This window comes from Periplaneta americana, chromosome 7, assembly GCF_040183065.1.
Source record: "Periplaneta americana isolate PAMFEO1 chromosome 7, P.americana_PAMFEO1_priV1, whole genome shotgun sequence".
Lineage (NCBI taxonomy): Eukaryota > Metazoa > Arthropoda > Insecta > Blattodea > Blattidae > Periplaneta > Periplaneta americana.
This window is the reverse complement of record NC_091123.1, coordinates 53,576,741-53,857,692: the sequence shown is the minus strand read 5'-3', so window position 1 is coordinate 53,857,692 and position 280,952 is coordinate 53,576,741. Positions and strand designations below refer to the sequence as shown.

Sequence of the window (280,952 nt, the reverse complement as noted above, 5' to 3'; positions counted from 1 at the left end):
CAAAACCCTTGTTCGCCCAATTATGGAATATGGAGCAGTAGGTTGGGATCCGTACAGACAAAACCAAATTGATTCACTAGAAAAGGTCCAACGGAAGGCGGCAAAATATGTCAAAATGGGGAAGGGACATGGTGAGGAGACAGTAAAAGACTTAGGGTGGGAACTTCTCAAGTCAAGGCGACGAAAAACCAGACTCACCGCATTGTTTAAGGCACAAATGGGACACAAAGCATGGACCGATATCAATGCTAGATTAGCAACACCATCATACTTAGGAAGGAGGGACTGATCATATTAGGAAGTTTAAATATAGAAAACAAAGAACAGACGTGGCAGAATTTTCCTTTGTTAACCGCACAATAGTAGACTGGAACAGCTTACCTTCGGCAATCTTTCAGGGTGGTCCTCTTAAAATCAATACATTTAAGGAAAGGTTGAGAAGATTAGACTGGAAATTTAATTGGAGGTGCAGTGTAGGCCTAATTATTTAAGTTGTTCATATAATTAATTAAGTTGATATATATTTAAGTTGATATGTAATTAATTAAGATCATATGTAATTTAGTTGATATGTAAATTAATTAAGGTGATATGTAATTAAGATGATATGTAATTAAATTGGTATGTAATTAATTAAGGTGATATGTAATTACTTAAATTGGTAATAGTTGGGTGAAATAGAAGTACTTATAAGTTAGATTTACTTTTGCTTATCGTAGGCGTTATTATAGAATAGCTTTTATTTATAGTCCTAGGTTTATTGCATCTACTATTTATAGATTTACGTTTATTTTATTTTATTTTATTTACGTTTATTTTATTTTATTTGATGTAATTGTAATTATTGCATATTATATATCACTACCACCGGGTGTATACCCAATTGTAGTGTTAATAAATACATACATTCATACATTAAAGATTCAGGCAATAAATTAGCAAGATTGGTTCCAGACAGTTTCTGTTGAATTTTACTAAAATCATATTTTAAAGTGATATTTTCAGATAAGTCAAATGGATACAAGTAATTAAGTGAATGGATTATTCCGTCTAAAAACTTATCTAAGAAAGTGATAGTTTAATAATCAATTACTTACTTACTTATGACTAGAGCGGTGCAGACGGAGCACATGACAGACAGAATGGCATCATAGCAAAGGTTCCGACGCTACTCGGCGTGTTCCCTGTGTACAAGCGACGGTCATGTACACGATGTGTTGACGTACAGACGACACAATAGAAATGACACAGTTCCCTAACGTTTCTACAATTAATTTCCTACAGATACTTTAGTAAGATTTCAAAATTACAAAACTAATTAACCATTTCATCCTAAACAAATAATATACTGTATACATGTATGATTTCATATAGAACGCAAACAAAATCACCGTTTATTTGTAACGGGTTCATGATATTTTATTCGCAAAAGCACTTGAAAAATTGTTTTTTGTTTTTCCTTTTCTTTACAATGAGTGTGATTTATTAATGCACATGTGATACGTTATCAGATTTCTTCCAAATATTGCTACAATGCACAACAAATGACATTTGTACGTTATTAACAAAAAACGATTTTCGTCTATCTGATAGCATGGCCTTTTACGTGGAGAAGCTTCTTTCTACGTCTGTTGAGACAACTGGAACATATGTAAAATCCTGTAAAACATTTTTTTCAACTATTGTTAGTTCTTCAAAGGAATCCTTATCTCCAGAAATACTGTCACTAATCTTTCAGAGTTTATAATATCCACCATTTTTTTCAACTTATTTGTTATTTTCGCAGATATTATTTTACCAATTTTATCGTCTACTTGAGTCACTTTCTTCCAGATATTTCGCAGTAGGGAAATCTGATCAACCAGTTTTGTACCAGACTTTTCTAAAGCTGTTATACAATCAGGAATAAACCCATAATTCGATTCAATGTATTCCTATTTGTTTTATGCTTGAATCAATTAACAAAAATATCACCATATTCGGAATTAAGTCTCTTAAACTTTGCTTAACGAATTTGGTCCGCCTTAGGCATCGTAACACTAGAACCGAACTGTTCTTATGTTTCTTCAGTACTGACGTTTGCTTTACTACGCTGTACCTACTGCTTGCAGCTATCCTGTGTACTGCAGAGTCAAACCTCTGCAGGTACACAAGGTGAATTTACAACCCTTGCCCTGTTGCCGGTGTGTCGAACAACTGCTCCCTTTGCACTGCTCTACTTATGACTTTCAAGGAACCCGCAGGTTCATTGCCGGCCTCGCATAAGCCCACTATCGGTCCTTATCCTGAGCTAGATGAATGATTAATAACCCGTTACACTATTGAAATACATTTTATTTATTATAACAAACGTTTTGGACCATACTATGGTCAACCAGAAGTTATTGGATGCATAAATATAAACACAAAATGATGTAAATATAGTACACAACGTTGCAACATAAAAAAACTATGTTACTTAGAGGTTAAGCATTAAAATAATGAAATAAAATTGTACATAGATATAGAGTAGTGGCGCGTCGTGCGTTACGTTGAAAACAGGCGACGCCCTCAAAAAGGTAAGCACACATTCCGAGACTAGGGCTGTGTTGTGTATTACAAAAAAATAAACACAGTCTTTGCTGTGAACTTTTAACTTAAAATGTTACTGTTTCGTAGGCACTATTCTTAATGGAAATTATATGTTTAATTCTGTATCACAATAATCTTTTTATGTAAAATTTTGATTTAAAATACCGGTATTACCACAGTTTAGTATATACAGTTGCGAAGATCAATACTTACTAAATATGCAAACATAGACAGTTGAAATATGCATCCATAGATAGTTGCTAGCCACCAGGATCGCTACTATCGCCTCATCACAGACTCTTTCCCTAGCAGACCATAAAATGTTTTGTACTTTTGATATCGTGTTCTTTTGAAAAATTAACATCTTCCTTCCACTATTGAAATACGAAATACATAAGGTTTACATATTATTTTTATAAAGTATATATTATATTTTATAAACTCACCTTCCTGGATATTTCGGAAGGATAACTCTGACCTCTTTTTCTTAGAATTTATAGTTCAACAAACGTCTCCTTGTCCCATATTATTACTCAAATTATTGTATTTTAGCCATTTACAGTTATTACAACCGATTACGAACATTTCACAGTTTACACAACTTTTCACAACAATGAATTATTATATTATAACTTTATTGCGTATCATAGCTAAGTTTTATTTAGTGTAATGTGTCCATAAGTTCCCTTTACTTCTTGTTGCATAATATGTTGGAGAAATAATTACAAAACTGTGTTATTTTAATGTAAAGAGAATTTTACATGTTAACATAATCTTTCCTCATCAACATTTTAAGTTTAGAATGGAAGCTATTTTGAGGTTTAATAAAAAAGAATTTATATTGTGATTTTAATATAGCACATCTACCTTCCTTGATAAAAACAGAAAATTTATCACACCACTCTTATGAAATTAGTGTACGTACGATTGTTACTTCGTCTCTTAGATAGTAGATAAATATAATAATTCAATACTCAATTGTAGTATTAAAATACAGACAAATTGAATGTGCGGAGTATCATACATGACATTATGCTTAATTATAATGTATAATTGCGAATTTAGGAATATAAGATATAGTAAACATAACCTATAATAGTTCCATATGAATGGCAGGGCATTGGAGACCACTAAAATTAGACAGAAAGGGGCAACTGTGACAGTAAACATACCTATAATTTCAACATATCTAAATATTCGTGCGGTGCAACTGAAAATTATTGAATCGTGCATAAATGAATGTACAATAATTTCGCAATATTTAATCGAAATGGAGGCAGGTAGGTCTATTAGACATACGAACAACGTAATTTTCACACCAAAAATATATTACACCTTAACTCGCAAGGAATTATATCTGAAGTGTCTCCTAATCATTGTTTTAAATTTTATTAATGCAATTACACTACATTTTAGAGAAATATATGTTACTTTTTATACATTCCAATTAATTTATATGGTTGAAACGCCGCCCTTCGTGATCGGGTTAAGCGAGTCACATGGTCTGCCTTACGGCCTGTATTAGATCACGATGGCAGTGACAAAGTCTATTCTTCTTAGTACACACAGCGCTTCAAGCGGCTAGCATCTATCGCGAGAAATGCAAAACATCACCCCAAGCTTCGCGACTGTATATACTAGACTGTGATATTACTGTAACACTGCTATTGCTCTTAATGAAAGCCTATATTAAAAGAATCTTTTCTGTAAAATGCAATTTAAAATCTTATTGTTTCATAGGTACTGCTCTTAATGAGATGTTTAGAGCTACCTTTATGATAATCTTTGTTGCAAAATTTTAACTTAAAATACCGGTACAACTGTACCACAGGCACTGCTCTTAATGAACTGTTTAATATAATCATTGCTGTAAATTGTAACTTAAAATACGGGTAGAACTATAACACAAGTACTGCCCTTATGTACAAGTGTAATTTTCAATAAAATTTCTCCTCAGCTCTTGAAAGGAATGTTGATATTCACCATAATTTCACACAGATCTCTGCAAAATTCGTCCGCTGGCTCTGAATTACTGCTTGAAAATAAATCGTCAGGCTCACTTCTTTCTACCAATTTAATAGTACATTATGCAACGAGCCTATAATGGTAGTAATTAAGACGCGAGTATGTTTCATAATTTTCATACAAGCGTCTTAATTACCATTATAGGCAAGTTTCATACGATTTTTTATGCTCGGCCATATTTCTAACATGACATTATTCATAAGTATTCATGTTATGGTTATGTAAGTGAGGAGCGGAACTGACCTGAATTGTGAGATGTGCGCAGACGCGAAAGTATTGATTTTTTCCGAGGCACGAATGTCATTGACCTTGATATAATCTAGAGAATAACATGAACATTAGTCTTGATATAACCTGGAAATTGATTTAGAATTGAAAAACGAGATGACAAATTGAATTTATTTAAATATTATTTACAATTAACGCTAATTATTATAGTAACAGAACATAACCTTCTGCGACAGTATTGGATTTCCAGCCTCCGTGACTTTTCGCTAATTGTCTTTCGATTGCATATCCGAGAATAATCGATACTTGCGGTTTTATAATGGTACAATGGTGATTTCTCATTGGCTGAACAACTGAAGTATAATAAATAGGTGTACTTTAATGAGGTGCATTAAAGGGCTACTACCAGGTGTATAATTACTACATTTCGGCATGGTCGAGCATAAAAGGATTTATATGTGTTTTTTTTTTAATTACAGTACTGCAGTAAATACCGTCTTAGGGAAAAGATTATGTCAGTCTTGCATAAATTACACACAATTATGTGGCCATTTACACAAACATATTATTGTCTTCCTAATTCCTTTATTCACTTTTGTACTTTCGCACTTGTTTAGGCATAATTATTTCAAACAGTACTGCATAATGTCATAAATACTGCTGAATTGAAGTATACTGTACTTGTTTAGGAGTAAGAATCCTGTTGTAGAGTTAATCTGTAGTTCATGTTACTTGTGATCGTGAACAGTCTGTACTGAAGAATACGTGCAGTTTTATATACACCGTGCACATTTACACTCATTCCAATGTTCTGGGACTAAGAAAACGGTCTTGACTCATATCTGACAAATATTGGATATTGGATGCCTCGTAAGAGCAGGATGACACGATATGCAATCAAGAATATAAATAAAGGCATAAAAATGATGCAGATGATAACGTCAAGCAGGAGTAATTGGAACCACGTGATGTCTACAGCCGCTGAGCGCAGATGAAATGCTCCTTTATGCCTGATGACGTACTCAATCCACCAGACTGCGCGGTCTAATGAGGTATCAGGTTCATCGTTCAGTCGATTCTTGAGTTTCTTCATGTTTTCTTTATATCTGTAATTGTAACATGAACTCATATAAGAATTCTGGAATGAAATGGAATGGCATTTCTGGAGGGTGCCACTACGACCCAGCACTGCGACCTTGCAACATCTGCTACGCTAACTCTGAAGCTAAGCGCATTTCAAAACGCACACCTGCTGATTACACTAAGGTTCGCTGCGTACTCAGGTTTCGACCTGGCCCCCTCCTTACATCGCCAGCAAACGTTCGGGGAATGTATGGAATTGAAGAGTCCACTGCAAGAATGATGGATGTCATTTGGAATACATCTTGCAGGAGAAGCAGTTGAAAGTTTGAAATGCTTAGCGCTCAAAGCTTAACTGAGATTTTCCGATCATAACTGGACAATGACTATCACTGTTAATGCCATATATCTCTCTATGTATATTCTATATGTCTTAAGCTATGCATTGACAGTCTTGGTTCATTTTCGACAATAAAGTGACATCCATCATTCTTGCAGTGGACTCTTCAATTGTGATGAAGTGGAGAAATGTTGACGGAATTATGTAGATGCCTAATGTAGGGATACAGGAGGACCCTATGTAAAACCCCTACTGCGATCTTGTCCGTCGCAAGTGTCAATATCAAATTTTGCAAAGAAAATTAAACAATTTTATGAAGATTATCGATGTCAAATGACATCAGCCTTTGAACAAATATTAAGTTATAAGTCAAAGTGGATACAATATGTCAATAGCATGTCCCGCAACAGATATATAAGATCACCAAAAAATTGCACTCCGGTGGGTACAAGAAACTCTGGAATATCACTAGGGACCGGATTTTTATAGGTTCGTTCCAACAAGCGGTTCATGGATCAGTCATGTACGGTTCCTGTACCATCTTATGCGCATGCGCTAGTTGAGCATGTGCTATGGGATTGAAACTGGACTGGACGCTGTTGGAACGCTTTCGCGGATCGTTATGTACTAAATCCAGAGATGCTATAACTGTGATCATCTTTGCTAAGAACGGGATGCTTAATTATTATCGTTTCGCAGCTAATTCTAATTGCAGAAAATAGAATTTCGATCATTTTCTATAAAAAGATGACAAAAAATATGGAAGGCAAGAATTCCGATAATTCAACGTCGTGTACTAGGAGACTCTCATCTAAAAATAGTTCTTTTTTAATTATTAACGTATGTACGTTATTTATTATATTTTTAATCAAAGCTGCATTTTGAAATTGTAATTAACTGTTTCAATACCCAAGTAATTTCCATTCCCATTGTTTTTGGCGAAAATTTAAATTAAATCTCTAGTTTTATTATTCGTCTGTACTGTCACTTTTCATCTTTAACCTCAAGGATATGAACAGTCGATCATGTCTTTCTTCAGTATCCAGGAGACGTTGGTGAGCTTATGCGCATGCGCGTCTTGCGTACTCTTCCGTACATGCCTCAGTCCACGGACTATTTTTGACCGTTCCGAACCCGTGTCAAAAGCTTGTTGGAACGCCCGACTGCAGTACATGTTTCCGGTTCAGGACTGGTTCGGATTGTGTTGGAACGCTTTTTCTGTACTGCGCATGCTCACGATGGTTACGGACGGTTCCTGACTGTTGTTGGAACGAACCTTATGTAATGACATATTATATTCCTTTCAACCTAACCGTATATAAATAACAAATCTTTGCGAATCTTGTAATTACCATTAATATATTCAAATTTGATACTACATATTTTTTTATATCTACCCCACATTACATATTATGGTTTGGTATTTCATAAATCTACATATTTAGGGATTTTATTCACTTTTACTTCTCTAAAAGGGGGAAAAAAACTTCTGAGGAAGTTTACAATTTGAAATACACAGATTTTGCCTATCCAAGAAAGGATATATTTCGGGACGACACATAAGCGTCCTTAGTTCGAGGAAGTAATAGAGATACTCACCCCATATCACCCACTGTAAATATGAGTGACCAAAAGGCAACCTTTGTCATACAACTATCTCGTATTGTAAAAATCACCCAGAAAGTAGCGTTGCCTTCATGCGGTGGAGTGAGACGAGGACGACATGATTTTTCTTGAATCGAACTATAATTGTTCTGCACACGTCTTAACAAGCAGTTCCCATGCAATTTGTAACCTTATCCATCCTCTTCCTAATCCTTCCAGGTAAAATCCGTGTCAAATCTGGCATGAGCCACAATAAAATAACCGACTTATGAAATAAAGGAACAAACTGGAAAGATGTTGAAAGATTAAAATAAATAGCTTTTCAGGATATTGCTTGTACTCTTTACTTTAAATTTAGTAGACCTATACGGAAATGGGATTTTCCGAGCAATTAGAAAGTATGGTTCTAAGCTGGAATAATCCTACTCTTCTGAATGAGACAGGAATGTCACTTTTCAAACAATAGTTTGTAAATGCCTATAGTTTGAGGTTTTAGTAAGTACTTTGTTTCTTACAGGGAGCAGCTAAAATGCATGTGTCCCACATCTCCTCTTATTTTCTCCTAATCCAGTAAAGCGAAACAGTGCTTGCAGTTCTGTTGTGTCATTCATTTCACCGAGTTCTCTAATTGTAGTACTTACAGTATAAAGTGCAAGTGAGTTTATCTACTGCTTTTAACTAATTAAAATGGCCTCTGTATCTTCAACCCTAACGACAAAAATAAAATCATGGATTGCGATGGCCGAAGCTTTCCCTACAGATGGAAAAAAGTAATGTGTAAAGTGTGCTGTAAAAATTCGGGTGCTCTATGAAATCACAACTGGAGAGTCTTACTGATCCCATACCTGCCAGATACTGATATTAAATATGTTCATGATGATTTTACATATTTTGGTACATATTCAGCTTATTTTTCTTACATACATATGTACATATTTTACACCTTGATATTACATAAAATCCGGTCCCTAAATAACACTGAAGAGACTTCTCGATCCCGGAATGGGCCAATCTGTGACCCAACTCTTTGGAAGCTACATGATGATAATGATTATGATTATATTTATAAAACTACTCATAAATCTGCTTATTTTCACTTACGTTGTGTTGTAAATGACTTCATTCACTGCTTGCAATATCATTTCTTTTTTGAGATCATTGAATTCCAAATTGAAACCTGCACCAAATTCAGCTATGTTTCTTACAATCTTATTCTGATCCGAGAATAACGGAATTCCTATGACAGGAACACAAGCTCTAATTGCTTCTTCTGTACTTTGCAAACCTCCGTGATATATAATCAGTTTGATATTTGGATGACCTGCAAGTGAGAACAGAAACTGAAGTACGAACAGTGTACACTCATCTGTTGATGTGAACAGGTAACCGAGAGTACAAAGAACATGGGCTAGAACTACTCTAAAATAAATCATTGTTATAATAAGTCATTCGTTATCTAGTGAAAAAAAATGCTTGTGCGCGCCTTAGCTAATAGCAACAACCTTATATTTGGAGTAAGCGAACTAAGAGCGTATTCCGAATCTCAGCGCTGACCAATCTGATGCATCACGGTGTTCCGAATTTCAGCGATGACGTCACCAATGCTACACCGGTGTCGCACCGGTTCCATCAGCTTCCAGAGGTGGTGGCAGTCTCCATGAGTGAATCTGATTGGTTCTTGTATAGGGCGGGCATTAGCAGACGAATGACATCGTGCACTGTTGTGTCATGACGGTGTTTTCTGCTTTGGTTCTGCTGTATTGTTTGTAATCAGCACAACGTAAAAGCAATATGTTAATGGCTTATGAGCGAATATGTCAACGGACCAGTTATTACTGCTAGTTCAAGAAATAAATTGTTTATGCTCTCTTTTCTTTGAACGAGATAACTGTACGGAAATATCGCCAAATCTTGCTAGCGAAGCACAGACAACAACTTGTGCAGCCGCCATGATAGCCATTGAATCTTCCAGCAGTTTTGTTCCTATTTCGCTGCAGCGTGACGTCATTGATGTCCACCGGTTCGGTGAGATTCGGAATACACTGTAAGCTACCTACAAGTGGAAGAATAGCGAGAGATGGAGCTTCCCAGCCCACTTCTTTTCCCTTACGCGCAGGTAAAGTAAATCCGTGGCTCTACAGCCTATGAGGGACAAGCTCGACCAACCGGCTGCTGGTCTCACGTCCACATGCCGAAGCAGAGGTGGACGATCATCCAACCAGAATGGCGGTATCGTGTGGTTAGCACAATGATCACCGCAGCCGTTGTAGCTGGTTTACAAAACTGGATTTTCGCTACCTATCGTAGCTCCCCAAGTGCATCACGATGCTGGGTGTGCACCGGTCCCATACAGTGGCCGAAACTTCATGAGAAAATGTCTTCTCCCATGAGGATTCGAATTACGCGCAGGTATGTTTCACGAAATACTTAATGACCTATACTGTTATAATTAAATTGTTACATAAAAATATGAAATGATTAGCGTAACTCTAATTTAGAAAATTTACTTTCTTAGTGATTATTGTGTACAGTTGATATTTAACGTTGTGTGCCAGATTATAAGATATGTAATATCAATCAATTGATAATATTACTATTCAAGTGAGGTCAATATCGTTATCCAGTTGGTTCATTCTAATTTCATTTCGAGTTTTAAAATCTCCCTTGGAAGAGCTACCAACACTTCGCAGGGAAAGTCCAATAGTGGGCTTACCATTTTAAGCCTGTGGACCGGCTTTTGAAATTGGCATTCACATCACAGCAAAACCAGTCCTTAAATATGGCGGTGAAACCTGTATACTCAATCAAAGAAATTGCCAAAATTTAACATCAGCATAGATAAGATTCCCAAGAGTCTTACTAGGTGTCAGTCGGAGAGACAGAATACCAAATACAATATACAAGAAACACTGTATGTACAAAATAAAAGTGAATTTTATGTTAAACACGTGCTATCAGTCTCTTATGTTAATTACGTGGCGCGTTCATAAAGTAACTTTCCCACTTGTCCCACAGGTGGCAAACCATATGTTGCGCGAAGCGACTGCGTGTACGTGATAGAGTAATGTCCTGGCATGGCGCATGCGCTAGCGGAACTTCCCGAGTGCTCTCAGTAGCTTCGTAGCATCGGTTTAAGATGGACGTTCCTATTCCAGCTCCCGCCGAGTGTGAAGTGCGGTCAGTGATAAAGTTTTTGAATGCACAGGGCATAGCGCTTAAACTAAAATACAAGCACTGCGAGTTAGAGAATTTCAATGACAAAATGTATTGTGTCTCCACCTCTAGTCGTGTTGTGCTTGATAGACCTAAAACAATTTATGAACGATATGAGAGTGATACCCTGTATTTCCATACTTAGAACATCCGGTTGCGGAAACCATTTGGCCACCTTGACGTTGCTGGGTTGTCCTGGTAACTCATCACTTTCCCATTTCCACAGCACTTTTAAGTATGGCAGTTCTGAGAAGGCGTCTAGGAATATCTGCCTCTTCTCCGCTGTCATTCTGTCACTTCTAGTGTTAGTTTCCAGACTGAAGTAGATAACTCCTTCTGGTGCTTCATCAAGGAACTCCTGCAGATCCTATCGGTTATTGAAAAAATTCAAGTGTCATTTATCTTATTGTCAGTTTAATATGCCTAGGCTACTAACTTGATGACAAACTTTAATCACAACAAAAAATCCTGACTTTACTTATTTTTATTTATTTATTTATTTATTATTATTTTTTTGTTTTTGTTGAGAATGAATTATTTTGTCACTGTTTTTCTTTAGATTTCTTTGAGCGCTAAATTATATCTTATACTGGATACTTGGAAACATGTAGAGTAAAACTAGTGTTGACTTACTGTAGTATAGTCTTGCTTCTGACTGAGATATTGTTTTTATGCTCGACCATGCCGAAATGTAGTAATTATACACCTGGTAGTAGCCGTTTAATGCACCTCATTAAAGTACACCTATTCATTATAATTCAGTTGTTCAGCCAATGACAAATCACCTTTGTACCGTTATAAACCCGCCAGTATCGATTATTCTCGGATATGCAATCGAAAGACAATTAGCGAAAAGTCACGGAGGCTGGAAATCCAATACTGTCGCAGAAGGTTATGTTCTGTTACTATAATAATTAGCGTTAATTGTAGATAATATTCAAATAAATTCAATTTGTCATCTCATTTTTCAATTCTGAATCAATTTCCAGATTATATCAAGGTCAATGATATTCGTGCCTCGGAAAAAATCAATACTTTCGCGTCTGCGCACATCTCACAATTCAGGTCAGTTCCATTCGTCACTTACATAACCATAACATGAAAACTTATGAATAATTGCAAGTTAGAAATATGGTCGAGCATAAAAAGTCGTATGAAACCTGCCTATAATGGTAATTAAGACGCTCGTATGAAAATTATGAAACTTGCTTGCGCTCGTTTCATAAACAAACACACTCGCGTCTTAATTACTGCCATTATAGGCTCGTTGCATAATGTACTATTATGATCATTAAATTAATTTCGTTATCAGATTTCAGACGTGGATTTTAACACATGGTTCATTCCATTGTTATACTGACTAAAAGACTTAAGATTATGTCAGTTTCTTAACCTTTAGGCAGTTGAAAAACCATGGTATATAATATCTCTAATTACCTTGTTGTTGAACCGTAATTATGATATCCTTATTTTTTGTCTAAGAAAAAGGGGAAAGGGTAAAACTAAATGTTATCGGTGTGACAAAATATTCCATTGACATTGCCCATTCATATAGTTAATTCAGTAATTCTGCTAATTTTTAAGTTCTGAAAGAGTATATATAAGATTTTTAGAACAAGATTATCTTTTTTAAACTTGGATTTGCGTTTGACTAAGGACATACAGAAAATTTGTAACATGTTACGTTGTGATGTTACGGGTGTGACAGAATAGTTGAAGTATGAAATTTCAATTATTTCATTATTATTTCCTCCAAACATCTTAAAATACTGTACAACTAATTAAAGATATAAAAGGAAACAATAATGCAATCACAAAGTTTTATTGTTTAATTATTTATAACTCTTGGATGTTTCACTGTTTTAACTAGCTTACAAGAGAAACTTTCTCCATGATATTTCATCCTTCTTTGGCTGATCCATGGACTCCCACTATAGTCAACATTGAACGATTGAAATTATCAATCAATTAGAGTTTATATGTGCTGTTTATGGTAACATGTAGATTTTTATTTTAAAAATTTATATATCCATGTATCCTGGACTATGTTCCGTATTTTAACGTACAGAAATAGACTCTTTGTGGAAAATATTTTTTTTTAGATACGGATCAGTTGACATGAAATGACCACATATTTTGTCCATCCAAAAAAGAGTCTGTACAGTAAGTGGTATAACATAACAGTTTATAGTGATGACGTCTATCTGATCAAGAGTTTACTTTGAGAAGAAGATACATTAAATTTGCTTTTGATATTGAACTGCATAATTTGCAGCGACTTAAACAAGTATGGTTACATTATACATCTTGATTACACAACGTTTAACACTATATCACTTCTGAAAACGTATTGTGTGTCGTTCACGTGTTAAATTTTATTACCTTGTTAACATGTTTCGGCCTGCTATTGGCCATGTTCACAACAGGCTGTTTTTGGTCTTGAGCTTTTTGTTTTGTTTCCTGTGGGGGCGTATTTGTGTAGTGTAATGTGGAGTCAAAAAGTGTGTGTGTTCTGAAATTGAGTTGTGTGTTGAGAATTTAATTTCGATGTGTTTTTGTGTGTCTGTATATTTCGTATTGTTCTAGTGTGTTTAGTTTCTGGCTTTTTGGTTCGATATGTACAATTTCCATATCTCTGTTGATGTTTCTGGAGGCATGGTTAGCATTTGTGTTCTGCATATGTGAAAGTAATTTTGTTACGTCTGTGATGTGTTCTTTGTAACGTGTTTGAAATGATTGCCTATCTGTCCTATGTAGAAGTTGTTGCAGGTATTACATTCGAGTTTATATACGCCTGTGTAGTTGTATTTGTTTGTTTGTGTTGTTTGTGTGTTGAGATGTTTTTGTTGAGTGTTATTTGTTCTGTATGCGATGTTGTAATTTAATTTCTTGAATGAGATTGCAATCTTGTGTGTTTTTGTTTTCGTATGTTAGCGTGATGTATTTTTTGTGTTCTTGTGTTTGTGTTGTATTATGTTTTTGTGATTATGTTTTGTCTTTCTTATTATTACGTTGTCTATTATATTGGGATTGTATCCGTTTTCTTGTGCTATGTATTTGATTGTGTTCAGCTCTTCTTTGTAATCATGTTGGTTCGTTGGTATGTTGAGTAGTCTGTGTACCATTGTTCGGAATGCAGCTTGTTTGTGTTGTGTTGGATGATTGGATGTGTGTTGATGTTGTTGTGGGTTTTCTGTAGACTTAGACTGTGTGTTTGTTGTCGACTTTTGTTATTGTGACGTCTAGAAAATTTATGGATGTGTTGTTTTCAATTTCTAATGTGTAATGTAGCTTAGGTTGTATTTTGTTTATGTGTTGATGCAGGTTTTGGATCTGTCTTTTGTTTCCTTTTTGTAGTATTAGTATGTCATCTACGTATCTGTGCCAATATATGATGTACAAACATAACAGCCAGTTCTGAAGATGGCCAATAGCAGGTCGAACCACGTTAACAAGGTAATGAAATTTAACACGTGAAATACACACAATACTTTTCCCACGTATGGTTAGTTGAAACAAAGTTAAGAGCTGTTATATTTATCTACAATTTTGTTTTATGTACCAAAAAATATGTTTAACTTCAAGTTTCGTCTTAATATTTGTAAACGAAAATTTGTAAGAAAATCTTTTGTAGAAATGATCTTTCTTTTGATTTCATTATTACTGAAAACAGAAAACACTGACATGTAGGTATATTAAATTAATCAGTAGAAAATAATCTAGAAGAAAACAGTTTCAGAATAGCTTCTGATTAGATCTACAAGCAATCTATATTTAGAAACAAAGTAGTTTCAGAATAGCCCCACCCACCAGGCTTCTCTGAAAATGACTTTTATATCTTATTTAAATAATATGAAGGCTGAAAATCGAAATATTTTCATGAATAATATCTTTTGACCAGTCTATTTGAAATCACTCAAACCAATCACTCAGAACAAAACTAGTTTTACAATAACAAAAAGATGAAAAAAACATTCGGTATAATCCTACTTTACGGTACAGTGTAATCATTTCGACGAACTACATAACTATACGGAATTCAATAACAAAAATACCTTAAACTCTTTTCAGATCCTTAATGAAACTTATTATATACCTACATCTAGTTGAAAGGGTATCGTGGGAAGGTTAGGCCCAGAGAAGAATCCAATATGTGAATGCTTGAAAATTTAAAGCAGTGTATTTTGATGTGCTTTACCTGTGGTAGAGGTTTTGGTTGCTGCAGATGCAGTCCAGTTACTTCAACAATAACCGGAACATTTGGCCGGTTGTAAAGAGATAAGGAGTCGAGAGTCAGTATCAGCAAACTCACATTCTTCTCAATATCCCCGATGTATGGCATGGAGTCTCCAAACTGCTGCCTTGCAATGGCATCATGTCTTGGTAATACTGTGATATGCCACAACCATCTGAACCATACAGAATGCCATACAGTGGACACTCTCTCCAAAAATGTTTTATGATCAGTATGGGGAAGAGCTATACTACATATGTAAGCTGGATTAGTTGGATTTCCAACAGAATCGTGGATAGTATCAAAAGTTCCAGTTGAAGAGATCCCAACCAAAGGGCATGACAAATAGTAACCAAACCCATATGCGCAAGGCGCTGAATGCCATTCCACAAGCACCGAATCAAAACTCTGCTCTAAGAGTATTCTCTGAAGCTTACGATTATTATATATAACCGTACATATAGCTTCAGTTGCTGTCAGAAGACTTGAAAGGAACTTCTTCTGATGCGTGTCGTCATCTTTATTCTTTGTACTGAAGTTGAAGCTCCTTGACCAATATAGGCCAGTATCGGGTGTGTATATTTCGGTGTAGTTCTCCAGACTTGAGTCTCTCATGGGTTCGGATGTGACGACAACCACGTGATGCCCATGGGAGTGTAATTCTTTCATCACTGCTCGAAAAACCATTTCATGGCTGAATGAAGGAATAGGAAACACTCCCGAAATGCGTGCCGCATTAGTTGATGTGAAACAGATTAACAACTTCAGGAATATGTGGTACGCCTTCATATTTAATTTGGTAGCAGATTCTGAAAAGAGCAAACACTTATCATCGTGTGAAATATTTTTAACATTATACATAGTATTGATGTATAGATACAACACGGAGTGAAGGGAGAAATACTGTTGGAAGTATTCCCCTTCATCTCGTCTTATACTGTAGATCAGTGATGTCAAAGTAAGCGCATTTTTCTGACCTTGACGTCGTGCGCGGGCAGCAAGCGCTAAGTATGGAAAGAGGAAGGGTTGTGTATATGAATAAGCAACCTGTTGGATTAAGAAAACAGTGGTGCACAAACTTCAAACGGAACGTGAAATTTTATGTCGTTATTTTTACATGGCTCCTTTCTGTTTAATATTATCTGTATTGTCTGTAAAACAAAAGTGCTAACACTGATTTCTTAATATTGCACTTGTGCTTTAAATCTTAATATCATAATAGAGAGTTAAGAAGGAGTATTCACTTAAATTCCATAGTAGTATAATATTATACTGTATTAAATGGATGACACACATCATCATAAAGAAAGTGATATTCCAAAGAAAGAGATTGAGTATGACTTCATAAGTTGGAATTTATATTGATGGTATCTTTAGCCTTACAAAAGTAATCAATAAACTAATCAAAACAATATTACAGTACAAAGCAAAGTTACCTAGGTACTGTATCTGTTTTAAGTGTAACTAATATTCAATAACATAACTCTTATCGCATTATGCTTTTAAGGTGATGTTTGTGAGCAACTTCCTATCATCAGAATATTAAATTATTTTCTCGAAATCTGCTGAAGCTATAGAGCTGACATTTTTACAACACATGGGCACGTATCTTTTGCTTATGATGTAACAGTAGTTTCTTTGTTAATTCATTTCCTTACAAACAATTTCCATGCGAATATTTTCAAAATTTTCAATTCACTATCTTCAATAATACGTATATACAGTATATTAGATTTACGAAAACATTCTGTAAGGCTACTAAATAAATAATCTATGCCTGAAAATTTCACTTTTCTATACGGAAAGTTGAGAAAATATTTTTTTTCAATAAAAAAATCAAACTTGTGAAAAATGAGCATTGAAATTAAAACTTACATTCTTATAATGCACTTATACTTCTCAGATAAATCTAAAAATTAACATGGATACAGTTTTAATAAGTTCTCTTCCCTTTATCTATTGAATCAGTGCTGGCCATCCCTGAATATATCTCGACCAAGCGGCATAAACCATATCTTTCGTCTGTCTCTTTCCTTTCCGGTGTAAAGCCCTCACGCTCTCCTGGGCTCTAAAGCGCGCGCTTGCTCCTGTGGGCATCAATTGACATGCCTGCTGTAGATATTCAAATATATTTTGGCATGAAGAATTTATTCGCCTCTAGGGGCTTGTTTCGGAACGGTGTACTATAGCAGATATTAGGAAATCTTGGTCACTACTAGACTAGTTGATTAGACTGTTTTTTGTGTAACTACCTACTAAATGTTCAGTAATTGGTATAATAAATTTGTCTTACTTCTGCTATAGCTTATACCAGTACTATTCTTACATTCATGTGAAATAACAAATAATTACTAAGAAACTACAATTAACTAGAATATGCGATGGGAACTGTTCAGGATAACACAGAGGGTTTGGAATTGACCGGGTTACATCAGATTCTTGTCTATGCGAATGACGTGAATATGTTAGGTGAAAATCCACAAACGACTAGGGAAAACACGGAAATTTTACTTCGAGCAAGTAAAGCGATAGGTTTGGAAGTAAACCCCGAAAAGAGGAAGTATATGATTATGTCTCGTGACCAGAATATTCTACGAAATGGAAACATAAAAATTGGAGATTTATCTTTTGAAGAGGTGGAAAAGTTCAAATGTCTTGGAGCAACAGTAACGAATATTAATGACACTGGGAAAGAAATTAAACTCAGAATAAGTATGGGAAATGCTTGTTATTATTCGGTTGAGAAGATTTTGTCATCTAGTCTGGTGTCAAAAAATCTGAAGTTAGAATTTATAAAACAGTTATATTACCGGTTGTTAGAGCTATCACCTTGACGTGGTGGGGGGACTTAGTACCCGATGAGCCAGATGGGAAGATTGACTTAGGTTAATCTTGCTGGTGGGTAAGAGGTGAGAGGAACTAAGAATAGCTCACAACGAGGGAATGGCGTCTGTACCCATTTTGGGCGGCCACATCTTTGTCAAGTCTTCAACGGTCAACAAGGCGGCAAGTAATAAGCAGAGCTAAACTTGCAAGGCTTGGGAAGCGGAAGTAGCAGCCCTCTGTAGGGGTGTGGCTACGCAGAGGAGCATGTATGGAGGCTCAGAGGAAGCAGCCCTTCCACCATCCTTGTCTTGCGAAGTGTTCGTAACGCTTCCAGGAGACATTATCTTACTGAAAACTTCATAGAAATCATACGTTGAAAGAGTAATGGAACGGAGAAAAATTCTCTCCGGCGCCGGGATTTGAACCCGGGTTTTCAGCTCTATGTGCTGATGTTTTATCCACTAAGCCACACCGGATACCCACCCCGGCGTCGGACAGAATCGTCTCAGATTGCGAAGTGTTCGTAACGCTTCCAGGAGACATTATCTTACTGAAAACTTCATAGAAATCATACGTTGAAAGAGTAATGGAACGGAGAAAAATTCTCTCCGGCGCCGGGATTTGAACCCGGGTTTTCAGCTCTATGTGCTGATGTTTTATCCACTAAGCCACACCGGATACCCACCCCGGCGTCGAACAGAATCGTCTCAGATTAAGTTCCAACTCTTGGGTTCCCTCTAGTGGCTGCCTCATAGAAATCAGCCAGACTGTCATAAAAGGAACCGACCCAAGCAAGACAAGCAAGAGGAAGGCGTGACGTCGGGAGACCTATAAAACGTTGGGCTGATGAATTATGAAGTCGGAACGGGCAATTGCCTAATCCTTGGAGTGACGATGATGATGATGGTAATTACCGTTGTTCTGTATGGTTGTGAAACTTGGACTCTTCACTTTGAGAGAGGAACAGAGAATAAAGGTGTTTGAGTATAAGGTTCTTAGGAAAATATTTGGAACTAAAAGGGATGAAGTTACAGGAGAATGGAGAAATTACACAACACAGACCTGCATGCATTGTACTCTTCACCTGACATAATTAGAAACATTAAATCCAGACGTTTGACATGGCAGGGCATGTAGCACGTATGGGCGAATCCAGAAATGTATATAGAATGTTAGTTGGGAGGCCGGAGGGAAAAAGACCTTTGGGGAGGCCGAGACGTAGATGGGAAGATAATTTTAAACGGATTTGAGGGAAGTGGGATATGATGATAGAGACTGGATTAATCTTGCTCAGGATGGGGACCAATGACGTGCTTATGTGAGGGGGCAATGAACCTCCGGGTTCCTTAAAAGCCAGTCGTGCTCGGGCGTGATTTCGATTCCCGTGTGGGCTTTTTCCGATGTTTTTCCCAGCCGTAAGACGAATGTTATCTTACTCTGCATATCCTTTTACTGTCCCTTAAACTCCATTTATATAGTGACACACTTCAAAACTGAAAAATTTGTTATAAATCTGTGGCCGGGAGGAAAAAGGTCTTGGGTAAAAATGTTATACTCTTCAGGAGAGCAGTAGAAAGATTGAAATTGGTGTCAAGTATAGAGTTTTTATTTAATTAATAGGTTTCTCCTGGATATTATTTGTTTATATTTCTTCTAATAACCGTAAACTGGGGTTACTTTGAACACAGAGGAAACTTTGAACATTTTTTCAGAAAATCATATTTAGGTTTCTACATGCTGTACTTGTTATAGATGGAGGTAAATTTGGTATGAGAATGATTTTATGATAATTTACCTCCATCTATAACAAGTGCAGCATGTAGAAACCTAAATATGATTTTCTGAAAAAAATGTTCAAAGTTTCCTCTGTGTTCAAAGTAACCCCAGTTTACAGTAGGTAATGTTGCTCATTTAACAATTTTCTTGATTATTTCCAAAAATAGCCGCACTTAAGCCCTTTTAAGACTACAACCCAAACTGAGAAGAATGGACTACTTAAACAGAAGATCTTTTCATGTCAAAATAAATTATAAATGTAAATTATTAGGAATGCAAAATATGTCTTAAACAATATAGGACTGTTTACCTGGTGCTTAAAATTTTAAAAGGAAACGGCATCAGTATGAGATAAAATAGCTAAAATACAAGTTAGACATTTTTAATAGAGAAGCATGGAAAGTAAACATGTGATGGTTTGTAAGAAATAAAGTATTAAACATTCTTAAGTCCTTTATTCTGTGTGTGGTCGATTCAAAAAGTACTCAGGGCATTTGGTAACGCTCTATAAATCCAGTCAGGAGTCTTATTTGACTTTAACCGTTTTATCAAATTGCAGAGAATTGTTTCAACTCATTTTCAAAAAAATGGACTTAAGACCTTTTTCCTCCCGGCCACAGAATTTATTAGGTGTTTGATAAATATTCTAAACTTTGTCTTCAAAAGGTAATCGACTGACAAACAGTAGGCTACTTGTGAAGATGTAGGCCTACCAGTTTTGTATTCTTAAAGGACACATTATGCAAATATTAAAATAACAATTTAAACTTACATCAAGAACTTACTGCCAAAATCTTCCTTCGACGATCGGAGTTAGTATGGCCTACAAAACATTGAATGAACCGTTATTTACGGAACCACTCAGCTTATATACAGTGTATTTATCTAATATATTTATGCACTCTGTTCTCTGGATATATTTTACGTCTTGTGTAAGTAAAGTGAAACTGTTTTTGTAAAGTAATAAGGATTAATTGCGCTCTAAATCATAGAAAGGTAACATTTGAAATATACGTGTGCCTGTTACAAAATGTTCATACTTTCCAGTTTTAAAATAGACCCAGGTGTCCTCAATCTATCCGGCAATACACTTGAACAAAATGAGTAAAACTTTTCTGTTATAAATAATTGTAAATCTTTTCATATACCTTTCAACTTAGTGCATCTTCTCAGTGTTGCCTTTACCTAGTAATACAGTATACTTTCACTAGGGATAATAAGGTCTTCCTTTCCTAAATGCAATTTTTATTCGAAAATACATGTATTTTCTAATATGATGTCTTGATCACTTTACTATGACTATCCAGGTTTTTTTCTCTCGAAATAATTGACGAGCGCTGGAAGATATCCAAAGTAATGTGTTCATTTAAAAGGGTACTAGACCAGAATTTAACAATTAATTATACATCGTGATTACACAACTTTGAACACTGTATCACTTCGGAATATGTATAATAAGAACTTTCTTGTGTTAAACATTAACGTACCTTGTTAACATGTTTCGACCTATTTTCGGTCATCTTCGGGACTGGTCGTTGTTGGTCTTGGCGCCTCTTGTTTCCTGTGTGGGTGCGTTCGTAGTGTAGAGTCAAAGAGTGTATGTGTTTTGAAATTGAGTTGTGTGTTGAGAATATCGTAGGGGTGTGTTTTTGTGTGTCTGTATATTTCATATTGTTCTAGCATGTTGAGTTTCTGGCTTTTTGGTTGGATGTGCAGTATTTCCATGTGTGTGTGGTTGGCATTTGTGATGTGTTCTGCATATGTGGAGGCGTAACAAATGTAACACCTGCAACAACTTCTACATAGGACAGACAGGCAGATCATTTCAAACACGTTACAAAGAACACATCACAGCCATAACAAAATTACAAAACACCTCCACATATGCAGAACACATCACAAATGCCAACCACACATACAGAGACATATTCTGTAAAAAAATCCATAAAGATTAAATAGATAGAATTAATCAATACCTTCGTTCAACATTCGTCCTATATTAAAGATTCAAAATAAGGAGAATTGACGAGACGTTTAGGCATATTTCTGTTACCAAACTTAGAACACACAAGTAATATTATATAGTTTTTATTATATTTTAAACTTATTCTACAGTGAATTTCCTTGATACAGAATTAAATTACAGTGTTAACCAAGAGTTATAATATTTTATTGCATAAAATTAATCACATTTAAAAAATAAAAATGCATGGATGGAATAATTATTAATCCATATTTTCTTGCCAAATTAGTCTTAAACTGTAGGCTTATAAATCGCCGAGAGGCATAAGAATCAATATCATGTTCAGACACATTTCCGCTGCCTATAAAAGCGATTTTATATTAGACCTTCTTATGTCTCTAACATTTTATACCGATTTTGCACTTGAAGAATAAAATGACGCGATAAGTAATCCAGATTGTTAGGAAAGGCACAACAATCACAAAAGCGATGACATCGAGCAGGAAATATTGGAACCAAGTAAGGTCCAGAGCTCCTGAACGGAGGTGACGCGCTCCTCTATGCCTGATGACGTACTCAACCCACCAGACTGCACGGTCCAATGGATTGTTGGGTTGATCTCTAAGACGATCCAGTAGTTTCTTCCTATTTTCTTTGTATCTATAATGAAAGAAAATGTTGTATTATAACTGCTGTTATGAATATTAATAATACTTACTTACAAATGGCTTTTAAGGAACCCGCAGGTTCACTGCCGTCCTCATATAAGTCCGCCATCGGTCCCTATCCTGTGCAAGATTAATCCACTCACTATCATCATATCCCACCTCCCTCAAATCCATTTTACTATTATCTTCCCATCTACGTCTCGGCCTCCCCAAAGATCTTTTTCCCTCCAGTTTCCTAACTAACACTCTATATGCATTTCTGGATTCGCCCATACGTGCTACATGTTCTACCCATCTAAAACGTCTGGATTTAATGTTCCTAATTATCAGAGACTAGAAGTTTAGTCATTATGAATCATTAAAATAGGCAGGGAAAAAGGCTTCATAAATAGCTAAAATAGGCAGGCAAAAACGCATTATAAATACGATGAACTCCGGCGCCGGGATTTGAACCCGGGTTTTCAGCTCTACGTGCTGATGCTTTATCACTAAGCCACACCGGATACCCACCCCGGCGCTGGACAGAATCGTCTCAGTTTAATTTCCAACTCTTGGGTTTCCTCTAGTGGCCGCCTTCTGCACTACGTCATAGATGTCTATGAACGTAGGACCGAAGTCCACACATGTGCTGAGGTGCACTCGTTATGAGTGACTAGTTGGCCGGGATCCGACGGAATAAACGCCGTCTTAAATCACGAAGTGATTTACACATATCATATAAATTATTTTAATGTACCGAAGTACATATGATATTTTCATGCAGATATTCTGCGTCATCATACGATGAAAGAGTAATGGAACGGAGAAAAATTCCCTCCTGCGCCGGGATTTGAACCCGGGTTTTCAGCTCTACGTGCTGATGCTTTATCCACTAAGCCACACCGGGAATTTTTCTCAGTTCCATTACTCTTTCATCCTACGATGACGCAGAATATCTGCATGGAAATATCATATGTACTTCGGTACATTAAAATAATATATATGATAAGACGGCGCTTATTTCGTCGGATCCCGGCCAACTAGTCACTCATAACGAGTGCACCTCAGCACATGTGTGGACTTCAGTCCTACGTTCATAGACATCTATGACGTAGTGCAGAGGGCGGCCACTAGAGGGAACCCAAGAGTTGGAACTTAAAATGAGACGATTCTGTCCGGCGCCGGGGTGGGTATCCGGTGTGGCTTAGTGGATAAAGCATCAGCACGTAGAGCTGAAAACCCGGGTTCAAATCCCGGCGCCGGAGGGAATTTTTCTCCGTTCCATTACTCTTTCGTCGTATGATGACGCAGAATATCTGCATGGAAATATCATATGTACTTCGGTACATTAAAATAATATATATGCATTATAAATAGCTAAACTACGCAATAAAAGGCAATTACAAAAATCTTTCATTAGACCCACAACCTTGCACTTTCCACAAAGGGATATCGGCAGCAAGAAAAGTTTTACATAAGTCGAATGCAAATCGAGATTTTCGACTCGATGTTGCAATTACTGTTGGAAGCAAAGAAATCTTCCCAGTAGCCTTGGAAAGTGCATGTTTGTGTTTGGTTGTACTGATATGTTGCGGTATGAAATATTTAACTAGCTACAACAATGTCGCAATGAAAACTGAAAGAAAAATAACCGTTAAAATAACGTTAGACCCGCACTCATTGTTGCTTTGTCAAATAAACACAAGCGTTAATTTAAACTCTTACTGTTATACATTTTTGCACGGCAGCACTCATTGTTGCAAAGAGAATATGAACTGACTGAAATACAATAATATACATTCGGTGAAGTCACTTTCATTGTAGCGGTTATAGAAATACATTAAAATATACCTGTAGGCAATTTTAATAATAAATAAATAATAGATAATTAATCAAATAAAGGCAAAAAAGCATTTATTTTGTAAATTAGGCATTTATATTAAAAAAGGCAGAAAAGGGCAACATAAAACTGTGACGTTTCAATGACAAAGGTGTAATTCGTACAGATTTACTTTCAAAATGAAGATAGATTTAACACATTTAAAAAGGCCTTCTGCCAAAGTTCCGGTCTCTGCTAATTATGTTAGGCGAAGAATACAATGCGTGCAGTTCTGCGTTGTGTAACTATCTCATTCTCCTGTAACTTCATCCCTCTTAGTCCCAAATATTTTCCTAAAAATCTTATTCTTAAACATTATTAATATTAACATTAAATATTAATAATTATAGACATAATTTCACTTTAGTTTCTTTATCATCTGCGATCTTTGATATCACCATCATACGAACATTTTTCACGTTCACCATCAGGACTGGATGTGAATCTAGCTGTTTCATATGAAAATATTATAATTTCATAATTTCAGAACCTTTTCTTTCCATCGGTGTGGAGTAACGATAAAATGTCTGACCGTGAAACGAGTGGGCCTGAGTTCAAATCCTGGTTGAAAGAATTTACCTTGTTGAGGTTTTTTTCTTCGAAATTTCCCTCAAGGAATTGAAGCAGAATTGTTCGGTAATTTTCGGCGTTGGACCTCGGACTCAATTCGCCGCCACCGAACTAGGAGGCGGTTAGCAGGAGAATCTGTAGTCAGAGGGACTTTAGGGCATACACGTCATTGCCATTGCGAGTAGTACAATTGACCCAATAATGCGCCTTACATGCAATGACAGTCCACAGTCCGTGTGTCTTTTTTCAAGGGGGAATAATAGAAAACTGTATTCTGGTAGATTATCTATGGGTCTTCCAGTTTCTACCGTCATTATGTAACAATTCTACATTAATTGTTGCATACTGAGATGTTCCGTAACAATTATTCATTCATTAAAAATATTCGTTAATAGAAGGGAAAGTAAGTTACAAAACAAAATAACGTCGTACATTTTTAATAAGGTTCCTAAAGCCATCACCAATAGACGGCAGTATTAATCGTTGTTCGCATAAACGAAACAAAGAAGCAACAGTTGCATAAGTATAGCATTGGCGACTTTATCCCAGCATAGGTGCACGCTTTCTTTCGGGCTGGTAGGCCTTGTCACCTGTGACTATCCGTGCTAACATATCGTCTCCTTCATCCTGTCTGCTCGGATCACATTTGCCTCCGTAACAATTAGCACTGGCCGATAGACTCAGCGTTCGATATTTGTCTATCCATCAAAGAACTTCTACACCCAGTAAAATTGTAGACAGCTTGACGTGAGAGTTGGTGCTCACGGTACAAGGCAGCATTTCTTTATGAATATCATTTACTTTAGCCCAAGAAAATTGCACTACGGAGCCCTGCTAGAAAGTAGTTCACTCTGCGGGTGTCGCCTTCTTGCAACTGCTGCTTCTTTGTTTCGCTTGTGCACATATCGATCATTTTGACACTGGATAATATTTCAGTCTAGCGGTGGTAGTTTCAGGAGCATCATTCAGAAATTTAGGATGCTAATTCGATTTAATTATCGACTTGCCTGTGTATGTCAGAAGTTCGAATAGATTATCACCGGTGCTTATAAAAAGTAGATTCATAACTATTGTATTAATATTTATGCAGTATATACATGAAAGTTACTTAGAGTAAGGACACGAGAAATAAAATTGAGAAGTTGAAAGTTTGTTCGTAAATACTGAAGAGGAAGATTCCAGTCACAATTTGTAATAATTACTTTTCAATAGCGACAGATGAATGAAAAATCTACTTCATTTACCTTTCGGGAATTTGGCATAAGCTGGTATTTTGCAGCATGCTTCTTTTAATAAATAGAAAGAATAGTTCCACTAACGAATGTCAAACATTTGATGTGGTTTTTACATAGAAAAACTACATAAGGAAATACCGAAAATCCAAATTAACAAGATATCGATTAATATATTTTGTAAAAAAGTAGACCATGTGAATTAAACTGGCATAGTTTTTATACTTGATGAAGATCATGTTATTTTTCTTATTTAATAAAATTCAATATAAATATACAAATTTCCATAGGAAAACTTACGTCTTATTGTACATTGCTTCATTTATTGCTTCCAATATAATTTCTTTACTGAGATCATTAAATTCCACGTATACTGCTGCACCAAATTCGGCCATATTTCTTACAATTTTGTTTTGATCCGCAAAGAATGGAATTGCTACAACAGGAACGGACGCGTGAAGTGCTTCTTCAGTGCTCTGCAAGCCTCCTTGATACATAAATAACTTTATATTCGGGTGACCTGAAAGTTGGAACATAAAGAGTAAATATCTGCTTTCATCTTGTTTTTTGTGGTGCTATATCTGCAATGCCTGTGAAAAGTGGCATAAGTCAGTTTCCACAAACCTGTTTTTGGTAATTTATTGACAACTTACACTGGTTTATGTCGATTTGATTTCTTTTCTGTATGAATTAAACGCAGAATAAATATGGGAAATGCCTGTTATTATTCGGTTGAGAAGCTTTTTGTTATCTAGTCTGCTGTCGAAAAATCTGGAAGTCAGAATTTATAAAACAGTTATATTACCGGTTGTTCTGTATGGCTGTGAAACTTGGACTCTCACTTTGAGAGAGGAACAGAGTTTGAGGGTTTTTGAGAATAAGGTTCTTAGGAAAATATTTGGGGCTAAGAGGGATGAAGTTACAGGAGAATGGAGAACGTTACCCAACGCAGAGGTGCAGGCATTGCATCCTTCACCTGACATAATTAGGAACATTAAATCCAGACGTTTGATATGGGCAGGGCATGTAGCACGTATGGGCGAATCCAAAAATGCATATAGTGTGTTAGTTGGGAGGCCAGAGGCGAAAAGACCTTTGGGGGGCCGAGACGTAGATGGGAGGATAATATTAAAATGGATTTGAGGGATGTGGGATATGATGGTAGAGACTGGATTAATCTTGCTCAGGATAGGGACCAATGGCGGGCTTATGTGAGGGCGGCAATGAACCTCCGGGCTCTTTAAAAGCCAGTAAGTAAGTAAGTAAGTATTAATTATTGTAATGGGAGAAATAAATACTTATGTCTCTCTTTTCAGGCGAGCAGATGTTCCGTAAGTTGTCAATAAATTATCAAAAAAGGTTTGTGGAAACTGACTTACGTCACTTTTCCTAGGCACTGCAGATATGTAATTGCGAAAAATAAACAATTTTAATTCAGTTAATAGATCCCTGTGATGTTTTTTTTACGTTATTATATTAGGAATAGGGTTACGTTCATATACAGAGCGATCCATGTAAACCTGTACCATTTCAATGACATAACTTTTGAACCAATTGTAGCAAATGTGTGGAATCTGTTTTGAATTACTGAGTAACTCAGAAGATTCCGAAGAGTAAATGTTTAAAATGTCTTCTACCTTCATCCATAGAACTGTCCTCGTCGCACCATATTTCGTGACGTTCTCTCAAGTATGTCCTCGCCAATTTTGCTGATGTAATTCCTAATGGCCTCACGAATTCAGAAAGTGATGAAGAGGGAATGAACATCAGAGAGGCAGCTGCTCATTTCTATGTTCCTAAAAGTATCTTAGGGGACAGTTAAAGAACTAAAATCAGTGAATTCAATTATTATGCTACCTAAAAATGGGAAAATTTTACGTGAAAATTTCTGAAGAACTAGAGAAGGATTATTTAATTATCTTAGATAATCATTTGGGACCATTTGGACAATACCGATTCAAATAATATTAGTTTCTTGTTTGTGATCATTTTTAGTAAATCCAATAATATTGTCTCACATAGATCAATGTTTTCGAATAGTGCGGCAAAGGATTGTTTAATAAGAAGTTGTATTGTGTGGATATCCAATATAGGGTAAACTAGGGTCTGTTGGACAGTCGGGCATGTTGGAGACTCCGTACTTTAACGTGTTACCACGCCACTTGTGGGCACCAAATTCAGCTAGAAGTCAATGACGGAAGTAGCCACGAGTGGGGCTACTTCCGTCATTCACTTCTAGCAGAATGTGGTGCCCACAAGTGGCGTGGTAACACGTTAAAGTATAGAGTGTCCAACATGTCCGACTGTCCAACAGACCCTAGTTTACCCTACTTCTGTTGTTACTTTTTTGTTTATAAATGTAAAAATGTTTACTTACGATTGAAAATACGTTCTTGCTAATGATTCCTTAGTTTTACTTGCTTGTAGGCTTATTTATTTTAAATAGTATGACAAATAGTGTTTACTCTATGTTCGATACTGGGATCCATTTTTGCTGTACTGTATTTCAATTTTAATTTTTTATATAATTTGTCTTAAATTTAGATCACTCAACTTATGGAGATTGTGAGAGTAAAAGTGATTTTTCAGTACTTTTATTACAAAGAGTTACTTAAATCTTCCACAATTGTTCAAAAAGCTTAAGTGCCCGGTACTGGGAGACCTTCCCCTATACTTTGCATAGTTTGCTGACATGATATTTGATTGGTAAACTGATCTGTCTTAATATTTTCAGAATCGAAGTAACATTCAGTGTTTATTTTAACCCTTACAGACTCTGTATTCACTTTTATGTGGGTATGTTTAAATTAAAGTTTGGCACTGCAATTGTACGTTGTGAGCTTGGGCCCGACCTCGTGTGATTGTGAGTGATGTTTTCATCGAGATGGTCGTGAAACTTGGAGATAAATGTCTCTAGGGCAAGTGGCTAATCTTGAACATCCCAACATCAAATTTGGAAACAAAAATTATATTTGAGCTATTCCAGTACAGTTTTGAAGAAATGTAAGAAAAAACTACTTTCATAATCTCGTTCCTAGGTGTGTATGGATTAAATTAGCCTCCGTGAGTTTCTATATAACTTGATTTAGGAAAGGCATATAAAACTTTTTGAAATCAATTAGGTTTCAAATGAAAGTGAGAAAAATTCTGAAGCAAATGAAGTTAATGCAGTGCCAGATGTGTATGTTTGAAGTAGAAATGAATTAAAATAATTGGGTTTGTAATAAATTTCTTAATAGCCAGTGTATTCTGAAAAAAAAACTATACTGATGTTTTTCAAAGATAACAATGTTTGAAAATGAATTTATCTGTATTTACTCTCCCTATAATGTACTCATGATTCGAATATAGTCTACCCATCGCATTTCATCTTGCAATTGAATTTAGATATTCGTTTGTTTAACTGAATACTACTAAGTACTGTAAATATAGGAGAGTCCGAAATGGAGAATTTAGGAAAAGTGTTGTTACATTATCAGTGGATAAGAGAAGTGGTTACAATTGTGTTATTTGTATTAGTTTATATTTTATTACTGAGCACATGCTGTTGCGGAAGCCACTTGGCCACTTTGACATTGTTGGGTTTTCCTGGTAACTTGTCACTTTCCCACTTCCACAGTACTTTGAACTGTGGGAGCTCTGAGAATGCATCTAGGAACATCTGCCTCTTCTCCGCCAACATTTCATCACTTAAAACGTTAGAGCCGAGACTGAGGTAGATGACTCCTTCTGCTGCTCCGTCAAGAAATTCCTGAACATCCTGTCGAATATTTGAAATGCAACATAAGTATGCGTTAATTTTACATTACTTGGACTTCGGACATCGGTAAATCCAATAGGAGAAGGGAACTTTAGAACCGAGACTGAAGTTGATGACTCCTTCTGATTCTTCGTCAAGGAACTCCTGAAGAACCTGCCGAATATTCGAAACGCAACTTAAGGATATGTTAATTTTACATTACGTCGACTTTGGACATTAGTAAATCCATTGAAATATGGAAACGTTAGAGCCGAGACTGAATTTGATGACTCCATCTGGTGTTCCGTCAAGGAACTCCTGAAAATCTTGCCGAATATTAGAAACGCAACATAAGGATATGTTCAGTTTACATTACTTCGGCTTTGAAAATTGGTAAATCCATTAGGACATGGAAACGTTAGAGCCGAGACTGAAGTTGATATCTCCTCCTGGTGCTCAATCAAGGAACTCCTGCAGATCCTGCTGAATATTAGAAACGCAATATAAGGATATGTTCATCTTACATTATTTCGGCTTTGGAAATTGATAAATCCATTGGGACATGGAAACGTTAGAGCCGAGACTGAAGTTGATGACTCTTTCTGGTGCTCAGTCAAGGAACTCCTGAAGATCCTGCCAAATATTTGAAACTAAACATAAGGATATGTTAGTTTTACATTAAGTCGGCTTTGGACATTGGTAAATCCATTGGGTTATGGAAACGTTAGAGCCGAGACTGAAGTTGATGACTCCATCTGATGCTCAGGCAAGGAACTCCTGAAGATCCTGTCAAATATTTGAAAGGAAACATGAGGATATGTTCATTTTACATTACTTCGGCTTTGGAAATTGGTAAATCCATTCGGACATGGAAACGTTAGAGCCGAGACTGAAGTTGATGTCTCCTTCTGATGCTCAGGCAAGGAACTCCTGAAGATCCTGCTGAATATTAGAAACGCAACATAAGGATATGTTAATTTTACATTACTTCTATTTTGGAAATTGGTAAATCCATTTGGACATGGAAACGTTGGAGCTGAGCATGAAGTTGATGACTCCTTCTGGTGCTCCATCAAGGAATTCCGGAAGATCCGGTCAAATATTGGAAACGAAACATGAGGATATGTTAATTTTACATTACTTCGGTTTTGGAAATTGGTAAATCCATTTGGACATGGAAACGTTGGAGCCGAGCCTGAAGTTGGTGACTCCTTCTGGTGCTCCGTCAAGGAACTCCTGAAGATCCTGCCAAATATTTTAAACGAAACAAAGGATATGTTAATTTTACATTACTTCGGTTTTGGAAATTGGTAAATCCATTTGGACATGAAAACGTTGGAGCTGAGCCCGAAGTTGATGACTCCTTCTGGTGCTCTGTGAAGGAACTCCTGAAGATCCTGCCAAATATTTTAAACGAAACATAAGGATATGTTAATTTTAAATTACTTCGGTTTTGGAAATTGGTAAATCCATTTGGACATGGAAACGTTGGAGCCGAGCCTGAAGTTGATGACTCCTTCTGGTGCTCCGTCAAGGAACTCCTGAAGATCCTGCCAAATATTTTAAACGAAACATGAGGATATGTTAATTTTAAATTACTTCGGTTTTGGACATTGGTAAATCCATTCAGACAAGGAAACATAATATCAGTGGATGATATAGACACTGCATATCTGTCTAGAACAAATCAGGGTGTAATGTAGTCAGTACGACTGTGAGTAGGCACGTGGTGATCATATATTCTGCTTTCTTTCCAATTGCATTGTTAATGCCCGATCCATCTCAGTCTCGGAAAACAAAATGGCTGGTTAAAGATTATCAGGCACAGATATGGTCATCTGCTCTGTCTTTCAGTTTAAGCATTAGGATTATTTATCGCAGTTGCTTATACAAGAGGTGTCAAGGATACACTGGGAACATACAAGAAGAAAATTTTATTGTATTTGTGCGTGCGGTTGTCTGAGCTTGGTTCTATTTTGTTGTGTTATTAATTAATTATTAATTATTATTATACAGTTTATGAAATATCATTTTATTCACAGTGCCAATATATTCATTATGCATTTCAAATCAAAGCTGCCAAAACTTTGCATCCTCAGGATGGGAGAATTATATAATTTGTTTATATAGGCCTACTTATTTCAAATTTCGTTTCGGATTTCACACTGATTTTCATGCAGCTGAATGCTGGAATGGACACCCGAAAAAGTACAATGTAAAGACGTTTACCTGTTATCTTATGGAGCAGTTTTTTATGTTATGTATAGTAAAAAACGGATCATTGCAATAAATTCCCAATTTCATTGTTAGCGTACATTAAACTTACAAATATTTTATTCGGATAATTTTGTTTTTAATATTTTTTCGAGATGATTAAAGTCTATAATTCCTTTAGTCTGAATTTGAGGAAATTCTACAGGAATGAAAATTTTTTTAAAAGAAATGATTAAATTTTTACTCATTTTATTAATCGTCACAAATTTGTGTTGTTTCTAATTCTCAGAGACGCAATTTAATCAACTATGGTCTACAACCTACATGTTTGCCAACTTAAAACACTGTAAGACGAGTTTTATTTTCATTTTTAACACACGAAACATTTAGTGATGCTCTCTTCAAAGTTTATCTTCTAGATTACTGAAAACTAAAATCTGACAGATGTCCACTCATGTATAGAGTATAATCGAACTTAAAGACAAATTAAGAACAGAAATTGAAACGTAAGCAGGACTTTTGTGAGTCAATTGAATTTCATCGAACGATTTTGGGAGATTGTGTAAATGCACCCTAGCACTGCTTCAAAAACTACTGTGACATGTTAATACTCATAATTAAATAAATATATAACTGTGGGACTGCTATAATTAATAAAAAAAACTGTCTATTTTGTACTATGCCGGAGGTTACGCCGCATGCCGCACGCATGCGCACTTATTATCGGAACAGACTCGAATATAAGACTTTGTACTAGAACTTCATCAATCCAGGGTGTATCATAGTTGCATAATTGAAGAAGTAAAATGATTTGATGAATAAAACAATTTTCCAGTAATAATTACTAATAGTCATTCAACTCAGACAGATACTCTATAGGGGTGGGGCCGGAGTAATTTGGGCACAGAGGGGTAATTTCGGTGTAAGTTACAATTTTTTTTAATAAAAATTTACCTAACCTTCAAATACATACCAATTTCAAATATATTGTCTGTTTCACAATTGCCTATCATGAAGTGTCAAAAACTGTTGATCACACTGACACTGTCTAGAAAAAAAACTGTTTCTTGTTTACCAGTCTACGGAATGACCCATCACATTCAAAGCAATATTTTTGGGGAGCCAGCTGTGATACAGTAACCAAATACATGTATGTGTACATTACACATGTTTAGAACATGTTTCTAACAAATTTAGTAATGTATCATTAATAGTTTTTAGAAAATTACAATTTGCAAACTAAGGTAATTTGGGTATAAGACAGAATTTATTGAATAAAACTTCACCTAGTGCTCAAACATATATCTATTTAATATATATTGTCTATTTCACAATATTGTCTGTCATAGAATGTCAAAATTTTTTTGTTCATCACACTGATACTGCCTGGTAAAAAAAACTGTTTTTTGATTACCAGTCTACGAAATGACCCATCACATTGAGAGAAATATTATTGGGGAACCAGCTGTGATACAGTAACCAATTGCATGCCTGTGTACATTACACATGTTTATTATAACATGTTTTTAATAAATGTAGTAATATGTTATTAATAGTTTTAGTAAATTACAATTTACAAACGTGAGGTATGTTAGATATAATTATAGGTTAATTCGTAACTAACCTAGTTTCCGTTGTAGATCATTCCATGTATACAAAATATGGGTTGGTGAAAGATAAATAAATAATCGACATGTTTGCTGTCTCTGACTTTAATGGGATATATTTTAAGTTTAATTTTAATGGGATATATTTTAAGTTTACAAAATAAGCCTTATCAAGAACTGAAGTATTGGCTAAAACTTTTTTTTATCTTGATAGGTATAATTAAAATTTTAAATGTCTACATTACCTCAGTGTGCTGTTCAAGGAGAATGGAAAAAAATAAATTGTAAATTATATTTTATTTAACGACGCTCGCAACTGCCGAGGTTATATCAACGTCGCCGGTGTGCCGAAATTTTGTCCAACAGCACTTATTTTACGTGCCAGTATATCTAGTGACTTGAGACTGTCGCATTTAAGCACACTTAGAAAGACATCGGCCTGAGACGGAATCGAACTCGGACACAGAAGGCCAGCACTATACTGACTGCGCCATCTAGGGCGACCTGTTCAAGGATGCAAACACTAACCTATAATTGGGGTAATTTGATTTTATAAGGATGTTTACTTCAATAATACAAATTATACTTAAATTTCCCCATCCATGGTGTAAATTGAGTATAATTAAACTTAGGATTATCATTATGATAAGAGGTCAACATACTTGAAAATGCAATAGAATCATTCTAGAAGGTCATAGTGCTAACATATAAAGAACTTATTGGAAAATTTCGTTATGGTAACTAGTTTAAAAAAGGCTGTTTTATTTGGAAATTACTCCAACCCACTCGAGACAAAATAAACTAATTTTTTGCATCAAAGATGCAGAAACCCTACTTTCTTTCTCTATTCAGATAGATAAAAATAATGACAACAGAATATACTCCACAATTCATTACCTGTGGTAGAGATTCATTTTGCTCCAGATGCAGTTCCCTTACTTCGACAACAACTGGAACATTTGGCCTCATATATAGAGATAAGGAATCATGGCTCAGCATCACCAAACTCACATTCTTCGCAATGTCTCCAATGTAGGGCATGGAGTCTCCAAAATACTTCCTTGCAATGGCATCATGTCTTGGTAACACTTTTCCATACCACAGCCATCTGAACCACATATAATGCCACACACTGGAAAGTCTTTCCCAAAATGTTTTGTGATCATTATGTGGAACATACACATCTGGTACATAAGCAAGACTTGTTGGATTTGCAACAGCCTCATGGCCAGGATAAAATGTTCCAGTTGAACAAATCCCTACTAAGGGGGTTGATAAGAAGTAACTATACCCATATAAGCAAGGTATTGCATACCATTCTACAATCACCAAGTCAAAACTATGCTCCAAGAGTATTTTTTGAAGCTGTTTATTCTTATAGGTAACCTCACACATATGTTCTGTAGCTGTTGAAAGATGAGAAACGAATTTTCTCTGGTATGTGTCGTAGTCTTTGTGTTCAGCAAAGTTGAATATCTTTCTTTTGGTAATGTATAATTCAGATGTATCTATTTGTGTGTAGTTCTCGAGATTTGAGTTCCGAAATGGGTCTGTTGTCACGACAGTGACGTGATGTCCGCGGGAATGCAATTGTTTCATCAGTCCTCGGTAAACAACTTGATGGCTGAATGAAGGAACTGGAAACAGTCCCAAAATACCTGCCGCATTAGCTGATGTGAAACAGAACACCAATTTGAGAAATACGTGGTATGCCTTCATATTTCATTCGTTGTTCATTCTGAAAATATTAATAGAAAGCGTTTCTTTACTTCAAAGACAGTATTAAATTTTATATACAGAGTGGAAGGGAACCTAACACATTAATTAATTCACAGGGGTAATAGATTAAGTCAATGCGAACAAGTTTTGAGAAATAAGTTTTTTGATATGTCCAATAGTTTTGAGAATGTGAAATGTAATGTGTTGCAACCCAGCAGAGGTCATCTTCGTAGCGGAGATGAGTATAACTGCAATCGTCTATTACTAAAGAATCGGGGGGAGTTGACTATCGGGGGAAGATGGTTATTTCTTTGTAGTTTCACATTCTTCCAAGGGAGAATGCCACGCGTATGCGTGGGACAGTTGAATGTCTGTAGAGTGGAAGTTAACTCATTTTGAACGTGTTCTTGTTGTGAGAAGAAGAAAAACAAGAAAACATCCCATTTATCTGCTAAAAATAATTGCAAAGGTATGTTAAAATTTTAATACATCCTTGAATTTGTAATAACTGTCAAACTTTTGTAATGGATATTGTAGTAAAGGTTCTAGACTTTGTGTATTGTTAACAACCAACGACCTTGTTCCGCCATCTTAGGTTGCGTCACAGCACTAGGCATCTTACCCGATACTTGGGGAAGATGGTCCCTTTTTTCGGGGTAAAATGGCAACTTGTTGCAGGTGTTTTATTTTTTGTTTTATTGCAGAGAATGTATAAACATTACGTAAGATCCTCTAATAGAAGTCAATGGATTGAGGACAGTCTTCAACTTGCGATGGAACATGTTGTAACAAAGGGTACAAACTGTTTTAGAGCATCGCAAGCATACGGGATTCCTTACCGTACCCTTAAACGCCGCCTAAAAAGGACTAATGACAAAAAAAGTACTGGATTGAATTCATTATGTGCAATAAAATATTTCACGAGTCTCGCACAGCAATAAAATATGTGCAATGACTGTGTTGCTAACAAGTGATAAACGAGTGAAAAATTGTCCATTAACTTTAGATTAAGTCAATTTTGTTATATAAATATATCAAACCAAGTTCATGTAAAATACACACATCAGTAAATGTGTTAATTGCATTTGCCATCTTACCCGACTATCGGGGAAAGATGCCTGCTGTGCAGGCAAGAAGAAAACCTGTGTCTATTAAACGAGGTAATTAATGTTTTCTGTTTTGTACCAAAAATATAGTTTCAAAATACCTTACAGGCATTGATATTTCAATATTAAATTCAAAACTAAATGAACAATATCTTAAATTTTCAATCAAAGAAAAAGTCAGGCATCTTCCCCCGATCCACTCTATTAGAATTATATTGTTGTCAGCATGCATATAATTGCAAATCAGTTATTTTTTGTAAACTAAACATCTACAGATTTTATTGGATTGTTTGGTTTAAATAGAGTCTTTCAATAAATAATTTTTGTCGAGTGCCTTCATCCATATTGAATACAATACTTACAGCTACACTCCTGTTTTTTAAGAAAGCAAACTTCTTCCTTCGCTAAATGCCAACTCGAAGTCAAACTGAAAAATCTGCTTGTTAGGGTATGATTCACGGTACAATATCTGTTCTTTACTTTACGTTATTTCCAACCTGCCTTCTAAGTAGATATGAGATATGCTCGTAGACGTAATATTTGTCATATTCCGTTTTAAAATTGAGGAAATATTGCCGTCTAGAAATAGGCCATATATATTATGAATTTACAACAACGTTCTTTCTTCCACCCAGTAAGCCAGGGCTTGCCAAACTTTTCATAGCGAGGGCCACATTAACCATTCGGGAAAGAATCGCGGGCCTAGTCACGTAAGTTTAAATTAAGTCTAAGAAATCATCATCATATCCGTCACGTATTAGACCCTGCAGGATCTGTTACGGTCTCATGCCAGCGCTTGCGTGGTCTTCCCAATTTCCTCTTTCCTCGTGGTACATAAGTAAGTATCTGTTTAGGCCATCTAGTGCGATCCATCCTTTCGACATGTTTTTTCCACTGAAGTCGATATTGTTAGCGACACAATCTCTGGTTGCTCTGTTGCCTCTTTCGCGCTTGGGCTGGACAACCCACGGTCGCTTAGCGGCTGAATGCTTGCAACCAGTAACCTGTATTGTAGCAACATCATTGTTACCATAGTATATGAGGAATTTGTTTAAGAATCTAGGCCTCTGATTTGATTTCATCAATCGAAATCTATACTAATAATAAATCTGTAGCCAAAATTTTTCTGGTAATTTTCGATTTTCCAAAAATAATTGGTGTTAACATGTATAATTAATCATCCTGAAACCGAAAATCGCTTTTTTGACATTTTTGTTTGTCTGTCTGTCTGTCTGTATGTTTGTTACCTTTTCACGCGATAATAGCTGAACGGATTTCGATGAAAATTGGAATATAAATTAAGTTCGTTGTAACTTACATTTTAGGCTATATGGCATTCGAAATACATTATTTAAAAGTTGGGTTATAAGGGGGCCTGAATTAAATAAATCGAAATATCTTGCTTATTATTAATTTTTGTGAAAAATGTTACATAACAAAGGTTTCTTTAAAAATGATTTCCGATAAGTTTTATTCTTTGAAAAATTTTGATAGGACTGATATTTATAAATGAGTTTTAAAATTAAAATAACTACCATCTAAGGCGGTGTAATGAAATAAAAAACAAATGACCGTCTATAAGGGTCCTTGGACAACAACAATCGAAAGCTATGAAGCATAGCCTACAGAGAATGTTTCTGTGTTTGTATGAAGTAATATCGGAAGCTAAATTAACCGATTTGTATAATTAATTACTATTTCACCATTGGAAAGTGTAGTTTCTCTAGATGGACATAATGCTATAATGTTATTACAGTAACTTCTGAGTGAATCGAGGACTGGTAAGATTAAAATAGCTTCTTATGCACAGAAAACTTGATAGGCTATTCTGTACATTTTTATTCTATCCAAAATTTAAGGATATACAAGACTTTTAAAATAACAATACAATACATTTTCACCGCCGCCTCAGATTATAGCGTTGTTGTTCCTACAGTAACTCCTATGTGCATAATATAAAATTTTTGAGTAGAAAGAAAAAACTCATTTATTCATTCCATGGCAATGGTACATAGGAGATCGTGAATTCTTACATTTTCGAAAGAAAGAAATATAATTACATATCACGTATCACTATTTAAGTTATTTGAAGGGTTCAGAACCATAGTGCGCCAAGCGCCATTTACTGAAGACGTAGAAAAGAAGGGTTAAAATTATGTTATTAGTCCATAATTCAATGGAAACATATAGCAAGTAATATAAAGTATACACATTAAAACTAAAAGATACGTCAATCTTCATTAAACTATGGTTGCATGTAATAACAATAAAAGAAACATGTTAAAGGAATTATCATTGCACCAAATGCACCATTGGGGCAATGACAATTCCTTTGTTCTCTGGATCAAAATGATCGCATTTTAATTATTTAAATACAATTTAAATTAACATATTAAACGATTTATTCTTCTATCAAACACGAATGTTCCCTGGATCAAACGTCCTATTTTAATTATGTAATTACTTTATATTTATTTCTAACGGGTGCAGCGGAGTGCAGGGGTACGGCTAGTTCGTGAATAAATTAATCTTCTTTTATTGACTTTTATTTATTTTTTTTCAAGTTAGGAAATGGGCCGAGCAAAAGTAGCTCGCGGGCCTGAGTTTTCCAAGCCCTGCAGGAAGCGGTAGCATTGAAAAATATTTTCACCTGATTCCTGTAACCGGCCCTTGAATATTTCTTCATCTGATATACTAAATTTTTGCCTTTTATTTCCAGCACAAAGTCTGTTACCAGGATTCTTCTAAATTGGATTTAAGAATATTCAGTAAACCTACTTAAACTTATGAAGTATTGTTTTCGTGCTTTCAGGACGTTAAAGTACTATATTGCATATACAGTATATTTTTCCCAATGGAATTATAAAAAAATGAGCTTCTCTTAAGGCTATAGGTCGGTGAAACTAATGGAAAAAAAAATGTGTTATTTTTTAAATGAAATAATGTTTGAGTGTTTTTTTAAATCTGTGCTTATTTTGGCTCTGTGACAATTTAAAGCCCCTCGGGACGAATTTAAAGGGACTACCGCGTGCAGCCCTTTAAACTGATACTCAGCTGTCATTCTGACAGACTTTGTTCTTCATTATAACTAATTTTGCTTTCGATTCAGTTCATATTTCGCGCTGATATGTAGAAGAAAAATGTGTGTGGTAAACCTGTATAGAAAGGAAGTATATCCATAGTATAGGGCCTCTTCATATACATGCTGCACTTTGATACTCGTTTTCTCGATTTTCCATTTTTCAACATTTTGCATAATTCAAAATGCTCCAAAGAATGCAAATTTTCTTCAGTCTCAGTGAAACTTTACACAGAAGTCCACAAAAGCATGTGAAGTAAACTAACACATATGTTTTCTTTTGCTATTGAAAGTATTTAAATCACCTTGTGGTGAGGATGTGGTAAGTTTTTATTATACTGAAAAATTAGCACCTAAAAAGGTATTTTTTTTTTCCAGAAAAAGTAATTGGAAAAATATGAAAGCATGTGCCATTTTGCGTACTGTACTTCCATCAGAAATAAATTAAACTACTGGCTTGTGCAGCAACTGCTGCAAACTAAGTTCATTAGACATTCAAATAAAAATTTTTCAGATTTATTTTAAATGAAAAATACCAGATATTGTGAAAGTTATTTGCTTCCATAATAATGAAACATACTACTTCTGAATATTTTTTTATGCCAAATACATTTTCTTGAGCCTATACATGTTCAGTTTTTGAGTTTGAACGCGAAAACGCAAGTAACAATGTCAGGACGATCAGTGATTTAATCATCTGGGAGTAAAGCAATAGCTAATTTAGGTCATTGTGGATTGTAGTTGAAAGTTAAAAAAAGTCAGGTTTGCCATGCTTTCGAACAATAGACATAGCGTCTTGGTATAGCTGCTGCATGTTTCGTGAACTACTTTGAAATGTAGAGGGTAAAATCATTTTATCCTGCTAAGAGATATTGCTGAAATGATCGGGAGACTACAAAACCTTGCAGGACTCTTATTTTACCAGTAACTAATATCTTTTGGTCTTTCCTTAGGAACTGTTATTTTTGCGCTCTCTCGAGCCAATACTGAAGAGAATCACACATATAAATATCTGCACCACACCGCCATTAAATATATGAAAGAGACTCAACCCCACTTGATTAATAACTATAAACATATTTTATATTTAATAATATTATTATCTTACGTAAGCTTTATAGTTCTCAGTAACATATATTATATATACTATATAGCCGCCACTCAGTAAATTATAGAAATGAAGATCTAACCTAAGATATTCTCTACATCCACTTATATCACCCGAAAACGTTTCACTTTTATATCATCTATATAGCATTAATAATATATTGTAATATAATTATTAATGAAAAATGCAATCCTGCAGGTCATGGTCTTCGTGTAATATTGTTTATTGTAGTGTGTATTTTGTTTTATTCTGGATTCTCAAAACTGACGATAGATGGGTTTTGGAAAATAGGAAAATTATGTAGGAAAACTAACGCTTCACTGAAAGTTACTATTTTTCTAAAAATCCTTGGATGCCAAGCTTCAAAATTACGGGTCATTCATTAAAATCCGTTCATCAGTTTTCCCGTAATTTCCATAACCAGTTCAAATTATATATATATATATATATATATATATAAGAAACATTATGTAGACTTTGAAAATTGGGACAATTATAATTCAATTTTAAAGTAAACCAATTAGAATATCAAAGTGAAGAATTGTGTATTGCTTGTCCACATTGTAAGAAATATACGCAAAGGTTTAAGATTAGTTGAAGGGATCATCAGTAAAAGGTGCTATCTAACAAAATCTGAATTTGTGCCAAGGTGAACTTCCACTTCCGATCCTGATATATAAATGTAATCCAATCTGGACACCAGATTCGCATGTTGTTTCCATTAATCTTTTCCGAAGAATTTTGCACACAAGACCAGAAAATTGAATGAAAATTATAGCTGATATGGAAACGGAATTGAACCTGTGCGTCACATTTAGATTTTGTTAGTTGGCACCTTTTGCTGGTGAGACCTGAGAATGCGGAAGTTAGAAATGTCACAAGTCCATAGCCTTAAAAACCAAATGTAAAATAGTATTTGAAGAAGTAAAATTGATTCAAATTGAATCAACAAACAAAACTTTGTTCATAAACCAAAGTTTACACTGCACTTTGATTCAGGATTAATGGTACATATTTTAGGGACTGATAATATAGGTAAAAAAGTTCGTATAAGCATGTTTCCAATTTTCAATAGGTATGAAAATAAAACAAGCTAGTACAAATGGTATGAAGGAGCGACAAATGGATGCGCACTATTGAGTACGTATAATGTGTTTAAAAATCCATATTATGATTATTTTTAATTTAACTCTATTGTCTGTATTGTACGCTAATGTGCTGTAGACAGATAATATACACTGCATAATGAATACGTCCGAATGGATAGCTCAGTTCGTGAGTAAAAACACTTATTGTTAATACAGTACTGTATTTTGATTAAACAGAAACCTAATGAAAATGATCAAACTCAAAATCGCGATATATCCTAGTTTACATAAATGGATAACTACTTTTCTTCCCTCCTACACCTAGCATCATGGAACTCCAGTCTTGAGAGGGGGTAGCAAACGGTGTTTCCGGTTCTCAACCGTTAATCCAAAGGTATAGGCAGGTTAATATTAGATATGTTAGTAAAAATAAAATGGTTGTCCCTGTATAAATGGAATGAATTCTTGGACAGCGAGTAACAGATGGTGATAGAACTGTAAGATGTAACGAGAGCATCCTAGTCCTCCCAGTTAGCCTATCTGTATCACAGTCTAGTATATACAGTCACGAAGCTCAATACGTAGTAAATATGCATCCATAGATAGTTTCCAACCACTAGGATCGCTAATATCATCTCATTACAGACAATGCAAAATAGTACCGGCACAGTCTATTGTTTCTAGCATCCTCACAACTCAAGTTTCGTAACTGTGTATATATTAGACTGTGTCTGTATGCAGATCCCAAATATTGAAATATGTCTCAGTAAACAATTATGCCTACTTTCAACGCGCGGTTGCTTATCACGATATGCTTATTTTGATGCTACCTACCACCAAAAAGCCACCGGCGTGGCTCAGGCGGTAGCGCGTTTGGCTGCTGATCCGTAGCCGTGCTCGGGCGTGGTTTCGATTCCCGCTTGGGCTGAATACCTGGTTGGGCTCTTTCCTAGGTTTTCCCAGCCGTAAGGCGAATGTCATGTAATCTGTGGCGAATCGTCGGCTTCATCTCGTCAGATTCCATTTATTATAACCAATCCCATCTACGCTAAAAGTCCACACCTGTGGAGTAACGGTTAGCGCGTCTGGCCACGAAACCAGATGGCCCGGGTTCGATTCCCGGTTGGGGCAAGTTACCTGGTTGAGGTTTTTCCGGGGTTTTCCAGCAAACCCAATATGAGAAAGGCACAAAAATTATCATGAAATTTAGTCTAAGAGACATAAATATGTAAAGAAAATGAGGAATTAGACGAAGAAGCAGTCAGTTTAGCGTATTACATTTTCAATTTTTGTATCGATATTACTGTGAGAGAATAAAACCGTGAAGTAGACTCAGCTATACTATAAGTAGAATAAGAGCGCAAATTGATATTTTAATATGTTTATATAGTTTGAGAATTTCACTAAAAGCAATGAAGATGACTTGTATGAGACTTTGTTCGTGTTGAAAGAAATGTCTTCTTAAAATAATTGTTTAAAGCATCCGTCAACAGCAAATTAAGTACTCGTATTAAAATGGAACATACAGGTTGTCGGCAGACTCTCTTGCTCTGCTGATTCGGAACTCCACTCGGGGTTGGATTGCCTGGTTGGATTACATTCACGTTTGGTCTGATGTGGGAAGCGGCAGTAGTCGCTGTCTATACTGTTGCAGGTAACTGTGCGCCAGACGTAAGAAGTTCTACCAAAACTATTAAGTTTTTTTTTTTTGGTAGGTTACTTTACTATACGGGAATTTTACTGGAAGCAAGTAAAGAGATAGGTTTGGAAGTAAATCCCGAAAAGACAAAGTATATGATTATGTCTCGCGACGAGATTATTGTACGAAATGGAAATATAAAAATTGGATATTTATCTTTTGAAGAGGTGGAGAAGTTCAAATATCTTGGAGCAACAGTAACAAATATAAATGATAGACTACTCGGGAGGAAATTAAACACAGAATAAATATGGGAAATGCCTGTTATTATTCGGTTGAGAAGCTTTTATCATCCAGTCTGCTGTCAAAAAATCTGAAAGTTAGAATTTATAAAACAGTTATATTACCGGTTGTTGTTTATGGTTGTGAAACTTGGACTCTCACTTTGAGAGAGGAACATAGGTTAAGGGTGTTTGAGAATAAGGCGCTTAGGAAAATATTTGGAGCTAAGAGGGATGAAGTTACAGGAGAATGGAGAAAGTTACACAACACAGAACTGCAGGCAATGTATTCTTCACCTGGCATAATTAGGAACATTAAATCCAGATGTTAGAGATGGGCAGGGCATGTAGCACGTATGGTCGAATCCAGAAATGCATATAGAGTGTTAGTTGGGAGGCCGGAGGGAAAAAGACCTTTAGGGAGGCCGAGACGTAGATGGGAGGATAATATTAAAATGGATTTGAGGGAGGTGGGATATGATGATAGAGAATGGATTAATTTTGCTCAGGACAGGGACCAATGGCTGGCTTATGTGAGGGCGGCAATGAACCTCCGGGTTCCTTAAAAGCCAGTAAGTGAGGTTACTTTACTACGTTGTAGCAACATCTCAGGTTATTTAGTGTCTGAATGAAATGAAGGTGATAATAGCGGTGTAATGAGTCCGGGGTCCAGCACCGATAGTTACCCAGCATTTGTTGTTATTGGGTTGAGGGAAAACCCGGAGAAAACCTCAACCAGGGAACTTGTCCCGACCAAGATTCGAGCCCGTGCCACCTGGTTTTGCGATTAGACGCACTAACCGCTATTCCACAGGTGTGGGCTATTAAGTTTTGTGAGCTTGGGCTATGTATCTACCGAATGGACGCAGCTTTCAATGCCAACAAACCAGCAAAACAAACATGTACAGTCGGATGGTAACCGAACTTATCGTTGTGCCAATGATCCATGGCCATAGAAACAAAATGAACAATTAACATTGTGTAAAAAAGAACTATAGTTGGCAATTACATTTTTCGTAATTTTCAATATAAAATAATTTACCCATACATATAAAAATTTCAAACAAAATACGTAACAGGTTCTCTGTTAAAAAACATCCAGGTGGTCGCAGGCGAAATCCAATACAAGAAGCAGTTATCTCTTGGCTTGGTACCCAAACTCCCCAGGTCTAACCCCTCCAGACTTCTTCGTGTAGAGTTTTGTTAAAGTCACTGTTTATTCAGAAAAACCCAGGAACACTGATGATCTGAAAGTAAAAATTTCTCGAGCTTTTTCACAAATAACCCCTCTTATGTTACAACAGACATGGGGTGAATTGCATCACCGTTATGGGTTGTGCAGGGTGCGCAATGGGGGTCATGTTGAGCTCTGAGGAATCTCCCATCTTTCAGTGTTGTACGAGTATGCAGGAAGTTTCAACAAATGAAGTTCAGTAGTAAATGTTTTACGGTGTTTTTATTTTATCCATATGCTTATCCAAACGGATGACCCGTTTAATGTTAGCAATAATGTTTCATTGTATCTTTAGTTATTGTTTAAACTTCGAATTAATGTAAATTGTAGAAACATTCTGTGGAGCAGTGTTTTCAGTACTATAAAACAAATTATTGGAAGCAAAGATATCAATATCTCTTATGTTCTGTTTATACCAACATATTACTCGGGGATGAATGTCGATTTGGTAGTAGCAAATGAAGAAATTGTAAAAGAATTATTATCATTTACTGCATAAAATTAATGACAACGGAAACAGAAAAAAAAAAATATTATTTCGTTCTAGTCTTTCTTATGTTTGGAACTTATTGTTGCCTTAATTGGTAACATTAATATAATGATGCGGTAAGAAATCCAGAATGTGAGGACTGACACCAGAACGACGATAGCGATGACATCGAGCAGGGAATACTGATACCACGTAAGGTTCAGAGCTGCTGAACGGAGGTGACGTGCTCCTTTGTGCCTGATGACGTACTCAACCCACCAGACTGCTCGGTCCAATGGATTGTCGGGTTGATCGTTCAATCGGTTCAACAACTTTTTCATGTTTTCTTTGTATCTGTAATTGAGAGGATATTTCAATTTACAAAATTGTCGTAAATATGTGTAGCTAGTAAAATAATTCAACGGCTGTGGGAAAAATTGTGCTAGACAAACGTTATCGCATAGTTGTTTGATGATCGTCCACCTCTACTTAGCTCAATCATCCGTATTAGCCTGGCGTAACGAGTCTAAGAGAGTAGGCGACCCCTCTGTTCTTACCTATGTGCTCTGACGATGGAGCCCATGTATGTATGTATGTATGTATGTATGTAATGTTATGTATGTATGTAATGTTATGTATGTATGTAATGTTATGTATGTATGTAATGTTATGTATGTATATATGTAATGTTATGTAATGTTATGTATGTATGTATGTATGGGCTATTCCATATGAAATCGATCAGTAAAAAACCTCGAATTTTTATACTCTAATTTTTTCCCTATTTATACAAAGTGCTGAGGAGAGTGTATTTTGCAAAAATATACTATCGAAAGTCAAACGGTTTTCGTCTTGTTGAGCGACAAATTTAGCGTATTTTAGAAAAACAAGCCTCTTTCAGCGCTCAGAACTCTGGAACCATTTACTGCAGAACATTGAACGAGAGCTCATTTTGAAGCGGACATTTGGTAGGTTATGATAAGAAGTAATCCATATTTTTATTGTATACAGAGAGACAGTTAATCTGATTTTATTTACTTTTAGGCTTTTTGCCCATTTGTAAAAATGTAAAAAAATATTGAGAAAAAACCTTGCATTATTAAGAGGGATTCGGCATTGTTTGCTTAGTGTCACGGCAATAAGTTTCGGGGGTTTTAAATAAATTATTTTCACACGCCTAGACTTGAAAGTCGCAAAACAGCACACACTGGTCGAGAGATGAAGATAAGCGAGCATTGGGCGTCATTTTACTCCTGTGTTTATGAAAACCTGTGATAAAGCTAGCCCAGCTATGCGCTACTAGACGAAACATCACGTTGTTTATGTCTCCCGGCCTTGCTTGCCTAGGCTAGCTCCCGCCTCACAGTCAGCTGGTTAGCTCACGCGCGTACTATTTATTTTCTTTATTTGATTTTTCAATACTTCCTTATTAACGTTGCACCAGTAAAAAATACGTGTTTATTTGTACTTTCAATGCGGAATCTAACCATATATTTTAAAAATATTTTTTCGTGGGCAAAGGTGTCTTAATTAAGAAAAATCTAAATTTCTCCATTTCCATAAAAAGTAAGAACAACTGTTTACATGTCAATATAAACTTTAACTTTTCAGCATCAAAATAAACCATGATTTTGATCATTGGGTGAAAGGGTTTCGGAGCCACAACAGTTTAAGTTGCTAATTTTATGAAAATGCGATAAATTAAAATATTTTAAATTTAAACACTATGAAGTTCTGATGCCTCAAACTTTGCACAAAGCATTGTATCATAGTTGTATACGGACAGAAAAAGTTTCATTGTATTTAAAAATTGCAAGGTCAATTTTCTCTATATTTCGGTCGATTTGAGATGGAATAGCCCGTATGTATGTATGTATGTATGTATGTATGTATGTATGTATGTATGTATGTATGTATGTATGTGTGTGTGTGTGTATGTATGTGGTTGCGAAACGTTGATAATGTAAAGTTCCAGGACACTGTGGTATATCCAAAAGCCTAATTCTAATTTGAGTGTAGTCTGTGCAATCATTAAACAAATATTAACCATTTTCGCAATCAGGACTTGGTTTTAACTCAAGTCTCTCCTTGAGACAATTTTTGTTGTCACACATTTTAAACTCCAGTTTCTTTAGTTCTTGTTTAGTACTTTTCCACCAATGTTGGCCATTATGATGTTCTCACAGATCTGATAATTGAGGACAGGAACATCAATTTCTCATGAATGACAATATTCGTAAACATATTCAGTACGGAAATGTGAATAGAAGTCACATACCTACACAAATATATGAGCCGTTGAGAGCAAAAATAGTGTAAGTCAAAAATGGGTAATGAGGATTAAAGTAAACATTATGTAAAATACAGCGCAAAGTTTAATATTCAATTTATTTAAACTATTAGTAGTTAGTGGGTAGCACGAAGGACAAATTAATTGCTACTTTGCGCTGTATTTACAGAATTTTTACTTTAAACATCATTACCCATTTTTGACTTACACCACTTCTGCTCTGAACGGCTCATATACTAAGGAGTTAATAAAAATATCCGATAATTTGCTCGTAGAATATGGATACTTATTGTGAGTCCTAATTTTCACCGTCATCTTCGAAATAGTCACCTTGAGCTTGTTTACAAGGGTTCCAGCGATGTTTTACATTTTTAGAAGCATTCGTTAAATCCTGCCGACTTTAACGTGTTGAAAACCTTCTGCGATTCCGTTTGGATCTCTTCAATGGAGTCAAAACCCCGCCATTTTAACATTACTTTCCTTTTAGGAAATAGATATCAGAGATCCAGATCAGGCGAGTAGGTAAATGGGGAACAATGGTCATTTTGTCAGAAAGTTCCAACAAGGAGAGAGGTGTGTGCAGGAAGTCATGGTGGAAGAGCAAACAGGGAATAGTAGAAAGAGACGTCCCACAATTTATAGTAATTTAAGACTGATTTTGAACCAAAAACTGAAGGGTTCAGAACCATAGTGCGCCAAGCGCCATTTATTAAAAACGTATTAAAATTAAGTGAATACCTTAGTTTTATGAAGATTGACATATAATTTAGTTTTAATGTGTATGCTTTATTTTACTTGCTATATGTTTCCATTGAATTATGGTAATAACTTCATTTTAACCCTTGTTTTCTACGATTTTGGTAAATGCCGCTTGGCCGACTATGGTTCTGAACCCTTCAATTCTTACTTTGTTCTTTGTCAGGGATGTAGGAAAGGTCGCTATTTCGCGGCAGTTTAATACTCCTTTAAATGAAAGAATCCCACTAACGAATATATACCAAACATATTAATAACCGAAAGTACATGTTTTGTAAGTTATCCAAGAAGGTTTTTGTATGTTAGGTTGCATATGACAATTAATCTATACTAATAATCAGGGAACGGATTTATATGGACTAAAAATATATGAAATATGTAAATATATATGTAGTTATTTTTACCAAAATATGGAATTAAATATGGATTTTTACCAAAATATGGAATTAAATATGGACTTAAAATTATAAAAAAATGACTATGTACGTTAAATATTGGTACATTTTAATCAAACTAAACAAAAAATATAATGGACGTACCTTATCTTCCAATGTAGTTTCAACAAAACACAATTTTTATTGTCTGTTACCATAACAATAGGTTACAAACATTTCTTTCAAGTGCTGAAAAGTGAATCTTCTTCTATTGTCTCTGAGGATAGATTTATACTGACTAAAAGAGCGTTCGACGTCACAAGAAGTAACTGGTACATAATTCAATTTCACAATGTCTGCTGGGGATAAGTCCAAGTTAATCTTCACTGTTGATTCACCACTCATCACAGCAACAACCTTTTGTAGTTCTTCATATCCAGGGTTTTTTGAAAGTACAGTGTCCACCTTAGCTCTTACTGCATCTGCAACTTTACCTCTACCACGATTCAGTTGTTCCACAGTACTATTTATAATTTCAAAACTTTCAGATAGTGAAAGGTGCCTATTTTGGAGACTTTTGAGCGTTTTTATGATGCATGAAAATGTATGCTGAATGTGAGCTAAGTCATTCTTCACACTTATGTCACAGGTAACTGTTTTCGCAGTATCAATTGAGACTGCATCTTCAGAGTCCAATGCAAGGAGAACATTGTTAATAGAGTCTATATGTTCGGCATAATATTCAACTGCTTCTAGCCATGTACCCCATCTAGTTAAAATTGGCTTTGGTGGCAATGGAATTTCAGGGTACATTTCTTTCAACACGTTAACTCTACTGGGAGCTTTGAGAAATACTTTTTTCACTGATGAAATCAACAAATCTACTTTAGGGAAATTGTCTCTGACCACTTCTGCCACACGATGAAATGCATGCGCCACACAAGTAAAATGAGTCAATTTAGGATATACAACAGATAATGCTTGTCCAGCTTTGACCATATAAGGGGCAGCATCGCTAATAAAGAATAACACATTATCGTACATAATACCCTTTGGCCACAGGATACCCATAGCTTCGTTGAACAGTTTAACTATAGTTTTGTTATTGCACTTTTCTAGAACATCACAATGTAAAAGAATTCGTTCAGAATATTGTTCACTTAACAAACCGATAACTACATTACCAACAAGTCTACCTTCTTTGTCGGGAGTCTCATCAATGGAAACCCAAATTGAACTATCTTTAATTTCATCTCTTATCTTCTGTATTGTCTCATCGTAGATGGATGGAGCATACGTCTTCCTAAGTGTTGACTCATCCGGGATTGTATGTTGAGTATATTTTTCAAGGAATTCCCTGAAGACCTTATTCTTTAGTTTGTAGAGAGGAATATCAGCAGAGATGAGAGAACGGCACAGGTCGATGTTAAACTCAGATCTTACATTCGATGTTGTTGGTTGTGTTAAAAACAATTGTCTCTGCTTGGAATTTAGTTGTTTGTTGGCCTGATGTTTACTAGTTGTAATGTGTTGTTGCACCAGGAACTTTTGTGTAGATGATACTGCACACTGACACAAATTACAAAATAATATTTTATTGTCAGTTGATAAACCATCTTCTTTAAATTCTGAAATGTAACTTGTTAGTTTTGATTTTAAATTGACTGAATGACGTACTTTTGGCATATCTACCGTCTTTATAGTATGATTTACAAAACTGAACCTATGTGTACTCTGACTGGCATTTAACTGTTGAGCTGCACAACTGAAGTCTGTTAAAAATTTTAAATTAAATTAATACAGTTTTGTAACTTACTTTCCCATTGTTGATAGGACTGCTAATTTTCAAATAACTCTGATGTTAAAGGGATTACTGAACATGTGTTTAAATCTCTATTGTTGAAATGTATTTTTAAAAGTTAATGGAATTTTGTTTTGTTTTATTGTTAAACCTAATATAATATGGACTGTTTTATATGAAATATGGAAAATATATGGAAATTAACGAAAATATGTACTAAACTCTAAAATATGGAAAAATATGGAAAATAAAAGTAGGATTTTTCAACCCTACACATTGTGAAACATAAAGATAATGCAAAATATAAATTATATTAGCTTTATAAGTAAATATGTATTTACATATAAATCCTTTCCCTGCTAATAATAAATCTGTAAGCGAAATTTTTCTGGCAATTTTCACTTTTCCAAAAATAATTGATGTTAACATATATAATTAATCATCCTGAAACCGAAAATCGCTTTTTTGAAATTTTTGTTTGTATGTCTGTCTGTCTGGATGTTTGTTACCTTTTCACGCGATAATGGCTGAACGGATTTCGATGAAAATTGGAACATAAATTAAGTTCGTTGTAACTTAGATTTTAGGCTATATGGCATTCAAAACTCTTTATTTTAAAAGGGGGGCTATAAGGGGGCCTGAATTAAATAAACCGAAATATCTCGCTTATTATTGACTTTTGTGAAAAATATTACATAACAAACGTTTCTTTAAAAATGATTTCCTATAAGTTTTATTCCAGGCAAAATTTTTATAGGACTGATATTTAAGTCTGTCTGTCTGTCTGGATGTTTGTTAACTTTTCACGTTTGGCTTTTTTGAAATTTTTGTTTGTATGTCTGTTTGTCTGTCTGTCTGGATGTTTGTTACCTTTTCACGCGATAATGGCTGAACGGATTTCGATGAAAATTGGAATATAAATTAAGTTCGTTGTATCTTAGATTTTAGGCTATATAGAATTGAAAATACTTTATTTAAAGGGGCCTGAATTAAATAAACCGAAATATCTCGCTTATTACTGATTTTTGTGAAAAATTTTACATAACAACGATTTCTTTAAAAATGATTTCCGATAAGTTTTATTCCAGGCAATATTTTGATATAACGTATATTTAAGGATATACAAGAGTTTTAAAATAACAATACAATACATTTCCACCCGCCTCAGATTATAGTGTCGTTGTTCCGTAACTTCTAGGTGCAAAATATTAAATTTTTTAGTAGGAAGAAAAACAAATTTATTCAGTCTATATCAGTAGTGCATAGGAGATAGTGAATTCTTACATTTTCAAAAGAAAGAAATGTAATTAAGTTATATATAGTAGATTGTATTATTTCCTGCATCACTGTTTAAGTTATTTAGTAGAGCAAAAATCTGAAGATCGATATGTGACATAGGAGTTACTGCAGGAACGACGACGATGGCTACAATGAAATGAAAACAAATGACTCCGTCTATTTAAGTCGGCCTTGACGTTTATCAATATTAATATACAGAGAATATTTTGTGTGTTTGTATGAAGTAATCTCAGAAGCTAATTAACCTTCACTATTTGAATTTTGTATAGTCTCTAGATGGATGTAATGCTACAAATGAGGACTGAGGTAAGATGGAAAGAAATCTGTACGCACAAAAACTTGATATTCTGTCGAAATATGTATTGTATAACTTGATTATTGCAACTTTATTTGGTCCATATAAAATACTCTAATTTTATACACTCATTTTACCATAGAGATCACTGGAGCTGAGTTATTTTAAAAGGTGTCATGAAATGGCGTTCCTGCGCTCATAATTTACCCATATTCGTTTTCTTTGTTTCTTAAAATAATATTTATGTAGAGTACCTCATTTTTTTATTTGCATAAACAATGATATACAACCGAGCGAGTTGGCTCAGGCGTTAGCATTTGAGACACGCATTCGGGGATCCCGGGTTCAAACCCCGTGGCCGACCAATCTGACTGAGGTTTTTCATGATTTCCCTTAGTCATAAAGGCAAATGCCGGATTGGAAAGATACATGCCATTATTCATCACCGCCTCAGTTACCAATACCAAAAACATTAATTAAAGTCTATAATCAGTTGCATCAACACAAGCCATCTACAACACACAATAGAAACAGGAACTCAACAAGAGTAAAAACTGCCTGCTGATATACCCACAAATTCTAAACACGCGACATGACCACAGATGTTAAGGCGTGAATAAAATAAACTTAACAAAAAAAAAAGTTGCACAGTGAGGTTAACATAAAAATGATCTTCGTACACAATCAACTCTATTAATTTGGAGTGATTTATTAAAGGATGCATTCAAGACAAACTTAGAAAAATGTTTGCATCAAATGAGTGGTCTCTGGACCAAAATGATAGCATTTTAATGGTATTTAAATACAATTTAAATTAAGTACCACATTAAACGATTTATTCTTCTATCAAACACGAATGTTTCCTGGACCCAATGTTCTATTTTAATTATGTAATTACTTTATATTTATTTCTAATAAGTGCAGCGGAGCGCACGGGTACAGCTAGTCAAGTATATAGTTGATCGATAAATTATTATTTTTCCCTTATTTTGTAAAATTTGATGTATATTCTGAAAATTTGCCTGTGAATACTTACGTTTTGTTATGAATTACTTCATTAATCGCTTCCAATAAAATTTCTTTTGTGAGGTCGTTGATTTCCAGGTAGATTCCTGCACCATATTCTGCCATGTTTCTTATAATCCTATCTTGATCCGAGAAGAATGGAATTCCTACGACAGGAACTGAAGCTGCAAGTGTTTCTTCTGTACTCTGTAGACCTCCTTGATATATAAACAATTTGATGTTCGGATGACCTGTAAGTCAGAACACAGTGTAAATGTGTGTTTTTGTCAGATTTACGTGGGACTATGTGTCACCATAATTACTCTTTATTAGATCCGCATTATGTATTGTGTGTATTATTTATACGATTAAGGGACCCTATAAATTATGATGATAGAAAACCACCGGCATAGCCACCGGCATAGCTCAGTCTGTTAAGGCGCTTGCCTGCCGGTCTGAAGTTGCGCTCGGGAGCGGTTTCGATCCCCGCTTGGGCTGATTACCTGGTTGGGTTTTTTCCGAGGTTTTCCCCAACCGTATGGTGAATGCCATGTAATCTGTGGCGAATCCTCGACCTCATCTCGCCAAATACCATCTCGCTATCACCAATCTCATCGATGCTAAATAACCTCGTATGTGATACAGCGTCGTTAAGTAACCAACTAAAAATAATGATGATAGAAATCAATATTTATTTGAATATACTGCATATGGCAGGTAATATTAAGGGAACTGGGTAGTGATGCCTGTGCGATTAAAAGATTTCAATAGAAAAGTTTAGTTCAATATTTCTAGGCTTCTAGTGTTCAGAATGGAATAAAAATTTCCAGGCTTGTATAATCAATCATTCTGAATTCAGTGATAGAAAAGACAACTAATTTGTTTCGAATCCAAGTGCAATAGAAAGATCCTAACTGATAACCTGTTTTCCCACTTTCCTGAGCGTACCTGATTCTTCAGGTGCACATTACTTGCTACAATCTTCACTCATATACCTTGTATTTTTTAAGTCATCTAGTAATGTGTATTGTAAATTATAAAGCGAAATTTAGTTAAATATTTCACCTCTAGTGAAACAGAAAAATATTGAACTTTGCTTAACATGTTTTACAATTTTTTTTTTCAATGCCTATATTTTTTTTTCTCGTGTTGTGTGTGTGATATTCTTAAACCCGTAGGTGTACTATGTAGAACACAGGCTGCAGAAAACACTGTAAAAGTTTCATGTAAATTGATTCAGTAGTTTCTGAGAAAAATGCACTTAAGTTTGAAAAATATCAACATATTGAAAACTGCATTTAAAAAAAAAAGTATAATGTATGAATTACATGCACCTCCAAATTTAAAGAGGTCATTTAAAAGGCTTAAGTTATATGCAGAAATACCCCCGTAATATTTATATTGTTTTAAAGAGCAGTTTTGGACTTTATTTTAAAATACAAAATAAAAAATCGGATTTTTGATCTTTAATCACTACCTGGTTCCCTTAAGATTCCATAATGAGCTGTACAGATAAAACAATAAAAATACACTCATTAGAATCAACAGTTCAGCTGATAATAAGGTATTCCATGTAGTGAGCCACATATTAATATCTTTCGATTGTGAAACTGAACCTTGTAAATATTTCCTACTCCTTATTCCTCACACTTTCAATATATTGAACAAAAACACAACACCGTCTTCTCTGGGGTCAGGAAGCATACTAATGTGAAAAATGTTTAATTTTGAATAAATATTGTAATATTTTCAAATGGATGTTTGAATAAACGGAAACGGCATAAACTGTGTATAAATCGCAAGATTTAAGTCCATTAATAAATATTCCTTTTACTAATGGTGGAAACTTTAACGATTCTTTGTGTGAGAGACATAAGACAGTAAAGAAAACAATTGACAAGGAATATGAAATATAATGGCTGTGCCACCATATCAGTCGAACCAAGGCAAGGTTAAGGTAGCAGTGATAATGCCAGAAGGCTTATTATGCGTTCCTGCAAAGAAATGAAGGGAAATATAAGCTGGAATGTAGTAATCTGCTATCAGATAATGAAATGGTAATTAATTCTTTTTACACATTCATAATAATAGTTAAGATAGTTAGTATGAACAGGGTGGAAATGAAATAACCCTGCCGATTTTCAGAGTGGTTAGCTCATGTTGTATGTAGCAAAAAAGTATAATACCGTATCTGTGGTAAATTCGTAGATTTCTCAGAAAAATTCGTAATTATCAACAGCAGGATCGTGTTTTCTCCATATCTATAGAAAATCTGATAAAAATCATTTATCCCCAGGCGTATTTCAATAGCGTAGAAGGTTTTCGTGTAAATTTAATTATGGTACAACTAATTTCAAGCCATTGAACGATGCGAGCAGATTGCAACTTCGTAGCGAGAGAGGGCGCGAGAGACAGATCTGAGTTCGTTGATCTCTTACATCATTATTACTAGAAGAGTGGCGACTGTGTTAGCGTCGATATTATCACACTGCTTGAACTTTCAACTTCATTTTCTAATTAACCGTGCATTTAATCACGAAACGCATTATAGATTTCCTATTCCTTTGTACCCTGTAATGTTACTCTAATATTCATTAGGAGGAAATGAATTCCATGTCAAAGACAACAAATGTATCAAATACTATTAAAGGGTCAATTCATGTATTTTTTGGAATTTTATCTCGAAAACGAACATAATTTGACAAAAAGGGATGGATTTATCGCTTTTTTGGTGCGAGATAACGATTTAGCGAATTTTCGACTTTAGGAAAACTAATTTAAGTGGTTAAATTCCACGAGAAATCCATGTATATGCATAAACGCGCGTAAGGATTATGATGAATGGTTTGAATCTTACGTTTTTTTTGGGTGCCGGAAAGCGTCGTAGATAATTATAAACTTTGAAAAAACTGAATTTGTGGGTTAAATCACATAGTCAATTTTTGTTTATTTGCAAATTCTGTCTTGAAATCCTGTCTTTGGATTTTGACGAAATGGGGTGAATCTACCATTTTTGGATACAAGAAAGCAAATTAGCTAATTTTGGACATAGGAAAAACTCATTTCAGAAGTCAAATTAAGCGAAAAATTCTTGTGTATTTGAACATTTATCTTGAAAACCGGCATAAGGATTTGGTTGAAAATAAGGTAAATCTGTCGTTTTTGGGTGCGCGAAAGCGATTTAACGAGGCTTCGAATTTAGGAAAATTCATTTAAGGGATTATAATATAACTAGACTGATTTCTGCGAACTAAAAATGCCTATGCTACTGATAATGAAGTAAATCTAGGGGACACATTCGCAATATTTCTGACTCATTAGTTAAAAAAAAGTATTGCTGTATTTTCAGCAGAGTAGAGAAGTAATTGAAGCGGTGAGATCAATAACCATTCAAGTCCATTTACACAAGTTTTGAGAAAAACGCAAAAAAAAAATATATATATATATATTTCTTACCTGATTATTATTTTTTGCACGTAATATTTCTGGTTCTTTTAGGGATCAAGACAAAGTAGTATACCAACTTTTAGAGTCGTAACACTTTTGGAAATATCCAAAATTAAATTTCAAATTTGCAAATATTGAATGACTAGAAGTGGACTTTAATGGTTATTCATCTCACCGCTTCAATTGTAATAAAATTGCGTGATTTGTAAGTTTATATTTTCTTACTGAGAACGTGTTGTTGCGGAAGCCACTTCGCCACCTTTACGTTGCTAGGTTGTCCCGGTAATTCATCATCTTCCCACTTCCACAGCACTTTGAACTGTTGGAGCTCTGAGAATGCATCCAAGAATATTTGCCTCTTCTCCTTTGGAAGTCTGTCACTTAACACGTTAGTGCCGAGACTGAAGTAAATAACTCCTTCAGGTGCTCCATCAAGGAACCTCTGAAGATCCTGCCAAATATTCAAAACGCAACTTAAAGATCTGTTAATTTGACGTTACTTCGTCTTTACGACTTTATGAAACTGACGAAAGCCTGATAGGCTATCAGCCGGACCAAATGGACGTTGGACGTTCGTCTAGAACAAGAGATATCAGAGCGTCTGCACTGCGTGCTCTCGTGATCCGCTCATTTCCTTAAGAGCGATGATTGTACTTTATCTTGCTAAAAAGTGAACCTTGTTGGATTTGTATTGCTTGTAGTATGAGCACGTAATACAGGCGCTTCGACATCCCTGGTCTAGAACAAATCAGGGTACACAAATACTTTGTACAACAAATGAAGGTTTCAGAACCATAGTGGGTCAAGCGCCATTTACTAAAACCGTAGAAAACAAGGGTTAAAATGAAGTTATCAGCATAATTCAATGGAAACATATAGCAAGTAATATAAAGTATACACATTCAAGCTAAATGATATGTCAATCTTCATTCAACTATGGTATTCGCTTAATTTTAACCCTTGCTTTCTCCGTTTTTAATAAATGGCGCTTGGCCCACTATGGTTCTGAACCCTACAGATGAACATTAATCGTAAGTAGGCCTAACACTTATTCAGTGAGAAAGTAACATGGAAGGTAAAGATAATGACCACAGTATAATCTTTCTTAATTTCAGAGGTAATACTAATATTCGATTAGTCTCAATCTGGTGTTATATATATATATATATATATATATATATATATATATATATATATATATATACTGTATGTCATATAGCCTTCCTTGAAGATTTTTCAAAACTTTAGGGACACGATTTTCACGTCTCAAACAGTAAAGAAAACTTTCTCAGTCCCAAAATTCTGGAGATAATTGTATTTATTCCTAGTTACTACTTTTTTGCTTGTTGCTTGGTAAGAAGAAGTGGAAATGCACAAGGAGCAAGTGATGATGAACAAAATCTGAATGATTAAGTTCACTTAGTGTTATGTTATGTTTCAAATTTCATACAAAGTGATTTATGTTTACATTTTGTTAAAATCTGTTTAAGATAATAATTTTTGTGTTCTGTTTACTCCTATGTTTATTTTTGTACTATCACACTGTGTAACATAACAGTGTAACACTTCTATGTAAACAAGGATCGTGTACAGCTGTTCCCCCTAAAAAGGGCCCACATAAGCATCACTTCGAACATCAATATATATATGAAAACTGAAGAAAAACTTAGTTTCTACTTAGCACTTGATAGAATAAACATGAAAGAGTATTTTTTGTATAATGTTGCACAAGTAAAAGAGCAATAAATAAAGTGTTATGCTTAGTTGAATTCTTTATTCTTATTTCTCTCAAAATATGGTTTCCTATCAGAGGACCTTATTATATAGAACTCCTCAATTATGACTTTCAATGGTACCATGGAAACTATTTTACAAAGGTACCAAGATAAAGAAGAGGGATGAAAAATTGCTACTGGAGTTTGAAAATAATATATTTTTTTTGCGGAAAATATCATTAAATAATAAACTATTTAACTTATCGGAATCATAGTGTCAATTAAAAAGAACCTTGATGCTTCCACTCTGTACGTGTCCTTACGCCTTAACCGCGATGAAAATCTGTGTACTGTTGCGTGTACTAAATTTTATTATATTTTTACGAGGCATAAATTTTAAAAGGAAAGCTCAGTCGAAATCTGTAGATTTTGAGTTTATTACAATGTGTTTTATTTCATATTAAATGCTATTGAATTGTACTAAAATTATATTGCATGTTCATTATTCCTAAGTTAATTTACTCAGAATTCTTAATAACAAATAAATACGTCTGACAAACTACAGAAGATCGCTATACCCGCAGACGTACAGACGACACGATCAAAAGTAATTTTGGATATGTGCAGTTCTGAAAAGTGGAGGTCAGCTAAATCTCGAAGTCAATTTACAGTTCTTACCTACGTAATAATTTGTCTTATGAGAAATAAAAAGACCGATAACGGAATACTGGACAGTTCATTACCTGCGGCAGAGGTATTGGTTGCTGCAGATGTAGTCCACGTACTTCGACAATGGCTGGAACATTTGGTCTGACGTACAGGGATAAGGAGTCATGGCTCACTAATACCAAACTCACGTTCTTCTCTATGTCTCCAATATAGGGCATGGAGGCTCCAAAATACTTCCTTGCGATGGCATCGTGTCTTGGCAACACTGTGCCATGCCACAACCATTTAGACCACAGGAAATGCCACATACTGGAAACCCTTTCCCAAAATGTTTTACGAACAGTGTGTTTAACAAATACATCTGGGATATAAGCCGGACTTATTGGATTTCCAACAGCTTCATGGCCAGCTTGAAATAATCCAGTTGAGCAGATTCCTACAAATGGAGTTGATAAAAAGTAACTATATGCATATATGCAAGGTGATGCAAGCCATTCCACAATCACCAAGTCAAAACTGTGCTCCAGAACTATTTTCTGAAGATGTTTGTTGTTATATATTATTTCACATAAATTTTCAGAAACTTCCGTAATGGTCGAAACGAATTTCTTCTGATGTGTATCATAGTCTTTGCTTCCAGCAAAGTTGAATATCTTTTTCCAAGGAACGTACAATTCTGACATATCTATTTGGGTATAGTTCTCCAGATTTGAGACTCTCATGGGGTCGCTTGTAACAACAGTGACATCATGTCCACGGGAATGCAGTCCTTTCATCAGTCCTCGATAGACGATTTGATGGCTGAATGAAGGAATTGGAAACAGTCCCAAAATGCGTGCCGCATTACTTGATGTGAAACAGATGATCAACTTGAGAAATACGTGGCGCGCCTTCATATCTCATTCGTTAGTAATTCTGAAAATATTAAAGGATATTTTTTAATTAAAATTTACATTAAACCATACACTTTTTTGTAAATATTGTGACAATATTTTCATATCATTATTATTAAGTAAGTATTAATGATAGAATGACTTTGAGCAATTAATTAGTTTAAGAACCTCTCATAATTTTTTACTGGTGCATTATAAATACTCAATGTGAGAACCTCTTGTCTCACGACACATCAACACGATGGTCAAATTGTGCTCGCTCTCTCAGACATTTCTCTTTTCATGGATGCAACCACAGCAATGATCTTACTTCTTCATAGATTTGAGGTACAGGTGTCACCTAAACTGCATCCTTCACAAACCACATAAAATTACGTTGATTAGTATAATTTTATGTCTGGTGACCTGGAAGGCTAAGGGCGATAGCACGTCCAATCCAACAATGTGTTAGATTGTAATCCGGGATTTCTACGAAACAATCTTTGCACCATTCTTACCTAATTTGTGTTCGCAAGGTGCAGGACACAAAAGATTTCTGTTGTCCAGTTGTCGTTTTTCAACAATGTCTTCCATGGCAACAGAAATAATACGTTTTTCGGATCACAGAAATTGAAAATTTGAAAATGTTAAATTTTCAAGTCTGTGTGAATTCTGCAGTATTAGGAGGGTTATTTAGGTTATGGCGAATCACAGAAACGTAATACATAGTTCTCGAAAGTATGTGCGTAGAGCTAGTCTGCAGTTGAACATTTCTAAATCCATCGTTTCCAAGGTCCTACGTTCTCGTCTGCAATTTAACCCCTACAAACTGCAATTAGTGCATAATTTGAAACTTGATGACCATGAAAAACGATGTGTTTTCTTTGAAAATTTATTGACGCTGATGGCGGATTATGAAGACCTTTCAGCCAAATTCATTTTTAGTGACGAGGCAACGTTCCACGTCAATGGGAAAGTAAACAAGTACAATGTTAGGATTTGAGGGAGCGAGAATCCACATTTCATTTTCGAGGTTGAACGTGACTCCCCTAAGCTAAATGTGTTTTGTGCCGTTTCGAAACGGAAAGTGTATGGTCCATTTTTCTTTCAAGAGAACACTGTCATCGGTATGAGTTATCTTGGTATGCTTACTGAGTGGCTGTTTCCACGATTGGAAGAAAGAGGCAACGAATTTATTTTCCAACAAGATGGAGCACCTTCTCACTCCTCACATTCACATCATTTAACACAATTTGCTTATGTCCAACAATGTCTTAATGACAAGCGAAATAGCGGAAACGGCGGTTTTTTCTTCTTGTGCTGCCATCTATTGTTTCGGTCAACAATTATCAATTACGCATTTCCTGAAAGTATACAGAGCACATGCGGTACTTCTGCCTCGGTTACAGTACACGAAATGAATGAAGGTAATTGATTGGCTCTCTGAAAGCACGGGGTATAGATGCTCAGAACAGAACTCAACGCGGCCGCCTTCATTCCTGCATAGTAAAATATTACTTTATTAATATTTGTTTTATTAATTATAGGAAAAATGGTATTTTTCAAATTTCAAAAAACTTTTGAAGGTGAAATTTAAATTATGATTTATTTAACGACGCTCGCAACTGCGAGGTTATATCAGCGTCGCCAGTGTGCCGGAATTTTGTCCCTCAGGACAATAAATCTACTGACATGAACCTGTCGCATTTAAACAAACTTAAATGTCACCGACCTCGGCCGGGATCGAACCCTCAACCTCGTGCATAGAAGGCCAGCGCTATACCAACTACGCTACCGAGAGCGACTTGAAGGTGAATAAATAAGATATTTTATAAAATGAATGCATAGAAATGTTTCTCTATGTCTTGTGAATGTAACCAAAAACAAATTAAGCTTGAAAATTGAGACCCTCTACTATAAACTTGGGTCTGAAAATACTTCTAAAAAGAATAGAAAAAAAATCAAAAATCAAAAGCCAAAAACATTTGGAACTTCAAAATTTTGAATTTTGTTATCTTTTACTTAGTAAAAATGCTCTCAAAATTCGGTTGGAAAAAAATGATTAGTATGAAAGTCATTTTTAAGGAGTGTTCTCTTAATTCCAACAATTTGTATATAGCCTAAATGAACAAAGAATCCAAACTTGGTTACTCTTTTTAAAAACACGTTCATTAAGTTATGTATGGTTCATAGTTATGAACTCGAATTGAACCGATTATTTTTGAAAGGTCATATATCCACTTTTGTCAATTTTACAGGAGAAGCAAAAAGCTGTTTATTTTGCTAATAGCACTTTGCAGTGTAATCAGATATTTTTTATTCGGCGACAGAGGTGTTAAGTTACATTTACATTCATAAATTAATGATAACATCACCAAAACTTAACTGTAAAAACATAATATTTGTGATGTACTTGTGGCCTTTCAATAATGAATAATAAGTAAAATGTAATAAAATGAATCTTTATGTTCTTAAACGTGCTTTAACTATTATTGACTAACAAATATTTAAGAATATAACCGTTAAGAACATTATTTTGCTACGGCAATATATCTTATTTCTGAAATAAAGCAATTTAAAAGCATAAAAGCTTTTAAGTTTCTTCATTAAACACTTCCTCTGAAGTTTTCAATCACCTTCACTGTTTTTCACTTCTATCGGGCACTGCGGAATTTCTTTATAAAATTGAAGATATTCAGGAATTACATACTGCGTAACTTGGCTGACATCTTCAACTTTCTTCTTATTTATTGGAACTTTTCCATAATATGATTTACTTTAAAGTATTTTCAAATCATTAGGATACATCGCATTAGTTCTATGCAGTAACTTGAATGTGTGTGTCATTACTCCATCAATATATTCATATGCAACCACTGTAGGCCTACCCGGGGACTTAGCATCAGAAACCATAATTGAATCGGTTGGAGCTAAAAGGAACTAAGTCAAAATATGTAGTTTTGGGTTATGCAACAATTTTAACAATGGATGTCATGCGCATCGAACGGTGGACGAAGGAACTAAGACTTTTAAATATTCTTTTGTCTTCTATAACATAAAAATATAATATTTGTGTTATTAGTGGGATGTTTTTTGCTTCTTTTGAAAAGTTGTGAAAAGTGACTTACAAGGGAAGGGTTTCGGCTCGAACAGGAATTTTTGGTTAAAAATGGTGATGAAGACCGTAAAAGCATTCATTTGTGTAACTCTCTCTTTGGTTGGTATTGGCCAATACACTTCTTTAAAAATGTACATGAGGATTCTCTATAAAATGCATGAAACAGCATGGAGCAGAGCAATAAGCACAACACGCAGAAGCAACACCTGAACAATCTTCTGAACCACACTCCAGTGCTGAAAAATCAAATGCTACCTGAATTACATTTTTGAACTCCGAGACTTGTTCAGTATTCACGTAACCAGCTGACTGTCAGGAATACTGAAGCATAGGGCGGTATACTGGAGCAGAAAACTGGTTATGAATAACAGAGTGCATTTCCATTATAAACACTCGATTTCACAAGTCAAGTTCTGGATTCTCAGCAAGAGGTTCTTATGTAATCTGTTATCCTCCGAGCATATATTTTGTACTGTGTAAGGAAATAGATATCCAGAGGCTGGATATATTTAGTTTTTTTTTTTTAGGTGGAATGATCATACATTCTATGTCCTAGCCTTGGAATGATTCATGTTTAAGGTTGTGTCCTTGTGCGCACTCCATGAATCACACAGCAGTACGCTATATACTTTTGACTAGCTGCAAGATTTTCAGACAGAACGTTGGAGAAAAATGTCCTTAAATGGGCTTTAGACATTTTACCACTCGCACTAGCTTCTAGGCTAGGCTAGGCTTACGGGTAAGGTGTCCCATCCCCTTAACTTGTGCAGTGCTCTCCCCACCCCTCAACTTGTACAGTGCTCTGACAGGTGAACCACACATTACACAAACGAATGCTTTTGGGAGCTTTGCGGAGATGTAAAGATGGGCCTGTATACAAATTTTGGATACGAAATTCCTGTTCGAGCCGAAACCCTTCCCTTGTTAGTTCCTTTTAGCTTCGAATGATTCAATTGAATACTCTGAAATGTAAAAATATATTTATGATCTTTAGGCACTTGTTTTCCTAGTGATTCAACTACTCGCCATTTTGTAACTGTTGTAAACAAAGAATGGAATCATGAGATTTTATATTGTACATCATGCAAAGAATTATGGGAAAAAAAGAGAGTTTGTTATTGATAGGTCACATGTCCTGGACACGTGCACTTTCAATACTAAACGGAAACTCCTTTACACTGTAACATTCGGTAGAGTGCACATACTTGAGGCTTTTCTTCAGCAAATGGTGCGCTACAGTAAGAAGAATATGATGGTGGTCATAACTCAGTTTGTCAAAAAAGTGGACGTGTGACCTTTCAATAATAATCGATTCAATTTTACGAAAAGTTTCTTGAGATCTTTAAGACAGATGAGATCCCCAATATGGAAAAAGGAGTGCAAAATTTGGGAGAGAAACCACAGCGAAAAATGCTCACATTGAACTGAAGGATAAGTTAAATTTTGAGCAACATCTCATTGTCATGGAAAAAACAGGAAACGAGAGGTCGTTTTGGATTACAGGCCTTGTGGAACAGAAAAATCGGTCTTAGTAGTCATTCATTCGTTATGATGACTGACAAACGGCAAGTTTTGAATTCAGCGCAAAGACGACCTGTATTTTAGAAAGCTAGTAATGGTTTTTGTATATTTTAACATATTAACATTATATCAATTCATTTTCTGACCAATTTTGATGCAATACCTTCATCGTGTAGTTAATAATGCTTACCACTCGCGTTCTGAAGTGACCAGTGCCACTAAGTCCTGGAAGACCGACTGAGAATCAATTTATTTAGTAGTCATATCTTACTATATGATAGTGTGTGACTTGTTATTTTTCTAGTGGATGTCTCTTTGTAGTAGGCCTACTTTGTGACAATAGAGGAATATATATGACATACCAGTTTCTATTTTATTTTATATACAATTCGAAGTTTATAATTTCCCTGAACATATGTCACGGAATTCCCTATTATTTAAAAATATTCAACAGGTTTTCAAGTTGGTCTACTAATCATTTCTGAACCAAAATAGTATACTGAACAGGATGTAGTGATAATCCTATGTTAAGTTATAAAATATTAAACAGTGAATCATTTTAAAATAATTGCAATGGAGACAGGGATGAGACAAGGATAGTATTAGCATGTGATAACCTTCACTACCTCTACTTAACTGTCAACCTGTCTTAAGTACATATCATGTTCCGGAAGTGCTTAATATATTATACGCAATAATCTGTTTAGAATGTATGAGTAGTTTTATTATATTCGAAGGAACGATGCAATGTCCCTTACATGCTACAAGTATTTATTAGCTATTGATAATACCCGTTACTTGCATATCTAGATGTTCGGAAGTGACAATAATTTTATTAATGCTAAATGTCACAATGACAAATAGGGTAGGCTGGGGTAAAGGTGCACGCTTAACACTTTTCTGTTTTTTCCCAGCTGGTTTTCTGGTTTCATGACAATGAAACTTATACACAGCACACCTAGAATCATACATTACATCAGTGGTTCGCAACCGGTATGTCGCGAAATTTTGGAATTGAAAAATAAATTTTATGCCATCCAGAAAGTCTCTTTACAACGCATTTTTTATTTACAACGAAGCCTTTGATATGGTACATTTTATTTTGAGACAGACTTTACCAATGAAACGTGAACATCTGCAACAATGCTCAGTAATTCGTTTACTCTTCCCACTTAGTAATAAATACTGTAGGCCCTAGAGCAGGCATGTCAAAACCTTGCACATTGTGCAGTAGCCTCTGTGCGATGTGCATTTTCTATTCCCCTACCTGGAGGGAGTGAATCGCCTTGGAGGGCAACGCTACAGGCTATACAGACCTGCAACAGCATATCAGCTTTTCTCTCAGTAAAGGCTGGTTCGCAATAAACCGGAAACGAGAATCGGAACGAAAACGGTAAAATTGTTAAATTGTGTACATTTAAATGTGATCATTCACAATTAACGAAAAGCTTGCCGGAGCCCGGGATCGGGAACGGAGAGTTGGCCAAGTTTCAACTTTGGCGTTCACGTTTCCGATCACAGCCCACTAGATTCATTCTATTGCCATCTAAAAGCTATTTTGGAGCAAGTTTTATTTGATGAGATTCTAATTTTGGAACAAGTTTTATTTGATGAAATTCTAATTTTGAGTGTTGAGAAAAATCCTCACGTTTGCGATAAGCGGCGCGCCTCGTATAAAGATGAGAAAATGAAGGAGAATACGTGGCTTTCAATAGCTGCGTCTTTGAACACCGATCGGAAGCGAATCATATTTTATTACTGTATGGGTTGTATTACACACTACATATTCATGCTTCAATTCAATAACTACTGTTGTGTTCATTTTTGTTCTATTACAAATGTTTGATCTCTAATTATTTTACGCTATGGTAGACTTAAAATAGGTTGTGATAAAGATGCATGGGCATATTTATAGTACCGTACATATGAAATGTTTCAGTTGAAATTTCGAAGTTGGTTAACCTGTGTTTATGTTGGCTGCCTTGTACTCATGAGAGAATGTAATTGGTCAATTATACAGAAATAACATCAGAATGCGTAATATCGACTTTACATATCTTTATTGACATGCATATCGATGCATAGTCGTCTACGTTCTCAGTTCATTGTGAATCAAAAATTTTCATATTCACGTCCTCTGCTTCTCGTTTTCATTCTGGTTCTCGTTCCCGGTTTATTGTGAACTAGCCTTAACTCAGTTTCAGTACGGGTACTGATTTGGCTGTCTGTGAATGAGTTATGATAAATAAAGTGAGGAGTTCACAGATAACGAAGAAGGGAAATTATGAATCATATAACATAATTGTTATAATGTTTTCCTCAGCCAACAATAATTATTTTAAAATGAAAGGTTTTGATCAGCTCATGTCGAGGTAATAGTGTTGTGACAGTTTAGATCAGATTAGTAAAGTTAATCAGTACTCTCACGGCAAAACGAAATTGACATTGGCGTTGTTTTAGAGTCTGTACTAACACAGCCATCAAAGATAAGACGACTTACGACTTTCATTTGATAAGCTGGTAAGTGATGAGAATATTGTGAGGAATACATTAAGGTTCTTGTGGTTGTAAGGAGCGAAGAAAGTAACTATTTGCAAGGCGGAAAAATTTTCTGGAATATATATAATGACAAATTTTCCGTCTCACGTCAATATATTATGCTAATATACTTACATTAATAAAACCTTAAACCTGACATAAATAGAATATCGTCGCTTCACAGCTTGTGAACTACACTTTTAATTTCTTTCAGTAACGATGCCAACTTCTCGATACTTGCTCTCAACGTTTTCTAAATAAACTTTATATGAATTTAAATTCTAAGCTTAATTTATATCATTTATTAATATTAATGTTAATTTATATTGACATACAGCAAGGAAATTATTTGTGTAAAAACTTCACAATGTCCTACTACATGCAATTAATTGGGAGTATATTTTCTTTAACATTTGTGTACCAATGGTCCCAATAAATAATAATGCTTGACGAAGAATGAAAGAATAGGGTCTATTATTTAAAATAATTATAACCTACTACGTAAAATGAAATACTGTGTTCGTTCTTTGTTGTTTCGACATTACTGCAATATTCTTTTTCTTCAAATACTATATAAAAATCATATTAATAAATTATGCTTTACAAACCACTACTTTGTCAAGCATAACTGAGTAAGCCTAAAGTTTTTTGTATTGCAATTGTCAAATGTAGACACTGATAATAACCGTGTTTTTTTCCTTCTGCTAAGTGTATTTATAATGTCCAAATGCCTATTTAATCCAACCCTAGAAGCGCAGAATAGATTATTGTACACCCCTGCAGCTAAGAACTGGTAAGAGCAACCCTTGAATGATGCAGTCCACATAGACCGGCGATCCGCGCACATAACTGCACATTCAGAGTCTGATTTCTGACATGCCTGCCCTAGAGTTTAGAATCGTCAGAACATATCGATCAGTTTCAGTATGATAGTGCGACTATTTTATGAAAAGTCCATTATTTAGATTTTATTATTGACAAATTTTTAATTCGAAATCAAGCTCTGGGTTAGAATTAGATAACAGTAGTGCTAATTCAAATAATGTACGCGAAAATTCCCTTCAGGGTTCATAAAACCATACTGCGTTTCGTAAATCTAGTGATGAATACTTTCAATATAGTTTCACGTGGCGTGGAGATCAATATAAACAAAATCCCGATTGTTTTATATGCGGAAATGTTTTGTCAAATCAGTCGATGGTGCCGAATAAACTAAAAAGACATTTATAACTGCCGTTTTCAACGTCATAATAGTGTGAATCAGCATTTTCTACTATGAAAATAGTGAACTCTAAACAAAGTAACAGACTGCTGCATCTTGAAGATGATTTAAGTGTCCAGTGAACCATAAGGCCACGTATAGGGAAACTCTGTGCAGCCCACCAAGCGCAGACTTCACATTAATTTAAATAGGTGAGTTTTCAAAAACGACATAAAAATCTTTTATCGGACATCCAACATAGATAGGCTGGGATTTTTGACACATACTACGTTTGTATTTTTCTAATCTATTCAAGTTGCTTTTTTTTTTAAGTATTTTCGATTGTTTATTAACATAGACCTATCTACAACACTGGATGTCCGACACTACATAACGTTTCAATGCTTTTTTTTTCTGACGGAACGCGCTGGAACAGCGTTCCTGCACTTTTTTCTTGCATTTTTCATCATGCAAGCGAAATATGTGTGAATAACTATGTTTTTAATTTAATTTTTCTTTGAATTCCGCTTAGACCTGCAGGGTGCTATTCATAGACATTTCGCTAGCCCGCGCTACGAGCGTGCTAAACTAGCCCCGACTATCGATTGGTTAGTTGTACAGGATTCATATCATATCACATCGCTAACTCTGGTTTATGAATACGAAAAACGTTAGTTCGCTGATCATCCGCCGGAAGCCCGCGCCAAGAATGTCTTTGAATATGGCCCCAAAAGTCTTAGTTGGACGAAAAGGAGGATAAAAACGAAGAAATTCCCGTGCAGTGAACAGTAATGATCTCCCCGTATACTACGCTATAAAATATTCTACACAGAGTTCCACCACCTATTCCTCCCAAAGAATATCACTGGTTGTTGTTATTATTATATTGTTATTAATAAAAACAAATAAGTGTGTCGCGATATAGTGGGCGTTCAGTAGGGGCCTAAATTGTGTCGTCAGTCAAAAAAGGTTGGGAACCACTGCTTTACATGATGCCATAAGTTAAAGAGTGATTGTATTATGTGCTAAAATTATATTTAAAATAATGTCACAAATGAAGGAAGAGGATCTTTGCCTCAGGCCTGGGGTAAACATGCTATTGCTATGGGGCAAAATTCCACACATGTAGAAACTATCATTATAATAGACTAGAGTTGAATTACAGTATTTATTTGTCAGGTAGTGGCATTCATAAGTTTTATAATATTTTATTATATTATCATCATCATTATCATCATCAAAACAAACAACATAGTCTCCATTATATTAAAAAACATTAGGGTAGCATTACTTACTTGCGAATGGCTTTTAAGGAATCCGGAGGTTCATTGTAGCCCTCACATAAGCCCGCCATCGGTCCCTATTCTGAGCAAGATTAATCCAGTCTCTACCATCATATTCCACCTCCCTCAAATCCATTTTTATATTATCCTCCCGTCTACGTCCCAGCCTCCCCAAAGGTCTTTTTCCCTCCGGCCTCCCAACTAACATTCTATATGAATTTCTAGATTCGCTCGTACGTGCTACATGCCCTGCCCATCTCAAACGTCCGGATTTAATGTTACTAATTATGTCAGGTGAAGAATACAATGTATGCAGTTCTGCGTTGTGTAACTTTCTCCAGTCTCACTGTAACTTCATCCCTCTTAGCCCCAAATATTTTCCTATCTTATTCTCGAACACCCTTAACCTATGTTCCTCTTTCAAAGTGAGTGTCCAAGTTTCACAACCATACAGAACAAGCGGTAATATAACTGTTTTATAAATTCTAACTTTCAGGGTTTTATTAGAGCAGAATGGAGGACAAAATCTTCTCATGACACTAACATAACACTAATTAAATGCAAAAACACTTTAACACTAGGTAACACGTGGAAAATTACGTAAATAACTATAGCAAATAAAAGACACAAACAAAATTAAACATCACAGTCGAGTGCCAGGAAAAATATCTAATGCCTTAAACAACACTAATTTAAGTGTACTTACTTACTTACTTATGGCTTTTAAGGAACGCGGAGGTTCATTGACGCCTCTCATAAGCCCGCCATAGGTCCCTATCCTGAGCAAGATTAATCCAGTCTCTACCATCATATCCCACCTCCCTCAAATCCATTTTAATATTATCCTCTCATCTAAATCTCGGCCTCCCCAAAGGTCTTATTCCCTCCGCCCTCCCAACTAACACTCTATATGCATTTCTGGATTCGCCCATACGTGCTACATTCAAGTATATTTATGTATATCCTTATGGGGGAATGTTGTACTTTTGACAATTAAAATTTTTGATGTGGCAAAGTTGACTAACCTAACTCCATTGTCATTACTAGCTACGTGTAGGCTCTCTTTTCCAATAGTTGGTTCTACTTTAGCGTTGAAATCCCTCAATAAAATTTTCATGTAATATCTATATAACTGATCAAAAGTGTGTTCCAATTCCTCGTAGAAGCTATCGTTTATATTGTCGTCTTTCTCTTCTGTAGGGGCGTGAGCATTTATAACTACGATATAGCACCATCTACCCTTAAGTACTAAATACGATAACGTGTCACTGATAAATTCTACCTTTCTTACTGCTGATTTTATTCTTTTATGTAAAAAGAATCCTGATCCTAATTGGCGATTATTGTTTCCCTCCCCATAATACAACAAGTAGGCTAATCTCCTATTTGTGATATGCCATTCCCATCTAACCTAACCTCTTGTATTCCCACAGAGTCTATTCTATACATAGCTAGTTCTTTTGCTACTAAGGTTACTCCTCCTGTTCTATAAAGACTAGTTACGTTCCATGTACCAAATCTCATAACCTTATTTCTTTGCTGAGATCGTGTCGGAGAATTAGTCCCATTCCGAGGTTTATTGTTAGGTTTCGTAACAAGCTGTTTTTTACGGTGATGGGTTGTTAGTCCTTCGCCCAACCCCCAAGCTGGAGGACCATCCCCTTATCGCCTGTCCACGAGTGCTTATTCAATATATTCGCAGCTACCCTCCATATCTGGAGGCCGTCTCCTCTATCCGCAACCTGAGGACGCGCCATGCCGTGGTGATAGGGACTCACAATACATGTACTTAACAAAACTAAAAGCGCATGATAAATTAAGTAAATAGATCTAACTGTGAGAAATACACTAAACCTACGTGTTCAATAAAATACGAGAGAGACAAAAGAGTAACATTCTATGGAGAAAAAATCAGAATTAATTTTTTTTCCTACTTATGAGGGTGATGTGAGTTAGGTTATGCACTTAAGTATGAGGTATTGATATTCTTTGGAATTTTGTTATAGCAGACAGACAGTCATCGATTATGTAGTAAATATTTAGATAGAAAGTTCCAACTCATCTCGTATCTCCATCTAACTTTGCCACCATAAGACCTCTCAACTGGAGATGGAAAAAAAATATGCCCCCTGAAATTATTCACTTTTCTACTGAAGCTTGCATTGTGGATTTGTTGGTTGCACTCTTATTCGCGGGATATCTTCAATTAATTTTACTATTCCGGAATTTACCTTGAATGATAGAAAAAGCACGAAAGAACCACACAGGATAACCGGTATTTGGGTCAGAACTCCAGACCTCCAGAATGCAATGCAGGGGTGTTAATCGAGCTACCACCATGCTCTATTATTATTAGATCCCGGATTTCCATGCAAATGCATGTTTCTGTATAAGCTTGTTACTCTTCTCCAACTTTGTAAACTATTACCTATTCGTTTTATGACATACATAATTCCACATAACCTTTTTTTTCGTGCATGTTTACATGTTTTGTCAATTTTTTGGGAGTAAATTCATCCATAATGCATGTGTTTATATTTTAGGTTCAATAGAACATACAGGGTTGTTTCCAATCTCTGGAAACGATTTTTGAATAACGTCATGTGCATCAAGAGTCACACGAAAGCTGAACTGTGGTGAGAGTTGACAGACAAGTAGTGAGTGATTTCATAGTCAGAGTGCACGGTGTCTCACAGCAGCAATGCCCTAGAAAATTGAGCCTTTTTGGGAGGGTACATTACGACCCTTTCCGATGCCAAGTTACATGAAAATCATAGGAGCCTACAAAAAACATGCTTTCGTTATTTCCAAGAAAGGCATCTTCTGTGTACTTAATACGACTGGCAAAGCTCGAATGAGATTAATTCCAGAGGGGGAAAAAGCAAGCAATTCTACCCCTCGTCACAAGCTGCACCACCTGAAATAATGATACAAATTAATCCCATCCGAGCTTTACCAGTTTTATTAAGTACACAGAAGATGCCTTTCTTGGAAATAACGGAACCGCGTTTTTTGCAGGCTTCTATTATTTTCACTTAACTATGCTTTGCATCGGAAAGGTTCGTAATGTACCCCTCCCAAAAAGGCTTGATTTTCTTGAGCATTGCTGCTGTGAGACACCATGCACTCTGACTTTTAAATCACTCACTACTGGTCTGTCACCTCTTACAACAGTTCAATTGTGTATGACTCCTGACGCACATGACGTCATTCAAAATTCTTTTCTAGAGATCGTAAACAATTCTAGACTATCGTATTTCATATTTTGTCCTCCTTCTGGCTTTAATGCATATATTATGTTAACTTGCATAATAGTGCCATTTACCTATGGGCACTGCTTCGTAGAATCTGGTATTTTCACGTCATTTGTCTATTTACAAAAAGATATAAAAGAAAGCTACTGGTAATATGGTTTCGTAACATCGTATCTGACAACTAGTCTTTGGTTTTTCCACTAAACTTTTCCTTTGTTATACTGAAATTTCCAGCCCCCAACTCTTGATCGTTACAATTCGGAAGTTAAATACTGAAAGGAAGGAAGGCAGAAGCAGCATGGTTGCAAACTGCAATTTAGTATACTTTTGTGTCTTGTGGTTTACTACAGTTCCTCTTAAGAACTGCAAGAAGAGGTCTTGTATCGAAATGGATAAAGGGAAAAGAATTTCTTAAGATGGACTGTGGCGTAGTATATTGTAATTTTTGTAATAAAGGTATAAGTACTTGTGCACTATAGCGTTGCGATTAAGGCGTAACGATGCAAAGTCGGAAAGTCGCGGGTTCGATTCCCGATGGAGTCATGTTAATGCAAAAATCCAAAATACCCACAATTCGACCTCACTTTGCCTCAAATTTCTTCTCTTAAATATACACCAAAGAATTTATAAAACAGTTATATTACCGTTTGTTCTGTATGGTTGTGAAACTTGGACTCTCACTTTGAGAGAGGAACAGAGATTAAGGGTGTTTGAGAATGTTGTTAGGAAAATATTTGGGGCTAAGAGGGATGAAGTTACAGGAGAATGGAGAAAGTTACACAACGCAGAGCTGCACGCATTGTATTCTTCACCTGACATAATTAGGAACATAAAATCCAGACGTTTGAGATGGGCAGGACATGTAGCACGTATGGGTGAATCCAGAAATGCATATAGAGTGTTAGTTGGGAGGCCGGAGGGAAAAAGACCTTTGGGGAGGCCGAGACGTAGGTGGGAAGATAATATTAAAATGAATTTGAGGGAGGTGGGATATGATGGTAGAGACTGGATTAATCTTGCTCAGGATAGGGACCATTGGCGGGCTTATGTGAGGGCGGTAATGAACCTCCGGGTTCCTTAAAAGCCAGTAAGTAAGTAAGTAAGTAAATATACACCTGTCACTTCTTGTAACGTAAAAAAATAATTGTCTCTATTCAAGAACGTGCTTCAGATGAACACATGAGTGATATGAGTTAAAGTGAAGAAAATTTTGAGAAATTGTTGCAGTAAATTGTTTCAAAATAAAAATGTAACATTGTAGAACTCAATTTTGATAGTGCATATTTTTACTGGTTTTTTCGCTGCATTGTTCATGTTTTATTATATGATAGTACATAAATTCAGGCATGTTTTGAGATAAGATAGTGCATGGAAATCAGGGCTTTGTTTGTTATTAATATTAAAGTCCTAACCAAGAACGATTAGTGTATAATAGGTTAAGACAAGGATGACTGTACTACAATAACAGTGATAATTACACTGATAAACTAATAATAATAATAATAATAATCATAGTAATAATAATAATAATAATAATAATAATAATAATAATATTGACCAGATATTTTGCATACGACAGATAATGGAGAAAAAATGGGTACAGTGCATCAGTTATTCATAGATTTCAAAAAGGCATATGACTCAGTTAAGAGAGAAGTTTTATATGATATTCTTATTGAATTTGGTATTCCCAAGAAACTAGTTCGATTAATTAAAATGTGTCTTAGTGAAATGTACAGCAGAGTTCGTATAGGTAAGTTTCTGTCAGATGCGTTTCCAATTCACTGTGGGCTAAAGCAAGGAGATGCACAATCACCTTAACTTTTTAACTTTTCTCTAGAGTATATCATTAGGAAAGTCCAGGATAACAGAGAGGGTTTGGAATTGAACGGGTTACACCAGCTGCTTGTCTATGCGTATGACGTGAATATGTTAGGAGAAAATCCACAAACCATTAGATAAAACGCGGGAATTTTACTGGGAGCAAGTAGAGAGATAGGTTTGGAAGTAAATCCCGAAAGGACAAAGTGTATGATTATGTCTCGTGACGAGAATATTGTACAAAATGGAAATATAAAAATTGGAAATTTATCTTTTGAAGGGGTGGAGAAGTTCAAATATCTTGGAGCAACAGTAACAAATATAAATGACACTCGGGAGGAAATTAAACACAGAATAAATATGGGAAATGCCTGTTATTATTCGGTTGAGAAGCTTTTATCATCTAGTCTGCTGTCAAAAAATCTGAAAGTTAGAATTTATAAAACAGTTATATTACCTGTTGTTCTTTATGGTTGTGAAACTTTGACTCTCACTTTGAGAGCGGAACATAGGTTAAGGGTGTTTGAGAATAAAGTGCTTAGAAAAATATTTGGGGCTAAGAGGAATGAAGTTACAGGAGAATGGAGAAAGTTACACAAGTTCCTGACACCTGTACGCATTGTATTCTTCACCTGACATAATTAGGAACATTAAATCCAGACGTTTGAGATGGTCAGGGCATGTAGCACGTATGGGCAAATCCAGAAATCCATATAGAGTGTTAGTTGGGAGGCCGGAGGAAAAAAGACCTTTAGCGAGGCCGAGACGTAGATGGGAAGATAACATTATAATGGATTTGAGGGAGATGGGATATGATGATAGAGAATGGATTAATCTTGCTCAGGATAGGGACCTATGGCGGGCTTATGTGAGGGCGGCAATGAACCTCCGGGTTTCTTAAAAGCCAATAAGTAAGTAAGTAAGTAAGTAAGTAAGCAAGCAAGCATAATAATAATAATAATAATAATAATAATAATAATAATAATAATGATAATGATAATGATAATGATACAATTCTTGTTTGTATTTCTGATTACAGGTTCGTAATTCTACTTCCTGGCAGCCATCTAATGACAAGGTCAGACTTTATTACTAATTTTCGATTCACTTTGAACAATATGAATGTCTACAAATAATGGCTTAATTAATGTTTAGGGAAACTTACAAGGGTACATTTTATGAGTTTATTACGAAATATCCCCTTAAACTTCGCACACACATCTCTGTAGCAGATAAAATAAAAATAACCCAAGGCATCCCGTGAGGACAAGGCTTCTTTCCCTAATTGAATGGTATTTATTTCCGGGTTATACTGTTAAATGAAGTGATTAGTTCTAAATAAGCGAATTCTTCTTTGTATTCTATACTTCGTCCCATAATGTCCGACAGGAGAAGTAAATATTTCCGTCAGAGGAGGAGAGAAGTTAATTGCTATTCAACCAATGGCAGAGGTTTCATTCATGCTTGCCTTGAAGTTGGGCGAGGGTAGAACGCTTCAGACCGCCCAACTTCATGCCAAGCGTCAAAAGAGATCTCTGCCATTGGTTGAATAGCAATTATACTTCTCCCCTCCTCTTTCGGCAATGTTTACTGCTCCTGTCAGACATGAAACGAAGTATAGCTTGATTCTGATTGTAATTATCTTCTTTCTGGCTGTTGTTCAATATTTTAGACTTCACCGGATTCGATGAGGCTATTGTTTGTACTATTATTATATTCAAAGCGGAAATTGTATATTATTTTGCCATCAGGGGTTCGGCATTTGGCTGTGACAAATTTCAGCATGCAATTCTAAAGTGACTATAAGTTTTATAAATATCAGAATGACAGTGAATGTGGCTAGAACAATGTAATTTATTGGTATGTTAATATGTTTCGAAAATTACATATTTCAAGTGATTCCCTCGGTATCTTATGGTTTGTTGCAATTCTTGTAGAAAAGATAATAATACACCACGTGCAAGGTTCTCAGTGAGCAATATTTATTTATGATGTACGATAAGCTTCTTAACTTGACGAGTTATTTCCAGTGGCGTAGCATGAAATTTTGAGCAGGGGAAGCTAACTCAAGTTGTCTTTCGTGTACATATGAGAAAACGTATTTCAAAAATATAGTCTTAAAATAAATAGTAGTCAATTTCAAGCCAGCAGTCCGAAGATTGGTTGGAACCTCGTAAGTAACACCAATAAGGCATGACCTCAAATGGTAAAATATGATGTCATGGTTTACACATATCTGTAACAAATAGACATGGTCATTTGTCTTTTAAATCGCACTTTTGTTCGTAAGTCAGTCTTGATATTAGAATTGTCCTAAAAATTCAAGCAAATTGGTGTCAGGAACTGTTATTTCACTCATTATTTATTATATCAGCCACAGTGCACACTAACACTTCAACTGAGCACAACTCACGAAAGGGATAACTCGGAAACTTTCAATGTAAAAGCTAGCTTCTTCCGTGCCTTGCGAGCAGGGTAGGTTAGTTAGAAAGGGATGGAAAATCTGCGGGGTGGGTTACACAGAAGAATGAGTGAAAGAAACCAGTCTGCTTGGAAGCTGATGTGTGCAGACTTCTTGTTTACTGCTGCATCACAAATCATCCTGAGCTGCCGCATCACAGTATTTAACGCATAAATATAAACTCTATTAAAATTAATAAATAATTTTGTTCATAAACTGCAGGTTTATTATGAAATTATTATTAACTGGGGAAGCTTAGCTTTTTAGCTTACATTGACGCAACGCCACTGGTTATTTCACGTCTGGCAATAAACTGTGCATTTCCACTATTATGTAAGAACTAAAAACACAGTACCACTTTTAAAGCAATATTTAAGCCGATATTACGATAACCTATGTTGTAAAATTTTAATTGAAAGTACCAGTACAACTTTAACAGAAGTACTGCTCTGAAAGAAATGTTTGTCTATATTAAAATACTTTTTGTAAAATTTAACTTAAAATACCGGTACTAGTATAACACAGATACTATTCTTGTGTACAAGTGCACTTTCCAACAACATTCTTAAAGTATTTGTCCTCAGCTTTGTAGAAAAGAATGTTGGTATTTAACATCATTTCACATAGATCTCTGCTTAATTCGCCCGCTGGAACTGATTTACTAGTTGAATTTACATCGTCAGATTCACTTCTTTCTATCAATTTAAAATGGTATATATGTTTGTTTTTTATTCCAGTTTCATGTAAATACCATTTTGTAGAACGGATTATGTCAGTCTTACATAAATTGCATACAATTATGTCGTCACTTACACAGATTATACTGTCTTCCGAATTCCTCTAGCGGTAGGCCTACTTCTGTACTTTCGTATTGCTTTAGGCACCTTTATTTCAACTAGTAGTATATATTATCACAAACCCTGCTAAACTGAAGTATACAGAACTTTTGATAATCATGATGTGTGGGTCCGATAAGCTCTTTTGTGATAATTAAATGGGTATTTCTGTCATTTTGCTTATCAAAATTACAATGCTATAATAATATAACATATTTGAATATTTACAACATTGTTTTACAGTGATTAACGTTTTCGGCGTAATCTGCCATCTTCAGAAACACTTAACAATTAATAACACAAGAATATGAATACATCATAGGGAAACATAATTAAGAATGGTGGAAAAACATGTTGATTACATATTAAAATATTTGAAACCTGATAAAACTTGGACACATTAAAATTAATTTTTTGCTAAGTAGTAAAATAAATTACATGATTCAAGGTGTAAGGGGTGTAAGTGCCATCCTTTTCACAGTCGTCGGGGACGGTCTGCAGGATCAAAAAATGTCCATACAACATAGGGTCAAAACTCGATAGTTTTCCCAGAAAAAATTATTTTCTTATTTTACTTGCGTTATACTGCTTATATCGTTAGTAAAATTACGAAAACAATTACACCAGTGGGTATATCTAGCAAAGAGCTAATATTAGTTTAAATAAATATTTGTGTGTTCCATTATGTTTTCGTGAAATTAAATTAAATTGCATGCTTAAATTTGTTAATATTCTGTTGTGAGAGACTTGGCAACGTGTTGAGCAGGAAGTACTCTGCACAGACGTACGTATAGTTGGACCAACGGATCTGCGCCCCCGTAAGATATGCGAACTGAACCCTAATTCCTTCTCAGCCGCGATAATTCATTTCCCTCCTTGCATTCCTATCTCTCTCTTTTCTATCTCTCTCCCTTTCTCTCCATCACTGCTCACAAATTTGAATCTTCTTCAGTTTATTTGCACTTGTAGTCCAGTGTTGTCAACTCAACATCAATAATGTAGCACGGAGTGGTGAAAAAAATATTATTAAGCAAGTAATAGCATTTTTCGATGAAGAGAAACAAACAGGTCAATATCTCTTTCCTCTAAATCAGGCAACGAAAAGAGCAGCTGCGATCACAGATGAGGCTTATTTTATTTCAATTGATTACGTATTAAAATTACTTACTTTACTAATACTGATATAATACAACATTTTTATCTAATTTATAAAGGCGGGTCAGAGCGCCTAATAAAGAAAATCAGGCGAGAGGGAGTCTGTGCAGGAGATGAAAAGCTAGAATCACCAGGGATGAACAGACCAAGGGAATCTTTAATTCTTGTAGATGATATGGACCTATGTATTTTAAGAAGAAATATACAAGAATTTTATACGATGCAGAAAGAAGATCCGACTTTGAAGAAATTATTGAAGGTTGCGAGGAAAGCAATACATTTCCAAGGTGGGAAAGAAACGTTACGGATTAATAGAAAAGGAAGTAGCTAGATTTGTTATCAGCCTGGGTGAAGACAGCAGCAGCAGCAGCAATAATAGTGACTCAGATTCAGATATGTCCGGGATATGCCCTCTGTAATTTCATGCATAATACAAGTCTTGGTCTTTTGTAAATATGTAATTTATTTTCATAAGAATAAATTAGAACTCCTGCACATTATCAGCATGTTATGTTATATAGTATGTAAATATGTAAATAAGATTGTAGTATGTATTAACTTCGCCATAGCCGGTCCTTAGCTCGGATGAGAAAGAAAGAGGGTACATGACTATGTGTTTATTCATTCCTTCCAATTTTTATAATTTTATTAGGCCTTCAAGATCACGTTCCAAACCTAACAAAATAAGATAATAAGGTAAAGAAAAAGTATTTATGACGAAAACATTTCTTTTTAAAAACGAAATAGATTTCTTAATTCGAAATTTTCTCGGGCTTACAGCCAGGTCATAAGTTGGTGATCCACCGACGTTTCGAGGATGTTCATCTTCCTCATCTTCAGGGTTAAATGATGTCTAGAGGAGCTCCTCAAATTAAGGAGCTGGGTACCCCTAGACATCATTTAACCCTGAAGATAAGGAAGATGAACATCCTCGAAACGTCGGTGGATCACCAACTTATGACCTGGCTGGAAGCCCGAGAGAATTTCGAATTATCACATCGCCAGGAAAGCTTCAGTAGAAATAGATTTCCTTCACGTAAATTCCATTTAACCAACAAATATCCATTGTAATCATATAATTATCTCCAATTAATCGTAGAAGTCAATCAGCGTCATTAGACCTACTTAAATTAAATTATGAATAAGTAATAATGAACCTCACATTATTAATAAGCAATATTCAAGAGACATAACACTGTTTGACGGAAGTTTGGCAACACCCCTATTCGACAAGGTTCGTGGCCTGCAGTTTGACGTGGTGGGAGGAAAGCTGGTGGAATGGAGTGAGTAGAGGCGTTAACTTTTCCAAGAACGACGACAGCGCTGAAGGGGCACAGATCCGATAGTCCGACTATACATGTCAGCTGAGTTCAAGCTCCCTGTCCATAAGTCTACTGCCGAGCGGATGACAGCTCGGTACCAGGTATTCGATAAACAACTTACAATGTCATTCACAGTTTAGGAATATCATATGTTGTTAATTTATGGAGAAAGTCGTCATAATTCAAGTAAGGCAAGAAGGATGTACCGTCAGCGTTTTCCTCAAGGAAGGTTACCTAATCGGCGAACTTTTGTAGTAGTTTCTCAACGATTATTAGACAGTAGCTTCGAATGATTCAGTTATGTTTTATAACATAGCAGTATGAAAGGAAAAAAGTATAAATCTAAAAATAATGTAGTATTTAGTTTTATTCATTTTTCATTTCAACTCTAATTTACCAATCAATTCAGTTCATTTACGTAAATATCGTTATCACAAAAAAGGAGTCGCCACTGCAAACCTCCGAAAGTCCTTTTCGTCAGTTCTTGCCCGCTGAAGAGGGGAACCAGTGCAGCGGGCGGTAGAGCACGCTGTGTGTACGTCACAGTACTCCGAGTTTGATGAACACTAACATAGATTCTTCCCGGCCGGTTAAACTATTAGCAGAAACTTAAATACAATTATTTCTCTCCTCAGCTGAGTTATATACCTGTAAAAAGACTAGACATTTCCGTGTTCAGTGCCCTCTACCATGAATTATGAACTGTTGCGAACCTACAGCAGTTGCACAAGCTGGTATTTATTAGTTAGTGAGGACGTATCTTTTGAGCAATCAATTTATGAGCTATGACCGTTAATATATTACAATATAGAGTATGGACGACAAAACAACAATGGTCGATTGCGAAAACAGACAACTTCTATCAGAATACTTTGATTTATATTGCTTTACTTTACCTGACCGACCTGAAGAAGTAGCTGGTTTTCTATTTGTGAAGAAACTATTGCAAAAAAACAAGATTTTTATTGTAGCAAGGTACTATCAATCAAGCACAAATGATTTGCAGAAAAGAATGCTCTTTGTAGCAACTTCTGACAATCCAAAACACACAACCATTTTACTAATAAAATGTAGAATTTAAAATTTATTTTACAGAACGAAACGTTACATTTCTTTGGATCAAATTTCTGCACAATTTAAGGACGAAACCTGATTTTTAAATAATTTATCATCATAATGCGCTACTCTCTTGAATTGACTGATAATATTGGAAATTAAATCAATGACTTTCCCAAAACACGCTGTGAAATGTTTCGTGCAAAACAGTTTTGATCTCGAAAAGTCGGAAAAAACGAACAAAACTGTGTTAATCTTTTTTGTTTGAAATATCTCAAAGAATAAACCTCTGAAATTCATGATATTTCGGTTCATATGGATCATATATGGAGACAAACAGGAAGGCAGAAAATAGGAAAGATTGGAGAATGCTGGGTTTGCAGTGACAGAGATGCCCTTGTGCAGGACACTGAATGAACTTACAGGTCACTCTGTATATATACAGGGTGTATCCGAGTTGGTGTTACTAACTCTCAAGGATGATGGGGAAGGACTCATGTATCAATTTGTGATAAGGAATCTTGGTCCGGAAATGACTGAGTCGAAAGTTATAAGCAAAAATAGTTGTGTGGAAATGACATCTTACACATACTGTATTGATCTAACGTTGTTTACCTTGTCTACCTACAGTATTCCGTTTCTGAGAGACGTACATCCCGAGTTGTTGGAACATATCCCACTGGATGTTCGTCAACGTATGTTGTTCCAACATGATGAAGCCGTATCCCACTTTGCACATACTGTTCGTGACCAGCTGTGTGCGACATTCCCTGAAAAGTAGATAGGAAGAGGAGGTCCTGTTTCGTGGCCAGCTCGTTCACCTGATCTGACCGTACTTGATTTCTTCTTGTGGGGTTAAGTGAAAAGTCTTGTGTATGAGACACCAGTCGACACCGAAGAGGATCTCCGAGCACGAATTCTCGCTGTCTGTGACAATGTTCGAACAAAATCGGGGTTGTTCCAAAGGATATCAGAACCTTGTGCGACGATGTCATGCCTGCATCAAAGCTGGGGGACGCAACTTTGAACACCAGTTGTGAATACAGTACAGGTATATGTAAGATGTACAGATAAATACACATAAATAAGGTATATAGAGGAATAAAATTAATTAATTTCCATACAATTATTTTCGTTTGTAACTTTCGACTCAGTCATTTCCGGACCAGGGTTCCTTATCTCAAATTGTTACATGTGCCCTTTCCCAACATCCATGAAAGTTAGTAACACTAGCCCGAAACAACCTGTATATATATATATATATATATATATATATATATGTATATATATACGTATGTATATGTATATATAATGTAAAAGAATAACTGAATTCTTTTGTACCTAGTCACAGTGGCTTCTTGAATGAAAACAGGTCCAATCAAGCGATCTTTAATCAAACCGTACCAAACGTTGAAATTTCTGTGTCTCTTTGATGATCAATGATTTGGTGAGGCAGTTGATTTTCCCAAATTCTAGTGTTGTATCTGTTCACAGTACCATCCAGATGACCTGTTGCCTAGTGCAACTTACAGAATTGAGGAAATTTTCATCTTCATTTTCAGCAACATTTCATCACAAAACCGTCTTCTAACTATGTGATCGTGTTGTTTAATGTGAAGTAACAATTGAAGATTGTACGTACGGATCGTAAGAGTTTGTGAAACACATTATGAACGGTAGAAGATGGAAGTGGGAATTATATAGAGACTGTCCAATTGAATTCTGTGGGCTTCGTTGCAATGATTTTCTAATGCGATGAACATTTTGGTTAGATGTTTTTGGTATTTTTGGTGATTTTTTTTTTGTTTGCAGCACTGTCAGTTTTTTTAAACGTAACTCTCACTTATTAATTGACATAAATGTAGGTGCAGAAAAATATAGTAAACTTTATGTTGAATCGGTGCCATTATTTTCAATCTCTTTTAAGAAATAATATGTTCAACCGCAGCAATGATACCGATATGATGGAAACAAATCCTCTGTTGCATTCTATATCATTGTAAGTTTACTATATCATTACCGGACAGCGGGTTTTCGGTCCCTACTCAATGACCTCCCTGCAACTGATGTTCAGCAACAGGACCCAAAATTCGCTGTTTGGTCATTACAATAAATATTTCACTTATATTTACTTTTGTATTTCTTGTATTGGACAGCATTCTTGGAAATTCCATTTGTTAAGCCTTTTATCGGCGCAATGCACCTTCCTTGCGATAAGTGGCGTGTTCCTCTTATAGTGGAAAACTGGGTGAATGGCGAAAAATTAAAATTCCCAACACTGAGGAAATAGTTATTACCAGACAGTGTATGCGGGAAGACTTAAGGAAAAGTGAAGTTGTTTCGTAACAGAGTATATGGCACATGCCGCGTCGTCAGTCTTTTGTGTACCTGGCGAGTACAGAAACGTATGAAACGAAGAAAGCCCGGTCCGTTCATAGTAATATTGCAACGCAATGTGTGCAGTTGTGTTATCTTGCTCAAGTATTTAGTACGCGTTGAATATGTTGTGCTGATCCATTCACAATTGCGAAGGCAAAACGTTCAATTCGCTCAGAGATACGAAATGCAATTAAGAAGTATGGAAGTGACATTTTATGTGCTAACGAAGTCAATATCGTGTGTAAAGTATGTAAAATTTAAATAAAAACCAAAACAACTCAGGCTATAGAGAAACATTGCAACAGTACATCGCACAGGAATGCGTTGAAATGAAATCTGAGGAACCATCTACATCATCATCCAGTTGTGCGGGTGTAAACGAAACGTTTTGCAAAGACATGTGCAGCATGATGCTCAGTGCAAATATTCCTGTAAAGAAATTGAGTGATCCCCATTTTAGAGGTTTTCTTCAGAAATTCTCTCGATACAAAAACTGTTTAAGCGATAGGCGAAGACGACAGCTTCGACAGCATACGAAAATTATATCGTCGTTTACTGCAACGCTAATAATTCCATCAATGATGACGAGATATTTGCTAAGTATTTCATTTTTCTTTTCCTTCTGACTGTACGGAGATACAGTAACATGTTGACGTCGTCTATCTACGTTTAAAAGCTGTTGAGCCAATGGTCTGAATGAAAAAAAAAATGTAACATATAGTAAATGTGCACCTACATTCAATGATAAGTCATCCTGCATCCACTGTCTAGTCATTATATTATTTATTTTGAATTCCAACTAGAATTTATCTGCCATGCTGCAGTGATTTGGGGAGCAAACATAACATCAAGATATGGGTCGTTATAGGAATTATGATTGGGGCTAGAGGCAAAATCCCACGGGAGTCCTTAGAAGTCTTCCGAAAATTAAAAGTTCCTGACAGCACCCTGGACATGATACCCTTCACTGCACTCAAGCTATCGATTTGCATAATTAATCATCATTTCTATTCTTTATAAAATGTAATTTGTCTTGTAGCCTAAATTGTTTGTTGCATTTCCAACAAATTTTTCAATGATAGCCTACCTAACTAGGGTTTCTTTTAAAGAAAAAATTAATTAAATACAAATATTCATTTAGAATTGATTAGGAGGCCGATTATTAAACCCTGGTTGAGATGGCTATCAAATATCTATTCACAATTTGCATTAAAATATTACTTCTGTACCTTCCTCTTCTCATTTTATCTCAAATAAAGACCTAGATGACGGCACGCCCTAACTTCAGTGGTGAGTTGCTGTGTGTAACATTCGTCGTTGAAATTTCATAGAGTTTGTCTTGTCGAAAGTTCATAAGTTGCAGTAGTTTCTCGTTATACCCTAGTTTTAGCGTTGGTCATTGGAATCATTTTAAATAAAGATATTATGGAAATCATTGTGAAATCATTGCTTTTGGAGTCACTATATTTCATTATTATGTCTCGAATGAAAGTTTATGATGTAAAGCAGTGGTCAGCAAAGTTTATATATAAAACGCAGCTCGCAATACATATCAAAGAGAAAGGTAGAGGGGAGGATAGCCAAACTTCTTAACATTGAATGACCAAGAGATGATTAAAGGACGGAGATTATGCCTTACCCCTTCGCCCTGTTTGTGTATTAAGGGGTTGACTCGGAAGTCACGAAATGCCGATCACTGATGTAAAGTGATCATACAAAGAAAAATTATACAACGCTCAAAGGTAGTGAAATAATTGGCAACGAAATTTCAGGTCCGTAGACCTTAAGTTAATATAGGCCTACATACTGCACCTTCATCTTATTCTGTTGACAATTAATATTTGAGGAGAAAAATTCGCTCCGGCGCCGGGGATCGAACCCGGGTCCTTGGTTCTACGTACCAAGCGCTCTGACCACTGGGCTACGCCGAATTCAATCCACAGCAGCGGATCGAACTCTCCTTCTTCAATGTTTCCCTTTGTGGCCTTACTCCAAGTTAGGCATATATGTTGACGTATATGTCCAATGTCAACTGTCATTATACTAGGAGCGCACTCAGCTGAGCGACTTGTTTGGCCGGGACTCCGCAGTTAAGTGCACAGTAATCTGTACAGACATATGCACTGCTAGCTTTGAGAATATTATAGATTTATTAATTTGTCCTACAGAATGATATTTGTAATATTGACAATTTATATTTGAGGAGGAAAAATTCGCTCCGGCGCCGGGGATCGAACCCGGGTCCTTGGTTCTAAGTACCAAGCGTACGTAGTACGTACGAAAATATTAATTGTCAATATTACAGATATCATTCTGTAGGACAAATTAATAAATGTATAATATTATTCTGTTGAGATTAGCGATACTTTAGTTTAGTGTGTAAAGCAGTTTCATAAGGAATAGGTACGACTTTACTGGATTACACACCTCCTGATATTATTTCATGCATAACAGCGATATACAAGACAAATTATATCCTACAGATGCATAGAATGCCCTCATAGCTGTGTGTCGTCGTATACGACGTATTTTCACTCAAAATCCACTTTCGTTTTCCTCAAACGTCAGGAAAAGATCTTCGTCATCGTAGGTTTCCAACGCTGCATATTGAAGGCCAATGCTATGTTCTTTTTAAGTTTTCTTTGTTTGTCACTTAAAGCACAAAGACTTCGAAAGAAAATAAATCTAATTATCAAAGATAAAATTTTATGCAATATTTCAAGACATTTTATTTTAATACCTTTACTAAGATTCTATTTACGACGCGTTCGTGATTTGCATTTTTCCTAATGAACAATCCATTTGAATATCGCTCTGGTTTTAGTTCAACAATAGCTGATGTAAATTCAGATACTTCTTATTTTATAGTAATTGGTTTTAAACTTAATGTTGTATAGTCATTCATCTCCGGTTCTATTAGTTATAGACTACTAATTGAGTTCTATAGTTCCAAAATGTGTGTTATCTCGAAAAATCGAAAATTTAGATAAGTATTGTCGGACCATCGGATCTGTGCACCTTCAGCGCTGTCGTCGTTTTTGGAAAAGTTAACGCCTTTACTCACTCCATTCCACCAGCTTTCCTCCCACCACGTCAAACAGCAGGCCACGAACCTTGCCGAATAGGGATGTTGCCAAACTTCAAGTGAAACAATGTCATGTCTCTTGAATATTGTTGATTAATAATGTGAGGTTAATTATTACTTATTCATAATTTAATTTATGTAGGTATAATGACGCTGATTGACTTCTACGATTATTTAGAGATAATTATATGATCACAGTGGATATTTGTTGGTTAAATGGAAATTACGTGAAGGGAATCTACAGTATTTCGTTTTTAAAGAGAAATGTTTTCGTCATAAATACTTCTCCTTCACTTCATTATCTTTTGTTAGGTTTGGAACGCGATCTTGAAGCTTAATAAAATTATAAAATTGTAGGAATGAATGAACACATAGTTATGTATCCTCTTTCTTTCTCATCCGGGCTAGAGACCGGCTATGGCGAAGTTACTATTAACTACGATGTTATTATTTACATCTACATAACTTAAGATATTTTTCTCAATTTTTTTCACATTAACGTTAAAATATTTATTGTATGCAGATAAACAAATTATACTATACAAATCAGTAGATTGTAATTATACAAAGAAAGATATTCACATTGAACAACAGAAGGAAAACTGCGGAGTATGTTCTGAGTGACATCCTAGATCATCAGATAGGTCAGCCTTATAGGTTTTGATGTTAACTTTTGTCAGGTTTACTACGCTGCCATCTAGTTGTTACATAACGAGTCACGTCATAATTCCCATTTGAATTGCATTAGCGACTGTGCTGCCATCTCGTGTTCGTTTACGGCGGACGGTGGCGATCCTGGCGGTTGTTCTCTTCAAAGTGCTGCCGATTTTTACATAGCGATGAGTTACCTGTTACATATACAGTATTATCTAGGGTGACATCAGGAGAATTAAAGATATTTTAAATAATTAGAAACTGAATCATTATTAGAAAACATAATAAATTACAGAAAAAATTATGACTTGAATTGACATACATCCCAAGTCCATTGAAGTAACGTTTTCAGGAGAGCATAAAAACGATGTAGCTTACCAGAATATAAGAGTTTTGAAATAAATATTTTTATGATTAAAAAGACAGGCTTAGAGTCGAACGAGGGATATTCTTTCTGACAGGATGATAGTCTATGCAAAAAACAACGTATATCAGGTAAAAGGTCAAATTCGTTAAATATTGGACTTTGGATGTTTGTTAATTGAGGTCTTCATAATTGCAAACTCCATGTTCACTCTATACAAAAAGACATAACCTACCCCAAAATAATGTCTTAATACGGTATTGAAGAAAAAGGACATTAGATGGGCCACTGAAAAGATTAGCAGTCGACTTTCAACTGGAGGTCGAAACAGAATTATTAAAGATCTAAATTCGTAGTGAATAATGATGATGGTGATAGTTTCCTGTTTATGCGATTTTTTAAATATATTTAAGAGTCGTGGATGAATAAAAGAGAATTTGACTACAATTAGAGTGAATCGGGGGAGATGACTATTGGGGGAAGATGCTTATTTCTTTGTAGTTTCACATTCTTCCAAGAGATAACGCCACGCGCATGTCTTCATGAGCACTGAGACAGTTGAATGTCTGTAGAGTGGAAGCTAACTCATTTTGCCACGTGTTTTTGTTGTGAGAAGAAGAAAACCAAGGAAACAGCTCATTTTTCTGCTATAAAATAATTGCAAAGGTATGTTAAAATTTTAATACATCCTTCAATTCGTAATAACTGTCAAACGTTTGTAATGGATATTGTAGTAAAGCTTCTAGAATTTGTATTGTTAACAACCAACGATCTTGCTCCGCCATCTTAGGTTGCGTCGCAGCACTAGGCATCTTACCCCGATACTTGGGGAAGATGATCACTTTTTTTCGGGGTAAGAAGACAATTTGTTGCAAGAGTTTTATTTTTTGTTTTATTGCAGGGAATGTGTAAACATTACGTAAGATCCTCTGATAGAGGTCAGTGGATTGAGGACAGTCTTCAACTTGCAATGGAACATGTTATAACAGAGGGTATGAACTGTTTTAGAGCATCGCAAGCATACGGGATTCCTTACCGTACCCTTAAACGCCGCCTAAAAAGGACTAATGACAAAAAAAAAAATATACTGGATTGAATTCATTGTGTGCAAGAAATGATTTTACGAGTCTTGCACTCGGAAATAAAATATGTGCAATGACTGTGTTGCTAAGTAGTGATAAACGAGTGAGAAAGTGTCCATGAGCTTTAGATTAAGTCAAGTTTGTTATATATGTACACATGTATCAAACCAAGTTCCGGTAAAATACATATATCAGTAAATGTGTTAATTGCATTTGCCATCTTACCCGACTATCGGGGAAAGATGACTACAGTGCAGGCAAGAAGAATACTTGTATCAATAAACAAGGTAATTAATGTTTTCTGTTTTGTACTGTAAATATATTTTCAAAATACTCTCCAGACTTTGACATTTCAATATGAAATTCAAAATTAAATGAACAGTATTTAAAATTTTCAATCAAAGAAAAAGTTAGCCATCTTCCCCTGATCCACTCTACATTAACTGAATATTGTAATATGAGTGATGGAGAACGTTTGGATAGGTCATAGGATGCGATATAACGGAAATAGGCTATGATTATGAACATTTTCGTTACTGGATAAATAAATAGGAAAACAGAAGAAGACAGACATCGTATACAAAGAAGGAATGCATTTCGTTTCCTAGCAATGACATTACTTTATAGGCCAAACGAAATATAGTAAATAATGTAGAAACTATTAAATTTATGACTCCAGAGCTGCTTTTTTGTGTTTAAATCGTCAGTATAAAACCGATTCTATTTAATCCTTCTTATATCTTACACACATTCGATATCGCATTTGGCATATGAAAAGCGTAATGACACGGTAGGAAATGCAAAATATAAATAGAGCCAGTAAAATAATGCAGACGATGACGTCATGCAGAAGCAATTGGAACCATGTAAGGTCCAGGGCTGCTGAGCGGAGGTGAGGAGCTCCTTTGTGCCTGATGACGTACTCAATCCACCATATTGCGCGGTCCAAGGAGTTATCAGATTCATCGTTCAGTCGATTCTTGAGTTCTCTCATGTTTTCTTTATATCTGCAATTGTAAAATGAACTCATATAAGAATTCTGTAAATAAACGTACTCGTACTGAATTACGGTAACAGATTTATAATTTTCTTTCGTTCACATTACCTACTGTAGACCATTTATGTTCACTGTGGGCCAAATATTTAGATCATTGAAATTTTGCTGCAGATTTTTCTAAGTATTAGAGATTTTAAATCAAGTTCTGGAAGCAAATAAAGTTCAACAATCGACCATTCTAATATTAGGTACTGTCATTAACCATAACTATCAGAATGCTGCATTGGAGTTAAATCGCTCGCTTCAACTCGGTCGAATGTCGTACCCTCGAGTGAGGTAAGATCGGTCGTGATACGCTCGTAATAAATAGAAGCGCAGTACAAGGTCATCTCACCGACATGTCTTATCTTGTATGGAAGGCGATAGATAAGATACACATATGTTTTGCTCACACGGTAAAAGTAAGGCTTTATTTTCTGCGTTTATGACAAACGTTTAGTGGAACAGTCTAATGGAACGTACCAAAAGAATAACATGAAGTTATAAATAAAATAGTATGAAAAACTTCGATATGTAGTTATTGCTAATTAATAGTTATTCAATATTTCATTTACCACATATATAATATGATAGGTCCATATATAGTGTTCCGCCTATATACTGCGACAATGTAGAAACGTTTTACAAAATATTATTATTCATATAGCAGGAGATTAATAACAATATTAGTACAGAGATAACGTCACAGAAAATAAAACAAAACGAATAATCATGCTGCACAACTGTTACAGACGCAAAGATTGATATACTATTTATTAGAGATTATTATTATTATTATTATTATTATTTTACTAGAACACTTGATGCGGTTCTTGCATTATTGTGATTGTGTTCTCCGTTTATAATAATTACATTTACATCCAATAACATCTATCAGATGTGGCAAAAACAAAATCACTCCTGTGTGGGGAAAAAAAATCGTTTCCTACAACAATTATATTACATTTTAAAGCAAGTTTTGTAGTTGTACTATGGAGAGGTTAGTTAAACACAGCAAAGTTTTGAAATGATAAACGTCTATAATGTTACTACACAGTTCATCACTGTAACAAGCACGAAAGTCTAACGCTCGACTTACACCGTTCGAGGATTTATCGCTCGCGACAATTTTACCCCTCATGCACGTGCGCTACCTATCGGATTATGCTATGAACAACTCGGCGCTCGAGCGAAAACTTCCGATGCAGACCTCTGATAACTATGGTCCTAGAACACAACTATGGTCCACGATACAACAATTCAAATTGTGTACTACATAACGTAGTATCTCGTTTACCTATATTTTTGCTGTACTGTAGTTTGAAGTGAAGTCACTGCAGCTATCTACGAACGGTCTATGTTACTTCTACAATATTTTTAAATGGTTGTATCGTGGACCATAATTGTGTTCCAGGACCATAGTTATGGGAAATGACGATACTTTTAATTGCAATGCCAGTTATAACTAGGGCTGAAGAAAAGTATTGGTATCAGGGTAGTAAATAATTTCTATATACATTGTTTGCAAAATGCGTCCCGTTGCCAGGTGTCTCTACTGTCTGTAAGGAGCAGAGAGAGTGACATTCGACACTTCTCAATAGTAGACCTGCTTAAGGGGTTAGGTACAGCTTACAGCAGTAAAATTTTGGAAATATTCAACATTTTTTCCCTCCATTACTGTATCTTGTACAATAATGAAACTTAGTATGTGTAAAACACTCTCTTTTCCTTTATGAAAAAAATAAATATTTTTTACGATTAAAAAAAATACATTTTTTTTTTCAAAATTCAGTTCACTGTGCAGTGATGAAGCGTTTCCCACATAACTAAAAAACTATCCCACATTCTGTGATGATTTTTTTTTTATGTATGTCATATCTACTATATGATGCAAGATCACATCTCTACCTTTGATAGATTGCCTGATGAAAAATATATTCATTTTTAAAAATGGTCAGATATCAGTATTTTCTTCTAACACAAATAAAAAAAATATTATTTATTAAGGAATGTAGTTGAAAGAGCATGATATTGTAAACATGAGTTTTAGAAATAAAATAAAAGAGAGAGAACGTGAGCAAGTTAACAAATTTATGAGTTTTGAGGGAAACGCTTCATCTTTGCACAGTGAACTGCCACCATTTTAAATTTTGAAAAAAAAAATGTGTATTTTTTTAAATCGTAAAAAAATATATATATATTTTTTTTTTCATATAGTAGAAGGGCAGTGTTTTACACATACCAATTTTCATTATTGTACAAGATAGCCTACAGTAATGGCGGAAACAAATGTTGAATATTTCCAAACATTTTACTGCTGTAAGCTGTATCTAACCCCCTAGCCGAGGTTGTATCAGAATGCCAAAACAAAAATCCAACAAAGAACAGATAATAAGGCGACTGAATTCAGAACATGGCGAAAATGTGTTTGACTTAATTGATAGGAATCATATTTTTGTAAATGTAATGTTTGTTCCGAGTTAATTAATTTAAAACACAAGTAATGCTGTAAATGTAAATTGTATTATGAGTTCATTCGTTCGGAGCGGAATGTAGAAACAGCCTCTACCGTAACCAGTCGAGCGTGCATACAAGCATTTTGTAAACACAGAGTTCTACGTACGATGCTGCTTAGCCTACAACCATTACTTTTTGCAGCCCTAATTATAACATATGTTGGCGAAATTTGGGCAATTTGAACACAAGAAGAAAGAAGATTTGTTACAACAGAAATTAAATTTTTAAGGAAAACTAGAGAGTACATATAAATTAATTCTTGGGAAAACCTGTGCTTGGGACCATAAGACACCCTCATTTTGTTTTACTGAGAGCGTATTCCGAATTTCAGCGCTGAGCAATCTGATGGCGTCACGGTGTTCCGAATTTCACCGATGGCGTCACTGATGCTCCACCGGTGTCGCACCGGTGCCACCAGCTTGCAGATGTGGTGGCAGTCTCCATCAGCTGCCATCAGTGAATCTTATTGGTTCTTGTATAGGACGGGAATTAGCAGACGAATGACATCGTGCACTATTGTGTCATGGCGGTGTGTTCTGCTGTATTGTTTGTGATGAGCACAACGTAAAAACAATATGTTAATGGCTTATGAGCGAACATATCAACGGACCAGTTATCACTACTGGTTCAAGAAATAAATTGTTTATGCTCTCTTTTCTTTGAACGAGATGGCAGTACGGAAATTTCTCAAAATTTTGCTAGCGTAGCACAGACAACAACTTATACAGTCGCCATGACAGACATCGATCCTTCCAGCAGTTTTGTTCCTATTTCGCTGCAGCGTAACGTCATTGTTGTCCACCGGTCCGGTGAGATTCGGAATACGCTGTGAGGGAACACGAGACCTTGCATCGCACCCTGAGGTTTATTGTGTCTACCTCTTTTTTATGCAATGATTATGTAAGTCCTCATAGGCCTTAAGATGGACTATCTAAAATCTCTAATCCTTGTTATAATTACGCTGGAAATAATGATGATGACAGTAATAAATAGCTATAAATTTCTATAAACAGCACCATACCTTGTACATTTACTTACGTTGTGTTGTAAATGACTTCATTGATTGCATCTACTGTCATTTCTTTGTTGAGATCATTGAATTCCAAGAATACTCCTGCACCAAAGTCAGCCATATTTCTTACAATTTTGTTTTGATCCCCAAAGATTGGAATTCCTATGACAGGAACGCAAGCTCGAATTGCTTCTTCTGTGCTTTGCAAACCTCCTTGATATATAAACAATTTGATATTTGGATGACCTGTAAGTGAGAACAAAAAACGAAAACTTGTACATTCATCACTTGCCTGTGAACTATAAAGAAACAAGAAGCTGAACATTGTCCCGAAAACTATTACTGCTATAAATATCGATCGGATTTTTAGATTCTGAAAAATAATATTCCAAGTAACTAGTTATAAACGAACAAGCAGTACCTTCACTCTGGCATAAATAATGTCACTGGAATTGAGAATGGTGAGAAATTCATGTTCTCTGTGTAATATTCACGAAGTTCACCCCATTCACTAAAATTAACTATAACTTTCGCTGACTTAGGCTTGTTGTTGGTTTTAGTGAGTGGTGATGCTTCTGAAATGCAAGTTAAACAGAAGAGCGCGTTTTACTAGATTAATAATAATAAGAAAGACACTCTTTCAGCTTTCCCAATAACGGGACTGCCACATTGGACAAAGCATAACACACAGAGTGAAAACAAAAACCAGACCACAAAAGAGAAATGTGGGGAACGGGCAAAAAGGGGGGGGAAATTAAGTAAGAAAGGATAATAGCATATATAACAGGCCTAAACATAATAAACAAACGGATTAGACGTCCAGACAAAAGTTCTTCCTTTTTAGGAAACAAAGTACAGGTGGTATTTTAAAATGGCAAGTGATCCTCTGATAGAAGTAAGGGAAACATCACGAATGAAGTCGTTGTTCAGCTGAAACTTCTTGCAGAAACTGACAAAGGGTGAGGTATTGTGTCCCTAGCGCCAACCATTAGCCCAACTACTTCAATGGAGGTGAGGTGATATTTCTCCAAATAGAATGGAACTGTGGGCTCATAAATTCTGCATTTTCCTGCGTGGACTTCAGCGGGCTGTTGTTCCTGTGCCTCGAACGTGACTGTCGGGTCTATAATGTAGGCGGATGTAGAGCCTGGTGGAATGGCAAGCATGTCAATTCGCCGACAGGATCCCTCCTGAGAGATGCCATGGACTTCTTCGTGTACAGTGAGACCTTTCTCCCTCAATGCTTCGGCAATCATGGACCTGATTCTGTGATGTCTAAAGTTCCGCAGTGCCTCGCTGAAAGGACAGGCCCCCAAAACGTGGCCAAGGGTTTCAATCTCACTGACGCAACGAAGACAGTGGTTTCCGTCTTTGAGACCAAGATCTCTTTTGTTAGATTTCCGAGTATGATGAACAAGGTCTCTGAAAGATTCAGTTTCCATCACATCAACTCAAGCATACTCAGCTTCATTTGTAGCATTTATTTATTTATTTATTTATTTACTCTGATGGAGTTAAGGCCATTAGGCCTTCTTTTCCTCATCACCAGAAATGTACAATTACAAAAACGTATACATAATCATTATGTGAAGTAATCTAATATAATAGCGTGATGTAATAGGGGAAACTCGGGTAATTCCGCAGTACGAGTAATTCCGCAGTAGTGCATACATAATTTTACTGCGGCTTTACAATAGCGTGAACGTAAGTTTTGAGAGGCTGTCAACAGGAGGCATGTCCTCTGCAGTGCTATAGGAAAATAGTCAAGGATATTGGTCGACACCTCTGTCGGCAATACAGTGAAACATCGGAAGTTGGCTGTTTTTCGTGTTTTGCTACACAGCTGTGAAGAAAGTGAGCATTGTTACATATAAATTGTTCCATTTATGTCACTTTCATTATGTATTTCATAATTGTTTACGACTGCGGAATTAGCCAAGTTCTATTACGGATTTATCCGCACTGTTGCAGTATTACCCGAGTTCTTTTTCAACTGTAATATATGTACAACTAAATATATTTTCATTTTAATAGGTCTCTTTTTCACATTTGGTAATGAAAGGTTTCGTCCATGTCTACATACCTTGATAATATTTTTCAATAAACATTTTGATAAAAATATGACTTACTTCTTAATATTGCGGAATTAGCCGAGTCTCCCCTATAGTAACGTAGAAGAAAAGGCCGAATGGCCTTAACTCTGCCAGTTAAAATAAACCATTATTATTATTGTTGTTATTATTATTATTATTATTATTATGATTATTATTATTATTATTATTATTATTATTATTACAATTAGTCTAATTCCAAGGGAAAAATTGTTGCGGAGCCGGGCATAGAACCCGGGACCTTTGCCTAAGTGCACCAACGCTCTACCGACTGAGCTACTCACGAACTTTACCAGACACCGACTCAATTTGTTTCCTTTCATATCAACAAACCTCAAAGTGGACTGACGAACCATCAAACATTGTTGAATACAACCACAAAAGCGTATACAAACTCCAATGCAATACCTGCAATACCTGCAACAACTTCTACGTAGGACAGAGAGGCAGATCATTTCAAACACGTTACAAAGAACACATCACAGCCATAACCAAATCACAAAACACGTCCACATTTGCAAAACACATCACAAATGCCAATCACACCTACAGCAACATAAACACAGACATGGAAATTCTACATATGCAACAGAAAAACCACAAACTAAAACACTAGAAGAATACGAAATATACAAACACACCAAAACGCACCCGCATCAAATCCTCAACACACAACTCAATTTCAGAACACACACTTTTTGACTCCACATTACACTACAAAAACACACCCCCACAGGAAACGCAATCAGAAGGCGCGAAGACCACCCAGTTCTGATGATAGCAAACAGGCTGAAACTAGTCAACAAGATAACCTAGTTAATTAACACGTGAAAGCATATGTACTTTATATTCCGAAATGTTGTATATGTGTATGTTTGTGTGTGTGATTTGCGTTTGCAAATGAATATTTAAATAATAATGCATTTTGTCAACTGACAGTCTAAAGTACTGATCTCTTCTACACAAACAATTAATACCATTCTTGTTTTGCATGCTTGGTATATTACGATTGGTGACTTTCTTAATTTTATATAATACGCTCAACGAACTACTGTTATTGTCCAAATTTGGTAAGATACATGTGCCGTGCCGTTTTGTTTATCGGTGTTAACATAAAATATCAAGAATTTGCATGGCATTCGAAATGTTTGAGAATGGAAGAATTGAAAAGATGCCGACCTGGGTGGCGCAAGCGGTAGAGTCACGGCATGTCTCTATAGCTTTGTCCGAAGGGTTGTGGCGTCCCATTTTTGGCATGGGTTATGTGTACGTCAGAGTGCTGCATTGGAGTTAAATCGCTCGCTTCAACTCGGTCGAATGTTACACGCTCGAGTGAGATAAGATCGGTCGTGATACGCTCGTAATAAATAGAAGCACAGTACAAGGTCATCTCACCAACATGCTTTATCTTGTATGGAAAGCGACAGGTAAGATACACATATGTTTTGCTCACACGGTAAAAATAAGGCATTATTTTCTGCGTTTATGACAAACGTCTGATGGAACGTATCAAAACAGTAACATGAAGTTATAAATAAAATAGTGTGAAAAACTTCGATATACAGTTATTATTCCTAATTAATAATTATTCAATATTTGATTTACCACATATATAACATGTTAGGTCCATACATAGTGTTCCACCTATATACTGCGACAATGTAAAACGTTTTACAAAATATTATTGATATAGCAGTAGATTAAAAACGATATTAGTACAGAGATAACGTCACAGAAAATATAATAAAACGAATAATCATGCTGCACAACTGTTACAGACGCAAAGATTGATACACTAATTATTAGAGATTATTATTATTATTATTATTATTATTATTATTATTATTATTATTATTATTATTAGAAAACTTGATACATTTGTTGCATTATCGTGATTGTGTTCTCCGTACATCCAATAACATCTATCAGATATGGCAAAAACAAAATCACTCCTGCATGTGGGGGGGGGGGCATTTACCTACAACATTTATATTACATTTTAAAGCAAGTTTTGTAGTTGTACTATGGAGAGGTTAGTTAAACACTGCAAAGTTTTGAATTGATAAACATCTATGATTTTTACTACACAGTTCATCACTGTAACAAGAACGAATGTCTAACGCTCGGCTTATACCGTTCGAGGATTTATCGCTCGCGACAATTTTACCCATCATGCATGTGCGTTACCTATCGGCTTATGCTATGAACTACTTGGCGCTCGAGCGAAAATGTCCGATGCAGAGCTCTGGTGTACGTACTAGCTTAAGAAACCGGAAAACAGAAAAAGAGAGAGAAAAAAACAGAAATTGTTAATATTATGAAGATACGAGTATTAATAATCTAGTAATATTATGGATATGTGTGATTTGTGTTATCCTAGGGCAACATACGGTATTTTCGTGCTTAGAACATCCTGTTGCGGTAACCACTTCGCCACCTTGACGTTTCTGGGTTGTCCTGGTAACTCATCACCTTCCCACTTCCACAGCACTCTTAAATATAGCAGTTCTGAGAAGGCATCCAGAAATATCTGCCTCTTCTCGGATGACATCTTCTCACTTTTAACATTGGAACCCAGACTGAAGTAGATAACTCCTTCCGATGCTCCGTCAAGAAACTCCTGCAGATCCTACCGGTTACAGGAAAGATTGATCAGTAATTTTAACTTATTACCAGTTTTGAAGTGTTTGCTAACTTCGAGCCCCTACAGCCGAGGCTGCGCAGAAATTTAAAGTAGGGACAAATTGAAGCTTGCGTCCGCCGCCATGCTTTGGGAGAAGCACCGCCTAGCAGACGGCTGCACTATACAATGCTGAATGTTTAATATGTACCTATGTTTGGCGTCTCTTATAAATAAATCTGAATAGATAAATGAAAAAAAAATCTTATTAACATTTAAAGCGACCTCGTTAAAGACATAATCAAGCTTAGTTACCTTTATTTTGACATGAAACGAAAGAAAGCTGTAACAATTTGATACCGTAACTAAAAATGTTGTATAGTTATTTGACAACATATAGAGAGAACAGAAATACAAATGCATATTGTAGTAATAGTTCAGATGAAAAGAAAATTATTAGTATTAACTATTATTAACAAAATACTGCCTGTATAAGACATTACATTAGGCCTACATTATAAACACGTTTGCTTTGATGTGGATGAGGAATGAACAATTATTATTTATTCGCTTCCATATCACATAATATAGGCTTACACCTGTAAAATAGAAACACGTACCTAATGTTTTAGTTAGAAATATAAGTAGGTCTACCGTGCAATAGCTTATTATCACAGCTGTAGTATGAAATAAACGCCACATGCATTTAGTCAATTAGTCATATAATAGAACGCAGGCCTAATGTACAGAACATCTTGCCTATTGATTTATTATTATTATTATTATTATTATTATTATTATTATTATTATTATTATTGACTCCGTTAAATATTGTCTTACAACATTTTTATGTAAAGTCGTGTTGTACTGGTAACCTTAAGCTGTGTGCTAACATCTGCTCTTTATGTAGTACTTTCTTTTATTTGGTTATTTAATGACGCTGTGACAACTACTAGACTATTTATCATCGATGGTATTGATGATAACGAGATGATGTTTGGCGAGACGAAGCCAAGAATCCGCCATAGATTACCTGACATTCACCTTACGGTTGGGGATACAAGAAAAAACCCAACCAGGAAATCAGCGGGAATCGAACCCGCGACCGAGCGCGACTCCGGACCGACAGTCCTTAGCCCACTGAGCTACGTCAGTAGTTCTTTATGTACTTTTATGGTCAGTTTAACAAGTTTAAAATATGATTCTCGGGAGGAATCTGGGATCCATTTTATAAAACATGTTCCTATAACTTATAAGTGTGGAAAGATTGTACAAGTGTTCTACTTCTAGACAACATTGTTTTCACACGATGTAAGAGTGGGTGGTAATATGCCATTGAACTGTTAACATCTGTATAATCGCTCTTTCACTTCAGCCGCATATTCCTATAATCTCAGATGATGATATGACAAGACTCCCATTATTCTTTCGTTAAAAAAATAAAAGAGATTTTGTTTACTGCTGGTAGGCTACGTACCATAAATTGAGTCTTTAGATTTATTACACCATATTTTTCTTAATGATTTAACAACTAAGCCAGCAATGAATACAATCACATTTTGACAATATTGTGTCATTGAGAATGATGTAAGAATGAGGGAATTGCAATCCATGTCTGCAGTGTAAGAGTCATATCACTTCTGATTCTCAAAACACTGAGGATTATTATTACAGTGCGTTAGGTGTTTGGAAAATACCATTGGGTATATAGATATTTTTAGCGGACATCCTTCTCTTTGTAATATAATTTAAATAAATTATTTGCTTATTTTCTAACGTATATAAAAAACATAAGTAAAAATATTCCATGTATTCGGTCATAAGAAATAGAAATAGACTAATAAGTCTACTTATGAGCAATATAAGGCGTTTATATTTAAAACAATGTTTAGTTACAATATTTAGATTTACTTCTGTTATGTTATATTATACGTTAGAAAATACGTAAATAAGTGTAGTTATATTACAGTGAAGGAGGAAATGCACTAAGAAAACTCCGAAAGCTTTATAGAAACAATAATTCGTGCTCCCAAAACATGGCGTTGCGCGAATCTGCGCGAGAGGTTTCAAATTTGTACACGATACCAGCGCCAATTGTGTGTCTAGATATATAACTACAACGTCTTTGGCTAACTTGATGACAAACGTAAAATATAATCTAAATAGTAGCTAAGATTAATCTTTACTTAACGTGACTTACATGAATTGATGAACTCCTTAGCGAAATGCCTGCAAGCGTTAACTCAGTTTAAAACAGTTGTAAATCAGGCACCGAAAAGAAAACATGTCATCATGTGCCTGACGTTCAATGTTTTTTTTTAATTTATATATATTTTTTTATTTATTTATTCTGGTGTAGTTAAGGCCATTAGGCCTTCTCTTCCACATCGCCAGAAATACAAATAAAATAATAGAAAAATCAAACTATGAACAAAGTAAAACCCAACGAAAATATGATTCCTTTTCCTCTTTCTGATCAGTTTCAGAATCGAAACAATATGTACATATATAATTTAATTTATATTGGAAGATTTTTTTACCCCTTGACCGCTGTACACCCACTTATATCATACCCAGTTTTTTTTTTAAATATGACTTGGAAAACTATATCTCACAAATTCAGAACATATTATATTAATTCTTATTTTATACACAGAATACAGATACAATATAAACTTGCAATAAGTCATTTTTTTAACATAAAGACTAATATTCTGAGAGACGTATAGGCTTAACGGTATTTTAGAAATTAAGAGATTGTTATTTCCACAACGCATAACATACAGTACTACATTTGCAACGTGATTATACAGATGTATAAACTGGCATTGCCTAGCCACTTCCATTGTTTATGGAATAACAATTTCCAACAAAGCTTCTGATGTCAATAATTCTTAATGAAACCATAACAACATAATATTCTTTTTGGGATAAGAAACCAACTGGTAGACACTAAAATTTGCTCCGAGTTTTTATAATGGATCACGCATCGGAAAGTGATTCTGGGTCAGAGGAATCGATTCAGAGTGATAGTGGAAGTTCCACCAAGAGAGACGTCTCCCCAAAGAGGAACCGGTCAACCAGAAGCAGATCTTTTAGAAGCGGGAGTCCAAGGCCCGGTTGCAGTACGGACCCAGACACAGATTATGCAAGATCGTGCTGTTCCTCATCTCGCAGCGGACGTCGCCGACAAAAATGTTCCAAAAGAAAGTCACGTTCAAGTTCGAGCAATTCCTCACGTGGAAAGCGCGCTCAGAAATGTTCCAGAAGCAGAGAAAGATCTAGATCACGCTCGCGTAGAAGCTCGGGAAGGTGCAGGAGGCATACTGGGAAATACGGGCAGAATATAAACCCTTTCTTCAACTTCTTGTCGGCTCTCAAAAAAGACCTGGAAATCTCGAACTCAGTGCAGCTCGCGCAGGAGGGCTCAAAGCGATGGAGAGCCATGAGCTGTGAGCAGAAGCAGCAGTATATTGATGCCGCCTGCCGATCTCAAAAGAAGTACCGCAAGAAGTACTCCGAGAAGCGCAAGAAGTATCCCTACTGCAGGAAGTAAATTATTTCAAACTTAATGGCAATCTCAAATTTGCGTTTATCTCGTATTAACACTCAATTTTTTAAGTGTTGATCAAAAATTGTAATTTGTGTTACTTATTCAATTTTAAACAGAGATGTAGAACATACTTGTTCATTGTAAACATATACATACGTAAATTATAGCCGAACTGAGTTTTAACACTTGATTCTTTTTTTCAAACATATTATAATTCACGAATGTGATCCCAAAGCTCACTCAGACTATTTGGCCATTTTTATTATTTATATCTGCAGATGAATAGATAAAATAAATATTACGTAATGAAGGATGGTAGTAGGGCAAATATTTGCGATAGATAAAGTGGGATACAGTGAAGAGTGTAACGTGTAGTGTTAATTGGGATAGGGAAACTAAAATGCACGTAGGAAGTAATGAATAGTGATAAGTAGACTTCGTTGAATTGCCACAAGCAGCATGCAATCAAGTTGCCGATGTACGGTAGTATAGAGGAGGTGAGCCACCTCCCGGACTCGTAGTAGCAGCAGTTCATGTTAAGAGTTGTGACCTGTCCAAATAGATAGAGCAGCTACAGCTAATGTATACCTATGTAAGCACTTGTTTTTGCATTACTGTGGTTGGAATAGTCAAAGTTCAGCATTTGTTCAGTGCAGACAAGAATTCAATCAAACATACTACAATGAGAATGTTGCTGTTCCAAATAATTTCCCCTGGCATACCCTTACCCCCGCAGCTAGTCTTGACCCGTTGGGGAACGTGGTTGGAAGCAGTTAATTATTATGCAGAACATTACGGCAAAATAATGGAGGTAATTGATGCATTGGATAGTACAGACAGTTCCGCTGTTGCAGCTGTAAAATCGTTGCTTTCTGAACAGCTGTTGGAAGATATTCTGTTCATTGATTAAATTTTAAGAGTTATATCTCACTATAAAATAATTGTGTATTTACATGTTTAGACACTTCCTACTTCAATGATCATTCATTATATTTCTTGAATGCAGGATGCAGGTTTTATTGTAACCGTAGTATACTGCTCAGTGTTTACATAGAGGCATACTCCATCCGTTGCACGCCCCCTTCTCATACAGTCTATACAGCGTGCACAGTAAACCTTGCGAATCTCGTGGCAATTCCACGAAGTCTAGTGATAAGTATAATAGTAAATACATATAGAATGATAAAGTGGAACTGGAAATAAAGAGTGAGAAGTAATTAGAGAAATTTTACAATTTTAAGTAATAAATTATAGATATCAGAGGAAAAAAGAATGGTAATGAAGAAAACATTGCGATGGCAAATGTAAGATTGAATTAATAATTGAAGAAGGATTGAAAAAAGTAGATGGCATTTAGAAAGGGCGAATATTAATGTTAATTCATAAATAGCGAGTAACCAAAGAGTGAAAGATAAATATTAGGGAAATAGTAGTTTAATGTACCTTCCGCATAGCAACAAAACGGCAGGAATATGTAAATAGTGAGTCATTTTGTGACCTATGTACAGGAATGTGGAGGTACACCATATCGGATACTGATGTCGTTGACAATACGCCCTTCTGGCATGATGCCCTCGATATCATATCATAGGCCTATAGATGATTTTGTTTGAGACCTCTAACATTATATCTTAAGCTTGTTCATTATAATAATACATTCTTCTCTTAACTTGACTGAGCACATTGGGAATTAAATCAATGACTTTCCCAAAATACATTACCAAACATTTCACGTAAAACAATTCTTTTCTCGAAAAGGAAGCAAAAACAACAAAATTGTATTAAACTTTTTTGATTGAAATAACCCAAAGAATAATCCCTTGAAATTAATGCCATTACTTATGGTTCACTCTGCATATGTCATGAGGGGCCAATTGCAATCAATTTTTACTTGTGGGGACATTTAGAAGCAATTATGTGTTCAACACCTCTTGAGACCCTTCAAATTGTTCACCAGCGTGTTGAAGATTTTCAGCATATACAAGAGACTTCTAGAATAGGAGAGACACTAAGACAGTCCATGTTGTGGTATTAAAAAGAATGTATTAGAAGTCATGGTGGATATTTTGAGCACTATTTGTAGAATTACGTATGGACTTTGTAAACAAAGGTGTGAAATTGGAGTTGTAATAAGAATGTATGAACTGAAAAGTACCAATAAACGAAAGATAAAACAAAATAACTACGTATTTACAGAAACTTTTTTGCTTATTTTAGATCCTTTTACCCATTCCCCAAAGGTTTCCCACATATTAGTTAACATTCCCAAACTCATTTTATATTTCTTGATATATTATACAGAATGTAAACGATATAAACTACCAAAATTATACAGGCTGTACATCTCGGTCTACGAAACATGATTAAACTTTTATTTTTATTCTATTTTTTTTTATTTTAATTCCTAAAATATCATGTTTTAGGATTGATAGTAATCAAATATTTACTGTTCGAGTAAATGTGAACATCATTTCCAATGACTTTCCATCCAACCACAATAGAGAGACAACAGAGTACCCTGATTTGTAAACAAGGATATCAGCACAGCTGCAATGTACGTGACAGGCCAAAGTAAATAATGACGGTCTAGAGACAATAGGCTACTAATTATTATTATTATTATTATTATTATTATTATTATTATAACAATATTGTGTCTGCTGATATTAACATTGATTTTTTTGATAGCGGATACAGTGGATAATTTGAAACTGTTGTTATAAATTCTACCTCGGCTGTTAGATATACGATATGAAAAAACAACCTTAAAACTAAACCTATGACTCTGTGAATTACTTTTCAAATGTAAGTTAGAACTAAACGGTAGAATTACCGAACACGATGTTTAAGTACCGTAGAAGAGGGTAAAATCGATCAAAATTTAGCAATTTTTTTTATGATAATGAGGTTATGCAATGGAGCGAAGTTCGTCAGAAAATAGCATTTTGTCGTCATATCCTTCACTTATGATAGCACGTTACAAGAAGTGAATTATAATCTATCAAAGACTGATTATTTTTATTTGACTTTTGATCGAAGTTACCTGCTTAAGTAGGGTAAAGTCGATCACCATTGAATTTTTAGTTTAAGATCTATTTTAAAATATTGCGGAGTAAAGTCGATCACTGTTTATGTTTTTAAAAAACAAATTAAGTGTATTATATATATTTAATTGTTATAAGGGGCGTAAAAAATATAAGAATCTACAATATATGCCTATAGGATTATATAGTGTAGCTTTTGTTACTGTGATCATACAATTCGATACAATTAGGCCAATAGGTCTCCACTGTAAAACGTGACTATGACTGCCAACTTATAAAACATAATAACACATTTTAATACTTCACATACCAACAAAGATTTAAGAATTCAAAATTTACATTGAAATACCACACTTCAATTATAATCCAAAATGTTATTCAATATTGCTTAGGTTTATGTCAGATGTTCTTTGAAATCTTCTCCTCCTAATGTCACTTTAGAAACTACGTTGTTCCCATCGTCAGGTACAGAGGGGTATACAAAATACGTTCCTTTGGCAGTGCTTCTCTTACGCAAGGAATTCATATAATTTCGTCTTCCTCTTTCCCCACTATCTCATCAATATAAGCTATACTATGACAATTTTCTGTTTATGAGTGTTAGTTGGAGGTATTTCTGTGAATAATTTATTCTTCCTCCTGGTCCTATCTGCTTCGAGAAGGTCGATGGCATGATCGACTGAACTCTACAAAGATACAAGTTTTCTTAAAATAATAAGTTTCAATACTTACATTTACGAAATGCAAAACTATTATTTCAGGATACAATCTCAACGAAAAGTACTTACGTATACTTCCTATCTCCTTTCACTGCTGTCGATAATTTAGAGTTTGTAAGACTTTGTTTTCGTTTAAGAGAAAAAATTGAGAATAACAATTTTCACTTCAACGGTAATTATAATGCGTTCTCATTATTGGCATGCGTTGGCTTTTTGTTGTCACTGTCGCTTACATTTGCAATGTCAGGCAATGAAGTCAGCATAGCAAAATTGTAACAAGTAACTGAAATAATATATAATTTTCAATAAAAATCTCAAATGATCGATTATACCCCCACTGATTGACTTTACCCTCTTCTGCGTTATAAGGCATACAAAACAGGAAGAGAGTCAGGCCATATGAATGATATAACATGGAAAAATAAATGATTAGAGAAGGATGCTAAAAAAAATACTTAGAGCAATTATTTGTGCTGATACAGTAAAGACATAACAGATACTAGAAACGAACGAAATGAACATATTGAAAAAATGAGTAGCCTATGTCTAGAATAGATTGACAAGAAATGATGACATAAAACAACTGTACATAAAGGATATTGTTGATTGGGTGTAGAGAAGAAGATTTGAATGGAATTAACATGTATCACGCATGGTATTGGATAGAGGTGTATGTGTAATATGTGGTAACCTTCCAGTGAAAAGTAGAAGGGCTCTGGAGCACCGAAAAAGAAATGGGAAGACTCCGGATTGCTAGATACAACAGGCTTTGACCCTAATGTGAAAATAAGATTTTTGGAAAGTTTTACCTTCATTGTATAAGTGATTGAAAATTGAGTACTTAAAATTTGTCAAAATCTTCACAGCAGTATGCAATAATATTCATTACCTGTGGTAGAGGTTTTGGTTGCTGTAGATGCAGTGCCCTTATTTCGACAATAGCTGGCACGTTCGGTCGGGTGTACAGAGATAAGGAGTCGAGAGTCAGTATCAGCAAACTCACATTCTTCTCAATATCCCCGATGTAGGGCATGGAGTCTCCAAACTGCTGCCTTGCAATGGCGTCATGGCTTGGTAGCACAGTACCATGCCACAACCATCTGAACCATATAGAATACCACACACTGGAAACTTTTTCCCAAAATGTTTTGTGATCAGTATGTGGAAGAATTACATTAGGTATATAAGCTGGATTTGTGGGATTCCCAATAGAATCATGGCCAGTGTCGTAGGTGCCAGTTGAAGAGATCCCAACCAAAGGACATGATAGAAAGTAACTATATCCATATGCGCATGGTGTTGAATGCCATTCTACAATCACCAAATCAAAACTCTGCTCCAAGAGTATTTTCTGAAGCTGTTCATTCTTGTATATAACTGTACACATATCTTCAGTAACTCTGAGAACTTGTAAAGTCAGTACCTTCTGATATGTGTCATAATCTTTGTTTGTAGCAAAACTGAACTTCTTTAACCAATAAACATATGTATCGGATGTGTCTATTTCGGTATAGTTCTCTAGACTTGAATCTCGTATGGGGTCGGATGTGACCGCAACTACATGATGTCCACGAGAATGTAATTCTTTCATCACTGCTCGGAAAACAACTTGATGACTGATTGAAGGCATTGGGAACACTCCCAAAATTCGTGCCGCATTAGTTGATGTGAAACAGATTACCAACTTGAGAAATACGTGGTAAGTCTTCATAATGTTTTTTGTCGACGACACTGAAACTAGTAAAACAAGGTATTTGTTACTTGTTTAAGCCTTTTAAAATAGTATAGTATTCAAAATGAAACACAAAAGAATAGAAATAACACTGCTATTGTTGAGAGATAATTGATGCGTTGGGCCAAATAACTGTCTATGTTACAATTTTTCAAAATCAAATTTTTAATGGAATAGTGCTTTATATAGTCTTACACAGCTGTCACAAAAATTATTTTTCAATATCTCTATCAGAGGCGCTGGAAACAACGGTCTATGTCACTAGTCACTTCTAACGTATCCAACTGATACATCGTATCGGGAGTTATTGCACGGGAGTTTGTTCTCTTTACGAATGCTGGATACTTGAACTCTATGTATCAGATTTCGGTTGATGTATTACGTAAAATGGGCGACTGCAAGAGAATAACGATTTCTACGGTAGCTATTTACCTGAGAAATAAATTTAAAAGAAATGGATCCAGACAAATTAATATTAATAAGTGGAAAGATGTGTCACGAAAGTCGCTGGTCTTGAGTATACAACAAGGAGGACGAAGTAGCAAGTTAGTGCGAAAGATCCCCCAAGTAATGTAAGATCCTGTCTATTATTTATGCAATATTTTATTAATTGCATTTTAATTTACACTTTACGGAGTGTTAATTGGTCTAGGGTATGTTGTATTTTGCCACTATAGTTTATCTTAGAATTTTACCAAGGTATTTCGTTTCAGCAACAGATTTGTGGAAATTCTTGTAAGGAGATGTGCTCACACCTTGTTCTTGATGTCAGACAGGAGTTGTTTAAATTGTATTACTTTTACAGTCAGTATTTAAAAAACTGTGATTGTTGTCTTCATTATTAATAATATTTATACTTAAGGGGAGATTAAAGACTGAAGGGGTGTAATTTTCACATTTACATTGAAACTTCAATAACTTGGGACACACTTGAGCCACTGTAACGAAATTTTGCAGAGATATTCTAGACATATGTGTGCATATACGGTGTAAATATGAAGCAGATTGGAAGTGTAGTTTCGATGATATTGAAATTTTCATTTTGTAATTAAAAATAATTTATCTTAAAAATATAGTAATTTTTATGCGCCATTTTCTCATAAAATAACATAGAACATTGATTCAAACTTTGCACACTCCAAAAATGACTTATAAGAAGGCAATTAACGAACAGGCAAGTATTATAGAACTGTCATACCAATAAAAAAATTTTTTACAACTTATAAGAATTTAATATTCTTAAATTTCATACTTTTTTCAATGCATAATTAGTCAATGTTATGCAATCAATAGTCCCACATATGTAATTCTTCGTCAATTTCTGTAATATATTAAGGTAAATGTATGTGCAAAGTTTCATTCATTTTGGTTAAGTAGTTTCTGAGAAATTCGTTCATAAATGTGAAAAAATTTAGTTTTCAGAAAGACTAATTTAAAAATAATTATTACAAGAAAACCTATTTTGCACCATTTTGTGTACCTTAAAACATTCCTGGAGCATAGTGGTTCTGTCCCTCCTCAGTTTCTTCTTCTCTCTTCCTCTTTTCGTTCCTCTTCTTCACTCTGGCTTCTTTTGTGATATTACTTGCTTCGACTTCCGCTTTCTGGACACGTTGCTTGTCGATCTTCAACAATGCTGTCCTCATGTTCCTCCCACATCCAACGTCGATATTTTCCATTACATTCACTCTGCTTATTGCCACTTCATTGATTGAAAGCACAGCATCCCTTACTCCAATCTTCAAGGTATCTAACCCCACAAAAACTGTTTTAGGCACACGGGTCCAAATTAAATTATTAAAACTCTCATTTGCATTCTGTGTGCGCCCATGCAAACACTTCTTCAGTAAATTTTCATCACTCAAGTCCCTAAAAATCGGTTTCATCAGGTTCATTACAGTTTCTGGCAGAGAATGCTTATGTTCATAAACCTCACCAGACACTTCGGCTCTTCGATATCTGCACCATGAATCAGCAGCCGCTGGACACAGACCATGTTGTGGTGTTTCATCGGTGGAGAGCTTGTGAAAGTAGGTGGCCCAGACTGCTTTCCTCATGGAACTAAGGTCATGACAATTATTACGGATTGCCAGTCCATAATATCGCTGGATGTTATCAATTTGAGTGCCTGTCAGTCGACCTTTCCCTGACAGTGCCTTGCCATCTGAAATCTTCTTTCCTTTCCACTCATTCACAAGCCTCCGTAGTCTTGCTCCCATTCTCTTTTGTATATGCCCTATGCATTCTGCCTTCTCTATTTTTATGTCACCATAGGGCTTGGCTTCATTCACAGCAAGGTGAGCCTTGGAGTCACCATTCCCAAGGAATTCAACATATCGTGCACTACGTGCATGCTCAGATCTGCAAAATATATCTACTGCTCCCTTAGCTTCCATCCCTCCACTAGGGCCAGCGTAGTTAGTTAGCATGGCATATGTGGGCACCTACTTTCAATTTACACCTAGAGCAATATTTGGTGAGGCATTCGACATCTATCACTTTACCTGTGACTACTGATGTGGCTGTCACTACACCGCTAAGTGATGTATGTCCTCTTCGTTGCCAGGTACCATCAACAGCAACAGCAATGTCTGTGGAACCATTAATTTCCACAGTTTCTTTAGTAGCACTCATCATCGATGCTGTACTAATTTCTTTTATAGCCCTGTTGAGCATGCTAATGTAATTTTGAAAAATTGCAGGTGGAGGTGGTAGATCTAAGACTGCACAGAGTGTTTTAGCAGCTTCTAGTCCCTTTCCTATGCACCTCATACCATACACTAATTTGACATTTATACCATAAAATGAATGCCTTGTAAATTTTGAGGTTCTCTTAGAGACATTCAAGTTACAATGTTTACATTTCAAAATAAGTTTCGATGCTAGTCCACGCCTATTTTCAAGATCTTCAGTTATATACACACAATCTACACTGTCACAATATTTACATTTTACATTCTCTTGAACGAGATTTGAAATAATATCTAAATTTACAATGATATTATTAAATTTCTCACTGTTATTATCTGCTGCATCACTTTCTATATTATTTAAATAACTAAGCTTCTTCTTAGAAGAACTTGGTTCATGGTTAAAATTTAGGTTAGTCCTAGGAGAACAGTTCTGTACAGTTTCATTGTTATGTACAGACTGTTTTCTTGTATGCATGTTACCAGTGAACTTCCTCTTCTTAAAAACACTCGTACTTCGTCCCATCTTCTCAAATCACACTCACAATAAAAAAACAGACCAAGAAAAACTCCGTAACAACAAGATCACGTTATGTATACACGAGGAAAACATAAACAAAACAAAGTTTACGTAGATTCTTTTCCACTTATTTTCGATATATCGAAGACAGGGTCGGGAACAATGAAATTGAAATATTCTCTCACATTGATACATCACTTTTATATCACGTTATTCAACGAATTATCCAATGATACAAACGAAAACGAATCCAGTGGGCGTGGCAGACCATTTTTAAATGTCAATCTAAGGGCGTAACTAACGTCAGAATCATATATAACTATATATCTTTTTATTCGCAATGAAATGTAGAATTTTTTAAACCAATAATAAAAAATAGTCATTTTTGGCGATTTCGGTCTTAAATCTCCCCTGATGTCAGACAGGAGTTGTTTAAATTGTATTACTTTTACAGTCAGTATTTAAAAAACTGTGATTGTTGTCTTCATTATTAGTAATATTTATAATTAACAGATAAACCTTCTGCTGCGATGGATACTGAATATTCGGGACAGGGGTTCAAATTCCATCCCCAAACAATTTCTCAACTACAATATTTAATTTTCTTTATTCATTTGTTATTGTTAGAATTTTCATTAATTTGTGTCCCTACATCTCAATACTGCAGTTATTTTCTAATAATAGTGTCATTCCTTGATCAATATTGTATGTTTATTCATAATATGACATTGAGTGTAACTTTAATAAATTACATGGTGTTAATGCATATTAATATATAGCATTTAAAAATAAATATTATAACAATTTTTTCATAATTTATTGATTTTGCATATTTCATAATATTCTGATTGTATAAAACTGTTTATTGTCTGTATTCCCCAGTAGTGTATCTGTGGAGTTAAAAATGTTACAAACTTCTATGACTGGTCGTCAGTATTCGCTGAAATGGGTGGAGTACATGGAGCGTAAGGAAATATGTTCCGTTGTACACAAGGGATAGAGAGACAGCATACCCGCCAGCAGCCACGAATGCACACTAGGACAGTGTCTTGTCTGCGGGTAAGACACGCTAACCCGAAAATGCAGTGTTCTGATGATTGCTGTTCTATGATGTGTAATATGACTTCCAGTAACATACAATGGTATACTTCGCTTAGTGTACAAAACATATTGATGGAATAATGGTCTATGTTGCCCGTCCGATAGTAAATTTATGAGTAGAATTACGATATAACATATTTGTTCCTTCTGCACAGTTAGGAAATTATAACATAGACCTTATTCGGCCCAACGCTTCAATTACTGTTGACATTTAAGTAAGCTAGGAATCATCCTGTCATTTTATTTCTATTCCATTTCGGAACGTATCGTCAAACGGAGTTTTTCCTCTGATATTTCTTCGCCTTATTTGTGTCAATTCGTTCAATGTTTTCGTGTACACATATGGGATGATCGATATTTGTGTACATTAATGTGGTACTCAGCATTCTACACTGCAAGAGAAATAAATAATTTCATAATATAAACTGTAGTGTCCACACCTGTGGAGTAACGGTTAGCGCGTCTGGCCGCAAAACCAGGTGGCCCGGGTTCGATTCCCGGTCGGGACAAGTTACCTGGTTGAGGTTTTTTCCGGGGTTTTCCCTCAACCCAATATGAGCAAATGCTGTGTAACTTTCGGTACTGGACCCCGGACTCATTTCACCGGCATTATCACCTTCATCTCATTTAGACGTTAAATAACCTAAGCTGTTGATAAAGCGTCGTAAAATAACCTACTAAAATAAAAAAATAAACTGTAGCCGGAAACGTTTTTGTTTCGAGATATGACAACATTGCTTGACTGTCGTAGTAGGGATCTGCAAAAGTCATCAAGTAGCATTGGGACCAGAGGAGACACGCTACACGCTGCTCAAGCAACTGGTGTGAGAGACCGTCGTCTAGAACAAAGGCAGAGTCATATCCCTGCAGACGGATTGGACGTAACGCACCTGTTCAATGGCCGACGCTTTCGCCCGACTGATAACATGTGGCTTTTGTTGCGAGGTCACATGAAATTTACTGTGTAGGCCTACTCCAAATGTCACGCAATCCGCGAACACCTGTTGATTGTAGTTGTTGATGCTAGAAGTAGGATTCGGTATACTCCAAACATCTTCAAATGTGCACAGTCATGACGCAAGAGGGCTCGATTGTGCTGTGAATGTTCTGATGGGCACTTCCAAAATATCCTGTGAAGTGCACTGTGCTACTATCTGTGCAAATTACAAACCGTGTGGAATATCAAGTTGTCTTTGTTGTTCTGTCATTATGGCCGTAAAGCAGAGACTCGGGCTCTTTCATTTGTTTCTTTTGCAGTGTAGTATAATTTATAACCACTTTAATGTGTATAATTACCGATCACTCTGTATGCAATCCATTTCTAACTTCGTCTAATAAAATATCATGTCTGAAGATCTTTTGTCCACATTTCTTCCGTTCAGCACCATAATATGAAGTAATTTAGTCAAATATGAATTACCCACTTTACAGTTTACCCAACAGAACGAGCCCTCTGATAATGTATGTTCTAGAGCAGTGGTTCCGAAAGTTTGGGTATCTACCTTCCGGGGGAATCGTGTAAAAAGCTGAGGTAATCACGAGATTATTTACAAAATAAAAGAACATATATTAACATATCGTCAGCTTAGAGTGTGAACCTGCTAACCGCCAAAAAGAAAATTTTACAAGGGAAGCAAAAAACTGTTTTAAATGAACTCTGACACTTTAGGATCAAATCCAAAGTACAGGTACAAATCCCACCTGTACTTTGGATTGGTCCAAAGTTTCAGACTTAATTTAAAATTAGTTTTTTATTTCCCTTGTAAAATTTTCTTTTTGGCGGTTACCAGGTTTACAGTCTAAACCAAAGATATATTTGTGTTGTATTTAGGAACATAAACAACGCTCAACCCAAAAATAAAAATAATATTTCAGTAAAAAAAATGCGAAAAATGTGCATGTTTTTGAGAATGTAACATCTAAATCTGAACTATAGGGTAAACATTGGTAATTTCGTGGCAGTGGTTATTTCGTGATACTTTTTCTTTGCTCTTTTGTGAACTCACCAATGGTGTTACGAGATCCAAATTTCCGCCAAGGGATTGCATATGTTGTCCAGTTTCCAGAAATATACAGCTAAGCTTTGTGTGACTATTGTAGTTGCTTCAGTGAGCTTTTATGTTTGGAGAGAGCAAGTTTGCGTCGACTTCTCAGGCGTACAAATTTTGTGGATGTTTGTAATTACATTACAGGCTTATTACTAAAGGTAAGCATATGATATTTGGTACAAAGGTTTATTGTATCTTCATGAAATTTTAAGAAATATTTTTGGAATTTTAGATACAGCTGTAGTCGCCATATAGGCTTAGCTTTACTGATAGAAATCTTAGCTGTTTGAGGCGAAATTTTGTTGAGAATTAAGTGTTACAATTTTTAAAACAGTATAAAATGTATTACAATAGGAATTTTAGAAATCTGAAGACAAGATGTGATAACAAAAAAGAAAACGGAGACGCAATGGGTTCAGTGTAGTTTCTGATTGATTTGTTATCATGCAAGTGTCAATGATAAGTGCTAGATGACTTACTTGCAAGAATTATGAAGGAAGATGGAACATGACTCCACCATTTTGGACCGGAGACAGAGGCAGACAATGGAGTGGCATCATGCAAATTCACCAAAGAAATAGAAATTCAAAAGTACATCTTCGGCAGAAAACGTTATGGCTACTGTGTTTTTCGATTCAGAAGGACTCTTGCTTGTGGACATCGTGCCACACGGAACCACCATTAATTCTGACGGGTATGTTGCAACTCTCAAGAAACTTCAAATTAGACTTAGTCGTGTTCGACGACATAAGGAGAAGCAGGATGTTCTGCTATTGCACGACAACGCACAGCCATATGTCAGTCACAAGACCACAGACCAGACCAGAAAATTCGGAAAGACAACACTGAAACATTCGCCTTACAGTCCTGAACTGGCACCGTGCGATTACCATCTCTTTGGTAAACTGAAGGATCCCTTCGCGGAGCGAGGTTAGAAGATGACTCCCTTGTGCACGCTGCTGAAGAGTGGCTCAGACGTGTTGGTCCAGACTTTTACCGTGCTGGTCTACAGGCCCTCGTTCCTAGGTTACGTAAGGCAGTTGAAAGAGACTGGGATTATGTGGAAAAGTGACATTTTGTTCCTTAAGGATGCATCTACATTCTGTGAAAATAGCAAAGCTGTGGGATAAAAATATAATTTTTAAGCAAACGTTATGCATTACTTTTGGAGTTACCCTAGTACTAATATAGGCTATAGTAAAGTCCGTAATAAAAGTGTTCACCCTTTCAGGGCAAAGAAGATCCCTTTTAAATTTCAATTTTTCTTTGATTTCATTCTTATTATGTGTTGATATGTATTTCTATGTTTTCTTGCTATGAATATTAGACGGAATTACTATGTTTGAAGTCTTGTAACAATAAATGAGAATTTCATTTGACTTCAATGAATTTTTCCACAATTCTTCTACCTCTCACGAAATTATCAATGCAATATCACGAAATAACCAACCTTTCAGCTTAAGTTGTAAAAGTGGTTTTTGGCACATATTCAAGAACGTATCCAATCTTTTATGTCTCCAGATTTGTACAGCAAAATATCGTCTTTGAGATGAAAAAATCGGAATAAGGATATATTTACACATTTGCATTTTAAATTAGTTTTCATGAAATTATCACGAAATTACCCATGTTTACCCTATATTCGATACACACAGTTATATCATTTTAAATTTGAATGAGGTTTCTAGCTTTTATTTTGATGGAAAACATAGATTAGAAACATTTTTGCATAAATAAGAATTTACAAATGCTATAAAAATTTGATAACTTATTTTGCAAGCTTGGGTTAGTCTTATATCCTACTTTCTCTGCGAAAAAAATTATAGTTTCTATTTTTCATCAGTAGGTACTGTCCGTCCGAGTGGTTATGTCGCAGGTTCATCGAAACGGAGAAATCTTGTGACAGTTACTTACATATTGAGGACCTTTTCTTTAAATTATTTTAAATAGTTTTATAATATTGCTTATAATTTCTAATTTGTACAGGAAATATTTTCGGGAAAGAGCCTAACAGACTTTGCAGAGGGCCAGCAGAAACGGGTACGGAATCCGGGGTGCGACAAACTACTCGAGCAGAGAGCACACACACACAGATATATATATATATATATATATATATATATATATATATATATATATATATTGTTCTGCCGAAGGTCAGGTCTTTCACTGCATCTTCTTGTCTCGCTTGAATTACGACGATTTTCTTCATAAATTAATATCATATGATACTCCTAAACTGTGAATGACATTGTAAGTTGTTATTGTTAACAATAATAGCTCTTTCAGGTTTTTCAATGTTTAATGGTTATATATATATATATATATATATATATATATATATATATATATATATATCACAGAATAAATGAGGCGTTCAGAGTTAAAGTGGATCAAGTCTCAAATTTTCATAAATTGAGTTTAATTCATTTTCTGATTATCTAAAGTTGGATCTTTTCCCAGCAGTAACGGATCGAGTCTTAATTCCAAGCATTCGCCGGTAGGTGACACCAGTCACTTTTGGCTCAGATTATTTGTTCACGATGTTCTGAAGCATAGTGGATCAAGTCACCAAAGCGTTGCATCAGTTAACATCACAATTGTTTATATTTTATAAATCTAGAATTTGAGAATGGAGCAATAAAATTATTGCTAGTGAAATTAGGTAATCCACTATAGCAAGTTAACTTTAAGTCCTGTTATCTCAAAACTATGTTTCATGGACTTGATCCACTTTAGCTCTGAACGCCTCAAATATTTAAATTATCTAGTTATTATTATTACTACTGTTATTATTATTATTATTATTATTATTATTATTATTATTATTATTATTTCTTACCAGTGTTTATTATTGTCACACTAACATTACTTATCCAAATTTCATTATTTACTTTCATGTTGTTTTATGGTCTAGATATTAATGTAATAAGTATGTAACCAATTGTATTCAATTAGAATTACTGGCCTCAGCTCTGCCACATTAAATAAATAACTAAATAAATAAATAAATAATAATAATAATTATTATTATTATTATTATTATTATTGTTATTATTATGATTATTATTATTATTATTATTGTTATTATTATTAAACCTATGGTCAGGGAGAACTCAGCTGACATGTACGTACGTCTGTGCAGTGTAATTCTTGCTCAACACGTTGCCATGTCTCTCACGTCAGAATATTAACAAATTTAAGCATGCAGTTCTATTTAATTTCACGAAAACTTAATAGAACACACAAATATGTTTTTAAACTAATATTAACTCTTTGCAAGATATACCTACTGACGAGCAAATGCTGGGTAACTTTCGGTGCTGGACTCCGGACTCATTTCAACTGCATTATCACCTTCATTTCATTCAGACGCTAAATAACCTAGATGTTGATTAAGCTTCGTAAAATAATCCAATAAAAATATATATACCTACTGATGTAATTGTTTTCGTAATTTTACTAACGAATAAAATAAGAGAAGAAATATTTTTTGCGGAAAAACTATCAAGTTTTGACCCTATGTTATATGGACTTTTTTTTATCCTGTAAACCGTCCCCGACGACTATGAAAAGGACGGCACTTATACCCCTTACACCCTGTATAAACCAAATTAGGAAAATATAAAGAGGTAAGATAATTTTTTCTGCGTGTGTAAAAGACACATGAAACAGTTTAAGAGTAACATAGTAAAATATAACTTACTGCCCTTGTCTTCGACGATCTGAGTTGTTACGTACTACGCAGAATGAATCAGTTATATGGGACAGCTTGCGTTATATAGCGTCTTTATCTGATTTATATATGCAGGAAATGTTCTGTTAATGTTTTATGGCCTGCTGTAAGTGCAATGGAAAGGATTTATATTGTAAACAACTCAGGATTCATTGCAAATGTACGTCTCGCATATTATTCATAGAAAGCTACCGGTTTTTAAATGACCATTAATGCAGTCTTCTTTTGTTAGTTGGACGTCTGGCCGCCGTATACGTAAGCACTATGACGGTTATGAACAACGATTTCTGTTGTAAAAAGTTTCCAGATCTATGACAAATTCTCCAACATCGAAAATCAGAAATTTTCATTCGGTGTTATCTTCATCCAGGAAATTGCTTTATCTGCAGACAACGATATACCCTTCTTGGAACTTCCCAGCTATAATATTTATTCATATTATCCTTCTTCTGAACTTTGACTGAACAACTTGAGACTGCAAGGCAATTTCTTCTCACATCTTCTCGACCAGATATCTAGCAAAATTTATGGTTATCTCATACGGTCGTGTGAATCTTTATGTAATGGTCCCTTTAGCTGCTCTTTGAACCCAGGAAGGTGGAGAAAAGTGAAAGTAATATCTTGATTTAAAAGAAAATCGCACATAAAGGATTACAAAGACATTGGTCGACTAAAATTTTATGCTATGATTGTAAAGAAAGTACAATAGAACATTATTTCATATTTTGCTGGAATACATACCGCTGTGCGAAAAGAATAGTTATATTATTGGCCAAGACCACATCGTACATGAGCCTGGCTCTTACGGTAGTGGCTAGAAACTTTTTTGTTTTATAATTTTAATTTGTACTCTCTAGCTAGCTAGCTAGTTAGTTAAATAAATAAAATAAATAGTAAATAAATAGTAAGGGCATAACTTTTGTCTTTACTGTCATGTTCCCTTTAGATTTCTATTATTATTATTATTATTATTATTATTATTATTATTATTATTACTATTATTATTATTATCATATTACGGGAAATGCCTGTTATTATTCGGTTGAGAAGCTTTTATCATCCAGTTTGCTGTCAAAAATTAGAATTTATAAAACAGTTATATTACGGGTTGTTATTTATGGTTGTGAAACTTGGACTCTCCCTTTGAGAGAGGAACATAGGTTAAGGATGTTTGAGAATAAGGTGCTTAGAAAAATATTTGGGGCTAAGAGGGATGAAGTTACAGGAGAATGGAGAAAGTTACACACCACAGAACTGCACGCATTGTATTTCTCAACTAACATAATTAGGAACATTAAATCCAGACGTTTGAGATGGGCAGGGCATGTAGCACGTATGGGCGAATCCAGAAATGTATATAACTTAGAGTGTTAGTTGGGAGGCCGGAGGGAAAAAGACCTTTGGGGAGACCGAGACGTAGATGGGAAGATAATATTAAAATGGGTTTGAAGGAGATGGGATATGATGATAGAGACTGGATTAATCTTGTTCGGGATAGGGACCGATGGCGGGCTTGTGTGACGGCGGCAATGAACCTCCGGGTTTCTTAAAAGCTAGTAAGTAACAGGTATTATTATTATTATTATTATTATTATTAGTACTGTCACTATTATTAATTCAGTGGCGAAGCTCTTAAGAGGCTTTTGAGTCTTAGCCTACTTAAAAAGAATTGAGTTATACCCAGTAGCAGTAGACCTATAACTTCGTAATAACTATGTATCGTAACATTTAGTTTCATTCCAATCCTTTCATATAGGCTATTAAGTTCACTCTTGGTAGTCATTCCATGATGGAGAGTTCAGTGCGAGGCTTGTGGCAGAAGCTTCTAAACGGATGGCTACGACCTTGATTCGAAAGTTTGACCGGGGACTGGAGAGGGAGTATCGATTCGCTACATCTCGGTACGAAACGTATCTAGCCTCACCTTCACAATAATACGATGCGCTCTATTGGTGTTCTGTCATTGCGCTTCGTTGTTGAGTGTTAGTTTAATCAAAAGTGCATACGTGTGTGTTACGTATTAATTTTGTGTAAAAGTGCTTATATTAAGAGAACATTGAGGTCATTATTTGTAGAATTCAAAGAGAAACTGTTTTCAAGTTGGACGTTTCAAACTAATTGATATGCTTATAAAGATAGGAGATCAACACCACATTTACATATTAAAATGTCGGATGGAGAAAAACAGAATAAAAATTTTCAATTGTCATTGTATAAGAATATCCTTGGTTAACAGGGTTCTCTGAGACAAATACCTTAACCTTATTTACTCGAATCTCATGCGCACTTTTTTCAGCTTAATTCAGTCTCCGAAATCAGGGTGCCCATTAGAATCGATGGCGCAGTAAATTCGACTGAAATCTCGAAAATACTGATTATCGTTCTGTTTAGTCGCCTGTCTAATTCTAGTCTCTCATGGCAATATTGTATTAGGTACAGGATTTTGATTATAAGAATAGGTCATTATTTTGTTTATAGGAATTGGTCAATATTTTGTTTAATGGCTACGAACTCATTCTTGTATAAAGTAGTGCAACGTACTTAAAAAACATAACTTTCTGTAAATCCATTGCCGTATATATTGTAATACTCGTAATAAAATAATAAAATAAAAATGTAACCCTTTGTTGTACGCCTGCCGTAAAATTAAATTTTACACCACCTTTGCATCTGGGCATTACATTCGCCAATAAGGATTTTTTTTTTATTTCAAGCCTTTGAAAATTGAGGGGCGCATTAGATTCGAGTAAATACGGTAAGCTATATATAATATAGAAGGCAGAGGACGGACACTGGAAAGTTTTCTTTTCTCAATCGTACTATCAGGGACTGGAATGCTTTACCTGTAGACTTACTAAAGGCTTTACCAACAACCAAAAATGTATTTAAAAATAGGCTTAAGGACTTTACTAATAGACGGTAATTATACACAGTATTTAAAGGGTGTAAATGATATGTTGTTATTGAAGTGTTGTATCAGTGAAGAATTATGTTGTGTCAGTGAAGTGTGTTGTGTCAGTGAAGTGTGTAGTGTAAGTGAAACGTATTCCTGTCAGTGAAGCTTTATAGTTTATAGTGGCAGTGCAAAGTATTTGAACAGTGAAATGTTTTTGAAGTGTTAGTGAAATCAGGATAGAATCAGTGAAATGTGTCGTAGTTCCAGTGCAGTGAGTGAGTTGACAGCGAAATGAGTGTAATGTTGAAAGGTACTTGTGCGGATATGAACATATCATACTCGTGGGTTTTAGTTCGATCTTAGGTTTAAGATACAAATTAGATTTACTTCAAATGTTATTTTAAGTGATCGTTTCATTTCATTTAGGATATTCCCTGTTGTTGTTGTTGTTGTTATTATTATTATTATTATTATTATTATTATAAATTATTGTTAGTATTAATTATTAGTAATATTATTAATTGTATTTTTAATTAATAAGTTTATTATTGTCATTATTGAGTGTAATTAGTTACCACTGCCACCGGGTATATACCCATTGCAGTGTGAATAAATACATACAAATACATACATATGTACCTGTATTCTGTTTGGGAGTGAAAGTGAGTGTTCATTATATTCCTGTGGGGTCTATGTCACAAATTTTTTTTTATAGAAAAACAAAAATCTGCTCTACAAAAAGATATGATAAGCAGATATTTTCAGCGCCACTATTAAAAGGATATCCTCTACTAAGTTACTGTCTTCCGCATTTCATCTCTCGTAGGTTGGCAGATCTGGTGTTACATGCGCTCTCAATGTCATAAAATGTTTATTTCTATTTTTCCGATACCGCTGAACGCTTGGTCACATAGTATCTACAATTTCTACAACCACAAACTTAACAAACCGACAACAGACACATAATTAAGATAAAGCTCGCCTCTTGGACGTTTACTATACGTATTTTGAAACACGAGAATCAAGATAATGAAAATGACTTTCGCAACTATCGACATTGGTCTTCTGACAACCTTCATTCATTGACACAAGCACATACACAAACTCTCCCTCTTGATGAAACTTTATTCGCAGTAGTGTTTGTTTTTCTCTTGGTTCCGGTTCCATTTCCCTCATTCTAGGTCTTTTGTTTGTGCATTCTTTGTTGGGGTGCGGTTGTTTTTGCGAAGAAGCAGTGGAGGTATTGTTCGATCCGGACACGCAATGTGTACAATATCACGCACGTTATTTCGTCTTCAATAATTCATACGAATGTATAAGCACAAAATACATTCCTACCGCGTTTGGGTTTTTTCTATACAAAATTTTGGGCGTTGTCTGCCGTATATTTTGTGCTGTTATACAGGGGAATTCCACTAATTATTTGGATCACGTAGCTCAGTCGGTAGAACTACTGGTTTCGGACTGTAAGATCCGGGGTTCAAACCGAAGTGTTGGGACTTTTTCTCGTTGTCAAAAATTCCAGAACGGTCCCATTATCTACTGAGTCTCCTTCTAAATTGGGTGCAGGATTTCTGCGGGGGGGGGTAAAATATAATCGAAGTGTGGTGTCGACCACATTACTTCATTCTAATGCCGAGCTCATGAAAGTATGGAGTGGGTTCAATTCCCACCTGGGCTGTTTGCCTGGTTGGGTTTTCCGAGGTTTCCCCCAACCGAAAGGTGAATGTCAGGTAATCTAAGGCAAATTCTCTGCTTCATCTTGCCAAATACTATCTCGCTATCACCAGTTTCACCGCTAAATAACCCACTAGTAGCGTCGTAAAGTAATCAACTAAAAAAAAGCATGGAACTCTATCTCTTTGTCCTCATAAACCTTCTTAGCGTCTTAGTGAGCGACGTAACTATACCTTTACTTTACCCCTAATTATAAGACAAAATAGAATATGTAGCCTATATTGTTATGTTACCGGTGTTTCCATTACAGCGCACCTATATTTCTAAAATGTAAATAAAGAACAAGAAAAATGGTTATATTTAGACGGCGGGCTTGGGATACCTCTACGGCGGCAATAGGTTGATGCACAACGGAGCTTAGACATGTGTCGTTACTCTCGTAGGTATATTTTGTTAAGAAGGCAAAATGACCTGTCAGCCGTCCCGTTGCACGACCTCCGGGTTCATTAAAAGCCAGTAATTAAGTAAGTAATAAAGGTAGGCCTAATAAATCAATTTCATCTACACTAAAAATTAAAATGTATAATTTTGATTGTTCCGATATAAATTGCAATTGTTCAGTTATTAATGAAGTTAACGAGGTTAAATACTGAGGTATAATTATTGATAATCATTTAAAATGGAATAATAATGTTCACTATATTTGTCATAAATTACGTAAAACATTATTATTACTTTGTTGCTCTAAGAAATATATTTTGTCAATTAACTGTTTACGTATAATTTATTTAGCATTATTGCAATCTATATTTATATATGGTATTGTAGGTTGGGGTGGAATTTATAAATCTAACCTAGGCTATATCCGTTAATTTTACTACAGAAAAAAACTATTAAAAATTTGTTTAAAAAAGTAGAAAGATTACCCAACTGATTTGTTGTTTAAACATTTCAAAGTTTTCAATATTAAACAAATTTATTATTTTATTTTATTGAAATATTTTCACAGAAATCTTAATAACTTTGAAAGGTATATACATAAATATAGAACTAAAAATATGAATTCTCTGCGTTTATCTGAACCTAAATGTAAAACCAATGCAGCTTTTTACCATAACATGAATCAAGGTCCCAGATTATTCAACAAATTTTATTCTTATATTATTTTAACCACGAATCCTCTCCAAATTAATACAAGAATAAAAAAATGTATTTGATTTAAGTTTGGGTTTAAACATATAAAACACTTTTTCATCTGGATTCACTCTCAATTTTAATTTTATTTTTGTCTGTATTGGAATCCTCTCCTGAGCACGAGTCTTACATATTCAGGAGTGGGCCAATTTATCTTTCATTGTATTAACTTGTATTCATTTCAAACTTACTAGCAATAAAATAAATAAATAAAATAAATAATAAAAGTAATATGTCAACAAAATGAACGTTGAAATCATAGGGAGAGGGGTGGGTCAGAGGTAATTCTTATGCTGTCTCGCTGAGATTGTTTTCGTGCTTACTCTCCGCTGTGACATTTAAACAGGAAGTAAACTAGTCAGTTGTTATTAGGCATAACTAACCAAACAGTTGCGATAAAAAACATACTGGCTTTCCATTTGAAATTATGAATGTGATATCCATATCTCGGACATTATTTACATCTATACTAATAATAAATCTATAGCCGAAATTTTTCTGGTAATTTTCGATTTTCCAAAAGTAATTGGTCCTAACATATATAATTAACCACCCTGAAACCGAAAATCGCTTTTTTGAAATTTTTGTCTGTCTGTCTGTATGTTTGTTACCTTTTCACGCGATAATGGATGAACGGATTTCGATGAAAATTGGAATATAAATTATGTTCGTTGTAACTTAGATTTTAGGCTATATGGCATTCAAAATACATTATTTAAAAGGGGGGTTATAAGGTGGCCTGAATTAAATAAATCGAAATATCTCGCTTATTATTGATTTTTGTGAAAAATATTACATAACAAAAGTTTCTTTAAAAATAATTTGCGATAAGTTTTATTCCTTGAAAAAGTTTGATAGAACTGATATTTTATGAGATAAATGAGTTTTAAAATTAAAATAACTGCCATCTAAGGCCGTAAAATGAAATAAAAAACAAATGACTTCGTCTATAAGGGGCCTTGGACAGTAACAATCGAAAGCTATGAAAGATAGCCTACAGAGAATGTTTCTGTGTTTGTATGAAGTAATATCGGAAGCTGAATTAACCGATTTGTATAATTAATTATCATTTCACCATTGGAAAGTGTAGTTTCTCTAGATGGACATAATGCTATAATGTTATTACAGTAACTTCTGATATAATATAATGTAATATAATATAATATAATATAATATAATATAATATAATATATGTAATGTAATATTATATAATATAATTTGTTATTTGAAGGGTTCAGAACCATAGTGGGCCAAACGCCATTTACTGAATACATAGAAAACAAGGGTTAAAATTAAGTTATTACCATAATTCAATGGAAACCTATAACAAGTAAAATAAAGTATACACATTAAATCTAAATGATGTCAATGTTCATTAAAGTATGGTTGTATGTAATAACAACATGTTAAAGGAATTGTCATTGCACCAATGAGTGGTCTCTGGACCAAAATGATCGCATTTTAATTATTTGGATGCAATTTAAATTAAGTAACATATTAAACGATTTAGCCTTCTATCAAACACGAATGTTCCCTGGATCAAATGTCCTATTTTAATTATGTAATTACTTTATATTTATTTTTAACGGATGCAGCGGAGCGCACGGGTACGGCTAGTAAGAAAATTTTCATTACATGCATCAGATGTTCCCTTCGATATACAGAGTGATCCGTTTGAGTATGGATAAAATAAAATCACCGTAAAACATTTACTACTGAACTTTATTTGTTGAAACTTTATGCGTACAACAATGAAAGATGAGAGATTCCTCAGAGTTCAATATGATCCCCATTGCGCACCCTGCACAACTCATAACGGTGATGCAATTCAGCCCATGTCCGTTGTAACATAAGAGGGGTGATTTGTTGAAAACCTTGAGTAATTTTTACTCTCAGATCATCAATGTTCCTGGGTTTCTGTGAATAGACAATGTCTTTAACAAAACCCCACACGAAGAAGTCGGGATGGGTTAGATCTGGGGAGTTTGGTGGCCAAGCCAAGAGATAGCTGCTTCTCGCACTGGGTTTCGCCTGCGACCTCCTGCATGTTTTTTTTTTTTAACACAGAACAAATGTTCGATGCCACAACATTATGGAATCGTATTTAGGTACATTACGCACACCATACTCACGTCCAAATTCACTTTGAACTCTTTTAACACTCTCAAATTTAGCATACCAAAGAACACATTGTTGATTTGTAGTAGCCATTTTAATCATCCACGATTTTCATTTGTCCTTTCAGATTATGCATTGTTGATTGTCATAAATTGAAACTCCCATCTTTTAATCATAATACAACCAGCAAGAAATTTTTCCTACTATCATAATAGCTTTATAATACTCGTAATACATTCATATTATCCATATCGAAACGGATCAGACTGTAAATTAATTTCTTTTAGTTCTATTGCGTCTAGCAACAACAATTAAAATGTTATTGGAGGTAAACAAAAGTGAAGTGAGCCACCCGGTACATGTTTTTTTTTTCATGAATTACGAAAAGAAAGACTTTTTCTTACCTTTTCATTGTTTTGTAATGTCTCACGTTGCATTCCTTTACGACAATGTCAATATTGTGAATTTGTTGAGGTTTATTTCTCATGACGAAACATCTTTTCCTGCTTTATGACAACATAGTAGTTTCTGAACCGTTTAGGTCTGTTGCTTTACCCGTTTTGTGCCCCATCTTCAGGGCTTAAACCGGTAACCCAAAGATTACATCGTGTAATACATTCGGGGTTGGTAAATTCAGTCCCTACCGTGAAAAATACGGTAAACTGAGTCCCTGCCTAAAATAGTGTACGAATATAGGTAAACTGAGTCCCTGCCAACAAAAAGGTATGAGGTAAACTGAGTCCCAGCTAAATTTCGTCAAGACAAAATGTTACCTCTGACTTTTTTCCAGACTTTGAATCAAATAGTACATCTAGTATTTGGTTGGTTAAAAGTGTTGTCACATTTTATGATTAGAAACACTGAGTGGTAATAGTATATTACGATATAACGGTTGGGATTTATCTTTGTACAAAATCGAGGAGATTTTGTAATGCTCTTCACAAACGTGTACTTACTTACTTACTTACTTACAAATGGCTTTTAAGGAACCCGAAGGTTCATTGCCGCCCTCACATAAGCCCGCCAGTGGTCCCTATCCTGTGCAAGATTAATCCAGTCTCTATCATCATACCCCACCTCCCTCAAATCCATTTTAATATTATCCTCCCATCTACGTCTCGGCCTCCCTAAAGGTCTTTTTCCCTCCGGTCTCCCAACTAACACTCTATATGCATTTCTGGATTCACCCATACGTGCTACATGCCCTGCACATCTCAAACGTCTGGATTTAATGTTCCTAATTATGTCAGGTGAAGAATACAATGCGTGCAGTTCTGTGTTGTGTAACTTTCTCCATTCTCCTGTAACTTCATCCCTCTTAGCCCCAAATATTTTCCTAAGCACCTTATTCTCAAACACCCTGAACCTATGTTCCTCTCTCAAAGTGAGAGTCCAAGTTTCACAACCATACAGAAGAACCGGTAATATAACTGTTTTATAAATTCTAACTTTCAGATTTTTGGACAGCAGACTGGATGATAAGAGCTTCTCAACCGAATAATAACACGCATTTCCCATATTTATTCTGCGTTTAATTTCCTCCCGAGTGTCATTTATATTTGTTACTGTTGCTCCAAGATATTTGAATTTTTCCACCTCTTCGAAGGATAAATCTTCAATTTTTATATTTCCATTTCGTACAATATTCTGGTCACGAGACATAATCATATACTTTGTCTTTTCGGCTTCACAAACGTGTATTGTACAAAATTTTTTGCACGATTATATTTTCTAAATTTCAAACACAATATATTTTGCATTGAAAATGTTTAGCAATATTATTCCAAAGCCTTCGCAAAACTTCATATATGTTTATTTTCATTTTCTTCTACAAAATTTATGTAAACATATAATATTGTAAAATTCATGTAGGAGAGTATACTGAATCCTTCTGGGCTACCTCCAATGGGAGGCAGTTATTATCTTATCTTATCTAACTAAGTAGGCCTAACAATAAGCGCACTATAAAGGATCTATTTCGGTATAGTTTTATGTTATGCAGAATGGTTTCCCTAGCAACAATTTTCTGTATGGGAATTCTAACTTTCAAGGCCTAACAACAATGGCTGTAAATAAAACAAAAAACACGATCGTGCAAAAAATAATATTGCATACTGTTAAGAACACATTCATTCACATATAAATGAAACTCAGGTTCAATTTTTTTTAAATATATATTTAAATAAATAATCATATAAATACACACTTTAACAAAATCAATTAACGAAATTTTCAATCTTATAACTAAAACTTTGGTACTTGTATAAATAGCTGAATATAAATATATTTTTTTAATTAATATATTTTGTCAAATATATTTCAGTTTCAAAATTTCTGGTAAATACTTTCTAGATTTTATCAATATACTTTCAAGCCTTCCTTGATACCTACAGACCTACTTGTCATTAATCCAATATTGAATAAATATTTTATTTTTATAAACTTAGAACATTTTCTCTCTTTTAAATTGTGCGCAAAACTCTTATTGGAACACAAATATATTGTAACGGAATTAGGCTTTTGGGTAATCCACCGTATCCTGGAACTTTGAATATTTTATTTTATAAACTTAAAAAATTTTCTCCCTTTTAAATTGTCCGCAAAACTCCTATCGGAACACAAATATATTGTATCGGAATTAGGCTTTTGGGTAATCCACCGTATCCTGGAACTTGACATTTCAAACGTTTCAGAACTACTTAAAGGTTCCATGATAAGAGCAGATAGGTAAGTCCAGGGGGGGGGGGGGCGCCTATTTTGTCGGGCTCGTTAGCCAGGCTAATCGGGAATAGGACACGGTGGAATACCCAAAAGCCTAATTTTGATCACATCAGCCCGGAAACATTCTGTATATACTGTGGAATCCCGGCCACCAAGTCATTCAATTGTGTGCGCTTCGTGTATAATGGCAGTTGACTCAATATCTATGTCAACATACATGTCGAACTTGGAGTAAAGTCACAAAGGGAAAAACACTAGAGGAGGGGAATTCGTTCCTGTGCTTGCATTGGACTTCGGCGTAGCTCAATTGTTAGAGCGCTTGGTACGTAGAAACAAGGACCCGGGGGTCAATCCTCGGCACCGGAGCGAATTTTTCTCCTCTAATTACAATTATTACTTTCGAAAGCAAACTTTTGTGCTTTATAGGTCGCATTGGCAGCTGTTTTTTTCTGTATTTATGCTTTTTTTACAGTACCTGCTCATGTACGACTTTTCCAAATGATTTCAACCTCATGAGTTTGGAATGTTCCCTTAATTTCTTGTGCTAAAGCTTTGCATTCAAATAATAAATATTTAGGAATTGGATCTTCCTTCAAATATCGATATATTTCAATATTTTATCATTTTTAACTCAATTCACAGCGCTGAGCGTGTGTCCGACGAACAGAATACATTCAACAATTATTTATTTTATAAACTCTCAGAAATACAAAATTACAATACAAAATTCTAATAATATACAGTCTGATCCGTTTGGGTATTGATAATATTAATTTATTATTATAAATCTATTATGATAGTAGGAAAAATTTCTTGCTGGTTATATTATGATTAAAAGATGGCAGTTTCCATATATGACAATCAACAATGCATTATCTGAAAGCACAAAAGAAAATCGTAGATGATTAAAATGCCTACTGCAAATCAACAGCGGGCACAATGTGTTCTTTGGTATGCTAAATTTGAAAGTGTTAAGAGAGTTCAAAGAGAATTTCGACGTGAGTATGGTGTGCGTAATGTACGTAAATATGATTCCATAATTTGCATGCAGGAGGTCGCAAGCGAAACCCAGTACGAGAAGCAGCTATCTCTTGGGTTGGTCCCCAAGCTTCCCAGATCTAACCCCTCCTAAGTTCTTCATGTAGCGTTTTACTAAAGACATTGTCTGTTCACAGAAACTCAGGAACATTGATGATTTGAGAGTAAAAATTACTCAACAAATCATCCCTCTTATGTTACAACGGACATGGGCTGAATTGCGTCACCGTTATGAGTTGTGCAGGGTGCTCAATGGAGGTTATGTTGAGCTCTGAGGAATCTCCCATATTTCAGTGTTGCATGCACAAAGTTTCAAGAAATAAAGTTCAGTAGTAAATGTTTTACGGTGATTTTACTTTATTCATATGCAAACGGATCACCCTGTATAATTAAAAATATAATTGGCTACTTTAAAGTAGAAAGTTGGAAAGTGCCAAAATGAAACATTTGAGATAAGATAAAAAAAATGTAGCTATAAGAATAATTGTACACATATTTGTGTCATGTTTTTTTTTTTTTACTGATAGAAAACAGCAATAGTACAGTGTTTACTCATTAATAATAGTGGTATGTAAAAATAATATTTCTCCATATTTAATTATATAACACAGATTGTGAAAAGGGTTAAGTAATGGGTACAGTTGCAGTAGAATGGTGCAAAGTCCAATACCTATTTTTTCCTATTCTGGAGCAAGTTTTATTCACAGATCTGCCTGTAGAACTGCCTATGCTCCTCATTTGGAAGATAGGAAGTCATTGCTAGTAGATCCCCCTTCTTTTCTTTAGTAATTTGCCTATTTTATGCTTTAACTTGAAACAATGCTGAGTGCACATCTTTCATGTTTTTTTTTTTTTTTTTTTTTTTTTTAAAGCACTTTAATGGAATGTACTGCTTCATTATCATGCGACTGTTTCACATATACACTACATGCTTTACTAACATCATACTGAATGCAACATGCCTTAGAAATATTCTAGTTCTTGATGGAAATTAGTTGATCAGCAACATCTTGCATATTAAGGAAATATGACTCTAGCATTGAAACGGTTTGAAATGGGTTTACAACTTTAGAGTCTTGTACGATTTTAAGCAGGTCACTAGGAATGAAGGCTTTTGTCACGTTCTGTCGTTTTTCAATCAAAGCGAAATCAGAATCACATTCCAAGAAACTGTGGCCGCTGAGAAGGAAACGTTGTTCTATGTGCTCAAATAAACCAATGGCAACTGAAAAAAGACACATGAAAGCCATTACACGATTTTTGTTTTCAGCTGCACAGTTATCAGATTCTTCTTGTTTGTTATGTCCTTATTCATCAGTTTTAGTACACACGAGGCAATCTCATTGGCACCTCTACTCGCGATGCTTTCATCCCACATACACATGAAAGACTGCATTGTATCACATGCACAAACTCCAAAGTTATAACGTGAAAGCTGACATCTGTAAAACATTTCGCTGTGTGTAAGTTTGGGCACAAACATGACCTGTTGAAGATCCATTGCATTCTATGATGCAGCTTAATAGGGCGCTTACCGTCTGAAACTGCATGGTGCTGGCAACGTAACATCTAAATATCTCGCTTAAGAAACACAAGTGGATGTAGCCTCTTTAATACATCATCCTCCTAGGCACATTGCACTTTTCTGCATAATAATTTCGTTTTCTATGATTTTGGCACTTTGTACCTTTCTACTTTAAAGTATCCAATTATCTTATTATTTCACAAACATGTATAATTTACGCATAGTAAATACTTAAAGCCACCAACAATCGCAGAATTTTTATAGCTATCATGATGTCGCTGATGAAGATATCTAATTGTTTTAACAATGAGTTTATAGGCTGCATATATAGAACGTCAGACTTGGTTGTATCGCTCCAGCAACGTGATCATGGGATGGTAGAGTACGCGGTCCACGTCTGTTGCCCACAGGAAGCTAAGGTGACTGAACGACTCGGAGGGCACCAGGAAGTTGCCGATAAGGTTGGGAAACTGATCCGCTAACCAGGACACATCCTGTGAAAACAAAAGCATATAACGTTATCTTCTTGTGATCAGCTTGTTGTGCATCAGCTATGGCTCGTTTGTATAGTGTCGCCGAACTGAGAACATGAATACAGTGGTCCACAATAGAATCCTAAAAGAATTTGTTACAATCTGTTCTAACAAGAACAATATTTCGAAAATACAAACAAGCTAATAACAGCAACTTTGTTTTAAATGTATTATCTGATATAGTAGATAGAAACATCAAAATTTGGCCTTACTTTCGAGGGGACTTTAAAAAATACTAAACATTGACACGTAATAAAGTCCACAGAGTAACAAAATTACTTTTAAAATACATAAAAAACTTATAGTCATCTCTATATTAAACTCGTGTATAATTTATGCAGGATTGACAGGTCTTATGTTTTTCCCGTTGCGATTTTTTCCTTAAAGCCTACAGACCGAAGCATCAAAACTTAAGAAGTGATTCTACATATTAAATACAACAAAACTTTTATTACACTTTTGCTTCGATGAAACACAGTTAAAAGCAGGAAAAAAAAGTAATCTATGCCCAATGTTTGCAGCGCTCTGTTGCGGTAATGATCCGAGAGAAATGACTGATTGCTATACAAGCAGATAGGTAAAAATAATCTGAACAGTTCTGCAGTGCTTGGGAAAAATGACACAAGTCAGTTTCCACAAACCTTTTTTGATAATTTATTGACAAGTTACGGAACATCTGCTCGCTTGGAAAAAAAATACATAAGTATTCCTTCCATTACAATAATTCATACAGAAAAAAATCAAATCGACATAAACCAGTGTAAGTTGTCAATAAATTATCATAAAAGATTTGTGGAAACTGACTTATGTCACTTTTCCCGAGTACTGCAGAGAGTTAATGTCTTGAATTTTTTTTTTTGGAAAAATTAAATCGTTTAGCCATTAAATTAAATTGAATAATTGCGAAAATCGTTAAAATGCACTGCCGCGCATCACCGACTTATTACAGTTGAAAGAGAGGGCAAGGTAAAGAGTGCAGGCCGCGCTTGCTTAGAGTTATTGCAGTAGCCGTGATATTGCCAAATGCTTCATAGTAACATAACCATTTCCTTTAAAAAGGTGAATGTTAGAGAAAAAACTGATTTAGATTTTTTCAAGTCTGCACTCATGATTCATCACCAGTTTCATTTTGGTGCAGAGGTTACCATCGAGCCTGTATTTTACGGCTTACGTTTTTCTTTTGTCCGTAAGATCATTTCTTTCTTTTTTCCATTAATCCACATGCATTACTTTGAAAGTCCTGGAATATTGCAATTACAATGACATTACAAAGATGACGCTGTTCCTTTTCAATAGTTCTGTTAACTTTATTGTGAGTTTGATGCCAATATGGAGCATCATCTTGAAAAATACTATAATTTTACAGGAAATAATCAATATTCAAAGTTACATAGCTTTTCATCGAGTCAAAGTTACATAGCTTTTCATCGAGTCAAAAATTACATTATATCTTTGAAAATGAAGTTGATATATTGAGACTGCAAGAATTTAGAACTTTTATCAACTATTTGAGGAATTTTGTGAGATTGGGTTGTTTTATTAGAACGTAATCATTATCAAGGAAGTGATGTTGATAAGTGACTTTTTTTTCTATTGTTTATAAAGAAAGTGTTTCAATCATAGATGAAGTTAGAATTAAGGTTCCTATTAATACTTAAGCTTCTAATGTCTTTGTAGAAAGTATTTTATAGTAATTAAGGATGACTGGACAATTTGTTATAAACAGGAGTTATCCTGAGCTGATCAAAGCAGAACTACAAATTGTACAGAATTTGACTTTCGTTTGTGAACATATTTACTAATTTACAAAACAGGATGAAACATTGTTAAAAGCAGCGAAACCTCAAGAGAAATACCAGAAGGGGTAAATTAAATGCACATTGAGTAAACAACAGTGTTTTATTCAGTGTAATGAAATAAATATGTCGTGGCAAATTTCCTTTTTCCTGACAAGAACCGGGCATCCCTAAATGTAGCCATATAACACAATATATTGCGAAAATATTATTATTATTATTATTATTATTATTATTATTATTATTATTGCTTACTTACTTACTTCTAACACTATTATAAGTAATCTGATGGAAGGGATTTCATAAATAACAATTATGTTTATTAATTTTTAATTTTTTTCTGAATATCTATATTTTTACCTCATTTTTTGCTCTATTTTTCAAGAAATCTGCATTAAAACCATTATTTTTTAAAATTGCTCTGTCAATTTATGCTACAATACCATCCAAATACACACAGAAAATTTGAAATAAATCTAACCACTAGAAATTGAGATATAGCACACTTTATAGAGAGACATATATAGGGGAGAGTCGTGTAGTATCGGACATCGGGTAATATCGGACAGTGAGTCTCTTTCATCTACCACACGATGATAGTATCTGATTGACATGGTTACGTTTCTGTGATGTCGCATAGAGAAACGTAACCATGTGATTCAGGTACTACCATATGGTGGTAGATGAAAGAAACGCACTGTCCGATACTACCCGACTCTCCCCTACTTACGGAAAATGGCTGCCAAACTTATCAGAACACCTCAGCTGTATATTCCTGATCATAGATAATAATTTTAAAATATATCTATATATATAATTTCAACTGGTAATGGAAATTATGGAAAAACGGCTGAACGGATTTTAATGAATGATCCGTCATTTTGAAGCTTGGCATCCAAGGATTTTCAGAAAAATAGTAACTTTCAGTGAAGCGTTAGTTTTCCTACATAATATTCCTATTTTCCAAAATCCAACTTTCGTCAGTTTTGAGAACTAATTTTAATGAATCACGGCCGACTTGATTGAATTTCAGAACAAAACAAAACACACACTAGAATAAACAATAGGCTATTACACGAAAGCCATGACCTGCAGGATTGCCGACATATTTAGAGCTCAAATTCAATTTGTTATTAAAAACTTCAAGACTTACTAAAAATAACTAACAGGCCTGATTCTGCAGTGCATAATTTTGTGAGTACAGCTGTGTACTGGATATTCAAATCTACAAAACGTGAGGTGGTTTGATGACATTATTACTATTCGAAATGAAATATTATTATAGTTAATGCCATGATGCGTCTATTTTCATTAATTATACATAATATTAATGCTATATTGATGACATGAAAGTCAAACGTTTTGGGGTTATGTAAGTAAATGTAGAGAATGTCTTAATTTAGATCTTCATTTCTATAATTTACTGAGTAGCGGCTATATATAACTACAAAACTTACGTAAGATAATAATATTGTTATTAAAAATCAAATATTTTTATACTTATTAATCAAGTGGGGTTGGGTATTTTTCATATACTTGATGGCGGTGTAGTGTAGATATTGATATGTGTCATTGTCTTCAGTATTGACTCGAGAGAGAGCAAAATATACAGTTCCTAAGGCAAGACCAAATGGTATTACTTACTGAGAAAACAAGAGGCCTAGAAAATTTTGTAGTCTCCCGATCATTTCAGCATGATCTCTTAGCAGGATAAAATGATTTTACGCTCTACATTTCAAGTTCTACATGCAGCAGCTATACCAAAATGCTATTGTTCGAAAGCTTAGCAAACCTGAGATTTTTTTAACTTTCGCCTACAATCCACAATGACCTGAAATAGCTATTGTTATCGTTCTGACATTGTTACTTGCGTTTTCGCGTTGAAACTCAAAAACTGAAGGTGGATAGGTTCAAGAAAAAGTATTTGGCATAAAAAACCCATTGTATGTTTCAATATTATGGAAGCAAATATCTTTCAAAATGTCAAGTATTCTTCATTGAAAATAAATCTGAAAAATTTTTATTTGAACGTCTAATGAACTTAGTTTACAGCATTTGCTGCACAAGCCATTAGTTTCCATTATAATAATGTGCATAAATGATACACCGCTGGCAAGAGGATTTTGCAAAGAACATAAATCAGTTTAAAAAAAATTGAAATTTTAAGCATATTACAGTGTCTCGTCAATGTTATCAGGACACCTCAGCTGCATATTCTTCATCGTAGATACAACATTTAAAAATATATTTCCATAATAACAATGAGCATACATGATTCATTCATTCGTAGTGTTCTATCGAAGGACAGGTCTTTCACTGCAAACTCAGCATTCTCCAGTTTTTCCTATTTTCTGCCTTCCTCTTTGACTCTTTATATATTTTAATGTCGTATATCATGTTATATCTTCGTCTGTCCCGACCTCTTCTCCGTTCACCATTCCTTTTCGTGCATCCTTCAGAAGGCATATTCTTCTCACCCAATGACCCAGCCAATTCCTTTTCCTCTTTTTGATCAGTTTCAGTATCATTCATTCACTCTTTCCAACACAGTTTCGTTTCTTATCCTGTCTGTCCATTTCACACACTCCATTCTTCTCCATATCCACATTTGAAATGCTTCTGATTGCTTCTCTTCACTTCCTCGTAATGTCCATGATATAAATTTTTAGGATTTTTCAGAGAATACAAATCAATTTGAAGAAGAAAAAACTGAAATTTTGAGCATAATACAGGGTCCCGCCAAAGTTACCATAACACCCCAGCTGCATTTCGTCAACACATAAAAATTGTTTAAATATATTTCTATAAAATATGCCGTTGGAAAGTGGATTATTCAGACTATTACACTTTTACTACGTCACACTACTTTTGACCAATAAAACGGTACGGTACGAAAGGACGTCTTTCAACCATTCATGGCTGCTTATCGCACAATTTTATCGCGTCCCTAGCATTTGTTTAATTTTATCGCGTCCCTAGCATTTGTTTAATTTTATCGCGTCCCTAGCATTTGTTTATTTTTATCACTACCCTAGCATTTGTTTCTTTGTTTGCCAACATTTCAAACTGCACTGGTCTGGACGTCAAAAAACAGAAAATTACAAACCACTCCAGTCGATGCACAGACTTCCAAATATGACTCACATTGGCATTCAAGAACAAGAATTAATAAAGATCACTGGTCATAGCTATGCATCTTCCCTGAAACCCTATTTACAAATGAAGAGCACCATTCGGAAATCCTGAATAAGTTGAGGGATACACCTTGTACATCACCGAGTTCACTTCTTTTACGCACACGTCCAATATAACATCAACTGAACCACCAACCACTAAAACATTCAAATTTGAAAATTGTACCTTCTTTCAATAATTGTTTCTTTTAAAATTTATCCATGTTTATTTTTTTTATTTCATCACGTTTCTTGTTTATTTCATCATCCCTAATTAAAACTTTTCTAACACTCGTTTATATTATTTAGGTTATGTTATAGCTTCTGCTATATGATATTATGAATAGTCACTTGTCAGAGATTGTTTAATACTAAGATTTATTGAAAATCATCTGTCAAGTAACGTTGATTACTGGGATCGGGATAATTGAAGTGGAATGCAACTGTTTTAATAAAAATGAAACTGAATCAACAAAGTCTTCTTGACCAGTAATCGTCCACAGAGTTCAAAGAAGATTCCATAGTTGGCACAACTGATAAGAAAACAGCTATTCATAACACACTACTGCCATCTACTAGCGTAATATTTATAATGTTGAGACGGTACAAATTTGAAGACAGTTTTGTATTTTCGTAAGTCAATTAATATTTTATTGTATTGGAGTACTTTGTTACTTCTAATCTTTATGTATTTTCTTCTAATCGTGTAATAGTCAGTTAAATCCCACTCGAGTTTTGATTTTCTCTAGATAAATCTGCTCGTGTTCCACTCACAGATTTATCGATAAAATCAAAACCTCTAGTGAGTTTACTGTTGATAATACAAATTAAGAAAAATGAAATTTTGAGCATATTACAGGGTCCCGGTCCCCTTAATTACAAAACGCGTAATAGGTTCTATTTATTTATGTTAACGTATTCCATTGCTCTTTAATCTGTACAGTTATATCACTTCCACCCTGTATTATTTTGAGTATACTCGTACTTGTGTTTCTTTTGAGATTTTTCCGAACTCCAATGCCACACGAAATAACTTAGTAGTTGAAACAGCGTCGTTAAATAATCTACAAAAAATGTATTCTGAATTTTGATGTCTGAAGTGGAAACAGACTTCTCTCTGTTCATAATGCTGTATTTCGAAGGAAATCATATACAGGACCGGTAGCTAAATAATTAAATTTCATTTGATACGATTGTGATTTTGCGTTGCAGAGGTCTTTAATGCAGAATTACAGTTTGAGATGAATTCGCAGACGTCATTGCTAATGGAGATAGTTTTTGATCTAACACACGCATCGAAGCGGAGTAATGAATGATATTTGAATGTGCTCGTTGTACCGTGTCAAGAGAACGTGTGAACAGTGTCAGATCCTTCTGAAGTGCACTTACGTCACTCTGGCGTATTATTTGCACATGGTTGACGATGTCACTGACCCAGACCCCTTAACAGCGCGCATTATAATCTACGGTAATTCAACTGTCACAAACTGGACACTTTGTTTGCTGCATTTTTTTTTTATTTACTTATTTTTTGTTTAGTTGTGATGCATGTCCAGTTTTAATGGATGACTGCTTCCGTAGCCATGGTTACCCGGTTAATATAGACAGCAGTGTCTCATTCAATTTACTGGGATCATGTTTTCAATATTGGAACTTTCACGTTAGAATCTTACGTACAGAATCGTTATTAATTACATAAATAATAATCAATCAAATCCTCTCCATGGTTCGATACTGGGAAAATTCCAAGAGCTATTTGTTAGACAAAGCGACTGTGGAGCACAATAAAAGTCACGGATTAAAATTACGGCAAAATTCAGGACGATAAATTATCATTCTCTTCTTTTTCTTCACTTCATTTCATGGATTAGACTTATTGTCTCTTCCGACTACACAGTTGTGAACTTATTGTTGGTCCTCCCATCTCTTCTCAGGTCTACCCACATCACTTTGCATACTTCCACTCGGTAATGAGTTTTGGAATAATATTCTGGGGAAATTCCACAGATAGTAACAGTATATTTCTATTACAAAAAAGAGTAATTAGAATAATAGTAGGTGTCAAATCTAGGGAATCATATAGGACTATTTTAAAAAAACTACAGATAATGCCCATGGCTTGTCAGTATATCTTTTCATTAATAATCTTCCTCGTATGTAATCGTGAAAACTTCGTAACTAATTCAACAGTTCATAGCATAAATACACGTCAAGAAATGGCTTTCATACTCCATCGGCAAGTCTATCGTGCTATCAAAAAGGAGTGCGTTATATGGCAGTAAAAATTTTCAATAGCCTCCCTATCGATATAAAAAATGAAACCCAAAACATAAAATTATTTAGGGCCAAATTAAAGAGGTACCTAATTTCTCACGCCTTTCTATTCTGTAGGTCAGTAGTGTCAGTGTTGTAAGCTCCAAAACCAGTTGTGGAGCTAGATCGGAGCTTGAACTTCCTTATGTCTGTGGAAACACCGGTGCACGCAACCAGTCTAGTGGAGCGCTCCGCTCCGTTTAGTCTCTATCTGACAACGCTGCTGTAGGTGAATTCATGACATTCAACAACACTTCATGAAATTGATACTAAAACTTTGTGTTGTACTAGTAGACTATATTGTAAATATCGTCTGTATATATTTCATCTAGACTGTGACTGTAAATTAAGACTTTAAAATAGTATTACGTTTTTTTACTTGTTCCATATTCTTGCTGTAAGCAATGTATGAACACCATGGAATGTTAAATACAATACAATAAAATACAATACAATACAAATTACGACGATAAGACTTTATAATAGTATTAAGTTTTTTTACTTGTTCCATATTCTAGATGTAAGCAATGTATGAATACCATGGAATGTTAATAAATACAATACAATACAATATAATCTTTGGTTCCTAAAGATTTATATTTTTTATTTTGAATTTTATTCAGCTACAGAATGCAACTAAAATATGTGTCAGAATTTTAGGAGTATATCGTCGTTGTTCCTGCAATAACTCCTATGTGACATATTTATCGATTTTCAGATTTGTTCTCTATTAAATAACTTAAATAGTTACACAGCAAATAATAGTCTCCTATATGCAATTATATTTCTTTTTTTCTTTCGAAAATATAAGAATTCACAATCTCCTATGTACCACTGACATAGAATGAATAAATGTGTTTTTTCTTCCTACTGAACAATTTTATATTTTGCACATAGGAGTTATTGCAGTAACGACGACGATATTCCTTTCAAATAGAGAATGAAAAAATGATTATGAGCATTGGTCCGGAAATCCTGTATTTCCTTGTTACAGCTCTTTCATAAATTCCATTACATTTTTCTTTAAACTATCGGTGCGGTGGAGAAAAACGTGTGAAGTTCTGTCAAAATATGATGATGATGATGATGATGATGCGATATGTTGATAACAATATTACGATTATTATGAAGAATATAACAAAACTTCTAAACATAATACTGTACACGTATTGAAGATTCTAAACTTTGCCTTCTACTTCTGCAGCAGTTTCAAGTATATTCATCGGTGGCATCAACAGCTGTCAGCTCGAGGCAGTGTGTTTTTTGCAAGAATTGATACACCCCCCGAAGGTACAGCAGCGGACGCGCCAACTGACCAATCAGACCAAAGTTTGGAGTACGTATTTTATCCTTATATCGTAGGAAATCGCAGGGTTTGTTACGTATTTTCCGTCAAAGAGATGACTAAAATCTTAAGGAAGATATTTCATTCCCTCTCGGTAGAATATTACACTGTTATGTTTCTTCCGTGATGCAGTGCGTTTCATTTTTGTTTCAAAGAAAACTGTACATCATCAGCAGGAATATATTGCGATATTTCTTAATCGTGCCATTAGGACAGCGTAAATTCGAAGTTCGAAGAGTACAGTTATTGTGTACAAGATAAAGTATAAATTACTCCTAATGACAAATCACACCAAAGTGAAAGTATTCTGTTTATATGAATATTGAAGTAATTCGCCTAGTTTTCTAGGTATATTTCCGTCAAAGACATGACTCAAATTTAAAGAAAGATATTCCATTCCCTCACAGGAGAATGACACTACCTATCATTTGTTGCCGGAATTATAGCCATATAGCACGTTTCACTTTCACTTTTCAATGAAGACTATATACCATTATCAGAAATAGATTGCGATATTTCTTGACCGTGCCATAAGAATAGCGTGAATTCTAAGTTTGAGAAGTACAGTCCTTGTATATAAGGTGCATCTACACGGTTTAACTATGTGTGCGATATTGAAAGTATGTCTACATATTGGATTGCGATTAATTTAGTAATTGTTATACATATATACTTATTGAAGATGACGTTCGACACGGCGCACCTTAGACACAAAATCTGCATGCATCTCAATTGAACGTGTGTTTTAAACTTCATTCTTAAAATATTCTTCTCAGATTGATTGCATACGCGCTTGGAAAATTGAACCATGTAGATGCAGCATTAGTTCTACATCCTGCCATTCATTGGTTGCGAATATTTTATAGGCACTACCTGGATTCGTTTACTGCCATTTTTGTTAGCGTCCATGCTTTACATACATATAAAAATGTACGAAAGGTAATCATTTAATAAAACTTCGGTAGAATATCATTTCGTGTTTTGTCTTTAAGTGTTCTAATAATTGTGCCATACATATAGTATTTTTGAACCTGGAGATTTTCTTTTCTAAATCGTAGTTCAAAATTGTAACTTATAGTGCGTGGTTAGAACATCCTATTATTTAAAAATATATTTAATCTTATTGGCTGTTTTCCGCACAAAGGTACTAAGTTTGTTTTTTTTTTTTTCCCTATAGATATACCGGATCTGTAAAAAGTTACTCCCAATTTTGAATGCAAGAAGTATTATTTATTTGTATTTTATTTTTGTTTTAACTAGGGATACAGTACAACATGTCACTGGTACAGCAATGTCTTTCGAAAGCCACAATTAGCTTGACAGGGAACGTTTACTGGTAATATTCGAATTGGGATCCATTGAATAATTACTGTTTGCATTGATAGAAATCGGGTGTATCTTTATATATACTCGGTATTTAAATTATAAGTCGTTAACCACTTTGTTGTGCTAGGATTCCTCAGCCATAAAACGCAATATATCTACAGGAAGGAAAACCTTAATAAAAATCCCAGCCATACCACTGGTTAAGCATACTGGTTAATTATTGCTCGTGTAAGAAGTTACTTAATCGAAATATTCAGTTAAGTAATAGTAGGATCGAAGAAAATTTCTACTGTTAATATCATATGGTTTTCAGTTTTATAATATTTTATAATTAAAATAATGTAGCTTAGACTAACTAAGAATAATAATTTATAATACTATAGGTAAGTAAGTAGAAAAAAGACGCCATAGCATAGGCCTACTTTTGAAAATTCCAGTCCAAAAAATACTATAAATATAAACTTTCGAATCTATCATAACTATTAATTAGCACATACACAAACATGCGTCTTATTTTGTTAAAATGTTTAAACACTGTCTTAAAACTTTACAGTTTTCTTACTGTCGTCTTTACATTTCTTTCATTAGCATTATTAGGATCTTTGATGGCCTTCGCACCGTCACATGCTGCTGTCTTGTATTTTACGGTTAATATATTTGTCAGCAAGTGATAACAGATCTATAAATTCATCATTCACTTTTTTTAAATAATCTCATGTCGTAAATAAGATTGTATAATGTGTGCTTCATATCAGTCGATGTTGCATAGAACTACTGATTACTTCAACAGCACATGCGCACGTACACCTAGTTCTTAACAGATTAAGAGGATGATAATTTATAAATAAAGCGAACTCAGTATTCACGAAGAAAGTGTGTGAGGTTTTTAATTTTTCTGTAATTATAGGCCTACATAAAAATGCTATATACAATAATAATAATAATAATAATAATAATAATAATAGTATAATAATAATAATATAATAACAATAATACTCTTGTTTCCGTATTTGCTTACAATGTAATGAAACTCTCATTTATTGACAATATCTGATATTTCATCTTTTTGTTGGATCAAGTTCTGAATTCAAATGAAGTAAAAAATCTACCACAATAAATGTAGGTATATAATACCGTCGCAATTCTAGTTATGACATATGTAAAAAAAAATTGCACAATTTATGAAACAAAATGAAAAGTAATTGGTTACAACGGAAGTGAAATGTTTAAGGAAAACTGCGGGATATATCCTATTTTCATGAAACCCAGGAGGAATGAGTGTATTTTGAGAGAAGTGGAATTAATTTGTGTCATTATTAGAAAAGATTAAAAATTTGTAGCAACAATTGAAAACATCATGTTCACCATATACAAGAAGATAGATACATGGAAATAATGCTTCAATACCGTACTAAAGGAAAAAGAAGATTAGGTAGACTACTGAAAAGATTAGCAGACGACTGTCAACTGGACGCAAGAACGGAGCAATAAAAGTCTAAATTCGTGACGGATGTTGATGATAATAGTGATTATGATGATGATAATAATAATAATAGTTACTTAGTTACTGGCTTTTAAGGAACCTGGAGGTTCATTGCAGCCCTCACATAGGCCCGCCATTGGTCCTTATCCTGAGCAAGATTAATCCAGTCTCTGTCATCATATCCCACCTCCCTCAAATCCATTTTAATATTATCTTCCCATCTACGTCTCGGCCTCCCCAAAGGTCTTTTTCCCTCAGGCCTCCCAACTAACACTCTATATGCATTTTTGGATTCGCCCATACGTGCTACATGCTCTGCCTATCTCAAACGTCTGGATTTAATGTTCTTTTTTTTTCTTCTGTAGGGGCGTAAGCATTTATAACTACGATATCACACCATTTACTCTTAATTACTAAATACGATAACCTATCACTGATAAATTCGACCTTTTTTACTGCTGATTTTATTCTTTTATGAATAAAGAATCCTGTTCCTAATTGGTGATTATCGTTGCCTTCCCCATAACACAACAAGTAATCTCCTATTTGTGATATACCGTTCTCATCTAACCTAACTTCCTGTACTCCCACAAAGTCTATTCTATATCTAGCTAGTTCTTTTGCTACTAATGTTACCCCTCCTGTTCTATATAGACTTGTAACATTCCAAGTACCAAATCTGAAAACCTTATTCCTTTGCTGTGGTCGTGCCAGAGAATCAGTCCCATTCCGAGGCTTATTTGAAGGTTTCGTAACAAGCTGTTTTTTACGGTGATGGGTTGTTAGCCCTTCGCCCAACCCCCAAGCTGGAGAACCACCCCTCATAGGCTGTCCGCGACTGGTTATTCATTATATTCACAGCTACCCTCCATATCTGGAGACCGTCTCCTCGATCCGCAACTTGAGGACGCGCCATGCCGTGGCGATAGGGACCCACAATACATGGAATAATAATAGTAGTAATAATAATAATAATAATAATAATAATAATAATACTAATAATAATAATAGTAAAGTGGAACCTGTAGACATCTTTGTGAATAGTGACCATTATCACAAAAAACAGCTTAAGATTATAAAATGTTGGACTGCAGGAGCTTGAAGTACATATGAACATTTTTATTGTTGTTGTTTAGTCAACTGTCCGAAAACTGGTCTGAACCATACTAGTGATACCAAGAAGGTAACGCTTATGAAGCAACTAGGCCAGGAGATAATGGAGTCGGGTGGCCAGGTCCTTCCCTCCTCAATTGCATACATCGCCGACTAGCTACATTTTACACTAGTCAGACTTCAGATGCATACAAACAATATTGTTCTTCCTCTGACACATATCATCAAGTAAGATGTATACTGTATTTTGTTTCATGGAGTGCAGTTTCATAGAAAGGACTTTGCCGACAGACCTTCTACTGCCCCCTACTAATTGGTTGTCATAAATAAATGTCTTCCTTACTGTGACGGAAATCTTGTCTTCTCCTGCCAGTAACAAATCACAATCCTCGTTCAGAAGAATTGACAGGCTCTCGTCAAATCCACGTGGAGGCAGAGTTGCCGCATCTTTTCCGAATTCCAAGAATCTCGTCAGTCTTACTTACTGTCTCATTTCGAGGGTCACCAGGATTGTGGCAACTGTGCAATGTTGGGACGAGGGGACAGGATGGAATTTCCAGAGGTGTTTATGTAGGAAGTCATAAATCTGTAAGTGAGTGTTCAAAGGAGCCACCGAACTGCACTCCTTGAAATAAAATGGAGTTTACTGCCTGATAATATAATAGGTGTAGGCTACGTATCAGCCAGAACCTCAATCAGAGAATACATTTTCATTATTAGTCAAATTTGATGATAATATGATCTCAGTTCGGATATGTTGCGAAGTTCTGTAGATGAAGATGACGTTGAAATAATGTCTCGAGAGAGCTGGCGGTTACGGATTGCTTTTAAACAATCAATGAAGAATACACATCATATGTGTAACTGAACCAGATTTTATGCAAGTTATCTAGATCAGTTGTTGAAATGAAAGGGGACAGGACGTTTTACAAAATTGATAAGGAACTTGATATCAAAAATTGTAATTGGGTTTATATTATAAGTAAAACCTTTGAATTTAATGTTCTTTTGAGATAAAATGTTCATTTATCATTGTGTATGCAGTGAAAATTTAAAATGATAGGAGCGTCATACACCATGTACTGAAGTAAGAAAATCACTAAGAATCGCAATATTATAACATACAATTGTTGATAAAAAGTTTACGAATCTGTATTTCCCACTAAGATTTATGAATCATTGTATAACAAAACACATTAGTCACAAATTTACGCTTACGGACAAAATGAAACGAGAGTTACTAGCATTTCCCAATAAAATTATTTTATTTTATTACACTTTTTGTTATCCATGTTTCAAGAAAATGACTGTTAATTCTAAATATATTAAACAGTAAATAGATAAAACCAGGGTTTAAGCCACAGTCGCATTTGTCGCGTTTTGCTACTGGACTTGTAAAAATGCAACAAACTTGGAATGAAAAATGTTAAAAAATGCAATAACTACGAGTACATTGGACTTCAGAAACGAAGATGGTAATGGAGAAAATGAAATCAGAGATGTGTTTGAACTAATTTCTATTTAAATTAAGTGCTAATGGCATGGGAAATGTTCAAATAGGTAATGAGCAGTAAATGTTCAGGAATTGATTTCAAAGAGTTGGTGCAATTCATGTAAGTTAAGTGAACAATTTCTGTTAATTGAGTTATGTAATTCAATCGCATCCTGTAAATTGGACTGTGATTAGCAAAAGTGTTCCACGCGCCAAAAACCTGTTTTGAGATATTGGCCATTGAAATAAATCTGTTTATACTAGTGGCTTGTGCAGCAAAAGCTGCAAACTAAGTTCATTAGACGTTCAAATAAACATTTTTCAGATTTATTTTCAATGAAGAATACCAGACATTCGGAAAGTTATTTGCTTCCATAACAATGAAAGATGCTCTCTCTCGAGCCAATACTGAAGAGAACCACGCATATAAATAATATCTACACCACACCGCCATTAAATATATGAAAAAGACCCAACCCCACTTGATTAATAACTATATAAATATTTGATTTTTAATAATATTATTATCTTACGTAAGTTTTATAGTTTTCAGTAACATATACTATATATACTATATAGCCGCCACTCAGTAAAATATAGAAATCAAAATCTAATTTAAGTTGTTCTCTACATCTACTTATATAAACCCAAAACGTTTCACTTTCATATCATCAATATAGCATTAATATGTATAATTGATGAAAAATAGTCACATCATGGCATTAACTACAATAATATTTCATTTATAATGGTAATAATGTCATCAAACCACCTCAAGTTTTGTAGTTTTTAATATCCAGTACACAGCTGTACCCAGAAAATTACACAGCACAGAATCGAACCTGTAAATTATTTTTAGTAAGTTAAGCTTTTAATAACCAATTTAATTTGAGCTCTAAATATGTCAGCATTCTTGCAGATCATGGCCTTCGTGTAATATTGTTTACTGTAGTATGTGTTTTGTTTTATTCTGAAATGCAACACGGCCGAATTGATGCTCGCTTCGCTTCTCCTTTACAAAAAAGCGAAGGGTATATCACGTCGGCCGTGAATGCTATTAGCTAGTTCTCAAAACTGACGACAGATGGATTTTGGAAAATAGGAAAATTATGTTTAAAAATTGACATTTTACTGAAAACTACTATTTTTCCGAAAAACTTTTAGTTCCAAGCTTCAAAATGAGGGGTCATTTATTAAAATCCGTCCAGCCGTTTTTCCGTAATTTCCATTACCAGTTCAAATTATATATAACACATTTTATCCAAGAAGTGACCCTTATGGTCACTCAAAATTCTTTGAGCTGATGTCTATAATGTAGAAGAAAAAAAAACATTCATACTTGTACAAAAAAATAGCACAAATAATACAAAAAAAAGGTTAACGGATTTTTAATAAGAGGCCAGCAGTTGAATTAATATTTCAAAGCAAAATAAATAAATGAATGAATTTTATTCAATAAACGAATTTTTTTTTCTTATAAATAACAACAAAATTCAGATATCACATACTTCATTTTTTCCGAGTTAAATTAGCCTGCCATAAACAGATTTGTGCAAATATCTCTTTTTTTTTTAAATTGTCGGTTGGCCTATTATTGCGAAACTCCGTCCAATTGTGAGCGAGGATTTAGTTGCATGAATCTTGTAAAAACTGGAATTAGAAACCGCCTTTCAGTAAAAGGAGTTAGAACTCTGCTAACAATATATCTTGAAGGGCCTACTAGTAAAGAATTTCAATGTTTAGAGTGTCCATAGTATAACGTATTTTAATGTGATGTAAATTCAGCAATATTTGATTCTAAACATACCTACGTGTAATGGTTTACTTACATAAATATATCTAGAGGGTGACAAGATGGATTGAAAGTAATAAAACTCCAAGAAACAAACTATACAACTTTTTGTTTGTACATACTTTACTAATTTTATCTTTCTGCGCAGTTATATAAATCGAAATTATAGCTGTCCAAATCTTGGATTTTAAATATCGGCATCCTAATCAATTCAAATGAACAAAAAAGAAAATGTAAATTAATGTTAAACAAATACATAATGAAATTTTAAAAAATAATAATATTCTGCGACAAGATGTGGTAGCTATCAAAACGATAAAAATTCATTGAAAATAAATAATACACATTGAATATGATAAAGATGAATAGAGATGGTGATTGATGATGTTCAATGAAGATTTTAAAGTGTTTGATGCAGTTGTCTGAAGAGTCTTTTCAGGAACCTTTAATTTTCTGAGGAACTCCATTTCGCAATTTGCTTAATATAATTTTTGTATTTTTGCGACAATTACTTATTTTCTAGCTTAAACTCTGGATAAAACAGGAAACATGTAAGACTTTTACCTAAACGCTCTGCTTTTACTTTCAAAGAGCTTTTTGTTTTAGTATATCTAATAAGTTAATGTAACGTGATTTACTGTGAAATTATCCGTATGATAAATTGAAGACATTATTACAAAAACAGCCCTTGTCAATTTTTAACGAAAATGAGTTAAGGGCACCATCACGTGGAGGTGCATTTTTGCCACAGTCTGAAATGTGTTTAAAAGCCGAAAACGACCTGTGTCACGCGCAGTAGCCATAAGAAAAAACACCGATTCTGTCATTCTGCTTTCGAACAAAAATTGCCCTTGTCAACTGACATGGGTTGTTCTTTTGTTAAATGTCTTCAGCACTGAATTAATTAGATATATTATGCATTATATAATAATTATTGGCAGCATTGTGTTAAGTTGAATAAATATTTAAATGTTTCACGTTGCAACAATAAACAGTCACTGACCATTTCATTTTAGTTTCTTGTACATCATAGCTAGTAACGATGGAAGTAGATTACATTAAATTTTCAGAAAAGAAAATGAAAGGGCACAAAGGAAGATTTTATTAAGAACATTAAAGTAGAGGGAAAATAACATACTAATCACGTAGGAAAATATTTGTATTATAAGGTGAGAATAAGTTCAGATGGTATATCCGAAGATGTGCCTGTTTGTCGCAATGCGTTTATGAGTTTGCATGGGATAACAAGAGGGTGTCTTCGTACTGTACAAACATCATTGCTGAACTATCAGAAATCTTCTACTGACTCCAGAGATAAACACAATAATCGCCCCAAGGCGGTTCCAAAGAAAATTGAAACTCTGATTATGCATCATATTAGTTCATTCAAACCCCGGCAGTCCCCTTACTCTATACGAAGAAATCTTCATACATTGTACCTGCTAGAAACACTTTCAGTTAAAGAAATGCGCAATATGTTTATGGAGTATCCTACCATACCTACTGATATATTTTTACATAAAAATTTAATATTTCCTTCAGACTACCTAGATCTGATACCTGTACTGTATGTGACACCATGACCCAGTATCCTACCATACCTACTGATATATTTTTACATAAAAATTTAATATTTCCTTCAGACTACCTAGATCTGATACCTGTACTGTATGTGACACCATGACCCAACAGATAGAAGCTTGTGAAAGCAATGATGAAAAATGTCAAACTTATGGATCAGAAGCAAATACATCTTTCAAAGCAGAGGCTTTCTGTGTCATGAAACGACCATACAAAGAGCTCGTAAAAGCATAGCTGCAGTATTGAGTTTCGATTACATGCAGAATTTGCCTGTCCCACATCTAAGATCCAATGTAATCTACTACTCTCGTCAGCTTTGGCATTATTGTTTTTGAGTATCATTTGCTAAATGATGAGGTAACCTGTTTACCTATCATGAAACAGTTGGTAAGAAGGGACAAATGAAGTCATGTCTTTGCTCTTTGATCACCTAAAAGAAAGAAATGATTAAAAAATGAGTTAATTATAATATTAAAATGCTGTCCAGACCAAAATAAAAATTTTTGTATGGTGTACTTCTTGTACATGCTAGTACACTGTTTTCAAGTTTTCAAACGAGTTACGCACTTGTTCCCCATAAGAGGCCACTCATTTTTGTCAAATGATCAGAACTTTTCCTCAATTGCAAAGAAAAAACGAACTGCCTTTGTGCAAACTCCAAATTAGTGGGATGATATAATAGTTATAGCTGCAGAGTACATCCAAAACCTTTTGAAGTGAAGAGGTTCATACACCAGATTTTCTCAACATCATCAAGACTACAGTGGAGCCCTATTTTTCTCAGTCTTCTAGATGTCAACTGAAGCTAATGCAGCTGAGAATGTATAGGATTGACAGAGACTTCCCACACGTAGGAGTAAGGGACAGTTATTCGGAGCCATAGAGATCTGTGCATATCCGTAAAAGGGTACTAATACCTCAAGAACTATCATTTGCCCCTCTTTACAATGAACCCTTGAAGATCAAGCAATAAAAATGGAGGACCTGAAAAAACTGTATGGGCTATTGTCTCCAGAAAGCCGCCGGTTCTTTGAAAGTCTCCAACTTGTTTCAGAAACAGAAACTACCAATACACATGTTGTAAACATTGAAACGTCAACAGCAGTGGAGAAGAAAGTTATTAACATGTGTTGTTATTTCTTGCTAACTTACTGATATTGCAATACAATATTAAATATTGAAATAATAATACTACAATCTCCATTTGTATCGTTTTAATACAAAAATTGCCCATGTCACACGCTCCCACATTCAATAATTAATTATAGGTCTCTAGTATTTAAAAACTTAAATGTATTTATCATATATCTGATTCTTATATCCTGAAGAAAGAGTCTACCTTTTTTTATTTCGGTGTTATAATTTACATGGGCTGGGGGTTGTTTTTTCGTTTTCCTGAAAAATCGAAATTTTTGACAAGGGCTGTTTTTGAAATAATGTCTTCAATTGTAACAACAAATTAAACTTGCCGGACTTTTAATCCAGACATTCGGTGTAGAACCACAGTCTAATATATACAGTCACGAAGCTTGAGTTTATGAGGGTACTAGGAACAATAGACTGTGCAGGTAGTATTTCGCATTGTCTGTAATGAGGCGATAGTAGCGATCCTAGTGGTTAGCAACTATCTATGGATGCATATTTACTACGTATTTAGCTTCGTGACTGTATATACTAGACAACTTAGATGCTCTATCCATTCGCATTACTGTTATTGTTCGCAAAATATAAATTGCAGAGGTAATGAAATAGAACTCTGTCACCCTTTAAAGGAGGAAACCAGTCTAGGAGAAACGTGTTCCCGTGTTCATAGCTGCCTTAATGGTACTGTCAGCCTGAAGTTTGTTAGCTATTGTCATTCCCAACTGTTGCAATTATAAATATGTATTGTTACCAGAAAAGCATAAATGTGTATGCAAATGAAGGGATTTGAACTTCTGTGTATCATATACGAAGTACATAGCTCACCCAGCAGGCACGGGATGTCTGCATAATATTGTCGCACTTTGTCAGGATTCGGAGTGAAATCTAATCCACATTGACACTGTTTGCAGAAACTGTTTCCTACGTCGCGGATGTTTCTGTACGCCATTATTGTATTATTCTCTTCTTCGCGTATTTACAGTGTCATATTAATTCTATTACTATTGTCATTATCATATTTATACTTCACGCTTGGGGCTTTATGTCCTTGTGACAGCCGACAAATAGAAAACGTATTAATTAAAGAGCGATGGGTTGTTATAATGTTTCTCTGGAAATTTCAGTTCTTGCATTGCTTCAAGTGGTGATGTGTTCAGCTGCAAATTCAGTGAAGCGAGGTTCGATTTCGGGGGGGGGGATGTGAAGAATAAGTACAGTTTCAGAAAAAATAATGGCCCGACTCTCGAAGATCCTTACAGAGCACGATTCACACCATAACGATTTAACAACTATTTTCAACCCACTATTATTTGAATAGTATTACAGTAAACTATTTCACAATTAATGCAAAAGCACGAAATTAGTCTGAAAAAAATATATGTATAATTTGAACTGGTAATAGAAATTACGGGAAAACGTCTGAACGGATTTTGAAGCTTTGCATCCAAGGATTTTCAGAAAAACAGTAACTTTCAGTGAAGCGTTAGTTTTCCTACATAATTTTCCTATTTTCCAAAAATTCATCTTTAGTCAGTTTTGAGAACTAATTGCATTTCAGAATGAAAAAAAAACACACTACAATAAACAATAGGCTATTACACGAAGGCCATGGCCTGCAGGATTGCTGACATCTTTAGAGTTCAAATTCAATTGGTTATGAAAAACTTCAGGACTTACTAAAAATAATTTACGGGTCTGATTCTGCGGTGTGTAATTTTATGAGTACAGCTGTGTGTTGGATATTAAAAACTACAAAACTTGAGGTGGTTTGATGACATTATTACTATTAGAAATGAATTATTATTGTAGTTAATGCCGTGATGTGACTATTTTTCATTAATTATACATATTAATGCTATACTGATGATATGAAAGTGAAACGTTTTGGGGTTATGTAAGTAGATGTAGAGAATATCTTAAATTAAATTAGATCTTCATTTCTATAATACAGACGACAGAAATGAAATTTCTAAGAAATGTGAAGGGATGTACAAAGAGAGACTTAATCACAAATGAAAACATAAGAGAAGAGTTAGAAATTTTTAATATAAATGAAAGATTAAAAGATTTTAAACAAAATTGGAAAGAACATGTGGATAGAATGCGAGATACCAGACTTACTGAACAAATAATGCAATATCATCCTAAAGGAATAAGATCGGTGGGCAGACCTAGGAAATGATGGCTGGAGGACTTTGAAGGCGGAACAGGCATTTGATTGCCTATACCATGAAGTGAAGAAGAATAAGAAGAAGAAGATGATTTCTATAATTTACTGAGTGGCGGCTATTATATATATATATATATATATATATATATATATATATATATATATATATATATATATATATATATATATATGTGTGTGTGTATATGTATATATGTATATATTGTATACTATTATATATGCTCGCGTTGTTATTGAAAATCAAATATTTTTATAGTTATTAAGCAAGTGGGTTTGGGCCTTTTTCATATACGTAATGGCGATGTGGTGTAGATACTTATATGCGTCATTCTCTTCAGTATTGGCTCGATAGAGCGCAAAAATTACAGTTCCGTAGAAAAGACCGAAAGTTATTACTTACTGATAAAATAAGAGGCCTACAAAATTTTGTAGTTTCCCGATCATTTCAGCAAGATCTCTTAGCAGGATAAAATGATTTTATCTCTGCATTTGAAGCTCTACATGCAATTCTGACTTTCTTAACTTTCACCTACAATCCACAATGACCTCAAATAGCATGAAAAACCCACTGATCGTCCTGACATTGTTACTTGCGTTTCCGCGTTGAAACTCAAAAACTGAAGGCAGATAGGTTCAAAAAAAAGTATTTGGAATAAAAAAAGTAACATTCAGAGGGAGTATGTTTCATTATTATGGAAGCAAATAACTTTCAAAATGTCTGGTATTCTTCATTGAAAATAAATCTGGAAAATGTTTATTTGAACGCCTAATGAACTTAGTTTGCAGCATTTGCTGCACAAGCCACTAGTAAGATCATATAAATTCCTAAGCGTCATTGTTAAACAAATACGATACGGAACGACAATCAGATTATAACAATTTTATTCATTGCAACCATTCCGACAGCTCTGCACTAGCGTGCTTCTTCGTAGGTTACAAAGCTCAGGGTTCGGATACTATTGACGAAAGTGTTTTTTTTTTAAATTCATTATGCATAATCTCCAGAGATCTATACACAGTGTATATACACTAGCTTCTGAGTACAACATGAAGATTTCTATATAAAAAAAAACAAAGTTATCGCATTTATAGGGAAATATCCTACAAGATCAAAGATAGTACTGAATGGTACCATTATAGAACAGGTTTCCCATTTTCAGTATCTAGGATACGATATTGGCCAAAATTTTGACAGTGATATTGATAATAAAATTTCAAAATTTAATTCAATATGCGGAACAATACGAAACAATCTAAGAAGAAAAACAACGAAAGAAACGCAAATGAAATTGTAGAAGGTTATGGCTCTTCTTACTGTTTTATATGGATCCGAAAATTGGGTACCAATAAAATAGAATGTGAGTATAATTCAAGCTAATGAAATTAAATTTCTTAGACACGTAAAATGATGTACACGACAAGACAGAATTAGAAATGAAGATAACAGTGTTGAAAAGTAGGTTGACTTTTTTTTCTGAAGTGAATGTAACAAAAGTTTCACATACTGCAAATGTAGTTGGTTTTCTGTTCATTAGCATATATCAGGCGCTAATGCACATGTTGAAATAATTTTCTCTTTAATAAAGTTTAAGTAGTCATACTGTATGTATGGAATAAGTGCTGTGTATACTTAATAAAGCTGAACTACAATTATTTGTCAACTTCATTCAGAGAATTTATCTTGGAGAATAAAAATAGCACAAAATTACTTCAGCTGTCAAATCATCTGTTATTTATGAGTGCATATGAAGGGTCCACTGCAAGAATGATGGATGTCACTTTCCTGTCGAAAATGAACCAAGACTGTCAATGCATAGCTTAAGACATATAGAATGTACATAGAGAGTTATTAACACTGATAGTCATTGTCCAGTAATGAATGGAAAATCACAATTAAGCTTTGAGCGCTAAGCATTTCAAACTTTCAATTGCTTCTCCTGAAAAATCTATTCCAAATGACATCCATCATTCTTTTTTTTTAAGTAGGTTATTTTACGACGCTTTATCAACAGCTTTGGTTATTTAGCGTCTGAATGAGATGAAGGTGATAATGCAGGTGAAATGAGTCCGGGGTCCAACACCGTAAGTTACCCAGCATTTGCTCATATTGGATTAAGGGAAAACCCCGGAAAAAACCTCAACCAGGTAACTTGTCCCAACCGGGAATCGAACCCGGGCCACCTGGTTTCGCGGCTAGACGTGCTAACCGTTACTCCACAGGCGTGGACTCCATTCTTGCAATGGACTCTTCATATATATATATATATATATATATATATATATATATGAAGCTTAATATACAGGTTCTGTAAATGTAACTTATGTTATGTCTTCCTCTTCCAATGATATTTCAGTTGGGGTCCTCTAACACATTTGGAATCTAGCATCCCAATATACATAGATGAGAGGTTTTGTCACTCTGTTGTTTTAATGGATCAAGTTTAACACAAGAGAGGAGATGTTCTTTGTCCATTGGCTCTTGACCGTCGCAAAGTGTATAGAGGTAGGAGTTTAAAATGCCAATTTTGTGTAGATATTGTGCTAAGCGTTCATCTGCAGTTTCTAATCGGAACAGTACCACAACTTCTTTTCATGATTTACTACAATTTAATTTCAAATTTTGTTTAATATTTTCCCATGGAATTTTGTTTGCAATTATTTTCGTACTTTTGTGCTGCCTTTTTATTAAGAATTATTTTTAATTCATGCTTATCGAAAGTTACACTTAAAACAAACATTATATGTTACTAAATTTCTGGAAGTTCGTATAAATCTTCTTTTTGTTCTTAAAAGAAATCTGCTGTCTTCTCGAAATGGAAAACTAGCCTGAGGCTACAGTGTAAGCCTTCGGATGCCTTCTCCATACAAGGAAGAAAAAATAGTATACTAGACACGATCCAAATGACATGTTCCCATCCCAAACACTTTGAAAAGAAAGATATACTAAAAGTCTGAATCTATAATCTACCTTTAACGTATACAAGGACCGGACTTCTGATGAAGCTCGAGAAACATAGCTTTATGTTTGAAACTGGAAACGAATTGTGATATGACTAGGTAGATGGTGCTGTTGATCAGTTGAGTAGGTGAAGGGTTGTAAGGAAGCCATGTGTTGGCTGTAGCAGTGACCTTGTATATGTAAAATTGCGTTTTAATCAAAAATCTGTTATAAAAATAACTTAAAGCAGATACATTAATTTACACGTTATTTAAGAAACGAATAATTTAAAACGCGTGTGCCTTTAAAAGTGAGAGACATTATGTGCCTTGAATTATGAAGATTTTCTGCTCCGTTACGAAATGAAAGAAACTACAGCCGAAACTGACTTGAAGGTAAGGAATTATTGCAATATCAATAATGAATAAGCAGAATGTAATTTAAAATATTGTTCCGTAAAACGATTTAACTTGGAAATGGAAAGCAATGTAGACGTGGCTTATGTGAAATGCGTAGAAATATTAATGGAGACTTCGCAAAGCGTTTGATTTAAAATAATACTTAGGGTATTCACTCGCTTTGCAATTTAAATTTCTTGTAATGTAAAGTTACTCAAGAAAACACAGTATAAACAACCGTTCAATTTAAAGAAATGCAAATTCCATTCGCATTTTATACAATATTTTGAGACCATGCTATTTAAAATGTGGCATCGTATACACAAGAAAGGGATAGATTTACGCCAATTGAAAGTGGCTTGAAAAATTTAGATAATTTTTGTTGCGTAAGTTCATAGCATTCCGCTCGGGTGCTACACGTCATATTTAGTCAATGGAATCAGTGAAAGTTGTGCCACATAAATTACATGTTGGGGGTCTATTAGACTAGGATATAGGTAATGAGTTTATGAGAATTTACGTGGGCTAGATTGGAGAAGGCTGATGTCAAGATTGACGTAATCAGTTACTGTGACGTTGCTAACGAGGAAGACGTTATCCAGCTTACTGTGATTAATTTTTGTATTTGCCGGGATGTATTGAGCGTTTGGTGAATTTTTGTTACTGTACTGCCAGTATATGAAATTAAAAACAAACACTGAAAATACCTTAGTTTTGTAGTGTGGAGTAGTAGAAACTCGATGTGATCACTGGGAGAGCTGTGGTCCCACCCAAGCCGCCCTAAATAGGTTCCTTACTTATATAGGAAAATCGTCGTACTTGAAGGAAGAAGGCGGCCATATTCCGTCGTTGTAACGTTATTTGAGGTGGAGTGGGAGGATAATTGCAGTGTCGCAAACTGTGGTAACCATTCATATTATCTTACACACCTAACAAAACCTAACCTAACCTAACCTAATGTTTAGCACACCTGTTGTAACATTCCTTACAGTTTTATTTCGTTTGCCGATATTGGCATCCCTGCTACGCCCATAGGCTGGAACTCAAGAGTCATTTAGTGGACGTGAAGTGAAACTGCGACTGTTAATTACGTTTCCGAAGTTGTTTCTGGGTTATCTGCAAGAATTATTGTGTCATTGTAGTGATAATGGCATTTATATTGCACAATAAAAATTGAAATGTATCGTGGCTGAGATAAAAGTGTTCTAAATTGATTTCCAGCGCCACAATCCCAGTGAATATTCGTTAGGAGTCCATTGGAAGTGGCAATAGAGTAATAAAAATTGACCTAATTTTTGTCAGTTGCCATTAAATGCCAATTCGCATGGGGATAGTTTACAGGAGTCGAGCACTTGAAGCAAGTCGACTTTCCTTCGACTTTCCCCTGTGATATGGTCGGGACAGTCAAGTTGTGACTTGACGGTCAAGCAGAATTTGAGTTGACGACGACTCGTCAACTTTTGTGTCCACTTTCCCGTCACGTGATCAACTTGACTCCACCACTTTCCTCGTATGAATGCTAACTTGTAGCAACTTGCAAGCAGATATTGTGGATAGTGTGTGATTGTTTAAATTAATAGCTAATTAATTAACGGCCCAGGGAAACTTATTTTTTGCAGCCTTCGTAATTACGTTCGAGTGGCCAAAATTTCTATAAGGACTTGTTTTGACATTATTAACATGGTATAAGAAAGAAATAACTTTATCTGCTCCCATGAGACTATTTGCTTGTCAGTGTTTCTTTATAGGGATATATTTTTTCCTTCACATAAAAGTCCCAGAATTCGAAATGCATTGAGATTTGGACCATAAAATTTATAATTTTCTTAAGCCTGTAAGAATATTTGAAGATCTCTCGATTTTTCACAAGATTACCTTCTGAATGCTGTTCCTTACGTCACTAAAAGAGAGGTTACCAAGAAACGAAACATGGCGACCATATTTGAATGTTTTAAAATTGATTTGTACATGAATAAATGTAATTTATTCATAAAAAAACAGTATTGTTATTTTTATATAAACTTGCTTCTTAACAAATTTAGAGGACTTTTAAATATTTCCTGACTTTTGAATAATCCTATATTTTCAGATGTTTTGTTATAATAACTATTTGCATTTCAGACTCTCTTGTGATGAAATAATGTATATTCTTTTCGTTCATTTAAACATAATACTTTAATCTCCATATTATACACAGTGCATAAAATAAAATACATTGGCTGCAGCTTGTTTTCCACATCCATTTCCCTCTTTGCAATATGTTTTCAAATCTCTTTCGCAGATTAGAATTTACTCAGGGATGCTACGAAGCGTAGATCCATTACCTGAGTATACGTATATAAAGTTAACTACATACAGCCGGCATAGATGTAGTTTATTTGTAACCAGACTAATGGTATATTCTGCGTGAATTACTTCCACTGGAATCCTAGCAAACACTTGTAATTCGCTGTGGTATTTAGAACACGGATCTGGTACTTGTGATGCTGCCTCTTGACATGTGCACACTTGGCCAATTCAACCGCACAAACTCTGTATGAAGCACAGCTTACGAGCTACGTCATTTCGACGATGATCACATGTTTATTTGTATGTAAATCCAACTTAATTTCTTTTCCAAGCAGCTTAAGAATTAGGTCGCCTTTTTTGTACAGAATTTAAACGGATTTTATGTAATTTAACTGTATAGGAGTAAACAAGTCGAATGAAAGGAACATACAAGAGGTTTTAATTTTATAATACTCTTGCCAGTGGAAGGAAATTACTGCGACGCTACTTATTGTAGTAACATTTTTACTAAAACATACATTTTGAGCCTAAATTAAAATTCTTAAGTCATAACCAGGCTTCGGCCCTGGACACAGAAACGCATGACGTTCAGAACGCACGGGCGATAGTGTTGTGTTGGTCGAGTGGAGTGGAAGATGGAGCGCACCGTTACTTCGTGTCTCAACATGTAAACAGTCCGTCACAGTACGGCACAAAATATATTTCACCCTGTAAAGATGCTGTATATACAGTACGTTCCTAGTGTAGACAATAAATGTCTACCATTAAAGTATTAACGTGAGTTGTAACCTTCAATCAGGTGTCCCTACGCCGAAGCCTGTTAGGCCTACACGTACTGCAGCCAAACAGCAATACACACAAGGGTAATGCACATTACGGACACACCTGTGCTGTTGCAGTCACCCGTCCACACGAGTCATGACGTCATTTATACTCCGTGTACTCTAAACCTCATACTGGCTACTCTTTGTCCTTAGGCCGAAGCCTGTCATAACTCATTCCGTAAGAAGTGTTTTCGATAAACATATATATATATATATATATTCGGAAAAAGTGTTTTACGTATTCCTGCCCCGAAGAAGTGTTTTTCAACATGTCATATGCCGAAAAATGGATTGGATTTTGCGGCATACCATTGGTATATTTAAAAGCTAGAAAAAGGATAAAATAAACACCATTCATTATTCCGGCTTATATATTGGTGTTTTGTGACTAATCCGTTTCTTCTGAAGTATAGGATTGATCTATATTAAATTTTGATACTACAATAGTCGATTTGATGTTTTTTACGATTGTAAAAGTTGGATTTTGGCATTTACAAGGAAATTTGTAATTGCTGTCATGATATGTACCTCTCTGTCACTGTCTCTCTCTCTCTCTCTCTCTCTCTCTCTCTATATATATATATATATATATATATATATATATATATATATATATATATATCTTTCTCTGTCTACCTATCCCAGCGGTGACCAAAGCGAGTGTCGTGATTACATCGTGTAATCACAGACATTCAAACGGGTACGAGGAGTTTTCTGTACATTGGCATGTGTTTCATTCACGTACTGAAGGCAAGCAGTGGCGGTATCATGTCGCTCTACAAACTCTGTTTGTACAAGCAGTAAGATGTGGTTTCGTAAAGAATGAGAAAGAGAACTTTTTTGTTGTTCTGTCGTACAAAAGTTATATGTTTACTTTGCTCAACTGTTCAGTTAGGAGTAGGCCTATATAAAAACATTAATTACCACGCTGAATAATGTAATATTACTGCTACTGCTGCTGCTGCTGCTACTGCTACTGCTATTACCACTAGCACTACTACTGCTGCTACTACTACTACTACTCTTGCTGCTGCTGCTAAGTATGTGTTTCTATAATTATTTTGTACGTGCATGAATATTGATATTTTTAGATCTTCTCCCTAGAAGGATAAAATTATTAGGTTTTATCTCAGTTTTAATCTTCTTAATCTTTCGATGAGGGTAACTATTTATTAGTTATTCATTTAATAATAATATTGTGGAAAAACTGATTCAATATTATGTGCCAACTAACTGTTAAACGCCAGGAATTGACATAAGTCTTAAATCATAGCCAGGAAGAGAAAGATGGCATAAATAAACGTAAGAAAGTCGGATACCTAATGGGGTTTGAAATATCTCGTGCTCTAAAGCCTTTAATAGAACTGAGTTTCTCAACAGAGTAATGATTAAAATAGCGTAAATAACTTGTCCATAAGAAGTTTTTAATTTTGAAAAACTAGTCTACTAGTACAATACCAAGCTTTAGTATCAATTTTATGAAGCGTTGTTGAATGTCATGAATTCACTTACAGAATAGAAGGCGTGAGAAATTAGGTACTTCTTTAATTTGGCCCTAAATAATCTTATGTTTTGATTTTCATTTTTATATCGATAGGAAGCTATTAAAAATTTTACTGCCATATAACTCACTCCTTTTTGATAGCACGATAGACTTGCCGATGGAGTATGAATGTCATTTTTGACGCTTATTTATGTTATGAACTGTTGAATTAGTTACAAAGTGTTCACGATTACATACGAGGAAGGTTATTAATGAAAAAATATACTGCCACACTGCTGAAACTTCCAATTCAATTTTCTAATTAATCGTGCAGTTAATCACAAAACGTAATGTAGGTTTTCTATTCATTTAAGTGTATCCTATCGTCCCTTTCTATGTGAAGGATTATTCCACTTTCACCCTGTTTTTACGCAAATGCTTCGAAATGTATTTTATTCAGTATCGGAGTACATTCGTTTTGTATTTCGTCTATGAGAAAGTAACAAGAGGTATTCTCACAGTTTCTATGGAACGTAGTTAGGTCTCTACTTCCCAGCTGGACTTGCATCCAGTACCACTAATTTTCCCTTCATTATTTAACACAATTATCTGAACTGAATGATAGTGTAGCAAGTAACGTTTGGAAAGCCCTGCTATAGATAAATGACATCTGGTACCTTTGGGGCTGTGAAAGGGTCGCTGTCGCCACAGAATATTGCCACTGGGGATGTGATGCGCTCCACAACATACTCGGATGGCTCCGTGTGGTTGTAGATCACCATGTTGTCCTGCAGGCCATAGTCGTATTTGCTGAACTTTCCTGAAACCGAGAGTAGTGCATAGATAAATGTATAACCAACAACTGAAATCAGAGCCACGCATAACTAGGGAGTAGGGATGTCATTTCGAATATGAATGCCGTTGATTTAAAATTGAAATTCGTAGACATCAGCAGCCATATACAGAGTGGAAGTGATATCACTGTGCAAATCCAAGGAAACAATAAAATACATTAAATAAATAAAAAAAACCTATTATGGATCTTGTAATAAAGTGCATACTTAATTAGAAAATTACGCTGGAAGCCTAAAAATACACGCACGAATTTAGGTCTCAAGAGTATTACGTCCCTTGTCATTGTAGTAGGATTACAAGACTTTCTAATTGCAGGAAATAGCGATATGTGTTACCCTTTTTATTTAGTTTGCATGAAAACCCTCCATTTTATTTAATAATATGTTATGCAACGAGCCTATAATGATAGTAATTAAGACGCGAGTATGTTTATGAAACGAGCGTAACCGAGTTCCATAATTTTCATACGAGGTCTTAATTACGACTGTTTTTGTTCGACCGTAATTAAATGTCTAAATTTTGAGCTCTTACAAATTTCTTAATTGTTACTGTACTGATAATGAAACAGTGACCACGAGTGTATTTTCATCGTGTTCTCGGCTATTGCAACAGATGGCAGGCACGGAGCATTTCTGCGTCTACGCAGTATTTATTGATTTTTTGCTGGGCTTTTGTTTGGAGATTTTAACCACAAAGTAACACACATTAAAGCACAGGAAATGAACTCAATTTATTAGAATATTATTATATTATCCCACCTGCTATTTTGGATTGCTGCTTTTAAGGTTTGCGGGTTGCGCGTACGCATAATTATACTTAGTTGGAAATCGATAGTTGGAATAACATAATGAATAGCAGTACTTTATGTATATTATTAAGGTAAAGTTATGTCATATGTAAATAGCGTATTATAGCATGGTCGAATAAAAAAGCTGCAAAGGGATAAATCATTCCATATCAGTTTCTCTAAAGATAAGAGTAAAAAATTTCGAACACTGATATAATATTGTATGGTTTATCTCCAACAGCTTTTGTATAAAACTTTTTTGTAAAATTGAAATTTAAGAAGTTATGAATAATATTCCATACTTATTTTTTCCAACAGTTAGGCCCGTCATTGCTCCGGACGGACCGCAGCCTTAAGGCTTATTGTACTACCTATGCTATATTCCGTACTTAATGGACATTTGTATATTATAGATACTATATGCAATATTTTGGATCATATACTTAAAATTTTAGAAGATAAATTTTTAATATAGCTTAGTACTTATGCCACATTTCACAAAAAAATACATAACTATATAAGTGATTTGGGTGAATTTTTTAGCATGTATACGTATTCCAGGAGGAGAATGTGTGCAAGAAAACCCTAATTAAAAATTTGTAGAAGTTAGGATTTTCACCCATCTTCTCCCTTAGAAGATTTGGTTTATGTTTTTCGAACCGTAGTTGAAGATAGTAAGATATTAAATAATAATATTATTCACGTTATAAAAAATACAGTGAAATGCCGCGAAACTTATAAATAAAACGGGGAAAAATGTGCGTTATGGCTTAAGTTTAGTGTCAACGGATTATACTATTGTCATTCACCCACGTAAACAACGGCAAGAAAGTACAGTCTGGTAATGAGAACCTCATAACTCCGTTCAGTCGATCTATAAATACTGGAATGAAATTGTAATATAGTTATGATGATTTAAAAACTTACCTTAAATGTTAATTGCCACCGCCAGATGATTAAAGGTTGCATTACACTGAACCATAATATACATTCGTAAGTTATCGAAAGAGAAAATCGACGTCTCTCTCTGAAAAGGATTTTCAACATCGAAAAGTTTCTTTCCGTGTTACAAGATGTTAGAGGTGCAAATGAAAAAAGCGCCGTAGTATGTCGTTTTTCCCTCCACTCAAAATGTTACACATAACTGTATAATCGGTATTTTTTTTTGCAGAATTTGTGGAATTTTTCTTCCACCTTTTCACCTCTAAAATGTGGATTATCAAGTTTCTTGAACGGCACATTTGCAAAAATCATCATATTACATAAATACACATTAAATTCAGATCGTGTATATTTTTCATTTTTCGATATCGAAGACTTTTGTACGTTTTCGGTATTTTTCTTGCTGTTATAATGCCGCTGTATGTAATATTTCCTACGTATTTAGATATAGATTTAGATTTAGATTTTATTTAATAATAACATATACATAAAAACGTTACATTAAAATACTCCGAAAGAGCAAAGCTCGTGTTCGGTGACAGTTCCGTTACATAGATATACATACTTTGTAGACAAAATACTTAAGAAAAAAAGCTCACATAAAGATGATAATAAAATTAGTAAATAATAATACTAATAATAACTGAGTGAAAAAAGAGACGATGGTGAGATTGATGGATTAATATTAAATTATTATTAGTAGTATAATTAGTGCAGGTCATGTTGCTATAGTAACCAAGATAAAATAGAAAAATACACTTCGGATAGAAATAAACTTGTTTTACAATTCATGGTACATTATATATATATATATATATATATATATATATATATATATATACAGGGAAGTCTGTCATATAAATTTTTTAATTCTGGATCTGAAAATTTCATTGCTTAAAGTAGTCAATTCTGGATGAAATTTTATTATCGAATTATATAGACGTGGACCATAATTTGTACTGTGTAGTAAAGCAGCAGATGTGAAACATTTAGGTTCAACTAATTTAAGAATTTTATTTCGTCTTGTATTATGAGCATGTGGCTGAGCTACAAATTTCATTCTATTTTTATGATAGAATTTCATTAAAGCGTATTTATAAATTTGGTCAATTCTAAAAACATTAAATTCGGAATGGATCAAATTTGTTGGATAATCCAGTCGCCTTTTCAAACAAATTTTGATTATACGTTTTTGCAACATAATTAGAGGAAAAAGAGCAGTTTTTGTAATGCCTCCCCATCCAGTTATACCATATTGGATAACAGATTCAACTATAGCCAACTAAACCAAACGTAATACATGAGTAGGCAAGTAATGGCGAAGGTTTACAAATTTGTAAATTGTTTTACGTATCCTGTTACAAAAAAGGTGATTTGTCTATCCCATTTCAAGTGCTGATCAACAATAATTCCCAGGTATTTCACATCTACAGATTCTTTCAGGCAAGGGCATTTACAGGTTGTAGAGAGTTTACAAAATGAGTTGTGGATTATTAATTTTAAATGAGAAAGCGATTTCAATTTGTTCAATCCAGAGACTGTTAAAGAAAATGACACCAAAGTAGTTTGTTATATTTAGAGATAGCAAATTTGCATCAAGCCAGTTTTAATTTCACATTTGCTCACGGCACAGAAAATATTTTCCCTTGCTGAATAACAATCTCTCTTCCATATTTATTTCTTAGACTGTTTAATTCCAAGTCCTTCGATTTAGGTATTTTAAATCACTTTTACACAACACTTCCACCTGCACAAAGGCAGTAAACAATATTGTAAACGCCTGCCTTCTTATACAGAAGAAGTTGACACTGAACGTCATTTGTTTGTTCCTACTTGTACTGCCGCCCTCTCGTAGTGCATTTATGTTATTGCGCTTGTACCTGTGACGTCATCCATACTTCAGACCAAACTAACCTGTATCGCGTGGTAACGCACATTTTTCCGCCCTCTACTTATAAATACAGGATGTTTAAAAAATACGGGGCATAATTTCAGGTATGTATTTCCCACATGTAGACAATCAAAATAGTTCATTACAACATGTGTCCGGAAATGCTTTATTTCCGAGTTATGGCCTTCACAACATTGAAATTCACCGGAACGTTTTTCTTTCCGCAGGTCGTTGCCGTCAAAGGTGACATTAAGAGGGCACTCTGACAGTTCATTCCGAGGCGAAGGTTACATTCAGTGTTGTGTAGGCGTTAGACTGTGCGACATGTATTCAAATCAAGAGCTGGCAGAGATACACTTCATGTACGGTAAGGCGGACGGCAATGCTGCGCTGGCTCGTCGTTTGTACCAGGAGAGGTACCCACAGTGACAGTGTCCAGATCGAAAGACATTTGTACGTCTCCATTACCGTCTGTGCGAGTATGGAAAATTTAACTCTCCTGGTTTGGGAAGGGGACGACCAAGATCTACAACTCCAGAAGTACAGGAGGAGATTCTGGAGGCTGTGAACATGACTCCTTCTATCAGCACACGAAGGGTAGCGTTGCAAGTCAATGTTCCTCATACGACTGTCTGGAGACTGTTGAAAGAGTATCAATTGTATCCTTATCATTTGCAACGTGTACAGGCCCTGTCACCAGCAGATTACCCTGCACGATTTAGGTTCTGTCAGTGGTTGTTGCAGCAGTGTGGTGTAAATCCGAACTTTCCTGCCTTAGTATTATTTACAGATGAAGGACAGTTCACACGAGATGGCATAACAAATTTCCACAATCAGCATGTATGGGCGTATGAAAACCCACGTGCAACTGTTTCATCTGATCACCAGGTGCGGTTCTCCCTCAACATGTGGGCCGGTATCATTGGTGATCGATTAGTTGGACCCCATGTACTTGTAAACAGACTTACGGGGCAGGCGTACACAAACTTCCTGGAAAACACCATACCTCATGTTTTAGAAGACACTCCACTGATCAATCGTCAAGAAGTGAATGTGTTGACATTCACTTCTTGCATGATGGCGCTCCTGCACACTTCAGTCGTACGGCTCGCCGGTACTTGGATCGAAGGTTTCCTGATCGATGGATAGGTAGAGGTGGCCCAGTTGCTTGGCCTCCACGCTCACCTGATCTGAATCCTCTCGATTTCTACTTGTGGGGCCATTTAAAATCATTGGTTTATTCGTCTCCGGTGCCTGATTTGAAATCCCGTCGGAATCGAATTGTGGCATGTTCTGAGGACATACGCAATACTCCTGGAGTTTGGGATCGTGTTCGCAGGTCAATGAGACATCGATGTGAGGTCTGTATTCAAGCAGGAGGTGGACATTTTGAACATCTTCTGTAATGACAACGACCTGCGGAAAGAAAAACGTTCCGGTGAAATTCAGTGTTGTGAAGGCCTTAACTCGGAAATGAAGCATTTCCGGACACATGTTGTAATGAACTATTTTGATTGTCTACATGTGGGAAATACATACCTGAAATTATGCCCCGTATTTATGAAAAACTCTGTATATCAACTCAGTGATGTCCATTATTTTTTCCCATATGTTTACTGTAGAACAGTGCAATATTAATTTTCTCCCGAAGGTCCTAATGACAATAACAAGTAGATAAAAAACACTTGATAAACTGCCTAATAAGTATATTAGTGCAGTTATACGCGGCTAGAGAATACTACTACTGTTTAATATCACAGCTCTTGACTATACTCCTGTACACATATCTAGGGGCTCATAACGTGTAATTGCTGTTGATACACCCAATCGGAAATGTGCTAAGTCGATATTGAAGTAGCACTTACAACTCTCACCCCTCGCCATAGTTCAATTACAAATGTGCCACAAGCGCAACAGTGCTGTGCCCATTGAGGATGAGCAATGTTCCTTTTAATTAGCCCTTGTTAATTGAAGTTGCAGCATGGCTTTGTCGCCACAATATTGTCTGTTTCTATTCCCGTTCACGTATCGGCGATTCAGCCATAGAAATTGACCCCTACATTGAATCTCTATCTAACACATGCGATCTCTACTCTGATGTGTGGTACGAAGGATCTCAGCCTGAAACTGTAGAATACATATGACATACAATTTCTGGTTATATACACCTTGGTTAAAAGAGAATGGTGCAAAAAGAAATGCCTGTAGCAGTGGTGGTGCAAACAGTAACATACTATTATCTGTGAATTTGGAACTGGCTCAAGGTCAAGTAATGGATTGTATTTGCCATATGTGTTTACCTCAGTTCTGGATCATTCTCCTCAACTAAAGTCAGCTGGGACAACCGGAGTTACCAGTGTTTTAGTTCACAGTTTTCAGTTCAGTGACTCGTGCGTGGTTTAATTTTTTTACGTTTGTACTGAACTTGATCCGCCAGTTGAAATGCACAGAAAATAGTCATACAATAAAATGGAGAAATGTATATTAACACATCTGTGCTCGCTTTTATAATAATCCCGTTATTGGTCACGTGGGCTACTATTGTAGCCCATTACAATTTTGACCTTAATTTTAATCTGTTATAATTAGTGCTGTTGATCGATCAAAATATTTAGTCGATTAACTATTCGAATTTAATCGATTAATCGATAGATTGAGTTGAAGAAATGTTTTAATATATAATACATAGTTATTGTTAAATTTAACTTGTGTTCGGTGACAAGCATAAGTATTAAATGTTGTATAACCGTATAATATATTGTATCGTTATATTACAAAACAACTATTTTAATTACTTACATATTTATTATGAGTCTTATAATTTATTGTGTCAATTTCTCCGGGAATTTTTGAGACAAACATAAATAACAAAAAGTATGAAGACTCACCTAGTTAATACTGCTTCAGCCAAGATTTTAAACATGTGAGTGCGTTCACATGCTCCGAATTAAGTGCCGCTCTACGTTTAGTAACAGTGTTTCCTGCATTACTAAACACGAAAAGCTATTCTTCTGTCAAGTACTTCTCCATGATCTTTCATATTTAATTTAAACCCAGTTTACCTCTCAAATTCTCGTATGACATAATGGATTTTACACTTTTCACAAACAACAGAAAACTGATTTTTTTCTTTATCAAATTAAACACACAACCTTCATGATACAAACTCAGTACAGAAACTGAACTGCAAAACTACAGCGGTCGAAACAGAAGGCTGGCCCCTATTGTAATCGAATTACCAGATTTTAAAAAGAGAAGAAGTTAGTTACGCTCTCACTTGCACACAGTGTAGACATGACTATTTTAAAAGGGATGAGGGGGACGAATCCCAGAAAGATATGTATTTCATATGCTAGGAAGATGAGCTGACAACAAGGTGGAAGTTTTCTTGGAAAACCATAAAACTTAATAAGGGTTTCGCATTGTGTTTCAACTTTCAATAGAGGTAGACTAGGTCACTGTCCTCATATTTACATCTCTTTCTGAAGTGTTTGTGCGAAGATTTTTCCTACGCTATCTGGTTTACAATTAGAAAATAACAGTACTCTCGTGCTTTTAAGTAAGCAATTTTCGTGAGAGAAATATTGTCGGAATTTTTAGTATGAGTTTGTATTAACAAAATAATAATTAATATCAACTACAACCGATTAATTTTATTAGACTCAATTATTCGATTAAGTATTTTTGATCGCTTAATCTTATAACAGAAATTGCTCGATTAATCGATTAAATCCCATAACACTAGTTATAATTTGTAATTAATTTTTACAGAACTGATGCATTGTTACAAGTGCAGGAAAGGTATACAAAAGGAAAATGCCGCCGTTTGATTTGCTAAAACATGAAATTTATGAGTAATTGCTTCGAAAATAAAGTTACAGGTTTACTCGCGTGGGCTACAACTGTAGCCCAAGGAATAATAATCACTCTCACTGTGAACATCTAGTCAAGTCATAAACTGTAACAGCACTGATGCATTGTTACAAGTGTGCCGGAAGAGTATACGAAAAGAAAATGTCGTCGCTTGATTCACGAAGACGTCATAGCACTACAAAAAGAGTGGGATACAATAGTAGCCACGCGAGCACTAAAATGTTAACTTTTTTGGCTGTATGTCTATGCTAGCGGTGACCAAAACTCGAACGGCAGTGATTACACGCGAGAGATAGTCTAAGAAGTAAGGAGACGGGGGAGAGGTACATGGCATGAAAACTACAACCAGTGGTGGTTCGTGCACTAACATTGAGTTCATCAACCCAGCGAATAAAAATAGCAAGCTTTGCTATATCAGTAATGTCACTATTGTCATCAAGAGCCAATAAAAAATATATACAAATTTTCTTACATTTTTTAAATATTCGTCATTAACACAATTAGAACTTTCCTGAATTCTTTTCTGTATATATAGTCGAAAAATGCGCAGTTTTTCAAAATTAATTAATAACTTTCATTGGACAAATTATTTCAGCCACCATGATCATTACGCTTTTATAAAACTCTCCTTCATTGGAATGCTTAAGAAAACGAGATATTTCGTTTGCCACTACATAGCTGACTTCCTTACATTTATTTATGTCATCTTTCTCTTCGTGACGATGATTTAAGGCTGATTTCAGTTCTTGGAGTTTAATAGCTCGTATCATTAGTACACTAGCACGTAATATTGGATCAGTTTCTCTATATTATTATTATTATTATTATTATTATTATTATTATTATTATTATTATTATTATTATTATTGTGAGGTTTATGAGGAGGTTGGTTGCGTCTCTTCTGATGGCTCTACTAGACGTGCTGATATCATCATAATTGATCGGCAGAAGGATAAGAGTGTCATTCTTGATCCCACAATCCGTTTCGAGATGCACGAGCAACAGCCACAAGAGGTATGTCGTGAAAAACAAGTCATATATGAGCCTTGTTGTCAGCATCTTGGAGCACAATATCACATCACACATTGGACAGTTTTTGGGCTCATGTTCGGTGCCCGTGGCACGATCCCACGAGAAACTTTAAATAAACTTAAACAATTTAAAATTTCTGATGCAAAGATTGATGCCATGGGATCTCATGTGTTAAAATCATCCTTAGCTATAATTAGTAATCATTTGTACCCAACAAACTTTTATTGTAAATTATTTCCTGTGTTTTCATATCATTTATCCCAATGTTTCTTTTTCCTTTCAAATTGTCACACAATTGGTTTTCATGATTATTCTTTATGAATTGATTAGTAGGCTTTTTTATAAAAAAATTATTAAATCAATAACTAGTAAATAACTGATAATAGCCATCAAAAGATTTTAAAAATAATTCAAATGGACATATAGCGAAGTCATTATTTTATCCTTCAAGGGAAGATGTAGCCCTATACTGTATATTCAGCACGTATATAAGAATTATGGTAACACTTGCTGATAAATAATAATAATAATAATAATAATAATAATAATAATAATAATTCCTGTTATGCCTGTGTATTCAGCGTAATGCCCTGTAATGTGGCTTCCGTATATTACTACTTCTCCGACAGAACAGCGAATAAATTCCTCTTCCCATTCTGTACGAAACATTCTGTTTCTGATCGTAGAGACAGAGGGTTTGTAAAGTGACATGGTACCGACACTGCTTACCTTCAGCTCGTGAGCGAGACAGAGAGCAATGTACAGGAAACTTCCCTTACTAGTATGAATGTCTTTGATTACACGGTACCCAGTTCGGTCACCGCTGGCCTATGCCCATTTATTCCAGTGGTGCTTTGTTGATATGTTGTTGTATGTGTGTTTATACTGCAGATTTCTTATTTTCTACGAAAATATGGAAGACAGCATTCCTGACAAGAAAACTGACACTGTAATGAGCTGTCTACATACGTAGCTCGTTTTTAAAGTAGTCCTGTTCTTTGGCCGCCATTAATAGCCTACGTAAAGAAAAGTAACTGACTTTGAATCTGTCTTTAACAATACGCAGAAGCAAAATTCGGAATTCCTGTTATCATTTGTCTCCCGATCTGTACTTCTGTTCTAATCCCTTTAAGGGACACGGACCTTAAAACTTATTTCTTAGAGAGCTAAAATGTTGAATCCCCAGATACAGCACAATGAAGCAAGTTTATAAATATCATGTTAGGAGTTTTAGAGTTGCAAAGTATCTAATTTCCGGGCTGAATTTTCGTTTAAACGTTTACCTTATTTGCATATGTAGCTTATTGTAGACTAAGGCAATGTCTGTTTACAGAACCGAGTTCTGTGCCAAGTAAATGAGAACACGCTAGTTGGCGGTGCTACGTATCAAGGGAATAGTGTTTTTATTGGAATGATATGAACTCATACCTGTGTTCATTCCTTGGAGGAAATGCGACAGTGTTCTGGTGGAAGTCTGCGTTGGATAATGTCCAAACAAGATGGGTAGCAGCGTCTGCAAACGAGGAAACAACTTTGTGTCAATTGGTGCAAAGTTTCGGCATGTTAATGCAAACTCATGTGCGTAGGGCGTGTTCTATTAAATTTCCCATTGAGAAGCGTACTTTTGTCAGCGGTCCTCTACATTTGTATTGCTGGGAAAATGTTTCTAAAAACTACCAATACAAGATGGTCTTGGAGTGTGTTAGAAGAGACCGTAGCCGAAAATTCTATCTCAAACAGGAATATACATGCTTTGCGACTCGAAAGAAATCTATGAATGTTATTTTGTTGTAAATGTTTTATCTTTATACATTTTGGGGTAAAATCACATTTTAAAATTAAACCCACATTTTTATGTAATATTTAATAATCAGACAGCGCATTTTTGTTCCCAAACATACAGCGGATCGAGTAGTTTCTTCTGATAACTACATCTATTACGTCACGTGGATGCATAAGCAGGGTAGAATTGCAAGCACGCTTGGAGTCCTCGCAAAATCAATACATTTGAGGAAAGATTGAGAAGATTAGACTGAAAATGTAATTGTAGTTGCAGTGTAATTAACTAAGTTGTCATGTAATTAATTAAGTTGATATGTAATTAATTAAGATAATATGTAATTAAGGTGATATTATGTAATTACTTAAATTGATCATAGTTGGGTGTAATAGAAATACTTATAAGTTAGGTTTACTTTTGCTTATTGTAGGCGTTATTATAGCATAGTTTTTATTTATAGTCCTAGGTTTATTGCATCTATTTATTTATAGTTAGAAGTAAATTTACGTTTATTTTATTTTTTAATTCTGTAATTATTGTATTATTGTAATGGTATTATTGTATATTATATATCACTGCCATCGGGTATATATCCAATTGTAGCGTTAATAAATACATACACATAGGCCTACATTATATTATATAGAGTATTTACAGTTAATGTATATCATGTTTACAATTATGTTCTGTAATATATATTGTGTATACTAGTTCAGTATTATTATCTATCTAATTATATTTTCTGTAATGTGTAGCACTATTATTTTGTACAAAGCTAGTTTCACAGTATTAGTGCGTTTATATGGTCAAATAGTAGCTGAACAGACCATTTCAATTTAGTATCAATCCCACTTACATTTGTCATGCTCCATTATTATTACGTACCGGACTAGGTTATACCTTTCGTAGCGTCCTAACATAAGTATTTAAGGTCAGAGTTTGAACTCTAAAACTCCAGGATACACTAACCGATAACTTTCCTAACTTGTTTGGGAACGAAAATGCGCTGCCTGTTAATAACATTTGAAAATATTAGTGCACGGTTATATTTGGAAAGATTGTATCTTAGATTTATGTTTATCTTTAATACAGAAATAAACATACTGTAAATGCAAAATGCAAAAGTCAGATTGCTTTTGTTTAACATTAAAATAAACATACTGTACTGTAAACATAAGGGGATAAATCCGATTCCTTTTCACATAAACAGCAAAGTTAATACAAAGTGTTTGTGACTAACGTTGTTTCTTTTTATGCGTAAAATCAAAATCAGATAAAAAAATTCGGATTCCTTTTTAAGTTAACCTTAAAGTTAACCTGGAAAGTTAGAAAGACAACACAATAAAAAAAAAATATATGTATGTATGTATGGGGTGGAAATTATATAACTGTGCAGATTGGGGAGGACAATAGAATACTCGCACATTAAATTAAATAAAAAAATTATGCGTTTTATATTAACTGAATAGTTAATTATAAAATGATGTTGAAAGTCTGCGTAATTTAGCAACAGCGCTTCACCGGCTCACCTACGAATAAACGCACGAACTGAGATCTGAGGAGCAGTATTCCGTGTCTTAGTTACTGGAGCAGGGTAGCGAGAGATTCTAATGGCAGATAATAACGATAATTGTTAGCATTTTATTTTTATTTGCAAGAGAACCGTTCATTCTATTGAAAAACTGCGAAGAGATAATTCAGTCCTTATAATTTTCTGTAACGATAAGTGTAAAAATCATCCGGATAGTACCTATCGAGTAAAACAGTCTTATTGTTAAGGGAATAATTATTTTTCTGGGAAAAGTATTAATTTGGGAATAATAAGGTTTTGTTATACTCTATTTAATGATAAAGCTGTTAAAATCTACAATTTTATTACTCCCACTCTGTATATTGTATTACATACATATATGTACGATGGTCGTTTCGTAAGTTACGGCCAGATCAGGAGAATACGTGCAAAGTATTGAATTACAAAATAAAACCAAAGCATCCGTACTATGTTGAAGTACGACTCACCCAATTTCCCAGTAGATCAGAGGTGTTATAGTGGTGTCGAAAGTAATTGGTCGACTATTTCACTCAAAACGACCTAGATATCCGTAGATATTCCTGACAGGCCACCTAGTCAGTTATGCCTTAAATACACTATGTTGTAGTCGAAGTAAATTTAATGTGACAGTTATGGGACCATGTTGAAGGTCTGTATTAGTGAATGAGATTTATTATTATTGGTATTATTATTGTTATTATTATTATTGTTAAATTATTATTATTATTATTATTATTATTATTATTATTATTAACTTTTTATTAACATTCTTATTGAGTTTGGTATTCCCAAGAAACTAGTTCGATTAATTAAAATGTGTCTCGATGAAACTTGGCGGCCGGGTAGCTCAGTTGGTAGAGCAGCTGGCTACGGACTGGAAGGTCCGGGGTTCGATCCCAGGTAGTGACAGGATTTTTTCTCGTTGCCAAACTTTCAGAACGGCCCCGAGGTTCACTCAGCCTCCTATAAAATTGAGTACCGGGTCTTTCCCGGGGGTAAAAGGCGGTCAGAGCGTGGTGCCGACCACACCACCTCATTCTAATGCCAAGGTCATGGAAAGCATGGGGCTCTACCTCCATGCCCCCCAAATGTCTTCATGGCATGTTACGGGGATACCTTTACCTTTTTTTTTTTACCTCAATGAAACTTACAGCAGAGTCCGTATAGGCCAGGTTCTGTCTGATGCTTTTCCAATTCACTGCGGGCTAGAGCGAGGAGATGCACTATTACCTTTACTTTTTAACTTCGCTCTAGAATATGCCATTAGGAAAGTTCAGGATAACAGACAGGGTTTGAAATTGAACGGGTTACATCAGCTGCTTGTCTATGCGGATGACGTGAATATGTTAGAAGAAAATCCACAATCGATTAGGGAAAACACTGAAATTTTACTTGAAGCAAGTAAAGCGATAGGTTTGGAAGTAAACCTCGAAAAGACAAAGTATATGATTATGTCTCGTGACCAGAATATTGTACGAAATGGAAACATAAAAATTAGAGATTCATCCTTCGAAGAGTAGGAAAAATTCAAATATCTTTGAGCAACAGTAACAAATATAAATGTCACTCGGGAGGAAATTAAACGCAGAATAAATATAGGAAATGCCTGTTATTGTTCAGTTGAGAAGCTTTTGTCATCTACAGTAGTGTGCTGTAAAAAAATCTGAAAGTTAGAATTTATAAAACAGTTATATTACCGGTTGTTCTGTATGACTGTGAAACTTGGACTCTCACATTGAGAGAGGAACAGAGATTAAGGGTGTTTGAGAATAAGGTTCTTAGGAAAATATTTGGGGCTAAGAGAGATGAAGTTACAGGAGAATGGAAAAAGTTACACAACACAGAACTGCACGCATTGTATTCTTCACCTGACATAATTAGGAACATTAAATCCAGACGTTTGAGATGGGCAGGGCATGTATCACGTATAGGCGAATCCAGAAATGCATTTAGAGTGTTAGATGGGAGACCGGAGGGAAAAAGACCTTTGGGAAGGCCGAGACGTAGATGGGAGGATAATATTGAATGGATTTGAAGGATTTGGGATTTTATGATAGAGATTGGATTAATCTTGCACAGGTTAGGGAGCGATGTCGGGTTTATGTAAGGGCGGCAATGAATCTGCGGGTTCCTTAATAGCCATTTGTAAGTAAGTATTAAATTATTATTATTTCACAGGCCATGTAGGTTCTTTGTTGCTGGACAAACTGTATTTTGCCATCGAACTCTTCTTTCACAGACGGTTTTACATGATATTTGGAATACTGTATTAAGAATTAAACATCCTGAAAATGCGTACTACTTGAGCGGCAAAATGTTATCATGTTTCCGTCTGTTGGGGTTTTCAGATAAAAATTTGAGGTACGAAGTGGAAGGGGAAGTGGAACTACCAAATCTGTGTTACACTAATCTTGCTACATACTATAAAATATGTAACATTCTGCTGTTTTATATTGCAAGACCAATTTTTCGTGGCGTTTTCATTACCAAGACAGATCTAACTGTAGAGACTTTTGTCTCATTAAGAAATTATACGTATTTGAAAAGATATATATATATATATATACATATATATATATATGTATTTTTAGGTTAGAGATCAAAAGACTTTAGAACAGTAGCTATATTTCTGTCTCTGTTTACACTTTTAATACGTAACGAATCATGTTTACACGTTAAGTCGGAAAAAGTATTACAAAATAAAACTTTTCCCGTGTCAATTGATAATCCTGCTAAATCTATCGTGATTTTCTGTGTACTTCAATATTTAATTCCCGCAGGATTTTGTTGATCTACATGCCAGTATCCACTGAACTCTAATGTCATTGTAATACCACGGGTTTTGATTTCACTTTCCTAATCGTACCTTGTCACAATTTGATTCTGCTATCCATTAGCCACACGCATCGGCAATTGCGTTAAACACTCACTATACACAACCATATGAACGTGAAATTCTTGCACTGTGTTATCGTGGTGTGCCAGTGGTTACGACCATTGATAGAAATGTGTGTCATCCATCTGACTGATTGAGTAGGTTAATAAGAAACTAGAGGAGAAAAGAGAAAATTAAAAGAGAGCTGAAGTTATTCTCAATAATAAGCCAAATAGAACTAAATACTGATAGAGAAACCATGGTATTATGATTTAGCACACATTTTAAAGACTACATATCAATCCGCAGAAAGGAGAAATCCGAGATAGAATAGAAGTGGGTTTCGGATGTTTATTATAAGAATAATAAGGAAATAATACGAAGAAGACTAGAAGGAAGAGGTGAGACTGTGAAAGAAAGTACATAAGGAGAATAAGGAAGGTAAAAAGAGGATAGAGATGACGGAGAAAAGAAGAATGTAAACATTGAGGGAAGGTTAACGGAAAGTTTTTAAGAAAGGAGAATAGAGATGTAGAATGGAAAAAAGATGTGGAGGAAATGGGAATGGAGAAGATAAAGAGAAGATTGGAAAAAGAGACAAGATAATAGAAGAGGGCAGACTGACATGAGAAGAGAACAGAGGATATTAAAGAAAAGAGTTCTCTGAAAGTCGAGAAAGAAGAATGAATAAAATGGAATAAATGAGGACGCAAAAGAAACAGAGAAAAATAACGGAGAAAATGAAAAGAAGAGGAACTGAGATTGACAGGAGAAGAACGGAGATTGAGAAGATGAGAACAAATGTGGACAAAAGGAGAAGGAAAATGAACAGAGGAGAAAGAAGATGGACGAAGATGGACAGAAGGTGAACGAAGATGGACAGGAGGAGAACGGAAGAGATGAACAGGAGAAGAACGGAGGAGATGAACAGGAGAAGAACGGAGGAGATGAACTGGAGAAGAAAGGAGGAGATGGAGAGCAGAAAAAAGGAGATGGAGAGCAGAAGAACGGAGGAGATGGGTAGGAGAAGAACGGAGGAGATGGACGGGAGAAGAACGTAGGAGGTGGACAGGACAAGAACGGAAGATGTGGACAGGAAAAGAACAGAGGAGATGGAAGGACAAGAACGGAGGAGATGAATGGGAGAAGAACGGAGGAGTTGGATGAGGAGATGGACAGAAGAAGAACTAAGGAGGTGAACAGGAGAAGACGGAGGAAATGGACAGGAGAAGAACGGAGGAGCTGGATGGGAGAAGAACGGAGGAGGTGGACAGGAGAAGAACGGAGGAGCTGGATGGGAGGAGAACGGAGGAGGTGGACAGGAGAAGAACTGAGGAAATGGATAGGAGAAGAACGGGGGAGCTGGATGGGAGAAGAACGGAGGAAATGGATAGGAGAAGAACGGAGGAGCTGGATGGGAGAAGAACGGAGGAGATGGACAGAGAAGAACGGAGATGAAAGAAGAAGAATGGAGGAGAACAGATAAGATGGAGGGAATGAAAAGGCAGAAGAGAAGAGAAGCAGCAGGTGGGAGACGGAGGAAGAAGAATGGATAAAGTGGAGGAGGGGTCGTAAACGGAGAGTGTGGCAGGAGGTAGAGTGAGGACCGCAAAGGGAGAGTAACTTGGAAAGATGTAAAGGAGGGGAATGTTGAAGGTGGCGGAAAGAAAAACGAGAAAGTAGGAACAGATCGTTTAAAGCAAGAGAATGTTGAAGAATGCCAAAGAACAGTTGGATAGAATGTATAGGAAGATGTGTGATGAAAGAGAAGAGGGCGGATAGAGAATAAATGGAAAGCAATGAAATTGATAAGAAGCGTCGAAAGTTGAAGAGTAAACTTAGAGATATTTTAAAGAATGACGGAAGTAAAAAATGTCACGAAATGAAAAATGAATTCTTAATATATGCTGGCATACATTACTTAACCGTATTGTCTGCACTATGATACCCGTACTGAATTTTTAATTATACATTCATAACATCTTATGTTCATTAATTCATTCATTTAGTGTTCTGCCTAAGGGCAGGTCTTTCACTGCAAACCCAGCTTTCTCTAGTCTTTTCTATTTTCTGCCTTTCTCTTTGTTTCCTCATATGATCCATATAGTAGTATCTTAATGTCGTCTATCATCTGATATCATCTTCTACCCCAAACTCCTCTTCCGTTCACCATTCCTTCCAGTACATCTTTCAGTAGGCAGTTTCTTCTCAGCCAGTGACTCAACCAGTTCCTTTTTCTCTTCCTGATCAGTTTCAGCATCATTCTTGCTACATATTATTATAACATTGTAATATTCTCGTTTATAAAGACGGAATTATCTATATGACAATGGAAGCAATAATAAATTTAGAATCTATTCACTTTGGATCAATATTTACTGACAGTTTGCGTCTATTTCAGGACTTTCTAGTTCACTGCAGACTATTGAATCTAAACTGATTTTTTCTTTTTTACATTTGGGCGGAAAACTGTGTGTACACTTACTTAAATTATGTAAAAATGACCATAAATGGAGTTTACAATTTCGGCTAACAAACTGAAATATGGGATGACAACCCTGAAGTTACATGTAGACTGGATGGGAACGGTTCTATATTTAACGTATCCCACGGCTTTTCGTATTCCGGACAAGTTGTACTTGTTAATCAACTTCCCGTCTGCTGAAGAGATGCAGGGCGGTGCCACTAGTTTAAGGGCGTGGGTGTAACAAGAGGGATGCGTCTCGAATACTTTAAAAGATAAAGCTGGAACATTTTTCAACACCTGGCTTAAATAAAAATAAAAGACCGAATAACAGCTTGGAATTATTGAATGTGTTGCATAAAATAATTTAGACTATGCTCCTTGCTGATTGCAGCTATCTCTATGGAGCATGAGACAAAATAAAGCTCGTGTTCTTCGGTACTGCATCGATAAAGACAAGTTAAATACTGGATTGGTTATGACTTGGGATTTGAAAGATGCAGGAGGTGAAATTCGTAGGACTGCGTTGTACTTTCTCTTTATTTTATTTATTTATTATTCATTTACTTATTCATTTATTGACTTAGTTACTTATTTACTTACATATTTATTTATTTACTTATTCATTTAGGCCTATTTATTTATTTCTTTTTTTTTCATTCATTCATTGATTCATATATTCATTCATGTATTGATTTATGTATTTATTTATTTATGTATGTATTTATTTATTCATTCGTCCAAGCCTGTGGAGTAACGGTCAGCGCGTCTGGCCGCGAAACCAGGTGGCCCGGGTTCGATTCCCGGTCGGGGCAAGTTACCTGGGTGAGGTTTTTTCCGGGGTTTTCCCCTCAACCCAATACGAGCAAATGCTGGGTAACTTTCGGTGCTGGACCTCGGACTCATTTCACCGGCATTATCACCTTCATTTCATTCAGACGCTAAATAACCTGAGATGTTAATACAGCGTCGTAAAATAATAAAATAAAAAAATTCATTCATTCATTTATTCATGTATTGATTTATGTATTCATTCATTCATTCATTTATCCATTCATGTATTTATTTACTTATTTATTTATTCATTGATTCAGTTATTCATTCATGTATTGATTTATGTATTTATTCATGCATTTATGTATGTATTCATGTATTTATGTATTTACTTATTTATTTATCTATTTATTTATGTATTTATTCATATATTTATTTATTTATTTATTTATTTATTTATCCATTTATTTATGTATTTATTCGTGTATTTATTTATTTACTTATTTATTTATTTATCTATCTATTTATTTGTGTACTTATTTATCTATTTATTTGGTAGTGTTATGACCTTTAGGCTTTCTTTTCCACTTAATCAAAACTAACTAGCCTATTACAAACAATATAGTGAAATAAAATATAAATAATAAAATTATCTTACAATGCAGTAATAACAACATATAAAAAGATTCAACGTTTAACCTAAAACTAAAGCTATTGTAAGAAGAAAATGATACAGAAAATACCATATATTAGATATTTGATAGCCGTCCCAACCAGGGTTTAATAACCGGCCTCCTAATCTAATCTAAATGAATATTTATATTTAATCCAAATTTTTCTTTAATAGAAACCCTAGTTAGATACGCTATCATTGAAAAATTTATTGGAAATGCAACAAACAATTTAGGCTACAAGACAAATTAAATTTTATAAAGAATATAAATGATGATTAATTATGCAAATCAATAACTTCAGTGTAGTGGAGGATATCATGTCCAGGGTGCTGTCAGAAACTTTTAATTTTCGGAAGACTTCTAATGACTCCCGTGGGATTGTGCCTCTAGCCCCAATCATAATTCCTGTAACGTCCCATGTCTTGATGTTATATTTGGTCCCCAAATCACTGCAGCATGGCAGATAAATTGCCCGTTTTTCTTTGCAGACTTCTCTAGGTTGTTCCTCGCTGTTCTCAAAACGGACTGTGGGATCTAGAATGAGTGCACAATTTTTTTTTCTTTCTATAACAATGATATCTGCTCTTCGAGTTGATCCGTCAGCGGAAAGGCACCCAATTTCCTCGTACACCTCATACTTATCAATCTGGCGAAGTTCATTGGCAATCATTGAGCTAATTTTATTATGACGCTCAATTCTCAGTAATTCTCCCTTCCGGAAATAACTCTGTAAAGCAGTCATGTCAATTGATGCCCATAGGCGCAAGCGCGCGCTTTAGAGCTCAGGAGAACCTGAGCGCTTTACAACGGAAAGGAGAGAGACAGATGAGTGAGGTAGTATATGCCGCTTGGTCGAGCTATATAGGCTACAGGGATGGCCAGCACTGATTCAATAAATAAAGGAAAGAGAACTTATCAAAACTGTATCTATGTTAATTTTTAGATTTGTCTGAGGAGTATAAGTGCATTATAAGAATGTAAGTTTTAATTTTAATGCTCTTTTTTCACAAGTTTATTTTTTTTAATTCAAAATTAATATTTTTTCAATTATTTTTATAGAAAAGTGAAATTTTCAGATATAGGCCTATTTATTTAGTAGCCTTACAGGTACTGAAACAATGTTTCGTAAATCTAATATACCGTAAATACGTATTACTGAAGATAGTGTATTACAAATTTTGAAAATATTCGCATGGAAAATTAATGTTTGTAAGGAAATGAATTAACAAAGCAACTACTGTTACATCATAAATAAAAGATATGTGCCCATGTGTTGGTAAAACGTGAGCTCTATAGCTTCAGCAGATTTCGAGAAATAATTTAATATTCTGATTATAGGAAGCTGCTCACCAATATCACCTTAAAAGCATAATGCGATAAGAGTTTTGTTATGGAATATTAGTTACACTTAAAACATATACAGTACCTAGGTAACTTTGCTTTGCACTATAATATTGTTTGGATTAGTTCATTGATTACTTTTATAAGGGTAAAGATACCACCAAGATCAATTCCAACTTATCATGGCATACTCAATCCCTTTTTAGGGATATTATTTTCTTTATAAATGATATATTTCATTCACTTAGTACAGTATTGTTGTAGGTACTTTGGAATTTATGTGAATATTCCTTCTTAACTATTTATTATGTTATTAACGTTTAAAACACAACGGACAATATAGAAAATATCAAATAGAAAGAAGCCATATTAAAATAACGACATAAAATTTCACGTTCCATTTGAAGTTTGTACACCACTGTTTTCTTAATCCAAAAGGCTGCTTATTCCTCCTTCCATAAGTAGCGCTTGATGCCCGCGCACTACGTCAAGGTCAGTAAAATGCACTTGCTTTGACATCACTGCAGTAAAGGATAATCATTCTTTGTAATATTATAAATAACTGCGCGTGACATCTTTAAACGTCGATAATTCAGAACCTGTAAAACATTGGCGACACAATCTGTATGTGAATTAAAGAAGAGGCTAAATAAATAACTTTCGATCTATGCAATTTATTTTATTTCAGTATGAATAGTTTACAGATTGGAACATAATGACTGAAAAGTGTTGTAATTTTTGTTCACTCCTCATCTTCGATCTATTTCCATACCCAAAATACGTGAACTGGTTGCGAGTGAAATACGTAAGCAGTGGCTTTCATATTATTTCGTCTGTAACACTATATTCTTTCTTATATTAAAGTGTTGTACAATTATATTTATGCTCGACCATGCCGAAATGTAGTAATTATACACCTGGTAGCAGACCTTTATAAAACCGCAAGTATCGATTATTTTCGGATATGCAATCGAAAGAGAATTAGCGAAAAGTCACAGAGGCTGGAAATCCAATACTGTCGCAGAAGGTTATGTTCTGTTACTATAGGCCTAATAATTAGCGTTAATTGTAAATAATATTCAAATAAATTCAATTTGTCATCTCGTTTTTCAATGTCTAATTTAATTTCAATGTTATTTCTGTAGGTTCTTATGGCCTAGCAAGGTCAATGTGAACATCTGTTCCTCGGAAAAAATCAATACTTTCGCGTCTGCGCACATCTCACAACATACGGGACATTTGCCAAGGTCAGATACAAAGAAAATTAATAATATCAAGTTAGAAATATGGTCGAGCATAAAAAGTCGTATGAAACTCGCCTATAATGGTAATTAAAAAGCTCCATACTCGCTTCTTAATTACCTTCATTATATGCTCGTTGCATAATGTACTATTTTAAAACCACGAGAGGTGAAGCTCCTCTCATCGGAAAAGGAAAATTCTGAATTGTATTTATTGAACTGTTGTTGAAATAAAGATAACGTGATAAATTAATACTCGTTAGAAGGAGAATCGAACACTCACGTGGTTGAGCTCCTTGGAGTAGCCAGCCACCATGTGTAGGACGTTGGCACAGAGACCTCGGCCAACATACAGTTCCTCACACACGGGTTCCAGACGACGCTGAATGAGAGGGGGATTAGGGGGAAACTCATGCAGACCGGAATAACTGGTTAATCTCTGGAACACAGAAAGTAATAACGGATCTATTTAATAATAATAATAATAATAATAATAATAATAATAATAATAATAATAATAATAATTAGGGAGCGGATGTTGATGACCCAAGAATCTACTGAAGATGATCATTAAGATGCTCTTAAACTAATAGAAAAATGACATTTAAATATTATTCACTCGTACTCGCACCACAACTTCTTAAAAATGAGTTACCTTGTTTCAATAACTGCCCTGCAAATTTCGGAGAGAGGAGGCAACTTATGGAAGGAAAAGGACATGGAAAAAAAATGAAGGTTTTAAGGAAAACTTAGATTTTAATGAGGGTTTACAATGTTAAGGTATGTAGACTTTCAATAAGTGATTAATTAATCCCCTGGCAGCGTTACGAGCGTTGTGCAAGTGGGAATGGATATAAAAATTCTTAATTCATTTAAAAAATGTGTATCCGATATAATGTTAATAAACATTAATTTTATTTCTTACAATTCATCTATCTATTAAGTACAATAATAAATAAATAAGTAAATAAATAAATAATGGAGGAATGAGGAATTTAACGAATATAAATGAATGAATATTACCTTAAACTCCACAGTAATATCCTTAATATTTGTGCCATTTTCAAGGCAGAAATACTCAGACGTGAACGTGTTTGTGACTTGATGCCTTACCGATATGCGGGGGCTTGGATTTTCGTCACAACAGACCACATTGTACTATTTTGCTGCGGATCCGCGTACATTGCAGCTGTGGTGATATCCTTGTTTTAAAATGAGGGTTCTCTGTCGTCTCTCTATTGTGGTGGTGTTAACGTGTGTTGGACGGAAGGTCGTTGACGTTCACATTTACTCGAACAGTAAACATTATACTACTGTGAATCCTAAAACATGATATTTTAGGAATTAAAAATAAAAATAGAAGAAAAAAAAAAAAACAAAATTTCACTACACATTGTGTTTGTTAGACCGAGATGTACATACTGTATAACTTTGGCAGTATATATCGTTTACACGCTGTATAACTGTATGCTCTAACTATGACGTACTTTAAGTCTCATACTTTGCAACACAAAACCTTCCTACGCGTGATCAAGTAGAAATTTACACACTATATCCTTGGCAGTCACGTTCTATTTATAACAATAAAAAGGAATTTCTCTTTTTCCTGGCGAACGCTCTGTATTATCATTATTATAGTAATATAATAATACACTCGAGAAATTATGACAGGGAACTGAACGCATCAATCATTTTACAAAATTAACGTAATCCTAGGCGCTTTCGAGTTTGAGCAAGAAATGACTAACTTGCTTGCAGAACATTTTGTGATATTGTTTTTTTCTTTATCTTTACAGGTTAGTCGAGATGATTTTCAATCAGTTGCCGGCTGCATCTGTAAGCTATAAATGAAGACTCTATTGGAATTCAAGGTAAGAATTGGAACTTTTTTTTTTTTTACTATTGTATGAAATTACTAACGTACGAGTTAAAGCTGATGTCATTAATGATGCTCATTTGGGGGTTAAATGCAATGCATTGTACGTTTTATCTAAAGAAATACGTGATTCATGTCAACCTCTGAAGTAGGCTAAGTCCTTGTCATTAGTTGCAGGAATACAGTATATAGTCGATTATTCAGCCTTGGTTTATCTACGGATTATTTGATTGTTGTTTACCACTTACTTTACTGACTTTGCGAAGGCGCCCGCATAGCCGAAAACCCACACACAGTATTGCCTACGTCGTTGACTGCTTTAGCGAACTTTCAAAACATCAGGAGTTGCCAACTCTCGAACGTCAAGCAGCCTTGAATCGTCACCGTTGTTTATACCAGACTGAACTTTTATCTACGAGTATTTTAGCAACTGTTATAGGGTAATTCCGGGTTAGATGGCCATAGTTTTTTAAATCACTTAGAACAGGGTAACCGATTGGTAAAGAAATACGAAACAAATCAAATACGTTCCTTCTAGGTTATATTTCTCCACTGCAGTGCCTCAGGGCGCATAGAATTCACTGATGTAATAAAAAAAATACGTTTGAAATATAATAGGCCACTGGCCATCTCACCCAACACATATGGGTGAGATGGCCATAGGATATAGGGATAGATGGCCACCATTATTTTTAAGTAAATTCATAACAATTTTTTTTTGTAAAGCAATGAGGTTTTATGCATAATTATGATTGTTTGAAAATTTTCAACAACTTTATTTTTATTTTATTTTTTTTTTTCCTCTTTTAGTGAATTTTCCTTAAAGCAACACAGAAATAAATTGAAACGCTTATGAACACATTATAATAATAATCCGAGGCACGACAGCCCATGAAGGACCATGATCGACCAGCCGGCTGCCGCGTAATAAAAACTGGCAACAGTGAAGAGAAGAAATACAGTTAAGATAGAATGTTTAAAGATGCCTTACCTCTTTAATAATGTTTCCAGCAAATTTCCTCACAAAATGCAGTATTTCTCTATTGTTATTTCAGAAGGTGAAAAATTATTGCTTGCTCACAGACTCACGAACGGCTACAAAACGCGGAAATAATAACCTTACGTTTTCGCAGGTGCAACAATCACTTCGTTTAATTAACATCTTGCGGCAAACCGATTTCCATTCGAAACAGATGATTAGAATAAAAATAAGAGCGGTTGGTCGTCTCACCCACATGGCTATCTCCCCCGGAATTACCCTATATGTATAAACGATCAAGTAGCCTATTTGAAACATCATCATTCAGTGTATAATAATTCTTTCCCCAATCTTTATTTAATTACTAGGCCCTTATTAAAGGGCTAGGATTTTTTTCCGTATGTTTGAGATCAAATGTGCAATCTGAAGTAAAAAAAATATTGACAATTAATATTTGAGGAGAAAAATTCGCTCCGGCGCCGGGGATCGAACCCGGGTCCTTGGTTCTACGTACCAAGCGCTCTGACTACTGAGCTACGCCGAATTCAATCCACAGCACCGGACCGAACTCTCCTCCCTCAATGTTTCCCTTTGTGGCCTGACTCCAAGTTAGGCATATATGTTGACGTATATGTCCAATGTCAACTGCCATTATATTAGGAGCACACTCGGTTGAGTGACTTCTTTGGCCGGGATTCTGCAGTTAAGTGCACAGTAATCTGTACAGACATATTAATGCTAGCTATGAGTATATTATAGATTTATTAATTTTTCCTACAGAATATCTGTAATATTGACAATTAATATTTGATAAATTAATAATAATAATAATATAATATAATTAATATATATGTAATAAAACATATTGACACTTTATTTAATGTTATGTTTCATGTTTCTTAGAAATGTAAATTTATTTGAGATTTTTTTTCATAATGACACCATAAATAATATGTGATAAGATAACCAGAAGATTTTGATACATTATATGTGATAATAGAACCAGAACATTTTGATAGTGTTTTGTTTTGTCTTTTTGCATCAATTAAACATTTTTGATGTTATTTATTTCAATGATATATGTTATTCAAAGTTACGAAATCTTTCCACGCCGACCGAATACTGTTTCGAGAATGATGAGCAAGACTCGAAGCGCATGAGAGTTACATGACGAGACCGAAAAACAAGTGCAACGAACTTAGCGAGCGAGTAGGCCTACAACTGGCAAAACTCCGTTGTAGGAGGTTACTAAACCTTACCGCTGTGCTGGAGGCGGAGTCTGGAGTTTCCCTCCATTAATCTGAACCATTGTCGCTACTGATTGCCAAGTCATCTGACGCATCACTGCTATCAGTACGCGCTACTATTGGCCGACAATTAGGAAAGAGGAGGTGAATAGTATATTGTGCCACTCTTTAAGATTGACGCGTACCCACACCTGTGGAGTAACGGTGAGCGCGTGCCCCGGGTTCGATTCCCGGTCGGGGCAAGTTACCTGGTTTTTTCCGGGGTTTTCCCTCAACCCAGTGTGAGCAAATGCTGGGTAACTTTCGGTGCTGGACCCCGGACTCATTTCACCGGCATTATCACTTTCATCTCATTCAGACGCTGAATAACCTGAGATGATGATAAAGCGTCGTAAAATAACCTAATAAAAATTGATGCATGCGCATTCCAACGGAGTTTTGTAAGTTGTTCCCCTATAGATTTGTTCATATAATATGAGGAACTGATTCCTAAAGTTGTGTTGTTTAGAGTAGTAACTATAGATAGAATGTCCATGGAATGAAATGTGTAAATTTGGTGGAATCGGAAAAACTCCGAAAATCCTCAGCTTCATCTTGCCCACCGCAAATATCACTGCAGCCAACGTTGAATATAAACCACTAGTTTACAAACCCACGGTTTTGTGTTAAGCTAGGTACCGTAGGATCCTAGATACCACTCTCATTCCTGTTCATTTTTTTAACAACTCTCTTACTACACGGGCTGTACAAAAAAAAAATGGCTATTTAACTTCCGCAGTGAACTGCATGTTATGGATACACAACATTGAGTGTGGGTCGCTGTACGGGGCAATGGGCCCATGTGAATGTGATCCGCTGCCACAGGCGCCTATGTATGTCTTGTTTAGACTCGTTGCCATGCTACATTGGTTCGAGTTCACGCACGGGCGCACAAGTTTTAGTCTATTGGCAACTTTGATGTTCCTGTGTTCCGCCCCGCTTTGTTATAATTTAGTGTTATGTTGTCGACTTTGAATATTTGAACATGCATTAGTCTGTATTGAACATTCATTCATTTTAGGATGTTTAAAATGTTGCAGTGGTAACTTTTGCAATATAACACAGGATAGTTGAGATTTATTTAATCGAGCGAAGAGAACTGTATTACCCGATCAGATTCTCTTTAACTGTATCTTCATTCGAAACACAAAAGTTGTCGTAATGATGCTGGGTCATTCCATACAAAATTTTAAGAATATGACAGCGATGTCATGAACTTTTTGGGCTTTTGGGTTGCCAAAATCACAGAATAATACACATACAAGAATAATGATTACAGTAAATAGATGAATCAAATTGAAATGTGAACTTAGAGCTTAAATTTAAGGATTAATAAATTTGTACATATATTTTAACAATCACACATTAATGGATAGAAAGGGGGGGTTATGATTATGGTATAAATCACGTATGCTCAAAATTGTAAAAGCTCCGATTACACGGATGGTGCTGCACTGCATAACACACACAGTGTACGGACTGGGCTCCGCAACTATAGGGACATCATTTTATTTTTACTAACGTTTTTAATATTAACCTGTCTATACCTTTAGAGAACCGGAAACACCGCTTGCTCCCCCCCTCCAAGACTGGAGTTCGATGATACTTGCGTAAAACACAAATCACTCTACTAGGTATAGAAAGGAAGAAAAGTAGTTCATCCATTTACGTAAACTAGGAAATATCGCGATTTTGAGTTTGATAATTTTCATTAGGTTTTTCTTTAATCAGAGTACAGTACTGTATTAAGAATAAGTGTTTTTACTCACGAAGTGAGTTATCCATGCGAACGTATTCATTATGCAGTGTATATTATACTGTCTACAGCACATTAGCGTACAATATAGAGAAAGAAGTTAAATTGACAAATAATCATAATATGAATATTTAAACACAATTTTGAAAATGGTGGCCGTTCATTTCGATACAGGCTTCAGTTCTTTTGTGCATATTATCGCACTATAGACTATTGCATCTAATTCCAATTGCCAGTTTCGTCCTTCGTACTAGTAACTCATGTTGAAATAATTCTGTACCTACTCTACGTACTGTGAATTCAATCTTCACTTCTGCCCGACCCGAAAATATAAAATTACTCAGACATGCTATCTACTGTGCGTCCAAGTGGTTATGCCGCAGGATTGTAGAAAGGGAGGAAATCACGTGACAGTTAATTACTTAACGAGGCCCTTTTATTTAAGTTAAATTAAACAGCTGTATAAGGGAACTGTGCCTATTATCGCACATGCGCCTAATATCGCACCCCACGGTTTACGAGCTCAGAACAGGCATAAGACCCTGAATGAAGTAGTAGCTTATTCAGTTCAATTAAAAGAAGCGTTAGCGCCCGCAGATGGATTGCTACGGGTTTCAATACACACTACACGCCTTGAGTTAGGAATAGGCAATGTGAAAGTATTTGTAGTGTGCGGTGTTCGGGACGAGTATACAGCCAACGGTAAGGAGCAAAACTTTCATACACTGTTAGTTTGATTTAGTTAGTCGTGTAATATTTTTAATCAGCTATGGAAATATTATAAACTTTTTATTTTTATTCGAACAAGCTATTATGTTTCGTGTATGTTATTTGCCCAATATCGCACACTTACTGTTTTCCTATTATCGCACAGTGCGATATTAGGACGATGTTACTGCAAACTAATATAATCCTACAATGAATCTGGTAATTCGAAGGTTCTTAAAAAATTGCCATTGCAGATGAATCCAAAATGTCGTAAGCTGTGGAAAGAGGAGGTTATGAAGGCTGCAATCATATCAGTTAGGAACAAAGTCATGGGATTGCAACGTGTTTCAAATACTTTCAATGTTCCCAAGTATACTTTAAAAGATAAAGTCAATAACAAAGGGGGTGTATATAAACTAGTAAGCACGAAACTTGGCATAAAACCTGTACTTCCATTTGAACTGGAAGATTCTTTGGTTTCATATTGCTTAGAAATGGAGTAGCGATTTTATGGTTTATCCGCAAAGGACTTAAAACTATGGCTTTTCAGTTAGCATTTATGAAAGGTCTGAACCACTCATTTTCGAAGAACGATGAAGCCACAGGACGGAAATGGCTGCACACTTTCTTGAGAAGACACCAGAAATTGAGTCTCCGGAAACCACAAAGCACGCCTATGGCAAGGACCAGAGGTTTCAATCAGGAGAACGTAATTAATTTTTTTGACATTTGGGAACCATTGATGAACACTGTCAACCATTCACCAAACAGACTGTACAACTGTGACGAGACAGATTTGACAGTGATTCAACACAAAGGCAACAAACTAGTTAGTCTGAAAGGTAAGAGGCAGGTTGGATCTGTATCTTCAGCAGAGAGGGGGTCTTTAGTGACTGTAGTGACACAAATGCCCCCGTTTTTGTTTTTTCCTGCCCCCGTTTTTGTTTTTTCCTAGGGTCAACATGAAAGCCGAACTTTTGGATGGAGCACCAAATAGTAGCTTAGCGGTCTGTCACAAATCTGGCTGGATTCAGAATGAAAGTTTTGTTCAATGGTGTCATCACATTCTCAGCAATGCGAAACCTACAAAAGATGACCCAGTAATTCTAGTGTTAGATGGGCATTATTCCCACACTAGAAATGTTGAACTCCTCGAGCTAGCACGTGTTAATGGTGCTCATATTGTGTGCTTACCTCCACATTGCACGCATAAGATGCAACTCTTGGATGTGGCATTCATGCTACCTTTCAAAACTTACTATGCTCAAGCAATTGAACAGTGGCTCAAACAAAATGCAGGCAGAGTAGTGACTCACTACCAGGTTGGTATGCTATTGGGAGAAGCTTTCAATAAAGGAGCAACTGTTGCTGTAGCTACAAATGGCTTCAGAAATATCGGTCTGTATCCTTGCAACCGCCATATCTTCAGCGACTTTGAATTTCAAGAAGTTTCTCCTAATACCCATGAAGCAAGTGATCATTCATCTGAAGCTTTACCAAATAGATTAGATGATGCCAACACTTCCCAACCTCGGCCAGGCTCTAGCAGTATCAACGGGCCAAAAACTTCACAAAATTAGTCGAGTGGCAAACTCTATCTTTTGTTACACCTGCTGACATTTCACCAATTCCTAAAATAACTTACAACAAAAAAGTCCAACTGATAGAGGACGTAAAAGTGGTTCTGCTGCTCTACTAAAAAGTTCACAATATAAAAACCAATTGGCTGATGATTAAGAGGAAATTACTCACAAATAAGGAGACTTATGAACGAAAAGGCGTTCAAAAGAAGCAGACTGATAAACAGGGAAAGGATTTATATGTAAATACATATTTACTTATAAAGCTAATATAATTTATATTTTGCATTATCTTTATGTTTCACAATGTGTAGGGTTGAAAAATCCTACTTTTATTTTCCATATTTTTCCATATTTTAGAGTTTAGTACATATTTTCGTTAATTTCCATGTATTTTCCATATTTCATATAAAACAGTCCATATTATATTAGGTTTAACAATAAAACAAAACAAAATTCCATTAACTTTTAAAAATACATTTCAACAATAGAGATTTAAACACATGTTCAGTAATCCCTTTAACATCAGAGTTATTTGAAAATTAGCAGTCCTATCAACAATGGGAAAGTAAGTTACAAAACTGTATTAATTTAATTTAAAATTTTTAACAGACTTCAGTTGTGCAGCTCAACAGTTAAATGCCAGTCAGAGTACACATAGGTTCAGTTTTGTAAATCATACTATAAAGACGGTAAATATGCCAAAAGTACGTCATTCAGTCAATTTAAAATCAAAACTAACAAGTTACATTTCAGAATTTAAAGAAGATGGTTTATCAACTGACAATAAAATATTATTTTGTAATTTGTGTCAGTGTGCAGTATCATCTACACAAAAGTTCCTGGTGCAACAACACATTACAACTAGTAAACATCAGGCCAACAAACAACTAAATTCCAAGCAGAGACAATTGTTTTTAACACAACCAACAACATCGAATGTAAGATCTGAGTTTAACATCGACCTGTGCCGTTCTCTCATCTCTGCTGATATTCCTCTCTACAAACTAAAGAATAAGGTCTTCAGGGAATTCCTTGAAAAATATACTCAACATACAATCCCGGATGAGTCAACACTTAGGAAGACGTATGCTCCATCCATCTACGATGAGACAATACAGAAGATAAGAGATGAAATTAAAGATAGTTCAATTTGGGTTTCCATTGATGAGACTCCCGACAAAGAAGGTAGACTTGTTGGTAATGTAGTTATCGGTTTGTTAAGTGAACAATATTCTGAACGAATTCTTTTACATTGTGATGTTCTAGAAAAGTGCAATAACAAAACTATAGTTAAACTGTTCAACGAAGCTATGGGTATCCTGTGGCCAAAGGGTATTATGTACGATAATGTGTTATTCTTTATTAGCGATGCTGCCCCTTATATGGTCAAAGCTGGACAAGCATTATCTGTTGTATATCCTAAATTGACTCATTTTACTTGTGTGGCGCATGCTTTTCATCGTGTGGCAGAAGTGGTCAGAGACAATTTCCCTAAAGTAGATTTGTTGATTTCATCAGTGAAAAAAGTATTTCTCAAAGCTCCCAGTAGAGTTAACGTGTTGAAAGAAATGTACCCTGAAATTCCATTGCCACCAAAGCCAATTTTAACTAGATGGGGTACATGGCTAGAAGCAGTTGAATATTATGCCGAACATATAGACTCTATTAACAATGTTCTCCTTGCATTGGACTCTGAAGATGCAGTCTCAATTGATACTGCGAAAACAGTTACCTGTGACATAAGTGTGAAGAATGACTTAGCTCACATTCAGCATACATTTTCATGCATCATAAAAACGCTCAAAAGTCTCCAAAATAGGCACCTTTCACTATCTGAAAGTTTTGAAATTATAAATAGTACTGTGGAACAACTGAATCGTGGTAGAGGTAAAGTTGCAGATGCAGTAAGAGCTAAGGTGGACACTGTACTTTCAAAAAACCCTGGATATGAAGAACTACAAAAGGTTGTTGCTGTGATGAGTGGTGAATCAACAGTGAAGATTAACTTGGACTTATCCCCAGCAGACATTGTGAAATTGAATTATGTACCAGTTACTTCTTGTGACGTCGAACGCTCTTTTAGTCAGTATAAATCTATCCTCAGAGACAATAGAAGAAGATTCACTTTTCAGCACTTGAAAGAAATGTTTGTAACCTATTGTTATGGTAACAGACAATAAAAATTGTGTTTTGTTGAAACTACATTGGAAGATAAGGTACGTCCATTATATTTTTTGTTTAGTTTGATTAAAATGTACCAATATTTAACGTACATAGTCATTTTTTTATAATTTTAAGTCCATATTTAATTCCATATTTTGGTAAAAATCCATATTTAATTCCATATTTTGGTAAAAATAACTACATATATATTTACATATTTCATATATTTTTAGTCCATATAAATCCGTTCCCTGCTGATAAAGTACCTACTCAGAGGAAGAGACAGAAAAAACAAAGTCAGGTATCTTCAGATTCAGAAGACGAAGAGTTGGATGAGTCAGTATACATCTCCATTGATAATGGTGATAGAGAAAATGATGCAGAATGTCTATATTGCAACGGGAAGTTTTCTTTTGACAAGAGGGGAGAAAAATGGATCATATGCACTAAATGTGGAATTTGGTGCCATGAAGAGTGTTCTGGGGATGATGACTACAAAAGTTTCATTGTGTTATTGTTTGGAAAGTTAGATTAAGTTCTCTAAATATCTGGATTATGTTTAATTAACAAACATTCTATAGCTTGTAAATCAAGCTTTCAGGTATAACTCCCTGTAAATTTATTTCAATAATTTCGAGGGAAGAATTGTTCCGGGGCCGGGTATCGAACCCGGGATCTTTGGTACGTTAAACCAAAGGTCCCGGGTTCGATACCCGACCCCGGAACAATTTTTCCCTCGAAATTATTCATTCTATACCTTGATAGCTGAATATGTAGTTATTTACTGTCAAACACATTGTATCAGAAAATCTTATAATTTCCGTGTTGTATTCGTATGTTATTAAAAAAACATGTTTTGTGCTTAAATACAACAAATATATAATAAATATGTAATAAAATTTGTTTCTATACATTAAACTTAACATTTGTCCTATGTATTTTTCACAAAATGAGGGGTGCGATATTAGGAGCACTATTGCTCCTTACACCGTTTTTGCAATTTTTCTTTTTTACTTGAAAAACAAATGTAAAATAAAAGTAATTTTTAAATTTGACCTCACTGATATAAGTATAATAAACCCCTATTAAAAATCCGTATTTATTTCAAATTTATGTAATATATTAATACTTGAAAAACTACTTTTTCAAAATGGGTGCGATATTAGGCACACTTCCCTTAATATTACGTAAACTTCCAATTCCTAAGAGAAATTAATGTTTTCAGAAAAGAGCTAAGACAGCCCAGCTATTACAGAGGGGCGAGCAGAAGCAGGTGGGGGAAATCGGGATGCGACGTAGGCAAACGGACAGTACCTGTCCGAAAATATGAACGTCCAGATGGCTTAACTTTAACACCATGGTCCAAAGGCAAATCACTTTTATGGGATGCCACTTGTTATAACACCTTCGCTTCTTCTTATTTGCCCAAAACTTCCAAACTCGCTGGGTCAGCCGCTGCATCTGCTGTCACAATTAAACGCAATAAGTATCTCGATCTTCTGGATCGATATAATTTTGTCGTTTTTGCCGTAGTATCTGTGGGCCCATGGTGTTCCGAGGCGAAGTTGTTAACTTCTGATATCGGCAAGTATTTATCAGCACTTAACGGTGACTCTCGCTCTACGGCTTTCCTCCGCTAAAGAATTATTATTGCCATTCAACGAGGGAACGCTATAAGTGTTATGGGGACTTTTCCAGAATCTAAATCGTTGGAAGAAATATTTTATTTCGTGTAGAGCTGTAGAGAGTATTTCGCATCCTTTAGTTTTGTTGCTAATTTCTAGTTTGTCCCTTACTCAATTGTTTAATTTAATTTCAAAATTGAATTAAAGTTTATTTTGTATAAGACAGTTTGATATGTTTTTAGATAATAATAATAATATTATTATTATTATTATTATTATTATTATTATTATTATTATTATTATTACTAGAATACTTGATACAGTTCTTGCATTATCGTGATTATGTTCTCCGTTTATAATAATTACATTTACATCCATAACATCTATCAGATGTGGCAAAAACAAAATCACTCCTGTGTGTAAAAAAAAAATTACCTACAACATTTATATTACATTTTAAAGAAAACTATGGAAAGGTTACTTAAACAGTGCAAAGTTTTGAAATGATAAACATCTATGATGTTACTACACAATTCATCACTGTATCAAGAACGAATGTCTAACGCTCGGCTTATACCGTTCGAGGATTTATCGCTCGTGACAATTTTACCCATCATGCATGTGCGCTACCTATCGGATTATGCTATGAACTACTTGGCGCTCGAGAGAAAACGTCCGATGCAGACCTCTGTACGGAATAGTAGGCTCATAAATATGTTGTTTCTCTTTGTTGACCTCAGATGGTTGGGTCTGGCTCATCTCAAATCTAACAGTTGGGTCTAGTATAAAGCCTTTACTATTAGTCTTGTCTAGAGCCACGATGTCCGCTCTCCTAATTCCGCCGCCTTCAGACGCAACGCAGTGTACCTCTTCATGGACCTCGAAGGATCTTTTTCTAAGGGCCTGTGCTATTAGTTTTGGGATATTATGATGGCGTGAATTTCTCAGGAGTGCTCCATGCTGACAGGATCCTAGGACGTGTACTAAGGTTTAAATCTCGTTGCAGTATCTGCAACGGAAAGTGTCCAAGGATCTCCCATGAAGATTTCTCACTAGTGCTACGTTAGCATTCATCTTAATTGCGGCCCGCCATTCAGAGGAAGACAGACCCTCCTTAGAAAAAAATCCATTTATTTTCGGGAGTATATTCTTGAAATAAAATAACACCTTTTCCTTCATGTGGAAGCGCACCATTTATCGTACTCTTGTTTCCTAAGATTTTGTCGTAGTTTATGTTACTTATATTCAGATCTTCAGGTGGAATTTTTAACTTCCTTGGACTGACTTTCTTTTCTGCTGCGATGAAATATTATTATGAAAATAAATTAAATTGCCAACTATGACTGCCATATCATTAATATTTTAGTCATACGGATGACTGACAAGTAGATGGCAGTTACATGTTATCCATAATTTAAAATATTCTAGACATTCTATATGAAGTGTCATCGAAACTAAACAGACGCCATTGTAAACCTGAATAACCACAATTTAAAACGTTAAAGACTGATTCGAATAATATTGAGGCATGCTCATAAAAACACTTCATTGAAAAAAGGAAATAGTTTTATATTCGAATGCAACAAATTAAATTCATACGAATTTCATTCGTATTAAAGAAAATCTTATTCCTAATCCATCTCCCAAGTTTTATGATTTTATCTAAAAAAACCTATGAATAATTAAATTAATACTTACTTACATACAAATGGCTTTTAAGGAACCCGAAGGTTCATTGCCGCCCTCACATAAGCCCGCCATCGGTCCCTATCCTGTGCAAGATTAATCCAGTCTCTATCATCATATCCCATCTCCCTCAAATCCATTTTAATATTATCCTCCCATCTACGTCTCGGCCTCCCTAAAGGTCTTTTTTGTTCCGACTGTTGAAAATCGCTTGCTACTTGTTGCGGTCGCAGCGTTCGCGAGACTTCGTAACGATGAGTAATCTCAAACGTCCGTCTCCCTGACTTTGATTGCGCAATATTCTGTACGACGGGAGAGCCTACCTGCTGAGCTGTTTTTTTTCCGGTCAGTTATTTTTATTAAAAACTGACATGATATTTAAGTCACCATTCTGAAATTTTCACAGTGAAATCAATATACTCTAAAAAATTAAACACATATTTTTTCGTCTGTAAAAATGAATTGCATTTTGTGTTCTATATGTTTTAAATTATTTTACAGTGGGTAACTATTTAAAAAAACACACACACACACACACACACACACACACACACACACATATATATATATATATATATATATATATATATATATATACATTTTGAGAGCATTTATAAACAAGGTTCTCCTTTTTCGAATTGCATTGAAATCATTTTTCCTTCTTCCTTTAAATAGTAAGAAAACTTCAATGAATGAAACCGTGTTCTTTGTTAAATCAGTATTTTAAATTCTGATTGCTGCCAAACTATGAAAGATATAGCTACATATAGTATTGCTTGAAATTCATATTTAGAACATAAAACTAACCTACTGCAATATTTTCAAGTTTTGAGACACCATGGTTCAAAAACATACTTTTTCTGCATGGAATGACCCTGCTTTGTTTTAATTACCAACGACCATTAAAACTAAGCCATTTCTAACTGGAGAAGCGTTCACACGACCGATTTTTTGTGCGTCGCGGTGAGGATTATTACACAAAGACCAGACCTGAATTACGTATAAACGCACATTGCGTAGAGCAGCAGGTGCGAGTTCTTCGAAGACAACCCCTCTTCAGGGAGTAGTATAGTAGACCTACCATGTGAGCTCATGACTCTTTGTCTCTGGAGGATAGTATCTGTAGGGATACGTGGGGGGGGGGAAGTAGATTGAATTCCACAGCTCTGGTTAGGGGACTTGATTATGGACGAAAATCTCGTACAAATATTACAAGGCAATTTCTTCGTTAGTCATTCACAACAGGGAATAAACCAAACGCAAAAATATTTATTTTTGATGCAGAAGGCCTAAACGACCTAAGATTATTATTATTATTATTATTATTATTATTATTATTATTATTATTATTATTATTGTGAAACTTGGACTCTCACTTTGAGAGAGGAACAGAGATTGAGGGTTTTTGAGAATAAGGTTCTTAGGGAAATATTTGGGGTTAAAAGGGATGAAGTTACAGGAGAATGGAGAAAGTTACACAACGCAGAGCTGCACGAATTGTATCCTTCACCTGACATAATTAGGAACATTAAATCCAGACGTTTGAGATGGGGAGGGCATGTAGTACGTATGGGCGAATCCAGAAATTCATATAGAGTGTTAGTTCGGAGGCCAGAGGGGAAAAGATCTTTGGGGAGGCCGAGACGTAGATGGGAAGATAATATTAAAATGGATTTGAGGGAGGTGGGATATGATGATAGAGACTGGATTAATCTTGCTCAGGATAGGGACCAAAGGCGGGCTTATGTGAGGGCGGCAATGAACCTCCGGGTTCCTTAAAAGCTAGTAAGTAAGTAATTATTATTATTATTATTATTATTATTATTATTATTATTTTGCACATGCGATCTTTCAAATAGTATGCCTAATCCTGGCTATAAAGGCAAGTTCCTGGGTCCTAACTCACATCCTATGAGTTATGTTACATTTTATTTTAAGAAACTACTTACTTACAAATGCTGTTAAGGACCCGGAGGTTCATTGCCGCCTTTCATATAAGCCCGCCATCGGTCCCTATCCTGAACAAGATTAATCCAATCTCTACCAACATATCCCACCTCCCTCAAATCCATTTTATATTATCCTTCCATCTACGTCTCGATCTCCCCGAAGATCGTTTTCCCTCCGGTCTCCCAACTAACACTCTATACGCATTTCCAAAAAACTACAGTCATATTAAATCAGAATTCGTTGAATTTCAACCAATGACAGCCGTCTACTACTGCAATATTATCCTTTTAAATTTGTTTTATCGCTATTGCTTGATATTTGTTTCTTCTATGTGGATAATTCAGAAAGCCATACGAAGTAATTATTCATTTAATTACGTTCTTTTTTTTTTTTTCATTTTAACAATCATATTCTTCAGTAATACTAAGACATATGGTACTAGAGATAAATGACAGATGTGAACAATATGGGATGACGACAAATGCTAACAAAGAACTGTATACTTATCGAAAAAAAAAAGAAGGTAAATGTGCGAATTCGAAATGAGGCAGTAGAATAAGTAGGCAGTTCAGACACTTAGTGGTGTACTACAAGTAATAACATGAGCTGCTGCCAGAAAATAAAAAGGAGGGTAGCAATGCCAAAGGAAGCTTTTAATAAAAAAAGGAGCATCTTCTACATACGATATATCTGGAATAGGAAGTAAGGATGGAATTGGTGAAGTGTTTTATGTGGAATGTGACATTATATGGGCAGAAACATGGATATTACGACGCTACATTAGAATTGGCATACTTTTTATTTGTTTTTGCTTTTATTTAATTGATTTTATTCTGTACGATTATTTTATATTGTATTATTTTATTTGTATCTTCGTATCGAATTTAATCTATTTTAAACACATTGCGAGAAATGGCATGGTCGATGGCATGGAGTCGGTCTGGTTGGCGGAGTTGGTATAGCGCTGGTCTTCTATACCCCAGGTTGCGAGTTCGATCCCAGCCCAGGTAGATGACATTTAAGTGTGCTTAATTGCGACAGGCTCATGTCGGTAGATTTACTGGCATGGAAAAGAACTCTTTCGGGACAAAATTCCGGCACACAGGCGACGTTGATATAACCTCGGCAGTTGCGAGCGTCGTTAAATAAAACATAACATCGATGGCATGGTCTTGTCGAAATAGTTTAGTAGAATATACGAAATAAAAATTGCTTTGAATTAATATGAATGTATTGTAGAATGATTGCACGATAAACGCGAATGTCAGGAGAAAATCTGTGTTTTAATTCTGTTTTGTAAATTGGTATTCTAGCGTTTTCTGGCATTTGTCACGTTATAGTTAATACTTGTTACAACGACGAATCGTGTCCTGCCTAATATAAAAGTTACAATAATAAAATCTAGGAAGACAGAATATTTTTACTGTGACTGCGCGGGCTACCACAGTCCTCTCCCATCTGGGTACATTTTTTACCACATAAGGAACGCTTAATTTACCGAGTAAAAATATTATGGCAAGCGTACCTGTAGCAAAACTAACGATGATTCCAACAAAATATATGTAGCACAATATTAAAAGAACTGTAGCTGGAAAGGTTACTGTCCAAATTTCACGAGAGGATCCCTGCGAGGGGAGTACGGTCCTTGTGGGGTAAGAGGAGAGAGTAAGCCAGTAACTCAGCGTACTTGAAGTAGCAGGCAGCGTATTCCGAATCTCACCGGTCCGGTGGCATCAATGACGTCACGTTGCAACGAAAATAAGGAACAAAACTGCTGGAAGAATCGATGCTGTCATGGCGACTGTGTAAGTGGTTATCTTTGCTACGCTAGCAAATTTTTGCGAAATTTCCGTACTGCCATCTCGTTCAAATAAAAGAGATCATAAATAACTTATTTCTTGAACCGGTAGTAATAACTGGTCCGTTGACATGTTCGCTCATAAGTCATTATATTATTTTTACGTTGTGCTCATTACAAACAATACAGCAGAACTAAAGCAGAACACACCGCCATGACACAACACTGCACGATGTCATTCGTCTGCTAATTCCCGACCTATACAAGAACCAATCAGATTCACTGATGGCGGCTGATGGACACTGCCACCACCTCTGCAAGTTGATGGCACCGGTGCGACACCGGTGGAGCATCAATGACGTCATCGGTGGAATTCGGAACACCGTGATGCCACCGGATTGCTCACCGGTGAGATTCGGAATACGCTCAGGTGGATGGGAGTGATGTCATTGGCCAGCTAGGACAAACAAGACTCAGTCAATGGCCGGCCGGTTCAGTGTCGGGGATAGGGTCTAAGAGAGGGGAAAAAACTCGCATTCCTTGCTCGGATTTTCTCGTGAAATGCGGACAGTAATACGTGAAACGTTAATGAGATTATAAAAGATCATGGCAGTGCCTACACTTCCGCACTGATCTGAATGTTGGACGTTTTCTAAACGGCCACAGGAAAGACTTGAAGCAACAGAAATGGGCTTCTTGAGGATAGTAGTCGGCCTGGGTGGCGCAGTCGGTAGAGTGCTGGTCTTCTATGCCCGAGATTTTGGGTTCGATCCCAGCCCAGGTCATTGGCATTTAAGTGTGCTTAAATGCGACAGGCTCATGTCAATAGATTTACTGGCATTGAAAAGAACTCATGCGGGACAAAATTACGGCACACCGATGACGCTGATTTAACCTCGGCAGTCGCGAGCGTCGTTGAATAAAACATAATTTAATTTTGAGGACAGTGGCGAGCTATCGACTGATGTATTATAAGCGTAATGATGAAATAGACAAAGAACTGCAGGTAACAGATATACAGTAGAGCATGGATTATCCGAAACAATTGGGGACGGGGGGTGTTCGGATAATTGATTTTTCGGATAACGGATCATTTACGAAAACAAATTGTGCCGGTTATATAGGAGCCGTATGAAACAAAGAAACACTGAAATTAAACACAAAACTGTACATAGAGTATATGTTTTGTATCATACGTCTTATAAAATAACACAGAAAACTGACTAGCCTAGTTTGACAAGTTCAAAACGGCCATTGAAGTAGGTCTACAGTTTAGGAAAGGAAGTCCAATTTTTTTTTTTTTTTTTGCTTCAGAGCTGAGACTCGGTTTTTTTTTTATGCCGCTAAATCTCGCAAACAGCGCTATTGCAACTTCTACATGATGCGCGCGCAAATTCAAATTGTCCGACTGGAACGCTTTCGGTTAGCCGATGTTTCGGTTGGTCGATATGAGAATAATCGATGCTCTACTGTAAATACAAATCCAGAGAATACCTATATAAATGTCTGCAGCATACACATATGCTAGACTGAAACAAAACAAAGTTTTTAAAAAATTATTAAATTACAGACCGACGGGAATAAGAGACCGAGGCTGCCACGTAAGAGATGGGGAGAACAGTTTTAATCGAACTATTTATGTAAGAGATAAACAGAATTTTATTTTCAGTAGATACAAATATTTGAAGCCTTATTGTCGATGATGATGATGATGATGAACCTACTGCCGATGATGATAATGCTGTCGGTGATGATAATGGTGCTATCGGTGATGATTTACCTGCAGCGTTTTCCACAGAGGGGCAGAGTGCCTGAAGATGCTCGTATTGTGTTCCAATTTCACGACAGGGGCCAGCAGTATGGTAATCTTGAGCTTCTCGTTGTACTGCGGTCGCTCTGACAGCATCACGACAGCAATGGTGGCGCCCATCGAGTGGCCCACGAAGTGGAGATTAGGATGCCCCGTCACTTGAAGTACGTAATCGATCATGGCGGGCAAGTCGTACATGCCGATCTCGTGCCAACTGAAATGGACATCAGTTTTTAGCCTACCTTAAGGATTGGAATATGTTCCTTTTGTTCTATCAGTTAAATAGAGCTTATGGAAAATAAATGTGTATTTCAGAGGCTGAGTAAAGCTTTGTTATACCACATTGCGGTATTCTATTGTCAACTGCCATGCTTATGAAGGCAAGTGTTGTTATAACTAGAGCCCGGATGTTTAGGCATTTATTTTCGTTAAAATAGGCAGGCATATAGGCACTAAAATAGTAAAGATAGGTAGTGAAATAGGCATTTATTATTCATGGAAACAAACAAAAAATAGACAAATACTTAATAAACTATCCCATACCGTACTTACTTTCCTTGGCTACATGTCACAACGAGATACTTTTTTTTAAATTGTCAACTGTCATAGTGAGCCACCTGTCAGAGAGAACGTTTTTCTTTGTGGAAATAGATCTTTCTACTTCTACTGAAGTGATTGGAGAAAACTTAAAACAGCTTATTTCAGAAGGACTGTCTCTACTTTCAGAGATCGGGAAAAACCGACTGTGTATTGTCTCAAAAAGAGGGGTGTGAGAAGGGATTATAGACTTCAAAGTACGCGTGATATGTTAGTGCAAGCGACAACAACTTGGAGATTTGCTTTTAATACTTCCCTCATCCCCGAAGTGAACTGAGCGCTGAGAGCTATACTGTTCAAACAGCTTTGTTAAGTGACATAAAAGATGGAATCGGTAGAGAAGAAAAGTTTACAAGTTGTTGGAAACATATGCATTGCTGGAGAATAAGATTCTCAGCAAATATTTGTGTGAGGTGAATATATATTTTTAATTTGTACAACCGTTCTTTTTTTTTTTTCTTTTTTCTTTTTTTTGATGGGCTATAATTTTTGTGCGGTTTATTTTAAATGCATTACAATATATAAAATGCACAATAACGACGTAAAAAAGGCTAAAAAGGCATTTAACCTTAAAGTAGGCAAAAAAGGCAAAATAAAAATTGGCCCTATCATCCCCAAATGTGTGGAAACGTGTTTATCTCTAATAGGTCTTTCATACATACACTCAGTTTAAAAAGGAATTTTGCCTAACATCCGGGCTCTAGTTATAAAAAACGAAACCAGCAAATGTGATGAGGGTGAATAAAGAAGACGTTCATCCGTACTTATGTATTTCTAGTGCACTCAGCCACATAATAAACCTCGTTAACAGTTTTCAGTGTGTTATTTAACGACACTATATCAACTGTTCCCAGATAGCAGATACAGTGCATCCATTTTATCTTTCCGCGCCCCCTCTACATCCACGAGCGTGGAAAGATAAAATGTTTGTGTACTATACATAAAAGTGACCATCTTCCCCTGAGTGGTTAGTCGGGAACTTCTTACAAAGTCACCATGCATAAGTAGGAGGCCTTGACCTTCATGGGAATTTTATGGTGGTAATAATAATATCAACTTTTCGGTTACCTAGCGTCAATTGGCAAAAACAGGTATTTTGGCGAAATTAGTTCGAGGATTCCGGTACTCGCCTTACACTGGGGGGAAACTCTGAAAAAAGTGGCTTGAGATTCATGGGGTCCCTATAATTAGGTGAAGCGTTAATGCCCCCGTTTGGCTGTTATTGTGTTAAGCAGAATCTGGGTTATACGTGACGTACTTCTGATTTGTACGGAATTATGCACAGCTCCTGGCAAAATTACATTTAATTACATATAAATTAATTCTGAATTCTGCGTAATCGATTTGTGTGTAATTTGCATTTGTGGTAGTATTTTTTTCAAAATCGAGTTTAAATTGTACGTATTTTTGTTCGCTTTGACACGTAATAACAATAAAGTTCAATTGTAACTTCACATGATTTGTCTTTTGGCTTTGAAAACAATTTAATAATTTCCCACAATCCTAAAGGTCAGCTGCGGAATACGGGGAACGCAATGCATGTTACAGTGAAGACCGCTGCATCTTTACATCGTTCATCTCAAGGTTACGAGAGTCATAGAAACAAGACAGCAAACTCACATACGTAGCTCAGGCCAATACACAGCCGTCATACTCCGTCTTTACACTGTAGCTTATCTTTTTCTTACTGTACATGTTCCAAACATTTGAAAATAGTTTCAGGTCGCTAGTATTATTTTGTCTAGCAAACTTGTGTGACATTGCAAGGAAGAGATACTTGATAAAAAAACAAAGGCTTATAAGAGAAATTCAGGCAAATTCTAGCTAAACAAAAACTGAAATCGCAAGACGTTTGTAATCTAATAAATATGTATGATATTAAAAATAATAATATATGCCTAAGGGGGTGGAAGGTGCGTCTAGGTACTTCCGTATCGCTTGTTTATCATATATGTAGGTATTTTCGGTCAATAAATTGTATACAAATGCAAACAATATTTTCAGTAGGCCTAAATGTCATACCATGTAATTTATCATACAATCCATACGAAAGATATTAGAGTAAGGAAAAAAACTCCAAGAAAATTATATCCCCAACAAATCCAAATTTAAAACAAATAGGAAACAGTATAGAATATTGTTAATTGCATAAAAATGGAATTATGTATTACACTTATCGATTATATTGAAAAGCGTTGTAATACTAAATAACTATATGCAATCTTAGTGTTTCGAATGCAACATATCTCCTTCTCTTAATTATACAATATTTCTATCTATAAAAATTTCGTTGAATAAACAAGAAGTGACAGGTACAAGCTGAAAATCACGAATATCAGAGTTATCGTCATACTATTAGGTAACAATGATCTCGCGGTAAAATGACCTATGAATATTTTAGTTACCTACATCTGTTGTTTATATGGCGAAATTCATATTTTCTTATCTGCCAGAAGATATATTATGTGACTTAAAACATTTTCATAGCAGGTACAAAACTGTTTTTACACAATATTAATGCACAAGAAAGTTTCATTTTAGTGTTTTTCTGTAAATGTCTTAAACTGACGGTATTCGGGATCTTTAAACAAAATACTTAGTAAGAACATCATATTACATAAGGCGTAATACAGCGGTCATCAGCACAATGCACCCTTGGGTTAGCTTATCTTATCCCCGGATAGGACATTGCACTGGTGTGCATCCATGATCGCTGGCGGGTATAACTTACTTCCTCCCTCTCTCTCTTCTGCACGATGATACATATTGCGATACACTTCTTACCCGTTACCTATTTCAGTTAGTGCTGACGACCACTGGGTGAACAGTATAGAGCAGAACAGGTTTCACGGCCGGCCAGCTATATGCGCGGAGGTGGGGGACTCAAGGCCGCACAAGACAGTGAAGCCTGTTCTGCTCTCTACTGTTCACACAGTAGAACAGTGGTCGAGTAGCAGCAACCAAATTTGAAGAAGAATAATGTCTGTGTTGAGACTTCTTCAGAAATACTCCTACTTTTTTATTCTGTGTCTAGCCTTTCCGTATTTCTATATTAAAAATGGTTTGCTCTGATTTCAGAATAACGTAACTAATATTTAACATATATAAATTGAAATATTCCTCTGATTGAATTTCTAGCTAAAACGTACTTCTATTATCCGGCAGTACACCTCACTTGACGATATGTGTCAGAGGAAGAACAATTGTTTGTATGCATCTGAAGTCTGATTAGTGTAATATGTAGCTAATGTATGCAATGGAGGGGGAAAGGAACTGGTCACCCTACCCCATTATCTTGTGAATTAGTCACCTCATGAGTGATGCCGTATTGGTGTCACTTGTGAGGTTCGAACCAGCGTTTAAGATAGAAAATATATAATTGTCGCAAAAATGCAGAAATGGAAAATTATATTTGTGCAAATTGCGAAAAGCTTGTGCAATATTATAAATACAATAGTTCTAAAGAAAGATAAAATTAATAAAGTATGCAGAAACAAAAACGTTATGTAATTTGTTTCTTAGAGTTTTATTACTTTCAATTCATCTTACTACGCTCTAGATATACTTATTTATGTAAATAAATCATTACGCGTAAGTATGTTTAGAATCAATTGCTGTCGAATTACATCACATTAAAATACGTTATTTTATGTCCACTCTGAACATTGAACTTTACGAGTAGGCCCTTCAAGATTTATTGTTAGCAGAGTGCTAACTCTTTTTACTGAAAGACGGTTTCTAATTCCAGTTTTTACAAGATTCAATCAACTAAATTCTCGCTTACAATTTACTGTATGCGATGGAATTATATAAATCAATTAGAATAAATTGTTCACTTAACTTACGCACATGAATTGCACCAATTCTTATTTGCTCAATAAATTAAATTATGGTTTATTTAACGACGCTCGCAACTACAGGGGTTATATCAGCGTCGCCGGTGTGCCGGAATTTTGTCCCGCATGAGTTCTTTCACATGCCAGTAAATCTACTGACATAAGCCTGTCGCATTTAAACACACTTAAATGCCATCGACCTCGGCCGAGATTGCTCAGTATCTTTTTGAACATTGACCATGCCATTAGCATTTCATTTAAATTCAGATTAGTTCAAACACATCTCTGATTCCATTATCTCCATTACCATCTTCGTTTCTGAAGTCCAATGTGGTTGTCGGATTTTTGCACATCTACATTCAAGTTTGTTGCATTTGTAGAAGTCGAGTAGCAAAATGCGACAAATGCGACTATGGCTTAAACCCTGGTTCAAACCTGTCTTCGGTGAGTTCATTAAACAACAAAATGAAAATGCAATATTGACTCAAAACTCTTCTATCAGCAAGTTAACCTCCAACCGCTTCGGATTCCTTTCTCTCTGAATAGTCACTGCCTTATTCTCTGACATGCAATACTGAATTGATTACAAAGGTTGGTGGGTGGAGTATATGAAGTAGTAGGACGAATAAATTTGTCATAGAGGTCTACAGTTTCAATCAGCTTAAGAATCGGCTAGCCTTAGCACAAACGTGACGCAGTGAGACCGCAATTCGGATATCTTGGTAATCTCATACTTCATTATATCAATAAGAAACTGAATACATTAATCCCTTAGCGTTCTTTGCGCTTTACTCTGTACAGGACAAGTCTGTTTCCATTGGGTCTGCGACCAAACCCTGGGCTCTACGAGTTGAGCGTTATAGAACACAGTGGACACGGCTTGTACTGGATGGATAAGAACAGGCCACCAGGGTCATATATTCCAAACTACACACCAGCTGGCAGGGGACATTTGGGAAGACAGTTGAAGAAATGGACAGACCAATAAATTACAGGCACCGGTACAAGTTTAGAGAGGAACGGATCTAAAAGTGTCCAATCTTTGAAGTTGAATATAATGAAATAGATGAGGATCGACTAATGAAGAAATTAACGGATGAATTCTAAAGTCGAAACAGGAGGTATCGTGTGGTTAGCCCGTTGATCTCCCCAGCCGTTATAGCTGGCTTTCTCAACCGGATTTGACTACCTATCGTAGCTCCCCAAGTGCATCACGATGCTGGGTGGGCACCGGTTCCATACACTGGCCGAAATTTCATGAGAAAATTTCTTCCCCCATGAGGACTCGAACCAGCGCGCATTTCGTAACGCGAGTTCTAGGCAGGATGCCTTAGACCACTACGCCACGGCGAGGGACTGATGATGATAAATGACAACAAATAAATAATGGAATGAGTGAATTAATAAATGAATCATGTATAAATAAATGAAAGACTGAATTAAAACATAGATAAATAAAAGAATTAATACATACATTAATAAATCAATGAATGAATGAATAAATAAATAAATTATGAAGTGAAAGAATTAATAAATGAATCGTGAATAAATAAATGAAATACTGAATACAAACATAGATAAATATATAAATACATACATAAATAAATCAATGAATAAATAAATGATAGAATGAATGATTAATAAATGAATCATGAATAAATAAATGAAAGACTGAATACAAACCTAGATAAATAAATATATACATAAATGAATTAATAACTAAATAAATAAATGATTGAATGAATTAATTAATCATGAATAAATAAATGAAAGACTGAATACAAACATAGATAAATAAATACATAAATAATTAAATGAATGAATAAATAAATACAAACATAGATAAATAAATAAATAAATAAATAAATGATGGAATAAATGAATTAATAAATGAATCATGAATAAATAAATGAAACACTGAATACATAACGAAATAAATAAATGATTTAATGCATGAATTAATCATTAATAAATAAATGAAAGACTGAATACAAACATAGATAAATAAATAAATACATAAATAATTAAATGAATGAATAAATAAATACAAACGTAGATAAATTAATAAATAAATGATGGAATGAATGAATTAATAAATGAATTATGAATAAATAAATGAAACACTAAACACAAACATAAATAAATACATAAATAATTCGATGAATGAATAAATAAATACAAACATAGATAAATAAATAAATAAATGATGGAATGAATGAATTAATAAATGAATCATGAATAAATAAATGAAACACTGAACACAAACATAAATAAATAAATAAATACATAAATAATTCGATGAATGAATAAATAAATAAATAAATAAATAAATAAATAAATAAATGAAAGACTGAATACAAAGAAACATAGATAATTAATTAAATACGAAAATAAGTAAATAAATAAATAAATAAATAAGTGAAATAAATACATACATAAATGATTCGATGAATGAATGAATGAAAGACTGAATACAACAATAGATAAATAATTAAATACGTAAATAAATAAATAAACAAAATAAATAAGTAAATAAATAAATAATGTCCGGTTGCCTTTTCTGCGAAGATTAAAAACCAACAGGCTTCTGCAGTTAGTTATCCTTCGTCATATTGCCATGATTACGAAAGATAATCACGTGAAAGAACAGACGAATACTGTACACAAGATAGCGACACACATCTAATACCGAATGAAGGCAGTTATACCTGTATCTTTTCTTGTTGGTAATCGAATCCCTGTCCGCAGGATTTATAGCCAGAAGCACTACCGCTCGATCTGCAGCGGAGTTCATGCTATTTTAGTTTGATGCACAGATAGAAAAAAAATTCCAATTCGCTAATGAAGCGTATTGAGGTGTGGTGTTCGTCACTCGGGTTATATGACGTCAGTAGCAATCACCATGACATCCAGTTGCATTGGACAATTCATCACCCAACTGACGAGGAGTTACGATTCCAGGCTGGGGATATATATACACATAAACGTGTGTTGCCACAAATCTGCATTACTCTCAAACCATTGGGTGCATTGTGCCGAAAGGTAATTTCCAAACTTCACTTTTCCTTGTGGTATCAACCTTTTGGAACGAAGTGAGAACTCGAAATATTTTTGGAGGAGTAATTACTTCAAGTATATTAATTTTATTATATTTTTCAATTTCTAAACATGATATTTCTAGAGATGAAGCAGTCCAGAATGACAATAATAAAAAAAAAAAACATGCGGACATTTAAACAAGGAAACATAATCTTTAAATAACACATTTCGTTAAATGAAATAATGCTTTATATTATTAATAATGTTATTGAACATCCTTCTTGTAAAACTCCTTATATCAGTAATGAAACTGTTTGATGTAGATCAGTGGCGGCTCCTGCATATTTCTTAAGAGGAGGAAAGAAGTTAACAGCACAAAATTACACCTTCTTGATTGAAACATGCTACTAATTAGCCTACATGCATACATGTAAGATCAGGTAGTGTTGTGGTTGGCCTTCCCTTTTGTATAGCGATATCTGTTCTTGTAAGCTGAATTTCCTAAATTTCCAAAATATAATATGTTTCCACTTCCATTCATTGTTGAATAATTGCACAAATTAACAATTGCAAGGAAATTCACAACTTCGCAGCATTTTTCGAACACACTACAGCATCACACGTGTTGGAAGAGACTAGCTACTAACACGTAACCGGAACCGTTTTACGGAAATCGGAATGGAAAATAATCTGTTAGGGAAGCGAGAACATTACACCCACCCACGTGGTCTGTGGTACGTACATTTTACAAGTTAAATATCACAGCTTTTGAAGAGTGTCAGTTCTTCTAAAATCATACTACAATTGTTCAAAGCTGCCGGTGGTCGATTAATTTTTTTATTTTAAAAATAATGTAGTTTGGATTACTTTCAATTTCAAATATATTTGTACAAAAACTGACAACTTGGCTGTTGCCCTGTCTAGTAGACAATGAATGGAAGTGAATTTCAGGGGCCAAAAAGATCTGCGATAATAACGTAGAACTACTTCCTCTTTATTTTATATAAACCCGACTTTAACTTTCAAATATCCTCGAAAGTTTCAAACCGTGAATAATAGCCTATATAAAGTGCAGTGAATAATATATTTTGATTATAATTTAAAAAAAGTTTATATGATGTCTTTCATAGCTTTGCGTTAAAACTGTTTTTATTGTGTCTCCTTCTAGATGTGTTATAGTCTGGTTGAATGCAACATCGCATGATTGCTGCACGACCAGTCGGTTTCTGTCTGCTGCACTATTTCCCGCCCATGCACTGATTCAGAGGAGGATCGCCTCCCTAACCGTTCATTCACTTGCTTTAAAACTCTGCTTCTTTCTGTGGCCGCTAGTGCGCTGTTGTCTGTGTGTGTTAACTGCAGTAAAGGACGAAAGGATTGCCTTTCCTCCACACAAGCAATCTCGCATCTTTCTCACACTTTTATAGCAGCACATGAGCGCGCGTCGTTTAAAACTCGATCAACCGAGGTTTTCTGTTAGCTGTGAACTTAAAAATTATCGAATCTTCCTCGAATTTCAAGGCACATATTTTATTTTGTATTTAGTTTCAAAAGAAGAAAAATGTGAGGAGGACGTTCCTCCCTTCCATCCCCCGAGGAACCGCCACTGATGTAGATTAACAAATATGTGATTGCAAAAAAAAAAAAAAAAAAAAAAGATTTTGTGGTGTCTCAAATTTCTTCAAAAGCGCACACAATTTGTCTGTCATAGTATTTAACTAAAAAAAAAAACAGAATCTACATGTTCACTTTATTTAACATTTTTATAATGCTGTATATTAATAGATGTCTAGCCGCAGACAATTATTAACGTTGGAGCTATTTATGGTAAGGTGTGTGTGTGTGCAGATTCTATTATTCCATATTAAGCAAACATATCACGAAATATCAAGAATGGAGCAAACAAAATTCGTGCTCAAGTTGTTTCAGAATTAAAAGAATCAGTGGAAAAAAATAGCTATTTGTTTTTAAAATTAATAATTTTTGTTCAATCTTATCTAGAATTTCCTCTTTGGTTTCTTTAATGTGTTTAATTTTGTCGTGTGCTATTACGAATATAACACTGTTACAAATATTATAAGTTAACTGTTCCGTTCAACTAGAGCAGCGGTCATCAGAACACTGCACTCTCGGGCTAGCGTCTCTTACCCGCAGGTCTCTTACAGCACCAGCGTGCATTCGCGGGTGCTAGCGGGTATGCTTCCTCCTGCACGAGAGTGCATCTCACCATGCACTGGTTACCCGTAACCCATTTCAGCGTGTGCTGACAACCACTGAACTAGAGGATAAAGACTAATATATTTTTTATCGTTTTAGTGCTACTTATACTTAAAATTTATATTCTTAGAGACAACATTTTATTGATTTATTAATTCATTGTTACTGAAATATTTTTATTGTAATTTTTTATTCAGTCTGACAGCCTGTTCACTAAAGAAGTGAAAGGGCATCAGGCAGTTCAATTCCATGGCCCATAATGTAATACATCGATCGAAGACAGTTTTCAGTCTGTGATACCCTTCATATGACCGGGAGGACCGATCGTCTGTGATGTTTCATTGGGTGCTTTGCTTTCAGCGGAGTCAGAACACGTGTAGTACGCAGCGAGCGACCGACCGCGCGTATTATCATGACTCTAGGTCGGTCGTTCTTAATGAAATGCAGAGTTCTAGTTGGCGGACATTGAAGAAGTTAATGATGGCCACTCAGCGTTAAGGCATGGCTTCAAATCACAGGTGGCAGAATTCTATGACGACGTATTCTAGAACTTATGAAACACTGCGACAAATGTCTCAGTTTGGTTGGAGATTAAGTTGGAAAATAATTCTTTGTTCTGGTTTCAAGTTGTATGCAGGGTGATTCACGAGGATTTGCTGCCACTTACGGAGCTTATTTCCGAAGACATTCTGAGCAAAAAATGTTATATAAAGATGTGCCTTAATCTCTATATTTTAAGAGTTACACTAATTTGAAGTTGTTAGTAAAATACCTTTTTTCTTTAGTTTCAAGGGTAAAAGAATATTACAAATAGGGAATAAACTATTCAGAAATATCATTTGTTTAATTGGCTAGTGTTCTGAAGCTAAAAATTTGTTAAGTGTTGTACAGATTTTGTTTTTCAATTTTTAACTAAAAATACATTATTGTTACGGACTTATCGCAAAAATTGTTACAAATCATACTTTAGGAACTTGATTCTTTACAGTTTAATTATTCATCCTAATGTACAGTTTTGAAGAATTTACAAGAGTGGCGTTATTTGTAATAATTGTTGTGATAAATGCGTAAGGAAAATGTAATTTTGTAGTTAAAAATCGAAGAAAATAATGTATAAAGCAACTATGTAATTCACAACACATCTTTAGCTTCAGAAATGATGCTCCTGAGTAGTTCATTCTTTATTTGTAATATTATTTTACCCTTAAAACTAAAGAATAATGGTATTTTACAAACAACTCCAAATTAATGTAACTCTGAAAATATTGAGATTGGGATATGTTTATATGACATATTTTGCTGAGAATGTCTTCGGAAATAAGCTCCATAAGTGACGGTAAATCCTCGTGAATAACCTTGTATAATAAATATGTGCAACTGCATGAATGTTCTTTAATTGACCCAACGGAAGTTACTTTCTGGATAGCCATACGGTTCATTGATATGAAACTTGGTATGTGAGGATAACCATATGCTAAGAACTCAATAATGGTATTACCGAGTTTTTTTCTACTTTCGGTTTAACCGGAAGTAACTCCAACTCTCTTATTTTAAATGGAACACTCAATATATATATATATATATATATATATATATATATATATATATATTAATAGTGCTCAATAAGAGCTTTCCAAAAATACCCACACTCAATACTTCTGTACAAATTCAGTGTTGCTAAGTCAAGAAAACAGAAAAGTGTATCGAATATTAAAATAATAAAATACTCCTTCCTTAACAAAAACAAAACAAAGCTAGCTCACCTTCTAAATTATGTGTTCAAATTGGTAGCCCTCAGCTGCTTTAAAATGTGTCACTCGATCATAGAAACCATTTAAGGAATGATTTAACCAGACTTTAGGAATATCTTGCACCACTTCCATTTTTATTTAGGAACACTGAATTTGTGTAGAAGTATCAGGTGTGGGTACGTTTTGAAAAGCTCTTAATGAGCTTTATTAATATATATATACAGTATATATATTGGGTGTTCCATTTAAAATAAGAGAGTTGGAGTTACTTCCGTTTAAACCGGAAGTAGAAAAAACTCGCTAATACCATTATTGAGTTCTTAGCATATGGTTATCCTCACATACCATGTTTCATATCACTGAACCGTATGCTTCAAAAGTTATTTAGGTGGTGCGTTTATTATTTTAATATTCGATACACTTTTCAGTTTCCTTGACTTAGTAACACTGAATTTGTACAGAAGTATCAAGTGTGGGTAATTTTTGAAAAGCTCTTAATGAGTACTATTAAAAAATAAAATAATATATTGGGTATTCAATTTAAAATAAGATAGTTGAGTTACTTCCGGTTAAACCGGAAGTACCAAGTTTCATGTCACTGAACCACATGCTTCAAAAGTTATTTAGGTGGTACGGGACTTTTAACTAACCCTGTATATTAAAGGCTTACTCCTTTAGAGTATTTTGAACATCCCACCCCAGGTTTTTTTTTTTTTTTCAGAAAGACATCGTTGCTTGACTTGAATTGATCAGTTTTATTCACGCATTTCTTACCTATAGTTCCAGAATTCCGGATGTGAGACGTTAAAATAGTTATGTCTCGCTGAATAGATTGTTCCTCTCAGATTTCCCATCCACACGTCATATCCAGCATCTGATAGTTTGTAGCCTGCAAACACAAGAATACCAGTGAAAGTACACACAACATTTATTCAAAATTAATAGCAATTCTCTTTAAAAAGAACAGAATTCGAACTCTGACAGGTTGTGTATTCTTGTAAATGATCCTGCCGTGGAGTATATTTATTCAGATAACTACATTTTTTTATTCTTGATTTCAGAATTGAAATGGCTCTTGTATTTTAAAATGGAGTTTAAAATATTCAAGTGGTTTTCAAATTAGCCAAACTACATGGTTTCATTGTTATCGCTTAATGTTACTGCTAAGAAACACAGGACAAATCTGACAAAAAGACACAATACGCAGCTCCTTGGAAAGGAGGGTGATCTTCAATTCCCTTGTGACAATCGAACGCGCTTAATCCCTATTAATCCCGGATCGTATTATTATTTCAGCTGCTTTCGTCTTAGCGTTTCCCTTTTTAATAGCGCATGTTAGAATTTCGCTTGACAAGTATTCAATTTAGCATACAACAGATGCACTCATTCCTCTTCCCTATAGCTATTGTGATACACTTTAATGATTTCAAATAGCTTCACTTAAAAGGTAATGTAAAGCATACAAGGTATAAAATTGAGTTAAAATTCCTGCCCGTTCAGAGACGTCAAAATATTTTGTTGCTTTAATTATGTGTCACTTTCTTCTCAATATACTGATTTATCTATAGTAATCTCACTAGAGGTTTTCATTTATCCAGAGAAAATCAAAATTGGTGTGGGATTTAGTTAACTATTACACGATAGAGGAAAGTATATAAAGATTATAAGAAATAAAGTACTCTAATACAATAATATATTAATTGACTTACAAAAATATGTTTTTTTGCAAACGATCAAGCAACGTTTAGCAATGCAGAAGATTATCTGCAAATTACTCAAATAAAAATTAAATGAAATACCCAGTAAATATAATATGAGAATTTCAGAGAAAAAGATAAAAGGGATGGCTTTCCAAGGGACAAACCACTTAAGATGTAAAATAGTGATGAACAAAAAAACAATGCAACAAGTAAATAATTCCAACTATTTGGGATTCAGTGTATCTTACTGCGAAAAGAATATCAATATGAAAATAAATAGATTCCATAATATCTGCGGAACAATAAGAAGAACTTTGAAAAATAAAACATTAAGAACAACTCAATTAAAATTTTACAAAACAATGGCAGTACCCATGTTAACTTACGCTTGTGAGAACTGGACACCTAATAGATCAGATAGAAACAGCCTAAATGAAATTCTTACGTTTCGTAGCTGGTTACACACTTTTAGATAAAAAAACATAACGAGAAAATTAGAACACAATTAAAATATATATAATGTAAAGGACAGAATAAGTCAAATAAAAACCAACTGGTTAGAACATATAGAAAGAATGTCATACACTATACTCCCAAAGATGTTACTTCAATATCAACCTAAACGTAGAAGAAGAGTAAGACGTCCGATTATAAGATGGAGGGATTCGATCTCTTGATGTGGAAACAGGCTAAAGGCCTAATTCCATGAAGTAGTAGAAGAAGACAAAACTATGTACTAAACTGTGTTGAAAATGTATTAATGTACCATCTCATCATTACAAATATTCCGCTAGATTGCAGTAGTGTGTCATGATTAGCTGCTCTCTTGTTACCAGTTGTGTCAACTATTCAATCTTCATTGAACTTTATGGACGATTACTAGTGAAGAAAGCTTTGTTGATTCTGTTTCGTTGTTATTAAAACAGTTGCATTCCACTTCAATTGATCACTATCGATTACTAGGTTCAGGTACGTTTGAACGCTAATGTACACACTATTTCCTCGACAGTCTGTGTTCGATCTTTAACTGCAAAAGGCCGTTGGCATTTACCTGAACGAAGCCTGTTTCCCGGCGAATACGAGTATAATTAGGGAGAGGTGATAACAGAATTCACACCTTGTACTTCAATAAACAGTATGTACCTAGTTTGTAAAACTACCCGATGACTTTTCTATTGATAACTAGGGCGCGGATGTTGATGAAAAGTAATCTTCTTATGTTTCACATTAAGACTATGCCTATTAATATAGAAATCCTTTCTATGTTAATATAAATGTAAAAAAGTAATTTCTTATATTGCATTTTTTAACGTTTTTGAACTAATAGGTAATTTTTATATTTTTTCGGCATTTTTGGGTCATTTTTAATACTTTGAAGAACTTTTAGATCATATGGAATGCATTTTACTTTCTTTTTTTACCGATAGGTCTGTTAAATCATTTTCTAACCAAATAGGTCAGTAGTAATTTACCTACTGAATAAGTGAATAACAGAGTAGTTTGGGTTTTATAGTTTGAAACAGGCTCTAAAGTCCATTCCTCATTCCACTGAAGGCTTTACTTCACACAACTGAAGTAGGTCTAATATAAAATGCTTGACAGTAGCTTAGTTTAAGTGAGGATTTTGACCGCTACTGTTGTTTTGTCGGTACGAGGGTGTCTTTAGAATTTATGTTTGGAAGGGAGGAAACTTTAATCATGTCCTGGACAGGACGTTGTGTGCTCAATATGGTTCGGAAGGGATGTCTACTGTAGTAGACAGTCTTTTTAACACAAAAATTGCAAGAATGCACACTGCGCCCACTATTTGTTTTGTCATTCACAATCCATCTGAAAAGATCTGATAACAAAAGTGAAGCGCGGAAGGAGGAGGAGATGGAGAATGAAGGCACTGACATTGACCACCCCTGATTGAAACACATTGTAGACCTCTCATTAAAATCTATAGTTTTCCCTTAAAACCTTCATTTTGTTGCATGTTCGTCTTCTTTGTCTCAGCCAAATTCAAGGAAGTTGCCTCCTTTCTCCGAGATTTGCAGGACAATCAATCAGTCAATCAATCAATTTAGGGCATTTCAGAACCTAAGAGGTTTTTAGCCCCATTCACGATATATCGCCATTCGTCTCTGTTCTCTGCATCTTCTTGTCGTCCTCCCACTGTACAAAGATTATCATATACTTGGTCCTGCCAACGGAGACGAGGTCTACCAAGAGGTCTCGTACATCTTGGAGAATAGTCGAAAGCTTTTCTTAGAAGAGAGTCTTCATCACGCCATAGAAAGTGTCCAAGCCAACGTAGTCTTCGACTTTTTATTAAGGCTATTATGTCCGATCTTTATAAATATCCCTTAGTTCCCTGTTGTTCAAAATTCTCCAGGTGTTATTTTCTTGAATGGGACCAAAAATTTTCCTCAAGATTTTGTTCTCAAAAGTAAAAAGAGTTTTTTTTTTTTTTTTTTTTTTTTTTTTTTTTTTTTTTTTTTTTTTTTTTTTTTTCATATCCAAGTTTCGCAGCAATATAGGAGAGTTAGTAGGATTCTTCTTTTATAACATCTTAATTTTGATAATCTAGAAAGGAGTTTGGAACTAAGCAATTTATGAAGGGAGTAGTAACACTTATTTGCCGTAACAAGTCTATGTTCAATTTCTTTCCCAAATAAGCCTGCTTCATTAATTATACTTCCTAAGTATTTAAATTCAGTAACTTTTTGAAACTCCCAATAATCTATTATAAGTGACCCTCTATTATTTGAGGTACGTCATATATTCAGTCATTGAAACTAACTTTTAAGGAGTTGTGGTGCGATAATATTTAAATGTTATTTTCTTTCAATTTCATGTCATTTTTCCATTAGTTTAAGGGCATTTTAATGATCATTTTAAGTGGATGTTTAGGTCATCAACATCTGCCCCCTATTGATAAGCAACAAACGAATCACAGCATTCAAATAATCTCTCAGATCAATAGTCTCTCAATGTTGTGTGTAATGTATCTGCGGGGCTATGTGGAAGGTATCACAATAAATTAGCTGTACGTTTCTCACAGCCATGTCAGAGTTCATTGAACAGCTAATGCGATTTGTAAGCAGTTCGTGGCAACACGTCTGTACAAGACATTCTGAATACAATCGATACCACATTACCACGTAACATGATCGTGAAATACATATTTAATGCTAATCGTACGAGCTGTATATGATGGAATGCTGAAATAATAATCGGAAACTCATATCCGTTCATTATCGCGACAACAAAGATCAGATTTCGTCAATATCACCGTCTTGATTTCTAAGACATTTTAATTTATTAAAATACACACACATATAACTTAAAAATCAACAAATATTGTTATAAAATTAAACTACACTTTTTTCTTTGAGTTCTGTAGAATATTGATATGTTTTATTATACATATTTCTATATGATTCAGAAGAAATGTTATTAATTACCGGATACTTTGGATTAGGTACTTGTGACCTCCATTCTTCAGTGACATTTAAAATACAGAGCGATCCAAAAGTCGCGCACATCTTAATAATACATTCACATATGTTTATAAAGATGAATTTATTACGTTTACTTACATCAGTTTTCACATAAGTTACGTCATTTTTCACAACATATGCTGAAAATGGCAGTCCCGTTCAGTAATGCATGTACAAACTCTTTCTACCATGTTTGCGGCCACTTTTTGAGCACTCGTACACTGATGTTGTTAATCTCCGTTGTTATGTTCCTCTTTAGTTCCTCCAGAGTGTGCGGCCTGTTTTTGTACACCCCTCCTTTAAGTTAACCCCACAGGAAGAAATCTGGGGGCGTCAAATCGGGTGAACGTGGTGGCCATGATTCTTGAGAATTACGCTCACCAAAAAACTCGCGCAAAAACTTTTTGGTTTCATTAGATGTGTTACATGTGGTATTGTCCTGCTGGCACTAACAATCAGTTTCATCATTGTCAAGAAGTGCTGATCCACATTTCCTAAAACGGGCGATTAATTTTGTTATGGTAGAATTGTTAGGCACTGCCACACCCGGATAATTCCTACAAGATTCATTTATAACACGTGCATAAGAACGACTGGAAAAATAATGTTCAACAATCAAAACTCGTTGCTGTTGGGAAAACGATATGTTTGCCGAGCAATAAAGTAAGGATTACTGCAAGTGTCAGTGTATACATACACATCACAATGACGTCTAGGTTTATTGCTGTTAATGCGCATGATGCTATCTAGCGGTAGCCGATAGCACTTCCCAACTGCACAACTCAATAAAGACACTATAATTTTGATGTGCGCGACTTTTGGATCGCTCTGTAGATGTATGTTGCAATGTTTTGTTGTACCTGTCAAGAAGGAAAGCTCGATAACTGTGTTTATTTTTTCACTTTCTGCAAAATTGCTCTGGAAAACATCACGTTTCTTCAAATTGTTAAGTTCCCAGAGAGAATATACACCAAATTTACGCGGAGTTTGAGTGTCCAAATATCATATCAATATAATGTAAAGTAATACAATGCAAAGCAAAGAATGTATTTAATTTAATGTGCAGTAGGGTTATATGTGTGTATATAATATTATGTTATTTTTGTAGTAGTATGAATGTTATAACACTTCTCGCATAAAATGTTTTACATTAAAAAATTTATTTCAATGCGCAATATCTCGAAATAGGTTTTTGGCGCTTGGTCTCTCATTGCGTAACTCCGTCCAATTATTCCCTTTATATTCACATACCTCAAGTGGGTTGACAAGACGTCATAGACCCAGCACTGGGTGCACACAAAGCTCTGTGTGACTTAAATTTGTCGTGATCTCGTAATGAACAGTGATGTGTAATAAATAATGAAGGTGATGATAATAATAATAACAATAATAATGATGATGATAATAATAATACATCACCAATTACAAATATATAGGTAATTAGGCTACTTTATATCCATAGCCCTATATTCAGCTACTTATATAGTTGCTTGTCACACTTTTCATATATTCATATAGAAAATATAATGTAGGCCTAACTATCCTTCCATGCAAATTTCAAGCTGCTTACACCTGGTTTTACACATACAGTATTAATTTCTCGCGGCGAATTGCATAGACGTATTTGATTCCTCGCTTACTCATTCAGTATGAGACAATGATGACTGTTGAAATAAATTATATAAAGCGGCTTGTATTTCCTAATTAAGAAATGCGCAGTAACTAACATGGTGTGTCACTTAAAAAAGTATGGTTCTTAAATTAATGAAGGAGTTCTGTTATGTAATACTAGTAACAGTTCTACATATCCAGTTTACAGGATAAGATGACGAAAATAATAAGAAAGATTCGAATTCTCAAGAATATTTTCTTCCGTGTAGAAGTGAGGAAATATTATACGGTGAATAAAACGAGAATTGACACCCAGTTAAAGCTGTATGAAACAATGGCCGCCAAATCCTTAAATATGGATTCGAATCATGGTGACTAACAAAATCTGCCAAAAAGAAAACAAAGACAGGCAGAAGTTTTTGAGAAAAACAAGTGGAGTATCCTTAAGAGAATATACTGTAAGAGAAATTAAAAACATTAGAAATAGCCCCAATATATTACACAATTTAAATAAAAAATTAGAGGATAATAAATGTAAATTGTTGCAACGTTTAAACAGAATGGAAAATGACAGAATAGCAGAACAGAAGTTCGACTAACAACCACTTGCAAAGACAGATGTTGGGGCGATCGCCACCTATAGGTGGAATGACATAATACTGACAAAGTCAATTCGACTAGGAGTGGAAAGAGTCGAAAGACTCAAACATTAAGTTGACGACGACGATGATGATGATGATGATGATGAAGAATTATTTTCCAATTTCTTATGTTCTACATGAATTCTCCTTACTACTTACTGAGTTTGATACAATATCAAACGTTTAAATTTATCGAACAGAAAATAAATGCCCATGAATATAACATACTTTATCATTAAGTGTTATTAATTAACTTAAGTCAGTAAGATGTCCGCCTCCTTGGTCTGGAGGTTGCGTGCTGGACTCCTGATCAAGGTGGCCCGGGTTCGATTTCCGATCGTGAAGTCAGGGAGAGGGTCCACACTTGTGGAGTAACGGTTAGCGCGTCTGGCCACGAAACCAGGCGGCCCGAGTTCGAATCCCGGTCAGAACAAGTTACCTGGTTGAGGTTTTTACCGGAGTTTTCCCTCAACTCAATATGAGTAAATGCTGGGTAGCTATCGGTGCTGGACCCCGGATTCATTTCACCGGCATTATCAGAATCATCTCATTCAGACGCTAATTAAACTAAGATGTTGATACAGCGTCGTAAAATAACCTACTGAAAAAAAGTCAGGGGGATTTAATTCGGACCTGTTCACGGGGCCTGGTTCTCTGTCCATTGTCCCAGTATGTGCGGTATCTCGCAGTGGCCCCCGGGTACCCTGACCCAGTAAACGGAGGAGTCCTGCAGTGTGTGCGTGTGTTGAGTAGAGTTGTGGGTCTAGGCACAATAAGCCTCCGGCTGCGATGCCGAAATTAGTAAAAAAAAATCAGTGAGATAAACACTGATTTATCTAAATTTAAAGACTAAAGTTGTTCCACTCTTTACATTCGTTCCTCATTTCCTAATCCAAATTTGTTGGCCTTGTCACCCACACGATTCTGAACAAAATCAAAATGAGATACCAGTATTTGAAGGTGATTTTATTTACAAAGTAGACATAAGTTTACTCGTATCAACAGAATAGTATGGTGAGATTACATTTGGGAACTATTTAGGCCGTATCGCCGAGACTTAAAGAAGTAATTTTGTATTTGAGACTTAAATCTTCTTTCTTTCTTTTTCGATTTCGTTCTTCCTGTCTTTAGTTCTTTCTGTCTTTCGTTCTTCATGCCATTAGTTTTTCCTGTCTTTAGTTCTTTCTGTCTTTAGTTCTTCCTGTATTTCGTTCTTCCTGTCTTTAGTTTTTTCTGTCTTTCGTTCTTTCTGTATTTCTTTTTTCTCTTCCTCTCTTCCTTCCCTTCTCTGTCTTTCTTTCTATTTTACCGTCCTTTTATGCAGTCTTACAAACAATTGTGGCTTAAGAGAGGCGATTTTGTCGACATTACGGACCTCCCTGGCTATGGAATCTGTACGAAGTAGGACCACCGCGGAGACATCACAGGCCAGTCACAAATCAAAGAGACAAACTCTCAGTCTTATGGAATGGAGACAAATCTCTGTCCAAACCGGGAAAAGAATTACAACCCGCAAAGATGAGAAGAGCGTACGCTATCCATAGAGTCAGAGTAATACACTATAATGCTTAAACAGCAGTCTGTCTTCTGTCTAGAGCAGCCATTTTCAGCCGATGTGCCGCGAGAAAATTAATGTAGTAAAGGTTGCCATAGTAAATTGAAAAAATAGAAGTAAAAACAGTAGTAAAAAATAAGTTCACAAGAGTCAACATTCGGTAAACATATTCCCTCCTAAGAACCCTCAAAATTGCCCCTTTGTTTCGGAACTACTGGTTTAGATTATGTGTGTGTCGCGAGATTTTAAATTACACTTTTAGTGTGCTACATATTGAGAAAGAATGAAAAACGCTGGTATATGGGACAGAAAGTTTGTCCGTTGTCTTGTGATTTCTAAACCATGTGCTGAGGAAGTATGGAAATGATCTGTACAAAATTAACCGTCATCCACCCATATAGAAGCAGAAGTTTGGGCGATTAACCACTAACATCGTTGAAGAAGACCTTACTAAATCTTCAGGTGCCAGAGGATGGAAAGAGATGGAAGAATATCATCGGGGCGTTTAAGGTCGAAAAGGCAGTGAAATCAAAGGAAGAAAATATTAATCTTCTTCTACTGGTTTTGAACACGGGACCCACGCCTGTAATAGTAACAAATCGATTACAGATGACGCTGTCACATAAATAATAGACTTAAGTCATGCTAACTATTTTAAAATAAAAATTACCATTTAATAATAATAATAATAATAATAATAATAATAATAATAATAATAATAATAATAATAATGTATTTCAGCTGGCAGAGTTAAGGCCGTAAGGTCTTCTCTTCCACTCAACCAGCAAAATGTATACATAAATATGTATGAACTTACAAGCTACAAAGAATACAACAGTTTGATTTAGACCAAAGTTACGTGTATACATACGTTACTTATGAATTAAACCGTAAAATACTATGAACTGTTAATTAAACAATGAAATACAAACTGTGTAGCAAAATTGAACTGAAATACATATAATGTCAATATATTTCAAATAATTGTAGATAATAGAAATACATCATTGTGAGATAATTTTGAAAAAAAACAGCGCTATCAGGATGCATGTCTAAAGAAAGAAGTTACCATATAGCCAGTGACCGTTTAAGTCAGTATAATTAGAGTGGATTACTAAGAAGGCTATCCTTTAAGCTATTTTTAAAAATGTTTATTTTCTTGCAGCCCCTAATACTTTGTGACAAGGAATTCCATTGTCGCGAGGTGGATACAGTAAAAGATGATGAATAATAAGATGTTCTATGAAGAGGTGTCCTTAGCGTGCCACAGATAAGTGAACTGGTATTTACGTCGTGGTTAGAGTGTAGATAAGAAACGAGACGAAAGGTAATTTGGTGTTGCGGTGTGCAGAATTCGAAAGAGTAAAGACAAAGAGTGTAAAGTTCTACGTTCTTTGAGTCGGAGCCACGAAAGACTTGCGAAGGACGATGATATGTGATCATATCGTCGGATGTTGCACATGTATCTGACGCACATATTCTGAACTCGCTGTAACTTGACTGACAGTTCAGAAACTTAGGTCACTTAACAGAACATCACAATAATAGAAGTGCGGAATTACTAGGGTTTGTACTAGGGTAAGTTTTAGTTGCTGGGACAAGAGTTTCTTAAGCGACTCAAACAATGAATGGAGGAACAGATTTTTTTATTGTTTCTTTAAGTTGAAATTTCCAATTTAGATTATTATCGAAAAAGAAACCAAGATTTTTTTACCCGACAGATGAATAAGGGATTAGCGTGTTGTTAAGTGTAATAACTGGAAGATTATAATTATTGTTACGAGAGTTAACTAAACGTTTATGTCCAATAATTATAGCTTGAATCTTACATGGATTAAGTGTGAGTCCGAAATTGGTTGCCCAAGTGGAAACAATGGGTGTGCAAGAATCTATTATTTTTATTTTTAGTTCGTTATTTATTTTACGACGCTTTGTCAACTGCTTTGGTTACCTAACGTCTGAATGAGGTGAAGATGATAATACTAGCGAGGTGAGTCTGGGGTCCAGCGCCGAAAGTTACCCAGCATTTGTTCTTAATGGGTTGAGAGAAAACCCCGGAAAACAGCTCAACGAGGTAACTTGTCCCAACCAGGATTTGAACTCAGGCCCGCTCGTTTCATGGTCAGACATGCTAACCGTTACTCCACAGCGGTGGGTTAAGAATTTAGTTAAACACTACCTACAGGTTTTGGAGATGTCGTATTGCTTGTTTGTGTGCTTTACAATTTCCTCGAGACAGATTCAAGCACTTTCATGTTAAACAGAAATCACTCGAGACTGGGGTGCATTATCTTCCCCTCTTCGAGGAAACGAGATTTCTTAGTGTTAAAAGAGAAATTGTTACAAAGTAATAATGAAAATGTGGAAGAACTAATATCCATAATGCGATTATTTATTTCGCTCCCCTGTCAACAAGATGGGGGTAAGGAAGTGTGGAAGGAAACTTATATCAGGGATCTTTTCCACTTGTGTTCCCTTCCCTTTTCATAAAGTGAGGTAGCAAGTTGAACTCGCCACCTGCTTCCCTGATGTTTCATTCTGACAGCTCGGTGACGGTGCATTTAGTATTACGGTGTTTGCTCTCACTCGAGCGATCAACAAAGAGCAAACTTTCACCTGGAGGTGACAGGATCTCTCAAGTAAAGCTCTACTTCCTACAAAACCCCTCGTGCCTTCTCTCGACAATTGCAAAGCGTGCAAAATTATAACAGTTTTCTAACTCAAACGACACTACTAGTCCCTCTACAGAAACATTAATAATGTGAACACGGAAATTAAACAACATTTTCATTAAAACAAGGTTCCGGGATAAAATGTCCACGGCCTTACGTCCACTGATGAAAATGTCAATAGCAATAATGTCCACAGTTTAAAGTCCACTACACATATGTTCACACTTTAAGGTCCACTACAAATATGTCCACGCTTTAAGGTCCACTACAAATATATTCACGCTTTAAGGTCCATTACAAATATGTCCACGCTTTAAGGTCCATTACAATATGTCCAGCCTTTAAGGTCCATTACAAATATGTTCACACTTTAAGGTCCACTACAAATATGTCCACGCTTTAAGGTCCACTACAAATATGTCCACGCTTTAAGGTCCACTACAAATATTTCCACGCTTTAAGGTCCACTACAAATATGTCCACGCTTTAAGGTCCACTATAAATATGTACACACTTTAAGGTCCACTACAAATATGTCCACGCTTTAAGGTCCACTACAAATATTTCCACGCTTTAAGGTCCACTACAAATATGTCCACGTTTTAAGGTCCACTACAAATATGTCCACGCTTTAAGGTCCACTACAAATATGTCCACGCTTTAAGGTCCACTATAAATATGTCCACGCTTTAAGGTCCACTACAAATATGTCCACGCTTTAAGGTCCACTACAAATATGTCCACGCTTTAAGGTCCACTATAAATATGTCCACGCTTTAAGGTCCACTACAAATATGTCCACGCTTTAAGGTCCACTACAAATATTTCCACGCTTTAACGTCCACTACAAATATGTCCACGCTTTAAGGTCCACTACAAATATGTCCACGCTTTAAGGTCCACTACAAATATGTCCACGCTTTAAGGTCCACTATAAATATGTCCACGCTTTAAGGTCCACTATAAATATGTCCACGCTTTAAGGTCCACTATAAATATGTCCACGCTTTAAGATCCACTATAAATATGTCCACGCTTTAAGGCCCACTGATGATGAGCCCGAAACGAAAAAACGAAACGAATGAAAGGGGACGAAGAAAGAATGAATGATGTCTAAATGGCAGGCAGGGTAAGCATCCCATGCCTCCATTGGTTCCTCGACATGCAATTCGCTAACTTTAGATCGAGGTACCCAGCTATAAGCCGTTTGCCCTCTCATCTAACCGTAGTGTATTTCCCCTGTAAATGATTATATGAAAAATGTGCACGCTATCAGTTGAATGTGAGTGAATGAATGAAGTGAAGTTAGCACCATGCCCCGCAGATGTTAATGAGAGGTGGAGAGTCCAGTGCTCTGGTCAGTTCTGTCCTAGTCACGTTTTTGTAGTGGCGCTAGGGAGACTCGTAACCTGTTACCAACAAAGTGGTGGGCTACTCGTTTCCGTAGAAGCCGTCTGGCTGCCTGGTTGGCTGTGGCAAGTGTCGTGTGTCGTTTCGTGGGGTTTGTGTCTGTAGTGAGTAAGGAAATAGTGAATGTCACTATTTCGTCCTGTAGTCTGTTTAGTTGCCGGTCAATGTAGGATTCTATTTTCTGCATAGCAGAACGTAGAACCCCCTCGACCAGCTGTTCCGTGGTTGTTTTGTCTGTCTGTGGATCGTCTGTAGTGGTTGTCTTGGTTGTCATAGTCTTAGCTGCATCCGCATAAGACAATTCGGGTTTGGGAAGTGTTGGTTTGAAGACGGACTGTGATGGTTTGGGTATAGGTTTCGGTATTGGTTTGTGGGTGTCTATGGGGACATGCGTGGGATCGGTGGAGGTTATGAGATTAGTCCTTGGATATTTTGGACAGCGAGCTTGGCCCGTATAATGGGTGTCGCTGTTGCACGTGGCGCAATACCTAATCTGGGATAGGCGGTTGTGGTTGCAAAGGTCGGGATTTTTGCCGCACTTAAAACAAGTCTTGGGCTTGTCGCAGTTTGTCCTTGTATGGCCGTATTGTGCACAGTTAAGGCACGGTCGGTGGAAGATTGTCTCGTGTGATGGCTCTACTCTGTAGTACCGTCCTGCAAGTTTAATTCCTTCTAGTAATTTGTCTGCTGTAGTGATGTCTTTTGTGAATATTCTAACTAAGTTGGTGGGTTTGTCAGTCTGTGCGGAGATAATTCTCTTAATGCGTGTGATGCCTGGATGTGTTACAGCCAGGATCTGCATTAGTTCGTCCTCAGAGATCAGCGTGTCGACATTTTTCATGACGACACTGATCTCTTTATTTCTGGTCTGTTTCTGTCTTGTTTCACTGGGCGACGTAATGTTGATTTCTGCGGACGGGCCGAAGTTGTACAGGGGAATTGCCCTAGCGAACTTCTCCGCGTCGTCAATCGTGGGGAATGTGAGTGTTGTTGTCTTGGTAGTGTGTGCCCAGAACTGTCGTGGGGTTTGGATGTCGAGTCGGTACTGTTTGATTAGTCGCTCTATGTGTAGTGGGTTGTTGCCGTTTTTTGTGTGATTCAGTATTTTCAGTACTGTCCTTGTCTTGGGTCCTTGTGCGGTATTAGAGGGAGTGGGAGAAGTGGGGCTTGCCGGAGTCGAACCGGATACATTTGTGGGAATAGGTTTGCGCCTGTTGTACCGCTTCCCTTCTGAGGAATCGTGAGACGAAGCCTCAGAGCTGGGAGGTGGTCCGTTGGGAGACTTCTCTGCTGTGGGTTTTGGGACAGGAGACCTCTCTGCTCTAGGTTTTGGAGTCGGCCCTTCTGAGGGCCCCTCTTGTGGATTGGAAGTGGTCTCTGCCTCTTCCTCAGAAGAAGAAGAAGAAGAAGAAGAAGAAGAAGAAGATTCACTGCCCAATAGAGAGTGGGGTGGGGTGGAGGAGGGATGGGATGGGTGGCCTGGTAATTCCCAAGGTCCGAGGAGAGTGGCGGTTGGTGGAGTTTGGTATCGGGCGTGCTTCCCGAATTGTCGTGGATGCATTAATGTCATCTGACGTAAGTTCTCACGTGAAGAAAATACGTAGGCTCTCGTGGTGGAGTTTATATTCAAGGTCGTTGTGGGTTTCCGTGGAGTCACTGCGTCCAGTAAGTCGGGGTCAGCGTTTGTGATCACTACTGCTCTATTAGCAGTGATCGGTGCCATTGTCTTTAGTGTGTTTAGGTCGTTGATCGTCTTGGTTGGTGAAGCGCTGGACTTACCAAATGATGATGGTTGTGGTGGTGATGTTGCTTCCGGTGAGACAGGTTTTTCGGCGGCCGTCGGTTTCACCGTTTTAAGGCCCACTATAAATATGTCCACGCTTTAAGGTCCACTACAAATATTTCCACGCTTTAAGGTCCACTACAAATATGTCCACGCTTTAAGGTCCACTATAAATATGTCCACGCTTTAAGGTCCACTATAAATATGTACACGCTTTAAGGTCCACTTTAAATATGTCCACTATAAATATGTCCAGCTTTAAGGTCCACTATTAATATGTCCACACTTTAAGGTCCACTGATTTCATATTTATATTAAAAATGCACAGCAGAATAAGTATGTATTGAATGAAGCAAAAATGAGCTTGCATGTTACTGTTGCCAAACAATGTAATCTGTAAAATTTTGGTGTGTGTTCTGTTATGGCGCAAGTTATAAATTCACAAAAAGGAAAGAATTCGCTGGTGAGTAACGACTACATAGCTTATATCATTTGTACTGACGAAGTAGGAATAATACCAAATTATATTGGATGTGTCATGATAGAGGTTGAAGTGCACGATGAATTACAAATACAAATTTGGACATCATACGTGATGGAGATTCAAAACTCCTGATGAAACCGAAGTACAAGTGAAACAATTAACAAACAGAATGAAGGTGAGAGCTCGATTAGGGTGTCATGAAGGCTCATTACAAATCATCCGACATGTAACTAGGGAGAAACTAAATGAGAAAGTACTCGCGAAACCCCTGGAAAGGGACAACCTTAGCAGAATGATAAATAAGAAGCAAAATCGTCATCGGCCACAAAATTTAAATTGCCTGCAGGATTTCTATTGCATGATGATGGTGTAGATGATCCTGAAAGAATAATATTTGGCACGAACAGAAATATTGAATTCCTTTGTGCATCTGACTGTTTACTGATGCCACATTCAAGACAGTGCCACATCAATTCTTGCAACTGTTTTTAGTACATGGCATGATTCATGAACGGGTATTTCCTTTAATATTTTTCCTAATGATAAGGAAAACAGAAAATTCTTATTACCAAACTTACAGCATCTTAAAAAGAATCGTCCACACCTGTGGAGTAACGGTCAGCGCGTATGGCTGCGAAACCAGGTGGCCCGGGTTCGACTCCCGGTCGGGGCAAGTTACCTGGTTGAGGTTTTTTCCGGGGTTTTCCCTCAACCCAATACGAGCAAATGCTGGGTAACTTTCGGTGCTGGACCCCGGACTCATTTCACCGGCATTATCACCTTCATATCATTCAGACGCTAAATAACCTAGATGTTGATACAGCGTCGTAAAATAACCGAATAAAAAATTAAAAAGAATTGGCTGAATATATTGAGACCGTGTACATAAGAGGACAACAAGCAAGAGGTAAGCGTAGAGCTGTTCAAGCTCGGTTCAGCTTCGGCTGAAACCAAGGGCGCATATCTAAAATATTTCACATCATCCATTTCTACATCAGGTTTATAACAATCGCACTTGTCATCTGATAAAACTCTTGCAATTTTGCATAATGAATTGAAACCACCGTTTTTTTTGTATTACTCTGTTAATTTTCGCACACACCTTTTTGCTTATATTTTATCATCTTGCAGCCCATTCACTTTTGAGATGAGATTATTTACTATCGAAATTTGCTCCCCCAATTTCACACCAGTCTTTTCGAGACATTCGATTGTAGAGGGGATAAATCCGAAATTAGAAGATTCACGCTGTATTTTAATATTTGCGTCACCAAGAAGAGTTTGGGCATTACTTACGGAAGCTGCATCGTTTCCGTCAAAATCTCTGTATGACTCCTTCTATCCTTATATACAATGATTGTATAGTCTTGATTTCATAATACGCAATAATCGTATACAAAACACGGAAAGTGCTTGCTTAGGCGTGTGTCAAATTCGCTTCCGCCGCCTGTACTTGAAACACGTCCGGGGTCTGTGTTCACCTTCAATCGACCTCAAACTAATACAAATAAACCGATGTCACTGCCTTAATTATGACTTTGGAATCCTTCCTACTGCCCGTGTCTCACGTCCTGAGTCGAGAGTTCCCTAGTGCTATAACGACGCCTCTTAGGTCTGCTCGGACCGTCACGGCAGCTGCAGCGTGCGGCAAGGTAGCATATTACATGTTCTGAAAACATTATCCTATGCCATTGCAGGGATCTTTACTATTTATAATACTGCATACTCTAAAATCGTGGTTACCACTATCGCTATTATCTCTGATGGCGATTTCCTAAAATGTATGTACACACTAGACCACTCTTCGTTCAGTCTGGACAACTGCTGAATTACCATAGAGCAGCATTTCTCGAAGTATGTTCCGGTGTTCCGTGAGCCCTATATGGTTTTAAATTTTATTTTATACTTTTTTATTTGATTATTTAACGACATTGTATCGACTACTAGGTTATTTTGCATCGATGGGATTGATGATAGCGAAATGGTATTTGGCAATAAGAGGCCGGGGATCCGTCAAAGATTACCTGACATTCGACTTACAGTTGGGGAAAATCTCGGAAAAAATCCAACCAGGTAATCAGCCCAAGCGGGAATCGAACCCGCGCCCGATCGCAAGTCTGGGTCGATAGGCAAGCGCCTTACCCGATTGGGCTGCTCCAGTGGCTATTTTTACTTAGTGGATACTATAAAAATATATAAATGTTCCGGAAATATGAATCAATAGTAACATGAAACCACCGATAATAATAATAATAATAATAATAATAATAATAATAATAATAATAATAATAATAATAATAATAATATTGCAATATTATGCGTAATAATAATATGTTTAATAAACATTTAAAACGGAAAATACTTATCACTTTCATCACTCGATTCTCTGCGTATGTGTTCACTAAAACAAAATAACCGAAAAGACAGAATGCAGAAGTACAGTAGAAATGAGGCTACAACTTTACGCCATAAAACCAGATTGCTGGGTTAAAAAGCAAATACATTATTGAGATATTAGCTTTCACTTGTCTGTTAATTATTAAAATATGCTAATAAAATATTACAAGGATTGCGCAGTTACACTTTAGATTAAAAGGGGTTTCGCGGTGGAAAAAGTTAGAGAAAGACTGCCATAGAGGAAAGAGTTTACGGATGTGTACACATGCCAACCGTAATCGTGATCAGGTCGATAATCTCGCGTAGAGACTGTAGTCTACCACTGGTATTAGTGTTTAGTTACAGGAATTGATGAGGACATAATTTGTTTTGTGAGGGGATAGCCTATACATTCGCTTGTCCATGGCTGATATTGCTCCATAGCTGACGAACGCAATCCTGAAAAGTAGTTAGTTTTCCTTGCTCTGTCTTTGTGGATGATTTTGGCTACATGTCGTGCCTTCGAAGATAATCGACATTAGCTAGCGTATTATTATTATTATTATTATTATTATTATTATTATACTGAACTGTGTGCAATTACAGCTGGCGCCAGCGTTTTTGGCGTATGTCCTAGATATATAGTGCCCAGTTTTTGAGCATGTTGCTAGTGCAGCTGAGTATGCTACCACTTCCTATACACGTCACATCAGCCATTTATAAAATACAGTTGTCAGACTGACTGCGGAAAATGTAAAACACTGGAACTTAACGTTTCCATTACTTTTTCACACGCCAAAAACGGTGTAATAGTACTGGCCGTTCCCCTTAAGAGCAACTCACCTAACGCTTTGTGAGGTCCCGTTAGCACCCAGTCGAGAGAGCTTGCCAGCACCCCATGCTGTAGGAATACAGCCGGCTTCCCACTCGTTACAAATCTGTAGCCCCTAGGCTCGGATCCCACTGCCTCCGGCGACTTGGCTTCCATTCCAACTTCATTAGAGCTGAAAGAGGAGTGCTGGAACCTGGCGCTGTAGGGGATGCGGTGGAGGGTGAGATGGTACCCGTCCTCTGTGACCAGCGTGTGGCTCTCCACCGGGTACCCGTGCCGGGTAATCAGCTCGGGCTGCAATATGAAAACCACCCCATACCATCGTGAGCAAGAAATTTCATTATTATAATGTAGGGTAACTACTAAACTGGGATTAGGGATGTTTTTATTGATAGTGTCCATGTGTCGACCTCCTCCCTCTCTACTTGTGCAGGTCGCATTAGCTGAGTTTCAACTGTTGAACGACTAAATGCGTTAGCAGATTAGAGAATGAACTTTTTATCTCTTCTTCACATAAGTAAACCACTCCCTTGTTGTAATGAAATTAAATGGGATCTCTTATTATCTTTGTTAAATCCTACTATCAAATATAGTTTTGAATTAGGGAAGAAGGTCTTTATAAGGCATGAATTGGATATTTGAACATTGTAATAATAATAATAATAATAATAATAATAATAATAATAATAATAATAATAATAATAAAATATACCTACTTACTTATGGCTTTTAAGGAACCCAGGTTCATTGCCGCCCTCACATAAGCCCGCCATTCGTCCCTATCCTGAGCAAGATTAATCCAGTCTCTACCATGATATCCCACCTCTCTCAGATCCATTTTAATATTATTTTCCCATCTACGTCTCGGCCTCCCCAAAGGTCTCTTTCCCTCCGGCCTCCCAACTAACACTCTATATGCATTTATGGATTCGCCCATACGTGCTACATGCCCTGCCCATCTCAAACGTCTAGATTTAACGTTCCTAATTATGTCAGGTGAAGAATACAATGCGTGCCGTTCTGTGTTGTGTTCTCCATTCTCCTGTAACTTCATCCCTCTTAGCCCCAAATATTTTCCTAAGCACCTTATTCTCAAACACCTTTAACCTCTGTTCCTCTCTCAAAGTGAGAGTCCAAGTTTCACAATCATAAAGAACAACCGGTAATATAACTGTTTTATAAATTCTAATTTTCAGATTTTTTGACAGCAGACTGGATGATAAAAGCTTCTCAACCGAATAATAACAGGCATTTCCCTTATTTATTCTGTGTTTAATTTTCTCCCGAGTGTCATTTATATTTATTACCGTTGCTCCCAAGTATTAGAATTTTTCCACCTATTTCGATTTCGTACAATATTCATGTCATGAGACATAATCATATACTTTGTCTTTTCGGGATTTACTTCCAAACCCATCGCTTTACTTGCTTCAAGTAAAATTTCCGTGTTTTCCCTAATTGTTTGTGGATTTTCTCCTAACCTATTCACGTCATCCGCATAGACAAGAAGCTGATGTAACCCGTTCTATTCCAAACTTTCTCTGTTATCCTGGACTTTCCTAATAGCATACTCTAGAGCGAAGTTAAAAAGTAAAGGTGATAGTGCATCTCCATGCTTTAGCCCGCAGTGAATTGGAAAAGCATCAGATAGAAACTGGCCTATAGGCTACGGACTCTCCTATAAGTTTCACTGAGACACATTTTAATTAATTCATTAGATATTTGAGCATTATAATTATAATAATCTATACTAATACAGTAATAAATCTGTAACCAACAGTATTCTGGTAATTTTCATTTTTCCAGAAATAATTGGTGTTAACATAATTAACCATCCTGAGACCAAAAATCACATTTTTGTAATTTTTGTTGTATGTATGTATGTATGTATGTATGTATGTATGTATGTATGTTACCTTTTCACGCGATAATGGCTGCACCGATATCTATTAAAATTGAAATATAAATTAGAATGCCTTAGAATGCATTGTAATAAAATAACATGCCACGTCTCTTGTGGAGTTTCAAAATATGTTAATGCGAAAAGTAATTCATTTAAGGTAGAACATAAAAAGAACTCCACTTCTTATATTTGACAATTTACTAATGTACACAATTGTAGGCCTACATTACAACAAATTAGTGAAACTTAAAGTACAATATTCATTTTTCTTTTTAAAACCTATCACCATTATCTACAAAGAAGAGAATGAGGTACATATTTGTTGTACTGTATTTGTTTTGGTCACCTGTCTATAACCAGCAATTTTTTATTCAAGCATATCAGTACTCTGCACAAGTTTCTGTATCATCCTCAATTGATGTAAACAACGTGACTTGTCTAACACGCGATGTAGTTAACTTCAAAGGTTCGGTGTCCGAACTTCCATCCCTAGTGATGAATACCGAATCAGTGCTAATGAAATGAAGTGCTTGAAGTTTTAAGAACTGCAGGCTACACTCATCATTCATTGAGAATAAATAAAAATCGCTTCAATTCTAGAAAATAATTAAAATTATTGAACAAAATACAAGTCTCATGCACGTGGACTAATGAAAGTAGGACCTTGCCAAAATTAATTTATCGTTCACGAAGAAACTGCAACAATTTGGTCAGTCGGAAATTTTTCGGAAAAAAAAAAGACGAAAATTATCCGGAAAATAGTCCATTTCATTCTCAAATCACTTGATGATAATAAAAATATATTTGTTTGACACGAAGTAACACGGAAATAATTCTTATTGTCATTCTTTATGCCGAAATAGACAATATTGTTTGTGCTTGCCCTAAATCAGAGTTTCTCAAACGTTTTTGAAGTGGGGCCACTTTTTTAAGTCAGAATAGTGCCGCGGACCACCTTACTCTTATTCCCTTCGAAAATAATTTATAATTTTTGTAACATATTTTAATACCAGTATACTTATATTTTAAGGGGAAAGGATGGTTTTTTTTTTGGTGAAAAAATGAGTAAATTAAAAAAAAAATCTTTAAAATACTCTGTGATATGTATGGAATGCATAGCATAACATCTTGTGGGTATTTGTCCCCTTATCGGATGTTGAGTCGCCAATTTTAAACTTCCTGCGTTATGGATTTTAAATCACTCGCCCACTTTTATGGTTGCTTCTGGTAAATTTAATTTTCAAGAAAAAATTTTTTTCTTTAAAATACTCTTTGATATGTGTGAAATACATTGCATAACATTTTGTGGGTATTTGTTTCCTTATCGGATGTTGAGAAGTCATTTTTAAACTTCCTGCGCTATGGATTTTTAAATCACACGCCCCCTTTTATCGGTTTCCAGTAACTTCATTTTTTTGCTACATTTCCAGACAAAAATGGATATAATTTCTGAACTATTAAAGATACATGCATGAAATTTAGAACAGACATTCTTTAGACTATTAGGAAACTTTTCTCTGTAACGGAATTTTGTTAATTGATTTCATTTTAAAAAATACGTCCGTTTGTTTGCAAGAAAGGAAATCAGAAAATTGTTATTAAATTTTAATTGTTTATTTCATAAACGTAGGGACTAATATCAAAATTCTGTTACAGACAGTTTGTAGAACATGCTTTTACAAATACATTGCAAAAAACTGTTTGAATCTAACTTTAAAGACGGTTTAGATTATATCGGTTTTAGTACTATTCTGCATTGGGTATATTTTTTTCAAATTTGGGCCCCCAAATAATTTTTTTTTCTAAATATTTCTATTTGGTGGAGTTGCTACAGCTATGAGGTCTCAACATACAAAAAATTAATATTTTACACCAAATAGGAAACAAATTTAAAAAAAATGCCATCCTCTCCCCTTAAATTAGAATTAATTCATTAAAATTAATTTAATTCAATTAATTTTATATTGGTATTAGATAATTAAGTTAATGTTAATAGAAGAAAATTCATTTTCGTTTTTTTAATAATTCAAGGCTATTAGAGTTTGGATAATCTTTAACTTGTTAACTAAAAAAAAATAAATGTTGGTACTTACATTAATGAGATGAATGAGCCTGTCGATTCTTACACAGTTCTAGGCCTATATTTGAATGACTAGATATTTCTTTAATGTCACTAGAATCACTGATATTAATATCGTCACAAACAGCTTCTGAATTATTAGCAACGCCTAAATGAAGCGTATCATCACGTTCCTTTCTTTTCAAAGACCCGGATCGAAGCCAGTTTTTCATTATGTATAATGGGCACTATTTAACAGAGATATAGGCAACTACTAGCGTGTACCACATTAGAAAGATTTAAAGTCATAAATACATGAAACGTTTCGGTATTTTGGTTCTCTACAATGAATTCGGGTGGTTCCTGGCTGGGTTACAGGTGCAGTACCAGAAGTGTAGGGAAAAGATGGCGAGAAACACCTCGTTCATAGTGCTTTAAATCCCTCTTTTGTTGCCTAGAGTAGAGTGGGAAGTTCATAGACGGGTAGGGTAATAAATTTCATAAAATGTCAGTACTGGGAGAAAAAGTGAAAGCGATTGCCATGTGTAATTTCTAATCTCTGAGATGTTCAGCTATAATATAATAAGTAGACTTCGTTGAATTGCCACACGCAGCATGCTATCAAGTTGTCGATGTACGGTAGTATAGAGGAGGTGAGCGACCGCCCGGTCTCGTAGTATAAGCAGTTCATGTTAAGAGTTGTGACCGGTCCAAATAGGTACAGCAGCTACAGCTAATGTATACCTATGTAACCACTTGTTTTTGCATTACTGTGGTTGGAATAGTCAAAGGTTAACATTTGTTCAGTGCAGACAAGAATTCAATCAAACATGCCGTAATATAATATTTCAGAATCGGCTCATGTCAGTAGATTTACTGGCATGTAAAAGAACTCCTGCGGGATAAAATTCCGGCACATCCGGCGACGCTGATATAACCCCTGCAGTTCCGAGCGTCGTTAAATAAAACATAACTTTTTTTTTTCGAAGATACTATTCTGTACATCGATTCTAATGATTTTAAAAAAGTGGCCAAAAGCATCATCCTGTTAGAATCATCTAAACTACAACTCTCAAAAGCCCTTAATATAGTGGATAAAGTATCACAAACCGTTATCCAAAATAACATTTCACTAATTTCAGAAAAAGTGAAATGTAAGTTGAGAAACGTTATTGCTAAAATGCTGCCTATTCACAACTTCGTATTATAAATGATGTACTATTAGTCACGAGAAGAAGTCTGAAGTTGGTGTACTAAAAAGTAGTGACTTCCCGTTCTTCAAATATGCACCTATTACAACGTGTGATGTTGAACGTCCATTTTCCCAATATAAAACTGTGTAAGTGACCATCGGAGGAGGTTCACTTTGCAGTAGCTAAAAATGTACGTAACTCTTCACTGCAATGCACATATTCAAGGATGATGTGAGTATCTTACATTTAAGAGTTAATAAATCTCTCTATAAATAATTGTGTATTTACATGTTTAGACATTTCCTACTTCAATGATCATTCATTATATTTCTTGAATGCAGGATACAGGTTTTATTTTAACCGCAGTATACTGCTCAGTGTTTACATCAGAGGCATACTCCATCCTTTGCACGCCCCCTTCTCATACAGTCTATACCGTGTGCGCAGTAAACCTTACGATTCTCGTGGCAATTCCACGAAGTCTAATAATAAGCAATTCGTTTGAATTGTATCTTTTTCTTCTGTCTTTTTTGAAGGATCACTAGGGAAGACCTCAAGGACCATAGTTTGAGAAACGCTGCCCTAAATCATGCGTTTATATTTTCCATTATATAGTACGTTTAATTAAGTTTAATGGTTATTTAATCATACTAATTTGATGTACCTGTGCCATACAATAGGGAGTTCTTCACTGCTATCAGTTGCCTCATTATACATCAAGTTTCTTTGTAGCAAGCTCTTGAAGCACTTGAACGTGCCTGTAGCAAACAACCTTGCCCCATTTTCAAACGTGCAACTTATACTTCTCGCATCACAGCGCTATATTCTGTTTACTCCCTCGAAATGTATGGCTTCATATAGATATACAGTACATATATATCGGCACAGGTACACCTACAGCGGCAAGCTGTCAAGAAGTGCTCTGCAAAATGATGGATCGAAGCGGTAACTGCTATTGTTTTCAACATTTTCATCCTCTGCTTGGAAGTATTAGTAATTCTGGCTTCTGTTGTTTCTGTTTGTTGAAGGCAGTTTATCAGACTTTATTCATTTCAAAATAGTAATAAAACATGAAGGAAATCGTTTCGTTGTGTTTGTTGCTATTTAGAACGGCGTAGGTATTTATAAATAAATCTTCGATTCGTATCGATATAGTATACATTCTGAGGGTCTTGATGCAAAACAGTTACGTTTTCATTCCTCTTAACAGAGTAAAGAAACTAACTCCTATAGAAATTTACGTATGCAATTAAAGTATTCGGGGAAAAATTCTGGTATGAGAAATTTCTCGATAAAGAATTCGAATTTTATGTTTTCACTCTACGTATTATGATATTGTGACGATAAAAAAGATATATTTGATGTTTTAAAGAAAAAAAATAATTGATACGAAATATTTCATAGCGTATTTTGGGAAAGCAATCGGTTTAATTCCCAATAATCTCAGTTAGTTTAAGAGAGCAGGGTATTATGATAATAAATGCGGAATATGTATTATATGTCTTTCTCGTGTTAAATTATATCGTATCTGGTTAACATGTTTCGGTCTGTTATCGACCTTCTTCAGAACTGGCTGTTGCTGGTCTTGGCGCCTTTTGTTTTGTTTCCTGTGGAGGTGTGTTTGTGTAATGTAATGTGGAGTCAAAGAGTGTGTGTGTTTTGAAATTGAGTTGTGTGTTGAGAATTTCATTTGGATGTGTTTTTGTGTGTCTGTATATTTCTTATTGTTCTAGTGTGTTTAGTTTCTGGCCTTTTGGTTGGATGTGTACAATTTCCATGTTTGTGTTAATGTCTCTGTAGGTGTGGTTAGCATTTGTGATGTGTTCTGCATATGTGGAAGTGTTTTGTAATTTTGTTATGGCTGTGATGTGATCTTTGTAACATGTACACGTATACAAAATACTTCCACATATGCAGAACACATCACAAATGCTAACCACACCTACAGAGACATCAACACAGACATGGAAGTTCTACACATCCAACCAAAAAGCCAGAAACTATACACACTAAAATAATACGAAACATACAGACACACAAAAACACACCCAAGTGAAATTCTCAACACACAACTCCATTTCAGAACACACACACTCTTTGACTCCACATTACACTACACAAACACACCTTCACAAGAAACAAAAAAAAAGGCGCCAAGACCAGCAACAGTCAGTTCTGAAGAAGGTCGATAACAGACCGAAACATATTAACCAGGTACGGTAGAATTTAACACGAGAAAGACATATAATACATATTCCGAAGTGATATAGTGTTAAAAGTTGTGTAATCACGATGGATAATAAATGATTGAAAGAATTTTAGTTTTGTGCTTTAACTGTGCAGAAATTTGATCTGAACGAATGTAACATTTTAAAATTCCTTTTCAAAAGGAAAAGTGTCTCATAAATTAACTGAGCATATTGGGAATTAATTCAGTAGCTCTCCCAAAATACACTATGAAATATTTCGTATCAAATAATTTTTTTTTTCCTCGAAAAGAATATTTTTTTTTTCCTCGAAAAGAATGCAAAAACGAGCAGAGCTGTATGAAACTTTTTTTTTTTTTTGGAAATGTCACAAAGAATAACCCCTTGAAATTAATGACTTTACTTACGGTTCACCCTGTATACTAGCTTTTATACAGTTGTCAGCGTAAATTCTTATTATTCGAACTATAAATTCAAAACCTCACAGTTAGAATGGGATTTTTTTTTTGTATTAGCTGTGATTTGAGCGGAGGTTTCAATATGAGTTCATTAGCAGTTCTTTGTCAGAAATTTATGTCGTATATACTGAGATATACTTGTATAAACATTTCGTGATCGAAAGTGAAGTATAAATCGGGGTCATCGGTCGAGAAAGAGTTTATACAAGTTTACATGATGTATTCCTTTTTTATTCTGTTATTGCATGTTATTCCATGGACGCACGCACGTTTTTGAGAACTTATGGTTACAACTCCCACTTACTGCAGCCATTCGGTGACACACACACATAAACTCACTTGTACATTTCGGCTTAGCAGGTCAAACACTTACTGAAGTGTCGTGTTTCATGGTATAAATCTTCTATCCCGTCTTCCCGCTCTTATCTGCATAATCTTGTGTATCATGTGGCTCAATCGATTCTACACGGCGATAAAGAAAGAGCTATCATAGGTACAGGTAGTGATGGAAATTTTACCCTTCATTCATTTAGTGTTCTGCCCAAGGGCAAGTCTTTCACTGCAAACCCAGCTTTCTCCAGTCTTTCCTATTTTCTGCCTTCCTCTTTGTTTCCTCACATGATCCCCTACGTAACTTATACGTCCGGAATCTTTTACCGTGGGAAAACTCATCATGCCGTGTTTGCAGTTTTTCTTGGGAAAGATAGCTTCCCGTTGCTTTCCGCACACCACTCTCTCTTTCGCATCTTAAGAAGACCCCAGGGGCCCCTAGCGTGGAGGTGAGGAGAGTAGATTTGACTAATTAGGCCCTCCGGACTTCACCGAAATTCACCTCAAGTGTTAGATATCAGTTATATCTGGGTTTTTGGCCCGATCAGACACCGGGAAATCCCAGTTATCCTTCGAATTTGCTAGGTTTTATAAGTGAGGGGTCTAAAGCACAAGGAGTATAAATGCATTTTTTTTATATTTGAGTTAAACATAGAAAAGTGAAGCTAAATTTTCCCTATATTCAGTGCATAAAGGCTATGTATGCTACTCAAATAGGTGCTGCACTATAGAGATGTAGAAACCGGGGAATCACAAACCACACTATTTTTAGTATTCCCTGAACCAATAATAACTTATTTTGAAATGTTAGCATACATCATTTCCAAATGAAGCAAATATGGTTATAATAATTTATACTAGATAATGAAATTCTCATAAGTTGGTATTCGTCAGTGCTCGTTTCTTAATCATTATAAATGTTATGGTAAAGAAAACACGACAGTGGCGCTTATTTTGGAGTTGGTATTGACAATAACCATCAAAAGTTAGACGACTTATGATTTAGGTTCGATAAACTGGTGGCTAATGATTAAGCAATACATATGCAGCTCTCAATGATGTAATGAAGAGAACAAATAAGCAACAATTTGATCAGAGAGATCCAAATTTTTTCCTCTACAGTAAATTGTCTCAATAAAAGAGTATGTAGAAACATTATCATATGTCATTATTAAAACCAACTTATGAAATGATAACATGCATTCAAGAGGTGATGCATATGTATGTATCTTTTGGATTGTTAATGATTACAAGAATGGCATCATTGAACTTTAACGTTTAACATACACATATCTTATATTTATATTCTTGTAATCATTAACAATCCAAAATATATATACATATGCATCACTTCTTGAATGCATGTTATCATTTTATAAGTTCTTTTTAATAATTTGATGTATGATAATGTTCCTACACTGTTTATTCTTTATGTATCCATTTTATATTTCACTTGTGTTCAATTTCTCTAATTTATTACTTTTCCACCTCATGATGATTTCTTTGAAAATCAAAAATATTCGTGGATACAACCAACAAAACTTGTTTCTGTACCAATCTCGGAAGCTGTTGACTGAAATTGTAATATAATTTTCCTTATTATACAGTTCACTTAAACTCAAGTGTTTGAAGTACTCTGGGGAATTTATAATTTTCCATTTATGATCATTTCTATTGCTGCCAACTTAGACAATGACCTATATCAAGAATAAAATTTGCTGGTGCTCCTTCCTGACGCACGATAAATGGCACGATTTCTAACAGCTGTTGAACAACTTGTTCAAAAGATTGTTGTAAGTTTCCAAACTCAAACCTGGTTACTGAAGGTATGGTGCAAAGTATGATTACATCCTTAATGTAGGTCCTGTCATTACGGGCTTATACTGACTGAGAATTAATTACTTTGGCGACCACAGATTCCCATTTGAAAAAAAAGTATTATTTGAATCCTCCATAAACTCCTTCAGTTTGTGCACAGTCTTTTGAATCATCCGATATAATATAATATAAACGCTGCTCGATGATCCCGTGTGTAATTGTTTGAAACAATGCTATGCAGGGTGTTAAAAAAGAATCCAATATTTTAGGTGGTAGTATGCATCAAAACAAGAAAATTACGTCTAATAAACATGGTTCCTATGACACATACTTTCTGAGGTCTAAACACTTGTTCATAGGAGGTGCTCAATGTGACGTCCATTTATGGCAATGCTTTTCTCTGCCCCACAATACAGCAGACTACCAGATAATCATACCATAGTTGACACCCCTGGCATGGAATACTGGTACGTCGCAAGTAATACTGAAAACAAAAGTGTGGTTGCGGATATGAGCGAGGTTCAGTAGAGATTATGTTGTGAATTTTCGTAATCAGCATGTGTGGACTGATGAAAATCCTTATTCAGTTGAAGAAACAAAGCATCAGCACCGATTCTCAATCAACGTATGGGCAGGCGTTCTTGGTGATAGATTAAGGGCCATACGTGCTACCACAGAGATTAACTAGGGCTCGTTGCCAGGACTTTCTTATTAACAGCAACATTTCAAAGAGTGCGTGATTCCTTACGCCAAAGGACAGAGGAATGCATTGCCATGAATGGACGTGACATTGAGCACCTCCTATGAACAAGTGTTCATATGTCAGAAAGTATGTGTTGTAGGACCCAGGTTTATTAGACATTACTGCCTTGTTTTGATTCATACTACCACCTCTTAAGATATTGGATCTCTTTTTTTTAACACTCCGTAAAATGTCTTTGGTTTGGACTAATTAGATATTATGGAGTCAACAGAATAGGCGGACTTTCAAATCTTGGATCAATATAACCCTTATGATACAAACTGATATAATTACTAAAACATCTGAGGGAGTAAAGCACTGTTGATAATTCTAAGTTATTCTTCACAAACTTCAGAAAGTTTTGTTTTCGTTATGTTCTCCATATAGTTAGACACAGACATTTGAATTCGTTTCTATACTGTACACATTTTCATCTGCTGGTCATCTCAGCATTTCTCACCAAGTGTGTTCTACCTGGCATTATTGCACTCATTGATTCGTGGGCGAAGGTTTAATCACTGTTCTGTCTAATAACCTTCAACCTTCGAGGAGGGTAATCAAACTATCATTACTCGGAATTACTTAATCCCATTTCATGAGAGTCTGATCGTATTAAATGCTGTTCAGTGCTCCCCGTTTAACCAGAACCACTAATTCACATGAAATTCCACAATGGCCTCAGGTTGAGGGAAATGAGGTTATGTACCAAGAAGGTATTAGAAAATTTCAACGGTTTGCTCACCAGTAATTCAGTTCCCTTGTGTACCCGTACTTCACATTTTAATTGCTTCATTTATGTGTATCAAGTAATTATGTTATACTTAGAAGAATTAAAAAAAAAATGTTCTTTCTCATTTAACATTGTACGTTTTCGCAGCGTATGGCCGGTTGTTGTGTATGGTTGTGAAACTTGGCCTCTAATTTTGAGAGAGGAACAGAGATTAAGGGTATTTCAGAATAAGATTCTTCTTCTTCTGCCTGACAAGTGTTAGGCCTCAAAGCCTGTTGGGGTCACACATCAAATTTTCACGCCATCTCTTAGGAGGACGACCCATAGATCTTTGGCCATGTGGTACATAATCATAAATTGCCTTTGGGAGTCTACTATTACTCATTCTTTCCAAATGATGTTTCCAATTAGACTGATATTGAACAATGTAATCTAAAACTGGTTGAGTTTTTAGTTCCTTTAAAATTTCACAATTTCTTTTCAGATCCCATTTAGTATAGCCCGCTGTTCTTCGCATGAATCGCATTTCACAAGCCGTTATTCTGCTTTTATATGCTTTCCTCAGTGTCCATGCTTCGCTGCCATAGCTGAGCATCGGTCGTGCCAATGTGTTGTAGAGACGTATGCGGGTGTGTTTCTGAACCAAGGATGGTTACGGCTAAGAGGGATGAAGTTACAGGAGAATGGAGAAAGTTACACAACGTAGAACTGCACGCATTGTATTCTTCGCCTGACATAATTAGAGATATTAAATCCAGACGTTTGAGATGGCCACGTATGGGCGAATCCAGAAATGCATATAGAGTGTTAGTTGGGAGGTCCGAGGGAAAAATACCTTTGGAGAGGCCGAGACGTGGAAGGGAGGATAATGTTAAAATGGATTTGAGGGAGGTGGGATATGATGATAGAGACTAGATTAATTTTGCACAGGATAGGGACCGATGGTGTGCTTATGTGAGGGCGGCAATGAACCTCCGGGTTCCTTAAAAGCCATTTGTAATTATTATTATTATTATTATTATTATTATTATTATTATTATTATTATTATTTGTAAATTAATTCTTAAGAGTATTGTTATATTAGTATATCTTCCCTCATAATAGATTGGAACTCTCGTGATGTGATAATGTTGGAATTCTCGTGATGTGTTAATGTATCTTTGTAGCAGATATTGCATTTGTGTATAACGTATGAATTTTATTAAAGTTAATCCAGATATCGGACCGTAAAACACACAACAAAAGTCACGTGCGTTAAATCCATTTCAACGTGACAGAGCTGAGAGGTTTTTAGGTGGGTGCAGCAAAGAGCTACTCGATGCAGGATTCCGAAACTTTGTATGACGGGTCATGAATGTATAAACATCTGCTGTTAAATTAATTTTTGTGTAAAAGTATTTTACGTTACATAACGAAATTAACGTCGTTTGCAACCTCGAGGTTGAAGTTTGCTTGGAATAGTTTTATTACACGATTATGATGGTTTACAGAATGTTACGTGGTGGATTTGGAGTCCCAGAGTCGAGAGACCGTGCCCTGTTCTTGTCACCGTAAGCATATTAATCAAACCTCGTGTTGAGAAAAAATGAAGAGAAAGTAAGATATGAGTCCACCGTTGTGGCTAAGGGGTTAGCGTGCCTAACTCCGAACCCAGCGGTCCCGTGTTCGATTTCCGGTTAGGACGAGTTGTCTGGGTGAGATTTTTTCGGGGTGTTTCCCTCACTCCTATGGATGAATATCAGGTTACTTTATCAGGCGACTGGTACCCCACTCATCTTCCCCACTTCCTTTCCTCCCCCATCATCCTTTCCTTATCATCCCATTTCTGGTTTTTCAGATCACTCTATCGGCGGCCTCCCAAAGCTGCTGGCCTCCGTGGATTGTAGCTCAGCGATGTTGGATGGCTTCTGCAATGGTTACGAGGCGGACCTACTCGGGGGAGGAGTTTCGCCTCGGACCGAGAGGGGGGCCTTGGGGGAATTTGCCGAAGCAGGAATGGTATATGGATTCTGTCGGCTGTAGGAGCCGGTCGTTAAGGAACTCATGTGGTTAGGGCGGTGCGCTTAGGGGTTCTGTGGCATGCAACTCATTCTATATCGAGGGTTAGCGGAATAGATCTCAATAGGTCGCAGTGCTGAGCCATCCGTGTCCCCCTCAGTTAAATTCCATTCCATTCCAAGCAAAAAATAATACAGACCACGTGGCATAATGGGTGACTAGCTGAGAATTGAGTAATCCGTGTAGCTTTCAAATAATTTGTGTTGAATGACAATAGCGGAACCAAACTAATGACAAAATTAAATAAAAATGAGTCCCATTGGTAAAACGGAAAAGTTAAAATGACACTAGACATCAAGTTTCATTTTTCCGTCTTCTTCTTCTTTTTCTTCTTTTTCTTCTTCTTCTCCTTTTCTCCAAGAACTTATTTGTTCGTCTTCAAGAAGAAATAAGAAAAAAAAATCTCGTTGGTAACTAATATGGAAAAAAAAGTAATAGTTGTGCAATGTTTACAACAAAATGCTATATTGTGATAATTAGGACTAGGAAGTTCGTACCGAAACATAGTATTCAGGTTGAGTGCAGCCACGCTTATAGATCACACCGGCTGTATTGCATGAGCTGTCTTTTGTGTATACTATACTCAGCTCACATAAACAACTCTCAGTATATCCACAAGTGTAGATGGACGACTTTCGTGACCACATTACAGCAATATGCTCAGTAAAGAAGCAGTTTCATTACGTGCGAATGTTTGCAGTGGAGTTGTGCAGTTTAATGTGCAAATTTAAATCTTGTAATCCAAGAAAGTTGAATTCAACACTTCAAGACTTGTTGGTAATCATATATCAACAAATAGAGAAACATTTTTGTGCAAATTATGTAATTTGAAAATATAATCTATAAAACGAAAGCTGTCTCAGGTAAACATAATTTTATTCTTTCTCGAGCTATGTATAATGTTGGTATATTTCAATATTCCTTCAAACAATTGTCTTCAGGAAACTCAGTATTTCAGTCCAGAAATAGAGAAATGACTGACGCCGCGAGATGTGGAAGAAAAATAATTCTAAGGCCATGGATCATTGTCACAAAGACAAGTTTGGTTACTATCAGACTACATGTTTGTTTTGCTGGTTTGTTGACGTAGAGAGTCGTGTTACTACTGTTCATTCGGTAGATATAAAGTCGAAGCTCACATAACTTAACATTTTCGGTACCAACTTCCTACCTCAGAATTACTCGCTGTTTAATATATTAAATCTTGGGTTTTCTACCTCTTCTCTTGGACTTCACAGCAGACACATCGCGAACTATAATACAACAGTCTACTAACATTCTGGGAGTGCATTGTCCTTGGCATCTTTTTCAAATAACAGCAATTTCTTAGTGAAAGCGCTCCCCATGTTCGTCACTAACGTCACCACAATAATTTATGAAGTAAAAAAGGGCACTGTACTTAAGGGCACACCTCAGAAATGCAAAGTGCGAGTATCTTGCCTTTGTCGCAGTCACTGTGATTGGCAGAATGCTGACGTAACGTGTATTTAGGCAATATCATTCTCAGTTGCACTGGCAACAAATGCTCACTGACTGGGCACTGTATTCAAGGCCACTCGCCAGAAAGTCTGACTCAGGCTGTATTCGCTGCAGGATGACACCATTGATGTCCACCTGTCATGTGAGATTCGGAATATGCTGTAAGCGACGTCAATTTCAAGGTGAAATATTTACAACAGTGATGTATTGATGAAAAATCCTGCTTTATTTGTTACGATATATTTTGTGGTTGCGCAACTTTTCACTGTCGTTTCTAGTTGCTGAGTTCTCACAATTATATACTAAAATTATTTAAACTGGATTTAAAATAGAGCTCATTACATATCCCGTTTCACTGACAAAAATGTGTAACAATTAAATTCCTTTGATTTGTTTCAAAACGTAATTTGTCTAAAATTAATTAGCCGCATTACGTTATCTCATTAGTGTTTGGGTACGTGTGCAAACATATATTCTGAAATATATATTCAAATAACCTGAAATTGATTAAACGTAGCCAGATCTGTAAATTATGAATTTAATGAATATAATTACAATTAAAGTGATATTGTACTAATTAATTTACCTCATTTTGTGCTGTTGGAATACGTAATGAAATTAATTCTAAAAATTGTCGCTAAGTATTGCTGAAAATGCCAAATTTAAGTAAGCAGCACATAGAAAAACATTTGCCAGTTATCTTAAAACAAAATTTTCTTTCTTTCATGTAAGATTTAGAAAGAACTTATCAGTAATATATTTTTAAACTTACGGAATTAATACATTCTAATAAGAACCATTTTTATCGAAACAGTAAATATTACAATAAATTAATCTAAATAGCAGGGACAGAGGTTTGTTAAAATTCTTTTGCTGTAACTTTTAAAACACCTTAAAATTATCCTTAAGACGAGTGTTGTAATAATGAAAATAACTTTCTCCATTCTCCTATAACTTCATACCTCTTACCCCCAGATATTTTCCTAAATACCTTATCCTCGAACACCCTTAACCTCTGTTCCTCTCTCCAAGTTTCACAAACATACAGAACAACCGGTAATATAACTTTTTTTATAAATCCTTAAGTTCAGGTTTTTGACAGCAGATTGGATGACAAAAGCTTGTGAACCAAATAATAACAGGCATTTTTCATATTTATTCTGCGTATTATTTCCTCCCGAGTGTCTTTATATTTGTTATTGTTGTTGTAAGATATTTGAAAAGTATTGTATATTATCTATTTTAATTATTGTTTTTCCTTTCTCTCTTTGACAAGCTCTATGGTATTTAACTCTTTCATGGACAAACAAGGACATAAATAAAAATTAATAAATAGTTACGTATCTAAATAGGCCATGGTTTCTCAAGTATCTTGTACACTGCATACCTGGATCTATCTATAATATTTAATAATTATACGTAACAAATAACGCCACCTTAACACTTAAGTCACTGTTGCTCTGGAAATAAGTTGCGTAAAAAGTCACCTATTTTCTAGTAACCTATTCACTTATAATTATTAATGAATTATTTTTCCTAAGAACACAAATTGAACTAAGCAACTACATTTGAGTTTCTGTTAATAAAAGGTACAAAAATCACTTAATACTAATGAAATATTCTTGATCTGAATCTGAAACACCAGATGGGTGAGGAAAATATGTTTTCCGATAGCTTCTTACTTTCAAAAAAGGAGACAACGAGAGACAATAGAAAGTTACAAACACAAACTAATATCATCACTGTGTACATTCTGGACATTTGTAAGTTGAAAGGTTAGTGTTTTTCCTGATGTTTCCACACTAATCATGTAAATATATAATACAATATGAATATAAAATCAATGAAAGTACTATTAAAAAACTGAGGACTATCGCTAAACAAATGAGTACCGCACTAACATAACTTAAAATTTTATCTGTAACCTTTAACGCCACGTGGCGTTAAAACGCTACTGAGTAGCTTGATAAAATTACATGCTCGTTTCTCTAACATTTTCAAATGTTATAGATAGAAAATATTTACTCTGCATAGAAGAATGTTTAAGGATCACGAAAATATACAGGGTGTTAAAAGAAATATCCAATATTTTTGGAGGTGATAGTACGCATAAAAACAAGAAAAAAAGTCCAATAAACATGGGTCCTACAAAACATACTTTCTGAGATCTGAACACTTGTTCATAGGAGGTGCTCAATGTGACGTCAATTTATGGCAATGCATTTTTCTGCCCTACAATACAGCAGACTACCGTAGTTGACACCCCTGGCATGGAATACTGATACGTCGCAAGGAATACTGAAAAGGAAAGTTTGGTTGCGGGTTCAGCAGAGATGGTATTGTGAATTTTCGTAATCACCATGTATGGGCTGATGAAAATTCCCAGGCACCTGAAGAAACAAGGCATCAGCACCGATTCTCAATCAACGTATGGGCAGGCGTTATTGGCGATAGATTAAGGGCCATACGTGCTACCAGAGATTAACTGGGGCTGTTATCAGGACTTTCTTATTAACGTATTGCCTACCTTGCTGGAGTATGTGCCAGGTCAGTAATGACTACAGATGTGGTTCATGCATGATGGCACACCAGCATATTTTTCCCGCAGTGAGCGTGTACACCTGATGCTGACATTTCAGGACCGCTGGATGGATTGAGGAGGCCCGACACATTGACCTGCTCGTTCTCAAATCTAAATTCCTTAGACTTTTGGTTATCAAGAACAACCAGGTCAATTTCAGAGTGCGTGCTTCCTTACGCCGAAGGGCAGAGGAATGCATTGCCATGAATGGACGTCATATTGAGCACCTCCTATAAACAAGTGTTCAGATCTCAGAAAGTATGTGTTGCGGACCCATGTTTATGAGATATTTTTTCTTGTTTTGATGCATACTAGCACTCCTAAAATATTTGATAGTTTTTTAAACACTCTGTATAGCTTAGTATAGTTATTATTTGGTCAACACACAAAATAAAATATTGTCTTTTATTTTGATATAAGAACAGCCTTTCACTATCAACACACAACGGCAAAATGGTGGAATATCATGTCATTCGTAAATGTCAGCGGACAGCTAGTAATTCATTTCATCACTGCATGGCAAGCGAATGCAGGCTACAGTAGTGCACTACCGAAATCAGGTGGCGTTAACAAGAATTAATAGGCTGGCGTTAAAGATATATACATGGCGTTATTTGTCTCAGGGACCTTAGCACTCGTTTAAACGCGATCCAAGATGAAACTTTTGTTGTATTTTAAAAATAATAATAGTAAACTGCCCCCCATTGAGGGTAGCCCTTACGGACTCAGTATATCCTCAAATAATTATTATACATATGTAAACATAGCTATTACGTTTTAAAGAAGGGAAACAAAGAAAAGGGCGTGAAAAATTACAATTGCTATTAATGTGGCACCATGTAATTAATTAGGATTTGGCAGGATTTTTTAACACATTTATCAGAATGTCATCCCTCAGAGATGTTGGCAGAGTAAACTCCCGTCGAAATTCTTGGAAAAAAGCTGGTATAGTCCCTCGAGCAGCTATGAGCAAGCCGAATACCTCAACGTGAATTAAGGCATATTTCAGCTTGAAATAGTTGACTGTAGGTTCATAGATCGACTTCTTCTCAAGGTGGACCTCGGCTGACTGATAACATTCTACTTCAAAACATATCGTGGGGTCACAACGATGCCTTTTTTAGTGTCAGCATTGTTCCCTAAAATATCTACTCATCTCGTTGACCCATTTTCAGCTAGACAGGAGATTTCTTCTTCTACTATCCAGCCCTTATTTCTTAATGAGGCAGCAATTTTGGATCTTACAAGATGATGTCTAGAGTTCCTCAAGGGCAATCCCTGTTCACAGAATCCCAAGACGTGTGCTGAAGTTTCAATCTACATTTTAGGAATTCTATTTTTTTTGTGTCTTATTCTTCAGTTGTGGTAGGACCCTACTATATTTTACGAAGCTAAATGTTAATATTTTGCTGTGAATTACTCTTACCGAAAACTCTTATTTACCACGCTCCTCCAGTAGTGGTTTTTGTTAACTGGAATATTATAATACTATGCCATCATCAATTGGTTATGTGGTTGTAGCGTAGGAGTATTCTTCAGTAATCCCAACTCATCAAATCGAATGTTTGCAAGTCGTTGGGCTCTGTCATTGAAGGTTCGTGTGAAGTTGATATTATTTGGCCTATGAGTAGTAATGGTGATAAAATAAATGGTTCTTCGGTGATATTCATGCAGTTAATAAAATTGGAATGGTTCTGAATGACGACGTAGTACGTATCAAGTCGAACAGGCAGGTGAGAGAAGGAATTACTGTTCTGTTTGCCACCAATTTGCTCTCCATGTATTGATTTCTGGCGAGGGCAATAACTTGTTCAGATGGACGGCACGGGGCTGGAGGATGATCGCTCAGGATTTGTGGGTTAGTAATAAGCATCAGTTTTGTCTATTCATTTGGAGGCTGAAGTTGGATCTGGACCTGCAACGACCGGTTGATCCGAGCGTGTAGTCAGTTCCTAGAAATGCTTCGGAAATATCGTCTTTCTGTTTAATTTATCATTGTACACAAAATAAATAGAGCATTGAGTAGAGCAGTCTCGTGGCGAAAATGTGCGCCGAGCCACCGTGTAACCTGCAAAGTACATAGCACGTGTAGAGGGAGGCGGACACCTGACCTTGGAGAGAACACTAAATGTTATGTTTCATTTAACTGCAGAGGTTATATCAGCGTCGCCGGATGTGCCGGAATTTTGTCCCGCAGGAGTTCTTTTACATGCCAGTAAATCTACTGACATGAGCCTGTCGCATTTAAGCACACTTAAACTCGCCAACCAGGTCGACGAGAACACTAAATGAAATGTGTCCTCTTAAGGGGAGAGAATGGTATTTTTTTTTTTTAACTTTTTTCCTATTTGGTGTAAATTATTGATTTTTTGTATGTAGAGAGCTCATAGCTGTGGCAACTCAACCAAATAAAAATATTTTGAAAAAAAAAAAAAAATTTGGGGGGCCAAATTTGAAAAAAATATACCCAATGCAGGATTATACTAAAACCGATATATCTAAACCGTTTTTAAAGATAGATTCAAACAGTTTTTGCAATGTATTTGCAAAAGTATGTTCTACAAACTGTCTGTAACAGAATTTTGATATTAGTCCCTACGTTTGTAAAATAAACAATTAAAATTTAGTAACAATTTTCTGATTTCCTTTCTTGCAAACAAACGGACGTATTTTTAAATGAAATCACTTAACAAAATTCTGTTACAGAGAAAAGTTTCCTAATAATCTAAAGAATGTGTGTTCTAAATTTCATGCATGTATCTTTAATAGTTCAGAAATTATATCCATTTTGTCTGGCAATGTAGCAAAAAAAAAATGAAGTTACTGGAAACCGATAAAAGCGGGCGTGTGATTTAAAAATCCATAGCGTAGGAAGTTTAAAAATGACGTCTCAACATCCGATAAAAATATCCACAAAATGTTACGCAATGCATTCCACACATATCGAAGGGTATTAAAAATTTTTCTTTTTTTTTTGAAAATTAAATTTACCAGAAACAACAATAAAAGTGCGCGAGTGATTTAAAAATCCATAATGCAGGAAGTTTAAAAATGGCGATCCACACATTTCACAGAGTATTTTAAAGAATATTATTTTTTTGAAAATTTTACTCATTTTTCATAAAAAAAATACCATCCTCTCCCCTTAAAGCAGTTCTACACTATTGGAAAAATCGGTTACTTTATAACGTGTCCACCGGTCGTTTGTCATAGTTTCTTAGTGTTGCTCTGCGTTTTTCATTTTGCGATGAATAAAACTACATACACTCACGTAAAGAACCTTAACGCTTCCTGGTTTAAATTTTGAAGAATGTCATTTACAACTTTATCTTCAGTTCCACGAAAACTTGAACGTATAGATGCATCAGCAGATGCTTCGTTCGTGAAATATTGCGTATAGCTTTACCTGGGACCAGAATCCACAAGTTGATTGGCCCGAAAGGAAGAAGGGAATGGAAGGATGGAGGAGGAGTCTTGCCCCGTATCTCATCTCGGCTTGAATCCGAAGTTGCCTACATTCATAACTATATCAAGGCGGCGCGCCGAGCCACGTCTTTTTTCTTCTTCTTCTTCCTCCTCCTGCTCCAGGTTTATCGGTCCGTTGGATTCGTTATTCCCACAGCCTCTGAGGGAGATGCAGGCTATAGAGTGTGATGTACCGCCGGCTTGTATTAGATCAGCCTCGCTGGTATTGCTTCTCTGCCCTCGACTCCTTGGCCGTGACATATAATGATCAAAACCAACGGAGAAAGAAATATATATATAAATCCGACATACAAGCTTCAGGAGGCTAGCAGAGGAGATCCAGACTTCTCGTCTGCTCTTTTCAAGATGTATTTCCTCTTCTGTATGTGCCTAAGGTCATACTTTCATTTCATGGTTAGGCTAAAAGCCTCTTCTGACCTCTACCCAACTTTTCCTGACCGTATATCTCATTCGTTTCTGATGGAATTTCAAATTTGTTGAGATCCTCTCTCTCTTCTATATATTTCAACTCATTTTCTGGCATATATTTCCATATTTTAATGTCATGCATGAAAAATGTGACGATGATAAAATGTGAAAATAATAAGTACATTTAGTTTCATAATCACGTTGTTAGTTTTAACTGACTTGATAAAAAACATGCAATTTTGCTGAAATAAAGTTTTACACAAGGGTGCAGTTTATTCAATTCAATTTATTAAGCCCCTAAACATACGGTAATAGACTTCGTCACAAAACAGAAGGAGGCGGAAAAAACATACATTTGAAAATACACATGTAATTGGAAACCGTAAATTTTAATTAGAATGAAAACACAAAACATTTTGAAACTCTAAAACAGGCCTGCACAAGGTTTGCGCTCTCCGAGCCCGCTCACAACTCATGAGCGGAATACAGATATTAGCTGCGCTGATTATAGGGTGGACTGGAAGAAGGGATGATCTCGTACAAAATATACAGAAAAGGAAGTACTAGTACGAGTGTTTATGAAATGAATTCCCGTTCAGTGTTTGCAAAACTATCTTGGACTATTATTAATTAATACAGAAATATTTATTTTACGGAAATAATAGAAATTTTATACCTACTTAAATGTACAATATCATTTTGTTATATTTTTATTTATCAGTACATGAAAGCGAGGTTTTATGCTGTTGGCAGCTGAAAGGAACAGTAGCCTACTGATCGTAATGAAACATCAGTTACAGATGTTCGATGTCTGCCTTTATTAAAGTTGATTATAGAAAACAGTTGCTCACAAATATAAATGTTGAGCCAAACATAGCAATCATTTTCAGAGCCAGCCTGTGTAGTCGTGGTTATTATTGCTAATGTTTAGTCTTGTAAAACTCAACCAGGCTAATATAATTATTATTCAAACAATCTTTAGCCCTTAGGCCACATTGAAGATCAATAAATCCGAGCTGTAAATCGTTAAATGTTATGTTTTATTTAACGACGCTCCCAACTGCCGAGGTTATATGAGCACATTTAAATGCAATCGACCTGGCCCGGAATCGCACCCGCAACCTCGGGCATAGAAGGCCAGTGCTATACCAACTGCGCCAACCAGGTCCACCTGTAACTTATATGACATTGTTTCAACTGGTGTTGAAGAATTTATTATGATAACTTTAAACTTCTTTCCAATTAAGACAAGATTTTTAGTAGGTTATTTTACGACGCTTTATCAACAGCTTATGTTATTTAGCGTCTGAATGAGAAGGTGATAATGCCGGTGAAATGAGTCCGGGGTCCAACACCGAAAGTTACTCAGCGTTTGCTCATACTGAGTTGAGGGAAAACTCCGGAAAAACCTCAACCAGGTAACTTGACCCGACCGGGAATCGAACCCGGGCCACCTGGTTTCGCGGCTAGACGCGCTAACCGTTACTCGACAGGTGTGGACCTTAAGACAAGATCTTGGAACCTAGAATTAAATTCATTTTGAATTTCAATTAATATTTGCACATAATCGTTTAACATGGCTTCATCAGGAGCAGTTTCTATCGTTCGAAAGTAAGCCATATTACCTTCCCGAAACTGACTTACGAAAAGTGTAAGTTTATGACTGAAATCCCGTAATTTATTCAACATATCAACACTGAGCTGGCCTTTTCCCTGAATAGAGATATTAAAATTGTTGAAGATTAATATCTTTAGTAACTTTATGTCTGGACTCGTAATGACGCATTATGTTACGTTTCTTTCTATCTTTCAAAATGTTGTGGCAGATAAAGCACTGACTATTTACTCCAGCAGCTATGAAAAAAAAGGCATTTTCCCATGCAACCTTGAAAGAATCTGCCTGATCGCTACTTTCCCGTCTTTTAGATTCCTCCATACCGTACAGTAGCAGTAGAACAACGTGAAACAGTTACTGAGAATACGCACTGCACTCCACTAGATAGCTGAGTGGTCGTTTCCCTCTCCTCTACCTATTGCAAGTCTTGTCATTCTGACGTATCTTCCTCTCCGATTCGGCAAGCGGAATACATAGCTCTCCCGCTCCGAAAGAGCGCGCGCGCGCGCTGTTTGTGCAGGTATGCTCTAAAATTAATGAAAACACTTCACTCTTAATGTAATATTTGTAACTAAATGTAAATAACTTTATTTATTAAAAACAATTTCGTATGGATTTATGTTAAGAAACTCATCTACAGAGTAGAAAGGAATAATTAAAAGCCAATTATAAAATCTAGTTTTGAAACTATTGGTTTGTAACTTATAATATTGACTGGGAAGCTTATTATATGATTTCATCCCCATGATAGAAAAATTTGTACTAGTTTTATGTAATCTGCAATATGGAATATTAATTTTTTCACTATTTCTAATTTCATTATCATGTATATTGGCTATTAATGAGTAATTGTCTATATTTTATCGAGTGCAAAGGACTAGGCCGTATATATATTAATTTATGACAGTTAATATCTGTGATTGTTTGAAAAGAGGTTGACAATGTTCAAGATAGTTTGATTGACATAGAATTCTAATGGCTTTCTTTTGCAAAATCAAGACACTGTCAATTTTGCTACCATTTCCCCAGAAAATTAAGGCATACCTAATTATCGACTTTTCCCATGAGGGAATGGAAGATGAAATGAACAGATGTAATTAAACTTTTATTATGTGCAAATGACATTCTAATTATAGGCAATATGGAAAGTAAACTGTAAATATTAGTACATCAACTGAACCAAATTTATAAATCGTATAATACTGTATATTAAATATTTCTACAAGTAAAAAAAAAAAAAAAAGAAAGAAAGGTATGGCTTTCACAACAGACTACTCGTACGAATTTCTTATAAATAATGGGATTGTAGAACGGGGACAACATTTTAATTATTTAGGATGCGATGTTAGTTACAAATATGATCAAGATCTAGAAGGAAATTGCAAAGACATCTGATGAATCGAAGAATACTAACACGTTGTAAGTCAGTGTATCTTAATTTGTGGGAAACTACCAAAAAATTATCCAGCAACCAGAAGGACAATTAAAATATATAACAAAAATAGGCCTATACCTTATTGAGATTGTGGAGTAAGCAGTCGTTCTTTTCTACAACTTAATTAGTTATTTGATAATTAAAATGTCCGACTATGAACCTTTTGTTCACTTTGAAGCTTTTGAAAGAAAAAAAAAAGTGTTACTTTTCATCTGAAAATATTATTTTGCACAAAGCCAAATGTAATTTCATTTATTTTTATTTTGTATTTTTCATTTAGTATCTATTTGTCTGTTTTATTATTTGTCATTTGTGTTCACTCTTGTATCTTTCATTTGTATCTGTTTTATCTCTTTTCATGTTACCTCCAATTTTACGTTCTAAGTAAATATTTATACTGTCTATTGTAATTGGGGCTTTGCCCTGTTATAGACATAGGTAGGTAGGTAGGTAGATAGATAGATAGGTAGGTAGGTAGATAGATGGATGGATGGATGGATGGCGTTCTACCATACTTCACAATCGCCTTGACTCTGCGAGATCCCGAGCCAAGCCTCCAGAACAAATAAAGATAGTTAATAAGTTACACACATTGTGTTTAATATAGACTATTATTATAAAAATGATCATCTCAATCTATTTAAGAAAACTAGACCAAGTGATCTCTTGCATTCGTCTTCTGTCTGTTTCTGTAGGTCTGTAGTCTTTTCTTTCAGGAGTTCGCATTTTGTAACTACGATAAACTTCAATCGAACAATGTTATTCACGTGTAAGGAAGCATCTTGAGTAAAGGTGTAATACATTCATTATACAACCATTGCTCTACATTCTATGCTTTCGGAGAAGGTAAAAGTTCTGCACTAAACGTTTCAAACTACAAAGTGCTACCAACGCAACGCCTTTAAATATTGACATAACAAAGAAAGGCTTTGTAAATTCAACACACTCTCTGACTCAGCCCACGTAAGGAAAAGTGGACAATAATATTATAAACAGATCTCCGCAGTAAGGTCAGGGCCGCCTTTCAAGGTTATTGGAGCACAAGAAAATCAATAAAGGCGCCTTTACTACCACAGTCCGCCAGTGATACAGTGGAGGTCTTTTTGCGGTAGAAAAATCGTTACGACAGGCGATATAAAGCGGTACACTTTTAAACCGATGAAGGACTGACTTTATGAATGGAGTTACATGAATGCACCTGACGTTCACCTCATTCGAAACATTAAGTCTGTCTACTATATTCACATCTATGTCAGTGTAATTTATATAAAAAGTGTAGTGGATTTTGTCACGAATGCCTGTTGGCTTGAAAAAGAAAGAAATAAGTAGTTTAAACTAATGGACCCGGATGAACAAAGGCTTTAACAAGAGGATAGAGCAAGTAAGAAAATAAAGGGGCCCTACTTAAGAGTATGAAGTGGTCCGATGTTTCAGTTAATGAGAATATCTTGGCAGTATTAATTTATGTCAATGAATGGAACGAATTTTAAAATCTCATACTGTAAGGACGGCAGAAAAAGTAACCATCACTAGATATCCAGTTCTCAGTAAGACAATTGAAAAACAAAGCAAAACAAATGTCATCATCATCATCATCATCATCATCATAATCATCATCACTAACTAAATGGCTGCCCGATGTGTACAGGGTGAACCGTAAATAATATCATTAATTTCAGGAAGTTATTCTTTGAGATATTTCAAACAAAAAAATTTAATTACAATTTTGTTAGTTTTACTTCCTTTCCGAGATGAAAATTATTTTATATGAAATATTTTATAGCGCGTTTTGGGAAAGTCATTTATTGAATTACCCAATATGTTCAGTCAATTTAAGAGAGCATTGTATTATGATAATAAATGATTGAAAGAATTTTAGTGTCTTATTTTAAATGTGTAGAAATTTGATCCGAACAAATGTAGCTTTTCGTTCTGAAAACAGGTTTTTCAATGTTATATTTGTTCGGATCAAATTTTTGCATATTTAAAGGACTAAAGGACGAAACTAAAATTCTTTCAATCATTTCTTATCATATGACACTGCTCTCTTAAATTAACTGAGTATATTCGGAATTAAATCAATGGTTTTCCCGAAGCAAGCTATGAAATGTTGCGTATAAAAATTAGTATCACGAAAATGAAGCTAAAACAAGCAAAATTGTGTTAAATTTCTTTTTGTTTGATATAACTCAAAGCCCTTTAAATTAAAGATATTACTTAAGGTTCACCTTATATATTTCAATATCAAACTGGGTTGGAAGGATAAAGTCACTAATATTACAAGGAAAGCCTGAAAATCACTACATTTCTCTATGCGTATTTTTAACCCTCAACTGGTATTGCTTTTTAAATGTACGTAAGGATATCTAGCCATATGGGTCTATATTGATCCATAGATACCAGTTGAGGGTTAAGAAAGCTAACCGAAAGTCAAAAAAATTAGCGTACATAATCCTTGTCGCTCAATAATGGAATATGAAGAGGTAGGTTGGAATCCTCACGAAGAAACGTAGGCCCTAACTGCTACTAATTGCAATATAGGTACCGTATTGTACTGTATTTTTATTATTGATCCTATATATCAGTTATTATACTGAGATACATATATAGGCATATAAAATATACGTGACATATCAGTACAGTAATAGATCTGAAGACAATAATGGGAGATGTTTAAGTAACTAACAAAAAGTCCACAGTTTTTATGATTATTACGAACATCACATTTAGCTGTGTTATAGTTGTCATATTCTGTGTTGCATTCATGGCTAATGAAAGTGTTACTTTTATATAAACCAAGGCCTGTTATACAGGATGATTCACGAGAATTTACCGTCCCTTACTGAGCTTATTTCCGAAGACATTCTGAGCAAAAAATGTCATATAAACATTTGTCCTATTATCAATATTTTTGGAATTACACTAATTTGAATTTGTTTGTAAAATACCATTATTCTTGAGTTTTAAATATAAAATGATATTACAGATAAAGAATTAACTATTCAGGACTATCATTTATTTAATTAGCTAGTATTCTGAAGCTAAAAATGTGTTATCAATTCCATAGTTGCTTCGTACAGTTTTTTTTTTTTGCTATCTTTAACTACAAAATTACATTTTCTTACGCATTTAAAACAACAATAGTTACAAATCACGCCACTCTAGTAATTTATTTAAGACTGTACATTATGATGCATAATTAAACTGTAAAGAATCGAGTTACTAAAGTCGTATGATTTGTAACAATTTTTGTGATAAGTGCGTAAGAATGATATCATTTTTAGTTAAAATTGAAAAATAAAATATGTACAAAGCAATTAAGAACACATTTTTAGCTTCACAACACTAGTCAATTAAATAACACTTCTGAATAGTTCATTCTCTATTTGTAATATTTTTTTTTATCCGTAAAACTAAAGAAAAAAGGTATTTTACTAACAACTTCAAATTAATGTAACTTTGAAAATGTGGGACGCAGCGGGGTAATGCTATGAATGAATGATGATGTCATAAGGTCACACACGTGGGTACATGCATCTCCATTGGCTAACTCTCAAAGCACAAACGATAACATTGATACACACATATTTATACTACCCTAGTTACAAAATTAGATCACGGTTAATCTCCTGGTCTTTTAATCCCTCCATACAGGAAATAACATATGCAGGAGAGCGCATGTTTTTTTAACTGGCGTTATAACGGTACCCGGTAGTATTATTTATCTACTTCGCTCCAATAGATGACGCAGTAGTAAGCACATTCCTTTGACGGTTAATGTCCTGGTTGGAGAACAGTATACATAAGTCAGGGCCTACATTTATAAATCACTGTTACACTTAGAGGAATATTTTGGAATGTTTTATGAAACACATTTTATTATAATTTATAGGTATAGGAACTACTTCCTGTAAATTTGTACATTTGTAATTTGTACTTTGGTTAAATAAGCCCCAGCTTTCTACAGAAAATCGAGCCCAACTTCTCTGAGTAGATAACACTGAACAACAAGAATTTTGTTCCGACTTAAAACAATGTGTCCCTTATGGTTTGATGTGCGCTGAATCCGAAAATGCATCTATTTTCTTCGTATCACGTAAGGTTTTTAAGATATACTATGATTTCACTTTTCGATATGCGCTCCCCCAGGAAACATCTGGCGCGGGTTGGGGGTTTAAACCAAAACAAAAGCTAATGTATTTTATGAGTTCATTACTTATTTACGGTTTATTATGGTTGTTAGCATGTTATTTTGTACTTCTAATAAATAAACAGATATTAGTCCCTTCTGTTAAGTAAATTTCATAACAGTTCAAAGTGAGGTCTATGCAATGAACAAATAAGGGTGTGGTTTTCAGTATTTAAAGGAAAATTTTACCAGTTTGAGTGAAGGAAAACTAAAAGAGGGCATTTTCATCGGTCCAAAAATTCACAAAGTTATGGCGGACCCTTTGGTTGAAGAAAAACTTTCCAAATCTAGTCTTTCAGGTAAAGCTCCCTGTAAAGCAGATTTGAATAATTTCAAGGGAAAAATTGTTCCGGGGCCGGGTATCGATCCCGGGACCTCTGGTTGAACGTACCAGCACTCTACCAACTGAGCTACCCGGGAACTCCACCCTACACCGTCTCAACTTTCCCCTTTATATCCACACAACTCGCGTGGGCTGATGAAACGCCAGAGACCCACATCGAGTGCACACAATCTCTGTGTGACTAGGAATTGTGGTTTTCTGTTAACGTAAACAATGACATATATTATGCACAATTCCTAGTCACACAGAGATTGTGTGCACTCAATGTGGGCCTCTGGCGTTTCGTCAGCCCACGCGAGTTGTGTGGATATAAAGGGGAAAGTTGAGACGGTGTCGGGTGGAGTTCCCGGGTAGCTCAGTTGGTAGAGCGCTGGTACGTTCAACCAGAGGTCCCGGGATCGATACCCGGCCCCGGAACAATTTTTCCCTTGAAATTATTGAAAAACTTTCCGTTACAGAAAGAATAGCATGGCGCGCTTTCAAAGATGTTTGCTCAAATTTCCTTGGAAATTTTAAGGCAGAGAATTACTTAGAACTTGTGAAAATCATGTTAAGTGCATATGACAAAATGGAGTGTAATATATCTCTCATAATAGACTTTTTACATTCTCATTTGGATTTACTTCCTCCTAACTTTGGAGCGGTAAACGAAGAGCATGGGGAAAGATTTAATCAAGAAATACTGTATGTGAAATGGAAAGGCGATATAAAGGAAGATCATCATCCAGCATGCTTGCAAAGTATTGTTGGTTCCTTGTAAACTAAAGTCCCGGGTCTAGTTATAAACAGAAGTCATTCAGAAAATTATTTTAAATGTAAGTTCAAATTCCGAGATTTTTCTCATTATATGCATAAAATATTTTTATACTCGACCGTGCAGAAATGTAGTAATTATGCACCTGGTAGCAGTCCTTTAATGCATGTCATTAAAGTACACCTACCCATTAAAGTACAGGTGTTCAGCCAATGACAAGTCATCTTACAGGTGTTCAGCCAATGACAAGTCAGCTTTGTACCGCTATAAAACCGCAAGTATCGATTATTCTCGGATATGCAATCGAAAGAGAATTAGCGAAAAGTCACGAAGGCTGGAAATCCAATTATGTCGCAGAAGGTTATGTTCTGTTACTATAATAATTAGCGTTAATTGTAAATAATATTCAAGTAAATTCAATTTATCATCTCGTTTTTCAATGTCGAATTCAATAATCAAGGTTATATCAAGTTTAACGGGATTACATCAAGATCAATTACATTATTGTTCCTCGGAAAAAATCAATACTTTCGCGTCTGCGCACATCTCACAATTCACGACCTAGAACAAGGTCACTTCCGATCTTGTCAGATACAAATAAAATGTATACATCTGAATAATTTCAAGTTATAAATATGGTCGAGCATAAAAGTCGTATGAAACTTGCCTATAATGGTAATTAAGACGCTCGTATGAATATTATGAAACTCGCTTGCGCTCGTTTCATAAACATCCATACTTGGGTCTTAATTACTATCATTATAGGCTCGTTGCATAATGTACTACTATTGATTTGTTTTAAACTATGTAACACCATTTTTGTATCCAGTACACATTATTCAAGTAGGCCTATTATGAGGAATTTTGAATTCCTAGTGTGTTGTAATTTTATCAGTAACAGACAAAAATTAAAAACAATTAAGTTTTGTCATAAAAATTCAATTCATTTTCCCGGGAAAATGGTACGTGATGGGGCAATTTGGATTTTAAATTCAGATTTAGGGTACACATATTAGTAATATTCACCTATTTTTATTTCGGAGCAAGATAAAAGGTAAAAATTTGTTGTTCAGTGTAATTAGGCTATTACAATGATCTATGTTCATTACTGCTCCGAATATTGTGTAAGTAATAGGTTCTTTGTTGAGAATGTGAGCCGAGAACAAGTTTCTGCTTTTTATTGTGGCTTGGCGTTGCACGCACGGACCTGTTACACTTCGCGTAAGTTACCGGTCTCGAGTCAGGCCACTTACCGTTGTTTGGAACGGCTCGTACGACTGCTGAAGACTCAAGGTCTGGTGATATCTTGTCGCCAGCCAGATGACCCAGTAGATCTTGGCGAGCGGATTCATCCAGATCCAGCAGTAACAGTTGCTGTAATAGTCCATGATTGTAGGCACAGTCGTTCGTTGCACTTGCCACAGAAGAAGGTAAACGGTTCCCCTATCTCCTGAAGAATGCAACTAAGAAATAACCACAACAAAACTGGTTCCAATTTTGCACCGTCACTTTAGCTTCAAGACCACGCGAATAACTGCTTCCTCGCCCATAATCGCACTAAAAACACTTCACATGTGCTGTTACGAAAGCCAAATAACCCACTGACATTACAGGATTGAAACGATTCACTTCCTCTTGCCTCTCTACATAACAGATACGAGAGTTAATTAGCAATTTGCATTCCTTGATTTGTAGGTCTCGAAAATGAAATTTCTGTGTCAAAGCTTGTCAGTTGTATCTCGGGAGTGAACTAAACGATGATTGAACTTGATGCTATAGGTAGGATGACACAAGAGGGAAAAAGAAGAAGATATAACGAGGAGTGGAGGAAAAAGGAAGGCAGTCGAGGGACAGGTATTCTTGGCATGTATGTGGGTAGTAGGATAAACCGGTCCGCTCTAATGCTTACAGTATTGTGTACCGAGAGTTTTCTATCATGAGGCCTGGTCCTACTTCCGTGGTCCTGGAAACAAACAATGGAAGAAAACAATTTAGAGATTGACACGCAATGCTGGAAATTAGGTCTGTGGCATCGTTGTGCTCGGTGACGACAGTCCTAGGTGATGATGATGCTGCAGCTGCAGAAACGCGAACTGATCTGTTCTCCTCACGCAGTGAATGTGGCTTCCAACGCCGGTGAAAGTAACAGTAGCCAGCCCAAATTGCTTCCAGTGCTCGTTGCATTGTTTAATGACGCGTAATCGACTACAGAGGTTATGATTAGAGCCCGACAGAAATAAATACTAAAATATAATAGTACATTATGCAACGAGCCTATAATGTTAGTAATTAAGACGCGAGTATGTTTGTTTATGAAACGAGCGCTTGCGCTCGTTTCATAATTTTCATACGAACGTCTTAATTACCATTATAGGTAAGTTTCATACGACTTTTTATGCTCGACCATATTTCTAACTTGAAATTATTTATAAGTATTCATGTTATGGTTATGTAAGTGAGGAGCGGTACTGACCTTCTAAATTGTGAGATGTGCGCAGACGCGAAAGTATTGATTTTTTCCGAGTAACGAATGTCATTGACCTTTATATAATCTAGAGAATAACATGAACATTAGTCTTGATATAACCTGGAAATTGATTTAGAATTGAAAAACGAGATGACAAATTGAATTTATATTATATATTATTTACAATTAACGCTAATTATTATAGTAACAGAACATAATCTTCTGCGACAGTATTGGATTTCCAGCCTCCGTGACTTTTCGCTAGTTGTCTTTCGATTGCATATCCGGGAATAATCGATACTTGCGCTTTTATAATGGTACAATGGTGATTTCTCATTGGCTGAACAACTGAACTATAATGAATAAGTGTACTTTAAAGAGGTGCATTAAAGGGCTACTACCAGGTGTATAATTACTACATTTCGGCATGGTCGAGCATAAAATCTTATACAAACACTTGTGATCCCTTGTTAAAAAATTAAAGTTCTAACTTAAATACTGTAAGAGAGTAAAACATGTTCATTGTGAGCAGTATGGGATGAAGATAAATGCAAACAAGACGAAGACCATGGTTGTCGAAAGAAAAATAAAGAAGGTAAACTTGCGATTTCTAAATGAGGCAGTAGAGCAAATGGACAGCTTCGAATACTTGGGATGTAGGGTAAGTTGCTTATTTCCGTGATACCCCTAATCCCGCGATACTTTTTAAAAATTGAATGTCAGTCAAAGCTTTGTCGTTCGATCATAGCGCCAGACATCTTTCTTGAAAGATTGCATCTTTCGCCTACTTTTGAGACATCGGTGAACTTCCTAGCAACATACCTAACCCTGTGACATTCAGTGAAAGAAATGTATCACGGAATTAGGAGTATCACGGAATTAGGCAACTTTACCCTACTATAGGTAGTAACATGAGCTGCTGCCAGGAAGTCAAAAGGAGGATAGCAATGGCAAAGGAAGCTTTGGTAAAAAAAAGAGCATCTTCTGTGAATCTCTGGAAAAAAACTAATTATAAGGAAGAGATTAGTGAAGTACTTTGTGTGGAGTGTGGCATTGTATGGGACAGAAACATGGACATTAGGACGAAGTGAAGAGAAGCGAATAGAAGCATTTATTTATTTTATTACCAGTAAGTCTCAAATGAATAGAAGTTAATACAATGAAAGATAAACTAGCCCGCTCCTGAATGAGTAAGACTCGTGCTCAGGAGGGGATTGCAATACAGACAAAAATAAAATTAAAATTGAGAGTGAATACAAATTAAAAAAGTGTTTAATATGTTTAAACCCAAACTATAAATCCAATACAATTTTTTTTATTATTTTTTTTATTAATTTGGAGAGGATTCGTGGTTAAAATAATATTGGAATAAAATTTGTTTAATAATCTGGGACCTTGACTCATGCTATGATAAAAAACTGCATTGGTTTTACATTTTGCTTCACACAAACGCAGAGAATTCATATTTTTAGTACTATATTTATGTATATGTACCTTTCAAAGTTATTAAAATTTCTATGAAAAATATTTTAATAAAATAAAATAATACATTTGTTTAATGTTGAAAACTATGAAATGTTTAAACAACAATTCAGTCGGGTAATCTTTCTGCTTTTTTAAACATATTTTAATACTTTTTTTCTGTAGTAAAATTAACGGATAAAGGTTGGATTGGCGCAAAATCACCAAAGACAAGAGAAGACACATTACAAGAATAGCTACTCTCAGTTCTTGTGGATAAACGACAAATCATCTTTTTTTTTTTTTACTTGGACCCGGCTCCGGAAGATTTGTAATTGGAAATGTTACCACTAGAAGAGCGAAGAGCTTAATTAGTCGACAATAAAGTTATTATAATAACGTAATTGTTTTTAGCTTGATTGGAATTGTGATGTAGAAATTTGAAGCAATCAGAAATGAGTTAACCATACCTTAAAGCAATTACCCAAGTTGCCATTTTTCGTCGAACAGTTTACGATACTTACGGACCTAATCGATTGAAAATAGCAATTCCAACGCCGCGCTAAATACAAAGTACACACTTTCACTTTGGCGGCTTCCTGCACATAAGTGTTATCACTCTGTTTTTTTCCCCTCCAATATCAAATTGAACTCTGTAATAGGCTCCGCCTAATGCGGCGTTTTATGGCGACTAACGACTTTTTCCCCTCCTATGTATTTAGAAGGACTGGTACTTATCCCCTTTGATATTTTCATTCAGAAATGTTATGGGGTGCTTGTAGGAGAACGTGCGGACGTTTCAAATTTATTTACAAACCGAATTAGATACTTTTTTTTACCCAATTGAATTCTCTCTAACTGGCACAGAAACTTCCACAAGCAGTGCTCGTATAAACAAGCTTTAAAAAGAAGTTCACTGCAAATGGAAAGTGTTTTTGTATGGATTTCTGGCAGAGAGAGAAAGCTTTTCTTTGAAACGAAGGGAGAAACATGCCAAGTGTCGCATTGTTCTAGAGATATTGCTCATTTCTTAGAACATCGTTATAAAAGTGCCTTCGAAATGATAATAAAGTAATGATTTGTATTGTTATATATTTTCTTGTGAGAAAATAATTTTACGAAAAATTACGCATTTTATTATTGCCATAAAAGTTGTAGTTTTCTACAGAGTATGGTAGCAGTTACGAACTTTATTATTAAATTTGAGATTTCACAGGTTCGGACCCTGAAAGTTTAAGAAGAGGCACAGATTCCGATGTAGTCTAATTGGGAAAATTTTCAGATATGTCCTGTTTCATGTATTACTCCTAGTGATATAATCTAATTGTACAAGGAATTAGCGTCCGTTTTAATTCCCAAACCCTCCGAAATTGACTTCTTTCTCTTCAAAATCACTCATAAATGGAGGAAACTTCCGTAGAAGACTTAGTCAAATTTCTCAAAAGAAGCTGAACCTTTCAGCTGTTACCTACAAGGGGCAGTCAATATATTTCCTAACTGAACTTGTATTTATTGCACCGCTAATAGTAATATACGTTACAAGAGCGGTATGTTGACGTTTTCATGTTCGAGGAAAAGATTGAAAAAAGCGAAACGTAGTTGAGCTTTTTTAATTTCCGAGAACATGAAAACAAACATACCGCTCGTGTATCGTACATTATTTTGTGCGAAGATCGTTTATTACATACCTGAAAGACGAATTTCTAATTATTTGCAATGAAATCTCCATGTTGGTTTCTGTTTAATGACGGCAACTTCGGAACACCAAAATATCTTTCTTCAACATTGTTGCTATAAAATGTTTTCTGTGTTTACTATACTCCAGCAGGCCGTGATACACGTCTGTCTTTATTTCCCCCAGTCTATAAATGCGAATTTAAAACAAACGGTAAGGTTATGTAATGATTTATTTTTCATTTTTAATATTTTAACAATATTATTTATATCACATATTGCAGTAATAACATCGGCATCTGGAATGTTGTTGATTTTTTCACGGCTTCCTTAATGTTACTTGTATCAGGAATGCAATAAGTTTCGTGGAGTAATAGACTTTACTTAATTTTTGCAAATATTTAAAAACAATAATTAACATTGCAATTTAGGTGAAATTGCAGTGGTAAGTTTCCAATTTATAATTATTACTGTGTTAAACGTCTCTAAAAATAATATGTTAAAAGCCTAAAGCAGTAAAATGAATATCGCGCTTAAGCGGTAAGAAGAGGGAAGTTGTTATGTGTGTTACGTTGGGAATACTGAATGTGGTGTTTCACACTTACCGCGTATTGGTTCTGTGCGGAAAACAAGCAAATACGCACGATCTCGCACAAACATTCATGCGCGTGTCAAAATAATTGTTTCCATGCCTATTGAGTCAGTCTATCAAAGAGTATCAGATTGTCTTCAAGAACTGAGGCTCTACACATGTTTTTGTACAACCATGTCAAGAATCTATTGCGATTTTTCCTAGAACCTCTTCATATATACCGTATGGCTGGTCTTCTTCTCTGCCTTTCAAGTGATGCATTTAGGAACCATTCAAGGCGTTTCCCTAGTTCTAGATAACTTCTCCGTTTCCTTAGTCATATGTGTTGCCTACATTCAGGGCAGTCCGGAAACTTATTGATTGCCCCTTGTAGTTCGGTACTACATATCAACAGTGGAATGCAAACTTCTCACCATTGTGTGGCTGTCGGAATTTTTGTTTTAACAAAAAAAAAAAAAAAAAAAAAAAAAATACTTGCCAAGATTTCCACTCCCAGTTTAAAAATAATAAGCTAATACTATTTTTTTTATAAATGTTGAAGGGTCTGCAGACTAAAATATACCGAAGGTTAACAATTTTGATAATCTCCCAAGGAACTATATAATGATGTGAGATATAATAGGAAAATAGAAAGCATTACTTGAAAGCGATTCACAACAAACACAGAAATAAAAAAAGATCGAGGTTTAAATATATTAAACGAGTTTTCACATAACCACAAAAATCATCAGTGAATGAATCTACAGTACGCACTTTGTGACAAAGGATCACTGCTATATCACTTCATATTTTATTATTATAAAATTCAAATTATTTTTAAACCATTAGGATACTGCACTATTTGTTCCTCTAAAAATTCCACAGGTGCATAGCTTTACTATTCTGCATCTCTTTACATAGAACTACGTGCGGTTATGACCTCGACAAGCGCATAGCTTTACTATGCTGCATATCTTTATGTCTTAGAAGTACTTGTGGATGCGATCATTTGTCGACAGGTGCAGAGGTTTACTATGTTGCACATCAGTACGTATAAATACGTCTGGATGGAGCGAGAAATTAAATAAGGTAGAGCAAGAGGAATGCAAGAACAAGGAAGTCAAGGAGAAGAAAGCGAAGCGAACAGGGGTAAGACCAGAACAAGGGGAAGACGAAAACAAGCAAAATACTCTACAATAATACAAAGAGAACATGGAGGGAACAAGAAAAAGAAGGGGAAGGCAAGGAGAACAAGGGGAAATCAATGAAAGAAGGATTACTGCATTTTTCGTGTCTGTTTTAAAGTCACTCCCGTATACCTAATGAGGATAAAGACGTAGTTCTGCATCAAAATGAAATGTGATCGTGATATTATGATGTTAGTCCTCAGTCTAACCGAAAGTACGAAGTTGTATTTTGAAATATGAAGGAAAGTTGCATCAACTTAAGTTATCTTACATTTTTCGTCAGTAGACTATGTTGTACATAAGAGGAGTGCAGGATGTAGAGAAGAGGGTAGTATAGGCCATTCTTTATCTCGTGAAAACTATCTGCGCTTCAGGGGAAGAAGAAATTGAACTAGGAAGCTTCCTTCCTTCGTTATGCTTTCACTGTGGTCAGTCCCAGAAATCTGTAGAGTGACTTGGCGCATATGGGGGCGGAGTGCCAGACTGTATTACGGGAAGCATCAGCTCGAGGCCGCTAAGGGATAAGATGCTCGTAGTAAAAAGTTCAGATAAAAATGATCACCTCCCAACAAGCGATTGCCCGGGTTCGAATCCCGGTCGGGGCAAGTTACCTGGTTGAGGTTTTTTTCGGGGTTTTCCCTCAACCCAATACGAGCAAATGCTGGGTAACTTTCGGTGCTGGACCCCGGACTCATTTCACCGGCATTATCACCTTCATATCATTCAGACGCTAAATAACCTAGATGTTGATACAGCGTCGTAAAATAACCCAATAAAAAAAAAACAAGCGATTGGTAACTTCGTTCCACCAATGCCTCCCTCCAGAGCTGTCATTGACCCTAGCCCTCCAACATACCACTTGCGCAGAAGTCTTATTTTGTCTTTCTACTCTACAGATTCCTGGGACGGACCATAGCTTGCTCATTTAACCTCACCATAAGGTTCTTACTGTAAGCTACGGTCCACGCATACATTTGGTTTCACGAGATGACGAATGATCTATAATAATTAGACTGTATCTTGTGAAGGATTTAGAGAGCTGCAGAATGGGGCTTACAAGCGATTTTCATTGGACCTGTCAGAAAGGAACCGTCAAAGTAGAGCATCCGACCGAATGTTCGAATTTCAACCGGTTGGCCCTTATGTTTTGCTGGTTAGACAAAACACTGACATTTTCTGAGTACACAAAAGAAGTAACAATTGAAGGGAATTTACTGTGTGTAATTTAAAAAATGTTTTTGCTTAATATAGGCCTACAATTAATTGCATACTTTATGTTCATAACACATAGAGATGAACAAATGGACACCGGTGACAACAAAGGAAATAAGTGTAATGCATAATATGAAATCTGGTGTGTAAAGAAATGCGAGAATAGAATAAAAATTACAATTACTAATTAAACAGAAGAGAAAATAAGTACATACATTCTATTGTAACGTTTACATTTTAAACTCAAAATACATACCTTTAAAACAGTAGTTGTTAATGGGTTTTAATTACTCTAAGCAGATGCATTATTTAATTCATAAATCATTTGTGAGAAGATATATTTTGCTCTTGACGATACAAACTGTAATACCTGAATGAATGAATGAATGAATGAATGAATTAATTAATTAATTAATTAATGAGTCAATGAATCAATCAATGAATCCAGGGATGAATGAATCGATGAATGGATGAATCGATGATTGATTGTTGTGAGAGAAGAAGAATCATCAATTAAATAGTAGGCCTACACGATGATAATCGCGTCCTTGCGAGGTCTCTTGGAACTCCTGCAAGGCTCAGTGTGGTCTGTCTTTGCCTTTCGCCCACAAAGAGTGAGAAACAACTCGAATATTTGTTAAACCGAACCTGAGACACGCCACGAAACGGAAGAGCTTTGCATACTGACTACAGCGCCAGGCGTTCAATAGCAATATATAATTTCTATTTTTCGTAACCGGTTGTGCACAATAGTAGGATTTTTATGTGCAATTTAATATCACCCAAATATTCTTATCGTCACTTTCATCAGAAGAAAAGTAAAATTTGGGGTGCTTTGTCGTAGGTTTAGGAGTCTGTCGCTAAATGAGCGGGTTCCAGGTAAAATTACTGGCCAGCCTTGTCTTTGTATTTAGCTCTGGAGACAGATGTGTGGTCTGTAAGGGCAGATGTCTTTGTAATACAGCGTAGTACTTTGAATTCTCACTGGCGTATAAAGCAGAAAAAAATAAGAGGGCGGGTACAATTAGTCAATAGGTTGAATAGAGAGCCACGTCCTCGAAATAGAACTCGTTGTTGGGATTGAAGGTACGTATTATATACGACAGTGAAGAATGAAGTTCTCAATGTGGACCCAACTATGGCTCAATAAGTTGAGGGAAGTTGTTAAGGAGGGAATAGTTTGACTCAAAATCTTTACTAATGGAAAGACTTCTCGAAGTATTGTATTCTTCCTCCATTGTTCATGGTGGTAGGATGATTATTATTAATATCTGAGTTAATCCTCGACAGTTTGCTGGGGTCTTTTATGATCCACGCCATATTTGTCGATATCTACATCCGTATACTAAAATGCAAACCAAAAGGGAAGAAACTACAAGAACGCCCACCCAAAAAAATAAAAAGATTATTACTTACTTACTTACTGGCTTTTATGGAACCCAGAGGTTCATTGCCGCCCTCACATAAGCCCCCTATCCTGAGCAAGATTAATCCAATCTCTACCATCATATCCCACCTCCCTCAAATCCATTTTAATATTATCTTCCCATCTACGTCTCGGCCTCCCCAAAGGTCTTTTTCCCTCCGGCCTCCCAACTAACAATCTATATGCATTTATGGATTCGCCCATACGTGCTATTTGCCCTGCCCATCTCAAACGTCTGGATTTAATGTTCCTAATTATGTCAGGTGAAGAATACAATGCGTGCAGCTCTGCGTTGTGTAACTTTCTCCATTCTCCTGTAACTTCATCCCTCTTTGCCCCAAATATTTTCCTAAGAACCTTATTCTCAAACACCCTTAACCTCTGTTCCTCTCTCAAAATGAGAGTCCAAGTTTCACAGCCTTACAGAACAACCGGTAATATAACTGTTTTATAAATTCTAACTTTTAGTTTTTTTGACAGCAGACTAGATGACAAAAGCTTCTCTACCGAACAGTAACAGGCATTTCCCATATATAGGCCAATTCTGCGTTTAATTTCCACCCGAGTGTCATTTATATTTATTACTGTTGCTCCAAGATATTTGAATTTTTCCACCTCTTCGAAGGATAAATCTCCAGTTTTTATAGTTCCATTTCGTACAATATTCTGGTCACGAGACATAATCATATACTTAGTCTTTTCAGGATTTACTTCCAACCCTATCACTTTACTTGCTTCAAGTATAATTTCCGCGTTTTCCCTAATCGTTTGTGGATTTTCTCCTAACATATTGTGAGTTTTATTAGTTACAACAATGTAATTTATTCGTCACAACAATAATTCCTTTCTACAATTCACCTTAACGCTCTCGTCAACAATTGGATCTTCACTCAACACAGTATTCGTTATAGCACTCCACCGACGACAATGACAATTTACTTGGACTATTACGCACAACAATGAACTGTTAATCTTAACTAATATTTACACAGTACTATTTACAAATCAGAACTATCAGTTCTCAGTTCACAGTTCTTCTATCTCAGTCACTCGAGTTCACAGTATCTCGAACCACAGACCTTCAGAGACAGTTCACTGTACTCGAACTCGGGTCCCTCCAACTGCGGTCCACTGCACTCGAACTCAGGTCCCTCCAACTGCGGTCCACTGCACTCGAACTCAGGCCTTCGGATGCTGACGCAGATGCGGACGCACACTCGAGTCGAACTCCGGCTGGCTTGCTTGCTCTGGCTTTCTCACTGACTGAATAACTGAAAACTCTGAAAACTGCCGTCGTTCCTTCGCGACCGTAATTTATAACCATAGCGACGTAACCTCGAAGTTTCCAGCCGTCTCTAGAGATGGCATTCCAGAGAAATCCAGGGCCCTCTCCTCTCTACCAGCACCAGATGCGCGCGCAATCTCGTCGCGTGACGTAATACACCCTCTCTCTTCTCTCCACCGCGCGACGTCACTCAATGTTCCGTGGAGCCTCTGCGATCTGCTTTCTTGCGGGACGCTGGTCGTGAGTTCGAATCTCACGTCACTGTCACAATATTCACGTCATCCACATAGACAAGAAACTGATGTAACCCGTTCAATTCCAAAGCTCCTGTGTTAGCCTGAACTTTTCTAATGGCATAAAGATTATTAGCTTTCTTAATTTGAGATCGGAAAGGACAAGAGGACATTAATGATGATGATGATGATGATGATGATGATGATGATGATGATGATGATGAAGACTTAAAAAATTATTACCCAATTTCGGCCCACGTTTGCATTAAGCTTTTCCGCGGCTACTCTGCAGATATGAACCGTAGTGTGTCAAGGTGAGTTTCCCTCGTTCGCAGCACGGTGAACGGTATTCGCTAGCAGCTCTGTGTTGGGGGCAGGAGGTCAGTGCGGTCGTGGAACAACCTGACCGTGAAATATCTACTCTACTTTCAGAGGGATTCATATACACAGATTACGTCACTGCATACCACAAACATATTTCATATTGAAATGTTCACAGTAATGTTGCATAGCTATCCGCGCTAATGAGACATTCTCATGTAAACGACCTTGTAAGACTGTGGCTTGAGCGGGACGGCGATGATGACTCGATCCATCTATTCGGACCATATTCTTCCCACCCTACTCTGCTTCCGCTTCTTTCCAGTGCAACGTTTGCTCGTAGTTATGTTCGTAATCAAGAATAAAATCCTACCTGAGGCACCTTTTATTATCTTATTACTAGAGTTGAGGTTTTAGGTAATTGCATATATTTTTCCGTATTAATTAAAAAATTAAATAACCCACTCCATCCATTCATTCATTCATTCATTCATTCATTCATTGTTCTACCAAAGGCAGGTTTATCCTCCAATCTTTCCTATTTTCTGCCTTCCTTTTCGTTTCCTCATATGATCCCTACTTCTTAATGTCGTCTATGATTTGATGTCTTCTTCTACCCCGAACTCTTCTCCCGTTCACCATTCCTCCCAGTGCATCCTTCAGTAGGCAGTTTCCTCTCAGCCAGTGACCCAACCAATTCCTTTTTCTCTTCCTGATCAGTTTCAGTATCATTCTTTCTTCACCCACTCTTTCCAACACAGCTTCATTTCTTATTCTGTCTGTCCACGTTCCATTCTTCTCCATATCCACATTTCAAATGCTTCTATTCGCTTCTCTTCACTTCGTCTTAATGTCCATGTTTCTACACCATACACCATACAGTGCCACAATCCATACAAAAGCACTTCACTATACGTGTTTTTTTGAAAGATGGGACATGACAGGAGCGTTGCGATCGGAAAAAACAACTGAATGTCACATAGCGTGGTAGGCCTGTTGCTATGGTAACAACAGTTGAGTTGCCAAATTTCGAGTTCGCACGTGGCGAGTACTTAATAGCTCTCTTGGCGACATTTGAAGACCTCCCTCAAAGAAGGTTGTATATCATATACTTTTTCATATGATATACAACCTTCTTTGAGGGAGGTATTCATTTATTGTGCATACAATGTCAGCATTGGTACGTTTCGTCTTTGATTCTCTGTCGATTTTTGTATTGTTTTCTTACCTTCGCGTCAATTGTCAATGAATGTTTTAACGTCAGCCATCTTAACGACAATTGCTACCTTCCATCAGCTGGTAGCGTGGTAGTCCATATTGGCAACATGGCACTGTAGTTCCAAGCTCGGCCGCTTAACTGTCATGTCCCATCTGTAAAAAAACAAGTAGTCTCTTTTTCCAGAGGTCTGCAGAAAATGCTTTTTTTCTATTAAAATCTTCCTTGGCCATTGCTATCCTCCTTTTGACTTCCTGGCAGCAGCGCATGTTACTGCTTATAGTACACCCCAAATTTTTATAGCTGTCCACTTGCTCTACTGCCTCATTTAGAATTCGCAAGTTTATCTTCTGTATTTTTCTTCCTACGACTATGCTTTTCGTCTTATTTGCATTTATCTTCATCCCATACTGTCATTTAGCTCCAGTAGCATATCCTTTAGTATTATTTTCCTCTTCTGCTAACAACGCCATATCATCAGCAAATCATATGCACGTTATTCTTCTTCCTCCTACTATCACTCCTCCCATGTTCTGAAAACAGTTCTTTACTAAATCCTCCAAGTAGATGTTGAACAGGGTAGGTGATAAAGGACATCCTTGAAGTACTCTTCTCTTAATTTCACTTCCTTCTGACATTTCTTCTCCTATCCTGACTTTGACTCGTTGTTTCATATAAAGATTACTCAACAGTCTCCTCTCTTTCCAATCCACACCAATTTTCTTTAGGGTCCCCATCAGTTTATTCCAGTCCACCCTGTCAAAAGCCCACTAAAAATAAAAATAAAATATATAAAATGCAATGGATATCGGATGGAATTATATTGATACTTAACGTGGAGAAACGGAGAACCCCGAGAAAGAACCCAATTACAACCATGTCTACCAAAGTGTGACTATGAATTTTTCCCATCCTTAACAGGGTCTCGAATCCCGGCAGCCTGCGTGACAGGCTGAAGATCAACCACACAGCCACCACAGGGGACGGTTTTAGTCATGACGTCAATATATTTGTCTGCGTAAAGCGATTAACCATAAATGATTTTACAGATCTCATTCATACTCTATCGTTGAAAGAATTGCTTATCGACTGTGCTGCTCGGATAAACCAGCCGTCACACTACGTTTTCCTCTTCAGCCTTCAAATCCCTTGGTGGTAGCCTGCCGTATCTCTCATATTTATATCATGTCTCCGTCAGGAGGAATGTAACATTATGGGAGACTCCTGTGTCCCTGATGCAGATCTGTAAATCACCACCACTGCCATCTAGTAATCGTTGGACAAACTGCGAGCAACATCCGTCATAATGGATAGCCGATTCTGCGTCGCTCAAACATAGGAGAAAACCTATTTTTGGAAACAGGAATTGGGAATTCTGGAGAACATTTATTATATGACAAGGAAAAAACATGAGAATCTTGAGGAAAATTCTCACAACTTTGGCTTTGTCCGCCACAATTAATACATCTCCACCATCGCCTAGCGCTCTGCCAAGTCAGCTACGAAGACGAATGACAACTATATTAGGTATACAATATATTTACTAAAGTAGTATCAAATTTCGTAGACCTAAAGTTATAGAAAAATACATACAATATAGAGAGGAATCAGCAGGTTTGGAGTGTATTCAATGTTAGATCGATTTTATTGTGTTTGTTTATACAGGATGATTCACGAGGATTTACAGTCCATTACGGAGCTTATTTCTGAATACATTTTGAGCGAAAAATGTCATATAAACATAGTTCCTATTATCAATATTTTCACAGTTAACACTAATTTAAATTTGTTTGTAAAATACGTTTTTTCTTTAGTTTGAAAATAAAAGAATAATACATATAGAGAATGAACCGTTCAGAAGTATAATTTCTTTAATTGGCAAGTATTATGAAGCTAAAAACGTGCTGTGAACTGCTTGTTTGCATCTCACAGACATCTTTTCCTATTTTAACTAGAAAATTACATTAATTTTTAGCACTTATCATAACAATTATTACACATCACACCACTTCCACCGACTTAATTATTTGCAATTCAATTTTGCATCCTAATTTACAGTCTTGGAGAGTTCACAACACATTAAAAAAAATGTCGCCGTCCGCTTGAGTGCACTTGGCCGCACTCTTGTGAACGGCACTCGTCGCTCTACGTAACTGCATACGGCTATCTTTGATTTCCGTAGCCTTCACGCTGACTGCTGACTGCACGCTGACCAAGATCACGCGTTCACAGCAATGCGATCCAAGAACGAAACGTAACTCTGTAAATATAGAGAATAGGAACTATGTTTATATGACATTATTTGCTCAGAATGTCTTCGGAAATAAGCTCCGTAAAGGACGGTGAATCCTCGTGAATCACTCTATATATTAGATAATAAATAATTCAATGCATATTGAATATTTGAGATGGGAAATACTTACCTCTAATGTCCTTGTTTTCAGTAGTAAATTTCCATTTTGATCATATAAAACATTTTGTAGTGATCGTTGGCGGACAAACTCAAACGTAAACGCATATTGGCAATATTAATTTGCAATCCTGTCTTGGCTTTTCGAAGACTCTTGCAAGTTAAGCAAGCTTTGGTTTATTGTGTGATGATCGTCCCAGTCTGACAGATGGACTGTTTGACATTCGTGAATTTGATGCTAACAGATGGACCATCTTACTCCAGCGCCTGATAGGTCCCATCCGCGACTGTAATTTCCGGGGCTTGGAGGTCTAAGTCCTTGCTATATCAGCTTAGGAAGTGCGCCCTACCTCTTACACTCCAACCCAGAGAATGTTTTTTAACTATTGCAGGTGATAGATGAAGTGACAGTAATTTGGAGAATATTGGAGGAATGGTAGAGGGACACGGGGAGTACTTAAAAAGACCCTGCTTTGTTCGTCACAAATTCCACCACGACCTGGCCGGGGCTCGAACCTGGGCAGCCTGGATGGAAGACTAACGCAGCTAGAAGTATAGTTTACTCATAATTAAATAAACCGTCTTAACCCAGATAATTATAATTTTTAACTCTGCCACTGAGTTATTTAATATCGTAGTGATGAAGCTGTCTTTCCCTGCAAAATTCCACGTTCTTTGTTGATAATTTAGTTTTAATTTAGATAATAGTATCCTTGCTATTTTACTCTAATTTTACAATCTAAGGAGATCCACCGCTGTGGAGTTACGCTTAGCATGTCGTGAAACTAGCGGGCCCGGGTTCAAATCCTGGTTGGAACAAGTCATCTGGTTGAGGATTTTTCGTCAACCAATTAGGAGCAAATGCTGGGTAACTTTCAGCGTTGAACCCTGGACTCATTTCGCTGGCATTATCACCTTCATTTCATTCAGACGCTAGGTAACCCTGCCAGTTGATAAAGCGAAGTAAAATAACCAATTAGAAAAACAATTTAAGGGGAACTTGGAGATTTTTAAGAAGCTTCAGTATGAAATCGATTTGCAAAACCGAGCTATAAAATTAATAAACAGCCCGATTGTGAATAGCATATTGTCATATGCGATCCATCCAATATCTGAAGACAGAATTCTTTTTTGATTGAAGACAGATCGGAAGCCTTCGGAAATGTAAAGAATAGAGGATTAAGATGATAATACCACAAAGGAAAGAATGGCTTCGTGATTGAATTTTGCTGGCGTAATGCCCGTATTCTTAGCTGCTTCTTTGTAGGATAATTCTGTATTACCTCCTGAATGGAGTCTTGGTACATAGGGTGATTCACGAAGCTCTATTGGCACTTATGGAGGCGAATTTTGATGTCGTCTTGAATAATAGTATATTATGATACAAGTTAATACAAAATCGAGGAGAAGTTTGAAAAACGAGCAGAGCGAGTTCTTAAATTTCTTTGATTTTGTAATGCACTTCACAAACGTATTGTATAACATTTCTTCGTCGGCCTCGGTAGCGCAGTTGGTATAGCGCTGGCCTTCTAATGTCAATAGATTTACTCGCATGTAAAAGAACTCCTGCGGGACAAAATTCCGGCACACCGGCGACGCTGATACAACCTCTGCAGTTGCGAGCGTCGTTAAATAAACCGTAATTTAAAATTTATAACATTTCTTGCACGATCATATTTTTAAAATTGCAAATACAATATATTTTGCATTGAAATTTTAGAACAATGTTATTCCAAAGCCTTCGCAAAACCGTACTGTAATGGTGACTAAGTAACAGTAAGTGCACTGTAAGGGATCTATTTCAGTATAGTTTTATGTTATGAAGAATGGTTTCTCTAGCAACAAGTTTCTGTGTGGGAATTTTAACTTTCAAGGTCTAACAACAATAGCTATAAATACAGTAAGAAATTACGATCGTACAAAAAAGAATTTGTATAAACATGGCTATATGTTAGACATGTAACTATTTCCTATTTTGAAATTTTCCTATAAAATTACTTTCGTAAATAATTTCCAACACTGTTTTACTGGTTGGAGGTATGAAATTGTAATAATAAAGTAGTAAATTATGAAAGAGTTTCGTATTTACTTATTAAAATATTTTTACAGCAGTATATTACTGGGAAATAGCATATCTTTGCAAATCACAATTTTCCAGTTACGACAATATTTTTACTGACAAGCAAACATTCTCATGGGCACAGATAAAAAAGTTCATTTTTTTTCTTCGCCATGTTAATAATGTCAAAACAGGTAGGTACTTGCACAAATTTTGGCCACTCGAGCGCAATTGAGGACCGTCCAGAGAGTAGGCTAAACTTCCCTGGGGGCGTTTACAGAAATAAAACGCAAGTTCATGGAAAGATTTATTAGAACAGATATAACAATTCTGTGTTGTTTGGGTAAAGGGAGATAAGCCATAAAAATGAATTTGGGGATAAATGAAAATTAAACTTGTAACCCTTATTGCAAATAATTTTCTACAAAAATAAAACACATCAACTGTTAGTATTCTTTTGATTTTTGCACACTCAATTCTATAATTTTACTTGTGTGTTCATCTGGGGAACAAAATTCCATCACACAAAAATATGACTTGTCTCCCTTTACCCGAACACCACAGAATTGTTGAGTTATTTTTAAACATATTCTCCACCGGAAGAGGCATTTTTCATAGGTAGGATTTTATTCTTGATTACGGAGTAGTAGTCTGCCGCCTGGGATCGGAACCAGTGTATGACAGCCGTCTGCACCTCTCTGTTTATCCCATGGTATGATAAATGTCTCAATTCCGGTGGGGAATAAATTGAAAAATAGCTCAGCAATTGGTATATCTGTTCCAAAAATCTTTCCATAAAATTTTTTCTTTCCATAAACGACCCCAGGGAAACTTACTTTCGGAACGGTCCTTATAATCGTGCTCGAGTGGCCAAAATTCGTTTAAGGACTTGTTTTGACATGGTTAAAGAAAAAAATATATATTTTTTATCTGTGTCCATGAGAATGTTTGCTTTTCAGAGTGCGACATGCTAACATTACTTCAGCAGTGGACATTTCAGGTCCATATTGGTCGTTAGGGTGCTATGCATAGACATTTCGCTAGCCCGCGCTACGAGCGTGCTAAACTATCCCCGGCTATCGAGTGATTACTTGTACAGGATTCATATATCATATCTTACCATATGATATATCATATCATATCATATATTATATATCATATATCATATATCATATATCATATCATATCATATCATATCATATCATATCATATCATATATCATATCATATCATATCATATCATATCATATCATATATCATATCACTAACATTGGTTTATGAATACGAAAAACGTTAGTTCGCTGATCATCCACCGGAAGCCCGCGCTGAGAATGTCTATGAATATGGCCCTTAAAGTCCAGCGTATATATTTTTCTTAGCTCAAATAATGGATATTTTATGATAGTATGTGGTTTTCTGTTTTTATACCTAGAAGAAATAGAATGACATGCTTTGCTTTAGACGCGGCCACGTACTTGGCAGTAAGTCGAAGACATATCCGTGCTTTCAGGCTTAAGGTACACAAAAATGAGGATACGCCCATAATGACAGTGATGTAACACCAATCTCGACTCTGACATGTCACTTGTTTCTACGTACCGCCCCCTGTGTTTTGATTGCGAAGCCACTGATCCCTTATAACTCATAAAGGCACGTAACCTTGACACAACATTGCACAAGCCAAATATTCGACAATTACATAGTACCGACTGGCTTTCTTTTGTATCATCTGTAACTACAACACACCCAAATATATGCAGTTGTGGATTTCAGTTATGGTTGATAACCGTTTCGAAATAATGCTCATCTTGCATGGAGGCCTTTCTTCAAGCCAGTGGTTCTCAGGGTGTTTTTAACGACGGCCTATAAATTTCTTGAAGCATTTTATAACTGTAATTTTCAGCCGCAGTGTACGCAACAGCTGAAGTGCCGGTGTAACACAGTTGAGAGTTTCAGTCCCACCCACAGAATTCATGTCATTCTCTGTTTTAATAAGTAAAGTTAAAAATAAGAAGGCAACAGGCAGTGTTCAGTACTACCGTACTTGCTCGCATACTTTGCACCACCGCGTATTTTATGCACCCTAATTTTTAAAGGATTATTTTGAACTTTAATTTTGCTTCGTGTATTTTCCGCTCACATTTTAAGTACAATTTTTTTTTTTCAGTGTAGTATGAATTTTCCTTCCCTAAATTCCATTGCCAATACTTGCATTCTACGGCATTGTTCATTGACCAGTACCCAACTCAACTACCTACTTCACAAAGAAACCCTAAATAACGTCACTTCAACACTGATGCTTGTTCTTGTAAATTACCCCTAAGGGCAGTGACTGTGACAAGTCCGGGAGCAGTAAATACTAGTGTTGAGGGATTTAATCGATTAATCTAATCGATTAACCGATTAATTT

General features: G+C 35.5%; 4 protein-coding genes across 6 annotated transcripts; all 4 read right to left on the bottom strand.

Moving 5' to 3' along the window:
* Positions 1-18,319: 18,319 nt before the first annotated feature.
* Positions 18,320-35,475, bottom strand: LOC138702766 (UDP-glycosyltransferase UGT5-like). The gene is made up of 5 exons (XM_069830066.1): positions 34,647-35,475; positions 29,724-29,949; positions 26,490-26,709; positions 22,274-22,521; positions 18,320-18,477 (listed from the first exon to the last, which is right to left on the bottom strand). The coding sequence occupies exons 1-5, from the start codon at positions 35,466-35,468 to the stop codon at positions 18,320-18,322; spliced, it is 1,674 nt and encodes a 557-aa protein (XP_069686167.1). The 5' UTR covers positions 35,469-35,475.
* Positions 35,476-45,224: 9,749 nt separating this feature from the next.
* LOC138703096 (UDP-glycosyltransferase UGT5-like) lies at positions 45,225-81,101 on the bottom strand. Of its 3 annotated transcripts, none has more exons than XM_069830680.1 (5): positions 80,903-81,101; positions 59,198-60,038; positions 56,965-57,190; positions 53,324-53,543; positions 45,225-45,826 (listed from the first exon to the last, which is right to left on the bottom strand). In XM_069830680.1, the coding sequence occupies exons 2-5, from the start codon at positions 60,017-60,019 to the stop codon at positions 45,547-45,549; spliced, it is 1,548 nt and encodes a 515-aa protein (XP_069686781.1). In that variant the 5' UTR covers positions 60,020-60,038; positions 80,903-81,101; the 3' UTR covers positions 45,225-45,546. The 3 variants fall into 3 exon arrangements, with proteins under 3 accessions (XP_069686781.1, XP_069686782.1, XP_069686780.1); XM_069830681.1 differs by having other exon boundaries at positions 80,965-81,101; XM_069830679.1 differs by lacking the exon at positions 80,903-81,101 and adding an exon at positions 64,825-64,969.
* A 6,124-nt stretch (positions 81,102-87,225) lies between these two features.
* LOC138703097 (UDP-glycosyltransferase UGT5-like) lies at positions 87,226-117,564 on the bottom strand. The gene is made up of 5 exons (XM_069830682.1): positions 117,535-117,564; positions 106,627-107,474; positions 98,205-98,430; positions 93,717-93,936; positions 87,226-90,132 (listed from the first exon to the last, which is right to left on the bottom strand). Exons 2-5 carry the CDS (start codon positions 107,446-107,448, stop codon positions 89,850-89,852), a joined length of 1,551 nt encoding a protein of 516 aa, XP_069686783.1. The 5' UTR covers positions 107,449-107,474; positions 117,535-117,564; the 3' UTR covers positions 87,226-89,849.
* A 12,984-nt stretch (positions 117,565-130,548) lies between these two features.
* LOC138703094 (lipase 3-like) lies at positions 130,549-262,766 on the bottom strand. Its single transcript, XM_069830678.1, has 8 exons — positions 262,275-262,766; positions 231,245-231,527; positions 213,459-213,573; positions 201,215-201,458; positions 182,308-182,463; positions 170,752-170,836; positions 160,621-160,763; positions 130,549-131,227 (listed from the first exon to the last, which is right to left on the bottom strand). Exons 1-8 carry the CDS (start codon positions 262,407-262,409, stop codon positions 131,069-131,071), a joined length of 1,320 nt encoding a protein of 439 aa, XP_069686779.1. The 5' UTR covers positions 262,410-262,766; the 3' UTR covers positions 130,549-131,068.
* Positions 262,767-280,952: the final 18,186 nt, after the last annotated feature.

Bases quoted from the DNA above. Each gene is read 5' to 3' on its own strand.
- LOC138703094 (XM_069830678.1), bottom strand. From the start codon at position 262,409: ATGGACTATTACAGCAACTGTTACTGCTGGATCTGGATGAATCCGCTC. The intron at 213,574-231,244 runs GTGAGTTGCTCT...TTGTGTTTGCAG, and splicing joins GGGACCTCACAAAGCGTTAG to GCTACAAACTATCAGATGCT. The intron at 131,228-160,620 runs GTACCAGATGTC...TTGTTTTCACAG, and splicing joins ACCCTTTCACAGCCCCAAAG to GATGTGTCCTGGTTAGCGGA.
- LOC138703096 (XM_069830680.1), bottom strand. From the start codon at position 60,019: ATGAAGGCGCGCCACGTATTTCTCAAGTTGATCATCTGTTTCACATCA. The intron at 57,191-59,197 runs GTAATGAACTGT...AATATTTGGCAG, and splicing joins AACCAATACCTCTGCCGCAG to GATCTTCAGAGGTTCCTTGA. The intron at 53,544-56,964 runs GTAAGAAAATAT...TCTGACTTACAG, and splicing joins TCCGCAACAACACGTTCTCA to GTCATCCGAACATCAAATTG.
- LOC138703097 (XM_069830682.1), bottom strand. From the start codon at position 107,448: ATGAAGACTTACCACGTATTTCTCAAGTTGGTAATCTGTTTCACATCA. The intron at 98,431-106,626 runs GTAATGAATATT...TGTAACCGGTAG, and splicing joins AACCAAAACCTCTACCACAG to GATCTGCAGGAGTTTCTTGA. The intron at 90,133-93,716 runs GTAAGTAAATGT...TTACAATTGCAG, and splicing joins GAAGTCATTTACAACACAAC to ATATAAAGAAAACATGAGAG.
- LOC138702766 (XM_069830066.1), bottom strand. From the start codon at position 35,468: ATGAAGGCATACCACGTATTTCTCAAATTGGTGTTCTGTTTCACATCA. The intron at 26,710-29,723 runs GTAATAAAATAT...TCCAACTTTCAG, and splicing joins TCCGCAACAGCATGTGCTCA to GTCACCCGAATATAAAGTTA. The intron at 22,522-26,489 runs GTAAGTTTTCCT...CTTTCATTATAG, and splicing joins GAAGCAATGTACAATAAGAC to ATACAAAGAAAATAGGAAGA.